Here is a 288,358-nt window from a genome sequence, read left to right as displayed (position 1 = left end):
AGAACAGACACTAGAAGTAAATAATAACTGCAGAATAAATACATTAGAAACAGTGAAAAGCAGTAAAATAATCCACAGCCACCCATATATAACAGGAGGCAGTGGCACTCTGACGTGTACTGGTGTGGAGCAGCAAAGAAAGAGGAAATAGTTGGTTGGGAGGAACCTGTTATGGATTCCTTACTTTTTTGTGATTGGTGTTTTTCTCTCTATGTTAATGTGCTGCTGTGAAGTTCTAGTAAAGAGAGACTTAAGCAAATATGAAGCCTCCTGTCATGTTATAAAATTGCTAAACCTGTCACTACCCTTATCAATGAATCCCTGGTTTCAGGATACATACCCAAACTTTGGAAGACTGCAAAAGTTGTACCTATTCATAAAAGTGGTGACAATACTTTGGTATCTAACTATCGCCCGATATCATTGCTCCCTCTATTGTCAAAAATCTTGGAAAAATTCATCCACACGCAACTATGTGAATATTATCAACGATCAAATTATCTGACCCGTGATCAATCAGGCTTTCGTCCAAATCACTCAACTTTGACTGCCCTCTTAAAGGTTTGCAATGACATCCAAATTGGCATGGAACAAGGAGACTTAACTGGAGTTATTTTCCCTGAGTTTGCCAAGGCCTTTGACACAGTAGACCATGGCATTCTTTTGCAAAAGCTTAAAGACTCAGGTGTTGGTGTTCGTCTGCTAACCTGGTTTCAATCATATGTTTCAGACCGATTGCAATATGTGGCCATTTCTGATAGCGCTTCCCTTCCTCTTCCAGTCACGTGTGGTGTTCCCCAAGGCTCCATACCCGGACCCCTGCTATTCACATTATTTATAAATGATCTGCCTAACGTCTGCAAATCCTCAACTGTACGCATGTATGCAGATGACACTGTCATCTACGCTAGTAAACCCAAGCTATCGCAGCTTTAGGCTGTGCTCCAAAACCAATTCACAGAGGTAGAAAAGTGGATAGCGGATAACAAACTCTTCCTAAATACGTACAAAACTTTTCCAATGATCTTTGGAACTGTACCTAAATTACGTAAACTGCAAAATCAACAATTCAAATAGCACACTGACAGCAGGCTGCTCTTTTAAAGATCTAGGTATGTTGCTAGATCCCAATCTATCCTTTGGCCTTCACATTGAAACAATCTCTTCAAAGCTTTACCCAAAACTAGGTGCCCAGTACAGTAACAAATCCTACCTAAGCCCTACAGTAAGAAACAGATAGTGCAACAAATGCTAATGCCAGTCATCGATTATAGGGATGTAGTGTATGCACCCGCACCGCAAACCCACCTTAATAAACGTAATACATTATATAATTCGCTCTGCTGCTTTGTACTACGAAGTAATTACTTTACCCACCACTATGGCATATTAAAAGAGCTAAACTGCCTGTCGCTAAACTGGAATCCCAACGCACTCTTCATCTTTCCAGTCTTGTGTTTAAGAGCATTTCTGGGAAGCTCCCACCTTGCCTGAGTAGAATGCTCTCCCCGGCAGTTCCCACCTCCTATAACCTCCGATCCAGTACTAGCACGATATTTAGCATACTGCAATACAAACTGGAATCCCAACGCACTCTTCATCTTTCCAGCCTTGTGTTTAAGAGCATTTCTGGGAAGCTCCCACCCTGCCTGAGTAGAATGCTCTCCCCGGCAGTTCCCACCTCCTAAAACCTCCGATCCAGTATTAGCACCATATTTAGCATACCGCAATACAAAAATAAAGTGGTTCGATCCTCCTTTTCCTACAGAGCACCGCAATTATGGAATAATCTCAGGGACACAGTCAAATCTTCATTCAATCTAAAATCTATGGCAATATACCTCAGCACAGAATGCACCTGTCATGGTTGAATATATGTATTACCTGCTATGTATTACATTTATATATGTGTGTGTATATATATATATATATAGTTTATATATTGCATTTTTGTACTATAGCATTCTATTGTAATAATGTAATGTTTTGTGAACCCAGAACATACTTGAAAACAAGAGAAATCTTAAAGGACCACTCTAGGCACCCAGACCACTTCAGCTTAATGAAGTGGTCTGGGTGCCAGGTCCAGCTAGGGTTAACCCATTTTTTTTATAAACATAGCAGTTTCAGAGAAACTGCTATGTTTATAAATGGGTTAATCCAGCCTCCAAATCCTCTAGTGGCTGTCTCACTGACAGCCGCTAGAGGCGCTTGTGGGATTCTCACTGTGAAAATCACAGTGAGAGCACGCAAGCGTCCATAGGAAAGCATTGTAAATGCTTTCCTATGCGACCGGCTGAATGCACGCGCAGCTCTTGCCGCAAGTGCGCATTCAGCCAAATGGGAGGAGAGGAGGAGGATCGGAGGAGGAGAGCTCCCCGCCCGGCGCCGGAATAAAGGTAAGTTTTAACCCTTTACTCTCCATCCAGCCCGGCTGGAGGGGGTCCCTGAGGGTGGGGGCACCCTCAGGGCACTATAGTGCCAGGAAAACAAGTATGTTTTCCTGGCACTATAGTGGTCCTTTAATGTATCAATCCTTGTAAAATATTTTATAAATCAGTAAATAAATGTAGTAGCTAAATCATGTAATTTCATTTATGTGTAGAGATCGCCATCTAGTGAGAAATCCAGAAACAGCCACTTATTAATTTAAAAATAGAAAAAAAGTAAACTTAGTCAATCAGGACTGTATAGTCTTACTTAATTATAATCTAAGATCATACTGAGTGGTGTAAGAATCAGAGATGTTACATTTTGGTTGTCTTTGTCTGTACCATCAGTTAATTAATGCATTAGCCTTTCACAGAACGCTAGTCGTGTCACACAGACGCTGGAACATTCCTCCTTGTGTGGCAATAGACGCCCTGTAGCAATAGCTCTGTTTAGTATTTGTCCAGATGCATTGAGATGCCTATCATATTTCTCTGTTACATTTTCAACATATATCATCTCCATAATCTAGTCTAGAAGGTGCCTGTCTGTTTGCCATCGCAAGCTGTATAGCATTTTAAATGATTTGTGATTACAGGGTGCCCTCTACTGGAATTAAGGGATCAATCACTTCTGGATTTAGTGTTAGGAAAACCTTAAAATCAATCACTCAAACCCATGTTGTGGTTGACCACTTTTTAGCCTCCATCTAACAAGCTAACAAGCTATTTTATACACTAATTAATGGATTCTTTTGCTTGCTTTGTGATTCCCCCCCCCCCCCCCCATAAATGTCTTGTTTAACCCCTTAAGGACTGAGCAATTTGTATAGGTTGTGATCAAAACAAAATGTAAACTAAATATGGACTTTGCACTACATGTCTGTTCAGCCACAATTCACCTCTTTCATATTAAGTTTATCTACACCTATTATATATCATTTTGTTCAGGAGAAACATGGCTTTCATTTCACATGAATTATTCATATATTAAACAATGTATTATGAATACGATCTAAAAAAGTTTGAGCACTTCCTTTCAGTACGGCTGGGTACAGGAAAGTGAATCTCCTGACTGCTTTGCGCACTGCTCCGCTCAGCCACGCTACAATAAAGGTAGGAGACCTACCGGGGACCAAGGGAGGGAGAGAGAGGGGCACCAAAGGACGGGTGGAGGGGTGGTAAGGAACACTATGGGACAGGGGGTGGGTGAAAGAACACTATGGAACAGGGGAGGGGGGGGGAGAACACTATGGGACAGGGGAGGGGGGGAAGAACACTATGGGACAGGGGAGGGGTGGGAGTGGGTAGTAAGAAACACTATGGGACAGGGGAAGGGGGGGGAAGAACACTACGAGACAGCGGAGGGGAGTGGGTAATAAGGAACACTATGGGACAGGGGAGGGGTGGGAGTGGGTAGTAAGAAACACTATGGGACAGGGGAAGGGGGGGAAGAACACTACGAGACAGCGGAGGGGAGTGGGTAATAAGGAACACTATGGGACAGGGATGGGGAGGGGAGTAGGTGATAAGGAACACTATGGGACAGGGGAGGGGAGTGGGTGATAAGGAACACTATGGGACAGGGGGATGAACACTATGGGACAATGGAGGGGAGTGGGTGGTAAGGATCACTATGGGACAGGGGAGGGGAGGGGAGTGGGTGATAAGGAACACTATGGGACAGGGAAGGGGGGAACACTATGGGACAGTGGGGGAGTGGGTGATAAGGAACACTATGGGACAGGGGAGGGGAGGGGAGTGGGTGATAAGGAACACTATGGAACAGGGAAGGGGGGAACACTATGGGACAGTGGGGGAGTGGGTGATAAGGAACACTATGGGACATCGGAAGGGGGGAACACTATGGGACAGTGGGGGAGTGGGTGATAAGGAACACTATGGGACATCGGAAGGGGGGAACACTATGGGACAGGGGGGGAGTGGGTGATAAGGAACACTATGGGACAGGGAAGGGGGGAACACTATGGGACAAGGGGGGAGTGGGTGATAAGGAACACTATGGGACAGGGAAGGGGGGAACACTATGGGACAAGGGGGGAGTGGGTGATAAGGAACACTATGGGACAGGGGAGGGGAGTGGGTGATAAGGAACACTATGGGACAGTGGAGGGGAGTGGGTGGTAAGGAACACTATGGGACAAGGGGGGGAGTGGGTGATAAGGAACACTATGGGACAGGGGAGGGGAGTGGGTGGTATGAAACACTTTTTTTTTCTTGTTTTCCTACTCTAAAAACTAGGTGCATCTTATGGTCAGGTGTGTCTTATAGAGTGAAAAAGTCTGTACATATTGAAAACATTGGGGGTTCACTCATCTCAACTTCAGACATAGTACCTGTGGCGCACTCGCCGCCTGTGCACCCTTTGGTAAACTGGGAAAGCATTGAAAGAATAACATTCTTGGCGATAAGTAAGGTAGTAGTGATCCACCTAGCTTATGGTGAGAAAGGAGAACTGTAGGGGTAAATAGAAACAACAAACGGTGCTCCTGTTTAGAGCATAATGAGGTGAAAAAGCAAGAGGAGAAAAATGTACACTAGTGAAAAAAAAAAACGTTGTTGCCAGATAATAGGCTAGGTACTCTTATTTAATACCACATGGGTTGAAGATCATGACTTCTCCCTGAAAGAGTGGTGCACTGAGTTTTCAGCCTTATATGTGTTGGTGACTGTTATTGGCTTGACTAGTAAGAATAGAGATAGTGTAGCAAAAGGAGCAATCCATAACTGTATATGACTTGCTTAGAGGTTGTAGAGATGTTAGTGGTCTACCAAAGTGTAAAGCCTTTAATATTTGAAGGTTTGGTGCAGTCAGTAATGATACCTGGTAGAAGCAAGGGCGTTTACAAGATAGAACCTTGGCCAAGAACCCTCTTTATGTTAGGTATATATACTGAAGAATTTTCTTTTTCTTTTTTTTATTATGTATATGTAAAAATAAGTAAATATAGTGTGTATAGCTGGTTGTACCACACAACTGAATGACAATGTGGTATGCCCAGCTATACACACAACATTTACTTATTTTTACTTATACATAATAAAAACTTAGTATATAACTGGAGAGGCAATATCTCTACGGAGTCATATCCCAAGCTAGTATCATGCCTTGTTCTCTCTTGTGAATTTAAGATTTGGGAATTTGTATTTGTTCAAATGGATTTTCAGAGGAAAATCTGCATTTTTGTCTTTTAGTTTGACTACAGAGCCGAATTAACAAACAAACAAATTGGTGCCGAACAAAATTCTTCCATGAACCATTCACGTTTTGTTCGTTCACAAGTAGAGTTTTTTTGTTCATTCACAATATCTGATAGGAGTGAGCAAAACTAACGAATGCACACTGAAAGAAGGAGCCATTTCTTTATTTCAGATAACTCGTTCGGCCTTTTGAATTACAGACAGACAGTGTACTGTCTGTTACTGTATGTGTTACAAACTGCCAAACAAGTAATTCAAATGCATTAATGACTCTAATGTTCAGTGCGCATTTGTAAGTTCTGCTCAGTATCATATATTTATTATTACAGGAATGATTGGAGTAAGCAAACTAACGTTCATGCACCAAACAAATGAGCCATTCATGCATTCGGATGAAGAGTTTGGCCTTTTGATTTACAGACAGTGTAATGTCTGAATTTTGGACAATGTTTTTTTAATAGACAAAATTCGGTTCTAATGAAACAAAAATGTTGGGGGCTGAATGCATTTGGGTGAAACAAACGTTTTTCCAGTACCCAAGTCTAGTGGATATAATTTCAGAATGAACAACTCTAGTAAGCATTATAACCGTACAGGGAGCTAGCATTGATGGGAAAGCAGTGTAGGACCTATGTAATAATACAAACCTCACTAATAACGAGAGATGTCATAATTTGCTACCCTACCAGCATATAAGCATAACGGATATGTATGTATGTATTTATGGTGTGTCTGCAGTAGGGGGAATTAAGATTCACAGGAGAACAGGAACATTGAAATGTTATATGTGAGCATATATATGTGTTTGATTTCATATGAGTCTAGTTGGGATACATGTTCCTCTACTCTGAATGTCAGATCGTAATGGGTGTTGGCAAATTCTTCCATTCTATCCTCCATTGTGGACATTCACGTGCCTAAGTCTTGCAAATCTTTGTGGAGATCTCTTATAACTGTTTGAAGGTTCGTCAGAAGCTTAGTGGACATCTCATCTAGCATGGATTGCATAACTCATTTGGTAAGCAATGGGTCTGGCTCAGGTGATCTTTGGGCCTGATCAAGGTCATTGTTGGTGCCATCTTGGATTGTGTCCGATGGCACAAGACTTTTTTTCATTGTGCACTTCTTGATGCAAAAATAAATAGATTTTTCCGTAAGGAGCAGTGAAATCCCATTTGAAAAATATATGAATATTTTTTTTATGTATTGATATTTTTACACAATACATTTTTTGATAGTTTAATATTTTGAAAATATAAGAATAAAAACTTATTTTTGAAAAATGTTAAATTATTTGAAATGCTAATCCACAGATATTAAATTGAGGCCTAAATCTGAAAAAAAATGATGGCTAAATAACCAAGCTGTATTAACCCCTTAAGGACTGAGCCAAATGTACACGTTGTGAACAAAACAAAACGTAAACAAAACCTGGAATTTGCGCTATATGTCTGTCCAACCGTAATTCACCTCCTTCATATTAAATGCACCCCCCCCTTATTATATATCATTTTATTCAGGGGAAACAGGGCTTTCATTTAATATCAAATATTTAGCTATGAAACATAATTTAATATGAAAAACATGGGAGAAAATAAGAAATGTTGTTATTTTTTTAGTTCTACATGATATTTTAACTGTCAATGTCATAATACTGTTTGCTTTTACTGCAATAAAATACACATATTTGTATTCAGCAAAGTCTCACGTGTAAAACAGTACCCCCTATGTACAGGTTTTATGGTGTTTTGGGAAGTTACAGGGTCAAATATAGATTGTTACATTTGAAATTGAAATTCGTCAGATTGGTTACGTTGCCTTTGAGACTGTATAGTAGCCCAGGAAATAAATTTACATCCATAATGGCATACCATTTGCAATAGAAGACGACCCAAGGTATTGCAAATGGGGTATGTCCAGTCTTGTTTAGTAGCCATTTGGTCACAAACACTGGCCAAAGATAGCGTTAGTATTTGTTTGTGTGTGACAAATGCAAAAACCGCCAATTTTGGCCAGTGTTTGCGACTAAGTGGCTACTAAAAAAGACTGGACATACCCCATTTGCAATACCTTGGGTTGTCTACTATTGCAAATGGTATGCCATCATAGGGGTAATTTTCATTATTGGGCTACCATAGGGACTCAAAGGCAACGTAACCAATCTGGCGAATTTTAATGTGAAAAAAAGGAAACACAAGCCTTATATTTGACACTGTAACTTTTGAAAACACTATAAAACCTGTACATGAGGGGTACTGTTGTACTCGGGAGACTTTGCTGAACACAAATATTTGTGTTTCAAAACAGTAAAAAGTATCACAGCAATAATATCGTCCGTGTAAGTGCTGTTTGTGCGTGAAAAATGCAAAAAACGTCACTTTTACTGGCGATATCATGGTTGTAATACATTTTACTGTTTTGAAAGACGAAAATTTGTGTTCAGCGAAGTCTCCCGAGTAAAACAGTGCTCCCCATGTACAGGTTTTATAGTGTTTTGGAAAGTTATAGGGTTAAATATAGTGCTAGCAAATTAAATTCCCTATACTTTCGGCATGGGTTGTCAGGCAGGTCCCGCTAATTGTAATTAATTACGATACCTAGTTATGTAAAAATATTACATAAATATATATGTAGAATTAATATATGTATATATATTCGTATGTGTATATATATGTTTATATATATATATATATATCATTTTTTTTACATTTTTATTTATATCACAATACAGTTAGAACGAAATAACACACATCTATATATTTTTTAATTATTTATTTGTAATTATTTTTTTAATTTAATTTTTTAACGTATTTTTTTTTTTTATATTATATATATTTAATCAGTATCAGTCTACGTGTAATTTGATAATTATATATAATTATATATATATATATATAAATAATAAAATACACCTAGACAGTGTATGTGTGTGTACGCATATGTGTATATATATACTTAGATCATATATATATATATATAATATATATATATGATCTAAGTATATATATATATATTTTTTTTTTACACTTATTTAACTTTTTTTTTAAATCTTTTATTTGATTTCCAGCCAGCAGGGGGACTACCTGTCATTACAGGCAGTCCCCCTGCTGGCAATGCAGCAGGCAGCTAACCCGGCCATGTGATTGTGAGGTGCTCGCAAGGACCTCACTCTCACATGGCCGGGAGGGCTGCAGGAGGACGGACGTGCCGCTGGGGGATCCCTGGGAGTCCCCCCAACCGCGATCTCCGGCGTGGGATCGCCGGCGACCGGGTAATTAAAAAAAAAACGGATGGCGTACTATCACACCCTGCGGCGTTTAGAGACGCTTAGAATAGGGCGTAATAGTACGCCCTCCGGTTTTCAGGGGTTAAGAGCTGAGCTGTATATATTTTTCCAGAGCAGTGCGGCCGGTCTATTTCCAATGTTTACTGTAGTTCAAAAAGACAAATGGCAACAGTTCATGCAAATGTCAATGTTAAAGTGCAGAACTGCTCCAATATAACTTAAAGGGGCAGACACAGTATTTTAAAATCCAATATGCCCAATTAAAGTTTTTAAAGGGCAATACATCCCAGGGGCCATAGTCACAGGGTAAGAGGCTGGCAAGCAGGCCTCTCCAAATCCCAGTGACGAAGGTGCTTTCATCACAAATGCTCATGGATTTTGATGGTGACTTAGTTAGAAAAAGTTTTTCTAACTAATTGTTATATGGAAAGTTTATTTAAAAATATTAAATTTAAGGGCCTTGTGTCTTATCGCACTTGAGGTGCTATCTGCATGTGCAGAGATATTTTTGTACTGTATCTAACTACATTTTTTTTACATTCTTTATTTTTGTTGTGCTTTGTAAGGTGCACAACCTTCAGCAAGACATGTCATCAACAGTGTTACAATGGTCAAAGCGTTGTAAACAGTACATATCAGCAATACAGCACATTTTATAAAATAAATTGTTCAACATATAAAGATCAGTCAGCCATTGTCTGCTTCTTTACAGTGGCGATTCACTGGATCCCAGTGTGGTTACTCTCGGAATGAACTGAGTTATATGGTCGACCGACCATAAAGGCTGTTGCAGTATGGTGAAGGGACCCTCAGGTAATCCCAACTCCTGTGGTAGGTGTTGCGCCACGAAGAAGTGAGTAAGTGAGTGGGTCTTGCCTCCCTTTTCAACAATAAGCCTGTGTATTGTGTATGCCCCATTTGTAATGCACATTGCTTTCCCGTAAGTGCTGGGTGAGTTACATCCCTGTAGAACGTCAGTTGGTGACCTTCAAATGCTGTGGTAGGGGAAACTCTGGTTGCTGCCAGAAGGGTACCTCTGTCATAGTCCCAAACAAATTTAACCAGAATGTCTCTGGATGTCTACTGTGGGATTTGTTGACCTGTTTTGGGGGCAGCAGTGTGGAGAGGAGTCGTTGAATAAAATGAGGCAGTTCTTCAGTGGTTATGGTTTCCGGGATCCCCTGATTCTCATATTTCTTACCTTAATCTTGTCTTCCATGTTAGCCATACAATTGAGCATGTCAGCGTTGCTCTTTTGTAGTGAGCTGAGGGCAGCATCTGTGGCTGTTTGTGCCACTTTCATCATGCCCATGTCATCCTCTATGATGACAAGCCTGCCAGTGAGTGTGGCCTCCTCCTCCCTCACACCTGCCACATCTGCTTGGAACATAGCCCATATTTCATAGAGTAGGGCCTTAATACCTGCCTTAGTCAAGGGGGCAGTGTCTCCCCCCACAGTGGGCTCCTGGGTGACAGCTGGTAACTTTTAGAGGCTGGATAGCTGTTCCAGTAGGCTTTCCTCATCTGATGAGGATGAGGTAGAGGCCGCCACCGCCACCATCTTGGTTGGTGCGGGCCTAGCAGGCTGGCGCAGGAATGTGCCAATATCCCGGGTTCCTAGGCTCTGATTGGCCCAATGTTTTTTGGAGCACGTTCCCATCGGCTGCAGAGCATGTAAGCCCTTAATCTGGGCACCAACTGCGGGTTTTTGAAGTCAGCTGAAGTCCCCCCAACGACCGCCATGATGGTGGGAAGCCGAAGGCTGCAGGGGAAAATGAGTATGAAAGGCCAGAACCAAACGGTGAGCGTTCAAATCAGAGGCGGATACCCAGGAACGCTCCTCCAGTCCGTAACCCTTCCAGTGAACCAGGTATTGCAAGGTTCCACGAGAAAAGTGTGAGTTGACAAGAGACTGCACCTCATATTCAGCACTGGAGATACTACAAACAGGACCAGGATGAATTATGGGCTTGGTGTACCTGTTGCATACCAATGGCTTCAAAAGGGATGTGTGGAAGGTGTTGGGAAAAGGCAAAGATGGAGGCAGAACCAGGGAGTATGTCATTGGATTGATCCTATGGAGGACTTTATATGGACCAATATATTTTGGAGCCAGTTTCATGGAAGGAACTCGTAGGGGCAAGTGTTTCGTTGAGAGACAAACCCTATCACACGGAACATAGCTAGTCGTTGAGCACTTATCAGCGATCAACGAACCTCTTTTGAGACACGGCTGCAAGGGACAGAGCAGAATGGACTCGATCCCACATTTCCCATAACGTGGCAAGGTGAGCATCGAAAGCAAGTATTCCCTTTTCAGAGAATACACCTGGAAGGACGCTGGTTTGAATACCATAAGCCACCTGGAGAGGACTTAAGCCAGTAGAGGCATGACAAACCGTATTTCTGGCAAATTCAGCCCACGGGAGAAGACCAGACCAAGTATTCTGATTCTCATTAGCAAAGCAGCGCAAGTATACTTCTAGAGACTGGTTCGCCCTTTCAGAAGCAATATTGGAGTGTGGGTGATAGGAAGACGAGAAAGAGAATGTTATGCCCATTACTTTACCAAAACCCCTCCAGAATCTGGAAATAAACTGAGACCCTATTTTAGAGACAACGTCAAGACTTCCTTGGCAAAGATATTAGCCAGTTGAGAAGCAGAGGGAAGTTTTTTCATTTTTGAAAACCTGTCCATCACCATAAAAATTACTGTAAGACCATCAGAGGGAGGAAGGTCCACTATGAAATCAATGGAAAGGTGTGTCCAAGGTGACTTGGGTATAGAGAGAGGCATAAGAAAGCCTGTAGGCTTTTGTGTAGAGGACTTTGACTTGGAACAAATCTCACAAGCTTGAACATAATCTTTAATCATATTCTTGGAAGAAGGCCACCAAAATAACCTTATAATGTTCTCACATGTCTTTTTTACACCTGTATGACTTGCCGTTTTAGAAGTGTGAAATAAAGACATTCTTTTTCCTGTCTTTCTCTTTTATGTATAATAAACTGTTGGGTGTTTCAGGGGGTGCTTGAGTCTGATATTGTTTGATCTGATCGAGTAGCAAGGAGGAAACCACCAGGCGAGTGGCAGCTCCAACATTAGCTAGAGGAACAATTGTTTCAGGAACAGTGGGAGTGGTGTCTAATGGTTCATGCTGTCTAGATATAGCGTCTAGAGTTTAGCAGACACCTGGATGTTCGGGTCCAGCGGGTTCGGACGAACTTTGAAAAAAAGTCTGGGTTCGGGCTCGAACTTGACCCCAAACTTGACCCCGAACCCCTATGAGTAAAGTAAATGGGGACACAAACTTTTGGGCACAAAAATGCCTCTAAAAAACTCCTGGAAAGGGCTAGAGAGCTGCAAAAGGAAGTAAAATTGGGGTGAGCGTAGGACAAGTGCCCTGCAAACAAATGTGAATAGGGAAATCACTTAAAAATAACATAAAATAAGCAGCCACTTAGTAGATAACTCCCTAATTCATACAGCATTAGGGAGCTATCTAACAAAAGGCTGAAAGACCTAAACTAGTCACCTAATTGGTCTTTCAGCAACATTTACTAATACTAAGTAAAGATTACTTAGTATTAGTAAATTCAGTCCCTACTCGCTACACCACGAGTAGGGGCGTGTCTAGTAAACAGTGAGCAGCCATTGGCCATTGGCTGCTCACTTTAAAAAACAAACAAAAAAAAACCTATTGCCCCCACCCCTGTGCGACGGGTGGGGGCCCCAAATAAGAATGTGGAGGGGAGGACCTACTGTCCTCCCCCATGGCCCCCACCCCTGAGCGGTGGGTGGGGGCCATAAATAAGAATTTGGGGGGACCTACTGTCCTCCCCCCTGGCCCCCATTCCTGTGCGGCAGGTGGGGGCCCTAAATAACAATAAAGGGGGACCTAATGTCCTCTCCCCTGGCCCCCACTGCTGCGCGGTGGGTGGGAGCCCTAAATAACAATACTGTCCTCCCCCCAGGCCCCCACCCCTGAGCGGTAGGTGGGGGCCTTAAATAAAAATTGGGTGGGGACCTAATGTCCTCCCCCCGGCCCCCACCCCTATGTGGCGGTTGGGGGCCCTAAATAACAATAATAGGGGGGACCTACAGTCCTCCCCTCCCCGGTCTCCACCCCTGAGCGGTGGGGGCCATAAATAAAAATTGGGGGGGACCTAATGTCCTCCCCCCATCACCACCCCTAAGTGGTGGGTGGGGGCCCTAAATAACAATAAGGGGGGGAACCTAATGTTCTCCCCCCCGGCCCCCACCCCTGCATGGCGGGTGGGGGCCCTAAATAACAATAAGAGGGGACCTACAATTTTTTTATTACAATGTTTAATATACATGCCCATACTAGCTGGGTCACATGCTGCACTGGCCAATCACAGCCATGCCATTAGTAGGCATGGCTGTGATGGCTTCTAAGGGCACACAAGTCAAACTCTTGTTGATTGGCTGCCCTGCGGCCTTTCAAAATGCGTCATTAAATCGACAAAACTCCGATCTCCAACCCGAACATACAGTGATGGGTCCGGGGTCCAAAAAAGGTAATGTTCGGTATGAACCCAAACTTTTCAGTTCAGGTTCGCTAAACTCTAAAAGCGTCAGCTTTAACGTTACGATACCCGGGTCTATATGTGATAGTATATTGAAAACGTGATAAAAATATGGACCACCTGGCCTGTCTGGAGGATAAACGTTTGGCATCAGCAATCTATGTAAGGTTTTTATGATCAAGGATTACCAAAATGGGATACTTAGCACCCTCTAATAGATATTGCCATTCTTTGAAAGCTAGTACAATAGCTAAGAGTTCCCTGCTCCCAATGTCATAATTATTTTCGGAATCAGATAGATTTTTGGAAAAGAAACAGCATGGGTGGAGGGATTTGTTAGGGGTTTTTCTCAGAGAGGACAGGTCACACTCCACACTCAGAGGCATCCATTTCAACAATAAATGGTAGTGATGGATCAGGATGATGCAGAACAGGAGCTGTTGTAAATGCTTACTTAAGCGTTTTGAAAGCCTTTAAGAGCCTCGGGACTCCAAACCCTGGGATTAGTACCCTTCTTGGTCATCTTGGTGATGGGGGCAATAATGGAGGAGAAGTTCTTAATGAACTTTCTATAGTAGTTCGCAAAGTCTACAAACCGTTGGATTGTTTTGAGTCCTTGTGGGAGCGGCCAGGAGTCGATAGCTTCTAATTTTATGGGGTCCATACTAAAACCCTTTTCTGAAATTATATACCCCAAGAACTGCACAGACGTCTGATCGAAGAAACAATTCTCCAATTTGCAATACATACCGTTCTCTGGTAGTTTCTCTAATACTATCCATGTTTGTGGTCTGAGGAATAAATGAGAATGTTGTGAGGAACACTACCTCACATACGTGCAGAAGATCCCGGAGGACATCGTTAATCAAGTCCTGAAAGACTGCAGGGACATTACAGAGCCCAAAAGACATTACCAGATACTCATAATGTCCACTGCGAGTGTTGAAAGTTGTTTACCACTCTTCGTTCTCTTTTATTCTCACTAGATTATAAACACACCTGAGATAGAGTTTTGTAAAGTATCTGGATTCTTTAACGCGGCCAAAGAGCTCAGTTATGAGAGGGATGGGGTAGGCATTTCTTATAGTATTTTCTATTAAGACCCCTTTAGTTAATACAAGGCCTCAAGTCTCCCTCTTTTTTTGTGACAAAAAAGAAGCCTGCCCCTGCAGGAGAGGAGGATTTTATTATTAAAGGGACATTCTAGTCACCTGAGCAACTTTAGCTTAATGAAATAGTTTTGGTGTATAGAACATGCCCTGCAGCCTCACTGCTCCATCCTCTGCCATTTAGGAGTTAAATCCCTTTGTTTATGAACCCTAGTCACACCTCCTTGCATGTGACTTGCACAGCCTTCCATAAACACTTCCTGTAAAGAGAGCCCTATTTAGGCTTTCTTTATTGCACGCATGGGCGTAGGAACCCCAAAAAATCTGGGGGGGTAGCATTTTTACTCGCCGGGTATATTCTTATTCCGTAAACTAGGAGTTGTTTATCCCATTGTACAGCGCTACGGAATTTGCAGTCGCTATATAAATGATTAAATAATAACATTATAGGGTCACTACAGGGAAGGGGTTTTACTTACCCGGATACAGTGCCGGGATCCTCCTGATTAGAACCACCCCTACCCTTCCCATGAATATTAGAACCACCCCTACCCCTTCCATGCACAAAAGAACCCCACCTACCCCTTCCAAGCATATTAACCCCCTACCCCTTCCAAGCATATTAGTACCCCCCTAGCCCCTTCCAAGCATATTAACCCCCTACCCCTTCCATGCATATTAGTACCCCCCTAACCCCTTCCATGCATATTAGTACCCCCTAACCCCTTCCAATAATTTTTCTACCTCCCCCCTCCTCCCATCCATATTAGTAGCCCCCCTAAACCCTTCCAATAATTTTTCTACCTACCCCTCTCCCCCTATCCTTATTAGTAGCCCCCCTAACCCTTTCCAATTATTTTTCTGCCATGTTAACTAACGCCAGTGCTGGAGTGCCGACGTGTTTAAATTAAAAGGTCTGCAGGGACAGGCTATAGACACCAGAACCACTACATTAAGCTGCAGTGGTTCTGGGGACTATAGTGTTTCTTTAATGTGAGGTAAATTACAGATTAGTGCCACGAATAATATGCTAGATTGCCTACTTACAACCAGATGAGGATGATGATGGGCTCTAGCTGCAGTCTGGCTCCACTGGTCTGATGTAGAACAAGCTTTCTGGAGGCTGTTTGTAACTGTGGTCACAAAAATCAATGTTCTGGGAGAACGGGAAGCAGCTCCATTTTTTGGGGGTCCTTTACACAGCTCATGGTCTGGGTCCCAGGGTCCACCTTCATGTTCCACCAATGAGTTTGTTCACAGGAGCTGGAGTAGGTGATGTCCTGATATGTGTGTAAGGAATGCATTGTGTGAATCTGTGTTTGTATGTGTAAGGGCTGCAAGGTGTGTTTCTGTGTAAGTACGGGATGCAGTGTGTGCGTTTGTAAGGGGTGCATTGAGTGTGTGTACAGGGTGCATTGAGTGTGTGTAAGGAATGCATTGTGTGTTTCTGTGTGTGTAAGGGTTGCATGATTGTGTGATTGTGTGTATGTGTGTGTGTGTGTGATGGATGTCAATCTCTTCCTTCCCATGTCACTCTCTTTCTCCCCCTACCTTCCTCCCTTGTCACTCTCTTTCTCCCCCTCCCTTCCTCCCTTGTCACTTTCTTTCTCCCCCTCCCTCCCTTGTCACTCTCTTTCTCCCCCTCCCTCCCTTGTCACTCTCTTTCTCCCCCTCCCTCCCTTGTCACTCTCTTTCTCCCCCTCCCTCCCTCCCTTGTCACTCTTTCTCCCCCTCCCTTGTCACTCTTTCTCCCCCTCCCTCCCTTGTCACTCTTTCTCCCCCTCCCTCCCTTGTCACTCTTTCTCCCCCTCCCTCCCTTGTCACTCTTTCTTCCCCTCCCTCCCTTGTCACTCTCTTTCTCCCTCCCTTGTCACTCTCTTTCTCCCTCCCTTGTCACTCTCTTTCTCCCCCTCCCTCCCTCCATCCCACCCTCCCCACTCTATTTCTCCCCCTCCCTCCCTCCCTCCCTCTCTCCCTTGTCACTTTCTTTCTCCCCCTCCCTCCCTTGTCACTTTCTTTCTCCCCCTCCCTCCCTTGTCACTTTCTTTCTCCCCCTCCCTCCCTCCCTTGTCACTTTCTTTCTCCCCCTCCCTCCCTCCCTCCCTTGTCACGTTCTTTCTCCCCCTCCGCCGCCCCCTTGTCACTCTCTTCCTCCCCCTCTCTCCCTTGTCACTTCCTTTCTCCCTCCCTTGTCACTCTCTTTCTCCCCCTTCCTCGTCACTCTCTTTCTCCCCCTCCCTCCCTCCCTCCCCACTCTATTTCTCCCCCTCCCTCCCTCCCTTGTCACTTTATTTCTCCCCCTCCCTCCCTCCCTTGTCACTTTCTTTCTCCCCCTCCCTCCCTCCTTCTCCCCCTCCCTTGTCACTCTTTCTCCCCCTCCCTTGTCACTCTCTTTTTTCTCCCCCTCCCTCCCTTGTCACTCTCTTTTTTTCTCCCCCCCCTCCCTCCCATGTCACTCTTTTTTCTCCCCCCCCTCCCTCCCTCCCTCCCTACTTGCTTCCTCCCCCCTCCCCTACCTCTGTTGTAGCGTGGCCGAGCCCTGTATGGTCCGCGGATACAGGGAGCTTTTGTTTCCTGTACCCGGCTGGACTAAAAGGAAGTGCACACTCAGTGTGCACTTCCTTTTAGTCTGGCCGAGTACAGGAGACAGATGCAACCCTGTACCCGCGGACCATACAGGGCTCGGCCACGCGACAGTGAGGGAGTGACGGGAGGGAGCGCTGAACACTGAGCGCTTACCTCCTGTCAGCCCCTCTCCTCATGCTGCGCCCGGGCGGTGCGCCCTCATGGACGCACCAGCCCGGGCAAAGCTGCAGCCGCCTGAGGCTCTCTACAGAGCGCTCGGGCGGCTGCAGCATCAGGGGGGCCAGCGGAGCTGGGTGGGATTTCCCCATAACCTGTCCCCCCCGCATGATTTGCTGGGGGGGATGCGTCCCCCCATCCCACCCAGTTCCTACGCCCATGATTGCACGTTCTGTTTAATTAAGATTTTCTTATCCCCTGCTATGTTAATAGCTTGCTAGACCCTCCAAGAGCCTCCTGTGATTAAAGTTAAATTTAGAGATTGAGATACAATTATTTAAGGTAAATTACATCTGTTTGAAAGTGAAGCCAGTTTTTTTTTTTCATGCAGGCTCTGTCAATCATAGCCAGGGGAGGTGTGGCTAGGGCTGCATAAACAGAAACAAAGTGATTTAACCTAAATGACAGTGAATTGAGCAGTGAAATTGCAGGGGAATGATCTATACACTAAAACTGCTTTATTTAGCTAAAGTCATTTAGGTGACTATAGTGTTCCTTTAAATAAACCTGGTCCAGTCTTTCTATTGATTTAATGGTAGAACTGTCTTCTTCCAGAGGTTACACTGTTATACTAATGGTTGTTGACAGATTTTCAGAAATGTCTAGTTTTCTATCATTGAACAAACTTCTCACATATCATGAATTAGCAAATATGTTGTCAAACAAGTATTTCATCTTCATGGTATTCCTGGCGACATTGTATCTGATAGGAGAACTCCGGTTATCTCCAGATTTTGCAGAGAGTTTTGTCCCAAACTTGGAATTCTACTTAATTTATCATCTTCCTAACATCCTCAAACTAACACAAAGGTCTAATAGAAAAGTATCTCAGACGGTTTATAACTAGCCATTAGGACAATTGGGGGTACCTACTCCCATTGATGAAATTAGAATACCAATCGAATGCAATCCCAATCATTTTATCTCCAAAATTATTTTTAAAAATGGAATTTAGAAAAAAAAAGTACAGTAGTTCTTATGTTTTACCTGTAGATGTCACTAAAATGCTTCCTTATTCTATTTCTTCAGGAAGTGTATTTGTTACAGTAAAATCTATCTTCATTTTTCAAAACGTCTTCAATTATCCATCCATCCAATCCCATCCCTTCTTTGCTCCATCCATTCATCCATCCATCCATCTATCCCACTGGCTATAACTCTCACTAATCTGGTGCAAACGGTGACCCAAAACACTAACATCCATAACTCATGGATAACAATCCAATAAAAAAAAAAACAAGTGGCTTAATCTCCTAATAAAACAAATGGTTACCACCACCAGATGTTAAACTCCCCCCAAAACAACAAATGTAGAGAGAGAGAGAGAGAGAGAGAGAGAGAGAGAGAGAGAGAGAGAGAGAGAGAGAGAGAGAGAGAGAGCACACATAGGTGAAAACCATTCAAATCAGGAAAATATGTGAGCATATTTAAAGTGAATATATAAATAATAACAAAGTTTTTAACCAGGAAATGTACATTCACATTGCCCTGGTTTTCAAGTACATCCTGGGATTTTACTTTTGCCCCACATCTAGGGCTTGATACTATTACCCAATTTAATGGTACTCATTTGATCTACCTTGGAGTTGACCCTGACAGGATGTGAACCTGCAATCAAGGGTTGATGCATTAGCCCACTGAGCTATCCCACCGGCCTATAATTAAACAAACAGTCTATGAAATACTGTCACCGCCTTGTAGATTAATAATTAAGACATATTCCAATAAGAACATGCCAAAAATGATTCAGCGGCACTTAATATTTATCAATGCTTTAATCACTTATAAAAGAACAAATTAAACTTATCATATTGCATTATGTACAGCCATAAAATAATAATCCGATTTAAGCACACTTACAAAATGTAAGGCACTAGTAATAAAACAGCACTAACCAAGTATGTTGGCCATTTGTGGCCCCTGAAAGAGTCCTCAACTCCTTCCGAATAAGTCATTCAATAAAACTGATCAGAGAAGGAGCATCCTGTCTTTTTTGGTGGCCATGGCCACTAGGGGCTGTAAGAAGGAGGAAGACAGTTCTTAGAGGGGAAGCCCTGGATCTTGACCACGGCTTACTGCTTGAGGACTTTTCCAGTTTCCTTCAGGGGCCTCTAAGGGTTAACATGCTTATTTAGCGCTGTATGACCACTAGTACTTTATATTTTGAAAGTTATTCCTTAAGACATTGTCTAGCTCAGGAATAGGGAGCCTTGGTGACTCGAGATATTGTAGACTCCATGTCCCCATCATTATGGCTGTTAGATCATTATGGGCGATGCAGTCCCCAACATCTAGAGTGTTGAAGGGTGCCTAGCCCTGCCTTAGTTCCATCACGAATCCTAACTCAATAGTCATGACTTTTAGCTTAAAAAATACATGATGTCAAAACATGTGTTAGAGATAAATGAGGTCTGGAGGTTTTCAGATGTGTTTGAGTGTGTTAATATTAACTGAAATCACAATATCAAATTGTAACAAATGCTGCCCGTTCGTTTGATTCCTCCCGAATTTCTAGGTATTCAGTGATTATAGCTTGCAGTTTGGGTGCTGATTCATACGTTCCCAAGAATAAAGTGCAGCATACAAGTAAATTCAGCGGTTCAGCAATCCCTTCCCCAAACATCAGTCGAGACTAGATGAAGGGTACAACTCTGACAATCCTTTATTGGTGCACACAGCTTTTATGCATAGCTCCATGCAAGGGGTCTTCATCCCAAAAAACAGGGGTCATATCCCAGAATCCTCCACAAAGAGGTCGCTGACCCTTTGTCTCTCAGGTATGGAAAACCCTCCCCCCAGGCAAGGGGTCTCCCACACAAAACAACATCCCAGGAGTCTCTGTGCCTTGGAGCCAAAGCGTGAAAACAGAAAAGCCCACAAAACTAGCCAGTGCCCCAAAAGTATCCCCACCAACCTCAGAAGCCCCACAGCGGCATGTTACACGACCAGTCTCCGTTCACAGGGTTGCTGTGCTAAAACCTGCAAGGGAAGCGTCTCCTTTCGGGGTTTGAATGCTCCCCCTGGTTGCCATTAGCCTATACGAAATGGTGGCCACCCAGCAGTTTCACACTTATGTTGCAAGTGCGAACGTTCTGATTAATTGGTGGGAACGTTCTAATGGGGCACCGGGGTGGTCCCCGTTCGGGATATGATTGAGTTCCATTCCAAACAGGAAAACGGGCATAAAAAGCTAGGGGAAAAGCTAGGGGAAACACTGTAATTCAAAAGCGGAACACACAAATGAACAGGGCTCTGCTACAGGCATCATGCAGTTTTGTCACATTGCTCCCCCCTTAGTCCAACTCTGTCTGGAGAGCCTATCGGCGTTGCCGTTATCCCTACCGGGCCTGTACTGCATGGTAAACTCGTAGGGCTGCAGAGCCTGGCTCCAGCACAGCAAATGGGGGTTATCCCCAGCAACATGATTCAGCCAGATGAATGGGTTGTGGTCGGTGATCAGGGTGAAGGGATGACCATAGAGATTGGGCTGTTGCTTCTTTAATGCCCAGACAAGAGCCAGGCATTCCTTCTCCCTCCCCCCCCCCCACCTGACTTAGCACTGCTCCCAGCCCAAACATGGAGGCGGCCAACACAGGGGCCTCACTCAGCATGGTTTTGAGTCTCTGGAGGCGATCTTGCACTCCAGGGACCACACTACTTGGCAAGGGAGCTATAGTCAGGGACAAATTTTCGGTAATAGCCCGCGTCCCCTAGGAAAGCTAATACCTGCGTCTTGGTACAGGGCTGGGCCAGTTTGTAATAGCCTCTACCTTGGCGGGTTTGGGTATCTGTTTGCCCGACCCTACCCTACCCTATTGCCGAGGTACTGCACGTTAGCCATACTGACATGGCACTTGTCCGGCTTCAAAGTGAGCCCGGCGGTCTGAATTCGCCTCAGCACCATAGATAAATGTCTCAGGTGGTCCTCTCATGTGGGGCTGTTGATAGCTGTAATCTAAATATGCACCTGTCTGCCATCTTCCAAAAGGTAGCCTAGGCATTCTTCATCCTAAAAGGCATAACCTTAAACTGGTATAGCCCAAAGGGGGTGATGAAGGCCAATTTAGGAATGGCCACCGGTTCCAGTAGGATTTGCCAATAGCCTTTACACAAATCTATGGTAGCCAGGTAATTCCCCCCAGCCATGCAATCAAGCAACTCGTCTATCCGGAGCATGGGGTAGGCATCAGTAACAGTCTGGTTGTTAATCTATACAGAAGCTTGTCATCCCATCTCTCTTGGGTACCAGCACTACCGGAGAAGCCCAGGGACTCTGGGATGGTTCTATGACCCCTAGCTCTAACATTTCCTGGATCTCTATCCGCATGTTGGCTCTGAGTGCTTCAGGGATATGGTAGGGTAGACCGCAGTGGAGGTGTACTCGGTTAACGAAGAGAGCATGTCCCCTGTAACAGAGCTTCCTGTTGGGTACCTCTGCCGACGGATGCTCCTAGTGCTTACCGAGGGCTCCAAGCACTTCTTCAGACACCACAAGTACTGCAGACCCCACGAACCGTCTCCTACATGTCATGTCATGGGTCCAGCATGGACCCATGACAAGGCTCCAGGTTCCAGTGGGTGAACCTCTCTTCCTCCAGAGAATGAAGCAGGAACAGCTCTTACAAGAGCTAGTGATTATTCTAGGGAGTATGAAGAGCACAGCATTCCCTTGTAGCAATTTCCCCCAATAAGAGACAAGACTCTAGATTGAGGGTAAATCAGGAACAGAAAGTTTTATGGCACACAGATCTTTTATACAAGTTTTACAGCAAAGGTGACGCCCAGGTGGACCCAGTTGGGCACCGAATACAAAACATACAAGCCAATAAAAACAGAGGTTTACATTCAGACACTCCCATACAGTGTCCACAATCCCTCCCCTGTGCCTGTGATACAATTAACGAAGACAATGGACTAACTCAATTAACTCTAAGCAGAAAACCATACATTGTTATAAAAGTCTGGAAAACACCCCAAAACACCACATGTCCCCACAAATCTTACATCCCCTGATAGCCCTGATTCGCGGTTTTAGCCAATGCGAACAACATGGCCACCACAATGTCGAATGGCGGCATCTTAGACTGTTCGGGAGTTCGAAGAACCAAATGTTTAAAGCCCCAATAGGCACAATTAGGGTCTCTCAACCAAAATAAAGTAAAGGGGCCATAGTCACAGGGCAAGAGGCTTGCAAATAGTCCTGTCCAAAAACCAGTGGCAAAGTGCTTCTGTCACATCCCCGTATCCCTGGAGCAGTTGGGATGCTTCAGCCTTTTCTACAGGGTTTTGTCTTTCCCCTAGATAGACTTGTCCCACCGTACCGGGAGACGGTGTGAGCAAATCAGGTAGGGAAAGGCCCTCACTATCGTCGGATTATGGGGCATATACTGCAGCCACGTCCTCAACCCTCTCAAAGTAGGGTTTGAGCATGTTCACATGGAAGGATCTCCGTATCCTTTCATCTGAACATTTCCCTACAATGTAGGTAGTATCGTTCATGCGATCCAACACCCGGAAACATCCCTGCCAGGTGGCCTAAAGCTTATTTTTCTTGGTAGGCTTCAGTGCCAGTACCTTCTGTCCTATTTCTAGAACCCTATCTCAGGCACCCTTATCGTACCATATTTTCTGGTGCCATTGGCCGCCCGCAGACTCTCCCTGATGGAGTCATTGAGAGCCTGCAAGTGGTCCCTACACTGCAGAATGTACGGCATGATAGGTATTCCTTCCTCTTCTGTGTTACCCTCCCAGTGCCCCCGTATAAGATCCAGGGGTCCCCGTACTTTCCTTCAGTTAAGTAGTCGTGGTAGGCAAATAGGAGGTGAGGAAGGAACCTTTTCCACTGGTGACAGGAGGCTGTGAATGCCTTAAGCATCTGCTTGAGCGTGCCATTAAAGCGCTTGCAGAGTCCGTTCATCTGTGGGTGGAAGGGAGAGCTAAACAGGGACTTCACACCCCAACACTGTCATAGCTGTTGGATAACCGCTGAGGTGAACTGGGTCCCCTGGTCAGATAATCTCTCCCTAGGGAAGCGTACCCTAGCAAATATTTTCACTAGGGCTTCCACCACATTTTCTGCCTCTATATTTGAAAGGGTTACAGCCTCAGGGTACTTAGTAGCATAATCTACTACCATGAGGATATAGCTCTTTCCCGTGGTGCTGGGCTTACAAAGGGGTCCTATCAGGTCCACCGCTACCTGGTGGAAGGGCTCCTCTATGATGTGTAAAGGGTGTAGTTATGCCTGTCTTTTGGCAAGTGCCACACGTCCTGCGGGACACTATCAACTGTCTTTTGGGTATCTGCGCAGCTCCACTGCCCGTTCATTCCCCGTGTCACCGGGTACAATAAACCCTTCTCCCACTAAAATGTTTCCTGGGCTATATCCCTTCGAGGGACCGCTGCCTCCCTCCTATACCCTTCTTTTCAAATAATTTTTTTATGGAATTTTTTTATATTTTATAACATTACATACAATACAACATCATTTTTACAGAAAATATCTACAAAAAACTAAACATATCAATTTACATACATAACATGTTCAAGAATATATACAGCATTAATAATATGATTGCAGCAATATAATATTACTTGTTAATATGTAATAATGAACGTTTTATGGGGGATAAAGAAAAATAATTGTATTAACATTAGTACAGGGGGAAAGAAGATTAGGGTAGGAGGGAGTAGGGGGAGTAACAGGGCATTTCTTACCCTTTTATGGTATACTAGTTTAATTTTTATTAAGTTGTGTTGATATTTCTATAATAAAATCATATGGTCTCACATAGGTAGGTTGGACATGTTGGTGATAGCTGTAAAGGGTTTATATAATGTAAACGTGATCAAACCAAATTATTTACAATAAAAAATTGATAAAGAAAAAGAAAATAATGTACCCACTAAAATAAGTTCTATGCATTCAACCGTTTTAAATGTTTAACCTGTTTTGCTTGCTGTGTGTTCCCAATTATCCCAACTAGTGATGTACCGAACTGTCCGCCGGTGAACAGTTCCCGGCGAACTTAGCGTGTTCGCGTTCGCCGCGGCGGGCGGACACATGCGCAGTTCCATCCGCCCCCTATTCGTCATCATTGGGCAAACTTTGACCCTGTGCCTCTCGGTCAGCAGACACATTCCAGCCAATCAGCAGCACTCCCTCCCTTCCACACCCTCCAACCTCCCTCCCAGCATCCATTTTCGATTCATTCGGAAGATGCATGCTTAGTGAGAGGAGGGAAAGTTTAGCTGCTGCTGATTAGATAGGGAAATTGATAGCTAGGCTAGGGTATTCAGTGTCCACTACAATCCTGAAGGACTCATCTGATCTCTGCTGTAAGGACAGCACCCCAAAAAGACCTTTTTAGGGCTATAACATCAGGCTGCTTTTTTTTTTTCCTGTGTAATGTAATTGCAGGTGCCTGCCTGCCAGCTTCTGTGTGAGGTTCACATTGGATACTGTGCCTACTTGCCCAGTGCCACCACTCATATCTGTTTTAACAATAGGTTAAGCTTTACATTTAAAATATTTTTTTTTTCACTGTAATAGAAGAGCAGTTGCCTGCCTGCCAGCTTCTGTGTGAGGTACACATTGGATACTGTGCCCACTTGCCCAGTGCCACCACTCATATCTGTTTTAACAATTGGTTAAGCTTTAGATTTAAAAGAAATAATTTGTTTTCACTGTAATAGAAGAGCAGTTGCCTGCCTGCCAGCTTCTGTGTCAGGTTGGATGCCTTGCCCATTTGCACAGTCTGTGCCACCACTCATATCTGTTTTAACAATAGCTTAAGCTTTAGATTTTAAAGAAATCATTTTTTTTCACTGTAATAGAAGATCAGTTAGTTGTCTGCAAGCGTCTGGGTGTCAGGCCTACTTCAGCGTGTGCTCTGCAGACCTGTGCCAGCGTGCTTTGACAGTTGCCAATCATATCTGGTGTCTCTTTAGCGTGCTTTTACAAAGAAAAAAGGTTTCCAGTGTAAGCTAATAGCAGACTGTCAGTGTCCTTCAAGCGGCTCTGTCAGGCCTACCTTCAGCGTGTGCCCTGCACAACCCTGCCAGCGTACTTTGACAGTTGCCACTCATATCTGGTGTCTCTATAGCGTGCTTTTACAACCAAAATTTTGTTTCCACTGTAATAGAAGAGCAGTTGCCTGCCTGCCAGCTTCTGTGTGAGGTTCACATTGGATACTGTGCCTACTTGCCCAGTGCCACCACTCATATCTGTTTTAACAATTGGTTAAGCTTTACATTTAAAATAAATATTTTTTTTCACTGTAATAGAAGAGCAGTTGCCTGCCTGCCAGCTTCTGTGTGAGGTTCACATTGGATACTGTGCCCACTTGCCCAGTGCCACCACTCATATCTGTTTTAACACTTGGTTAAGCTTTAGATTTAAAATAAATAATTAGTTTTCATTGTAATAGAAGAGCAGTTGCCTGCCTGCCAGCTTCTGTGTGAGGTTCACATTGGATACTGTGCCCACTTGCCCAGTGCCACCACTCATATCTGTTTTAACAATTGGTTAAGCTTTAGATTTAAAAGAAATAATTTGTTTTCACTGTAATAGAAGAGCAGTTGCCTGCCTGCCAGCTTCTGTGTCAGGTTGGATGCCTTGCCCATTTGCACAGTCTGTGCCACCACTCATATCTGTTTTAACAATAGCTTAAGCTTTAGATTTTAAAGAAATCATTTTTTTTCACTGTAATAGAAGATCAGTTAGTTGTCTGCAAGCGTCTGGGTGTCAGGCCTACTTCAGCGTGTGCTCTGCAGACCTGTGCCAGCGTGCTTTGACAGTTGCCAATCATATCTGGTGTCTCTTTAGCGTGCTTTTACAAAGAAAAAAGGTTTCCAGTGTAAGCTAATAGCAGACAGTCAGTGTCCTTCAAGCGGCTCTGTCAGGCCTACCTTCAGCGTGTGCCCTGCACAACCCTGCCAGTGTACTTTGACAGTTGCCACTCATATCTGGTGTCTCTATAGCGTGCTTTTACAACCAAAATTTTGTTTCCACTGTAATAGAAGAGCAGTTGCCTGCCTGCCAGCTTCTGTGTGAGGTTCACATTGGATACTGTGCCTACTTGCCCAGTGCCACCACTCATATCTGTTTTAACAATTGGTTAAGCTTTACATTTAAAATAAATATTTTTTTTCACTGTAATAGAAGAGCAGTTGCCTGCCTGCCAGCTTCTGTGTGAGGTTCACATTGGATACTGTGCCCACTTGCCCAGTGCCACCACTCATATCTGTTTTAACAATTGGTTAAGCTTTAGATTTAAAATAAATAATTAGTTTTCATTGTAATAGAAGAGCAGTTGCCTGCCTGCCAGCTTCTGTGTGAGGTTCACATTGGATACTGTGCCCACTTGCCCAGTGCCACCACTCATATCTGTTTTAACAATTGGTTAAGCTTTAGATTTAAAAGAAATAATTTGTTTTCACTGTAATAGAAGAGCAGTTGCCTGCCTGCCAGCTTCTGTGTCAGGTTGGATGCCTTGCCCATTTGCACAGTCAGTGCCACCACTCATATCTGTTTTAACAATAGCGTAAGCTTTAGATTTTAAAGAAATCATTTTTTTTCACTGTAATAGAAGATCAGTTAGTTGTCTGCAAGTGTCTGGGTGTCAGGCCTACTTCAGCGTGTGCTCTGTAGACCTGTTCCAGCGTGCTTTGACAGTTGCCAATCATATTTGGTGTCTCTATAGCGTGCTTTTAAAACCAAAATTTGTTTTTCACTGTTATAGATTGAATAGCAGTTACTTGTCTTCAAGCGGGTGTCTCAGGCCTACAGTGTGTGCTCTGCAGAACTGTTCCAGTGCACATTGCCAATCATATCTGGTGTCTCTATAGCGTGCTTTTAAAACCAAAATTTATTTTTCACTGTTATAGATTGAATAGCAGTTACTTGTCTTCAAGCGGGTGTCTCAGGCCTACAGTGTGTGATCTGCAGAACTGTTACAGTTCACATTGCCAATCATATCTGGTCTCACAGTAGCTTGCACGCATAGTACCACTAATCCCAAAAAAAATGACAGGCAGAGGCAGGCCACCCCGCAGGGGCCGTCGTGGTCGTGGTGCTGTGATTCCCTTTTGCCCTAGAATAATGCCCAGTTTTCAGAAGCCACGTACCCTGAACTTGAAAAGTTCTGAGGACATAGTTGACTGGCTAACACAGGACACCCAATCGTGTACAGCCTCCGCTCGGAACCTTGATGCACCATCCTCCTCCAGCTTAGCTTCAGGCACCTCTCAAGATAGCACTCACCCACCTGCCGCCACCACCAAAACTAGCACCACAGCCGCTTTACTTGGTATGTCAGAGGAGTTATTCACACACCCGTTTGAAGAAATGAGTGATGCGCAACCATTATTGCTAGAGGATGTAGATAACAGGGATATGTCTCAGGCAGGCAGCATTAAACACATGGAGGTACGGTGTGATGATGATGATGTTGTACCCGCTGCTGCTTCCTTTTCTGAGTTGTCAGATACAAGCGAAGCGGTTGATGATGACGATGCGTCCATGGATGTCACGTGGGTGCCCGCTCGGCAAGAAGAAGAACAGGGCGAAAGTTCAGATGGGGAGACAGAGAGGAGGAGGAGACGAGTTGGAAGCAGGGGGGGGTCGTCGCAAGGAGCTAGTGGCACAGTCAGACAGCATGCATCGGCACCCGGGGTCAGCCCGACAGCACGCCAATCAACGCATGCTGTGTCCACCACCAGAATGCCGTCATTGCAGAGCTCAGCAGTGTGGCATTTTTTTTGTGTGCCTGCCTCTGACAACAGCGATGCCATTTGCAACCTGTGCCAAAGGAAACTGAGTCGTGGGAGGTCCAACACCCACCTAGGTACAACTGCTTTGCGTAGGCACATGATCTCACATCACAAACGCCTATGGGATCAACACATGAGTACAAGCAGCACGCCTATTCTAAGCCGCCATCCTCCTCCTGGTCCAGCATCTTCAGCCACGTCAACCACTGCTGTCCTTCTTGCCCCCTCTCAACCATCCGCCACTCCGTCTGGCGTCTGAGTTCCCACTCATCTGCCCACAGTCATGTGTCTGTCAAGGACATGTTTGAGCGTAAGAAGCCAATGTCACCAAGTCACCCCCTTGCCCAGCGTCTGACAGCTGGCTTGTCCGAACTATTAGCCCGCCAGCTTTTACCATACAATCTGGTTGAGTCTGAGGCGTTCAAAAAATTTTTAGCTATTGGGACACCGCAGTGGAAGGTACCCGGCCGGAATTTCTTTTCACAAAAGGCAATCCCCAACTTGTACTCGATTGTGCAAAAGGAAGTCATGGCATGTCTGGCACACAGTGTTGGGGCAAGGGTCCATCTGACCACTGATACCTGGTCTGCAAAGCATGGTCAGGGCAGGTATATCACCTACACTGCGCATTGGGTAAACCTGCTGACAAGCAAGGAATGCGTGGCATTGCAGAGGAGTTGGTGACACCGCCACGAATTGCAGGCAGTCCTGCTGCCACCTCCTCTACTCCTCCTACTCCATCCTCTTCCATAACCTCCTCGGCTGAGTCCTCTTGTGCCGCTGCTTCTTGCTCCACATCAATGGCACCCCCCCAGCTCCCCAGGTACTATTCCACATCCCGGATACGGCAGTGTCACGCCGTCTTGGGTTTGACTTGCTTGAAAGCAGAGAGTCACACCGGACAAGCACTCCTGTCCGCCCTGAACGCACAGGTGGAAAAGTGGCTGACTCCGCAGCAACTGGATATCGGTAAAGTGGTGTGTGACAACGGAAAAAATTTGATAGCGGCATTGAAGTTGGGCAAGTTGACACATGTGCCGTGCATGGCACATGTGTGTAATCTGATCGTACAACGCTTTGTGCATAAGTACACAGGCTTACAGGACGTCCTGAAGCAGGCCAGGAAGGTGTGTGGCCATTTCAGGCGTTCCTACACGGCCATGGCTCACTTTGCCGATATCCAGCGGCGAAACAACATGCCAGTGAGGCGCTTGATTTGTGACAGCCCTACACGTTGGAATTCAACACTCCTAATGTTCGACCGCCTGCTCCAACAAGAAAAAGCTGTTAATGAATATTTGTATGACCGGGGTGCTAGGACAGCCTCTGGGGAGCTGGGAATTTTTTTGCCACGTTACTGGACGCTCATGCGCAATGCCTGTAGGCTCATGCGTCCTTTTGAGGAGGTGACAAACCTAGTCAGTCGCAACGAAGGCACCATCAGCGACATCATACCATTTGTTTTCTTCATGGAGCATGCCCTGCGAAGAGTGCTGGATCAGGCTGTAGATGAGCGTGAAGAGGAAGAGGAAGAGTTGTGGTCACCATCACCACCAGAAACAGCTTTATCAGCATCGCTTGCTGGACCTGCGGCAACGCTGGAAGATGATTGTGCGGAAGAGGAGTCAGAGGAGCAGGTAGCTTTGAGGAGGAGGAGGAGGAGCAAGACCAAACACAACAGGCATCCCAGGGTGCTCGTTGTCACCTATCTGGTACCCGTGGTGTTGTACGTGGCTGGGGGGAAGAACATACCTTCAATGACATCAGTGAGGAGGAGGAACGGGAAATGAGTAGCTCGGCATCCAACCTTGTGCAAATGGGGTCTTTCATGCTGTCCTGCCTGTTGAGGGACCCTCGTATAAAAAGGCTGAAGGAGAACGACCTGTACTGGGTGTCCACGCTACTAGACCCCCGGTATAAGCAGAAAGTGGCGGAAATGTTACCGAATTACAACAAGTCGGAAAGGATGCAGCATTTGCAAAATAAATTAAAAAGTATGCTTTACACAGCGTATAAGGGTGATGTCACAGCACAACGGGAATCTAACAGGGGGAGAGGTGGAAGTCATCCTCCTCCTCCTCCTCCCACGACCACGCCGGCAAGGACAGGACGCTTTTTAAGTCCTTTTTAAGTCCTATGCATCGCCACAGCCCTTCGGGATCCACCCTCAGAGAGCGACTCGACCGACAGGTAGCAGACTACCTCGCCTTAACTGCAGATATCGACACTCTGAGGAGCGATGAACCCCTTGACTACTGGGTGTGCAGGCTTGACCTGTGGCCTGAGCTATCCCAATTTGCGATAGAACTTCTGGCCTGCCCCGCTTCAAGTGTCCTGTCAGAAAGGACCTTCAGTGCAGCAGGAGTTATTGTCACTGAGAAGAGAAGTCGCCTAGGTCAAAAAAGTCTAGATTACCTCACCTTTATTAAGATGAATGAGGGATGGATCCCGAAGGGACTGACACTGGGCGATACATTCGCTTAAAAAAGGCCTGATGAGATGAGCTGCCTTGGGCTAAAAATGGTCCACACGCTGCTGTATTTTAGCTCTGAATGACGTTTGACTTGCGTGACTTATCCGCCACCAACTAGGGTTCAAGCCGCCATGTTTTAGGGCACTTTCTGCCTGTGAAACAAACATCAATTTTTCTGGCCGCTGCTACAGCAGCGGCTGCAACAATACCAAATTTTTCAGGCATGTATACATGCCTAATTTTTAGGCCCACTGGTGCAGCACTGTGGCTTCAAAAACCAAACCAAAAATTAAAATCCTCCAAGATGGCACCAATATACCAGTGGTCTAAGCATCTTCCCACCTTGGCCTAAAAAGGGGAGGTGATTCAACAATTAAAAATCTCTGCCATTTACACGTCCACTGATAGGAGACGCGGAAGGTATTAAACTGATATGAACAATACTCCACTCCTATCAGTAGGTCCGTCCCATTGTGATTTATGCCCCCCACCCACCGCGCAGGGATGGGGGCCGGGGGGGAGGAAAGTAGGCCCCCCCATTGTGATTTATGCCCCCCACCCACCGCGCAGGGGTGGGGGCCGAGGGGGGGAGGACAGTAGGTCACCCCATTGTGATTTATGGCCCCCACCCACCGCGCAGGGGTTGGGGAGTACAGTAGCTCCCCCCAGTGTGTATCAGGGGCTTTGAGGACAGGTGTCAATCCATACCTGCCAAGTGACCCTATGTAGGGGGAACAGTCTCTATTCTGCTCTGTGTCAGTGTGTATCATGGTCTCTGTGGACGGGGAACAGTCTCTATTCTGCTCTGTGTCAGTGTGTATCATGGTCTCTGTGGACAGGGAACAGTCCCTATTCTGCTCTGTGTCAGTGTGTATCATGGTCTCTGTGGACGGGGAACAGTCTCTATTCTGCTCTGTGTCAGTGTGTATCATGGACTCTGTGGACAGGTTACAGTCCCTATTCTGCTCTGTGTCAGTGTGTATCAGGGGTTTTGAGGACAGGTGTCAATCCATATCTGCCAAGTGACCCTATGTAGGGGTAACAGTCCCTATTCTGCTCTGTGTCAGTGTGTATCAGGGGTTTTGAGGACAGGTGTCAATCCATATCTGCCAAGTGACCCTATGTAGGGGGAACAGTCCCTATTCTGCTCTGTGTCAGTGTGTATCAGGGGTTTTGAGAACAGGTGTCAATCCATATCTGCCAAGTGACCCTATGTAGGGGTAACAGTCCCTATTCTGCTCTGTGTCAGTGTGTATCAGGGGTTTTGAGGACAGGTGTCAATCCATATCTGCCAAGTGACCCTATGTAGGGGGAACAGTCCCTATTCTGCTCTGTGTCAGTGTGTATCAGGGGTTTTGAGGACAGGTGTCAATCCATATCTGCCAAGTGACCCTATGTAGGGGGAACAGTCCCTATTCTGCTCTGTGTCAGTGTGTATCAGGGGTTTTGAGGACAGGTGTCAATCCATATCTGCCAAGTGACCCTATGTAGGGGTAACAGTCCCTATTCTGCTCTGTGTCAGTGTGTATCAGGGGTTTTGAGGACAGGTGTCAATCCATATCTGCCAAGTGACCCTATGTAAGGGTAACAGTCCCTATTCTGCTCTGTGTCAGTGTGTATCAGGGGTTTTGAGGACAGGTGTCAATCCATATCTGCCAAGTGACCCTATGTAGGGGGAACAGTCCCTATTCTGCTCTGTGTCAGTGTGTATCATGGTCTCTGTGGACGGTGAACAGTCTCTATTCTGCTCTGTGTCAGTGTGTATCATGGTCTCTGTGGACAGGGAACAGTCTCTATTCTGCTCTGTGTCAGTGTGTATCAGGGGTTTTGAGGACAGGTGTCAATCCATATCTGCCAAGTGACCCTATGTAGGGGGAACAGTCCCTATTCTGCTCTGTGTCAGTGTGTATCAGGGGTTTTGAGGACAGGTGTCAATCCATATCTGCCAAGTGACCCTATGTAGGGGTAACAGTCCCTATTCTGCTCTGTGTCAGTGTGTATCAGGGGTTTTGAGGACAGGTTTCAATCCATATCTGCCAAGTGACCCTATGTAGGGGGAACAGTCCCTATTCTGCTCTGTGTCAGTGTGTATCATGGTCTCTGTGGACGGTGAACAGTCTCTATTCTGCTCTGTGTCAGTGTGTATCATGGTCTCTGTGGACAGGGAACAGTCTCTATTCTGCTCTGTGTCAGTGTGTATCAGGGGTTTTGAGGACAGGTGTCAATCCATATCTGCCAAGTGACCCTATGTAGGGGGAACAGTCCCTATTCTGCTCTGTGTCAGTGTGTATCAGGGGTTTTGAGGACAGGTGTCAATCCATATCTGCCAAGTGGCCCTATGTAGGGGTAACAGTCCCTATTCTGCTCTGTGTCAGTGTGTATCAGGGGTTTTGAGGACAGGTGTCAATCCATATCTGCCAAGTGACCCTATGTAGGGGGAACAGTCCCTATTCTGCTCTGTGTCAGTGTGTATCATGGTCTCTGTGGACGGTGAACAGTCTCTATTCTGCTCTGTGTCAGTGTGTATCATGGTCTCTGTGGACAGGGAACAGTCTCTATTCTGCTCTGTGTCAGTGTGTATCAGGGGTTTTGAGGACAGGTGTCAATCCATATCTGCCAAGTGACCCTATGTAGGGGGAACAGTCCCTATTCTGCTCTGTGTCAGTGTGTATCAGGGGTTTTGAGGACAGGTGTCAATCCATATCTGCCAAGTGACCCTATGTAGGGGGAACAGTCTCTATTCTGCTCTGTGTCAGTGTGTATCAGGGCTGGGCTTTGAGTACAGGTGTCAATGTTAGGTGATTTCTGTACCTTTATGGATTAAAAGCAGACTCTGCATCAACTGTGCAATTTTCCATGGGAGTTTTGCCATGGATCCCCCTCTGGCATGCCACAGTCCAGGTGTTAGTCCCCTTGAAACAACTTTTCCATCACTATTGTGGCCAGAAAGAGTCCCTGCCCATTGAAGTCAATGGCGGTTCGCGCGGTTCGCCGGTTCGCGAACATTTGCGGAAGTTCGCGTTCGCCGTTCGCGAACCGAAAATTTTGGGTTCACGACAACACTAATCCCAACATGTACTCAATTTTGCATGTGAAAGAGAAGGTGGTCCTTTTGCAGGTTCATAACTCTTGTTTTCTCTAATAAATGCAGTCATTTCAGGTTTTGGTGGGATCTTTGAGGATTTCCACTATCTTGGCAGTAGTGTGGTGGCTGAGATTTGACTATGTGATATTACAAACTTTTCTGTTTTATTCAAAACATTTGGGAGGAGTTGAAATAATCAAATTTGTGTTGAGAGGATTTTGACAGTATAGGCAATAATTTGGATCAGGGTTAAAATAAAATCCCAAAAGGATTTGAGTTTGGTGCACTGCCACCAAATGTGGTGCATATCTGAAGGTCTGGAGAGTCTGAAGAGTCTGCGAACATATTTTTTTATTTTAGTATGTACCATATGCCAACGGTAAATAACCCTCAAGTGATTTTCAATATGGTTTGAGCATAAAGCCATTCCTTTTAACGCATCTTTAATTTTGTGCCAATCAGATAAATTGAGTTCTATTCCCATGTCTGTTTCCCATGCAACCATATATTGGATTTTTGTTGTTGTTAGGAAATGAAGACATGTAATAGTAGCAAGAGGAGATTGTGTGTTTCTGTTCTGGATTTTTTAGAAATAGAATTTCTAAATTGAAAGGTTGTAGAGTATCAATTGGTTGGTCTAAGGAAGAAATGTTGAAAGCTTCCTTTTGTTTAGTAATGATATGTTGGTGTTGTGTAGTCAACTTGTCATCAAGATTGTATTTATCTTTTAATTTGAGGAAGGTGAGTAGTGAGTTTCTTTCAAAAAAATTGTCAACGAACATTATGTTGTGTGACTTCCATTTGTGTATACCTATGATCATTTCTGGAAACATTAATGTCATTACATTGCTCTAGATAGTTTGTTGGCTAGTTGGTTGGACTGTTGAGAACAAGTCATCCCATGCTTTGAAGGTTACTTTTGTGGTGGGAAGTAGTATGTGGTTGATCTTGTTCCTTAATTTAGGTGCCCGTAACAGATCTATAAGAGAGTAGTTTTGTACAATTTCATCTTCTATCTAAAGCCATGTAGGTTTATTATTAGTTAAATTAAATGTTATTGCCATGGAGACATTGGTTGCAGTTTTTGAAATCTGGGACTCTTAAACCTCCAAATTTGTTATGTCTCTGTAGTGTTGGGAGATTAATTCTGCATTTTTTATTTTGCCAGATGTATTTAGTCATGTCTGAGTTGACTTTTTTTAAGAAGGAATTCGGGACATGAAGTGGTATAGTAAGTATCAAGTAAAGCATTTTAGGGAAAATGTTCATTTTAAAAGCAGCAACTCTACCTAGCCAGGACAATTAAAATTTTCCGCATATGTGCAGTTCCTCTCTAAGTTCTGGCCATTTTCCGTCAAAGTTTAGTGGTACTATACGATTCATGTTTTTGGCTAATTTTATACCTAGAAACAAAATAAATTGCTCTCTCCAGTCATAATCATATTTGTTTTTAAATTAGTTAGTGTTATAAGTGGGATTTTGATTGGTAGGGCTTTTGTTTTAATTGTATTCAGTTTGTAATATGACATAGCATTAAATTCAGTTAAAATGGATTTGAGGTGTTGCAATGAAGTGGTGGGTTCACTAAAAGTCAGAATGACATCATCGGCAAAGAGACCAATTTTATGGGTTTGGTTTCCCAGCTCAATACCTTTAATGTCTTTATTGGTTCTAATAGCAATAGCTAGGGGTTCCATTGCTAGGATGAATAGGATTGGTGATAGGGGGCATCCCTGTCTTGTACCATTTGTTAAGTTGATGCTATCTGAGGTGTATCCTGAGGCTGAAACCTTGGCCGATGGTTTATTATATAAAACAAAGATGGCATATATGAATTTAGCAGGGAATTCCATAGTCATCAAAACCTCTCTAAGATACCTCCAATGTATTCTATTGAATGCCTTCTCTGCATCCAACGAAAGGAGCAGAGAAGGCGTCCGTACACTGTTAATGTGATGTACGAGGTGAATAAAATGCCTCGTGCTATCAGAAGCCTGCCTGCAACAAACTCTACATGGTCTTCATTTATTAATTTGGGAGCTATGTTAATCAATCTATTGGCCAACACTTTTGCATACATTTTTGTATTATTTAATAATGATATAGGCCTAAAATTTTGGCATATATCTGGATCTTTACCTGGTTTTGGTATGGTTATTATTCTAGCCTGTGTGGCTTCTTGTGACATTATACTATTGTTTTTATAGAAATTAAAAAGTTTGGTTAGATGTGGAAGTAAAATGTTATTGAATTATCTTTGTAATAGAGCATAGTAAACTCATCTGGGCCTGGGGCTTTTCCTGTTGGGGACTCTTTAATAACTTTGGTAATTAAGTTGGTATTCACCAAATACTATAAGCCACTCTACAACTTAAAAAAACGATTCAAACACCCCACAACCATCCACTGTTAAAATAATTTGTTTTTTAGATAAACTTCCAATCCCAAAAATGTATTGAATTTTGAGTTGAAAGATTTGGGTATTATACATTTTTGGGATTGGAAGTTTATCTAAAAAATAATTATTTTAACAGTGGATGGTTGTGGAGTGTTTGAATTGTTTTTTTTTTAAGTTGTAGAGTGATTTGAATTATTTGGCGAATATGTTACTGATTTGTTTGAAATGCAATATTTTTTCTCCTTTTTTCTTTTTTATGTATTCTATCCTGTTTTGGTTGGTTAATTGTCTGACTTTAGAGGCACCATTAATGCTAATTGTCTGTCACCATTAATGCTAAGCTTTTAGATAGGCCAGATTTGTAGGCTTGTTGTAGGTTATTGTATTTCTTTTCTAGAGAGAGCAAATTTTTCTTTTTTTTAGGTATGATGCCCTTTTTAGGAAGTGGCCTCTCATGTTTTCCTTATGGGCGTACCATGTGGTTTCACATGTAGGTTCTGGAGTGGAGTTAGTTTGAAAATAGTTTGTTAGTGTGACTTGGTTACAAATTTGGTTGGCACGCAGAACATTTACATTTATCTCACTGGAATTTTATTGATCATTGTTTATCAGTGTTTTGTTTTGGAAAGGATAGGAATATATTAAGGGAAGAGGGGGGAAAAAATATAGCATGAAAAGAAAGAAAACATTTATTGTAACTGTCGTGATACAACTCTTTTTCAAAAGGAAGAAGGCCATGAGAGAGAGAGCAGGAAAAAATAGTCTCTCTCATCATATCCGCAGGTTTTCAGGTGTGGTGTTGTTGGTAGATGCTACTTACTTCCTAACCAAGCCATCTTGTAATAAAAGTAAATAAAAGAGATGTTCTATATGACAACATAGATAAATATTAAAACTCCTACATTATTAAACTTGTGTGAAGTGAACCTTTTTTTAATTTAAACGCAGATTAATGGGATGACCCATGTGACTGAGACTGAAGAGAATAAATAGATACATGTGATAAAACCAATCTTGTTCACAAATTGTTTTGTAAAACGTGCTGCGTGTGGACCAGCAGATCTGCGCAGAGACCCAACGTATCGAGACTCCGTGGAGATCGAACAGGTGGATTTGCAATATTGCTACAGGTCTAGTCACCTATTGTGTAAAACATGTGACATGAGTAGTGAGGAATTGGTGCAATGTTCCAACAAGTTGAAGCACCGCATCAATTATATAGAAAACAAAAATCAAGAAACAGCAATGTGAAAAGAATTTAAGAAAAATAGCAGCTAACATGCAATTCCAATAAAATGTGTATAGCATCTGTTTAGAAATGTAGGACTTCACAATGGGACCAAGATTACAGGAAAAAAAAGAAAGGATAAAAAAAACAAATCATCCTTAAAAACACAACTGTAAAGGGATTCATATATGTATGTTTGTCTGAAATGACCAACATGTAAATAATGTTTTATAGAAAATCACCCAGAATTCTTCAAAAAGATAAGTTCCATTCGACCTGTAATCCACATGAATTATGCCTTAAATATATCGATTCATATTCCGAATCAATCAAAGGAGCCCATATCTCGAATGAGTATGATCATGACAAAATAAAGTTTTCCAAAAAAGTGAATGGTATAAATATGCCATTAGGAGATGATGTGTATGAAACCGTTAAAGCACATACAGGGGTCTCAGGGGTCACAGCTGCGACGGACCCCTGCGACCCTGTACCAGCAGCCATGTTTTGCGGCCCTGGCACGTGAGGCAAACCGCCCGGGCTGCCGTTCAAGGGGTCCATCGGGTGGCTCATGCTGTTAGATTTGGAGGATGATTTATTCCTGCAGGAATGGGATGAGATTCTCTTGAATTGTTCTTTTCAATTAATCCAACTTATTATTAAACATTCCAGATAAACTCACAACAAGTTGGAAGCAGAGTTGAATGATTGAAATTAATCCCTCCATAGATCCTGATAGTAGGGAATTTAAAGAGAAGGAGGAGTCCTTACAAAGTTATATAAAAAAATGAGATGAAAAAAATTGCTGAAACAAAAAATAAGAAATATAGGAGGGATAAAGAGGACAAACCACTGAATACCTTCTCCAAGCGTAATAAATTACTTGAAGCAAATCACGCCCTTTTTCCTATAAAAGAACAACCCCTGGGACTTCTTTGAATAGAGACAGGAAAAATTCCTCATCTAGGGAAGCAAAGATTCTCACAATCCCCACTCATCCCATTATGGGAATTTTCAAGGGAGACTCAGAGGTCCCAAGGAGAAAACTATTACCAACTATTTCCGTCCCAGGATGGAGACTTGGGAATATCTCAATCGATTCTCTCTTTTAAACCAAGACTCCCCACAGAAGAGGGCGAGGATAGAGGATTGAATGAGATTTCACAGATACCATATCCCTTAAGGAAAAAAGAGATTGAGATCAACTTGGATGAAGATGTGATGAATACTGACACCTGAAAAGGTATTGCACCCGCACCAATGACATCAAGGATGGATGGAAACACCCACGGATCCACCAATGAACACAGTGATTAGCCCTATTTAAACGGTTTCTTAGGTGGGGGGGTTTAGGATATGTTTGTTATACAGGTTGTTACTGTTATAATTTTACTGTCATTTGGACCCTGAGGAAGTTCCAATCGGAACAAAACACGTAGGACATCTATTGTTCCTCTATTTTATACAAAGCTGATGGTGATTGTTCACCTTTTAAGCAAAATAAAGCTGCTGATTTTTTTTACCTACATCTACTGGAGTCCTGTGTCACATCTACTATCTTGGAGTGGAGAGTGGGATAAATAGCCCCCCAACAACATCGGGGGAGGTACCTTTGAGCGCTATATACATCTCCATTTTGTGAGCGCATTTATTTGTGACGCACAATTGATTGTAATCACTGTATTACTCTATATATTGTTTATGATCCTTTTTAGATTTATCCAGCTATATCCCATATTTTTCTTGGGTTTCTATATGTATGTGTCTTTGTTTGTGTGTGTGTGTGTGTGTGTTTGTCTGTGTGTATGTATGTGTGTCTATGTGTATGTGTGTGTGTGTTTGTGTGTCTTTTTCTGTATGTGTGTGTCTGTCTGTATGTGTGCCTCTCTGTTTGTATGTATGTATGTATGTGTCTTTGTATGTATGTGTGTCTTGTGTGTGTGTGTGTATCTGTGTCTGAATGTGTGTATGTGTGTATGTATGTATGTGTCTTTGTATGTGTGTGCATCTGTCTGTGTGTATGTATGTGTGTCTACGTGTATGTGTGTGTCTGTGTGTGTGTGTGTCTGTCTGTATTTGTCTGTGTGTGTCTGTATGTATGTATGTGTCTCTGTATGTATGTGTGTCTTGTGTGTATCTGTCTGTGTGTATGTATGTGAGTATGTGTCTCTAGGTATCTATGTGTGTGTGAAGTAATATCCAGTAAAAATCCATACGAATGAACATTTTTTGACGAAAAGCCTTGCATATGTTGGTGTTGTTCCTACTATTCCTAAGTTCCAGTCGAATTTGTTAAATCAAAAGAAATAGTCAAATTAAACCGTTGAGTGCTTTCTTATTCTGTTCGTATGGCACATTCTCGAAGGCACGCAAATGAACTATCCTCAAAGTTATGTTGTGTTTTCCAAAGAAAGATGTTCGGTAGTTTGGCAGCTATTGGCATTAATTATGCGAACACAGAGTTATACTATGTAGTCAGCCAAGTGTTATGGGCTTAAAGTGAAGATCGTGTGTGGTGGAAATTATGCGAACGTGGGAGTCGAAAGTGTGAACGGCACAACTGCGGTATGCATTTCATAGTAAGTTCAGCTTTAAAATAACGTTAGAGAAATAGATAAATATAAAGTGGAAGGTTACCTTCTCTATTAACTTGAAGACTTGTGTTGAGAAGTCTGCCAGTTCCAGAATTACCAGGGATTGAATAAAACAATCATCCTCTGGAAGCAGTTCACAGGATTGTTCAGGAGGTAATCATATGAAAGCCATTCTCATCTTTAATGAATTACTGGTGATAGTGAATGTTCAGTCAGGCAAAGGATCCATTTGGTAGAAAACCATTAAAATAGAGGGAACCATCTCATCTAACAAAATATTGGCTTTGAGAAACATTGAAACATCCATTGTATATCCACAAATCCCTTTTGTTTCTTGTGAGTTGTGTATGTAAAGAGGCTATTAGCTTGGTGAATAATGCAAAGCTTTTGGTTCGGTAAATGTTGCCTCGAGTTTTTTAATGAACATATGTTAGATCAGTTTGTGAGTGTTCGGACGAAAATGATTGATGAGCAGAAATTGCAGTCCTTCAGGATTCGAACAACAGATAGGAAATCTCAATGAATGGAATACACAGAGAATACACGTTTGGTGGTATGAAACGTACAAAATGGTTATTTCTGTAGATTTTGCCTCATGTCAATTTGAATCAAACATAGGTGAAAAATAAAATAAAATAAAGTTATAAGAAAATTACAGATATGGAGATTTTGACAGAAGTATCATCTTTTAGTGACACATCATATGGTTGTGTAGTTTGTAGGAGAGGATGCATCATGTCTTATCTTGCAGATTCTTGATTCAATAGAATCTGTAGGCGAACTTGAATTTTAACAACAAAAAACAAAAGAAAGGGTGCGCCTTTAATACAGAAGTTTATGTATAAATAATAAGCATAAAATAATGACAAATAATTTAAAATTACAGATCTTCGGGGGGCGGAGCCTGCGCCTGAACCGGAGCGGACGCAAGTCGCGGTAGCTCCGATACAAACGGGAAGAAAAATCCCCAAAACTACCCTTATATACCCGCACGACCAAGCGACTCACATCTCAGAAGCCCCAACTTTCCTTACGGCACTAGGTCTACTGCCTCACGTAGGGACCGACGACAGACGGGCGAACTCTCATACATGGAACCCCTCCCGAATAAACCCGTTCGTGCCTGACGCTGGCACGGCCACCCACTCAGGGACCTGAACTCTGGAAAGACTGTATACCTACCTGCAAAGTTGCGAAGTATAATGCCAAGTTGTTACAAGTTGTTCATAATTATGTTACCGCACCACACACATGAAGGACCCACCACCCCACGACTAATAGTACCTGGAAAAGGGGCACTACAGGACAGGTGCTCGGCTCCACACCGGCCAATTCTCCCCCCCCCCCCACCACCCCCTAGGTCAGGGGTGCCACCTAAGGCGGGCCAGTTTACCCACCCTCCACAACCACACAACACGCTATCATAGGATAGTTCTATACTGAACAGCCCAAACCGACACAACCCTAACACCGATCTAGATTAAATACCACGTGATCCCACACTACACGCTCGCAGCCACCTCTACAAGCCATCCTGGAAACACTACAACACACAAGTTCAAACAATATAAAAAACTGTGCAAGACAATTACTGTTATAACTGTTTTAACTTACTAATTGTCAGGGTACCTGAAGTCTCTACCTCCGAGAGAGGTAGAGACTTAGACGTTCATCCGTCCGGACGCCATGTTTCCTCTGTTCCTCGCGGTCGACCCGGTCACACAAACGCCGGCCGCGAGGGAGTCTCTTCCTTTTGTAGCATGGTGCCCGGAGGCCGACGTCATCACGCCAATCCGGAACGACCTGTCACTCAGTCCGAGACAGACTAATCAGGTTTCGTCGGAGGCGTGTCTATCCTCTCTAGCCAGGGTATTTAAACATACTTCGCCCTGTTGCTCATTGCCCTGTCGTGGTTCTAGCCTGTCTAGTCACACAGTGCTCTGGTGTTTCTCAGTTATCCTTTTGGTTTCGACCCGGCTTGTTTCCTTACTCTGTTTACCTCCGTTATCCTTGACCCGGCTTGTTCCTCGCTTACCTGTCTTCTCGTTCCCTCGACCTCGGCTTGTCTCTGACCATTCTCTATACTCTCTGTACGTTAGCCCGGCCATTCTAAGGACCGGTATACGTACCCTGTACCTGTTTGTACTTTGCGTGTTGGATCCCTGTCCCGATCCTGACACTAATACTATTTGTTGGTCAAACCCCGCTGCAGCGGTTGGGGCGCAGCGGTACAAAATGTTGATTGTTACCTATAACATGCACAACAAAAATAAAGAATTTAAAAAAAAAAAAATAATTACAAATAAAGTCCAGAATAATAGTCCACAGTAAGGAAAGTTCCTGTAGGACAACGGTGTTTCGTCTTAGATGTAGGTTGTATTTTTCAGTGCGCCATATGGAAAGAAGAACAAAAAGAAAGGAAATCCAATGGTACAGTACATAGATATAAATGGATGTATAAGAGTATGTAAGTTTTACTCACAATTTCCAGAGCTAAAATCCAGCTCTGGTATGAAATGCGTGAAGTGGAATGATCCCCACTAAAGGATATATGGAGTAACAACTTGAAGTTTCATTGGTCCAACGGTGGTTTCAGCCGAAAATAAAAAGATAAAATATATAGTGCTCTCTGCTTTCACTGGAGTATAAATTAAAAGAAGGTATAAAATGTACTCACAATATATTGAGCAGGCTTATACTGCTCGGTGTATAGCATTTGGGTGGTATAATCTCCACCTAAGGATTATTTTGGTGTGTTCTTAAGATGGTATAATCAAAGAAGTCAGGTTAAAAAAAATAAAATAATAGTAACTGAAAAAGGAAAGTGGCAACTAAAATATTTAGGGCCAAAATTCCTTTATTATAACAATAGTAAAATATATTTAAAACAATCTCTAGACGCGTTTCGCCAACAATAGGCTTCTTCAAGTAGAGTATAATAAAAAACATAAACCTGACTTACATTGCTTTATATAGGATGCCATAATTGTATTGAAATTTAAAATTTCCCGCCAAAATGACGTCATTCACCTTAGTTTTAAAATACATATCAAAATAGAACGGCATTAGTATAGATAATATATAAACATATACATAAGTTGAATATATATATAAATTTAAAAAACAAGGTGTTAATATGGTAGAAATCTATATTAGAAAAAGGTCACGTGACGCGCGGCTAAAATTGCTTCCGCATTGCGTGGTAAATGGAACGCATGCGTCACCATATTGGTGGAACGCACGCGAGGGAAGCCAGCCGGACAGGTCGCATCACTGAAGGGGAGGAGCCCTATCAGTGATCGCAGACAGCATGCTAACAGAGTGCAAGAATGGGCCACAGGTTCAGAGCCCGAAAGGGGAGGGGACACATTGGGCAATTAAATAAAGAGAAGCCCAATATGAAACACAATAAAAGCAACAGTACCAGACTCCATAAAAAGGGAGAACTGGGACTCATATTTAGTGGGACAGCCTAATATACATGTTAATACTTATAATGCAATGCATGAACTCTTTAAATACACCTCATAATGAGCACAAAGTAAAATAGAATCATATAACATAATGACTAAAAACAATATATAAAAAAAATTATAAAATAGAATATGGATTAAAAACAAATAAAAGAAAGATGTAAATATGTTGTGAATAAAAATAATGGAAACAAGCAGAAAAAGTCAGAGAGAGGGACTTATAAAAAATGTAAAAAATTATAAAAAAATATTATAAAAAGTTAATAAGGTCAAAGTCTATATTAAGACCCTGTGGGGCAAGAGTCTTTAAATTAAATGCCCATTCCATCTCTTTGCTGCCTACATTTTTTTAATATCACCACCTCTCCAAGGAATACTGCATAGTATAGTATAGTGTAGTATAGTGTCTATGCCTATACATTTGAGAAGTTTTTTTTTTTTCCATGTTTTAAAAAAATGCTTAGATACGGAGTGATTTTCATAACCTTTTAGGATATTCCTGCAGTGTTCTGCCAATCTGGTTTTTAGTTCCCTAGTGGTCATGCCCACATATTGAAGGCCGCATGGGCATTCTAATAAATAAATAACATTCTTTGTGCTGCAGTGAATACAATTTGTTATAGGATATGTTCTTTGGGTAATGGATGATTTAAAAGAAGTAGTTTTTGATTTAATAGTTTCATCCATACGTTTACAGACTATGCATTTATTGCATTTAAAAAACCTTTGGGTTTATTTAGAAAGGAGGGGGAACAAAAAGAAGAGGTAATGTGGCTATGTTTAGTGTAGTTTTTTGTAAGGATGGATTTGAAGCTGGGTGCTACTTTGAATATAACCTGCGGTTTGTCGGGATACCAGCTAATGTCTCATCCTGTTTTAATATATGCCAATGTTTATTAATAATCTTCTTCATAACATTATTTTTGTTATTGAAGTCGAAGATAATTGGCAATGTTGGGGCATTTTTTTTTCTCTCTATATGCCAAAAGATCTGATCTCTCTCTCTCCCTAACATTTTTTATAGTTTGATTTAAATTGTTAAGGAGATAATTTTTGAGGGGAGAATTTACTTAATAACATTTGGGATTGGGCCTCAAAATCTGAGGTTAAAGAACAGTTCCTTTGAAGACGAAGGAATTGGCTCTTGGGTATTCCATGGAGCGATGGTTTATAATGGCAGCTCGACATGTCAATTACATTATTTGTACATACTTTCTTAAAAAAAGTTTTCGTATTGATCTTATTATTTTGAATAAAAATCTCTAGATCTAAAAAGTGGATAAGAGATTGGCTATATTCATGGGTTAAAACTATACCATTATTGTTTTGATTCAGAAAAATTAAAAACTGGTTGAGGGAGTTTTCGGTACCATCCCAAATGAAAAATAAATCGTCAATATATCTAAAATATGTGACCAGGTTTGCCTGCCAGTCATGCTCTCCAAAAATGGCCATGGATTCCCACTCTGCCATGAAGAGGTTAGCATAACTGCGTGCAAACCTGGTCCCCATAGTAGTCCCTTGTAATTGAAGATAAAAAGAGTCTAAGAACCAGATATCATTATTTTTTTTAAATAATGTTAATACCTTGAATTATAAAATGTATCTGTTGATCTGAAATTTTATTTTCTTCCTTTAGGATTTTTTCGACTGCAGAGCAACCTTTGTCATGAGGAATGATTGTGTACAAAGATTGTACATCGCACGTGACTAAAACTTGAATTTTAAGCCGGTGGAAGGCGTAAACACCATTTTTCCAACATGGCCATACCTTCTGTCGGAGTACGGATCTCATGATTCAAGCCTTACCTGCTAACGAACAATTTCACAGGAAAACCCCATCTGTATGTCACTTTGTGTGCCTGCAATATTCTTGTAATAAGCCCTTCTTTTAGTTAATGTAGAGGATGAAATATCCTGGAAAAATTTAAGGTTTTTGTATTCCTCACGAACCACTGCTCCTTGGTGAACTGCAGACACAAAGAGTCCCTTAATATGTAAAAAAGTGTATTCGTAAGATTGTATTTTGTGGGACGTTCGGTGAAATTGAATTAGGTCGAGGAAGTCTGTGGCATCTATCCATGATCAGGTCTCCTTCAGTGGTATTCGGAAGTACTGATTTAATTATGGTTTGTACGAATGGAAGAAGATCAGTGGGTCCCACTGTTTCAGGAATACCTCTGATTTGCATGTTATTTCGCTAATTGCGATTTTCCAGGTAAATCAGCTTAGAGTTAAGCGAATCAATGGTCTTACTCATGCGTTCGACTTTTTCAATGAGTTCATTGTTGGCACATATGAGTTCTTCCTGGGCTCATTCAATTTTAACCGTACATTCGGTTAAATTCGTCAGTTCTTGTCGAAATCCCTTCAGTTGTTCTGCCATGTCACGCTTTAAATTCTCCCTCAGCATTTTAAAAGAGGATTTAAACATTTTCTCCAGCAATTGAGGAGTGATAAATAATTTAGTAGGCAGATCAGGTACCTCAGTTGACATATGTCAGGGTACCTGAAGTCTCTACCTCGGAGGAGGTTAGACTTTCAGACGGCCGTCCTCTCAGGGGGGCTGACTCACCCAATCCTCACAGCTCTCATAGCCGTTTACACGCCGGCCGCGATAGCCCCGCCTCCTTTTATGACGCGGCGCTCAGGAGCCGACGTCATGACGGCAATCACGTCCCGACCTGTCAATCTAGTTCTGAACAACGAATCAGGGCTCGGCAGGGGCGGAGTAATCAATTAAAGACCCAAGGTATAAAATAGGGATGTGTGTAATGGTTCATTGCCCTGTCGTGGTTCTAGCTTGTCTGGTCACTCAGTGCTCTTATTACTGTTTGTCTTTTTGGTTCTGACTCGGCTTGTATTTTCGTTCCTGCTTACCTCTCGTGTCCTTTGACCTCGGCTCGTCTCTCGCTTACCTGTTCTCTCGTTCCCTCGACCTCGGCTTGTCTCTGACCATTCTTTGCTTTCTCCTTGCGTTAGTCCGGCCATTCTAAGGTCCGGTATACGTACCTAGCTCCTGTTTGTATTCTGCGTGTTGGATCCCTGTCCCGATCCTGACAACATACTGGCGTGAGATCGAATAATTTCCAATTCATCCAGATCAGGGCCCTGAGGGGATGAGGCCTTCTCACTCCTTCCAGCCTTTTCAGAACCAAATTGCTGTTTGAGCTTGCAATTTGGTGGTCACCGGGTACGTTTCCTCTGGGCAGGTGTGGATGAGCTGGGAGGTCAGGAAGCCCAGGTCATTTCCCAGTAACACCTCGGCTGGTAGCTCCTTCATGATGCCCACCACCAGATGCTTGGCTCCTGAGCCCCAGTTGAGGTGCACTCCAGCAGTGGGGATCTTATTGATGGTTCCTCCCACCGTGTTGTTGGTGCGGGCTCAGGCACTTATCTTGTGTGGCTTTACTAGAGTGAGTGTGTCACCAGTGTCTCTCAGGCTCCTTGCCTCCTGGCCATTGATGGTGACTCACTGTCCACAGACGGGGACTGTTCCGTCCATGCGCATCAATCTGGAGCTGAACATAAGCTCCATAAAATTGTAAGTCCATTTCTGTTATCTATACTCCACCAAGATTTTTAATATACTACACTATATTAAGTTTCTTTGTTCATTCTATATATCACTGGATCTGAGAACAATTCTACAGGCGCTGTCTCCCTGCATCCCTTTCTGCAATCCTCCTGTGGATTTGATTGCTGCTCGGAACAACTTTTCCTGTCAGAACAGTAAATGTCATTAATTACATTTTTATATGCGGATGAATACGTGACAGATACATACGTTCCCAAGAATCAAAGTGCAGCATACAAGTAAATTCAGCAGTTCAGCAATCCCTTTCCCAAACATTAGTCGAGACTAGATGAAGGGTACTACTCTACAATCCTTTATTGGTGCACACAGCTTTTAGCATATCCCCATGCAAGGTATCTTCATCCCAAACAAACAGGAGTCATATCCCAGGATCCTCCCCATCCAGGAGCCAAAGGCAGGAAAAGAGATTGCTGTCCCTTTGTCTCCCAGGTATGGAAAGCCCTCCCCTCGGGCGAGGGATCTCCCACACAAAACGACAGGGGGGTCTTCATCCAAGGAGTCTCTGTGCCTGGGAGCCAAAGCGCGCCCAGGCACAGAGAAGCCTGACAAACTAGCTAGTGCATCAAAAGTGTCCACACCAACCTTAGAAGCCCCCACAGTGGCACGTTCCCAGACCAGTCTATGTTCATGAGGTTCCTGTGTAGAAACCTGCAAGGGAATGCTCCCCCTGGTTGGCGTTCGCCTATACAAAATAGCGACTACCCAGGGGAGCACTCATTAATTACTTTCCTTGTGGTTTCACACTTATGTTGCAAGTGCAAACATTCTGATTATTTGGTGGGAACGTTCTAATGGGGCACCGGGGTGGTGCCCGGTCGGGAGATGTTTGAGTTCAGTTCGCATGAGCGCTCCCGAACTGGAAAACAGGCATAACATACAAAAAGCTAGGGGAAACACAGTAATTCAAATGGGAAACACACAAATGAATGAGGCTCTGCTACATGTATGTACGTAGTGGGGAATCGCGATGCAGCCTAGAACAAAATCTACCCCATTAAACCCCCCAATAACGACAGACCACTTAGTATGGATGAAACAGGCCACAGCATTTATTATCACAACTAAATTACTGCATAACACATCCATAACTTTATTTATTAAATCTCTTCTTTTCTGTAACCAAAACATTAGACATAAATAAGCATAAATTAACATATATACATATATAACTCCACCCATAGTGTTATACAGTGACCCAACCGTCCTTGCCAATAAAAACATGGAGTGGTTCCTAATCACCACTCCCTCTCACCTCCCCCCTCGTCATAAAAATCCTTCCAATGCCTGCCATCAGCCGACCTTATCCACGCTCGATGGGCACGAGACCTCAGGCAACCTAAAGTTAAACCTTTAGAGCAGGGGAGGTTTGAGACCTTAAAAAACTTGTTCATCTCATTCCATCTACTTAAACGTAACCTCAAACTCAATTGGCAAGGACATACCCCCGCCACAACCCCGCTGTTTTACGCCTAAATCAGCGGGGGACCCCACCACAACCAGCCATGGCCTGTTCCACCACTTCACGCAGCGCTAGAGTAACAGAGGTCAAGTCCGACCTCCAGCAAGCGCACCCCTCCCTTCAAGATACCCAGGCCACCTGTGGCCAAACCCAAAAGGCGAACTGGAAGTGTTCATGTTTTAGTTATTCATTTTGTCCGTTATACGTTTAGTCATTTATGTTATGGCCATGACAAACCTAGAAACCCATCCATTCTGATGACCGACGGCAGCGCACCAGGGCACTCACATTGCGGAGTGCACTGCCAACAGGAAAGGGCGATAGGCCCAGCCTAGCCCCTGGGAACCTCAGGGAAGAAACAGAATGCGTAACATGTCCCGATCGAAGAGCACCCAAGTCCTAAACCACCACCGACCCACGTCATTCCACCCAGGGATGACAAAACCCATGGTACCCCATGAGGCGGGGCAGCTGACCCCGTATGAGGAGGAGCCCCACCCCCTTCACGTAGCCGGAGCCAGACCACCGAACCTCCGCCATTCGAGCCCTCTGAACCATCGGCGCAGGCACTCCCAGCCTGGCGGTGTCTGTAGCCGCCCCCAACCAAAATAAAAGCCCTTTAAATTCCCCACCATCCCTATCCAGGAAGTCGAGCCCTCAAGAGGAACACCCCAACTAGATGGACGCGGGGGTGAAAAAACCCATCTCCGAGAAACAAACCGGGGAGGAGGCCGAACAATCCCAGGGACGGAACAGTACTCCCAACGAAAACAGGCAAATGACGGAACCCTGCACCGCCCCCGATCGGAACGGTATAATACAGACCATCCTGGAAACCCATTACAGCTTGCCAGGACAAAATACAAACAGTATATCTACATATGATACCTCTAAATTAGTGACAATGGCATCTAGATATACCCACACTTATCTGGTGTAGTTACAACAGCCTCTCAAGGTCGTGGCCCAGTTCCTGACCTTTTACAACATATACATAGACACAGAGGGGAATGAGATACGGCTGTACATAATCTAAAACAGGAACAGAAAAAAAATAAATAAATAAATAAATAAATTACCTAGTGTAATACCGCAAAAGAAAAGATAATGCGCTGAAACAAGATTGCACTCACAATATCAAAGTGAATAAATCACCAGAACATGTGCCTGCCCGGATAAGCTTGGGCGGCTGGACGTCTCCACTCTCCACTGGAACTCCAAGCGGACCAAAAATGGAATGAGACTCCAATAGAGGTAGGTAGAGACTTCCACAGCTTGGTAGGAGCCCAACCATAACCCCGTGCATCCCACCTACTCCAGGAGGATGCAGAAAGTCAACCCTGCAACACCAAGAATTGCACAGATTCTATCGATGAAACAGCCAACCTCAACCAACTTACCCTTCCCAATGACAGCAGCCATCGAGCTGCGAAACCTGAAGGAAGTCCATTCCAACGCTTACTCAACGGAACCAAACATGTATATGAGCAGTCAAATCCCGGAACCCAAAAAGAAACGTACCCATCCGTCCCGAACCCTCCAACCTTACTGGAGCGGGCCCCACGCCGCCCCAGAGATTGCCTACAGACCAGCTTCAGCAGACCGCTGGACCAAGTGACCACACCTCCACTGCCATACAAATCGACCCCGTGACACCTCCACCCGAGTGCGCTCTATAAAGAACAAGACAGAGCATCGGCCATCATATCGGTAACCACCGGACAAACCCTGACCAGCCGCCCCTAGCCTCAATCAGCACCGAGCCAGAGTACCAGAGTACCTCCGGGGTATAGGGTACTGTAACATGTGAAAGACAGCCAGCATCACCCCACGATGGTCCCCAGGGAAAACCCACCCCCTTGTTCGTGAGCTGGGTACCACATGCCTACCATGCCACCAGAAAGGGGGACCTCCAAGAACACCAGCGTCCGCCAGAGCCAGCGTATTGGCAAGAGGCAGCACACCCCCGAGAGCCCAAATGGCCCAAAACCTGCTGCGGTGGCGAAACAGTTGGAAGCCAGCAGAAAAGGACACAGGGGGCCAGATTGCACAAGCCAGCATTAGAGGAGGCCCAGCAGGAACCCCATACAGTCCCAAGGGCAACCCCAACAGGCAAAGCCCAGCGTACCCCGGAGAGCCCACGGGTAGCGCAGCCGAAACCCACAACGCCCCTCCAAGCCCCCGACGCCTCCTGCCTGATGCCCAAACCGCAGCCAGGGGCACCGGCGTTTCCCTCACAGGAATTGATCCCACTATCCAGGAGACAAGAGCACACATCCCGACCCACGAATAAGGCCTTGGCCACGGAACTCAGAAACTCCAAAACACTATCCCAAGAAAACCACTGCAACAGCAGAGTGCGCACATGCGACACTGACGGCCCCACATAAGCGACATCGGGAGCAACTTACGTGGAGGCACATAGCCACCCAATTCTGACTATCAGAACACAGCCCAGAAACAACAACTCGACGGGCGTACCGGCAGCAGCCGGAAGACCAATTCCACCGCCGCCTTCGTCGGCAAGGCCCCAGGCCCCGCAGCCCCACCCACGCATACCGCTGCGCCGAGCCACCAACTCAAACCCAGCCCCCGGAAGGAAACGGGCACCTATAACGATTGGGAAGTAAGCTAATCGAGCGGTCTGGGAAACTGGACCCACACCACCCGAAGGAGCTCTCCCATGGACTGGGGGTCCAGCACCGAGAGCACCCACGTCCCCATCCCGACAGATCGCAGAGAGGACGAAAAACGCACCGTGCTGAGGCACCAGGTGAGACTTAAGCAAAACCAGAGGCCGGAGCCCATCCGGCCCCAGGCCAAGAAGGGTTGCACCGCCAACTAAAGTGCAAAACGTACCTCCACCCAGGGCCGCCATCAGGGGGTGACAACCATAACGGTTGTCACGGGCCCGGCGGCCCTGGGGGGCCCGGCCGCCCGGGCCCCACGTGTAGCGCATGCTGATGGGGCCCATCGGGTGGCCCACTCACTTAGGGCCACCCCATGGGCCCAGTATCTTCAGGGGCCCGGTCAGCGCTGCGGCCGTGCAATAGCGCGACCGGGCCCCTTTAAAAAAAATCCCAACCGCAAAGTACTGCTGGGAGGAAGTGACCGTCACTTCCTCCCAGCTCCCTCCCCTCCCCTCAGCACCGCGCGGGAGGCAAGAAAGACAGGCCGCAGTCCGCAGGAGCCACGCCGACTCCCATCAGCCACAGCCTTCCACCTGCAAAAAAAGGTAAGAAAAATTAGCTGTATTTGTGTATGTATGTCTGTGTGTATGTCAGAATGTCTGTATGTATGTCAGAATGTCTGTACGTATGTCAGTATGTCTGTGTGTATGTCAGAATGTCTGTGTGTATGTCAGAATGTCTGTGTGTATGTCAGAATGTCTGTGTGTATGTCAGAATGTCTGTGTGTATGTTAGAATGTCTGTGTGTATGTTAGAATGTCTGTATGTATGTTAGAATGTCTGTATGTATGTTAGAATGTCTGTGTGTATGTTAGAATGTCTGTGTGTATGTTAGAATGTCTGTATGTATGTTAGAATGTCTGTGTGTATGTTAGAATGTCTGTATGTATGTTAGAATGTCTGTGTGTATGTTAGAATGTCTGTGTGTATGTTAGAATGTCTGTATGTATGTTAGAATGTCTGTGTGTATGTTAGAATGTCTGTGTGTATGTTAGAATGTCTGTACGTATGTCAGTGTCTGTACGTATGTCAGTATGTATGTAAGCATGTCTGTATGTCAGTATGTCTGTACGTATGTCAGTATGTCTGTACGTATGTCAGTATGTATGTAAGAATGTCTGTATGTCAGTATGTCTGTACGTATGTCAGTATGTCTGTGTGTATGTCAGAATGTCTGTACGTATGTTAGTATGTCTGTGTGTATGTTAGTATGTCTGTATGTATGTCAGAATGTCTGTGTGTATGTCAGAATGTCTGTGACTGTCTGTGTGTGTATGTCAGTATGTCAGTATGTCTATATGTATGTATGCCAGTATGAATTAATGTATGTCTGTGTGTATGTATGTGATGTCGGTGTATGTGTGTGTAAGTCCTCATGCATGTGTGTCTGTATGTATGTATGTTAGTATGTGTCTATCTGTCACTATGTATGCCTGTGTGTCTGTATATGTGTGTATGTCTCAGTATGTGTGTGTCAGTACGTATGCCTATATGCGTGTATTTCTGTTTCAGTATGTGTGTCTGTTAGTATGAATTTTTGTGTGTGTGTGTGTCTGTGTCCTTTTGTATCAGTGTGTGTTTTTGTGTCTGTGTGTATTCCTGTGGGCGGGATTTGGAGGCGGACCCTGTGGGCGGGATTGGAGGCGGGCCCCAGGGGGCCCAGACCCTGAGCTGAGTTAGGGGCCCCAAAATTTCTGGTGGCGGCCCTGCCTCCACCAACCCAGCTCCTCCCACGGACGATACACGTCCGGAAAGTGTCCTGACCGCAGAACCACGCAGCGCATGCCCGGGGGGCCCTCTCCCCGACCATGCAAACCAGAACACAGGGTGCATTTGAACATGTGCCATGGGGTGTAACCGACCAGAGCATGCTCCCCACGACCCTCCTGGAGCCCCTAATGTCCCTCTTAGTCAAGGGACCCCCGTGGCAGGAGGGAACGTCCCTGCAATAAAAGCCCCTCCCCACCATCTGCTCCTTAGCATTGCGCGCAAGCCAAGCGGGCCATATAAGCCCAGCAACACCCAGAGTCACACGAACTCGGGACGCTGCAGGAAAGCGCACTGAAACATACGATGCATACTGAAATTCAAGGGGGAGGGGGAAGCGGCGGCCATGCACCTAAGTACTTGTATTCTATTTCAGTTGTTTACTTCCGTTTCGTTCTTTTGTTTTTGTTTTTTTTTATAATTGTTGTTTTGCTGTTCTTTTATATATGTTTTGTTTTTTATTACTTTTCAGTTTTCTCTCTCTTTTTTTTTTTTTTTTGTGAACGATCAATCTTCTTGTATAAGTCATAGCACTTTTGTCGTATGCACTTTACTTTTCTCTTTTTTTTTTTTTTTTTTTTTGTTGATAATTTATTCCAGTTGGCAATTTACAGTGCATTCATTTTTTATTTTTTTTGAGTGTGCAAGAGGACCAGACTGAATAAAGGAAGGAACAACGCATGCACGCGAAGCGCGAAAAGGAGGGGGGAAGCGTACTCACCGGTCGCAGCCTGGCGATCCAAGCCCGGCACTGCGCTCACAGAAGGCTGAGGCGAAGAAACAGCAGTCCCAGCATCCACAGAAGACCTCAGCTGTGATCCAGGCGCCATCTGCTGGACGGTCCATGAAGTGCAGCAGTATCCTGAGAAGAAGCAGCAGAGAAGATGAGAGCCCACGCCCCAGAGGAGATGGCCGAGGTAAGTGACCTACACAGGGTGGGGGGGGGGCAGGCTAGGAAGGGGGGGGGACAGAGGGGAGGCAGACAGGGAGAGACAGAGAAGGGGGGGGGGTTAAAGCAGAACAGGGGGGACAGGAGGGGGAATGAGAGCAGATGGGGGGGGGGAGGGGGCCACCGGGGGTAGAGAGGAGAGGAAACCAGGCAAGAGGAGGGGGGGGGGGCAAGCCAAGGGGCCCCCCAGCGGAACGGACAGCCCAACAGGGGAAAGGGGGGGGGGACCAGGCTAGATAGAGTGGGGGGACATAGAGGGGTAGACAGAAAGGGAATGGAGACCCAGGGGAGGGGGAAAGAAAACATAGAAGAGGGAAAAAGGAGGGGAGAGGACAGGCCCACTAGGGGAGAGGGGGGGAAGGAAGCAGAAAATGGTGACGAGGAGGGGGGACCAGGGGGCCCAAGACAGGGAAAGCTGGGTCCCCTGGGAGAAGAAGGGGAGACAGAGCCCTGGGAGCCTTCCTCATTGGCAGAGGAGGCTCCTGATAGGCAAAGAGACCCCCCCCTATCCCAAACGGCGGTACTAAGGTACCCCGCGCGGCCCTACTCACTGCCCCAACCCCCCGCCGGCCGCGGGGGGACCTGGACTGGTGCCGGGCGGCCGCCCGCCGCCCGGAGAGCTGAATCCGCCGCCCACCGCCCCCGGCCCGCAATCCAGCGCTGGCGGCCGGGGCGGATGGTGTGGTAGGGGGCCCATGTGTGTGCCGCGCGGCAGACGCCCCAGGTGGCCGCGCGGCATTAGCAGGCCGCATCCCCGGCCTTGCAGTGGGGGCCCGCGCGGCTGTGGACACAACAGGCCGCGCGGCGGTAGGAGGCCGCATCCCCGGCCTGGGAGTACCAGGCCGGGCGGCAATGGATGCGGCAGGCCGCGCGGCAGTGGCAGGCCTCGTGGCAGAAGGCCGTGCCACGCGCGCGGCCGCAGAAAGGCCGCAAATCCAGGCCCCAGTTGTCAGGCCGCGTGTCTGGGGGGTCCTGTTGATGCCTCGGGCCCGGGTTCCACCTCAGCAACCGGGCCCGAGGAGTGGGATCAGGGGACAGTGCTGTTGCGGCCCCCAGGGGCAGGGACCGCATGGGAGGCAGCAGGGGTTGCTCCAGGGGGAGGCAGGCCGCGGGGGGCCCCACACCGGTAGCCATACCTTTATTAATGCTTGCCAAATGTCCCCACAGGTGCCGGCCACCATCCATGCTGCAGCAGCCCTGAGGGAAGCCAGAAGCCTCAACCATCAGGCTGTGTAACCTGCAGGCCCAGGCAAACAGGAGCAGGAGGACAGGAATCTGTTTGCTGGCCCGAATCCCAAGTGGCACTGAGGTAAGACCTCCCCCACACTGTCTTACACAGAACATAATCACACCCACAGACTCTTCCCAACCAATCCCATGCATCTATCCCCACACTCCTACATGTGCCCTTGTCCGCTTATCTGCGCTATCTCCCCAGGGCCTGGTATCATGCAGTTTCGTCACATCTTCCTATTAGAGAAATCATTCTGAGCTCAGCGGCAGAGCTGTACGGCTGGGGATAAACGCTTGCATTGTGTGTTTGTACAACAGATTGTTTGTTTAATACAAAAACAATCTGATCTATGGGAATGCAAATCAGGAACTCAGATAACATGCTTTCTCGTGTATATATATGCACTTGGGAAACTATGAGCTAAAAATGGAAACTAATATGGTTACATAGCTTTCCGAAATAGTTAGAAATTGTTTTATTCTGATTGCTGCACAGTTTACCTGGAGCACATCTCACTTATACTCTGCAGCATATCTCACTACAATACATATCCTGCAGCACATCTCTCTACAATCAATACCCTGCAGCACATCTCTCTACAATCAATACCCTGCAGCAGAGGTGGCTCTAGACTTTATGAGGCTGTAGACGAAACTCAAACATGAGGCCTCACTAACAAAAAAGTAAAAAAAACTAGACTTGCAATACATGCACACTGCCACATACACACAATGATGCACAGTTTACCTGTGTATGTGCCTGAGAGTGTGTCTGACAGAGCGTATCCTTGTGTGTGAATGTATGTCTCTGTGAGCATGTTTATGTTTTTGTCTGGGGCCCTATGTGTATGGGGTAGCCGCTTGAAGGGTGTTGTGTGTATGGGAGGTCTGCCTGCAGCCTTTGTGCATTGTGTTTATGGCAAAGCAATGTTTCTTGACTGTGTGTGTATGATGAATGTCTTCAGCTGGTGACTGTGACAAGGTGAGTAAAGGGGTATCAGTGGCAGGGAGAGCGTGACAGGGCAAAGGAGGTAAACTGGAGGTAAACTGTCTAATTAGAGAGCCGCCTCTGCCCTGCAGCACATCTCACTATAATCAATACTCTGCAGCACATCTCTCTACAATCAATACCCTGCAACACTTTCCTCTATAATCATTACCCTGCAGCACATCTCTCTACAATCAATATCCTGCAGCACATCTCACTATAATCATTACCCTGCAGCACATCTCTCTACAATCAATATCCTGCAGCATATCGCTGTGCAATCCATACTCGATATAGGGCATTGCTAGGTATTAATCACTAATACAGCATCAATATATTACTTCACAATAGACATTATTTTGTCTCCATAAACCAGCATTTCTTCCTCCCACCTGCAGTGTTTTTCCTCTAAAAATAAAGCTGTTTGAAATGAATTAGTTCTTGAAATGTTATGTCCAGCTGTTGAAGAAAGCTAACAACCAGCTACAACACCAAGAAATCTAGAATAGGGAGAATTTCTATTCATGAAATCTGAATGAGCATAATTAGAATTGTAAACCAAAAAACGATCCCAAATCCTTCTCTGTATTTAAATAACTGGAGGTCTTCAGTATAAATCTAATGGCCACTCAACATAGAAAAATAGAATGTTACGGCAGATAATAACCATTCGGCCCAATTAAAGTGTAAGCTCACCTGCCAAGTCAAGGTAAAACCTCTTAGGTGGGTCCTACACTAACAATTCACCTCGCTTCCTTCAACTTAAAGGTACAATCTCTAATGAGACAGAGAGGGCTATTTTTTTTAACCCCTTCACACTTATTAACCCTTAATAAGGAGCACATGGGGAAATTGGGGAAATTATCAAGGGGAATTGTTAGTGTCGGACTCGCCTAAGAGGCTTGCCTTGATGGGGCAGGTGAGCTTACACTTTAATTCCCATTCGGGTAAAATTAAAGATTAAATGTGCAAGTATTGAGGATTGTATTGGGTCAGATGATGATTAGAATCATTGCTGCCGCCCAGGAGTAGTGGGAGTTTGAGAGCAGGGCTTTATCTTGTATGTTTATAATTAAAAACATAGCTTTCAAAGTGAAAGCAAAGTCACCACCAGTTGGGAAAATAAACACAAAAAAAACTTATTACAAAATTGCAAATGAGGAAAAGCATATTGAAAACAAATTGCAAACGTGTCTGTTTAGAGCTGTTGGTGCGCTATAACATGATACAAAACATGTATTTTTTTCTAAAGTAGTGAATCCGGTTGAATAAGCAGAAGTCGGTGTTCCTTAACTTGACTAGGATAGGCTAACAAGAAAGCATTGTTTGAACAGGTACAAGGAAGTAAACAGAGTTATTTGGTTTGTAGCAGAAACATGCCAAGCGTTCTGTCCTGTATGAGGATGTAAATCAGAGTTTTGCACTTACTGAAAAACCATTTCAATGTGTTTGGATAAATCATGGCATTCGTGAAAATGAACACAGATAAGCAGGTAAGCAATCCGTGATATTGTAGATGTAATAAAACAGCTTAAAGCATTTAACTGGTAAAACTGTTCAGTTTGCTACATTTCTCTATGAACCTCTCCTAACGTTTGTCCTTTGCTCTATAGCACTTCTTCATTTTGCAGTTACATTTAATTACAAAAAACAAGTCCTGTGCTCACTCCCATCACTCCTGGGCGGAAGCCACAACCACAGTACACATCAACCCCAATACATACAATAAAAAACAAAGAAAAAGTTACCTGCGCTCTCTCCTGAATCGCTATGTATATTTAAACTAAACAAATGTAGTTACTCCAAATGACCTCTGTGTGTTTAAAAATACATAGGGATTTAGGAGAGAGCACAGGTAACTTTTTCTTTAGTTACATTTACTTGCTCAGTTAATCGGCCTCTTTTTTCACATTTATGTTTTATTGTTTTTTCAAAAGAAACAGGGGGTGGATACCGAAATCAAAAGGGTGGGATTATGGGGGGGAAAGTTATTGTTGTCACATGGGAGCACACATCATATATGTCAGCAAATTTCTCTTTGAGAATATGTAAGTGACAGTTACACAATACGTTAATCTGCCTCTTAATGGTTTGTTTTGTCTGGATCTGGTGTTACTGACTTATCTGACAAAAATAATAAGAAGAAAAGAAACACATTCAGAGACATGTTTAACCCCTTAAGGGCAGAGCTTCAGAAGCTTGTCTTTCACTTAATGACACAAGCATTTTTTGCATTTTTTTGCTGTTTGCGTTCAACTGCAATTTGCATTTTACTAATTTATTGCACCGACGCATATTATATACCGTTTTTTAAAGGACAGAAAGGGCTTTAATTTGATGTAACATATATTTACATAAATGCTTATTTATTATTAAAAAATACAGAAAAATGCAAAAAAAAATGAAAAATCTTGATTTTTTTTAACAGTTTTTGCAATAATAATGTGTGCACAATTAGTGCAGGTTAAGGAAAGTAATTAAAAATAAATTAATTTAGTTGTTAAGAATTACAGAATATATAATGTGTCTGGGATTTTAAGTTTTTTTTGGTAGTTACAGGTCACAAAGCACAAGGAGTAAAATAAACTTTTAATGTGGAGCGATTTTAGAATTTGGTATGTTTGTCTTGTAAGCTTAATAGCCATAAAAGAAAACAAAATTGCCACACAAAAGTATATATTTATGGGGGGGCGGGGCCTGACCGCCGACGGGATCAGACATGTGTCTGAGCTCCCGCTCCAGGGCCCGACGGGCGGCGCAAATTGGAGGCCACCCGTGACAAACAACCCACACCGGGACCACACAGACCCCCAGCAACAGGGGTGAGCCGAAATACCGCCTGAACCTTGTCCGGCGCCGACAGTAACCCGCCCGGGGTCCGGAGCTGCATGGAGCTTGAGCCGGGATGAGACGGCCGCTCTCCCAGGTCTCCGGCCGGGGTCTCGCTCCCTCCCCCCCTCTGGAACGGGGGGGGGGGGTCATCCCGGTCTATAAGGGCATCAAGCAGAGTGTCGGCCTGGGCCTCAACACCGCCCTGGCAAGGAAGCTCCAGCGGGCGATAATCCACAAAATGGCTGCCGTGCGCCAGCCATGTGAGCGAACAGCCGGAATGAACGAGCTGACTGAAGGGGAAATCACCAAGCACCATCAGACCACCATGACAGCCTATCCCAGGCTTATACTGGCAGGCTATGATGGCAAGATCAAGGTACAGGCTGTGGGCAAACAATAAGGGGAAAAGAGGCATACACAAAACGGGACCCTACTGAACTGCCCTTATACAGCAGACCCTCAGGGGTCACCAGACCCTACAGCTGCCAATCCCGACAAAACATGCCAGAGCGACCGAACAACAAACCATCCACCCTGCATCCAGTTAGAAAGGGCCCACCCTACCAGACCGGACCTACAACACCATAACCACCGCCATACGCCAACGCACAGCGCAGGACAACTAAACTGCAGCCCCAGGGCACAAGCGGCACCTACCAAGTGATGGCACAGTGGCGAGAGCCGCAGGAGAGCTACCTGCTGACCAACCTTGGAGCCGACGCAGGCACAGTCGACCACACAAATCCTGCTCAATCTGGCGGACTCATGTAACTAAGCCGAAACCCAGAGACAATGATCTAAGATTGAGTTCTGTTCACTCGTGCACTGTACCTGTCATGTTAAACGTATATTAACAGAATATCAGAAACTCCTTGATAAGCGGCACTAATGTGTATAGATTATATATATGAGCATAGCTAATCTAGCACCGCAAAGCGATGGATATTTTACGTCATATGTTCATGTTTCTAGCATGTTACTACTAATGATACGCAATTACATTACTCGGATTGCTGATAGCATGGTTACAGCACCATTCTAACTTACTTATACTTACTTATATGTGTTTAAATCCAAATGTTTAAGCCTGATAACAAAAAAAAAAAAACAAGTGCCTGTCATTCATGTGCCCAGCATGTCTAGCGTGGGAAAAGCCAGAGGACTGCTTTTGGGGCACCTCTCGCCAGCCTGTACTATTTACATGCACAGCAAAAAATAAAGAATTAAAAAAAAAAAAAAAAAACGCCAACCTCTGCTAAATATTGGAGTAAAATTGTGTTTTTGGGGGGTTTTCGCACACAAACTTATAACAAAGAACTTCTCATGTGTATTTTGTAAAGTTGTTGTGTGCTATTCCTGTACAAAGTTTTATTATGTGTTCAGTTACTTCTGCTGAGTACAACGGTACCCCCATTGTATGTCGTTGGCACTATTTCGTGAAGTTACAGTGCCATATAGGAGACCTGTCCTTGTCAGTATTCACAGTAGAATTTTGAGAGACGGATTTAATGAGCCTATGCTTCCATTTGGGGTATTATAACAGTTTGACTGTTCAAAAAAAACCCACAAAGGCCTACCATTTGTAAAAGTAGACACCCCAGGGTATCTCATAAGGTGCATATTGTGCCTTAACATGCCCCCATTTTTTTACCATTACATGCCAAAGTATGTGGTAAAAAATAATTTTGTGCATTTTTTACATACTGATTGCATTTTTGCTGGGCATTTTGTATATTTCATATGTGCCACTAAGTTCAAACCCCCCAAATTATGCTCAGCTAAGTCTTCTGAGTAAAATGACACCCCCATTGTATGTCTTTGGCACTATTTCGTGAAGCTACAGTGCCATATAGGAGACCTGTCCTTGTCAGTATTCACAGTAGAATTTTGAGAGACGGATTTAATGAGCCTATGCTTCCATTTGGGGTATTATAACAGTTTGACTGTTCAAAAAAACCCCACAAAGGCCTACCATTTCTAAAAGTAGACACCCCAGGGTATCTCATAAGGTGCATATTGTGCCTTAACATGCCCCCATTTTTTTACCATTACATGCCAAAGTATGTGGTAAAAAATAATTTTGTGCATTTTTTACATACTGATTGCATTTTTGATGGGCATTTTGTATATTTCATATGTGCCACTAAGTTCAAACCCCCCAAATTATGCTCAGCTAAGTCTTCTGAGTAAAATGACACCCCCATTGTATGTCTTTGGCACTATTTCGTGAAGCTACAGTGCCATATAGGAGACCTGTCCTTGTCAGTATTCACAGTAGAATTTTGAGAGACGGATTTAATGAGCCTATGCTTCCATTTGGGGTATTATAACAGTTTGACTGTTCAAAAAAACCCCACAAAGGCCTACCATTTGTAAAAGTAGACACCCCAGGGTATCTCATAAGGTGCATATTGTGCCTTAACATGCCCCCATTTTTTTACCATTACATGCCAAAGTATGTGGTAAAAAATAATTTTGTGCATTTTTTACATACTGATTGCATTTTTGCTGGGCATTTTGTATATTTCATATGTGCCACTAAGTTCAAACCCCCCAAATTATGCTCAGCTAAGTCTTCTGAGTAAAATTACACCCCCATTGTATGTCTTTGGCACTATTTCGTGAAGCTACAGTGCCATATAGGAGACCTGTCCTTGTCAGTATTCACAGTAGAATTTTGAGAGACGGATTTAATGAGCCTATGCTTCCATTTGGGGTATTATAACAGTTTGACTGTTCAAAAAAACCCCACAAAGGCCTACCATTTGTAAAAGTAGACACCCCAGGGTATCTCATAAGGTGCATATTGTGCCTTAACATGCCCCCATTTTTTTACCATTACATGCCAAAGTATGTGGTAAAAAATAATTTTGTGCATTTTTTACATACTGATTGCATTTTTGCTGGGCATTTTGTATATTTCATATGTGCCACTAAGTTCAAACCCCCCAAATTATGCTCAGCTAAGTCTTCTGAGTAAAATGACACCCCCATTGTATGTCTTTGGCACTATTTCGTGAAGCTACAGTGCCATATAGGAGACCTATCCTTGTCAGTATTCACAGTAGAATTTTGAGAGACGGATTTAATGAGCCTATGCTTCCATTTGGGGTATTATAACAGTTTGACTGTTCAAAAAAACCCCACAAAGGCCTACCATTTGTAAAAGTAGACACCCCAGGGTATCTCATAAGGTGCATATTGTGCCTTAACATGCCCCCATTTTTTTACCATTACATGCCAAAGTATGTGGTAAAAAATAATTTTGTGCATTTTTTACATACTGATTGCATTTTTGCTGGGCATTTTGTATATTTCATATGTGCCACTAAGTTCAAACCCCCCAAATTATGCTCAGCTAAGTCTTCTGAGTAAAAGGACACCCCATTGTATGTCTATGGCACTATTTCGTGAAGCTACAGTGCCATACAGGAGACCTGTCCTTTTCAGTATTCACAGTAGAATTTTGAGAGACGGATTTAATGAGCCTATGCTTCCATTTGGGGTATTATAACAGTTTGACTGTTCAAAAAAAAAAAAACCACAAAGGCCTACCATTTGTAAAAGTAGACACTCCAGGGTATATCATAAGGTGCATATTGTGCCTTAGCATGCCCCCATTTTTTCACCAATATATGCCAAAGTATGTGGTAAATAATAATTTGGGGCATTTTTTTTACATACGGATTGCATTTTTGCTGGGCATTTTGTATATTTCATATGTGCCACTAAGTTCAAAACCTCCAAATTATGCTCAGCTAAGTCTTCTGAGTAAAAAGACATCCCCAATGAATGTCTTTGGCACTATTTTGTGAAGCTACAGTGCCATATTGGAGACCAAGCCATATCAGTTTTTACAGAACTTTGGATTTTGACGCTGGGCCTATGTGCAATTTCCAAGCATCTTCGCAGGTTTTAAATTCAAACTACCCCACAAAGGCCTACCATTTCTTAAAGTAGACACCCCAGGGTATTTCAAAAGGCATATTTTGAACCTTAGCGTGGGATAATTTTTCCGCTAGCTTGTACCAGGTGTAGTGGTAATAAGAGTTTTTTCTGCCTTTTTGACACACAAAGTGAGTTTGCACAGTATATTTTGCAAACCTTATGTCTGCTACGACTGTATAATACTTCATATGTTGCTCAGCTATGTCAGCTGAGTACAAAAATACCCCCGTATTTGTACCTTTGCCAGGTATATGTGGACATCAAAGGGGCACATTTGGGACATAGTCATTCCAGTTTTTTTCAAACTTTAAATTTTTACGCTGTGCCCATGTCCCATTTTAGAGTATTTTACCAGGCTATATAATTCAAACTACCCCACAAAGGCATACCATTTCTTAAAGAAGACATCCCAGGGTATTTCAAAAGGCATATTTTGAACCTTAGCGTGGGATAATTTTTCCGCTAGCTTGTACCAGGTGTAGTGGTAATACGCGTTTTTTCTGCCTTTTTGACACACAAAGTGAGTTTGCACAGTATATTTTGCAAACCTTATGTGTACTACCACTGTATAATACTTTATATGTTGCTCAGCTATGTCGGCTGAGTACAAAAATACCCCCGTATGTACCTTTGCCAGGTATATGTGGACATCGGAGGGGCACATTTGGGACACAGCCATTCCATTTTTTTTCAAACTTTACATTTTTACGCTGTGCCCATGTCCCATTTTAGAGTATTTTACCAGGCTATATAATCCAAATACCCCATAGAGCCATACCATTTCTTAAAGAAGACATCCCAGGGTATTTCAAAAGGCATATTTTGAACCTTAGCGTGGGATCATTTTTACGCTAGCTTATACCAGTTGTAGTGGTGATAAGCGTTTTTTCTGCCTTTTTGACACACAAAGTGAGTTTGCACAGTATATTTTGCAAACTGTATGTGTACCACCACTCTATAATACTTTATATGTTGCTCAGCTATGTCGGCTGAGTACAAAAATACCCCCGTATTTACCTTTGCCAGGTAAATGTGGACATAGGAGGGGCACATTTGGGACACAGCCATTCCATTTTTTTCAAACTTTACATTTTTACGCTGTGCCCATGTCCCATTTTAGAGTATTATACCAGGCTATATAATCCAAATACCCCATAAAGCCATACCATTTCTTAAAGAAGACATCCCAGGGTATTTCAAAAGGCATATTTTGAACCTTAGCGTGGGATCGTTTTTCCGCTAGCTTGTACCAGGTGTAGTGGTAATGAGCGTTATTAAATGTATTTTTTTAACTTTTTAAAACTTTTTTTACTTTTTAAAACTATTTTTGAAACTTTTGTTTAGCTTATTAATTTTTTTAAGTTTCTTAAACTTTTGTAAAACTTTTTTTTACAGATTTAACATTTTTCTAAGCTTTTTTTTTACCGTTAACCCCTAACTAGCTGTAAGCAGCACTAACAGTAAATTCCCCATTTTCCCATAACTCCCACCCATCCCAGCTAGCAAAATATTTAATTATACAATATTTAAATTAGTTAATTAAATAAATTTAACCCCTGAGGGTTAAAAAATAAATAAAAGTTAATCGTCAGGGGTTAAAAAAAATTAGATCACAGTATAATACTGTGATCTGTATTTTGATCACTGTAGGCAGTGATCGACTGGCAGGGAAGGGGTTAATTTTTATTTGGACTGGGTAAAGGGTTTATTTTTTTTTATTTTTTACTTAAACGTTATTAAAACTTTTTTTAACTTAATTTTTTAACTTTTTAAAGCTTATTTTAAAACTTTTTTTAACGTTAACCCCTAGTTAGCCTAACACTAAATCCCCCAATTCCCCACTAACTTCCACCCTCCCCAGCTAGCTACATTTATAATTTTAAAATATTTAAATTAATTAATAAAATAAATTTAACCCATGAGGGTTAAAAAAAAAAAGAATTAACCCTCAGGGGTTAAAAAAAAATCAGATCATATTAAAATGTAATCCCTGCCAATTGATCACTGTAGTCAGTGATCAAATGGCAGGGAAGGGGTTAATTTTTTATTAAAATGGGTAAAGGGGGGTGGGATTTTAAATTTACTTTTTTTTTTTTACACTAGGGGGCAGGATCAGCACTGATCCGTCTCCCTGCACTTCACAGTGAACCCGGAAGTGCAGGGAGGCGGAAGGTAAGTATACACAGCACATGTGCTCGCTCTGACATGCTGTCAGAGCGGGTACATGTGCTGGGGCAGCCCGATCCGGTGCTCCCGGTCTGCCTCTAATACAGAGGCAGACCGGGAGCACCATTAACCCCACGATCGCCGCGATTGCGGCGATCTGGGGTTAATTTTACCGCGTGACGGACAAGGTCCGTCACCCGTCGTTAAGGGTATTCCCTGGATGACGGACCTCGTCCGTCACCCGTCCTGAAGGGGTTAACTTATATATTTATGTTGGGATGGTTTCAAACTATATTTTAGCTAAACTTCATTCATTTTAACAGGTTCAAGTTACCTCCTCAGGTTAAACATTATTGTACAAAAAAAACATATTAAGTATCAACAAAATGTTTAAATAGAAAACTCTCTGCAAACTGGAAGATCATGGCGCAGGTAATGATGAGTATTTTACGAACACAGCAATGAATTCATTTTTAATAAGCTTACCATTAATCTAAGGTATTTCAATAAAGAACCATTAACATGAACATGTATTATGTTTATAGTATGAACATTAAGCACACTCTCACTTTTTGTGTATTGTAATTTGTGAGACATGTTAGACTTTATATCAATGTAAAATGTGAAAGGTATGTAAATACATTTATTGCACACACATCGCTTTATTTTGTTTACTCTAGTGATACAAATCTATGAGGCTTTAAACACTAAAGCGCTTTATACTAAAACTTGCTCCACTCCTACTAAGAGCGAAATATGATGCATACCAACACATTCTTATTGCTCTACAGATTGTTTCACAAAATATTTGCTAAAATTGATAATGAGGGTAACGAAAAAGGGAGTCTTGAAGTCTTGAAGCATCACTTCACTCTTTTGATTGTTTTAAAACTGATGGATCGTGGAACAAATAAACAAAAACACATGTCATCATAAACAGGACTGAAACGATCCTTTCCATCCATGTCACTTTAGGCTAGTTAGGAGCAGCCCCCCTGTTTTATAATATGGGCAAATATACACAACACCATGGCAACAGGGTATACACAGCACCCCTGTGACGGTAGTAGTTTGTATCACCTTCTAGTATTCATTTTCCCAGTAGCAGAGTATCGCCTAGAATCCACAGGAATAAATATCGCTGGTATCGCCAAATAATCCACACATGAGCCAAAGCTTAATGCTGGTACAAGACTGATTTACTGGGAGCAACAGGCATTCAATTTAAACAGTAACAGACTCCTCCTCTGGGCCAGGCTGGATAATTGAGTTTCAGCAACATACTAAACTCAATTATCTGCTGGCCAGCAACATTACAATTTTTAAAATTTTCAGAAAAGTACTTTCCATAACACATACAATTATAACATTTACATCCCTGGGTAGCTGAGGATACTGGGAGTCACATATCCAAATCTTACGAATTTCCATTTGGTAGTTTCCATGTCGCATCGTGTGGACGTTTGACCGGCTCGCCATGTGGTGGTATCCACTTTGCAGTTCCATGAAATCAGTAGCAAGAGCCGGTCTCCGTTCGCGCCTAATTACACGAAAACTACCATACGAACACTGCAGTTGGTTATATAGAAATGCTCCCCTTGTTCGGTAGATTCCACATCCCGAATGCCGGTTTGATTCGTGAAGTGGAAAGTAGTCAGGTGGGACTTCCATGATAAATGGGTGTTCGCGGAATTGCCATGCCGAAAACAGTTCCAGGCAATTCATGCTTAAGTCCCGCTGACCGCATTCGTGAGATTTAAGATGGCCGCCATCCTTTGTACGTGGTTCTAACCACGTGTTCGTATGCCGAATGGCGGCCACCTAGGAGCAATTAAGCTGCGGTTTTCTCAACGTTCTAAGTTCTGATTGCTACCCAGGGTGGTCTCTGTTCGGTAGACGAATACATTGCTCGACATACATAAAAGAAACAAACTTATTACACGAATTTACACTGCAGGGAGAAGGCATAACCGAAGGCACACAGGTAAATACATAAAAATCCTTTACAACCCCCAAAGCCAAATGTCAGCAGGTTCAGCTATCGATGCTTAGTGAACATCCCTACATACCTCAACTCAGGACAGTCTAACTAATTCCCCATATGCTGTTACTGTGGACGATGTTAGTGGTTACTTACTTGCATCTGGGGTATGGCATTAAATGAGAGAAAAAATGTCTGTGTGTGTCATCTGAGTACAAGTGAGTCTTAGTATGTCATTAAGAGTGCATCTGGGTATATGAATGTATCTGAGCGAGTGTCTGAAAAATGTTTGTCAGTTTGAGTGGCTGAGAGTGTATCTGTGAGAGTATTTGTATGAGTGGCTGAGACTGTCTGTGGGTTTGTCTGAGCGTCTCTGTGTTTCCGTTATACCAGCTGTAATAATGTTTCATTGTATCTGTGAGAATGTAACCGTCATGACTGGATAAATAAAAAAATAAAAAAAAACATTATTTTATACATTTCTCTTTTCTTATGAAACCTTAATTATAAATAATTAGGAAACGGTGGACACACATAGGGTGAATATTGGTTGGGTGGTGGTAGCTTTAAAAGGCCTCAGATATCTGGAATAAAACAAAAATAGGTCAAGTTAATGTTTACATATCTGGTGGTGGATTTTCCTTTTTCTTGTTTTGCAACATTTTTGCTTTTTGAAAACATTATATCAAGTTTCTTTTAAAGGAACATTGCACAGGTGGTTAACATAATTTCAGTGATCATTTAACAGTGAATATTATATTCTACCGGATTGTATGATGGAATCTCTTAGAGCAAGCTGGTAAGATGTATTTATCATGTTTTCCTAATAGGCTCAGGCACAGTCATACCTCCTAACAATTCAAATGGATAAAGAGGGACACTTTAATTCTAGGGGTGTGAGTGGGGGTGTGGCCAAGGGCGGGCTGCTGTGAAAAAATGAATAATTTAAAATACACAAAATCAGGGTATGCCAGTGGATGCATCAACAGATAAAATGAGTTAAGAAATATGTATGGAATAAATAAAAAATAAAAGTATAAAGTTCAATATTCATGGTCCAATGATCACAATCCCAGCTGCTTTTAAATTATTCATGGGAATCAGTTCTTGGTTAGGGAGCTTATCAACATATGTAAAAAGATACAAAATGAAAGATAATAGTGCAAACTGTTTAGGAAAGAAGATAAAACGCTCAATATTTATAATTGGAATTGCATTCACATTTCGTAGAGCCTAAACTAGCTCTAAGTAAAATTGCTTGCAGCGGTACAGTCCCAAATGATGGAAAACGTCCAAGTCAGTTATGCTTTTTCTAAAAACTGGAAAAGTTTAGTTTGGTCTAAAAAGGACTTGTTTAGTCACAAATTGTACATTTTAGTGAATAACTAGAACTAGGTTATCTCCTTTACAAATGGTATTTTTTTAATATGGAAATTCCCTGTGTGTTCCAAAAAGTTTGAGGAAGCAATTCAAACATAGCAAATTAAAAGGAATGAGTTCATCTTTAGCTTCAATTCAAAGTGTGCTTATTATCCTTCTAGATAATCATTATTGTTACCTCGCAAATATTAACAGTGAGACTGTGCTTGCACGATTTAACCCCTTAAGGACACATGACGTGTGTGACATGTCATGATTCCCTTTTATTCCAGAAGTTTGGTCCTAAAGTGGTTAAAGTTGGTCACTTCAAATCTTCAATTGGTACAGTAGTTTCTTATTATTGAATGCTGAATGTCCTTGCATGATGTTAAATTAGGACTGGGTCTGCATCGATATCCTGATCATTCTGTAAAGAAAATCTGCATCTTTCCCCACAGACACATATACTAAATTCTGAAAATTCATAGGAGTGCTATGTTAATGGAGAAGAGCCATAATTAGTCCTTACTTTAAAAACGAAGTGTCCCTGATAGTCCTAACTTCTTAAAGGACAATTGTCACCTCAAAATTATTTTAATATAATTATCCTTTTATTGAATTGTGAAATGAAATAGATTAAATTAAATATATGTAAAAATAAAAAAATAGAAAAACTCATCCCTACCTTTAGTCTCTGACAGAATCCTTCAGCCATATACATAGACCTTGGGTCAAACAGTTAGTCTCTATGGTATTCCAGGCTTCACTCCCAGCACAGAAACAGGGAAGACCATAGAGACTAACGGTAGTTTTTCTAACACTGTCTGACACAAGGTGCATGTATATGGCTGACGGATCCTGTCGTGTCATGTGTAAAGGTAGGGATGAGTTTTTTTGGTTTTTTTTACATGTGCTTTGTTTTAAATAAAAAATATTTCAAAACTTGCTAAAAGGATTATTGCAGTAAAAACGTGTTTCCATTTGATAGGTGTCCTTTAAGTTACCAAACCTGAAGAAAGTTTTACAATACAAGTATAGTGTGTAGACTAATTGTCTGTCACTGTCTGTCTCTAAATGGCTAAATGGGAACACACTCCATATTCTAATTCAACATTTCATTACTAAATTATATCTAGCTTTTTTAATAAATGTAACAATCTCTACAGAGCAGTTAGTATTAAAATAATAAGTATTTTTATGTAATTTTCATGATTTACTTAAAAAAAAAAACAGCTTCCTTATGGCACAATTAACCAAATTTCATGTTTTACATCATTTGTAAGGAAAACACTACACAAACCAAGATAGTTATTCCATTGCAAATTTCTTTAAGTGGGAACATAATGAATGACTCTTTTTGTCATTTGAGAAAGTTTGGGTGCTGTGTGTAGTTTTTGGTTTTTCTGTCCCTGCAATGTCACAGTCAAGTTTAGGAATTCAGTGAAGTGCTAAGACATTTTAAGCACCATCACAACTACAGCTAAATGTATTGTTATTGTCTTTGAATGCCTTTCTCCTTTTTTACCTTCAAACCATTTTTGGATTACTTTGAGAAAAATAGTTTTTCTCCTGGCACCCATAGGTAAGTCCCATTGCAAAAGCTAAAATATTGTGGAAGTATCACTTCCATATTATTTGTCTGAAGCAGTTCAGCCATGGATGACCAGCAAGTGAAGATTATGCTAGCTTTAGTGTACAAATAATCCTAATTTTAGTAATGACAGGATCCAAGCATTTTGTCATATTTATTTGTGCTGAACTCCATAGCAGCAAAGAAAAAGGATCCATGAACAGATCAGCCAATCAGAAAACAGCAAATATAAATATAAGGGGCAGTAACATGAACCCCCTCCTCTTTCGAGATGCGAACATCAAATTGCATACATAGAAAAGAACATAACAGGAATCAACAGCCATCGGAACAAGATATGACAAACTCAGAAGTGTGAACAGGTCCACTGAAATTGCAGAGCACACAGGAAATACTTCAATTTTACCACATGACAGGAGGCTTCATATTTTGTTTGATGCTTGAACAATCTAGAAAAAGATGTATGAACCAAGGGACAGAAATAAAAAGTCCAGAAGGTATCTTCCCAAGATTAATCAGCAGCATGGAAGATATCAGAAAGTGATGTACTCGAAGACAAAACACTCAATGCTACCGCACCCTGGACGGAATGGGCAATGAAGGCAAGAGCCACTGATCCACCGGGCCATGGTCATCACTGACTTAGTACAATGGAAAATCTAAAAAGTGACCCCTTCAAGGTATAATAAAAAAGCATCCACATAACAAGCCCGAATGTCCGAGGCCTGCTGAAATGAAACTAGGCATAAAAAGAATGCAAATTTAACCAATAACTGGTGAAGGGGAATCCCATCGTGAGAGACCAATCACATAAAAAAGTTAGGACCATGAACATGTCCCACATATGGGATAATGTTTAATGCTTTGCAACATTCATCAGGCATGAGGATCTTTACCAAAAGAACCCTTTGAATGGGAACATGTGAAACTGAAATGGCAGAACTCCGGCAACCATCCAGGTCTTTAGTTGCAACTTGCCATCAGAAACAAAGGATGAGGATTGCCCCGTGGGTCTGTAGAAGTATCAGGAAGATCAGTAGAAGAAGAGGATCCTTGTATGAGAGCTCTAGAATGTCTGGAAACCATGGTTGGCTCTGCAACAGAGGGGAGACCAGAATAACTATTTTGTCTTTGTGTTTGAAAATGATCAATCATATCATGAATCAAATAAAAAAATAAAAACTAAAAAATAAAATGATGAATCACACTGGCCAGCTTTGTGAATAGAAAAAAGGCATATGCCCCATGAGTTAGCCCCATGGTATTGCCCAATGCAATCTGTATTGGGGAGCTAGCTTAAATGCTGCTGCATCTGATGATAGTTGTGCAAAACAGCTCCAGGCAGAGTGAACCACGGAGGGATTCCAGGAGCTTGAAGACTCCCTTGTCCAGTCTCCAGTCACTGCTGTCCCTCCAATGTCTGGAGAACCAATTCACCATAAAATTGGGCTCTAACGGGAGATGGAACAGCAAAGAAAGAGGAATTACTTCATGTTACTACCCTTTATATTCATATGTGGTGTTTTCTGATGTGTTGTTCTGTTTATTGTTACTATTTCTTTGCTGCTATAGAGTTCAGTAAAGAAAGATATAGCAAAATATGAAGCCTCCTGTCATATGGCAAAGTTTTTAGTAGTTGAGGTTATATTGCTTAGAGTTTTAACTATACAATAGAAAAGTAGAGGCTGTGTGTATATTTAGCTATTAGGGTTATATAGTTACATAGTTAAATAGCTGAAAAGAGACATGCGTGCCTCAAGTTAAGCCTTCCTCACATCTGTTTTTGCTGTTGATCCCAAAGAAAAAACACACAGTGTGTAGTGCTTCCCATGTTGCAGCAAATTAGAAAAAAATCCTTCTTCACCCCAGAAATGCAGTCAGATAGCTCCTTGGATAAACATTATATCCCTGAGTGTTGTGTTTTTGTAAGTATTTTTACAATTGCTGTTTAAACATCTGAATAGACCTTGATAACACCATCTCTTCAGGCAGAAAAGTCTACATCCTTATTAATCTTATTGTAAAAAAGCTTTCCTTTGCCTAGGCTAAATCTCATTTCTTCCAGTTTAAACACATGACCTTGTGTCCTATGTTTAGTCCTCTTTATGAATAGATTTCCAGAGAATGGTTATATTGACCCCAGATATATTGCATAATGCTATTATCTTCCCTCTGAGGCACAGTTTTTCCAAACTAAAGAGGTTTAAATCTGTTAACCTTTCTCTAGACCAGGCTTCCCCAAACTCCGGCCCTCCAGATGTTGCTGAGCTACAACTCCCATGATTCTATGAATGAAATAGATAGGCTGAGAATCATGGGATTTGTAGTTCAGCAACATCTGGAGAACCGGAGTTTGGGGAAGCCTTCTCTAGACTGTAAGCTTGTTTCAACAGGGTCCTAAACTACCTATTGTTCCTGTTAGACTTTGTTATTGTCTCATTTAGTAAATTCCCCTTTTATTGTAACGCGCTGCGAAATAAGCTGGCGCTATATAAATACCAATAATAATAATAATAACTAAAATGCTCCATTCCTTTTATCAATTTTGTAGCTCGTCTCTGCACTTTTTCTAGTGCCATAATATCTTTCTTTAGAACAGATGCCCAAAATTGCACAGCATATTCAAGGTGTGGTCTTACCAGTGATTTATAAAGAGGCAAAATTATATTTTCATCTCGAGAATTTATTTACATGACAAAACCTTACTGGCCTTAGCAACTGCAGATTGACATTGCATATTGCTGCCTAATTTGTTGTCTATAACGATTCCCAAATCCTTGTCGTGTGTGGTTATCCCTAATTCACCACCATTTAGGGTGTAAGTTGCTTACGCATTCTTTTCCCTGAAGTGCATAACTTTGCATTGTTTTTCTAATAAATTGGTCTACTTAATAAATGAGTCTTTTATGTTTACCCTAAAGGGGTTTATTTACAGGTTTGAATTCACCAGAATCCATTGTTTAGTGAATACACCTCTTAATGTGAACATAAAACAATTGTTATTAAATATTTCATCTACGGCCTGGCCATGTGATAGTTTAATCTACTGTCATTATAATAATCGAGTAAATGTTGTTGACTGCCAACACTGAAAGAGGTTTATCTGGATTCCAGACTCTTTGTGTCATTGTTTGTAAAGTGGAATGGGTCAAGTTTCTCTAGAAAATAAAAGCTGTTATATAAGATGGAGGTTTCTTTGTGGCACTGTGTTAGAGGCTCTGTTTGCTGAGCTTGAAATGTTACATTCCTCACTAAACAACCTTCCGCTCAACTTCTAATTAACCATCGAGAGACAGAGATACTAAAAACATATAAACAGATCCTACAGCAGAATAAACTGCTTTGAACACCCCCTCTAAACATAGATACTCAATGTTCATCCATCCGTCCATCTGATCTATCTGACATCTGTTCGTCTGTGTCTATCTATCTATCTATCTATCCATCCATCCATCATCCATCCATCCATCATCCATCCATCCATCCATCCATCCATCCATCATCCATCCATCATCCATCCATCCATCATCCATCCATCCATCATCCATCCTTCCATCCCTCCATCATCCATCCATCATCCATCCATCATCCATCCATCATCCATCCCTCCATCCATCCATCCATCCATCCCTCCATCCATCCATCCATCCATCCATCCATCATCCATCCATCATCCATCCATCCATCCATCCATCCTTCCATCCCTCCATCCCTCCATCCCTCTGCCTGTCTATCCATCCATCCATCTTATCTATCTGCCTGTCTATCCATCCATCCATCCATCTTATCTATCTGTCTGCCTATCCATCCATCCATCCATCCATCTATCCATCCATCCATCCATCCATCCATTCATCTTATCTATCTGTCTGTCCATCCATCCATCCATCATCCATCCATCCTTCCATCCCTCCATCCCTCCATCCCTCTGCCTGTCTATCCATCCATCCATCCATCTTATCTATCTGCCTGTCTATCCATCCATCCATCCATCTTATCTATCTGCCTGTCTATCCATCCATCCATCCATCTTATCTATCTGCCTGTCTATCCATCCATCCATCCATCTTATCTATCTGTCTGCCTATCCATCCATCCATCCATCCATCCATCTATCCATCCATCCATTCATCTTATCTATCTGTCTGCCTATCCATCCATCCATCCATCCATCTATCCATCCATCCATCCATTCATCTTTTCTATCTGTCTGTCCATCCATCCATCATCCATCCATCCATCCTTCCATCCCTCCATCCCTCTGCCTGTCTATCCATCCATCCATCCATCCATCATCCATCCATCATCCATCCATAACTCCATCCATCCATCATCCATCCATCCATCATCCATCCATCCATCCATCCCTCCATCCCTCTGCCTGTCTATCCATCCATCCATCTTATCTATCTGTCTGTCTATCCATCCATCCATCCATCCTTCCATCCCTCCATCCCTCCATCCCTCTGCCTGTCTATCCATCCATCCATCCATCATCCATCCATCATCCATCCATCCCTCCATCCATCCATCCATCCATCCATCATCCATCCATCCATCATCCATCCATCCCTCCATCCCTCTGCCTGTCTATCCATCCATCCATCTTATCTATCTGTCTGTCTATCCATCCATCCATCCTTCCATCCCTCCATCCCTCCATCCCTCTGCCTGTCTATCCATCCATCCATCCATCATCCATCCATCATCCATCCATCCCTCCATCCATCCATCCATCCATCATCCATCCATCCATCCATCATCCATCCATCCCTCCATCCCTCTGCCTGTCTATCCATCCATCCATCTTATCTATCTGTCTGTCTATCCATCCATCCATCCATCCTTCCATCCCTCCATCCCTCCATCCCTCTGCCTGTCTATCCATCCATCCATCCATCCTTCCATCCAGATAAGAGGAGTTGGCAGAGATACTCAGTTAGAGTATAGGAGCTCTGTCATACCATCATTTATCTATTAATCTATCTTCGTTAAAACATCTTGATACAATGTGCAGTTCTCCTGCCTGCAGTCTTTCAAGGCTCCCCTCCTCCCCCTGCTTCCCCAGCCTAGACTTTCTGTAGCTGTCCAATGACGGAATTCACAATGCACAAGTGTTTACAAGACAGGTGCAATTACTAGCTCACTGAGCTAAACAACCAGGAAGTAACATAACTGGTTATCTGACTGACAGCCAAGAAGTGTAACAAGGTTCATTCATAAAAGTGCCAATCTCTATTGAAACCTGCACTTTGTGTAAAAAGGAAAAAAAAAGGACACACTCTACACACTTCAAATACCTAAGGAACTTTAGCTTACTGAGCTGCTTCATGTGTGAAGAGTGTGCCCTCGTTTTTCCTTTTTACACAAAGTGCAGGTTTCAATAGAGATTGGTACTTTTATGAATGAACCTTGTCACACCCCCTAACTTTCAATCACACATTTGTGGTGGACCAATACAACTTTGAAAGTAAATCCCCAACTTTGTATATTTGTGTTTTGAAAATGTGACTGTTTTGGCCTACATTGTACTTGTCATTGCTTCATAAATAGACCTACAGACTGCCAGTCCTTATTGTGTGTATTGAAACCGTGCATTCTCCTGTTTAATAATTCGTTCTCAATCTCTCAGAGTTTTCTCCATGGTTCTAGAATACCTTTCTTATTCTTAGAAAGATCAAAAGGCCCTTTTATATACTTTTATCCATTCATTTATTTATTTTGTGAAATAATGGCTTTGAGATGTAATCATCACCCATGAAGACTCAACAAAACGAAGTAACAATATTTATCAAAAAGATAAAATGCTTGAAATGGTTTATATTCTACAAGACATGTATTTCAATACACGTTGCTTAAACTGATAAGAGATTCCATTATGTTACCAGTTTACAGATATATCGAGGTAACCAACATTTTATTCTGTATATATTTGCTTTGAATGTCATGGATTTATTGATTTTATGTTACAATAGGGACAATCTCATTAAAAGATCCCTCAACTTCCATTGTAAAAAAAACGGAAAATATAATTTCCTTCATTTTTGTGTATTTTTTAATAATATCAGGAAAAAAAGTTTACGACACCAAGGAGATAAGCCAATTATGAAGCTTGTTATCATGAAAAGACAACTCTCAAAAGGGCATAGCTAGCAACAATAAACCGCTACTATGTTAGTGAGTTACAATTACAATAATCTTGAGAACAGTTATGTTGCAAGTCAAGGTATCTCTGGTGTGTAGAATTTAAAAAACACTTTCCATGTTGATTGTCCAGTTATCTTTGTTGTCTTTCTGTCTGTGGAGTGGGCCTCTCCGACGATGGCACAGCCAAAGGGTTATTCAGTAAAGTGCAAATTCAAGGTAAAGGTAAAAATATCTAAACTGGAATAATTCTCAAAGTCCGGTTGTGGAAGAATAGAATGAATGACTAATTCCTTCCATCAATAAATGTGAGATTGTAAGTTGCTGTAATCAATAGGGCCATCTGTCTGTCTCACTTTCCATCTCTCTGCCTTTATGTCTATCTGTCTGCCCCCCACATATTTGCCTGCCTACCCCTCTGTCCCACCAAATGACATTTAGTTTTGTATGGGATCTGTATGGGATCTGTGAAACACTTGCTGGAGCCAGAAACCAGCAATTTTATTTTTCTTGTACCAAATTTTAGAATCCCTGCTTACACAGGATTTATTTTTAATTATTATTATTACTATTATTATTATTATTATTATTATTATTATTATTATTATTATTATTATTATTATTATTATTATAATTGGTATTATTATTATTATTATTATTATTATTATTATTTTATTGATTTGCCCTGACTCTCATATCTTTTTTTTTTTCTTTTTTTCATGCGTACAATATTTTTTGTACCTTCTCTCACACAAATACACATAGCAACGACAACTTGCTTGTGTTATTGGCATCTCATACTTGGCTCGTGTGTAGAACGGATTTTTCTGCCAGTAGGAGTTTGTACATTGACAAGTCAGCACTCCATGAAAGTTCAATCCTTTACAGACTCCGATGTCTCAAAAGGTTTTTTAAGGTGAAATGAATTCCCAAGAGACTGATTCGAAACAATATAAAATACAGATTAGACAAACACTTATAACACAATGTCAGCAGTTTACCAGTCATAAAAATGGCATGTACCTTTTATATGAATGGGGAGCTACTGATTGGCTTAAAGCATCGGCTGACTACTGTAAGCCAATCAGTAGCTCTTTACCGGATGCTAACATAGGCTTCTGTTATGTAGAATTTGAGATAGGAAGGGGGCAGAGCGATCTGGCACTGGAACACTTGCTTTGCTGTTAAACCATTCAAAAACCGTTTAACCCCTAAAGGTCAGCCAGCGCCAGGGACCGCCTTGCACCATAACAACTTTTTGACGAATAAGTAAATGTTGCTAAAGTTGATCTTCCTAAACTGATCCTATGAGCAAAGATGACATCCAGGAGCTCCAGACACCATAACAACTTAATTGAGAAGTCCCAATTACTATGTGTTTCGGGTCAGATGCTGATATCATATGTTTCAGTCTCTGTTACTATATATAGACATCCTTTGCAAAATCCTGCTGTTAAATACCTCTCCATGGTGATTTAATCCAGCACACCTATGTTGTGTCACATCTGGCAGGAAGTGGCGTGTAATATGTGGACGCCCGGAGCATGGCGTTTTCAAAGTTGCGTCATTTTCTATGGGTCCAGAGTGGGATTATCATCCAGTGTGCACCTTTATTGTGGGCAAACAGAGCCTTCAATAATCTAAATATCTGTAGATCCTAATTATGGGCAAACAGCCTGAGGCTGTCTTAAATGTTCTTAATCACTGTATGTACAGAACAGATTTTATATTCTGCTACTCTGATTAATCTAAATCGAGAACATTAACTGTATGTTTAATCTAAGTCAAGAACATATACTGTATATTTAATCTAGGTCAAGAACATATACTGTATATTTAACCTCTTCCCGACCGCAGACGTATCAGGTACATCCGACAAAAAACATTCGTTAATGACCTTAGACGTACCTGATACGTCCATGGCAAAAACTGACCCATTTACTTACCTGGACTGCCGATCCACGGTGATCCAGGTCAGGGACAACTGATTCAGACCCCAGAAGTCCCCCTGCAGAACTGATCCAGCCCTCCAGGGCCATGTGATCACCATGATCACATGGGTGCAATAGATGTCTGTGGAGCTGCCAGCAGGGGGACTGTCTGAGCTGTTAGGCTCTCCCCCAGGCAGTTAAAAGAGTAATACATTTTATATATTTTTAAAATATATTATAAAATAATTAAAGCATTTGATAATATATTATACATATGTAATGCACATATATGATTTCATTATAAGTGTACTTTGAGATATATACACATATATCTCAAAATACACTTATAATGTAATCATATACATGCAAGATATATGTATAATATATTAGGAAATGCTTTAATTATTTTATAATATAGTATACATATGGGAAATAAAAGTGTGTGTGTGCAGTGGGGTATTTTGGATATGTGCTGCCCTAGGCATGACAGAACTTGGGCACCCTCTAATTTATATTGTCCCACCCCTTCCTGTCAATGACACACATCTTCCTGTTAAAGACTAACACATACTTTGACAGACACACATTCTCAGATACACTGACATACACACACACACACACACACACACACACACACACACTGATTTGACACAATCTGCCAGACACACACAATCACTGACACACACACACAGACACACACACACACTCACAGACACACACACACACACACACACACACACACACACACACTGAAAGGCATACACAATCACTCAGACACACACACACACACACATACATACACATTCACTGACAGACACACATTCACTCACAGACACACACTGACAAACACACACAATCACTCAGACACACTGGCTCCTTCACAGACACAAACTGACAGACATACATACAAACACACTTACAGACACACTCACAGACAGACACACACAATCACTCAGACACACAGGTACCCTCACATACACACACTGACAGACATACAAACACTCTCACTCACAGAAACAAACACTCACTCAATGACACACACTGACAGACATACACTCACTCACTCACAGACACACACTGACAGACATACACACATTCACTGACAGGCACACACTAACATACACTGACAGATATATACACACACACTGACAGCCAGACACACATACACACACACACACACACACACACTGAGCCCAAGACACACAAACACATTTGCCCCCAACACTCAGATTATTTTCAAATTTTAATTTAAATCCACCCAGCCTCCCTACCATTGGGAGAGCTGGGTGGATTTTTTACCTGGGGCTGCTGGTCGGGCTGTTTGGGAAGGGAGGGACACAGGCATGCAGGCAGAGGGTCAGCCAGTTGAGGTTCAGGCAGGCAGCAAGCGAGGGAGCACTGATTTGTGAGCTCTCCCTGCTCAGCTCCGTAGAGTGATGCCAGGAGCTGGAATATGACATAAGGGAGGGAGCTGAGCAGAGAGAGCTCACAAATCAGCGCTCCCTTGCTGCCCGCCTGGAGTTCAGCTAGCAGCCTGCCACCAGGCTTACAAGGAATTTGCCTGGGCATTTGGGGGCGGCAATCCTGGATTGAAGAACTTAGAACCTCCTTGGTAGAATGAAATTGAATGATCACCTAATTAGAAATATACCAGGAAAAGGGCAACCCAACTCCATAAAGGTAGACAAGCTTTTCATGGCCTTCAGAAGGGTATTAATTACTGCAGTTGAAACAACCCTTATATTAGGTGTGTTAAGTAGTACTATTCCTATCAGTTTAATCCCTGTTACTTCCCCTATCAGGGGACGTGTATATAAGGCATCGATTTTAGGAACCGGGAGATGGAAAAACATGCTTGGTCGGTCCTCCTACTTCAAATTTGGGGCACTGCGCGTGCAATCTAATGTGCCACCAGATAGGAGTGGTGTGTTAAGTAGTACTATTCCTATCAGTTTAATCCCTGTTATGTCCCCTATCAGGGGACGTGTATATAAGGCATCGATTTTAGGAAGCGGGAGATGGAAAAACATGCTTGGTCGGTCCTCCTACTTCAAATTTGGGGCACTGCGCGTGCAATCTAATGTGCCACCAGATAGGAGTGGTGTGTTAAGTAGTACTATTCCTATCAGTTTAATCCCTGTTATGTCCCCTATCAGGGGACGTGTATATAAGGCATCGATTTTAGGAAGCGGGAGATGGAAAAACATGCTTGGTCGGTCCTCCTACTTCAAATTTTGGGCACAGCGCGTGCAATCTAATGTGCCACCAGATAGGAGTGGTGTGTTAAGTAGTACTATTCCTATCAGTTTAATCCCTGTTACGTCCCCTATCAGGGGACGTGTATATAAGGCATCGATTTTAGGAAGCGGGAGATGGAAAAACATGCTTGGTCGGTCCTCCTACTTCAAATTTTGGGCACAGCGCGTGCAATATAATGTGCCACCAGATAGGAGTGGTGTGTTAAGTAGTACTATTCCTATCAGTTTAATCCCTGTTATGTCCCCTGTAGCGGAGAGCTGATTTCTCGCAGCTATTCTCCACTTTAGATCCAAGGAAGGCTCAGGAACAAGTCATTAGTAAATCCACAGCAGAGTTTCCAGCAGGTAAAAGGGTACAGAAATATCCCCACAGCACTCCCAATAACTGGACGACACACAGTTTCAGGAGTAGAACTGACAATCGTTTATTCCAAGGTTTCTTATAAAGCCTGCTCCCATGCAAGGGAGGGAACTACAGTAATTATGACAGTAACCAATGCAGTGCTTGTTACCTCCCACACATCTCCTCCCCTCAGAGAGCGTCATAATCCCCTTAACTTGTACAGTACTTTACCCCAAACTTAGATGTACCCCTAAACCATCACATATCTTTAATATTAGGGTACCGCTAGGTAGCCCTGATCTGGGTGAATATAATATCCAAAATTCACCCAGATCGGACCAGTGGTTCGGCAGTTACAGGAAGGTGAAGTTTGACCGACCGCACACGAGTTGGTATCCGAAAAGGGTTCCATGAGAATGGGCCCTGCGGTCGGTCTCCGTTCGGCAGTTAAAACAGACATTTATAACTGCCATCCATACTTTAATTCCCCTAGATAGTGATTCCCTCATTCGGTACTTTGTAACTACCGAATGGGGATTCGTTAACTCTCTCCGTTCGGCAGTTACGGAGCTCTGGAGGTCTCAGCGGTGTTTGGTTGTTTGAGTGTCCGATTTGAGTTCCAGACACTCGACGACAAAACACCGCTGAGATTTTCATGCGTAAGATGGCCGCCGCCACGTGTACGCATGCCGAATGGCGGCCACCCAGACACACTGTTAGTGAGCCTGTTAACTTGCGGTTTGGAGAGAATGTGAACCTTAATTGCTGGCACACTTCTCTCCGGGGTGGTCTCTCCGTTCGGTAGTTTCCAGAAGTATATAGTACGGATGGAAACTACCGAATAACATACAATTCACATATTACATAGGCGAATAGCAATTTCAACATAGGTAAAAATATAACAGTTACAGTCACACAGGCATTTTGCAGGACAGGCTTACTGCGTTCCGCTACACTGCTCCCCCTTGCCCACAAGCCGGCATACACAGTCTGATCCCACACGGATCGGCTTGGGGATGACCGGGGTGCTCACGGATTATTTCTCCAGATCAGTTTGTCGTGACAACCCGTCGGCGTTCCCATTTTGCTTACCCGGGCGGTATTGAATGTTAAAGTCAAAGGGCTGCAGCGCCAAACTCCAGCGCAGCAGCCTGGCATTGTCCCCAGCCACCCGGTTCAGCCAGACCAACGGGTTGTGATCCGTGAGCAAAGAAAAAGCCTGTCCATACAAATAGGGTTGTAATTTCTTCAAGGCCCACACCACAGCCAGGCATTCCTTCTCGATGGCGGCGTAGCTTACTTCCCGAGGTAAAAGTTTGCGACTGATGTAAGCCACGGGGTGTTCTCCGCCATCGGCCCCGACTTGGCTCAGTACTGCCCCCAATCCAAACATAGAAGCGTCTGTGTGAACAAGAAAACGTTTAGTTGGATTGGGAGCGGCCAAGACAGGGGCATTAACAAGTGCATCTTTCAAGTGTTGGAATGCCTGCTCACACTCCGGGGTCCAGGTTACTTGGCGGGGAAGTTTTTTACGGGTCAGGTCAGTGAGGGGTTTTGCCAGGGCACTATAATTGGGCACAAACTTCCGGTAATACCCTGCTGTCCCTAGGAAGGCTAATACCTGGGTTTTAGTTTTCGGGGTAGGCCACTGTGCTACTGCCTCTACTTTGGCTGGTTCCGGCTTTTGTTTACCACAGCCCACTCTGTGGCCCAGGTACTGTACCTCGGCCATCCCAATGCTACATTTCGCTGGTTTTAAGGTCAAGCCAGCCTCCCTGATCCTGTCTAGAACCGCTCCTATATGGGCCAAGTGTTCCTGCCAGGTATCGCTAAATATGGCAATATCATCGAGATACGCGCAGGTATAGTCTTGGAACCCATCTAGGAGGCGGTCCACCATCCGTTGGAAGGTAGCCGGCGCGTTTTTCATCCCAAACGGCATGACCTTAAATTGGTACAAGCCGAATGGGGTGACAAAGGCGGACTTAGGGATGGCGTCCGGGGCCAAGGGAATCTGCCAATACCCTTTACACAAATCAATAGTGGTAAGGTATTGACCCCTGGCCATCCGGTCCAGCAACTCATCTATCCTAGGCATCGGGTATGCGTCGGATACGGTTTTCTCATTCAATCTCCTGTAGTCCACGCAAAAGCGGGTCGTGCCGTCCCGCTTTGGTACGAGGACTACTGGAGAGGCCCAGGGGCTATCGGAGGGCTCAATGACTCCTAACTGAATCATCTCTTCAATTTCCTTGCGCATATTCTCCCGTACCGCTTCAGGGATGCGGTACGGAGTCTGGCGCATGGGAAGTTGGCCAGGGGTTTCTACTCGGTGGGTAGCCAGAGGGGTGTATCCAGGTACATTAGAAAAGGTCTCCTGCTTTTCTTGCAGTAGTTGTTGTACCTCGATACGCTCCTGTGGGCTTAACCGATCCCCCAGTACAACTGCTCCTAAATCCCCAGCCATCTGTCCGTCCTCTAACAGATCGGGGAGGGGTAGGCTGTCGCCTTCTTCAGAGGTGGGGGCGCAGATAGCTGTCACCTCCTCTGATCGCTCTTGGTAAGGCTTTAGCATGTTCACATGGATCATGCGTCGCCCCCCATTCCCTGCGCAGTGGCCAATTATATAAGTGGTGTCACACCGTTGCTCTACCACCTTATAAGGGCCTTGCCAGGCGGCCTGTAGCTTATCGTGTCGGACAGGTTTTAAAATTAAAACTTTCTGTCCGACCTGAAAGCTACGGTCCCTGGCGCCTCTATCGTACCAGGTGCGCTGACGCGTCTGAGCTGCCTGTAGGTTTTCCTTTACCGTCTTTGTGAGAGCTTCCAGGCGATCTCGGAGGGCCAACACATATGGTACAATAGGGGTGCCGTCAGCGCTACGGTCTCCCTCCCAGTGTTCTCTAATCAAGTCTAGGGGTCCCCTTACTCTCCTCCCGAATAGCAGTTCAAAGGGAGAAAATCCCGTAGATTCCTGCGGCACCTCCCTGTAAGCAAACAGTAAGTGCGGCAGGAATTTTTCCCAGTCTCGGTGGGTCTCTGCGAAGGTTCGGAGCATCTGTTTTAAGGTGCCATTGAACCGTTCGCAGAGCCCATTAGTCTGGGGGTGGTACGGGGCACTAATGATGGGCTTAATCTTACAGAACTTCCAGAGCTGTTGGGTGACCTCTGCCGTGAACTGAGTGCCCTGATCCGAGATGATCTCCCTGGGTAACCCCATCCGGGAGAAAATCTGCATCAGCGCCTCAGCCACCGTCTCTGCATGGATATTAGTTAAGGCTACCGCCTCGGGGTAGCGAGTGGCGTAGTCCACTACGGTCAAAATATACCGTTTGCCTGATGGGCTAGGCTTCCGGAAGGGGCCTACAATGTCTACTGCAACCCTATGAAAGGGTTCCTCAATTATGGGTAGGGGGTGCAGCTTTGCCTTACGCTTATCCCCCCTCTTTCCTACCCTCTGGCACGTATCGCAGGTGTTACAATACCTGCGCACCTCTTGGCTAATCCCTGGCCAGAAGAAACTTTGGGTCAGCCGATATCTGGTACGGCTGACCCCCAAATGTCCGGATAGCGGAATATCGTGCGCTATCCGGAGTAATTCGGTTCGGTACCTCTGCGGTACCACGAGCTGTCTTGCGGTTATGGGTTCTGACCCAGCTACCTCTTTACTTGTTTCCCGATATAATAACTGCCTGTCCCATACAAATCTTTCCCCCTCCGCCCCAGGTTGGATAGAGGTGACCTTGTCTCGATATACTTGTAAGGTAGGGTCAGTGATCACCTCGGCTACAAACTCGTCAGGAGGGGCCCACGGCATACAGTCTAGGGAAGGGGAGGAATCTCTTACCTGGACCTCCGGCAGTGCGTTGTTGTTGTGCTGGGTGCGGGCCTGTTGCCTGGTGACTACTGGGTGTGCTTCCTCAGTAGTTTGTGGTTCAAAGGCGGAGGTGAGTTTGCCCAGATCATTCCCTAGAACCACCTCAGCAGGTAATTGCGGCATTAGTCCCACTTCTACATTCCCAAACCCCGCACCCCAATGCAAGTGTACCCGGGCTGTGTCTAGCCGATACACGGCTCCCCCTGCAACCCTGACAGCCACAGTCTTATTCAGTTTGGCTTTGTCCGAAACCAAATGACTTTGCACCAGGGTGATGGTGGCTCCCGAGTCTCTGAGCCCCTGCATAGGCTTCCCTTCGAGATATACGGTCTGCCTATGGTGCTGTCGATTATCCGCCTGTGCTTGTAAGGGATTGGCCTCATGCAGCACTTCCCACTGTTCCACAGTCGTGACTGGAACGGCAGAGCTGTAGGTAAGTGGTATCTCATCTTGGTAGTGATGTGCGGCTGCTCTCGGTGGTGGTGGTGGAGGCCCTGGTCGGATCCAGGTGTTGCGGTCTCTAGACTGTGGACACTCTCGTTGAAAATGTCCCCACTTCTGGCATCGGTGGCATTGCACAGAAGCAGGTGTGCGGTATCTCTGCTGTGCTGCTGCTGGTGCTGGTGGAGGGAGTTGTCTTGGTGGGGGTTGAGGGTTAGGAGAGAAGGAATTCACCCCTGGTGGCCGCATGGCAGGTTTGGTACTCACTGCCTTGGTTTGTCTGCGAGCGTCCATAAAATCATCTGCCTTTTTGGCAGCCTCGGTGAGGGTGATGGGGTTACGATCCCTCACCCATTCCTGTAGTTCTGAGGATATCCCCTCATAAAACTGCTCCAACAGCAGCATTTGTAACAAGTCCTCCATGGACCGTGCTTTACTGGACTGCATCCACCCAAGAGCTGCCCTTTCTAGTCGGCAAGCCCACTCTGCGTGCGAATCTTTGTCCGCCTTTTTCAATTCCCTGAAGCGCCTCCGGTATGCCTCTGCTGTTATTGCATACCGGGCCAGGATAATTTCTTTTACCCGATTATAGTTCCTAATTTCAATATCAGGCACAGTGCGGTAAGCTTCAGCTGCCCTTCCTGACAGCCGTCCGGCTAATATGGGTACCCACTCTTCCCTTGGTATGTTATGCAGCGTACACAGTCTCTCAAAGTCTTGGAGGAAGGCATCTATATCCTCCTCTGCTTCCACATACGTTTTAAAAGCTTGATAGGGAATTTTGGGCTTACCCTCTTGTGCCACAGCTCCTGCTGCACTTCTTTCTGGTGTTTGTGGTCTCCTGTTTCTCATCACAAACTCCTGTACCTCTGTCATCGTTTTAGAGATGATCTCTGTTGGTGGGTTTTCTCCATAAAAGGCCAGTCTGAATTGTAAGTGCCTTTGGAACTCCTCCTGTTCTGTTTCAGGTCTTTGTTCCGTGGCCTGGACCTCTTCTGCTCTGTACTCTGCCATTACTTCGGTGATAAGCGTTGCTTTGGATTTGCTGCTGGCAGAACCACCTTTCGCTTCCAGAAGGTCTTTCAATGTGGTTCTCTTTAGCGTAGAAAGGTCAATCTCCATTAATCCTTGTTCCTCTGTGAGTCTGGATCCCAGCGCTGCCAACCAATGTAGCGGAGAGCTGATTTCTCGCAGCTATTCTCCACTTTAGATCCAAGGAAGGCTCAGGAACAAGTCATTAGTAAATCCACAGCAGAGTTTCCAGCAGGTAAAAGGGTACAGAAATATCCCCACAGCACTCCCAATAACTGGACGACACACAGTTTCAGGAGTAGAACTGACAATCGTTTATTCCAAGGTTTCTTATAAAGCCTGCTCCCATGCAAGGGAGGGAACTACAGTAATTATGACAGTAACCAATGCAGTGCTTGTTACCTCCCACACATCTCCTCCCCTCAGAGAGCGTCATAATCCCCTTAACTTGTACAGTACTTTACCCCAAACTTAGATGTACCCCTAAACCATCACATATCTTTAATATTAGGGTACCGCTAGGTAGCCCTGATCTGGGTGAATATAATATCCAAAATTCACCCAGATCGGACCAGTGGTTCGGCAGTTACAGGAAGGTGAAGTTTGACCGACCGCACACGAGTTGGTATCCGAAAAGGGTTCCATGAGAATGGGCCCTGCGGTCGGTCTCCGTTCGGCAGTTAAAACAGACATTTATAACTGCCATCCATACTTTAATTCCCCTAGATAGTGATTCCCTCATTCGGTACTTTGTAACTACCGAATGGGGATTCGTTAACTCTCTCCGTTCGGCAGTTACGGAGCTCTGGAGGTCTCAGCGGTGTTTGGTTGTTTGAGTGTCCGATTTAAGTTCCAGACACTCGACGACAAAACACCGCTGAGATTTTCATGCGTAAGATGGCCGCCGCCACGTGTACGCATGCCGAATGGCGGCCACCCAGACACACTGTTAATGAGCCTGTTAACTTGCGGTTTGGAGAGAATGTGAACCTTAATTGCTGGCACACTTCTCTCCGGGGTGGTCTCTCCGTTCGGTAGTTTCCAGAAGTATATAGTACGGATGGAAACTACCGAATAACATACAATTCACATATTACATAGGCGAATAGCAATTTCAACATAGGTAAAAATATAACAGTTACAGTCACACAGGCATTTTGCAGGACAGGCTTACTGCGTTCCGCTACATCCCCTATCAGGGGACGTGTATATAAGGCATCGATTTTAGGAAGCGGGAGATGGAAAAACATGCTTGGTTGGTCCTCCTACTTAAAATTTTGGGCACTGCGCGTGCAATCTAATGTGCCACCAGATAGGAGTGGTGTGTTAAGTAGTACTATTCTTATCAGTTTAATCCCTGTTACGTCCCCTATCAGGGGACGTGTATATAAGGCATCGATTTTAGGAAGCGAGAGATGGAAAAAGATGCTTGGTCGGTCCTCCTACTTCAAATTTGGGTCACTGCGCATGCAATCTAATGTGCCACTAGATAGGAGTGGTGTGTTAAGTAGTACTATTCTTATCAGTTTAATCCCTGTTATGTCCCCTATCAGGGGACGTGTATATAAAGCATCGATTTTAGGAAGCGGGAGATGGAAAAACATGCTTGGTCGGTCCTCCTACTTCAAATTTGGGGCACTGCGCGTGCAATCTAATGTGCCACAAGATAGGAGTGGTGTGTTAAGTAGTTCTATTCTTATCAGTTTAATCCCTGTTACGTCCCCTATCAGGGGACGTGTATATAAGGCATCGATTTTAGGAAGCGGGAGATGGAAAAACATGCTTGGTCGGTCCTCCTACTTCAAATTTGGGGCACTGCGCGTGCAATCTAATTTGCCACCAGATAGGAGTGGTGTGTTAAGTTGTACTATTCTTATCAGTTTAATCCCTGTTATGTCCCCTATCAGGGGACGTGTATATAAGGCATCTATTTTAGGAAGCGGGAGATGGAAAAACATGCTTGGTTGGTCCTCCTACTTCAAATTTTGGGCACTGCGCGTGCAATCTAATGTGCCACCAGATAGGAGTGGTGTGTTAAGTAGTACTATTCTTATCAGTTTAATCCCTGTTACGTCCCCTATCAGGGGACGTGTATATAAGGCATCAATTTTAGGAAGCGAGAGATGGAAAAAGATGCTTGGTCGGTCCTCCTACTTCAAATTTGGGTCACTGCGCGTGCAATCTAATGTGCCACTAGATAGGAGTGGTGTGTTAAGTAGTACTATTCTTATCAGTTTAATCCCTGTTACGTCCCCTATCAGGGGACGTGTATATAAGGCATCGATTTTAGGAAGCGGGAGATGGAAAAAGATGCTTGGTCGGTCCTCCTACTTCAAATTTGGGGCACTGCGCGTGCAATCTAATGTGCCACCAGATAGGAGTGGTGTGTTAAGTAGTCCCCCTCATCAGGCCTTTTTTAGTCGAATGTATCGCCCACTGTCAGTCCCTTTGGGATCCATCCCTCATTCATCTTAATAAAGGTGAGGTAATCTAGACTTTTTTGACCTAGGCGACTTCTCTTCTCAGTGACAATACCTCCTGCTGCACTGAAGGTCCTTTCTGACAGGACACTTGAAGTGGGGCAGGCCAGAAGTTCTATCGCAAAGTGGGATAGCTTAGGCCACAAGTCAAGCCTGCTCACCCAGTAGTCAAGGGGTTCATCGGTCCTCAGAGTGTCGATACCTGCAGTTAAGGCAAGGTAGTCTGCTACCTGTCGGTCGAGTCATTCTCTGAGGGTGGACCCTGAAGGGCTGTGGCGATGCGTAGGACTTAAAAAGCTCCGCATGTCCTCCATCAACAACACGTCTGTAAAGCGTCCTGTCCTTGCCGGCGTGGTCGTGGGAGGAGGAGGATTACTTTCACCTCTTCCCCAGTTAGATTCCCGTTGTGCTGTGACATCACCCTTATACGCTGTGTAAAGCATACTTTTTATTTCATTTTGGAACTGCTGCATCCTTTCCGACTTGCCGTAATTCGGTAACATTTCAGGCACTTTCTGCTTATACCGGGGGTCTAGTAGCGTGGACACCCAGTACAGGTCGTTCTCCTTCAGCCTTTTTATACAAGGATCCCTCAAAAGGCACGACAGCATGAAAGACCCCATTTGCACAAGGTTGGATGCCGAGCTACTTATGTCCTGTTCCTCGTCCTCAGTTATCTCTCTGAAGGTATGTTCTCCCCCCCAGCCACGTACAACACCACGGGTACCAGATAGTTGACAACGAGCACCCTGGGATGCCTGTTGTGGTTGGTCTTCCTCCTCCTCCTTAAAGCCACATTCCTCCTCTGACTCCTCTTCCTCACAATCCTCTTCCAGCGTTGCCGCAGGTCCAGCAAGCGATGCTGATAACGCTGTTTCTGGTGGTGATGGTGACCACAACTCTTCCTCTTCACGCTCATCTACAGCCTGATCCAGCACTCTTCGCAGGGCACGCTCCAGGAAGAAAACAAATGGTATGATGTCGCTGATGGTGCCTTCGGTGCGACTGACTAGGTTTGTCACCTCCTCAAAAGGACGCATGAGCCTACAGGCGCATGAGCGTCCAGTAACATGGCAAAAAAAATCCCAGCTCTGCAGAGGCTGTCCTAGCACCCCGGTCATACAAATACTCGTTAACGGCTTTTTCTTGTTGGAGCAGGCAGTCGAACATTAGGAGTGTTGAATTACAACGTGTCGGGCTGTCGCAAATCAAGCACCTCACTGGCATGTTGTTTCGCCGCTGGATATCGGAAAAGTGCGCCATGGCCGTGTAGGAACACCTGAAATGGCCACACACCTTCCTGGCCTGCTTAAGGACATTCTGTAAGCCTGGATACATATGCACAAAGCATTGTACGATCAGATTACACACATGTGCCATGCACGGCACATGTGTCAACTTGCCCAAATGCAATGCCGCCAACAAATTTCTTCCGTTGTCACAAACCACTTTGCCGATCTCCAGTTGGTGCGGAGTCAGCCACTGATCCACCTGTGCATTCAGGGCGGACAGGAGTGCTGGTCCGGTGTGACTCTCTGCTTTCAGGCAAGTCAAACCCAAGACGGCGTGACACTGCCGTACCTGGGATGTGGAATAGTACCTGGGGAGCTGGGGGGGTGCCGTTGATGTGGAGCAAGACGCAGCAGCAGAAGAGGACTCAGCCGAGGATGTTATTGAAGAGGATGGAGTAGGAGGAGTAGAGGAGGTGGCAGCAGGCCTGCCTGCAAGTCGTGGCGGTGTCATAAACTCCTCTGCAGAACCACGCATTCCATGCTTGGCAGCCGTCAGCAGGTTTAGCCAATGTGCAGTGTAGGTGATATACCTACCCTGACCATGCTTTGCAGACCAGGTATCAGTGGTCAGATGGACCCTTGCCCCAACACTGTGTGCCAGACATGCCATTACTTCCTTTTGCACAATCGAGTACAGGTTGGGGATTGCCTTTTGTGCAAAGAAATTTTGGCCGGGTACCTTCCACTGTGGTGTCCCAATAGCTGCCTGCAAGTTGTGGCGGTGTCATCAACTCCTCTGCAGAACCACGCATTCCATGCTTGGCAGCCGTCAGCAGGTTTAGCCAATGCGCAGTGTAGGTGATATACCTGCCCTGACCATGCTTTGCAGACCAGGTATCAGTGGTCAGATGGACCCTTGCCCCAACACTGTGTGCCAGACATGCCATTACTTCCTTTTGCACAATCGAGTACAGGTTGGGGATTGCCTTTTGTGCAAAGAAATTTTGTCCGGGTACCTTCCACTGCGGTGTCCCAATAGCTACAAATTTTTTGAACGCCTCAGACTCCACCAGCTTGTATGGTAAAAGCTGGTGGGCTAAGAGTTCAGTCAAGCCAGCTGTCAAACGCCGGGCAAGGGGGTGACTTTGTGACATTGGCTTTTTACGCTCAAACATGTCCTTGACAGACACCTGACTATGGGCAGATGAGCAGGAACTGCTCAAGGCGAGAGACGGAGGGGCGGATGGTTGAGAGGGGGCAAGTAGGACAGCAGTGGTTAATGTGGCTGAAGATGCTGGACCAGGAGGAGGATGGCGGCTTTGAGTTTGTGTGCTGCTTGTACTCTTGTGTTGATCCCATAGGCGTTTGTGATGTGCGATCATGTGCCTTCGCAAAGCAGTTGTACCTAGGTGGGTGTTGGACTTCCCACGACGTTTCTTTTGGCACAGGTTGCAAATGGCATCGCTGTTGTCAGAGGCAGACACACAAAAAAAATGCCACACTGCTGAGCTCTGCAATTACGGCATTCTGGTGGTGGCAACAGCATGCGTTGATTGGCGTGCTGTCTGGCTGACCCTGGGTGCCGATGCATGCTGTCTGACTGTGCCACTAGCTCCTTGCGACGACCTCCCCCTGCTTTCAACTCGTCTCCTCCTCCTCCTCTCTGTCTCCCAATCTGAACTTTCCCCCTGTTCTTCTTCTCTTCTAGCGGGCACCCACATTACATCATCAACCGCTTCATTTGTATCTGACAACTCAGAAAAGGAAGCAGCAGTGGGTACAACATCATCATCATCACACCGTACGTGTGTAATGCTGCCTGACTGAGACATATCCCTGTTATCTACATCCTCTGGCAATAATGGTTGTGCATCACTCATTTCTTCCAACTGATGTTTAAATAACTCCTCTGACATACCAAGTGAAGAGGCTGTGGTGCTAGTGTTGGTGGTGGCGGCAGGCGGGCGAGTGGTAACTTGAGAGGTGCCCGAAGCTAAGCTGGAGGAGGATGGTGCGTCGAGGTTCCGAGCGGAAGCTGTAGAAGATTGGGTGTCCTGTGTTAGCCAGTCAACTATGTCCTCATAACTTTTCAAGTTCAGGGTATGTGGCCTCTGAACACTGGGCATTATTCATCTAGGGCCAAAGGGAATCACAGAACCACGACCACGACAGCCCCTGCGGGGTGGCCTGCCTCTGCCTGTCATTTTTTTTTCGATTAGTGGTACTATGCGTGCAAGCTACTGTGACAACAGATATGAGTGGCACTGGTGTGACACTGTGCCCTGGCAGACCCTGAAACGCACACTCGTGAAGGAAACTGACTGCTATTATATTACAGTCCAAAAAGTTTATTTTTTATTAAATGCAAGCTATCGGGACACCAGATATCAGTGAGAGGTGGCACTGGGCAGGTCCTGAAACTCACACTAGTGAAGGAAACTGACTGCTATTATATTACAGTCAAAAAAGTTTTTGTTTTTTTTAAATGCCAGCTATTGGGACACCAGATATGAGTGAGTGGTGGATCTGGGCAGGCCCTGAAATGCACACTCGTGAAGGAAACTGACTGATATTATATTACAGTCCAAAAAGTCTTTTTTTTGTTAAATGCAAGCTATTTTGACACCAGTGAGTGAGTGGTGGCACTGGGCAAGTGGGCACAGTATACGCTGTGAGCCTGACACACACGCTGGCAGACAACTAACTGCTATTCAATCTATTACAGTCAACATTTTTTTTTTTAAATGTACACTACTGTTACACCAGATATGAGTTGCACTGGTGTGACACTGTGACTTGGCAGGCCCTGAAACGCACACTCGTGAAGGAAACTGACTGCTATTATATTACAGTCCAAAAAGTTTTTTTTTGTTTTAAATGCAAGCTATTGTGACACCAGTGAGTGAGTGGTGGCACTGGGCAGGCCCTGAAATGCACACTCATGAAGGAAACTGACTGCTATTATATTACAGTCCAAAAAGTTTCGGTTTTTCTTAATGCAAGCTATTGGGACACCAGTGAGTGAGTGGTGGCACTGGGCAGGCCCTGAAACGCACACTAGTGAAGGAAACTGACTGCTATTATATTACAGTCATAAAAGTTTAGTTTTTTTTTAAATGCAAGCTATTGGGACACCAGATATGAGTGAGTGGTGGCACTGGGCAGGCCCTGAAATGCACACTAGTGATGGAAACTGACTGCTATTATATTACAGTAAAAAAGTTTAGTTTTTTTTAAATGCAAGCTATTGGGACACCAGTGAGTGAGTGGTGGCACTGGGCAAGTGTTCACAGTATACGCTGTGAGCCTGACACACACACTGGCAGACAACTAACTGCTATTCAATCTATTACAGTCAAAATTGTATTTTTTTTTTTTTTTTAAATGTACACTACTGTTACACCAGATATGAGTTGCACTGGTGTGACACTGTGCCCTGGCAGGCCCTGAAACGCACACTCGTGAAGGAAACTTACTGCTATTATATTACAGTCCAAAAAGTTTAGTTTTTTTTTTTAAATGCAAGCTATTGGGACACCAGATATGAGTGAGTGGTGGCACTGGGCAGGCCCTGAAACGCACACTCGTGAAGGAAACTGACTGCTATTATATTACAGTCCAAAAAGGTTTTTTTTGTTAAATGCAAGCTATTGTGACACCAGTGAGTGAGTGGTGGCACTGGGCAAGTGGGCACAGTATACGCTGTGAGCCTGACACACACGCTGGCAGACAACCAACTGCTATTCAATCTATTACAGTCAAAATTCTATTTTTTTTTATTTTTTTTAAATGTACACTACTGTTACACCAGATATGAGTTGCACTGGCGTGACACTGTGCCCTGGCAGGCCCTGAAACGCACACTCGTGAAGGAAACTGACTGCTATTATATTACAGTCCAAACAGTTTTTTGTTTTTTTTAAATGCAAGCTACTGTGATGCCAGTGAGTGAGTGGTGGCACTCGGCAGGCCCTGAAATGCACACTAGTGAAGGAAACCGACTGCTATTATACTACATTTAAAAAAGTTTTTTTTGTTTAAATGCAAGCTATTGTGACACCAGTGAGTGAGTGGTGGCACTGGGCAAGTGGGCACAGTATATGCTGTGAGCCTGACACACGGGCTGGCTGGCAAGCAGGCAACTGCATTTACATTGCACAGAAAAAAAAAAAAAAAGCAGACTGATGTTCTAGTTTTGGGGTGCTGTCCTTACAGCAGAGATCAGATGAGTCCTTCAGGACTGTAGTGGACACTAAATACACTAGCCTAGATTTCAATTTCCCTATCAAATCAGCAGCAGCTACACTGTCCCTAGTCTCACTAAGAATGCAGCTTCACAATGAATGTAAAATGGATGCTGTCCAGGAGGTGGGAGGGTCTGGGAGGGAGGGTCTGCTGCTGAATGGCTGGAATGTGCCTGCTGACCGTGAGGTACAGGCCAGGGTCAAAGTTTACTCAATGATGACAAATAGGGAGCGGACCGAACAGCGCATGTGTTCGCCGTCCATGGCGAACGCGAACAAGTGATATTCGCCAGGAACTATTCGCCAGCGAACAGTTTGGGACATCACTAAATATTTGGCCAGTGTTTGTGACTAAGTGGCTACTAAAAAAGACTGGACATACCCCATATTGAATACCCTGGGTTGTCTACTTTAAAAAAATGTGTGGTGTGATTCAGAGATTTATGACAGATAACAGTGTCGCTATTGATACATTTAAAAAATATATATTTTGAAACATAGAAACATAGAAACAGAAACATAGAAAGTGACGGATAAGAACCATTCGGCCCATCAAGTCTGCCCATCTTTCTAAATATTTTTTATTAGTCCCTGGCCTTATCTTATAGTTAGGATAGTGTCATGCCTATCCCACACATGCTTAAACTCCTTTACTGTGTTAACCTCTACCACTTCAGCTGGAAGGTTATTCCATGCATCCACTACCCTCTCAGTAAAGTAATACTTCCTGATATTATTTTTAAACCTCTAATTTAAGACTATGTCCTCTTGTTGTGGTAGTTTTCTTCTTTTAAATATAGCCTCTTCCTTTACTGTGTTGATTCCCTTAATGTATTTAAATGTTTCTATCATATTGCCCCGTCTCATCTGTCCTCCAAGCTATACATGTTAAGATCCTTTAACCTTTCCTTGTAAGTTTTATCCTGCAATCCATGAACCAGTTTATTAGCCCTTCTCTGAACTCTAAGGTATCAATATCCTTCTGGAGATACGGTCTCCAGTACTGCGTACAATACTCCAAGTGAGGTCTCATCAGTGTTCTGTACAATGGCATGAGCACTTCCCTCTTTCTGCTGTTAATACCTCTCCCTAAACAACCAAGCATTCTGCTAGCATTTCCTGCTGCTCTATTACATTGTTTGCCTACCTTTAAATGTCAGTTGCCACAACTCTGACCATTTTTCTAGTTTACTTAAATCATTTGCCATTTGGCTTATCCCTCCTGGAACATCAACCCTGTTACATATCTTAGTATAATCAGCAAAAAGACATACCTTACCATCAAGACCTTCTGCAATATCACTAATACAAATATTAAAGAGAATGGGTCCAAGTACAGATTCCTGAGGTACCCAACTGGTGACAAGCCCAAGCTTCGAATATACTCCATTGACTATAACCCTCTGTTGCCTTTCACTCAGCCACTGCCTTACCCATTCAACAATATTGGAATCCAAACTTAAAGATTGCAGTTTATTGATAAGCCTTCTATGTGCAACAGTGTCAAATGCCTTACTGAAATCTAGGTAAGCAATGTCTACTGCACCACCCTGATCTATAATTTTAGTTACCCAATCAAAAAAAATCAATAAGATTAGTTTGGCATGATCTCCCTGAAGTAAACCCATGTTGTCTCTGATCTTGAAATCCATGTGTTTTTAGATGTTCAACAACCCTATCCTTTAACATGTTTTCATTACTTTCCCCACTACTGAAGTAAGGCTTACTGACTTATAGTTGCCTGACTCCTCCCTACTACCTTTCTTGTGAATGGGCACAACAATTACTAACTTCCAATCTTCTGGGACTACTCCTGTTAACAATAATTGGTTAAATGAATCTGTTAATAGTTTTGCTAGTACACCACTAAGCTCTTTTAATAACTTTGGGTGTATTCCATAAGGTCCCATTGACTTGTACTTATAGCCATATAACTTGCAAAAAAAAAGCTGAGAACATGTTAACATTGGGTAATTCTAAACTCAGGACAAAATTTAGAAACTATTTAGCGCTGGTGTTATTTGACGGTTGTAGATGCGTAACAGACTTTGGGGGTCAAATTTAGAAAAAGGTTGTTGTTGTTTTTTTCATCATATTTTATAAAAAAAAATTATAGTAAATTATATGATATAGTGAATATAATGGTGTCTTTAGAAAGACCATTTAATGACAAGAAAAACGGTATATAATAATATGTGTGGGTACAGTAATTGAGTAAGGGGAAAATTACAGTTAAACACAAACACCGCAGAAATGTAAAAACAGCCCTGGTCCCAAATGGTAATAAAATTGAAAAACGGTCTGGTACCTAGGGGGTTATCGAGAAGATTTACTGTATGTTTAATCTAAATCGAGAACATTTACTGTATATTTAAATTAAGTCGAGAACATTTACTGTATATTTAAATTAAGTCGAGAACATTTACTGTATATTTAATGTAGGTCAAAAACCGTTTATTATATGTTTAGTCTAAGCCAGGAACTCATCACCGTATGTTTAAAAACAATAAGACTGCTCCCCGTGGGAGGGTTCCAGGCACTCCTATCACCATATTCACTACAGCTGGCTGTAGATATCGTGCTGTAAGTGGTCCTTTAAAACAAGTCAAGATTCTATCACTGTATGTTTGAGCTAAGCCAAGCCTTTGTTACTGTGTAAATAAATGATGTGTTGGTCCTAATACATTGGTGAAGGCGTCTATTACGGTTAACTAAGTTACACCTTTGTTGCTGTATGTTTTAGCTAAGCCAAGCCTTTGTTACTGTGTTGGTCCTAATACTAAGTTACACCTTTGTTGCTGTATGTTTTAGCTAAGCCAGGAAGAGATTTTGGACATACTAAACAAGGTGAAAATAAAGCAGATAACCATTGATGATGCATTAGCGTTATGGAACCAAGAAAAAAAGTCTGATGAAGAGCAAATGAAGCCTGAAAACGTGGTATGTTCTTTATTACATAATACTGAATTTATTATCGCACATTATCTGATCACTATGGCTTTTATGGTTCACTTGTTTACCCACTATTAGTGTATTATAAATCAATATATATGCTGTAACCATTTCCACAAGCCATCGCAGATTTTGGATAATACGTATCCTGTTGTTTTTCCTGGTGAATGTGTAATAACCATCACTCAGTTTTGTTGCATAAAAGAAGCTGGAGAAGAACCTTATCAAAGTGAGAGTTTGTGTACAGATTTAAAAGGCAATTCTCCTGCCCAAATACAAAATAAGTAAAACTCACTGTTTATTAAATATGCCCCAAATGAAAATTTGCCCAGACTTTCTTTTTCTGTCCAATCATTAAATTCCCAATGCAGCTGATCAGCAGCTCGACTAAACTATCAGGATGTAACAGGATGAGTTGTCTGGTCAGCCATGGGGGTGTAACCATACCATTTTTTTTAAAAAATTGTCAATTTCTATTGAAATGTACACTTTTTGCAAAATGAAATAAAGTAGACACACTCTTTACACACAAAGCTTTTCAGCAAGATAATGTGTTATATGGATCTGGTGTGTTCCTTCAAGTGGCCAGAATGAGTCAAAGTGGGGCAAACAAGTTGGTAAATATTTCCCATCAAGATTTGGATAAAATGGTAAAAGGGAAATGAAACAAATGCTGGTATTCCATTCCCAGTTTGTTTGGTTCAGCCTGAACTGCTAGGTATTTAGTGATTATAGCTCGCAGTTCGGGTGCTGATTCCTACGTTCCCAGGAATCAAAGTGCAGCATACAAGTAACTTCAGCAGTTCAGCAATCCCTTCCCAAAACATCAGTCGAGACTAGATGAAGGGTACAACTCTGACAATCTTTATTGGTGCACACAGCTTTTATGCACAGACCCCCGCAGGAGGTCTCCACTCTTTCAATACACTTTCCTTTGTCCCAGGCAGGAAGGCAGTTGGGATACAGATAACCATCTCCCGCTCTGGGAGATACCAACAGGACAACAGAATCATACAGTAAAACATATTACATACAGAGGGGCAAACGCCAAAGGAAGGGAAGGGGTCACATGTGTAAAACATATAACACTGGATAGCCCCGGGTCCCAACTAGGAACCCTGCAAATAGCGAGGCCATTGGATGTACAGAGCCTGAGAAACCATCATATAAAGTCTGCGGCTCAAGGCTCTGTACATCCCCAAAATCAGTTCCACAGTGTTGATTGGTTTAGTCCGGTGAATTCAAACTTTGCACCCCAACCAAGCATCACCAATCAGGTGAAAGGCGCAAAACCAATTCACGCCAATCAGCGATCAGGGAGGAGAGGGGCTTCACCACTCAATCAGGTGAAAGTGTGCAAATCCTCGTTTGAATGGGCGCTCCTTCTCTGATTCGTCACCTGTGCCCCCGCAATGACCAAACAGCGCTCACTTGTACTGACCCATCAGGAGAATGGCGCAAACCCAGTTTGAATGGTAGCTCCCTCTCCTGACTGGTCTGCACGGAGGTTCAGGCGGCCAGCGGGGCTCTGCGGCTGTGAAGCCGACTCACAGCCCCAGGATCACAACTGGGACTCGTGCCTCTCTCTGGTGCATCCGCTAAGGCAGCCCCGGGGAGACCACTTATTGGGCAGCTACTAGACTTGCATCGCAACTCTCAGGAGGGAAAAGCAGTGATTATGGATCCTTTGGGAGCAGTACAACGGATAAAATATAACACACTTGCTCCTCAGTGGGTAAAACTATATAAAATAAAATGACCCTTTCTATGAATGTAATAGATTGTAAGAAGATCCCTCAAGTCTTCTTAATAAAATACAAGCAATACAATCTAGAAATATAAGAACACACAGAAACCAATAATGGTGTGGTATATTTAAGCACCATAAAATGCGCTTGTGGCAAATTACACTCACAAGATAGTAAGTAAGTGGTAGGCATGTAAGAATCTGTAAAATTTGGAGGAGCTCAAAGGGAGTGTTATCTTGTATCCAGTTCGGGAGTTTGGTGTTCTGCAGTAGCTGTGCCTGTCTCTCAAAAAGGGAATTATCGCCTAAACGGATTTTATTCCCTTTTATGCTGAAACGGTCCGTTACAGAGACTTAGTCATTTTCTCGGTGCAAAATAGACCGACCGCACAGCCCAAATCCATGGAACTGTTTTGGGCATTAAAATGTGCTTGCGGTCGGTCATAAAGGACTTATACCTATCTCCCGAACGGCTGAACGGATTCGAATGATTTTTGGGTATGTTTGTATTTGGAATGTGCTGATTAATAATTTGTAACTGTTGTTAATATTGGATGTATGGTTTTAGAGTTATGGAAGTTGGATAAAAGTATGTTTTAAACTGTACGTATAATTGGGTTACCTCTCAGGCTAAGGGGAGGGAATCTGTGGGATGTAACCATTGTGTGATTGGGTAATGTATAATTGTCTGTGGGTGTCTCCCTTGCAGGGGAGAATTGCATAAAAGCTGAGTGTGTGCCATTAAACCAGAGTTCTTCTTGACCCTCAACAAGTAGTCTTGTCTCGTGATTGGAGGGTACAGCTATATTCACACTGGGGACTGCTATGCGCTGCATATTTCCTTGAGCTTTAATCACTTAGCTCTTTTGAGAGCTTGATCCTGCTATGCTCTCCTTGGAGGAGAGGTCTTTCTCACACGGTCCTGAATGCTGGAGGTTCATACAGGGTGGAAGAAAGACGGCGAGACTCCAGTTAAGCTACGGCGGTTGTGGAGTCTGCGGTGATTGTGGTGTCGTCTGCAGTGCTTGGAGTCCTCAGGAAGCGCTAGGAGCATCCATCAATGGAAGGTGTCCGTTACAAACTGAGCTCCTCCAAATTCTACAGATTCTTATACGCCTACCACTTACTATTATCTTGTGAGTGTAACAAGCGCATTTTATGGTGATTCAATATAACACACCATTATTGGTTTCTGTGTGTTCTTATATTTCTAGATTGTATTGCTTGTCCTTTGGGAGCAGGTAGGGCGATCTAAACCACCAGTACCCCAACAGTGTCCCCACCAACCTCACCTGGTTCATGGAGTCCTGGTGTGAAGGTAGGGTAGTGTATCCTTTTGCAGGGTAGTGTATCCTTTTGGGATACTAATGCTTTCCTTGGGTGGCGTTCGCCTATACAAAATGGCGGCTACCCAGAGGAGCACTCATTAATTACTTCCCTTGCAGTTTCACGCTGATTGGGTGGTGTGAACATTCTAATTGGGTACCGGGGTGGTCCGTGTTCAGGAGGCGAACAGATTCCATTTGCATGACCGCTCCCGAACGTTCAACAGGGCATTTTTCACGAAATACATAGAAATACATGGGGGAAATGTACAATACACAGGGGAAAACACACGAATCAAGTCTTTTCAGATTCTTTTTACCGGGCCCATATGTAGGCATGGCACTCAGTGACGGTGTTTCGTCACAGAAAACAATGCCTACATTTAATGATAACATAAAAAATGACTAAACTCAATGTTATTTTTTGACACAGTTGTATAATATCTGCAAAAGAGCTACAGTAAAAATGAAGGATTTGTTTGTGCTAAAAAAAAATATCTACAGCTCCCTGGTAGATTCAGAAATAATGAAATCTGTGTTCAATGTTCATGGAGTGTATGCAGACTACATATGTATATGTCTCCTAATGTATGTATGTATCTATCTATCTATCTATCTATCATCTATCTCCATATGTATGTAACTCCATGTGTAGGTATGTATCTCCTAATAGAAGACCAAACCAAATAGTGTTAAAATGCACACAATGATTAAAATGTTTTACCTTTTTAAAAACAATGAAGAGGGTCTTGTAACATACATTCAGATAAAAGGACCCTAAATAATGTAAATATAAAACAGAAAAAAAACATCTGTATATATAAAAATAATAGGAAAGGTACATTCAGATTACTCTGGTTTCCAAGTACATCCTGGGGATGATACGTTTGTCCAACATCCAGGGCTTGTTACTATTACCCAATTTAATGGTACTCATTTCATCTACCATGGAAGGATGAAGGGCTCAGTCAACCCTGCTGGGATTTAACCTGTGACCTTTAAGGGCTGGGCAGATTCTACTGATGATGCATTAGCCCACTGAGCTACCTCACCGGCTAACCAGAAGATGGTTAAAAATAGCACACTCTTAAAGAATGTCTCTGAGCTGTATAGGTACTTCATCCACCATTGGGATTGTAGTGAGATTTTTTTTCTGGAACAAGGAGATATCCAGAAGAGACAGGAATCAGATGATCAATGTTAAAATCACTTTATTCCATGTACAGAAAAAAGTAAGCTGAAACAGCAGCACAGCATGTTTCAACCTATGTACAGGTCTTCCTCAGGTGAATTCCACACGCTGCTTTTTATGCACACCCCATGGTATGGGGTGTCCAGGTCAAGTTTACAGGGAATGTTCACAAAAGGCTCTAGGTCTGAGAAATAATTGAGATGGGAATTTAGATAACTTAATTATCTCCCAAAAACATAATAAAACATTACAGCTACCTCACAATTCTTATATCCCCGAATAGCCTGAATCTGAGCGCATCACATACCAGAAAAGTGCTGAGATTGGTTTGGTGGAACGAGATCGCTATTTGGGAGAAGATGTCACCAGCTGGCCATGGGGTGATGCCCAAAAAGAGTTCCAGATAATCCAGGGCAGTGGCTGGTCTTGGTTCGGGCGTTCCTGCACGAACACCTACAAATGTTCCGCCAGGCTCTTAGGCAGCAAATATGTCCCCCAGTCGGTAGATCATATCTCCTGAACGTGGTTTGTGCAGATGGTCAGGAAAGTATACAAGCAGCAGTACCATATTGACCGGGGTTCTCGAGAATGTGTAACCAAAATTAGTTCCATGCACTCGATGACCAAGTACCGCTACCTGTGTTCGGGAGACAAAATGGCACTCAAGTGCTCCTTAATTGCAATTAACAGCCAGGGGTGGTTGGAGTTCTAAGTCAATAACAGAGGGAGGACCACACAAGTTCTGTTCGGTTCCCTAACAGGAGGGTACGGATCTGTTCGCAAGAACTCAATAGGAGTTTGGGCAACTCCAGGGACTGATGCCAGGTCTGCTACATATGTATGTATCTTCAGATAGACTGGAAGCTCGTCTGAGCAGGGCCCTCTTCAACCTATTGTTCCTGTAAGTTTTTTTAATGGTCTCATTTATTGTTAAATCTCCCCCTTTGATACTATTGTAAAGCGCTATGGAATATGCTGGCTATATAAATACCAGTAATAATAATATGCATGTATCTATGTATGTATGTATGTTGTGACAAACACTCCTTACCACGGTACTTAGTCGCTACCACTATGGAACTAATTTCGGCATGAGGAATTCGTGGGTTCCTGGTCACCCCAGCGGGACTTAGTCTCGGATGTTATGCAACTGTTTTCAGCATGAGGTGAAAGTTGTACGGTTCCCGGACAACTTGGTCCAGGGTTTTGAAATCCGCCAGGAGTGCACTTTTTGGAGGGAAGATCCTTGAGAATAAATGCTATCTATGAGCCAGACGGAGCACCCCATATTGTGGCCGCAGGAGCTCTCAAAAGTTGACTGGCCAAAGCACCAAATGCCCTGGAACTGTTTTGGTCATAGGACCACATGTGCGGCTGGTCAGAACTTTAACTGTGGCGCCACTGTGAACTGGAGAAGCCTGGTTGCTAGCCTCCTGCCCTGCGACTATGGCCCCTGGACATATTGTACTATAAAAACTATATTTGGGCATGTAATAATCTATATTACTGCTACTGGGCCTTTACGGGCCATCCGTGGACCTATTGGGACTTTTGGGATACTGTACCTTTAAGACTGTGGAGCGTAGTACAGTAATCCTGCCTTTAATCCTTTAATGTCATGTATGTATTTATGTGTGCAGTTAACCTGGGTTATATATATGCAGCATTCATCTGATTGTTCGGTAGAATCACTCCATTCATTGTATTGAGGAAACTACCGAACAACCAGACCACCCAGGACTAAGTGTGCCTCCAATTACCGTTTGCAACAATGTTGCAAATGGGTAATTGGCAATCAGTGCAGTGTGGTCTTTGTCCTCTGGGTGGCCGCCATTCAGGAAACTAACACGTGGCAGCGGCCATCTTTAACTACCGAACAGCGGTGTTTTGCCGTCGAGCGTCTGGAACTAAAATCGGACACTCGACTAGGCAAACACCGCTGAGACCTCCAGACTTCCAGGATTTCGTGGGGAAACTACCGAACGGCCCGCCGTTCGGTAGAAAGAAACTCACGAACTAGAGGATTCATGCGAATCCCCCTTAGTCTCTATAACACCAGTAATTCGTCTGTTTCATTCACTTGTTTGTGACCGACCGCAGGGCCAAAATGCATGGTGTGGCGAAACCAACTTCGCCACTGTGGGCTGGAGAAGCCTGGCTGCTAGCCTCCTGCCCGCTGACTATGGCCCCTGGACATATTGCACTTTAAAGACTATATTTGGGCATGTACTAATTTAGATTGCTGCTACTGGCCCTTTAAAATCAGCGATGGACATTTTGGGACTACTGTCCCTTTAAGACTGTGAAGCATATCCTATTGTACTGCCTGTATATTGTATATGTATTTATGTATGCAGTTAACCTGGGTTATATATATATGCAGCCTTCATCTGATTGTTCGGTAGAATCCCTCCATTCCTTGTATTGAGGAAACTACCGAACAACCAGACCACCCAGGACTAAGTGTGCCTCCAATTACCGTTTGCAACAATGTTGCAAACGGGTAATTGGCAATCAGTGCAGTGTGGTCTTTGTCCTCTGGGTGGCCGCCATTCAGGAAACCAACACGTGGCGGCGGCCATCTTTAACTACCGAACAGCGGTGTTTTGCCGTCGAGTGTCTGGAACTGAAATCGGACACTCGACTAGGCAAACACCGCTGAGACCTCCAGACTTCCAGGATTTCGTGGGGAAACTACCGAACGGCCCGCCGTTCGGTAGAAAGAAACGTACGAACTAGGGGATTCATACGAACTCCCCTTAGTCTCTATAACACCAGTAATTCGTATGTTTCATTCACCTGTTTGTGACCGACCGCAGGGCCAAAATGCATGGAACTGTTTTCGGATACTTTACCCATGCGGTCGGTCAATACTTTAAAGTCCCATAACTCCTGAACCATTTATCCGAATGGGCTGATTCTTGCATATGTTGTCCCCCTGAATAAGGGCTATCAGGGGATACCTGTTTTGGAGGTGTAGCAGATGTATTTGGGGTACATCCAGGAATTGGGGAAAAAGGTGTACAGTATAATTGTGTTAAGTGTTAATCTAAGGGGAGGAAATGTGTGGGAGGTACATCCATGTGATTGGTTAATTTCATCCTCCCCCTGGGAGTGTCCTGTATGTACTTGTTGGTAATAAAAGCCAGACTGGGTGTCCCAGTCTTGAGTTCCTGTTTAACCCTCAAAATGAAGTGTCGTCTCGTTCTTGGGGGGAATTGGATTGTAAGCTGACTGCCAGGAGTGTAAGCGGATTGTATGCTTTTCTTGTTCAGCTGTTCCAGTTCGGAGTGTTATCTTGTATCCAGTTCGGGAGTTTGGTGTTCTGCAGTAGCTGTGCCTGTCTCTCAAAAAAGGGGATTATCGCCTAAACGGATTTTTCCCCTTTTATGCTGAAACGGTCCGTTACACATGGAACTGTTTTCGGATACTTTACCCATGCGGTCGGTCAATAATTTATAGTCCCATAACTCCCGAACCGTTTATCCGAATGGGCTGATTTTAACGTATGTTGTTCCCCCAGACTAGGGCTATCTGGAGATATTGGATTTGTGGATGTACCTCAAGTATTTAGGGTACATCCAAAACTTGGGTAAAACTATGTCCCTGTTAATTGTGTTAACAGATATGTTGGAGGGAGGAGATGTGTGGGCTGTACCTTAAACTGGATTGGTGTACTGTAAACCCCTCCCTTGCATGGGAGAATCTCATATAAGCCTGTGTGTAAATAAATCAGTGTTGTTGCTGTTTAACCCTGAAGCTGGAGTGTGTCTCTTTCTTGGGGGAAAGGGGACTGTATGCCGACTGCCAGGAGTGTAAGCTGTTTGTATTGCTTTTCCTGTTCGGCTGCTTCCAGGGTTCGTGTGTCTGCTGTTCGAGAGTTGGTGAATCCGTGCAGTTTGGGAGTTCGGGAACTTGGTGCTTATAGTAGCTGCTGGTCTATCTAAAGGGGATTATCGCCTAAACAGATTTTTTCCCCTTTTATGCTGAAACAGTCCGTTACATTAACACGGTGGCATTTCCCATACACCGCATGGATCTGAGTGCTATTTGAAGAACGTGGGCGCTCAGATAAGGGTTATGTGGGGATGTATTATTTGTGGGGTTATTGTAAGTTTTTATGATGTTTTGGGGTATTTTATGTTTTATGTTTTTGTGTTTGCTTCTGTGCTCCTGGGAGATAATTAACTTACTGGTCTTTAACGCAAATATCTCCCAGGCCCAGAGATTCCTGAGAGGGGCTTGTGCTGAATACAATGGAGACCCCCTGCTGGGGTCTATGCATAAAAGGTCAAGTTTGACTCATTAAAATGAGCTGTCCTCCCAGAACTATGTGTCATCTAGTTACTGGGAGAGTAAGGGCTATTCACTAGACAACACCTTGTTCCAGTTTGTGGAGGATTCAGCGGGGAAAGTCTTTGTAAGGACTAGAGCTCCCAGGACTGTGTGTCGTCCAGTCCATGAGAGGTAATAGAGGTAGTCCCCTATCCTGTTCCAGGACAGAGAGGCTCCAGAAGAACCCCAGTCAACGCACGGCAACTCAGACAGAAGTGCTGAGGTTTTTCCCCAGTTCCAGCTAGAAAGCAATCCCAGCCGGGATACAGGGAGCTCCACTAAATATGTATCTCCTAATGTATGTATGTATCTATCATGTGTCTCCATATGTATGTATGTATGTATCTCCATATGTATGTGTGTATGTGTGTATCTCCATATGTATGTGTCACATATTCAATCTCACCTTATGACATTTGCAGTGGAAATTGCCTTCCTGGCAATAATGGAGGTGCCGCTCAGCAGCAGATCCATGCCATATTGTAGCCCCACGTCCGCCCACGGTAATGACGGCGTTGACATCACGCAAAAGACGTGCATGCACATTTTGGGGTCGAAGGACGGTTATGGCCATTCAGATCTGCAGGAGGGTTATTTAAACAATTTTTTCCTTTTACTCATTGCCCTGTCATGGTTTCCCTTAGAGGTAGTCCGAGAGTGTGTTCCTGAGCATATTATTCGGTTTTTTCACTTTGGCTTCGTTTTGACTTCCCTGTATTCTGGCATCCTTGACTTTTGGCTTTCCCTCATCGTTGTGACTCCTTCACTGGGCAGACTAGATAGGCCGAATGGTTCTTATCTGCCATCACATTCTCTGTTTCTATGTTCTGTATCCCTGACCTTGGCAAGTATACTGACTATTCTTGGGTACGTTAAGTCCGGCCATTCTAAGGTCCGGTTAAACGTTATCTATCTATGTACGTATGTGTGTATCTCCATATGTACGTATGTGTGTATCTCCATATGTATATATGTGTGTATCTCCATATGTAAGTATGTATGTATCTATCTCCATATGTATGTATGTGTGTATCTCCATATGTATGTATGTGTGTATCTCCATATGTATGTATGCATGCATGTATCTATCTATCTCCATATGTATGTATGTATGTATCTCTATATGTATGTATGTGTGTTTCTCCATCTGAAGGTATGTATGTATCTATCATCTATCTATCTATCTATCTATCTATCTCCATATGTATGTATGTGTGTATCTCCATTTGTACGTATGCATGTATCTATCTCCATATGTATGTATGTATGTACCTATCTATCTCCATATGTATGTATGTATGTATGTATCTATGTGTGTGCATATCCATATGTATGTATGTATCTATCTATTTCTATGTGTATGTATGTGTGTATATCCATATCTTTGTATGTGTATGTATACCCATATGTCCACACAATTGGTGTGATTCCTCCTAATTGTTTACGGTTTGAGTTTCTTTAATTTGAAATTAAAAGCCTGCAGACAAACCGTGTAAATATTCTCAGCCATGCGGACCTAGGTGAGCCTCCACATTGCACTCAGTCCAACAAGCTCATTTACTTCTCTGCTTTGCTGCAAACAAAATATTAAGAGACACACAGAGACATAAATCACATAGGACACATGGCCTCTTATAGGTCAAAGCTAAACCCAATATCTTTAGAATTACTTTAGTAAAATCAATCTTGCTCCCTCATAAGTCTGCAGTGTGATTTCATTTCATTATCTACAACAAGACAATGCCATTGTTTCTATAGGCTACTTTATGAAAGGTCATCTATAGAATTTCATCCCACCAAGTTTATTTTAAAACTCTCCTGTTTTTGTTACATTTCGATGTTATAGTTTCTGTGTGTTTTCCATTTTTGAAACATATTTACTGTTTCAGCTTCTTTAGTAACATGACATTAAGTGAAAGGAGTTGGACTATATAGATGGTACAGGGCGATGTGTATTGAGTATTTATGTTCTGACAGTGAAGTAATTACCTTGGAAACCAATAGAACAATTTGCAGATTTCTAATATTTAGCTGGAACTACAGTCTCAAATTGCCATCTGTCTCCGTGCCACATATTGTTTCAATGGAGAAGTTAAATTAAATGTATAACACTGGCACATTGATATCATAATGTTTTCTAGACAATGACTTACAAATACTGAACCAAAAACATAGTTCCTCATAATCGTGTTCACCTGTTTATAAACCTTCTATTGTCAAGGAAATGGAGAAGTTCTTATGACTCAATGACTATTAGTGATTGGAATCACTTACCTCTGAGTGCCTGGTATTTGGCTTCACAATATTTCTCTTATCATTGTTATGATCCCTCAACTGGTAGACAATATGTTAAGTACTCTTCGATAATAAATTCACAGTTAGTAGCTCTTTACTAACCTTGTATATCTGGGATATAGCTATTTACTAACCCTGTATATCTGGGATATAGCTCTTTACTAACCCTGTATATCTGGGATATAGCTATTTACTAACCCTGTATCTCTGGGATATAGCTATTTACTAACCCTGTATATCTGGGATATAGCTCTTTACTAACCCTGTATATCTGGGATATAGCTCTTTACTAACCCAGTATATCTGGGATATAGCCATTTAATAACCCTGTATATCTGGGATATTTACTAACCCTATATATCTGGGATATAGCTATTTACTAACCCTGTATATCTGGGATATAGCTATTTACTAACCCTGTATATCTGGGATATAGCTCTTTACTAACCCTGTATATCTGAGATATAGCTATTTACTAACCCTGTATCTCTGGGATATAGCTATTTACTAACCCTGTATATCTGGGATATAGCTCTTTACTAACCCTGTATATCTGGGATATAGCTCTTTACTAACCCTGTATATCTGGGATATAGCTCTTTACTAACCCAGTATAACTGGGATATAGCTATTTAATAACCCTGTATATCTGGGATATGGCTATTTACTAACCCTATATATCTGGGACATAGCTCTTTACTAGCCCTGTATATCTGGGATATAGCTATTTACTAACCCTATATATCTGGGATATAGCTCTTTACTAACCCTGTATATCTGGGATATAGCTATTTAATAACCCTGTATATCTGGGATATAGCTATTTACTAACCCTATATATCTGGGATATAGCTCTTTACTAACCCTGTATATCTGGGATATAGCTATTTACTAACCCTGTATATCTGGGATATAGCTCTTTACTAACCCTGTATATCTGGGATACAGCTCTTTACTAACCCTATATATCTGGGATATAGCTCTTTACTAACCCTGTATATCTGGGATATAGCTCTTTACTAACCTTGTATATCTGGGATATAGCTATTTACTAACCCTGTATATCTGGGATATAGCTCTTTACTAACCCTGTATCTCTGGGATATAGCTATTTACTAACCCTGTATATCTGGGATATAGCTCTTTACTAACCCTGTATATCTGGGATATAGCTCTTTACTAACCCAGTATATCTGGGATATAGCTATTTAATAACCCTGTATATCTGGGATATGGCTATTTACTAACCCTATATATCTCGGATATAGCTATTTACTAACCCTGTATATCTGGGATATAGCTATTTACTAACCCTGTATATCTGGGATATAGCTCTTTACTAACCCTGTATATCTGGGATATAGCTATTTACTAACCCTGTATCTCTGGGATATAGCTATTTACTAACCCTGTATATCTGGGATATAGCTCTTTACTAACCCTGTATATCTGGGATATAGCTCTTTACTAACCCAGTATATCTGGGATATAGCTATTTAATAACCCTGTATATCTGGGATATGGCTATTAACTAACCCTATATATCTGGGATATAGCTCTTTACTAGCCCTGTATATCTGGGATATAGCTATTTACTAACCTTATATATCTGGGATATAGCTCTTTACTAACCCTGTATATCTGGGATATAGCTATTTAATAACCCTGTATATCTGGGATATAGCTATTTACTAACCCTATATATCTGGGATATAGCTCTTTACTAACCCTGTATATCTGGGATATAGCTATTTACTAACCCTGTATATCTGGGATATAGCTCTTTACTAACCCTGTATATCTGGGATACAGCTCTTTACTAACCCTATATATCTGGGATATAGCTATTTACTAACCCTGTATTTTGGTACATAGCTATTTACTAATCCTGTATATCTGGGATATAGCTATTTACTAACCCTGTATATCTGGGATATAGCTATTTACTAACCCTATATATCTGGGATACAGCTATTTACTAACCCTGTATTTTGGGATATAGCTATTTACTAACCCTGTATAACTGGGATACAGCTATTTACTAACTCTGTATATCTGAGATACAGCTATTTACTAACCCTGTATATCTGGTATACAGCTATTTACTAACCCTGTATTTTGGGATATAGCTATTTACTAACTCTGTATATCTGAGATACAGCTATTTACTAACCCTGTATATCTGGTATACAGCTATTTACTAACCCTGTATTTTGGGATACAGCTATTTACTAACTCTGTATATCTGAGATACAGCTATTTACTAACCCTGTATATCTGGGATATAGCTCAGCTATTTACTAACCCTGTATATCTGGGATATAGCTATATACTAACCCTGTATATCTGGGATACAGCTATTTACTAACCCTGTATATCTGGGATACAGCTAGTTACTAACCCTGTATATCTGGGAAATAGCTCTTTACTAACCCTGTATATCTGGGATAAAGCTATTTACTAACCCTGTATATCTGAGATACAGCTATTTACTAACCCTGTATATCTGGGATACAGCTATTTACTAACCCTGTATATCAGGGATATAGCTATTTACTAACCCTGTACATCTGGGATACAGCTATTTACTAACCCTGTATATCTGGGATACAGCTATTTACTAACCCTGTATATCTGGGATACAGCTATTTACTAACCCTATATATCTGGGATATAGCTATTTACTAACCCTGTATATCTGGGATATAGCTATTTACTAACCCTGTATATCTGGGATATGGCTATTTACTAACCATGTATATCTGGGATATAGCTATTTACTAACCCTGTATATCTGGGATATAGCTATTTACTAACCCTGTATATCTGAGATATAGCTATTTACTAACCCTGTACATCTGGGATATAGCTATTTACTAACCCTGTATATCTGGGATATAGCTATTTACTAACCCTGTATATCTGAGATATAGCTATTTACTAACCCTGTATTTTGGGATATAGCTATTTACTAACTCTGTATATCTGGGATATAGCTATTTACTAACCCTGTATATCTGGGATATAGCTATTTACTAACCCTGTATTTTGGGATATAGCTATTTACTAACCCTGTATATCTGGGATATAGCTTTTTACTAACCCTGTATATCTGGGATACAGCTATTTACTAACCCTATATATCTGTTTAGTGTATTAGCATGTTATATATTTACAAATGGCTCTCAGACATTGTAGTAAAACAGAACTTCTCTTTACTTCAGTACACACACATAATGACATAACACCAAAGAGACTAAACACAACAGAACAAGTGCATAACTTCACTATGCTGCCATCTACTGGAAGGTGGACTGCATAAACCTCAATACATAACACTCCTCCCCCCTAGACCTCAAAGTCTTTGAGATAACTGGGAGGTTTAATATTTCGTCTTGGGCGCCCCAAAACCGTGTTTGGAACTGCTTCACCTGGACCTTCAGTTGTGCCCATCCCTTCTTCCTGTGCTCTGTCAGATGGACCACACAGAACTGGTTCTTCAATAACAACTCCTGGAGAACTGAGACCTGTATCATCCAGTGGTTCCACATCATTTGGTATCACAGAAAACCCAGTATGACTGGGACCGGCAGCAGGCACAATCTCATCACTCTGTTCCCGAATCTGATCGACATGCCTTCGTAATATTCTACCATCAGGAATTCGTACTTTGTATGACAAAGGTCCTGTGGCCATAAGTACTTTTGCAGGTATCCATTTAGGTCCAGAAACATAGTTCCTGACATAGACATCACTGTCAGGTGCAAATACTCTGACAGTAGAAGCATTATAGTTCTTATTGAATTGCAATTCTTGCTTCTCTTGTAACTCAGTTGTCAAATCAGGATGTAAACGATCCAAACAAGTTTTAAGACGCCGGTTCATAAGGAGCTCTGCTGGACTACTACCGGTGCTTGAGCAAGGTGTCACATGTTGTTGCAGAAGGAAATTTGCAAGTCTACGATTCCAATCTCCTTCAATAATTCTCTTTAATGAGTCTTTGGTAGTCTGAACCATACGCTCAGCTTGACCATTTAATGATGGGTGAAATGGTGCAATAGTAACATGTCGAATAAGATTACTTGCCATGAACATTTTGAATTCTGATGAGGTAAATTGTGTTCTATTATCAGACACAATTGTATCTGGCAACCCATGTGCAGCAAACAACCTCCTTAGAATCTTTATGACTGTGACTGAGGTAGCAGATGTAACTGGAACAACTTCTAACCATTTTGAAAAGGAGTCAACAACTAAAAAAAACATCTGTCCGTGAAAAGGGCCAGCAAAATCTATATGTAAACGGGACCAAGGTGACCTAGTCACTTCCCAAGGATGTACTGAGGCTTTAGGTGGAGCATGACGAGTAGATTGGCATGGTACACAGTTCTTCACCCACTTTTCAATAACTTCATCCATTTTAGGCCACCAAACATAACTTCTGGCTAAAGCTTTCATGCGAACTATTCCAGGATGTCCTTCATGAAGAGCATGCAATACTCGAGCTTGTCCTGCATTTGGAATTACCACTCTGTTTCCCCTTTATAGGCAGATAGTTCATGTTGGCGCACTACAAATGGTTTGAACTTGTCTTCCACTTTTGATTTTGGCCACCCCCTCCAAACCCAGTTGAGCACACGGGACAGCAAAGGATCCTTGGCAGACATACAAGCAATGTCACTTGCATGTAACAGAGGGTTTGGAATGGATTCCAACATGAGGACCTCAGACATAGGAGGAACAAGGAAGTCAGGAGAAGGCAAAGGTAATCGGCTTAATCCATCAGCATGTGTGATATCCTTGCCAGGACGATACTTGAACTCACAATCATAGGCATTCAGCAGAAGGGACCACCTGAGCATGCGTGGTGAAATTATTTGAGGAGTGGGAGCATTGCTGGTGAACAGACCCAGTAAAGGTTTATGATCTGTTATAATAGTAAACCTCCGCCCATACAAATAGTCATGAAACTTTTTTACACTGGACACAATAGCTAAAGCCTCCTTGTCAATTTGGGCGTAATTCCTCTCTGTAGTAGATAAAGTCCGTGAATAAAATGCAATAGGAGCCTCAACCCCATTTCTCAAAGTGTGGCTTAATACAGCCCCTATGCCATACGGAGAAGCATCGCAGGTGAGGTTGAGCGGTTTCTCCAAATCATAGTGTACAAGCAAACTGTCAGAAGACAACAGTTTTTTAGCAGCGCTGAAAGCAGTAGTATGAACGTCAGTCCACTTCCATGGAGCATCTTTATCTAGTAGACGATGCAGAGGTTCAGCAACAGTGGCTTTATCAGGCAGAAAAGAATGGTAAAAATTAAGCAACCCTAGGAAAGCTTGCAGTTCTTGTTTGTTTGTTGGAACCGGAGCTCTATGGATAGCTTCAACCTTAGAATCAGTTGGATGAATGCCCTGTGCGTCAACTCGGTAACCAAGGAAATCTACGCTGCTTACACCAAAAACACACTTTTCTTTTTTAAGTTTTAGACCAGCATCAAGAAAACGTTGTAAAACAAGTTGCAGCTGTGCAGCCAATGACTGTATAGAATCTGCTCCAATAAGAACGTCATCAAAATAAGGCACTACACCTGGAAGTCCAGATAAGAGGTCCTCCATTAAATTCTGGAATATGCCAGGAGCAATGGAAACTCCAAACTGCAAACGTCTTGCTCGGAAAGCTCCTTTGTGTGTTATTATCGTTTGTGCATCAGCAGCCTCATCATCCACAGGTAACTGCTGGTAGGCTTGAGCCATATCCAACTTGGCAAATACTTTTCCTTTTGCCAAAGTAGTAAGAATTTGATTAACAGCTGGAATTTGATAGGGATGCTCTTGCAACGCTTTATTTATTGTACATTTGTAGTCAGCACAGATTCTGACATCCCCATTTGGTTTCATGACCGGAACTATGGGTGTACACCACTTTGGGTGTGTTATGGGTTCAAGTATGCCTTGTTCCACAAGACGTGTAATCTCAGCATCTATTTTTGGTCTGAGAGCTAATGCAATTTTGCGAGGCTTCATACGAATTGGGGGTACTTTTGAATGTAATACAAAATAAACAGGAGGGCCTTTAAACATGCCAAGACCTTCTTCAAAAACTGCACTAAATTTATCAATCACATTCTGTAGAATATCTGTGGATACATTATTAACTCCAGTTAATGAAATTCCTAAGGGTTCAAACCACTCTCTACCTAGCAAACTTGCTCTTTGTCCCTTAGTAATTATTAAACGTAAATGTCCTCTGAATTTACCATATTTTACTGGTATAAAACAAGCCCCTTTAACATCCACAGCCTGTTTGTTGTAGTCCACGAGATGAATATCACAAGGTACTATTGAAGGAGAATTATGAGGCCATAACAATGTAAATGTCTCTTCTGAAATCAAAGAATATGCGCACCCAGAATCTACTTCCATTTTGCACGGAACATCTTGAAGCACAATTTCAGTGTAAACCTTCAGTCCTGATGGTGAATTTTCCACTTTATTCACATAGTCATTTGAGTAAACACCTGTAGTCATTTCACTATCTGAAACGGTTTGTGGAGTATTAAAAGAGTGCGCTGTGGTTTGTATTTTATTCACATTCTTATATTTGGTCTGAATTCCACTGGCTTGACTTTGGCAAACTGTCTGTATGTGACCTGTACGTTTACATGTGTGGCAAACTGCATTTCGAAAACGACATGTATTACGCCTGTGTTTTCCACCGCAACTATAACAAGTTCCTTTAAATGGAGCTGTGACATCAGTGTGTGGTGACCAGTGTATTGATTTAACATCAGTCTTCTTCACTAGATTTACTTCAGGTGAGTTATCTTTGCTGGAGGATTGTATCTCTTTTGAATGGACATATGCAGCCTCATTTGCGAGCGCTTCCTCTTGTGCAATAATAAAAGTTAAATTCTGTCTTGCAAGCAGTCTCCTCTGCAGTGCTTCATCTTGCACCCCACACACAAGCCTGTCCCTTAACAAGGATTCTAAGCTGGTACCAAAATTGCAATTTTCAGACACCTGGTTTCTGATTTCGTCTATTGAAATGGAAACGCCTCACTGTTTCAGATGGGGTGGGTGCTAAATGATGTTTTAACAGTGACAGTATTTCTTCAAATGAGTAGTCTTGTGGTTTAGCAGGAGATATCAGTGAGCGGACAATATCAAATGTTTTGGATCCAATAACACTCAGTAACACAGCTCTCTTCTGAATAGCATCCACCACCTTATTAGCTTCCAGGAAAAACACTAACCTGTCAGCATATGAGTCCCATGAGGCTGGATTAGCCAGATCAAATTCCTCCATGTGTCCCAGAGAAGCCATGCTGGAAATATTTGTAGAATAAAGTATTAAAAAAAAAGTTTTACTTCCTCACTCAGGCTGATTTCATTTCCTTTATATATATTCTGCAGTGTCCATTTATTGGAATCCCATCCTCGTCGCCAGTTTAGTGTATTAGCATGTTATATATTTACAAATGGCTCTCAGACATTGTAGTAAAACAGAACTTCTCTTTACTTCAGTACACACACATAATGACATAACACCAAAGAGACTAAACACAACAGAACAAGTGCATAACTTCACTATGCTGCCATCTACTGGAAGGTGGACTGTAAAAACCTCAATACATAACACTCTGGGATATAGCTATTTACTAACCCTGTATATCTGAGATATAGCTATTTACTAACCCTGTATATCTGGGATATAGCTCTTTACTAACCCTGTATATCTGGGATATAGCTATTTACTAACCCTGTATATCTGGGATATAGCTATTTACTAACCCTGTATATCTGGGATATAGCTATTTACTAACCCTATATATCTGGGATACAGCTATTTACTAACCCTGTATATCTGGGATATAGCTATTTACTAACCCTGTATATCTGGGATGCAGCTCTTTACTAACCCTGTATATCTGGGATATAGCTATTTACTAACCCTGTATATCTGGGATACAGCTATTTACTAACCCTGTATATCTGGGATACAGCTATTTACTAACCCTGTATTTCGGATATAGTTTGGATATATATAATTTTACCTTGCACATTGCTCACTTGCTGCAGCTTCTTCAAATATCGTTGCCTGAGCAATTGACGTCAACTGTAACTAAACCCACGAGATAGAGTGCACTCCCTTCGTTTTAATTGATAGCTTATAAAAACTACAAGACATATGTATCAATGTCCCCATCCAGAAAAAAGGGTCCCAGGTGGGACATATTCAGATGTATTTAGGATATAGCTATAATTAGACCTGCTCAATCATCATAAACAAAATCTGTTGGCAAAGTCCGTTCAATAATTATTGTACAATCTGGGTTCCTTCATTAAACTCCAAAAAGCTGATTAAGAGGAATTCTGCAGCTCTGTTACTGTTGTATTTCAGTTAGCTACAGTTTGGTGAACAATCCCCAGTTTCAGTTTGGAATTAAATTGGCTTTCGTTAACGAATGAGCCAAGATCCAGAAATCAGGGGATTCTCGAAAAACAAAAACAATGCAAAACAAAATAACAAAACAACAGCCAGCAATATTTTAAAATTCAACACTCAGGAAACGAAATCTTTTTCTTGGCCCGAATATATCCATATATCAACCGCCTGGCATGTTTTTCTGTCTCAGTGTACTCAACAGAATGGGTAAGAGTATTTAGGAATGAGAAACGCTAGTCGATGTTTTCATTCATAAACAATTCATCAGATCTGACAAGGGTTTGCAGGAACAGCAGGTGTACGTTTGGCATACTTTCTAATGATGTCTTACAGGGCTCCAAGGATCCACCCACTACGCAGCAATACAACTTCACTGTCTACAAGCAGAGATACAGAAGAAAAAAGCGGATATTACAGGTAACTTATCAACTCTCCCAGCTTTATATATGAAATGTGATCATGTAGTACTTTATTGAGTTCTCTGTACGCTCCCAGCTGCCTTAGGATTAAATATTGAAGCTTTATAAATAATACAAAGCCCCTGGCCTTTCTCAGCGATGGCAAGTCAAAGTGCCGGTTAGAATTTTTTTTCTTCTTCACTTTTCTAACACAATCATTGGCAGTAAGCCAGCTAACAAGCTAAATATTCTCTGCACTTAATGCATTGGATACCGCAAAGCACGTCCTGGCTGATGAAAATGAAAGGTGATCTGGAAGAAGATTTCGATGCACATCCTAGAGGTCCATGAGTTTATACTTTGGAAGCTTAAGGGTGATGTGTTACCTTAGAGTGTGATAGTTTGTTGGATTCTACGTCTTGGTAGGTTTATGGATATAGATTTTTATCTATGAAAATAGATTTTTCTACATTTTCTAAAGGCAATCCAAGAAATCAAACATTTATAAATCAGATATAAAAAGTTATACAGAATAAAACAAATAGACAACTTAAGTATTGTTTACCTTAAAAACAATGTTATAATAAATTCTGTTAGAAATCCGTGGACCTTGGGGAGTTCCCTTTTTTGAGGGGAATGAAAACATATTAGAAAATAATGTGTTTTAATACAAATTGCTTAATTGGCCCATTTTATATTACTCTTGTTTGAGGCGATATGACAGTTGTTTTTTTTATAAACAGATTGTAATTTTTCCATTTAGAGAGATTTTTGCTATTTTTGACTAGATTCCTATTTTTGAGAAAAAAATCATGCAGAGCTTTATGGTGTGATCTGCCTCATTGACTGATTTATGTATTGGTTTTATTGCAAAAAATAGTAATACAAAAATATTTACAGAAATTAAAGTTTTCATTAGAAAAGAGTTCATATTTAACACTTCTGGGCAAAAACATTTAATGAAAAGTACAGGCACAAAAAATTCTGACAATCATTTTTTAACAGTTCTTTTACCCACTCCATATATGGATACAGTAGCACAATCATATAATTTGTATAACTGTTTACTTTTTCGAATGTCCCAATTTATAACATATAAGGACAATATGTGATAGCAGAGTACGCTATTATTTGAATTCTTAGAATTGAATTTGAATTTAAGAATAGCAAAATGTCCATCTCTAGTCCCTCTCTAAAAGATTATCATTCTTACTGGTACTTGTCAAAAAAATCGAAAAATATTTGCAAAAAACTTTTCATTTAAACTTTCTACAATTTTTTTTAGGCTGAATGTTAATACTTTGCAGTGATATGTGCTTGTTGTGTCAGCCTTCTATCTATATAAACTATGCTACGTAAAGCTTATTATGGAATTTTGTTTTTTACAAAAATAAGGCATCAAACTTCAAAACAAATAAAGATGTGAGCTATCGCCCAACCTTAGTCATTGCAGTAAGAACAATTCTGATTCCATAACATATATTATTGTCTTGCTATTTTTTTTTAGATTGATTTAATCTCACAGATGATTTTTAATATTGAGAAGGGGAATCTGAAGAATCAGTTTCCGTTTACCCAAATCAAGTCCTGTTTCAATGGTGATGGCCTGAAATTAGTCATTTCTTTTTATGGACACCATGATTACGAGATTGAAGCTTCTTCCCTTGAAGATAAGGAAAATGTAAGTACAATGAAAGATAATGATATGTACCTGGTGTTAGAATGCTAGGTAAATGGTAGAGATGTCGCGAACATCAAATTTTCCGTTCGCGAACGGCGAACGCGAATTTCCGCAAATGTTCACAAACGGGCGAACCGCCATAGACTTCAATAGGCAGGCGAATTTTAAAACCCACAGGGACTCTTTCTGGCCACAATAGTGATGGAAACGTTGTTTCAAGGGGACTAACACCTGGACTGTGGCATGCCGGAGGGGGATCCATGGCAAAACTCCCATGGAAAATTACATAGTTGATGCAGAGTCTTGTTTTAATCCAGAAAGGGCATAAATCACCTAACATTGCAAAATTGTTTGGAATAACGTGCTTTAAAACATCAGCGTTTAATGCACCGCAAACAACCGCAAACAGTCCATTTGCACAACCGCAAACTCCCCATTTGCACAAGGTTGGATACCAAGCTAGCCATGTCCCGTTCCTTGTCCTCACTGATGTCATTGAAGGTCTTTTCCTCCACCCAGCCACGTACAACACCAAGGGTCCCCGAAAGGTGACAACAAGCCCCCTGGGACGCCTGCTGTGTTTGTTCTTCCACCTCCTCAAAGCCACCTTCCTCCTCTGACTCCTCTTCTTCAGACTCCTCTCTCTATGTTGCCTCTCTCTGCGTTATTATCTGCACGTGCAATCTAATGTGCCACCAGATAGTAGTGGTGTGTTAAGTAGTACTATTCTTATCAGTTTAATCCCTGTTACGTCCCCTATCAGGGGAAGTGTATATGGCATCGATTTTAGGAACCGGGAGATGGAAAAAGATGCTTGGTTGGTCCTCCTACTTCAAATTTGGGGCACTGCGCATGTAATCTAATGTGCCACCAGATAGGAGTGGTGTGTTAAGTAGTATTATTCTTATCAGTTTAATTCCTGTTACATCCCCTATCAGGGGACGTGTATATGGCATCGATTTTAGGAACCGGGAGATGGAAAAAGATGCATGGTCGGTCCTCCTACTTCAAATTTGGGGCACTGCGCGTGCAATCTAATGTGCCACCAGATAGGAGTGGTGTGTTCAGTGGTACTATTCTTATCAGTTTAATCCCTGTTACGCCCCCCTCATCAGGCCTTTTTTAGTTGAATGTATCGCCCACTGTCAGTCCCTTCAGGATCCATCCCTCATTCATCTTAATAAAGGTGAGGTAATCTAGACTTTTTTGACCAAGCGACTTCTCTTCTCAGTGACAATACCTCCTGCTGCACTGAAGGTCCTTTCTGACAGGACACTTGAAGCGGGGCAGGCCAGAAATTATATCGCAAATTGGGATAGCTCAGGCCACAGGTCAAGTCTGCACACCCAGTAGTCAAGGGGTTCATCGCTCCTCAGAGTGTCGATATCTGCAGTTAAGGCGAGGTAGTCTGCTGCCTGTCGGTCGAGTCGTTCTCTGAGGGTGGACCCCGAAGGGCTGTGGTGATGCGTAGGACTTAAAAAGCTCCGCATGTCCTCCATCAACAACACGTCTGTAAAGCATCCTGTCCTTGCCGGTGTGGTCATGGGAGGAGGAGGATTACTTTCACCTCTTCCCCTGTTAGATTCTCGTTGTGCTGTGACATCACCCTTATACGCTGTGTAAAGCATACTTTTTAATTAATTTTGGAACTGCTGCATCCTTTCTGACTTGCGGTAATTCGGTAACATTTCAGGCACTTTCTGATTATACCGGGGGTCTAGTAGCGTGGACACCCAGTACAGGTCGTTCTCCTTCAGCCTTTTTAAACGAGGGTCCCTCAACAGGCATGACAGCATGAAAGACCCCATTTGCACAAGGTTGGATGCTGAGCTACTCATATCCCGTTCCTCATCCTCAGTGATCTCTCTGAAGGTATGTTCTCCCCCCCAGCCACGTACAACACCACAGGTACCAGATAGGTGACAACGAGCACCCTGGGATGCCTGTTGTGGTTGGTCTTCCTCCTCCTCCTCAAAGCCACATTCCTCCTCTGTCTCCTCTTCCTCACAATCCTCTTCCAGCGTTGCCGCAGGTCAAGCAGGCGATTCTGATAAGGCTGTTTCTGGTGGTGATGGTGACCAGAACTCTTCCTCTTCCTCTTCACGCTCATCTACGGCCTGATTCAGCACTCATCGCAGAACACACTCTAGGAAGAAAACAAATGGTATGATGTCGCTGATGGTGCCTTCGGTGCGACTGACTAGGTTTGTCACCGCCTCAAAAGGACCCATGAGCCTACAGGCATTGCGCATGAGCGTACAGTAACATGGCAAACAACTTCCCAGCTCAGCAGAGGCTGTCCTAGAGCCCTGGTCATACAAGTAGTCGTTAACAGCTTTTTCTTGTTGGAGCAGGCAGTAGAACATTAGGAGTGTTGAATTCCAATGTGGACAGCAGTGGTTGACGTGGCTGAAGATGTTGGACCAGGAGGAGGATGGCCGCTTTGAGTTTGTGTGCTGCTTGTACTCACGTGTTGATCCCATAGGCGTTTGTGATGTGCGATCATGTGCCTTCGCAAAGCAGTTGTACCTAGGTGGGTGTTGGACTTCCCACGACTCAGTTTCTTTTGGCACAGGTTGCAAATGGCATCGCTGTTGTCAGAAGCAGACACACAAAAAAAATGCCACACTGCTGAGCTCTGCAATGATGGCATTCTGGTGGTGGACACAGCATGCGTTGATTGGCGTGCTGTCTGGCTGACCCCGGGTGCCGATGCATGCTGTCTGACTGTGCCACTAGCTCCTTGCAACGACCTCCCCCTGCTTCCAACTCGTCTCCTCCTCCTCTCTGTCTCCCCATATGAACTTTCCCCCTGTTCTTCTTCTCTTCTAGCGGGCACCCACATGACATCCACGGACGCATCGTCATCATCAACCGCTTCACTTGTATCTGACAACTCAGCAAAGGAAGCAGCAGCGGGTACAACATCATCATCACACCGTACGTCCATGTGTGTAATGCTGCCTGACTGAGACATACATCCTCTGGCAATAATGCTTGCGCATCACTCATTTCTTACAACTGATGTGTAAATAACTCCTCTGACAGATCAAGTGAAGCGGCTGTGGTGCTAGTGTTGGTGGTGGCGGCATGCGGCGAGTGGTAACTTGAGAGGTGCCCGAAGCTAAGCTGGAGGAGGATGGTGCATCAAGGTTCTGAGCGGAAGCTGTGGAAGATTGGGTGTCCTGTGTTAGCCAGTCAACTATGTCCTCAGAACTTTTTGAGTTCAGGGTACGTGGCCTCTGAACACTGGGCATTATTTTGGGGCCAAAGGGAATCACAGCCCCACGACCATGACGGCCCCTGCGGGGTGGCCTGCCTCTGCCTGTCATTTTTTTCGATTAGTGTTACTATGCGTGCAAGCTACTGTGACAACAGATATGAGTGGCACTGTGCAATGGCAGAAGTTGGCAGAGTAGACGCTGTAGGCCTGACACACATTCTTGCAGACAACTAACTGCTATTCAATCTATTACAGTCAAATTTTTTATTTTTTTTTGTAAATGTACACTACTGTTACACCAGATATGAGTTGCACTGGTGTGACACTGTGCCCTGGCAGGCCCTGAAACACACACGTGTGAAGGAAACTGACTGCTATTATTTCACAGTCAAATTTCTATTTTTTTTTTTTTTTTTATGTACACTACTGTTACACCAGATATGAGTTGCACGGGTGTGACACTGTGCCCTGGCAGGCCTTGAAACGCACACTTGTGAAGGAAACTGACTGTTATTATATTACAGTCAAAAAGTTTTTTTTTTTTAAAATGCAAGCTATTGTGACACCAGATATGAGTGGTGGCACTGGGAAAGTGGGCACAGTATACGCTGTGAGCCTGACACACACGCTGGCAGACAGGCAATTGAAATTAGATTTCACAGGAAAAAAAAAAAGCAGACTGATGTTCTAGCCCTAAAAAGGGCTTTTTGGGGTGCTGTCCTTACAGCAGAGATCAGATGAGTCCTTCAGGACTGTAGTGGATACTGAATACACTAGCCTAGCTATCGATTTCCCTATTAAATCAGCAGCAGCTACACTGTCCCTCCTCTCACTAAGATTGCAGCTTCCGAATGAATCTAAAATGGATGCTGTCCAGGAGGTGGGAGGGTCTGGGAGGGAGGGTCTGCTGCTGATTGGCTGGAATGTGTCTGCTGACTGTGAGGTACAGGGTCAAAGTTTACTCAATGATGACGAATAGGGGGCAGACCGAACATTGCATATGTCGCCCGCCGTGGCGAATGCGAACAAGCTATGTTCGCCAGGAACTATTCGCCAGCAAAATATTCGGGACATCTCTAGTAAATGGTCTACTGTAAGTTCTTAAACTTAATTTAATTATTGATGACATATATGTCAACCAGTGACTCCCAAATCATCTTCATCATCTTCCTGTATGATATTCCTATTATTATTATTATTGCCATTATGGCACAGACTTGTTGTATCTGAGATGTCAAGATCTGCAACATTAGATAATTATGTGAGTGTGTAATCTGGAGCTCTGCATTGATAATATGCACAGCAATGTGTGGTGTGTACGAGTGTATAACAGAGCTCCACAGCAATACAATTCATAGTAATATGTAGCGTGACACAGAGCTTCACATGAATAAAACTTAAATAATATGAGTGTGTCACAGAGCCTCACAGAAATAAACTTCACAGTAATGTGCAGTGTGTATGAGTTTGGCACAGAGCTCCATAGGAATAAAACTCACAGTAAAATATAGTGTGTCCGGGTGTGCCACTGTTGTATGATGTATGACCAAACACACAGAATTAAGTAAAAACCCAATCAAGTTATTACTGGGCCTTAAAATGGCCGGTTTTAACGTACAAGAGAATAGTCAGGAACAAGCTGAGTTCCGGTACGGAGAAAGAGACAATAACGAGGATACAAGCCAAAAATATCAAAGATACCAGAAATACAGAGCAGTCCAAAAACAAGCCAAAGTCAAAATACCAGTAGGGAAAAAAAGATGAATATGCTCTGATAACCACAAGTGGAATCTCCAACAGGGCACTGAAAGACTGGTAATACAAGTTTAAACACCTTACTGTAGGCTGTGATGGGCAGGTTCAGGTCACCTGACATCGAAACATGCATGACATAAACGTAAGGATGCACACACCTCCGCGCTATTTTTTATTGTAGGAACTACTGTCGCTTTAAATACTTTACGTATGCAGCATCATAAGTCATACTGGCCGCGAGTGCCTCCTGCACTATGGACCACCATGCGCGTTTGCGCTGAAGGTTAGCACAATCCGCGGTAGGCATTACAGCCACAGAGCTCCACAGGTATCAAACACAATAATATGTACTATGTACGGGTGTGCAACAGATGTTGATAGCAATACAATTCACAGTAATATGTAGTGTGTACCAGTCTATCACAGAGCTCCATAGTGATGTGTGGTGCGTATGAGTCTATCACAGAGCTCCGTAATGATGTGAGGTGTGTACCAGTCTATCACAGAGCTCCATAATGATGTGTGGTGTGTACCAGTCTATCAAAGAGCTCCGTGTGTGCCAGTCTATTACAGAGCACTGTAGTGATGTGCGATGTGTACGAGTCTATCACAGAGCTCCGTATTGATGTGCGATGTGTACGAGTCTATCACAGAGCTCCGTAGTGATGTGTGGCGTGTATGAGTCTATCACAGAGCTCTGTAGTGATGTGCGATGTGTACGAGTCTATCACAGAGCTCCGTATTGATGTGCGATGTGTACGAGTCTATCACAGAGCTCCTAGTGATGTGTGGTGTGTATGAGTTTATCACAGAGCTCCTTAGTGATGTGCGGTGTGTACGAGTCTATCAAAGAGCTCCTAGTGATGTGTATGAGTTTATCACAGAGCTTCGTAGTGATGTGCGGTGTGTACGAGTCTATCACAGAGCTCCTAGTGATGTGTATGAGTTTATCACAGAGCTCCGTAGTGATGTGCGGTGTGTACGAGTCTATCACAGAGCTCCTAGTGATGTGTATGAGTTTATCACAGAGCTCCATAGTGATGTGTGGTGTGTACGAGTCTAACACAAAGCTCCATAGTGATGTGTGGTGTGTACCAGTCTATCACAGAGCTCCATAGTGATGTGCGGTGTGTACGAGTCTATCACAGAGCTCCGTAGTGATGTGAGGTGTGTACGAGTCTATCACAGAGCTCCGTTGTGATGTGCGGTGTGTGCAAGTCTATCACAGAGCTCTGTAGTGATGTGTGGTGTGTATGAGTCTATCACAGAGCTCCGTAGTGATGTGCGGTGTGTACCAGTCTATCACAGAGCTCCGTAGTGATGTGCGGTATGAACGAATCTATCACAGAGCTCCGTAGTGGTGTGCGTTGTGTACCAGTCTATCACAGAGCTCCGTAGTGATGTGTGGTGTGTACGAGTCTATCACAGAGCTCCGTAGTGATGTGCGGTGTGTATGAGTCTATCACAGAGCTCTGTAGGGATGTGTGGTGTGTACCAGTCTATCACAGAGCTCCGTAGTGATGTGCGGTGTGTACGAGTCTATCACAGAGCTCCGTAGTGTTGTACGGTGAGTACAAGTCTATCACAGAGCTCCTAGTGATGTGAGGTGTGAACGAGTCTATCACAGAGCTCTGTAGTGATGTGTGGTGTGTATGAGTCTATCACAGAGCTCCGTAGTGATGTGCAGTGTGTACGAGTCTATCACAGAGCTCCGTAGCGATGTGCGGTGAGTACGAGTCTATCACAGAGCCCCTAGTAATGTGCGGTGTGTACCAGTCTATCACAGAGCTCCATAGTGATGTGAGGTGTGTACGAGTCTATCACAGAGCTCATTAGTGATGTGCGGTGTGTACGAGTCTGTCACAAAGCTCCTAGTGATGTGTGGTGTGTACGAGTCTATCACAGAGCTCCGTAATGATGTGAGGTGTGTACCAGTCTATCACAGAGCTCCATAATGATGTGTGGTGTGTACCAGTCTATCAAAGAGCTCCGTGTGTGCCAGTCTATTACAGAGCACTGTAGTGATGTGCGATGTGTACGAGTCTATCACAGAGCTCCGTATTGATGTGCGATGTGTACGAGTCTATCACAGAGCTCCGTAGTGATGTGTGGCGTGTATGAGTCTATCACAGAGCTCTGTAGTGATGTGCGATGTGTACGAGTCTATCACAGAGCTCCGTATTGATGTGCGATGTGTACGAGTCTGTCACAGAGCTCCTAGTGATGTGTGGTGTGTATGAGTTTATCACAGAGCTCCTTAGTGATGTGCGGTGTGTACGAGTCTATCAAAGAGCTCCTAGTGATGTGTATGAGTTTATCACAGAGCTTCGTAGTGATGTGCGGTGTGTACGAGTCTATCACAGAGCTCCTAGTGATGTGTATGAGTTTATCACAGAGCTCCGTAGTGATGTGCGGTGTGTACGAGTCTATCACAGAGCTCCTAGTGATGTGTAGGGGTTTATCACAGAGCTTCATAGTGATGTGCGGTGTGTACGAGTCTATCACAGAGCTCCTAGTGATGTGTATGAGTTTATCACAGAGCTCCATAGTGATGTGTGGTGTGTACGAGTCTAACACAAAGCTCCATAGTGATGTGTGGTGTGTACCAGTCTATCACAGAGCTCCATAGTGATGTGCGGTGTATACGAGTCTATCACAGAGCTCCGTAGTGATGTGCAGTGTGTACGAGTCTATCACAGAGCTCCGTTGTGATGTGCGGTGTGTGCAAGTCTATCACAGAGCTCTGTAGTGATGTGTGGTGTGTATGAGTCTATCACAGAGCTCCGTAGTGATGTGCGGTGTGTACCAGTCTATCACAGAGCTCCGTAGTGATGTGCGGTATGTACGAATCTATCACAGAGCTCCGTAGTGGTGTGCGTTGTGTACCAGTCTATCACAGAGCTCCGTAGTGATGTGTGGTGTGTACGAGTCTATCACAGAGCTCCGTAGTGATGTGCGGTGTGTATGAGTCTATCACAGAGCTCTGTAGGGATGTGTGGTGTGTACCAGTCTATCACAGAGCTCCGTAGTGATGTGCGGTGTGTACGAGTCTATCACAGAGCTCCGTAGTGTTGTACGGTGAGTACAAGTCTATCACAGAGCTCCTAGTGATGTGAGGTGTGAACGAGTCTATCACAGAGCTCTGTAGTGATGTGTGGTGTGTATGAGTCTATCACAGAGCTCCGTAGCGATGTGCGGTGAGTACGAGTCTATCACAGAGCCCCTAGTAATGTGCGGTGTGTACCAGTCTATCACAGAGCTCCATAGTGATGTGAGGTGAGTACGAGTCTATCACAGAGCTCATTAGTGATGTGTGGTGTGTACGAGTCTATCACAGAGCTCCGTAGTGATGTGCGGTGTGTGCGAGTCTGTCACAAAGCTCCTAGTGATGTGTGGTGTGTACGAGTCTATCACAGAGCTCCGTAGTGATGTGTTGTGCGTATGAGTTTATTACAGAGCTCCGTAGTGTTGTGCGGTGTGTAGGAATCTATCACAGAGCTCCGTAATAATGTGCGGTGTGTACGAGTCTATCACAGTGCTCTGTAGTGATGTGTGGTGTGTATGAGTCTATCACAGAGCTCCGTAGTGATGTGTGGTGTGTACGAGTCTATCACAGAGCTCCGTAGTGATGTGTGTTGTGTATGAGTTTATCACAGAGCTCTGTAGGTATGTGTGGTGTGTATGAGTTGATCACAGAGCTCCGTAGTGATGTGTGGTGTGTATAAGTCTATCACAGAGCTCTGTAGTGATGTGCGGTGTGTACGAGTCTATCACAGAGCTCCGTAGTGATCTGAGGTGTGTACGAGTCTATCACAGAGTTCCGTAGTGATGTGCGGTGTGTATGAGTCTATCACAGAGCTCCGTAGTGATGTGTGGTATGTATGAGTTTATCACAGAGCTCCGTATTGATGTGCGGTGTGTACGAGTCTATCACAGAGCTCCGTATTGATCTGAGGTGTGTACGAGTCTATCACAGAGCTCCGTAGTGATGTGTTTTGTGTATGAGTTTATCACAGAGCTCCGTAGGTATGTGTGGTGTGTATGAGTTGATCACATAGCTCCGTAGTGATGTGTGGTGTGTATAAGTCTATCACAGAGCTCTGTAGTGATGTGCGGTGTGTACGAGTCTACCACAGATCTCCGTAGTGATGTGCGGTGTGTACGAGTCTAACACAGAGCTCTGAAGTGATGTGTGGTATGTATGAGTTTATCACAGAGCTCCGTAGTGATGTGTGATGTGTACGAGTCTATCACAGAGCTTTGTAGTGATGTGCGGTGTGTACGAGTCTATCACAGAGCTCCGGAGGGATGCCTGGTGTGTACGAGTCTATCACAGAGCTCCGTAGTGATATTTATGAGTTTATCACAGAGCTCCGTAGTGATGTGTATGAGTTTATCACAGAGCTCTGTAGTGATGTGTATGAGTTTGTCACAGAGCTCCGTAGTGATGTGTATGGGTTTATCACAGAGCTCCGTAGTGATATGTATGAGTTTATCACAGAGCTCCGTAGTGATGTGTACGAGTCTATCACAGAGCTCCGGAGTGATGCCTGGTGTGTATGAGTCTATCACAGAGCTCCGTAGTGATATGTATGAGTTTATCACAGAGCTCCGTAGTGATGTGTATGAGTTTATCACAGAGCTCCGTAGTGATGTGTATGAGTTTATCACAGAGCTCCGTAGTGATGTGTATGAGTTTATCACAGAGCTCTGTTGTGATGTGTATGAGTTTGTCACAGAGCTCCGTAGTGATGTGTATGAGTTTATCACAGAGCTCCGTAGTGATGTGTATGAGTTTATCACAGAGCTCCGTAGTGATGTGTATGAGTTTATCACAGAGCTCCGTAGTGATATGTATGAGTTTATCACAGAGCTCCGTAGTGATATGTATGAGTTTATCACAGAGCTCCGTAGTGATGTGTATGAGTTTATCACAGAGCTCCGTAGTGATGTGTATGAGTTTATCACAGAGCTCAGTAGTGATGTGTATGAGTTTATCACAGAGCTCCGTAGTGATATGTATGAGTTTATCACAGAGCTCCGTAGTGATGTGTATGAGTTTATCACAGAGCTCCGTAGTGATGTGTATGAGTTTATCACAGAGCTCTGTAGTGATGTGCTGTGTGTACGAGTCTATCACAGAGCTCCGGAGTGATGCCTGGTATGTATGAGTCTATCACAGAGCTCCGTAGTGATATGTATGAGTTTATCACAGAGCTCCGTAGTGATGTGTATGAGTTTATCACAGAGCTCCGTAGTGATATGTATGAGTTTATCACAGAGCTCCGTAGTGATGTGTATGAGTTTATCACAGAGCTCCGTAGTGATATGTATGAGTTTATCACAGAGCTCCATAGTGATATGTATGAGTTTATCACAGAGCTCTGTAGTGATATGTATGAGTTTATCACAGAGCTCAGTAGTGATGTGTATGAGTTTATCACAGAGCTCCGTAGTGATGTGTATGAGTTTATCACAGAGCTCCGTAGTGATGTGTATGAGTTTATCACAGAGCTCAGTAGTGATGTGTATGAGTTTATCACAGAGCTCCGTAGTGATGTGTATGAGTTTATCACAGAGCTCTGTAGTGATGTGCTGTGTGTACGAGTCTATCACAGAGCTCCGGAGTGATGCCTGGTATGTATGAGTCTATCACAGAGCTCCATAGTGATATGTATGAGTTTATCACAGAGCTCCGTAGTGATGTGTATGAGTTTATCACAGAGCTCCGTAGTGATATGTATGAGTTTATCACAGAGCTCCATAGTGATATGTATGAGTTTATCACAGAGCTCTGTAGTGATGTGTATGAGTTTATCACAGAGCTCCGTAGTGATATGTATGAGTTTATCACAGAGCTCCGTAGTGATGTGTATGAGTTTATCACAGAGCTCCGTAGTGATGTGTATGAGTTTATCACAGAGCTCCGTAGTGATATTTATGAGTTTATCACAGAGCTCCATAGTGATATGTATGAGTTTATCACAGAGCTCCATAGTGATATGTATGAGTTTATCACAGAGCTCCGTAGTGATATGTATGAGTTTATCACAGAGCTCCGTAGTGATATGTATGAGTTTATCACAGAGCTCTGTAGTGATATGTATGAGTTTATCACAGAGCTCTGTAGTGATATGTATGAGTTTATCACAGAGCTCTGTAGTGATATGTATGAGTTTATCACAGAGCTCCGTAGTGATATATATAAGTTTATCACAGAGCTCTGTAGTGATATGTATGAGTTTATCACAGAGCTCTGTAGTGATGTGTATGAGTTTATCACAGAGCTCCGTAGTGATATGTATGAGTTTATCACAGAGCTCTGTAGTGATATGTATGAGTTTATCACAGAGCTCTGTAGTGATATGTATGAGTTTATCACAGAGCTCTGTAGTGATGTGTATGGGTTTCTCACAGAGCTCTGTAGTGATGTACATGAGTTTATTATAACAAGTAGTAGACTGGAAGTGCAGAAAGGTATCCAAGCCGACTCTAAATATCCCTTTTCCTTTCTATTCTTCCCAATTGCCATAATTGTTGTCATCTTCTGAACAATGCACTCGGTAACAGAACTAGCTATTAGTAGGTAATGGAAGCATGTCTCAGTAAGATCTCACTGTGGTTGTGCCCTCTAAGAAAAACAAGAACCTGCTTGACCATTTTAAGTTGAACATATAAAAACATGCAAATTAGTAATGTGTTTTACATATTATAGAATGTAAGCTCATTGAGCTGTTCCTGTACGTCCAATTGTCTGGTTAAAATTACATGTCTGTTAGTCCATCCATTGTACAGCGCTACGGAATGTGATGGCGCTATATAAATAGTCAAATAATAATAACAATAATCTTATGTGTCATAATTAGCTTTATTAATTCATCATATGAAGCTATGCAACTATGTTTCTGTAAAAATATTTACATATCGTTCTGTTTCTTGTTGACATGTTCATGTGTTTTGTCATGTCGTGTGTTTATTGTCCTCATTCAGCTAGTGAAGATTATGAATGACATCATACAAGATAACGGTCAGCTATCAACCGTTAAGTCTTTTGCTAAAAGAAATGCCTACTGTGATGTAATTCTTGATGGCCTATTGGAACGACAAGAGCAGAGACCTGGTGGAGAAACATGGAATATGTAAGACAATTTTGCTTAATTTCATAATAGAATTTGGGACTTGGAACACATTGGAATTATTTCTTGTAAAATGTCTTAAATTTTTCATCAACATTGGAATGGTAGAAATATAGTTAAAGTGGCTTGCACTTTGCAGGATTTATTTTTAAATGAATCCTTTTTCCCCGTTTTTCCTTGTTTTTTTTTTGTTTTTGTTTTACATTCCTTTTTTAGTTGATTATAAGAAAAAGTAAATTTTTTCTTAAGAGGAGCATGATTTGTTTGGCAAATTTAAGCAATAGACAGAGCACAGTTTGGCTAGGAGAGGACTTGACTTTCAAACATCTACGTGTCATTGATGAGTATCTGTTTTAAACATATCCCTATCAGTTTTGTAACTCCACCTTTAACCCCTTAAGGACCAAACTTCTGGAATAAAAGGGAATCATGACATGTCACACATGTCATGTGTCCTTAAGGGGTTAAATAAATGATAGTCGTTAGTAAACTTTGGCCCATGTAAGGACTGACTATTAATATGTAATGTGAGTCATTAACATATTTTGACTCAAGAAGAAACTTTTCCACAACATATTTTATATACTTTGTTCATACAGCTCTGCTTTAGAAGGGTTAAATCTAAAATGACATCACTCGTTTTGCTACGTGTCTGCTCTAGACTTTTTTTCTACAATACTTTGATAAAAGGAGGAAGAGACACTTACTGGGTCACCCTATGTTTCTAAGCATCACAATCACAGCAGCTCATTGTTCTAGATACGATCCACAGATTCTTTGGTCATTGCCTCCAAGTTTATAACTGCATAGACAAAGCAATGCAACCTCTAGATCATGAGCGTCCATGGTCCTCCTCTCAACGTGAAATTAGGAAAACGACTGGAACCCCTGATAACAAAAAACATTTGTGGGGTCAAGCGGACCACACACGTCTGTTGTTAAAAAAACAGCAACACAAAAACCTAAATATAAATTAGCAAAAATAAATGAATGTGTATTTTCATTATTCATGAATTCATGAATGTTCATGTACAACACAAAAACAATACTCTATTACATGTATACAACATATTTTAGAAAATGCTTTGAATGAATGCTTCATCTTTCAGTTTCCACAGCCCTTACAAAGTCCGCTTCACTTAAACATCTGTGGAGATTAACGGCTCCTAATTACAACAGAGAATACAATATTTTAACATGTCCTGATTTTAATTGCGCAAGGCAAATACGAGATTAAAATATTAATAAGCTTTCGTTTCTCTGGGCTTGGAGGTCCCTGAATTAATGAGGTTAAAAAAATGAGAGAGAAACTCAAAACAGTTTTCAATTTCCAAACTTAAAATAAAGGATGAAGTGGTCTGGGTGCCTGGTCCAGCTAGGGTTAACCCTTTTTTCAGAGAAACTGCTATGTTTATATTAGGGTTAATCGGGCCTCTAGTGGCTGTCTCATTGACAGCCGCTAGAGGCGCTTGCGTGCTTCTCACTGTGAAAATCACAGTGAGAAGACGCCAGCGTCCATAGGAAAGCATTGTAAATGCTTTCCTATGAGACTGGCTGAATGTGCGCGCGGCTCTTGCCATGCATGCCCATTCAGCCAAAGAGGACGAGAGGAGGCGGAGAGATGGAGGAGAGCTCCCCACCTGGTGCTGGAGAAAGACGTAAGTTTAACCCCTTCCTCTCCATCCAGCCCGGCGGGAGGGGGACCCTGAGGGTGGGGGCACTATAGTGGCAGGAAAACGAGTATGTTTTCCTGGCAATATAGTGGTCCTTTAATATTCAGCTAGCCTCTCCCTGCATCCTTCACGGCATTACCCAATTACACATAATCCACAATTCCGCCCAGGCATGGACCGCTCAAGATTCAACACCTTACATAACACCAAATACCTTACCATTGAGAAGGTACTAGACAAACAAAACATCAAACCAATTGGGGAGATCCTGACCTCTGCTACTTCCTTCTGCTACTCCCAGCTCCAAACATTTTTACAAACAAACACACGGCTGCCACAGGGGATCAGGGATCACACCATTTTTTAAACAATGTGCTACAGACACACCTCCACTAGTCTCTAAATTCTACCAGATCATTTTCAAAGACACTACCCCGACACACCCTCGCTACATAGACCAATGGACAGAGGACCTCAATATCACATTCACAGAGGCAGACAACAAGCAGATTTTCGACAACATATTCCACACTTACAAAAGCAACATGATCCACTAAAAAAACTCCAACCAGATTACACAAATTCTTCCCACACACACAGGTCACCTGCTGGAGATGCAACCACCCAGACGGAAACACTGGCCACATATGGTGGTTATGCACAAAGATAAACTCCTACTGGAACAACTTATTCACTTAATCTCGGGAACACAACTCCCTTTATCCCCCAAAGTTGCCCTTTTTTTCCTCCCACCCTCCATACCACGCATACTATGCAGATTACTATGCCACCTGCTCACCACAGCGAATGCACTAATCCCCATAAACTGGAGACACCACATTCCCCTGACAATCAGAGAATGGATAGCTAAAACGGAGGCCTTCAGAATCATGGAAGAAATACACTCAACTCGCACGCATTCATACCCAGCCTACATTCGCAGCTGGAAACCTTGGCTTGACTTTACGGCCAAATCACCCTGACATACTACAACCGAACACAATTTGTATCCAAACAATTTGCCCAAGTCACACTCAATATATGTTAACATTAATCTACTTCACTGTGATACTTGGCTCTTGAGCTCATTATGATTATGTACCTAAACTTGTCATGCTTCTATGTACCATGTTGCTATACCTAAATAATAATGTTCTATGTACCATATCTTTATTCTTGCAATTGGACATGGTGTGCGCACCATGCCTTTATATGCTAAACTTGTATTGCCTTTTATTACACAATAAAATCTATAAAAATATATATATATATTCAGCTAATGCGACATTATAGACTAATTAGATATGCAATGCCAGGATTTGACCTTCACATTCATGTTATGAGATTCTATATGAGACTATATATGAGATTATGTATATATAAAGAAAATGTATTCCTACTTACGGTAATTTTCTTTTCCTGGTCGTAGGCCATGGCAACACAACAGTGGGTATTTCCTGCCTATCCCTAATTAGACATAAACCTAATTAATGACAAATGTATAAGTACCCCCTCCTACCCCTCCCACCCTCAGTCTTGTTTCCAGCAATATCCCAGGGCGAGATCTTTGAACTACCATGTCCTATGACCATTGTTTTAAAATAGCATGGATAGATATTAAGTGAGAAACAATTGGAAGTGAGAATATGAAGTGAGAAACAAACCCCACGGCAATAATTTCATCTTTAATAGGTAGAGACAGTGGCGTACCTACCACGGTCGTGGGCCGCCTAGATGCCGCCCCCACTATGTTCCCCCTGTCATAGGGGGGCCCAAGAGGTGGCCTATAGGCCACCTTATAGACCCCCCCGGTGGACAGCAGGGTTCCTGTCAGGTGCGTCAAGGGAGCTGTGTTCTCTCTGCTCTGTTCCCTCGCACACTGTTTGCTGATGCCGGGAGCAGGAATAGATATCTGTAGACAGACCATGAGGGAGCAGAGCAGAGAGAACACAGCTCCCTCGCCGCGTCTGACCGGAACTCTGCCGTCCGCCGCACTGCAGCCCCACTGGACCCCAGGGACAGATCCACGCCAGCTCTCCAGGTACACAGAGAGGAAAGATGCCCCTAACCAAGGGGGCTGCGGAGGGAGAGGGGGGAATTAGATTAGTAGCGTACCAATGCGTTCCCTTGACTGGGGCATCTAAAGTGATGACTAAGGTGTGTGGGCAGGACCATTATATTCACTGATTTTAAGTAGCCAGTAAAGGTTGATGGATCCATTATTAGATTCGAACTTTATTTCTCAGAATGTTAATTTTTACATCATTGTATATTTCAATTAAACCAGTTAGTAAAGCCCCTCAATTCGTTTTCATGCACTCATTAGATCCCACCTTACCGACTGCAAATCAGTCTTCCGCAGCCTCTCTTATACCAACAATGTAGCTTATTGTCCTGAATTTTGGCCATACATTTTTACCATGGCCAAGTTGATAAAATGAATATTTTGTGTAATTTGTGTTTTTATGGGAAGTGTATCAACAAGTTCTGTCTACCCCTGGACTAGATCATTAACTTAGTTTAGAGCCACCTGCTGGCATAAAATGTAATACAATATTTAGTAAATAATAAACATATTGCTAGTATTAGCAGCATAAACCCACATGAAAATATTCAGGGAAACATTAACAATAAGATTGTTTACAGCGAGAAGGGACATAGCGTATATTTCAAGGACATTATCCAATGAACACTGAATTCGTCCTTGGATTTAAACACTAGGTGATATTTGTCTTTTTCAATGCTCCCTACTTGAACCAAGAACCCAAAATATCTCTGTCAGCTTCTAAACCTCATTGTCCTCCTAGACCTTTGGGAAAATGAGTTTCAGGTCTGTAGAAAACATAACCCAGGAAAATCAATGTAGCTGACACGCAATACAAGACTTGTTTGAAAGTCATTGTTCTGAAAAGATTGAAGATGTTTCTGAAACGGCTTTGATTAGCAACAGTCTCTGCAAATATTAATATTCATTATAAAGACATGACAACAAACGCTATATAGAATTTGATAGTAAAGAATATAATGCGGCAAGCCAGTTTACAATTATTATATACACTGAAAAGAAAGCTTATTGTTTCTTTATTTTACTTTTTTTCCCTAAGATTTTTCTGTTCTTAAACATCAAGGCTAACATTTTTACAAACAGTAAGAATAATTAAGGGATTTATTCGCTAAGCGGTACTTTATGCTGAAGTGATATCCAACTTGCAAATTGTGGGAAACCAGAGTCACATTAGACAATTATCTTCAATTTAAAAAAATAAATGTTATTTTGACCTGAATTCTAAGTAGCAATTGGTACAGACTGGCACTCATACGGTTATATTCACCCTTCAAGCACCATAACAACATACATTTCTCTAATGGATTACAGCGCCTGGATGTCCCCTGTCATAATCGTTGTGCACTAACTGAAGGCCATTTACTAAACTGTAAAATGTTGGGAATTACTATATTAAAAGTTAATTCCAAATCTTAATGAAAAAAACGCCAATTCCAATGTTTGGTCAACTTGGCAATTTTGAAATGCCGTTTTTACCTTATCACAAATCACACTATTGTGAATAAACCATAAGTTTTTGCATATTACCAATTAATTTTAATATTGTCTTCTCCGTTCAGTGGAATCTTTCCTTTGCATATAAAACCCAGTAAAATGAGTATTGACCTTTTATTAACTTTTTGAGCATCGATGCCTTGAAGACATCAGTAAGGACAACATTGCAAAATGTCTATAATTACAAAACCAAACTTTGTATACGGTATATTTTTAAGGTCACACTTTGGTCATGAACCAGCCTAGGTGACGGTTATCTGAGAACATTAGAGTCTACTTGGATTCAAAAAAGACAAAAAAGTCCTCTAGATTTAATAACCCAACCAGATTTTAATCTCTCTTAAATTTTGAAGCAGACATTTTTTTTTATGTCAAAATCCACCTCTACAAAGTCCAAACCTTTCTACAAGCACAGTTTATGTAGAATGTGCAGAGTTGCTTTTATAATAATATTAACAGCCAGAGGGCAACAAATCCAACCGCAATATCCGTTTTCTCTAGAAGGAGAATTAGCCAACCTTTTGATGTCAAAACTCCTACATTTTCTATACTTACACATACATGGAACATCACATTTGAGACGTTGGAATCTCAGAAGGGACACAATGTCATTTTTCTTATCAAACTCTATTATTACATTTCTCCTGTATTTCGAGATAGTGTGGGAACACTGGTAAACAAAACGTTTTATACTGGGCGGTTGGCCTATTTCTTGGCAAAAACATAGAGAAAACTAATCAAGAGACACTGAGGTTATTATCTACATAACTCGTTAAACACCAATGTCATTTTTTGACAACGTAATTTATCCCCTAAACATTTTTTATTAGCATAGTATGTTTTATTTATATTGCATTAGCCACTCTGTGCAGGACTGCTGTCATCAACAAAGCTTGCGGTATTGCTTTATGGGTTAAAGGAAATTCCCCTTTATTCCTTTTTATAAAAGTGCAGCAATTTTATAGAGGGCATTAGTAACACTCTCTCAGCTGATGGTTACACACCTGGGATGGTTATTCTGCCTCACTCGGTTTAAATGATCATTGAAGCTACTTCTTGTAGAACGGTATTAGTTCCAAAGCTTCTCTACGAGAGGCACCCCATTGGCTGAGTATTTTGATTGTTGTGCATGTGCCGTACGTCCTCAATGCTTCTCTATAAGATGGTGCTGTAGAAGGTTCTGCATTGATCCTGATCATGCTGAACTATTTTTTTTTTTTTTTTTTTAAAAAGGCAATCAAAATCTTCACTTTTTTTAAAATGTATTTATTAGTTTTTTTTTATGAGGTTGGACTGGATGATTTTTTTAGGCAGTTATCATTTTTGGTATAACTAAACTAAAAATCATTGGTAAAAACCAAACAATGGTTGATACACAACGTAAAACATCAGGGCTATTGTCCTATTTCAGTTTTGCCATACTGCAGGGGTAGGCAACCTTTGGAACTGCGCATGTTGTGGACTATATCTGCACTCATACTTTACCAGTATTATGGCTATAAAAGTATTATGGGAGATGTAGTCCTCAGCATCTGGAGTGCCGAAGGTTGCCTACCCCTGTCATAGTGTTTTATAGAGGGCCACAGTGCATGTGTATTATTTGAGGACCCAGGATCCCTAATTATAAAAAGTCACAACTCAATAGAGCAAAATAAACAGTAGAGGTTGGTATAACCTCCCATTGTGTAGAAACATTTGTTACAGATGGTTGCATTTCAAGGAACATGAATATGTCTCGCTTGATTTTCCAGGTGCCTGGTGAAGCTTAAAAGACAGGAACTTGTCTATTACTGTGCTCAGGAGAAGTTACAGCCAGTGGAAAACATCATTAACCTGTCGGAGTGCTATGTGTATTCTAGCGGAAATAGTGATTCGCCCTCGTTTACTATACACACCAAAGGAGGTAGTTTAGTGTAAGTTCCTTGAGCAGAAAAGAAAAAAATGTAGAAGAATGTTTATGGTTTAAATGTTTTTGTTTTATCATCAAAGGTTTATGGTTGTGTCCTTTTCCTCAATATTAAATGGACGCCAAGCACCATAATCACTACAGTCTCCTATAGAGCCTTGAGTTCCATGGGGCTGTCCATAGTAAGTATTACATTTTAGCATGATTTAACAACTAACCTAGGTCTGTTCTAGGTACCCCCTGCTGCCGCCTCTGTTAGCTTTACACAGCTAAGTAGGGCTATACAAGACTGAGCTCATTGGCTCATTGAGAGAATGGTTCTGCATTGGTCACTCTCTCTTCCATAAAGACATCTAACATCTACTAAATGAGAAGGGTGGGCACCTATGTGCAGTGGTGTATTTTGGATTTGTGCTGCCCTAGGCACAACTAAATTTGGGCACCCCCAAAATTTAAATTTGCCCCCCCAATTTGTGTCAAGGCCACTTTTTTGACTGAGAGACACATGACAGATACATGCACTGATATACACTCACTGACAGATACACAGACATTGGCACACACATACAGTCATTGGCACACACTGTTTAACACACACACACTTTCACTGACAGACACACACTGACACACACACTCACTGACAGGCACACACTCTCAGATACACATAAAATGACAGACACACTGACACACACTCACAGGCACACCCATTCTCACTGAAAGACACGCACACTTTCACTCACTCACAGACACACACTGACAGCTACACTCACTCACTCACTCACAATAAGGTGGACAGTCCCAGAACACGAGGCAAACAAGGCATTTGTCTGGGAGCTTGGTGTGGCATTTTTTTGGTGCCCCCCTGAAAGTGCCGCCCTAGGCAAATGCCTTGTTTACCTTGTGGTAAATACATCCCTGCCTGTGTGACCCTGGTAAGCTGAAACCCATAATAAAGCAGTTTAAATACTTAATGTACAATGGCACAACGGCACTCCTGGCACCATAACCACTAAAGGGGCTTTTGTACTTATGGTGCCTGGAGTGTTTGGATCCATGCTACATGTGATTGTTCAATTAACACAACCTGTATTATTGTAGCCTTAATATTTGTAAAGGAAATCATATTATCTTGGCTCTCAAAAGGCAATGTTCTCCCGTTATTAGTGTCAGTGAATGCAGAGTCCCTAGTGGCTGGGTGGTCAGTCCACTCATTTAGAAAAAAATATACTGTGTGTGACAGGAGGAGTCTATTGATGTTTCCGATATGCAAACATGCAAACAAACAAATACATCCACAAAATGCTGAGCTCCTGACCAGCTGGACGGCACGTTTTGTGACTTGTTGTGATTCCATACACTTTATGTACCATAACACCGTTGGTAGTTCAGTTAACACATTCACTCCCAAATAGCTAGACAGGAAGGGCACAGTCAATGTAATCTGTGTACTTGGAACATGAGATGGCAGATAAGAAAATAATAGTCATTTGGAATAGAATAGATTTCTATTCCGAGGCAATAAATATAATGAAACCTCTACATATAAATATATTTGTTTTATTTACGAATTGTAGAAATATAGGCTTATAGAGATAGTAGTGATTTCGAATATAGCAATAATGCTACAATAACGACATAGAAAACGTGGCACAGGGAAAGCTCTTCTCATAGGGATGTGGAAGGATTCTGCAGCTATGTTTGGGATGTAGATTCCAGACGTGCCAGCACTGTGTTCGCGTTTATTCTGACATATAAAAGACTAAAACTTTCATTCTTTTCCTCTGCAATGCAATTCCATCCATTCTGGATGCTGTTGCAAAATAGTAAACAGGCGTTCACACAATTCTCCTGGATGAACATTATTCTAGACTAGAGCTGTGATGTAATTCCAGTAAAATACAAGTTTAGCAGGCTAAGATTGCCACAAGGCATATGTATGTATATGTGTTTGTAGTATCAGTTAGTTAATTACACGTAGCTAAGATACTGTTATCACTGTACTGACCAGGTGCAGGAATGTAAGAACTGGAATTACGCGTCCCTCTCCTTTGTATCAGATGAGCCACGTGGTTAGACCGGATGGATGAGTTTAGACTCTATTTATTAAATAGGTTAAGGGTATGTGTGGGTGTAGTTAATTGTGGGAGGAGCTACAGTGCTATATAAGGAATGTACTCTATGTATTCAGTACTCAGACTTTGCTGTATTTTGGTGACGCTAGTCCCTCTGAGTCCCGATCGGTGATCCAATAAAGAATCTCTTCCTTCCTGAAGAAACCTGTGTCCATCTCTCTGTGCTTGGCTTCCGTCAGTTTCTCCGGTATCATTTGGTGCATTGGCCGGGAAGCTCATCGTTCAACGGTAGCTGAGAGGCAGAGGCGTGAGACGGTCTATCTTTGCCCACGTTCTCTACGGCTGCACCCCTGAACTTCTGCGTGGACCTCCCTTCGTCTCGGCGCCACTGGTCTGTTGTCCAGGAGATCATCGGCCTCTACGTGAGAAGTGCTGGGGTGTCCCCGTCGATGAGTGTGAACTCAGGTTCAGGAACGAGGAGGTAAGACAACTGCTGTTTTAGACGGCAGGACCCACTAGGGGTATACCGATTGTGCGGTAGGCCCAAAGGGGTTTTGAATCTGTGTATCTGCCCCCTCTGTCGGAGGGAAGGAGCGAAGGCGCACCGCTCGATCGAACGCTCTTTAGTCAGACCGTTTGATTTGGTTAGTCAGGCGGGGTCCTGGTGTAAATAGCCCTAGCCGGACACCGGTGTCTTGTCTAGACTAGCGTTCTAGGGTGTATATTACGTTCGCTAGGTCGGAGGGACCGGGAGACTAAGCGGCGCCTGTGTAAATTCGGTTCGCTAGTTCTCATCCTATCTGGGCTAAGTGGGAAGGCGTGTAAATTTGGAACCCACTAGACTTTTGATAGTGCGACTAAGAGGCGCCTGTGTAAATTCGGTTCTCTAGCTCGCTATATATGTGGTGATTGGGCAGTGTGGCTAACCAAAACGGGTGTATATAGTTTTAGGTAGTCCATTCAAGGTACTGGCCAATAGTTTAGTTGGGAATTGTAAATGTGTTAACGATTGTTTTAGTAAAGTGTATATCTTGTTAGATAGCGCGAGCTCAGCCGTCTAGCGAGAGTGTTAATAGTGTGTTGCTGTATTATAGTGCACGGTACCATAACCCTGTATATTTACTGACATTATATAATAAGTACTAATCATTGTCGTCCATTGCATGTTTAACACCATAACCACTAATAATTGTATTGTGACCTTAACTTGTGCTTTGACCTATGCTAACCGTACTGTAACCGCTATTTGTAAAAGACGATGTTACTGGGGTGTGTTATAGACGGGTAATTCGTATATAGAGAATTATAGCGTGGGTGACTGTATAGTTACGCCAAAGGGCATAATATTGATTATATAGTGACTGGTGTAACAGCTGTGTGTGTACGGGAATTCCCTGAGTGTTTATTGTTATTGTGTACGTTTCACTTGGTAACCGTACCACGTGGTGCTGTTGCCAGAGGAAACGGGTGTGACTGTTGAATAGTACGCGTGTATAGTATTCGTTGTCGACGACGTTCCATTGTTAAGTATGGGTGCGTCGCAGTCAACGATTCCGGATCCCTTAGGATGTATGGTTAAGAATTTTAAAAAGGGATTCAAAGTTTGTGATTTTGGGGTAAAGATGTCTCCTGTACGTTTGGTCACTTTGTGTACTAGGGAGTGGCCTACTTTGGTTGCGGCATGGCCGCCACGTGGCAGTTTGGATCCAACTCTGGTACAGCGCTTACACGTGGCTGTATCGGGTAGGCCTGAACTTTACGGCCAGTTTCCTTATATTGACTGTTGGAGACAGGCCGTAAATGACTCGCCAAAATGGCTCCAGACATGCCACGAGGAGCAGTGTCGCCTCATGGTAGCTAGGACTTGCTCGTCCACTAGGACTGGTGTTAGGCCCATTTTGGACACGCCCCCTGAGTCCGAGATCCCTTTGCCGCCCCCTTACTTTCCGTTAAGAAGAAGTGACGCAAACGCAGGAAGTCCTGCACCCCTCCCCTCATTACCCTCATCCACTTCCGCTTCCTCCTCCAGTACAGGATCCACCCCCCCTCGTACTAAATCTCCCCTTCCGGAACCAGAATCCACCCCCATTAGAAACGAATATCCTGATTTGGCGCCACTTCAGACTTCCGGTCAAGCTTCATCTAGCTCGGCTCGAAGTGTTTTATTTACGACCTTTTCCCAAAACCGACCTCCCACATCCCCATACCCTATCTCTCCCCGACCGGAACCCATGACTGACGCCTCTCTACGTAGCCCCATCCAAACCCGACAGTTGACTGGTGCCCAACAATTAAAGCACTATCAGATGCCTCTTCGTCTGAATCCCGGGTCAGCTTATATCGATCCCGCAGGTCAAATGGCACACGCTGACCCAGTCTTCGTATATGTCCCATTTACCACAACCGATCTTTTAAACTGGAAGACCCATAATTCCTCGTATACTGAGAAACCACAAGCTATGACTGATCTGTTCACCTCAATAGTACAGACGCATAATCCGACATGGGCTGATTGCCAGCAGTTACTAATGACTTTATTTAACAATGAGGAAAGGACAAGAATAAATCAAGCAGCCATTAAAGCATTAGAGGATAGAGCCCGTGCTTTGAACCAAGCCAATCCAGCAGCATGGGCCGCGACACACTATCCCAACACCGATCCCGATTGGAACGTAAATGGTGCTGATATGGTTCAACTCAGAGCCTATAGAGACGCTATAATTGCTGGCATGAAAGCCGGAGGAAAGAAAGCCATTAACATGTCGAAGACAGTTGAGGTGATCCAGAAAAGCGATGAAGCGCCCAGTGTCTTTTATGACCGATTATTGGAGGCATACCGCTTGTATACCCCCTTTAATCCGGAAGACGCAGACAATTCCCGAATGGTTAACTCCGCCTTTGTCAGCCAAGCATACGGAGATATTAAGCGCAAGCTACAAAAGTTAGAAGGGTTTGCAGGTATGTCCATCACCCAACTAATGGAGGTAGCAAATAAGGTCTATATGAACAGGGATACAGAAAGTAAGAAAGAGGAAGAGCGCAAGATGCGTAAAAAGGCTGATATGCTAGCGGTAGCGATCGCAGGCGTAGATAAACGGGGCCCAGATAGAGGCAATAATAGATGGAGTAGGGAGCCTTTGAGTAGGGATCAATGCGCGTATTGCAAGGAAGAAGGGCATTGGAGGAACGAATGTCCGCAAAGAGAGCAGTACGAGAGAGACCAACCCAGGGCAGGCTACGGAAACTTTAGAGGTAGAGCGAGAGGTAGAGGAGGCCCCGGAGGGAGTAATGGTTATAGAGGGAGTAATGGGAACAGAGGAAGTGTTAGGGAAGACAGGTATATTCCAGCAGCGCAAAGGTCCCGCGATAGAGAAGGTAGGGACTTTGTAGGATTGGCTGACACTGTCATGGAGGACTATTGATACCGACCGGGCTCCATCCCCCTTGGTCGAGCGGAGCCTATGGTCGATGTATCAATAGGGGGGAAAAGGAGTGCGTTCATGATCGACACTGGTGCTGAACATTCAGTGGTGACTAATCTAGTTGCTCCTCCATCTGGAAGGACTATTACTGTGATAGGAGCAACTGGAAGAAGTGCTGAAAAACCGGTTCTTAAAAGTCGACTCTGTACATTGGGAGGCCACGTAGTAAAACACCAATTCCTTTATATGCCTGAATGTCCAGTCCAATTGCTGGGACGTGATATGCTATCAAAATTACAAGCGCAGATTACGTTCCTACCAAATGGAACAACATCCTTAAAGTTTAATGGACCTTCAGGTATTATGACTTTATCCGTACCAAAGGAAGAAGAGTGGCGACTTTATACAGTGTTGACTAGCCAAAACCCTAGGAGTGATGAGACATTGTTTAACATACCAGGAGTTTGGGCAGAGAACAACCCACCAGGACTGGCCCGCAATATTCCACCAATAAAAATTGAACTGAAACATGGGGTTTATCCAGTGAGCCTAAGACAATATCACATTCCGCAGAAGGCTAAGAAGAACATCCAATCCTATCTGGATAAGTTCATACGGTATGGTATCCTAAAATTCTGTACTTCCCCCTGGAACACCCCATTGCTGCCTGTTCAAAAGCCCGGTACAGATGAGTATCGACCTGTACAGGACTTAAGAGCAGTCAATGATGCGGTTGTTAGCATACATCCAGTTGTACCCAATCCATATAACCTGCTTGCTTTAATTCCGGGCGGGGCTACTTACTTCACAGTCTTAGATCTCAAAGATGCCTTCTTTTGCCTCCGAATTGCCGCAGAAAGCCAATGTATTTTCGCTTTCCAATGGGAGAACGCTGTAACGGGCTCAAAACGCCAAAGGACTTGGACAAGACTGCCCCAAGGGTTTAAAAATTCACCTACCCTATTTGGTTCAGCTCTAAGTCAAGATCTACTGGATTTCGAGTCTATCCCAGGAGAATGTGTATTGTTACAATATGTAGATGACTTGTTGATAGCAGCAGTTACAAAAGAAAAATGTCAGCAAGCAACGCACGATCTACTACATATTCTCTGGAAGGCAGGATACAAGGTGTCCAGGAAGAAGGCTCAGTTGTGTTTGCCAACTGTCAAGTATCTGGGATTCCATATCTCTGAAGGTCAAAGGATTATGGGGCCAGAGAGAAAAGAAGCTGTCTGCCAAATACCAATACCCAAGAATAGAAGACAAGTGCGAGAATTCTTGGGGGCAGCAGGTTGTAGAGTTGGGTAAGACTATGGAGGAGGTACAGAAATGGGTACAAGATAGATTACCTGTGAATATTTATCCCCCTGTTCATAGTTATCATCCAGGAGACCAAGTGTGGATTAAAGAGTGGAATAATGTACCGTTAGGGCCCAAGTGGAGAGGTCCTTATGTTGTTCTTTTGTCTACCCCTACAGCGATAAAAGTAGCCGAAGTAACTCCGTGGATACATCACTGCAGGGTTAAACCAGCAGCAGTCGATTCTTGGCAAATTACAGCAGATCCAGAGAATCCCTGCAAGATCCGGTTGAAACGCACTACTCAGTCGGAGTAACGAGGAATTATTGTGGATTACAAATTTTATTGTTACAGGTGTGAGTGAGAAGGCCATAATAAAGCCTGTCCGCTTACCAACACATAGTGTATAAGCCAGGAAAGTCTCGAAGGGACACCTGTGAAGACGAGCAGAACTCCATTCCCTGCAGCCCTCACATCCTGGAAGCTGAGGTTCCATCGCACGGACGAAGACTGAGGATGACGGCGAAAGATGTGCTTTTGATTGTGTTTATTTATATGTGTTTTTATATTCAGGAAGGTAGAGGTACCGACACTCCTAGCTGTGAGGTATGCATTAAGACTACGAGAACAGGTAACCATATTTCCCAAACCCTAATTTGGCATTCACAATACGAATGTAAAGGAGAGGTATCAAGATGTAGATACCTAAATATAGACTATAGTGTGTGCCATTTAGGAGTAGGAGAACCTAAGTGCTTCAGTCCAGAGTATCAACCTCGTACAATTTGGTTGACTCTCAGGAATGGAGATCCTCAGGGGACCCTAATTAATAAGACGGTGTTAGAATCCGTACATTCTTCGGGTGTTCTGCTATTTGATGCATGTAAGGCGATATCAAGTGGTAGAAAACCGTGGAATGTATGTGGGGATCTTAGATGGGAGAGGACGTATGGGTCTAATGATAAATATATTTGTCCCAGTAGTAAAAATAAATATGTGAGTCCTAGATGCCCAAATAAAGACTATAACTTTTGTCCATATTGGTCTTGTGTGGGGTGGGCGACTTGGGGACAGACAGTAGATAAAGACATGATAGTGACTAAGTTGCCGACTAGCCCTTATTGTAAGTCTATGGAATGCAACCCAGTCCATATACTTATTAATAACCCCGACAAGTTCCTAGATAAGTATGGAAATTTATTTGGGTTTCAGATATACGGGACGGGTTTAGATCCTGGGACATTATTGTTTATAGGAATAGAGACTGATACGGTATCCTCCCAGACTCATCAAGTATACCATTCCTTTTATGAAGAGATGAGTATAGATAATAAGATCCCCCATAACGCTAAAAACCTGTTCATTGACCTAGCTGAAAGTATTGCCGGTAGTCTTAATGTTACCAACTGCTATGTGTGTGGAGGTACTAACATGGGAGACCAATGGCCTTGGGAAGCAAAGGAGGTAATGTCCGGTTCTGAGGCAGTTGACCAACTAATATCTACACAAGCCGATTATCATTTGAGTGTTAGAGGTAAATCTGAGTGGAGATTAAAGACCTCCATCATAGGTTATGTTTGCATAGCAAGGAAAGGAATAATGTATAATACTTCTGTAGGAGAATTAACTTGTCTAGGGCAAAAAGCTTATGATGATGATACTAAAAATACAACTTGGTGGTCGGCTTCAAATGTCTCAGAACCATCTAACCCGTTTGCTAGATATGCCAGTTTAAAGGATGTGTGGTTTGATTTATCCATCACATCTACCTGGAGAGCCCCAGCAAATTTGTACTGGATCTGTGGTAAGAAAGCCTATTCGGAGTTGTCACAGGACTGGGAAGGGGCATGTGTGTTGGGTATGCTCAAACCATCCTTCTTCTTGTTACCGATTGAAACAGGTGAGACTTTAGGTGTTAAAGTGTATGATGTGAATCATAGGAAGAAAAGGGGACCCTTAGAGATAGGCACCTGGGAAGATAATGAATGGCCTCCCCAGCGTATCATAGATTATTATGGGCCAGCCACGTGGGCAGAAGATGGTACCTTTGGTTATAGAACCCCAATTTATATGCTCAACCGTATTATAAGATTACAGGCGGTGGTTGAGATTATTACTAATGAGACCTCACAAGCACTCAATCTTCTAGCGAAGCATAATACCAGGATGAGGACAGCAGTGTACCAAAATAGATTAGCCTTGGATTACCTTTTGGCAGTAGAGGGAGGTGTATGTGGGAAGTTTAACCTGAGCAATTGCTGTCTTCAAATAGATGACGAAGGGCAAGCAATAGCTGAGCTTACTAGCCATATGGTTAAACTAGTGCATGTGCCTACTCAGGTATGGAAAGGGTACAATCCAAGTAGTTGGTTTGGTAGCTGGTATGAGTGGTTTGGAGGGCTTAAGGCAGTGGTAGGTGGAGTCCTACTGATTTTACTGTTGTGTCTACTCCTACCGTGTCTTATACCCTTAGTAGTTAGGTCTGTGCAAAGCCTGATAGGAAGTATAGCAGAGAGGAAGGCTGCTGCACAGATAATGGCGATATATAAGTATAAGGCTCTAGATCAAGGAGAACCAATGCAGGAAGATGAGTGTTAAAAGATTCACATCATAAGATAAGTCTGGTCTGGTTCATGGTAACCTGAGGTATATGCAAACCAAGGTTAAGTGATGCCTCAAGTAATTGTGAAATATCAGAGGCATCAAAGGGGGGAATGTGATGTAATTCCAGTAAAATACAAGTTTAGCAGGCTAAGATTGCCACAAGGCATATGTATGTATATGTGTTTGTAGTATCAGTTAGTTAATTACACGTAGCTAAGATACTGTTATCACTGTACTGACCAGGTGCAGGAATGTAAGAACTGGAATTACGCGTCCCTCTCCTTTGTATCAGATGAGCCACGTGGTTAGACCGGATGGATGAGTTTAGACTCTATTTATTAAATAGGTTAAGGGTATGTGTGGGTGTAGTTAATTGTGGGAGGAGCTACAGTGCTATATAAGGAATGTACTCTATGTATTCAGTACTCAGACTTTGCTGTATTTTGGTGACGCTAGTCCCTCTGAGTCCCGATCGGTGATCCAATAAAGAATCTCTTCCTTCCTGAAGAAACCTGTGTCCATCTCTCTGTGCTTGGCTTCCGTCAGTTTCTCCGGTATCAGAGCGAGACAGTCAGTGAGACCGGTTACAGCTTTAAAGGAAACTCACTTGAAAACCAAAAATGTGTTCTATATTCCAACAGTATCCAATCCAATATAAACCTGGGCTGCTAGAGAAAGGGTTAACTAATAACAGTTTGTTTTGTAATACAGGCTCCTTAAGGATCGTGTTATAAAAAAATGATTTGTTTAGCACTAAAACGGCATTTGTGATTTCCAGAAATAACAGGCCATTCCGGGTATATCAGGCTTACCTGCAAAGTGTGCTATCCCCTCAGGTCCAGTAATTAGAGAACGAGATTGCAAGTAAACACCAAAGGCCCGAGGGACCAAGCTGGCAATGTGTTTATCATGAATGAAATAACTTAACATTTTTAGATTGTTTCAGTAATTACACTTTACTCATTTAGAATACTTAAACTGGATTTGGTTCAAGTTTTGCCTGTAGATAGAGTACACATGTTAGCGTATTATCAGGGTGTTTGCATAGTGTATGCCAATCAACCTTTATTCCATTTCAGCCAAATATCTCTTTAAAATTCAATTTTGGCAATTTTGACTAGACTAAGGAAAATATACAAAAATATGCGCAAGCTCAGTAAAGTAAAAAAAACTCCCACAAATTATGCTTTTCTTAGATTTAAAGCAGTGGTTCTCAAACCAGTCCTCAAGACCCACCAACAGTCCAGGTTTTGTTAGTATCTCCATTGGAATAAAACAGGGAAATACATAAATCCTGGACTGTTGGTGGGCCATGCGGACTGGTTAGAGAACTACTGATTTAAAGGGACACTTTATTGCCAAATAAAGAAAACAAATCCCTATTTAGTAAATATACACATAATGGACACTTGCATGCATTTAACCCCTTAAACAAAACCTGGAATTCGCGCTATATGTCTGTTCAACCGTGATTTGCCTCTTTCTTATTAAGTGCACCCCCCCTTATTATATATCATTTTATTCAGGGTAAACCGGGCTTTAATTTCTCATGAAATATTTATATATTAAACATAATTTAATATGAATAAAACCTAAAAATATTCTGCATGGCATTTTAACTGTGAACGTCATAATACTGTTAGATTTTACTGAAATAAATTACACATATTTGCATTCAGCGATGTCTGATGAGTACCCCCCATGTACAGGTTTTAAAGGACTTTAGAAAGTTACAGAGTAAAATATAAGGCTTGCCTATTTTAGTTTTCACACATTTACCATATTTACCATATTTGTTTTCTGGGCCTATGTTGCCTTTGAGACCGTATGTAGGTCCAGAAATGAAAAGTATACAACACATGGTATTCAAAAATGTGTTATGACCAGTCTTTTTTAGCAGTCACTTGGTTACAAACCCTCGTCAAAGTTAGTGTTCATAATTTCTTTTTGCGCAAAAAAACTGTAATTTGACTGATGATATCATTGTCATGATACGTTGCACTGTTTTAAAACACTCATGCTTGTATTCAGTGAAATCTCCCTAGTACGACAGTGCCCCCATGTACAAGCTTCAAGGTGTTTTGTAAAGTTACAGGGTAAAATATAGAGTTTGTAACTTAAATTAACTTTTTATTATATATAATTAAAATTATTACCCCCTCTTAACCCCTCCTAACCCTCCCACCCTCAGTCTGGTTTCCAGCAATATCCCAGGACGGGATCTTTGTGCTGCCATGACCTATGACCAGAAAAAGAAAATCACGGTAAGAAGAAATAAATGTTCCTTTTTACTGACCATATTCATGGCAACTCAACAATGGGTAATACCCAAGCAATAACCAAGGGAGAAAAAGATATACACAAAACTTCAAAATTATCAGTGCAAAGTGACGACACACACACATCCAAGAATATCGTAAGTGAATACTGAAAGCCCACTCTTGTCAATTTATCCTGCCCTAACGTCCCCATGAAAATGCCTGATAAAATAATTGGCTGTTTTACATATAAGTTCAAGGGTGAGAAGACCCTCACATACTGTAACCCCAGAGTTTTAGAAGCCTGAATTAGCCAAGACTATACATCTGCTGATAACTTTTATAGAGGCTTGGTAGACCTGATCATAGATCCTAAAACATTTAACTAGAAAAAGACGAGAAGTTTAATGTCTGAGTCTTCATTCTCATCAATGGGCTTAAGAGCTTGAATAATAATTTCCTAATTAATATGAATAGAAGAAGTCACTTTATGACTGTATTCAGGAACAACTCTGAGGAATATTCTATATTGTGAAAGACAGTAAAGTGCTTGAAGATCTGATACTCTTCTATGCTAATTCCACCAGTAGAGCTAACTTAATATTAAGCAACTGTGGTGAAATAGTCATATGGTCAAAAGAGTGAAGGTTTCAGATCCCTTAAAACCAATGAAGTATCCATGGGGAGCAATGGTTTAACTGTAGGCTTCATACTAATACAACCTTCAGATATCTACATACTTCCATATAAAAAAACATTTATGATTAGTGGGATCAGAAAGTGCTGTGTCATGTACCTCTAATTTGATATAGCTCAGCCTTTGACAAAGTCTAGTTTGAACAATCTCTAGAACCTCCTTGTTAGAGGGATTTTGAGTGTTCACCTATTTAGAAGTTCACCTATTTAGAAGTAGACCTTCTGAATATACGGTCTCCGGTACTGCGTACAATACTCCAAGTGAAGTCTCACCAGTGTTCTGTACAATGGCATGAGCACTTCCTTCTTTCTACTGCTAATACCTCTCCCTATACAACCAAGCATTCTGCTAGCATTTCCTGCTGCTCTATTACATTGTTTGCCTACCTTTAAGTCATCAGAAATAATCACCCCTAAATCCCTTTCCTCAGATGTTGAGGTTAGGACTCTATCAAATATTCTGTACTCCGCCCTTGGGTTTTTACGTCCAAGATGCATTATCTTGCACTTATCCACATAAAATGTCAGTTGCCACAACTCTGACCATTTTTCTAGTTTACCTAAATCATTAGCCATTTGGCTTATCCCTCCTGGAACATCAACCCTGTTACATATCTTAGTATCATCAGCAAAAAGACATACCTTACAATCAAGACCTTCTGCAATATCACTAATAAAAATATTAAAGAGAATGGGTCCAAGTACAGATCCCTGAGGTACCCCACTGGTGACAAGCCCAAGCTTCGAATATACTCCATTGACTACAACCCTCTGTTGCCTGTCACTCAGCCACTGCCTTACCCATTCAACAATATTGGAATCCAAACTTAAAGATTGCAGTTTATTGATAAGCCTTCTATGTCCAACAGTGTCAAAAGCCTTACTGAAATTGAGGTAAGCAATGTCTACTGCACCACCCTGATCTATAATTTTAGTTACCCAATCAAAAAAATCAATAAGATTAGTTTGGCATGATCTCCCTGAAGTAAACCCATGTTGTCTCTGATCTTGAAATCCATGTGTTTTTAGATGTTCAACAATCCTATCCTTTAACATGGTTTCCATCACTTTCCCCACTACTGAAGTAAGGCTTACTGGCCTATAGTTGGCCAACTCCTCCCTATTACCTTTCTTGTGAATGGGCACAACATTCGCCAACTTCCAATCTTCTGCGACTACTCCTGTTAACAATGATTGGTTAAATAAATCTGTTAATGGTTTTGATAGTACACCACTAAGCTCTTTTAATAGCTTTGGGTGTATTCCATCAGGTCCCATTGACTTATTTGTCTTTACTTTTGACAGTTGAAATAGAACCTCTTCCTCTGTAAACTCACGTGTAATAAAGGACTCATTTATCCTTAATTTTCATCTGTAAATACCGAACAAAAATATTCATTGAGGCAGTCAGCTAGACCTTTATCCTCTTCTACATACCTTCCTTCTTTTGTTTTTAATCTAACTAATCCTTGTTTTACTTTTCTTTTCTCATTTATGTATGTAAAAAAGTTGTGTCCCCCTTTTTTACTGACTGTGCTATTTTCTCTTCTGTGTGTTATTATGGGAGCTCTTATAACTTGCTTAGCCTCTTTCTGCCTAATCTTATAGGTCATTCTGTCTTCCTCACTCTGGTTTTTTTTATAATTACTAATTGCTAACTTTTAGTTTTTTTACTATTTTGGCCACATCTGCGTAGTTCCACAGTGGTTTCTTGAATGTTTTGCTTTTACTGACAAGCCTAATGCAATTTTCTGTTGCCTTCAGCAGTGCAACTTTTAAATAATCCCATTTCTCTTGGACGCCATTTAAATTGCTCCAGTCTGATAATGACTCCTTTACACATATTCTAATTTTAGAAAGGTCTGTTTTTCTAAAGTCTAAAACTTTTTTTTGTGTGGTGTGACTCAGTCACTGTTCTTATATTAAACCACACTGATTGATGATCACTGGATCCTAAACTTTCACCTACAATAATATCGGATACCAAATCTCTATTTGTTAACACTAAATCTAGTATGGCCTCTTTACGAGTTGGCTCCTCAACGACTTGTTTTAGAGACAATCCCAGTAGGGAGTTTAGAATATGTGTGCTCCTGGCACAAGCAGCTATTTTTGTTTTCCAATTCACATCAGGAAGATTAAAGTCACCCATGATGATAACTTCCCCATTCATTGTCATTTTAGCTATTTCCTCAACTAGTAGATTATCTAACTCTTCAATTTGTCATGGGAGCCTATAAATCACACCTACACAAGTTACTGTGTGATTACCAAATTCTAACGTAACCCAAACGAACTCTATGTTCACCTCACTAACTTTTATTAGGCTAGATTTTATGCTATCCTTCACATACAGGACCACCCCTCCCCCTTTCCGGCCTTCCCTGTCTTTTCTATATAAAGAGTACCCTGGTATTGCTATGTCCCAGTCATTTTTCTCATTATACCATGTCTCAGTAACAGCGACTAAATCTACACTATCAGTTGACATTAGTGCCACAAGTTCATGGATCTTATTCCCTAAACTGCGAGCATTTGAAGACATGACTCTAATATTACCATTTTTTAACACACTTGCTACAGGCACCTTCTGTCCTTGTTTTTGAGGGACAATTGGATTGATGTTTTGTCACCCTTTTGCCCCCCCTCCTAGTTTAAATACATCCTAGCAAAACCTCTGAACTGCTCACTGAGAACATTTGTTCCCTTTTGAGAAAGATGTAAACCATCTTTTTTGTACAGTTTATTTCCATTCCAAACAGAGCTACCATGAGAATTAAAGCCAAATCCTTGCTAAGCAACCTGCCGTATATCATTGGCAAAAACACTAAACACTTCCTTAACCTCTGAAACCTCATTGCAAGCCAAGTAATTTGTCCCTAGATAGACAAGTACATCCAATTCCCCTTCCTGCTTTGCTCGCTTAACAATATAACAAATGTGTCTCCTGTCTCTGAGCAGTAACTCCGGGAAGACATCTCCCAACAACAACTGCTTTCTATTAGGCCTCAACCATAGTCTCCAAGCCTCTCTCCACAACGCCACTAGCCTCAGTGCCTCTCTCCACAACACTCTAGCCTCAGTGCCTCTCTCCACAACACCACTAGCCTCAGTTCCTCTCTCCACAACACCACTAGCCTCAGTTCCTCTCTCCACAACACCACTAGCCTCAGTGCCTCTCTCCACAACACCACTAGCCTCAGTGCCTCTCTGCACAACACCACTAGCCTCAGTGCCTCTCTCCACAACACCACTAGCCTCAGTGCCTCTCTCCACAACACCACTACCCTCAGTGCCTCTCTCCACAACACCATTACACTCTGAAAGTGCAGAAAATGAATTATGTAGAGCAACAGACTGTGCAATATGCCTTTTATCCACAACTCTAAGTCTACCAGATCCTACAGTAATCCATCTGCCATTCATAGTATGTCTCTGTGGCAGTGGCTTTGCAGCAGTTCCAGCCTGAGTTTGTTTACCAGATAATTTACAAATCTCAGACTTCAAAAATACAATCTCCTGCCGCAAGATAGAGAACTGTCTACAGATTAGACAACAACCAAACCTCCAAAAAGTGGAACGTGAAACAAATGCATAGCAACTATTACACTGAACTAAGTCTGCCATTCCAATGAGGTGAATTAATTTAAATCAAATGAATTTTAACTATTTATTTATCCTCCTGAATAATTCAGATTACCTCCAGTTTATCTCCAACCACACACACTTAGAAGCAACACTTAGATGAAGCAACCAAGCTATATTAGCCAAGCTAATGACAACAACCCTTATATACTCCTAAAATCACCACCCACTATGAATGTTTAACACCTGGTTAGGCCTCTCTTTATTTGCAAACAATAGCTAATTTAAACAGCAATCAATGGCAAGTGGCTAACTAATCAAATCAAATGCCTTGTAATTACCAACAGGAAATCAAACCTTGTGCAATCAGTAACCTTTTCCGACAGATGAATCTTACCTGTAACAGTAGAAAAGAAAACTCTTAGCACAAATCTTAGACAGTTGAAGCTTCTGTAAAACTCTCCAGAATATCTCCAACCACACACACTTAGAAGCAACACTTAGATGAAGCAACCATTGCTCAGAGGAATTGCAAAAGAAAAGAGTTTGATCTCAGATTCTACAAGCCTCAGTTAGAATGTTAATGTTAAAGTTCATGACAATACAATTAGAAAAAGACTAAGCAAGTATGGTTTGTTTGCCAGGAGAAAGCCTCTTCTCTCTAATAAGAACATGGCAGCACAGCTTAGGTTTGCTAGTTGCATTTGAAGAATCAACAAGACCTCTGGAACAATGTCCTTTGGGCAGATGAGACCAAAGTAGAGATGTTTGACCATAATGCACAGTGCCAAAAACCAAACAAAGGAGGAGGTGGGTATTTGGAATTGTTTTGCGTGAGTGGGGGCTAGATTAGAGAACACATGGGGGGGAGGCTAGGGGAGAGAGACACATGGAGGTGATGGGGGTTTGGTGAGATAGACACATGGAGGGTCTGAGGGGGCTAGGATAGAGAGACACATGGGGTCTAGGGAATAAGACACATGGAGGGGTGGGGGTAGGAAATGAGACACACAGCGGGGCTGGAAAGAGGGAATGAGACACACGAAGGGGCTGAGGAGGGAATGAGACACATTGAGGGGTTGCGAAGAGAATGAAATACATGGGGGCACAAGGACAATTTTAGCACCAAGATTCAGTGGTTTATAGTTATGCCACTGGCTGTGTATAAACAAATGCCAGCAAACCTCACTGAACTGAAGCAACATTGTAAAGAAGAGTGGGTCAAAATTCCTCCACAACGATGTGAGAGACTGATAAAGTCATACAGAAAACAATTACTTCAAGTTATTGCTGTTAAAGGTGATTCTACAAGGTATTGAATCCTACGGTGTAATTAGTATTTCACACTTGGCTTCTCCAGTTAGGCATTATTTGTGTTAAATAAACCCTGTGTAATATGTCATGTGTTGTCTATTTGAGGTTGTATTGACCTAATTTTAAGATCTGCTAAGGACAAGATGATTGATATTTTGTCCTGATATGTAAAACCATAGAATTATTTTCCCATGACTGTAAGTGGATTGATTTCCAGAATTCTATTGTGTCCATTACACCACTGCTCTTTGATAAACATTGTGTGTTTATCGAGTTGTCCCTTAAAGGGACATTTATTTTCTTTGCAAATACACACGTTTATAATTTTACATGTAAAGTGAAAAGATGTTTGTATAATGCATTTATATTTCCCATTTATAGCTCACGTTTTTGAGAAAGTCATTTTAAAACATAGTTTACTGAGTGTCATTATTTCATTATACCTGGCATTTACTGGCCTGAATTAAATGTAATTCTGGGTCTGGCTGTGAAGTAGTTTGTTCGCGAATGAAATCTTAAAAGTACATTTTTTAAATCTTGCTCCGTTATGCAAGTTACACATTTCCAGCATGGAAAATTGTCTAGCGATAAACAACAATGTGCAATATTGCAAATGAAACACTTTGTAACAGATCAAACACGGATGTAACAATGCCAGGTACTTTAAATTCACATTCTCAGTAATTAGCCTTCCTTCTGAACTTTGAAAAACTTGAAAATACTGTTTTATTTCTCTAGAAGGGTGTAATTTAGAACCTTGGCTAAAATTCACATACCCCCCCAAACCATGAACTTGAGACTTCTGGTTCAAAAGCTGGTGAAAGATAATAATTTATCTTTAAAGTATATATGATGTATTTTAAATAATAAACTTCCATCACTATGAAGTTGTTCTGGCTTAAATAAATACCGTAATACCTTATTTATTTGAGTCACTGAATAAATTATCAGCACATATAGAGTTAATCCTAGTATCACAATCACTACAACCCGTAAAGGGGCAATCCATTTAGCAATAGTCCCAGCTGGGCTCCGATTCCACCTGGTTGCCCGGCGACGTGCTTCCAGCTTCTGATGTTCTGCAGCCATAACCACTCTGATCACTCTCAGCCAACGACTAACATTCTCAGGCTGACGGGAATTGAAATTACAATTCTGAATGCAGAGGGGTAAAACTCTATATGTTGCACTTACAGACTCATGGTGTAACCCTTTAATATTGGTGCCACAATTCTGTACATACACTGAACAAAATTATAAATGCAACATTTTTGGTTTTGCCCCTATTTTTTATGAGCTGAACTCAAAGATACCTTTTTTTTGTACACAAAATGCCTATTTCTCTCAAATTCCCCACTGGCCATTTTTAGGTCTTAAACTAAAGCATTAGTAAAAGTTCTGAACTGTTTTGCCCTTCCTCAATTCTTTATTCTAATTTCTAAACTTTAGAGACCAAAATGGCTTGATAGGCATATTTAATACAAAAAACCATGACCTTTCGTCTGTGTGGGTCCAAATAAAGTTGCCCAGCTCTTCCAGGAGGCAGATTTTCTTATCCCTTTTCTATATCTACACAAAAGGTAAACATATTGCTGAGTCAAATCATGGCAAGTATTCAGCTTCTCGCTGGAATTGTGCGAGCAATTAGCGCAGTCTGCAAAGGTCAGATTCAGCAGAGTGCCTCCCTCTCGAGAAGCATAACCATCTGATATGTTTCGTTGTCTCAGTTTAATGAGATATATTTGTAGCTCCAGCAGTTAAAATGTATTTTAGAACATTCCGAAGCCCAATTCATATTTTCTCGTAAACTACGTCAAGTAACAATACAGCCTGGCAAATGCTATTAAGTTAACCATCAATATTCATATAGAAAATATTATATTTTCAACACTTGTTGGGAGGTAAATGGGGCAGAAAGAAAACTCTTTAAAAATAACTTATAGCGAGTTAAGGACAGGGAGGTTGCAGTCACGGATGCATGAGATAATTTATTAGGATGCTAATTAAACCTAATGAAACCAAGGGACGAGCACAGTCCATGCATTGATAAAGTCTTAAAGGAGTAAAATAACAGAATATTACAAAGATTTGTAAGATTGACTCAAACATCTAAGGCTGGATGTGAGGTATGGTGGGGGTAATGATACACATGTAAGGCTGGAGGGAGTGAAATGAGACACACGGAGGGGCAGAGGAGTAAAAAGACATGGAGGGGTCTGGGGAGAAAGAGACAGAGGGGCTGGGAAAGGGGAACATGAGACACACAGAGGGGCTGGGGAAGAGGAGAATTAGACACACAGAGGAGCTGTGGGGAAAGAGACACACAGAAGTGCTGGGGTCAGGGAAAGAGACTAACAGAAGGGCTGGGAAAGGGGAGAAAGAGACAAAGGGGCTGGGGCTAAGAGACACATGAAAGGGGCTTGGGGGAGAAACACACAAACAAAATGCATCTTCACTGGTGTTTCCTGCTCTCCCTGTAATTTAGAGTCGACCATTGAGAGAAAGACTTCGTATTAAAGGGACAATATAGTCACCAGAACTTCTACAGTTTAATGTTGTGGTCCTGTTGTCTATAGCCTGTCCCTGTATGCTGAGCACTTTAAATGCTACCTTTTAAGAGAAAAGGCAGTGTTTACATCGCTGCCTAGCAACATCTCTAGTGGCAGTCACTCAGACGGCCACTAGAGCTGCTTCCTAGTCCAGTGCTGCACAGTGTGCAGCACCTATGTTGAGCATCTCCGCACTCTGCATGGATGTGCGGAACGCTCCCCATAGAGATTCATTAATGCATTGCATCTTTATGAGCAATAGCCTCCCAATGCTTTCCTGTCGGAATTAAGATCATCCAGTTGTAAGCCAAAGTGAAGAACACACTCATTACTTCAGAATGAGCAAGATAACGTCATTCTTTTTACTGCTGTGCAATAACATACATTCACAATGTCAGTCCAATTACGAAACTTTCCTTAATACGTCATACTCAATACTGAAACATTGATTATATGCCAATGCACGTCTGCTTACAACAAATCCGTTCTTTTCTTTATTTTGAAGTCCTATGAGTGCTTTCTTTCATGTTTGCCTGATAGTTTTCAGTTTTTTTCCCCCACTTCCATATCTGCACACTATGCTGGCGCGGTGCATTATGGGGCTGGAATAGAATTTTTTTCCAGGGCGGCTTTTCATTCCCAGTCTGTCCCTGCCTATAACTGGACCTGTTAGTGACTGGCTTTATAGCAGTGCCTGCTGGTAACTCAGTGTCTCTAGTTGTAAATTTGGCAGCAATTAAACAGCAAACAAATTAGCGTCAGGTATTTTAGGAAGTAGCGGCACTGTGCCAGCCTGGGTCAGGTGTAGGATTTGTGGCAGACGTAATTCTAATAAATTGATGGGTATGCATTTAAAATCTGTGGGGCGAGGCTTGACGGCCATGCTGAGAGGATGCAGCAGGCTTGAGCTCCTGATTAATCTTGCTATTTAATAGCTTTAAGGGATAGTAACATTCTGCCAACCGACAACCTGCAATTACCACAAGTGTTTGCTACATCTTGGGCGTTGGTGGTGCAGACTCTAAATCTGAATCTTCATGTTGTGGTGAAGCTGTATCCCTCGACTGGTTGAGGCCTGGTGCATTTACTCGATGGGAGAAGTGGCCAATCTCCCTGACTGGGACTTCATGGGCACTCCTGTCATCACCTGAGCCCCAAATTCTCCCCCCCCCCACCTCCGGGCCAGTGGGGGTTATCCCGGCCCCCACCAAGCAAATCAGACTCAACTTTTCCTGTTCCTGGGTGGCTCCAGTGCTGGCGGTCTCCACGCAGCATGTTTAAAATGGGCGATGGCGGCGATGCCACAAAGTATGTTCCATAGGTTTTGGTACGAAGCTGGGAAGAGGGCTTTCATAGAGTATTTGACGGCATATGTCAACGCTTCTGGTGGAACCTGAAGAGGCAGAGGAAGCAACCCCACTGAAGCAGCCTGCTTGCAGAGTTTTGAATCGGAGACTCCACTTCAGATTCCAGGAACGGGCCATGCGGGGTCCATGTATCAGAGTTAAGCTCTCCAGTCTTCCCTTGTAACAGATCACCTGGCACCCCGACTGGCTACCTCAGATTCCCCCCAATAACAGACAGGACTCTTGATTGAGGGTGAAGTAGAACAGAAGGTTTAATGGTACATTGGTTACTTGTATACAGTATTTTTCCACACGGTTACAGAGGTTTACATTAGAACACTCCCAGTTACTGTACACAAACTCTCCCCTCTGCCTGTAATACAATTAACAAACACAATGGGCTAACTTAATTACTCACAGGCAGAAAACACACATTTTTCCCAAAACACAGAAAACACCCCAAAACACCACATATCCCCACAAATTATACATCCCTGGATAGCCCTGATCTGGGTGAAAAGCATATCCCAAATTCACCCAGATCAGAGCAGGGTTTCAGGGAATTCCTGGAAGTCATTAATGACCGACCGCAAGCATGGCTTTCATGCCCAAAATAGTTCCACAGATTTAGGCTGTGCGGTCGGTCTATTTCTAGTGCTAAGTTCCGTTCGAATGCACGGACTGGGGCTGTTCGTGGAAATAGCCAATGGTGGTGGTCGAAGTGTCGAACACTGTTCGACTCCAGTCAAAGCGTTGAAGTTCTGGAGAAGGTAAAAGTTCAGCGGTGTTCGTGCCGGCGCATGTACGATTTGAGTTCCATGAACTCGATGACCAAACACCGCTTAACACCGGTTAACCACAGCTTCTGGGGGTAAATAGGCTGCACGCTGCACTTGCGGGTGGTCCGGCTGTTCAACAGTTTGTTTTGTTAACCCCATTTACCAAACCACATAGGAAAAAGACATGAACAAGCTTGTCTATGGCCCTGGAGCACAGTTTAACACAGGGGCCATAGTCCTAGGGCAAGAGGCCCCTCCAAAAACCAGTGGCGAGGTTAATTTCACCACATCCCTGAACATAGCCTGGTTACTTAAAGAGGAGCGTGTGGATATTGTGACGAAGTGCCCTTCGCCACTTGGTCCTGGAGAGGCCTTGCCAGCCTCCTCCCCTGTGACTATGACTCTTTGATGTACTTGGCTTTAAAGCCCCTATTCTACCTTCAGACAGACTATTTATGTAGGTTGCTTTATTTCTCTTATGTTTTAGTCACTCTGTACCCATTATAGGTGCAGTGCTTGGAAGCGTCCATCAATGGAGGGTACTCGGTCGGAGTACGGGGAGCTCCGTGGTGCAGTGGTGGCAGTGGCTCCGTGGTTACAGTGGTGGCAGCGATGGGATGGCTTTCCAGCATGAGGAGCAGCATCCTGGAGACACCGGAATTATTACGGAGCGATATGGAGCCAGCAAGTCCCTGGACAGCGCTCGAAGTGGAGGATAAGTTCGACTGTAGGTTACAGAGCCTCTTGGCCCCATTGGGTGAGCCAGTATCAGAGGCAACCAGGTTGGACTGCAGAGAAGGCGCCAGGAAAGAGATGTGGGATGAAGCCCTGGAGGGTGTCCAGCGTTGGCCAGGTGAGCGTCTCCCCAGCGAGGAGCAGCGACTACAGGCCCGAGTGGTCCTATGGATGCCTATGATGGGAGAACAGCCCAGGTGGGAGTTGGTAATGCAGCTTAATTCTCTGGCACTGAGGGAACTGGGGCTCGATGATGCATACCAGGCGCTACATTGGTATGCAGTTCAGCGTGTTCCCGGGATGGCTAAGTGCGACAGACCAGAGGGTGAGGATTACAATGGCCCATGTCTGTTATGGGACGCCTTTGCTGGACCAAGGTTTGGGGACGCTGCAGAGTCACAGCTATGGGACATATATGAATCCAGAGCAACCATACTAGATCTCCCTATGGATGAAGACCTAGAGCCAGACCTGTTTGAATTGGCCATCCAGGAATGGGAACTGGAGCAGGATTACCAGTACCTACTCAGCTCCAGTCAGTCCCAGTATACCTTGGAGCTACCGCCAGGGCAGTGGGAGTCCGAGGGAGCCGAAGGTCTTGTCCTTCCTCCCCAATGGCAGTGCGAGTTACAGGGAGCCGAAGGTGTCGTCCTTCCTCCCCAGCGGCAATGTGGGTCCCAGGGAGCCAAAGGTGTCGTCCTTCCTCCCCAGTGGCAGAGCGAGTTCCAGGGAGCCGAAGGTGTCGTCCTTCTTCCCCAGCGGCAGTGCGAGTTACAGGGAGCCGAAGGTGTCGTCCTTCCTCCCCAGCGGCAGTGTGAGTTACAGGGGGCCGAAGGTGTCGACCTCCCCCCCCCCCAGCAGCAGTGTGTCCTACAGGGAGCAGAGAAAGTTGGTCTCTCTCCCCAGCAGCAGGACAATGTTAAGGGAGTGGAGACAGTCGGTCTCCCTCTCCAGCGGCAGCATGTGTTTCAGGGAGAGGAGCACAGCCCCCTCTCTTCCCAGCAGCAGCTTACCACCAATTTGCCAGACGGCGCAGATGGGACCGTGTTCTCTGTGCTTGACCCACAGGGATGCTGGGCAGCCTGTCCAGATCCCCAGCTACCATCGCAGGAGTATCAGGAGGAGGAGGTAAGCCAATTCTCCTCTCCCCAGCTAACTCCTAACTTGGACCCAGGGTTAACAGAGGAGATGTTAACCCCCACTGACCCCCATGTTCCCCTGGCTACTGAGCCGGACCATGTCCCAAGCACCCCAGCAGAAGAGCTGGCAGCTGAGCAGAGCGCCGCTGGCCTCTGCCCTGCCGACCCACTTGTTACAGGACTGGCCTGCACCCCCCTCATCCCAGCAGAAGCACTGGCATCAGGGCATAGCGCCGCTGGCCTCTGCCCCTCAAGTCCCCACAGCGTGTTGCCCCATCATCCCAGAGGAATACCCAGGTGCAGTCACTGTTTGCTGTGGGTGGGCTGCTCTAATAACTGTTTGTTGTGGGTGGGCTACTCTGGCACTTGCTTATTGTCGGTGGGTGAATCGACTAACTTAGGCACTCAGGTGCCTGGTTAGTCTTCTCCCTGAAGGGGAGATATGTGACGAAGTGCCCTTTGCCACTTGGTCCTGGAGAGACCTTGCCAGCCTACTCCCCTGTGACTATGACTCTTTGATGTATTTGGCTTTAAAGTCCCTATTCTACCTTCAGACAGACTATTTATGTAGGTTGCTTTATTTCTCTTATGTTTTAGTCACCCTGTACCCATTATAGGTGCAGGGTGTGTGTAATGTAAGTGTTTATAGTGTGTGTGTGTGTACTGTGAAATGTATTGCCTGCTCTCCTGTACTTCTGAGGTTTGCTACCAACTAGGTGGATTTGGCTATGGAGCTTGTCTAGTGCCCTCTGTTGGTAGCAACAGCAATACGCACTACCTGAATAGCATGACTGGTGCATATGCATATTCGGGTAGATTTGCATATTGCTAATTCTGCAGGCACGTGAGATATTTTCTGTTAATTATTGTCTCCCCCACCCCTTTAAAAATATGCCATGGTGTTAGAATAAGTCACTGTATGTTGCCTGCTATGATTTGACTGGTTGTAATTTTATTGAGTTTTCACAGCAATGTTAATGTAATAACCATATGGGCTAGTCCCAAGTTAAATAAAGTTTTAGACAGTTCTTCTTGATTCCTCAAAATGTAGCCTTGTCTCATTATTGGAGGGAGATGTTATAATCACACTGGGGATTGCTATGCTCTGCATACTCCCCTGAGCTTGAATCACTTAGCTCTTTTAAGAGCTTGTTCCTGATACGCTCTCCTTGGAGGAGAGTTCTTCCCCACACAGTCCTGGATGCTGGAGGTTCATACAGGGTGGAAGGAAGAGGTCTTTCCCACACGGTCCTGGAGGACAGAAGCTGATCCAGGGTGGAAGGAAGACGGCGAGACTCCAGTCAAGCTACGGCGGTTGCGGAGTCTGCATCCATTAACGGAAGGTTCCATTACAGATATAGAAACAGGAGAGCGGCAGCGAGACATGGCATTCAGGAAGACTTCTACCCCTCCACACACTTGCATGGACTCTGCCTCTATCCTCAGGGCAACGGATAAAAGGGCTGCACATGAGAGGATACCTGTTACAGCTGTGACTTTACCCCACTGCCTAAGTGTGTAATGCTCTTACTCTCCAGCTGTTTCTCATGTCCCCCTCCTTCTGCTGCATTGGGCTTCTCTGCATATCCCAACAGCCTAGTCCTATGTCCTGAACCCAGTTATACAGCTCTTGGTGGTTTTACTCTCATATATACACATATATATTATTTTTCTTTTAAATATAGTCTCCTCATTTACTGTGTTGATTCCCTGTGTATTTAAATGTTTCTATCATATTGCTCCATCTCGTCTTTCCTAGACTCAAGCACCATATTATTACTGTTGATACATAAACGTTTTGCATATCCTTGAAAAAAATCATATCTCTTGTTTTAGTGAAACGTACAAAAGTAGCAATAAACATTAGATTAGCCTTGTTTTGTCCCTCGTGTTCTGATTAAATAGTATCTTAGTACTGTCTTTCCTCTTTCTAGGTTTCGTATTCCATTGAATGAGCAGACCAGGAATCGTGATAAAAGCCTGGGTATGAGAGATGACTGGGTGTCCCTGCTGCAGGAATATAGCTCTCACAACCCTCCAAGCTCTCTTAACAAATGTAACAGCAATTCCAGTGAAGTCATATTGGATATCAAAAGCAACCAGACAACTCCAGAACCTCTTCCACCAGACTTGCTTGCTGACAACAAGATACAAAACAATTTAAAAACTAGTAATGTATCTGATACTGTTTACTCCAGTATTCTTTCTGATAAGATCATTCACCAGGAAGATACCTCAAAACCAGAAATAAGCATTACTCAAAGTCTACCACAATGCAGGATCTCTCCTATTCTTTTGCCACCTCCGTTACCGGAACAACTACATAAACTGAATAATTCACGGAATATACAGAAACGGACAAAAGCTTTCCACTGGGACATCGTATTGCAGGAAAGGGTAAGAACCAACACAGTGATGTCATAGAAACCAATATCTATAGAAATGTGCCTTGTTCAAACCCATAAGAGAGAACTAGTTAATCTAGTATGCCAATTTGGAATTCAAAAAGTCATACAGATGTAATTTTTAATTCTTTACTATACACTGAAGCATTCTTCAATTCATTTACTGCATTAGCCTTGTACACATCCTGAGCATTCTACAATTTGTTTACTGAGTTAGCCCTATACACATCCTGAGCATTTTTAAATTACTTTACTGTGTTAGTCTTATACACATCCCAAGCATTTTCCAATTCCTTTACTTCAGTAGCCTTATACATATCCCGAGCATTCTTCAATTCCTTTACCGTGTTAACCCTATACACATCCTGAGCATTCTTCAATTCCTTTACTGTGTTATCCTTATACACATTCCGAGCATTTTCCAATTCCTTTACTGCAGTAGCCTTATACACATCCCGAGCTTTCTTCAATTCCTTTACTGTGTTAGCCTTATACACATCCTCAGCATTCTTCAATTCCTTTACTGCGTTTGCCTTTTACACATCCTGAGCATTCCTCAATTCCTTTACTGTGTTAGCCTTATACACATCCTGAGCATTCTTCAATTCCTTTACTGTGTTAGCCTTATACGCATCCCAAGCATTCTTCAATTCCTTTACTGTGTTAGCCTTATACACATCCTGAGCATTTTTTACTTCCTTTACGGTGTTAGCCTTATACACATCCCAAGCATTGTTCAATTCCTTTACTGTGTTAACCTTATACGCATCCCTAGCATTCTTCAATTCCTTTACTGTGTTAGCATTATACACATCCTGAGCATTTTTCAATTCCATTACTGTGTTAGCCCTATACACATTCTGAGCATTCTTCAATTCCATTATTTTGTTATTCTTGTACAAATATAGTTCCTCTACAAAAAAAATAAAAAAAAACATTAATTAAGACATCCTGGATATAGAGCACAAAGACTCATTACACCATAACTACTACAATGAACAACAGCGGTTATCGTGCTAAAAGTGCCATTTTAAAGGATGCATCTCTGAGGTAAATGTCCAAATAAAGAATAGGACCCCAAGCTAGTGCCATCTACATAATTTAAATCACTGACACAAAATGCTGAAAAGCTCTAGTATAGCCAGTACACTAAGATAGCGCTAAAGAGGATTTAAAAAAAAATACTTAATAGTTGTGTTTGCAGAAAAGAAAGTTCTATTAGAACATTGCAGTACCGATGAAAGAGGAAATTGTATCATTCACCCCTCTGTCTCTAGGGTAAAACTATAACCTGAACCATCCCAACTATCATAACGTCTTTAATTACAAAAAAATATATTACAAGCTTGTTCAGAAATATATATCAATATATTTGATATATATAAGCTTTCCAGAGATAAATGGTATGCATGATTTACGTAGAGACAGCATTGCATTATTCATTTTTATTTTCATTTATTCTGTTCTAAAATACTGTCAATGTGCAAGAAATATTATTTCTCATGAGTTATGGTATTTTATCTTTTAATTGCAGGTTAATAAGTCCATGTGGGCTTTACAGAACGCAGATCCAAAGAAAATTGATACACAAAGAATTATGAATTTGTTCCAATGTCACGAATTTACAGTTTCTGCCGATAATTCATCAGATTTGTCAAAAAATCTAAATATCCTTTTAAACAGTAAAATTGCACACAATTTCAGTAAGTATTTAAGTAGCCATGTTCTCTTCTAATTCCTTTTAGCATTCACTGGATATAGTTTGTCAATTGTTTTAGGATCGCTCTTGTGTTCTAATCAATAAATATTTTCATTCAGATATTGTTCTCAAAAGTTTCCACATGGCGCCTGTGCAGCTTAAAGACAAGTTATTCATCATAAATGAAAGTGACGGAGGGTTATCTGATGAGCATCTAACAAATCTAAGAAGGTGATTTTTTTATATTTAATGACTCAAAGGTTACTTCAAATATGTACTAATCCTAGACTTTGTGTACACATGTGTAATTCTAAAATTGTAACTTATTGTTCTTAAAAGGATTTTTAAAATGCTTTAGATTATTAAATTACTAAAGTGTAAATAACCGCAAATTGTAAGTGAATTTAAAATGAATATCATGTTTTAATAAACTTTTAGGCCAAGTGTCCATATTGGAAAAAGGAGTGTAGTAAGGGTACCACCTCTAAATTGTGCATAAGCCATAAATGTAAACCAAAAGAACACAGCCTAACTCCAGAACACAGTCAGAAGAAAACAAGGGGCCTATATCACTATTAAAATTAGACCAACCAGAAAAATTATAATACATAAAAAAGTGGGACAAATACCTGGTAATGTCTCCTTTGTTAATCTACCTTGTGCCAACACTAGAAATCCCACCAATCTTATACCCATCCCATGTCACCTTCCCTCTAAGTCCCCTTTTCACACTGCCCTGGGGAATGCATTCTCAGTGTAACATCAGTAAATCATCTGCTGTCCATAACTTATTCATCTCATGTTCCCTAAACTTTCTAGCATTAAGAGAAACATGGCTCTTTCCCTCTGGCACTTCTACCTGTGCCTCTTTATCCTTTGAAGATCTTCATTTAACTCCCACTCGAAGAGAATGTGACAGTAAGATTTTGGCTTTCACCCCACTGCTGCTTCAAACCTTTGCATCCCCTTCCCTCTCTTTCTCCTCATTTGAAGTTCACTCAATGTGCCTGTTCAAACCCATCTCTGCAAACATTGTAGTCATTTACCACCACCCAGGTTCCCCACTTCTTGTCAGGCTTACCTTGCTGGGAGTCCAACATGCAGAGATAAATGCTCACCCTTGCAATTAGACACAGGCCGAGGTGGTCAAGGTAGAACTCACCTGGCCTGTGAATCTGTGCACGGGGGCTGTGCAGGTAAATGCTTGAAGTCGCAGTACAGAAAAAGGAAATCCAGGAGAATAGTCGTAGGTAAGCCAATGGTCAGAGGGTGCCAGAAATCAGGAGATACGAGTAACAAGCCGAGGTCAAGGGATGCCAGAGGTCAGGGTACAAAACGAGTAGCAATCCAAGGTCAGGACAATACTGGAACGTGGAATAGCAATTCTCTAACCAGAGTCATTGAACTGACACTGCCCTTAGGGAGGGGCAGTGTCTTATACCTTGTTGATTAGGAAACAGATTCAGCTGGAGAGTAACTGACAGGTCTGAGCCAGGTGAAGTCCAGCCCCCTAGTGCTGCAGGCAATTCAAGATTAGACGGGAGTTATCCAAAGTCCTGAAACGGCTCAGAGGTAACAGAGCAGGTTCAGAACTGCCAAGTACACAGGTTCAAATCCCTCTTCGGGCAATAAAGGGGCGACCCCGTCTGGCAGTCTGGAGGTCACGGTGTGAATCCTGACACTTCTATTCCTTAACTATTTTGCTGTCTGGCTTCCCTACTTCCGTTTAAATAATATTCCATCTCTAATTCTTAGAAACTTTAATAATCCAATGAACCCACCCTTGACCTCTGTAGTAATGACTTCCTCCCTCAGCCTCTCAGAGTCTCAGAGTTAGGTAATTCTCCCACTCATGTAGCTCACAAAACCCTCTATCTTAATTTTTCAGATGCAGGCACAGTCTCTAATCTCTTTAACACTGAATTTCCACTCTCAGATCACCACCTTTTATCTATAGTTCTTGAAAGCCCCCTCTCTCCAATATCCTAACTCTAACCCCCTCGACTCAGGAAGAACTTGAATTCTATTGACCTTCAGCAACTATCAGATGTTATCCATTTTCAACTCTCATCTATCCTTACCTTCTCCCGTATCTCTCTGGTTATCTCCTCATATAATGCTACCCTCACCTTTGCCCTGCATACCCTTTGAAACATACACTTCAAGGAGGACGTGCCACATTACCTGCAGAGATGGACCCATTCAGCTGTACACTGCTGGAGGAAGTCTTGTACCTTGTTAGACTTTCGTCATTATAAAGTAAACTTGTACTCGTTCAGTGTAACTATCACCATTACTAAACAATCATACTTTTCCGTTATCATTACTTCATTCTCCCACAAGCCAAGGGGTTTCTTTGATACCCTTAACTTGCTTGGTTGTCCTGCTGTAGCCACACCTCAAATTAACCTTTCCGTTTATAGCGTTGCATGTTTTTTTATTGACAAGTTTAACAACTTAAGGAAAAATTCCCTCCCGCCTCTCTCTCTCAACCACACTTTGACATATTGTCTTCTGCCTTCTTTACTGAGACATTGTCCCTGCTCCCCATCAACATGCTACTGTCATAACTGTTTTTTAAAAGCCATCTCTTGACCCATTCTGTGTTGCCAATGTCAGAAAATCTCTGGCTGTGAACCAAAGTGGTCGTGGTGGTAGGGTTAACTCTTTAATGTTGAAAGACCCTGGAGGCATGTTGCTATGCTCACAGTTATTAGAACACTTAGAGTGTATATGTTATCAAACTAAAGAAATAGATCATCACAAAGTTACTCCACTTATTGTTCTTGTTCTCTATTTTGAAGATATGTTCCAACGAAGAAAGATGTGATTATGTACCAAAATTTTAAAGGATCCCCCCATTATTATTATTATTATTATTGCCATTTATATAGCGCCAACAGATTCCGTAGCGCTTTACAATATTATGAGAGGGGGATTTAAATATAAATAGGACAATTACAAATAAACTTACAGGAACAATAGGTTGAAGAGGACCCTGCTCAAACGAGCTTACATTCTATAGGAGGTGGGGTGTAAAACACATTAGGACAGGAATTTACAATCAAATAAGGTGGGCTGCCCTTTAGGAGAGGGCAAGAGACAGGTATGTGAGGTAAGGGTTAGTCTTGGAGGCCATAAGCTTTCCTAAAGAGATGGGTTTTAAGGCACTTCTTAAAAGATGCAAGACTAGGGGAGAGTCTGATGGCGGTAGGCAGGCTATTCCATAGGAAGGGAGCCGCCCGCGAGAAGTCCTGCAAGCGCGAGTTGGCCGTACGAGTGCGGACAACGGACAGGAGGTGGTCACGGGCAGAACGGAGAGACCGAGAAGGGACATACCTATGGATCTGTGAGGAGATATAAGAGGGGCTAGAGTTGTTCAGTGCTTTATAGGTGTGAGTTAGTACCTTGAATTGACTCCTATAGCATACAGGAAGCCAATGTAAGGACTGGCAGAGGGGTGAGGTGTGAGAGAAACGACTAGAGAGGAAAATCAATCTAGCAGCAGCATTCATTACGGACTGTAAGGGTGCAGTACGGCTATTGGGGAGACCAATCAGGAGAGGGTTACAATAATCCATGCGGGAAATTACTAGAGCATGGACAAGCTCCTTGGTAGTATCTGGTGCAAGAAAGGGGCGGATGCGGGCTATGTTTTTAAGATGGAATCTACAGGATTTGGCAACATGCTGGATGTGAGGCTCAAAGGTGAGACCAGAGTCAAGTATGACACCAAGACAGCGCGCTTGCAAGGATGGACTGATGTTGGTACCACAAACTTGGATGAATTACACATTGTGGATCAGTTCATGCTAGAGGTAAAAAGTACGATTAAAATGTTATATACACATATTATATGGTGTGCATAGGTAGAGGGTAAATGTGTATGGGCATAGCTTAACCCACTAATAACACCCCAACCACATATTTCCAGAAATAACAACCACAGACTTATGTTTGGAGAAAGTAGGTCACAGCTTTATTAATATATACATATTTAAACTTCAACTTTATAACATAAAACACTATATACATAATTAGTCAGCAAATAAATCTTCGTCGCTGAGTACCACCTTGCCAACTAAAAACATAACTTAAGGCAGCTGCCCTCCCCCCTCATTCCAACCAGCACAAGGTCTTTTTCTGGGCCTTCCATCCAGGTAATGTTAACCACCAGCTGATAATTGGCTTAGTGGGCACGTCTGTTATCCATAACTGTACCTGAGGTTAGGGGAGGGACAGCCCTACCCATCCACTTTCCATGGACAGCTGGTCCAACCCACGGTTGACAGGGCCATATACCACCACAAGACCCGCTGGTTTACCCCCTAAATCAGCCCAACACCAAAAGCCATGGCCTTCTCCAATGCATCCTGCAATGCCTAATTAAATAAAACCAGTCCTACCTCCATAAGGTGGACCCCATCACCCGTAATATATATTGCTGTGTTTTGCTCAAAGATGTGGTGATGCACCTTAAGCCCCATTCCCTTCACAAACGTAGACACTTGTTTTATTATAACTTGATCTTGCTCCATTCAAGAACCCTGGGGTCCCTAGCCCCTTCCAACAATTCTGGGATAACACCTCGGACCAAATAATACACAGCCTCGGGAACTTAAGCCATAACTTGGCTACATCCTTCTAGATCTTTTCAGCCAGATCTCACACTGGAATAGTGCCAAAATTGTTTCCCCTAAAATAAATCAAGAGCACATCAGGAGCAACATGTAGGCGAGTCAACCGGACTATTTCAGGCAACAGGTGCTCCCACCGCATTCCCTGGGAACCGAACCAACGGACCTCTGCAACCGCTGGTGACAGACTAAGTTGTAGTCCCCTGGGATGAACTTCAGCCCTCTGTTGAGCCCAATAAGTGTAGGAATGGCCGATGACCCACATTCTATAGGGGGCATAGTGTGTATAGGGGATGTAGCGAGTGTATGCATATGGGCTTTAGTGTGTGTTTGTATAGTTAATGTAGTGTGTGTAGGGGTTGTAGAGAGTGTGTGTGAAGGGGTTTTAGAGAGTGTGTGTTTAGGGAATGTAGTATGTGTTTGCTTACCAGGAATGTAGTGTGTATAGGGGATCCTGAATGTGTATGTCAGAAATGTAGTGCATGTGTAGGTGGTGCAGGGTGTGTGTTTAGGGGATCTAGTGTGTGTTTGAAGGACCCAGAGTGTGTATAGGAGATCTAGTATGTGTATATGTGTAGATGATCCATAGTTAGCTCAGGGATCTAGTGTGTGTCTGGAATACAATGTGTTTAGGGGTGCAGTACGCGTGTGAGGGGTTCTGCTGTATATATATACATATATGTTTGGAAGTATTGTGTGTGTGTGTGGGGGGTGCAGTGTGTTTGGGGGCTCCTGTGTGTATGAGTGAGGTATGCAGTGTGTGTGTGTGAAGGGTGTAGTGCAGGGGTAGGCAACCTACGGCACTAGTGCCATGCACGGCACTCGAGGTGCCTTTGCACGGCACTCAAGGCTACAAGAGCCAAACAGGCTCTGGCTTGTCAGGAGTCCCAATGAAACTTCAGATATCTATAATACGAAAAGGTGGTGATGGACAATCCTCAATTTATGCATTGGAGCACATAGAGGAAGTGATCTCAGATCACTTCCTCCCAGCACTTATGAATGGGAATCCACACTGCAGTAAAGCAGCCCACAGCTTCCTGTTGCAGCTTCTGTCCTTGAGCTGTACCTGGCCAGCCTGGTCCTCACTGGAACCCAGGGAAGCGTCAGAGCTGCAGAATAACCCTCCCCTCATACAAATAATACAAACACACACACAGTCCGCACAAACACAACACCACCAACAATCCACATACATGCACACAACCCCCCATGCAGCCTCTCACATGCAATACCCCAAACAGCCCCACACATACAAACACTACCAAATACACAATGTGACATATCCATCCACACACAATTCCACAAGCAGCCCCCATACACAGCTCAAATTCATAGGTATTATACATGATACCAAAAACTATTAATGAACATATACAATATAATAGCTCATATACTCACAAATACAATGATACAAAGCAACTGCAGTATAAATAACACAAGCAGTATATGGCAACATGCACACCTCAATTTAAAGAAATAGGACCGACACGCTATGGGACATCACAATCATATTTCGGCACAGTGCTGCTAAAAGGTTGCCTACCCCTGGTGTAGTGTGTATGTGTGAGGGGTGTAGTGTGTATTTGTGAGGAGTATAGTGTGTGTGTGCGTGTGTGTGTGTGTGTGAGGGGTGCAGTGTGTGTGAGGATGTTGTGTGTGTGTGTGCAGTGTGTGCAGTGTGTGTGTGTGAGGATGTTGTGTGTGCTTTGTGTGGGGGCAGTATGTGTGTGTGAGGTGTGTATTGTGTGTGTGATGGTGCCTTGTGTGAGTTGTTCAGTGTGTGTGAGGGTGCTGTGGTTGTTAGTGTGATGTGTAGGTATGTGGATAGGTGCAGTATGTGTGTGAGGATGCTGTGTGTGAGGTGTGCAGTGTGTTTGTGTGAGGGTGATGGGTGTGAGTGAGGGACCTGTGCGTGTGTGGGTGCTGTGCGTGTGTGGGTGTGAGGGTGCTGTGGGTATCAGGGTGCTATGTGAGGGGGATATGTTTGAGGGTGTGTGTGTGAGTGAGGCTGCTGTGTGTGCATGTGTGTGTTTGTGTGTGTGTGAGTGAGAGTGCTGTGTGTGTGAGGGTGATGTGTGTTAGGGTGCTGTGTATGTTGATGAGGGTGCTGTGTGTGTTTGGAGCAATTTAAATGGAGTCAAAAAGAAATAGGATTATTTAAAAGTTGCACTACTGAAGGCAACAGAAAATTGCATTAGGCTTGTCAGTAAAAGCAAAACATTCAAGAAACCACTGTGGTACAGATGTGGCCAAAATAGTAAAAAACTAAAAGTTAGTATTTAGTAATTATAAAAAAAAAACAGAGTGAGGAAGACAGAATGACCTATAAGATTAGGCAGAAAGAGGCTAAGCAAGTTATAAGAGCTTCCAAATCACACACGGAAGAGAAAATAGCACAGTCAGTAAAAAAGGGGGACAAAACTTTTTTTAGATACATAAATGAGAAAAGAAAAGTAAAGCAAGGATTAGTTAGATTAAAAACAAAAGAAGGAACGTATGTAGATGAGGATAAAGGTCTAGCTGACTGCCTCAATGAATATTTTTGTTCGGTATTTACAGATGAAAATGAAGGAAAGGGACCTCAGTTAAGAAAAAGGATAAATGAGTAATTTATTACACGTGAGTTTACAGAAGAAGAGGTTCTATTTCAACTGTCAAAAGTAAAGACAAATAAGTCAATGGGACCTGATGGAATGCACCCAAAGCTATTAAAAGAGCTTAGTGGTGTACTAGCAAAACCATTAACAGATTTATTTTAACCAATCATTGTTAACAGGAGTAGTCCCAGAAGATTGGAAGTTAGCGAATCTTGTGCCCATTCACAAGAAAGGTGATAGGAAGGAGTCGGGCAACTATAGGCCAGTAAGCCTTACTTCAGTAGTGGGGAAAGTGATGGAAACCATGTTAAAGGGTAGGATTGTTGAACATCTAAAAACACATGGATTTCAAGATCAGAGACAACATGGGTTTACTTCAGGGAGATCATGCCAAACTAATCTTATTGATTTTTTTGATTGGGTAACTAAAATTATAGATCAGGGTGGTGCAGTAGACATTGCTTACCTAGATTTCAGTAAGGCTTTTGACACTGTTGCACATAGAAGGCTTATCAATAAACTACAATCTTTGAGTTTGGATTCCAATATTGTTGAATGGGTAAGGCAGTGGCTGAGTGACAGGCAACAGAGGGTTGAAGTCAATGGAGTATATTCGAAGCTTGGGCTTGTCACCAGTGGGGTACCTCAGGGATTTGTACTTGGACCCATTCTCTTTAATATTTTTATTAGTGATATTGCAGAAGGTCTTGATGGTAAGGTGTGTCTTTTTGCGGATGATACTAAGATATGTAACAGGGTTGATGTTCCAGGAGGGATAAGCCAAATGGCTAATGATTTAGGTAAACTAGAAAAATGGTCAGAGTTGTGGCAACTGACATTTAATGTGGATAAGTGCAAGATAATGCATCTTGGACGTAAAAACCCAACGGCAGAGTACAGAATATTTGATAGACTCCTAACCTCAACATCTTAGGAAAGGGATTTAGGGGTGATTATTTCTGATGACTTTAGGGTAGGCAGACAATGTAATAGAGCAGCAGGAAATGCTAGCATAATGCTTGGTTGTATAGGGAGAGGTATTAGCAGTAGAAAGAGTGAAGTGCTCATGCCATTGTACAGAACACTGGTGAGACCTCACTTGGAGTACTGTACACAGTAATGGCGACCATATCTTCAGAAGGATATTGATACCTTAGAGAGAGTTCAAAGAAGGGTTACTAAACTGGTTCATGGATTGCAGGATAAAACTTACCAGGAAAGGTTAAAGGATCTCAACATGTATAGCTTGGAGGAAAGACGAGACAGGGGGGATATAATAGGAACATTTAAATACATAAAGGGAATCAACACAGTAAAGAAGGAGACTATATTTAAAAGAATAAAAACTACCACAACAAGAGGACATAGTCTTAAATTAGAGAGGCAAAGGTTTAAAAATAATACCAGGAAGTATTACTTTACTGAGAGGGTAGTGGATGCACGGAATAGCCTTTCATCTGAAGTGGTAGAGGTTAACACAGTAAAGGAGTTTAAGCATTCCTGGGATAGGCATAAGGCTATCCTAACTATAAGATAAGGCCAGGGACTAATTTAGAAAACTGGGCAGACTAGATGGGCCGAATGGTTCTTATCTGCCGTCACATTCTATGTTTCTATGTTTCTATGTTTCTACTGTATGTGGGCCGGTAAGGGATCTTTGATCTCACCACTACCCGTCATGGAACACAGTGGGGCCGGCGCTCGGTTAGTGTTGGCCCTGCATGGACCGGCCGGGGAGATCCTGTGATCTCCCCTGCCGGGCTCGTCCCATGGCCATCGTGGCCCACCAGGCATTTGCCCTGTGTGCCCGATGGCCAGCCTGGGCCTGTGTCTAGACCTCAGGGTCTAAACCTGTGCTCAGCATATATAATTTGCTTTGGCTGAGACAGTTTGTTCTGGTGGACTGAAATTTGTCATTGAGGTGTTTTGGCTCAAACTCATTTTGTCCATGCAATCCTTTCAGCAAAACTGATTCAGATGAACCAAAATAGCCCAAAAATGAGGGAAACCAGTGTACACTTATGAGAGAGGGGAAGAAATAGATGGAAAAATATAGTGAGCTGTAAAAAAATAAATCTATATTTATATATTATGTTTATTAAATATATAAAATGTCGTTTTTACTGCTCCTCCCTTTTCCCTCCATTGCCCACTGCTCACGTGATCTATTAATAAAATCAACTTTAAATGTCTATCCCCTATCCATCAATATATCTATTTATATATTTTCCCATCAATCATTTCTCTTTTTTTGCATCAAAGATCATAAATCAAAAAGTTTCACCCCTTGTTAGTGCTTCGTGATATGTCCAGATGGTGCTTTGGAGTTACAGAATTCAGACCAAAAGCCAGTCACCCAAAATTCAGATTAATTAAATCCAAAATGGAATGCACAAGTCCAGTATACCTAGTCCAGAGTTCTGTATACTATCAGCATTAATCACAACACATAGAATATGAAATCCAAATTGCAAATTTTAGCCTAAAATAACATTTTCCAAATCAGCTAGCATCACAGCTCTACTATTTTTGCCTAAATTAAGTCTTTAATTCATCACAATTCAGAGTTTAATGAGTTGCCCTGTACAAATTTTGGAAATAGCATTCCCTTGGTAGTGTTTGGTAAAATATATGGTATAAATAATATTTAGTGACATTAAATGTTTTTGTTTATATTTCTTTATTTACTAATACTTATATATATACATATATTTTTTTTAAAGATGTGCAAAATTCCGGACCTGTGTAAAAGATTGGATACCTTACTTGCAATACGTGAGCTGTCCTCATACATGCAAGATTTAAATAGGGTGAGATGAACATTTTGATATGGTACATCTGACAATGTAAGATATTGCAAAAATAAATGCTTTCCAAAATAGTGTTTTAAGTAAATCTACAGACGTTTGGTCAATAAACCAAAGGGAACTTTGCACATAAATACTCAACCACACTCCTACTATTCAAACAGAGATAGGGACACGCACGTTGCAGTACACACACATTTTAATAGAACCGAGTCACAGGACACAGTTTTGACTCTTTTCCAAGAAAACGTTGTCCTGTAACTCGTTCCACTTAAAAGCTGTTCATACTATGACTTGTGTGCCTTGATCTCTTTTTGAGAATTAAGACTTTTCGTGTCCACCTACTTTAAAGAGTGCTTTGTTTGCACTTTCCGTGTGGTGTGCTACAGATTCACCTTATTATATGCACGTTGTGTCATGTAGGAACATGACAGGATTCAATATTTGTCTGGAAATGTTTTATCTGCATAAACATTAGTATTATTATTATCGCCATTTATATAGCGCCAACAGATTCCGTAGCGCTTTACAATATTATGAGAGGGGGGATTTAACTATAAATAGGACAATTACAAGAAAACTTACAGGAACGATAGGTTGAAGAGGACCCTGCTCAAACGAGCTTACAGTCTATAGGAGGTGGGGGTGTAAAACACATTAGGACAGGAAATATCAATCAAATAAGGTGGGAGTGAAACAGAGCTGGAGGAAAGAGTAGAGTGCAGCCCTTTAGGAGAGAGCAAGAGACAGGTTTGTCAGGTAGATGTTACTCTGGGAGGCCATAAGCTTTCCTAAAGAGATAGGTTTTAAGGCACTTCTTAAACAACTGAAGACTAGGGGAGAGTCTGATGGTGATAGGCAGGCTAGCAGAGACTGGGCCCCTTAAAACAGCATTAACACCCAGCACTCCCAAGCAACCAAGTCCTGCTGAATCTTCAGAGCAGAGGTATCATCTCTGGAAGATCTACTCAAGAATACTTGTATTACTGTTTCCTTTAAACTCTTATTTTAAAATTGTGTTCTATTCCATCTCCCTCCCTATACTATCACTACTTAATTGATACCTATATCTCCCATCCTGATCTTCTGTTTTTGTTTTGCTTAAAGCTGGTGTGATCATGTCATTTTATGTTCATTCTTTAGGACTTTTTGTTAATTGTTTGTTTACCTAGTGTTAATACTCACTGATAATCTAGTAAATTTATGTTCATGGTTTATGACTTTCACCTATCTGATCCTTCCTATCTTTTTATCCCAAATGTTATCTCCTTTTAGTTTTTCATCTCTAATTAATTACCTCAATAGCCCCATGTCTCCCCACCCATAATAGTGTGTTTTATTTCTTTTTTTTTTCTAACCTCAGACCTTATATTTCAGACTGGGCCCCTTAAAATAGCATTAACACCCAGCACTCCCAAGCAACCAAGTCCTGCTGAATCTTCAGAGCAGAGGTATCATCTCTGGAAGATTGCCCACCCACCCCATGGTCGACAACTTACTTATAGATAGTGCACATCAGCTGGTTTCCTTAACACACCAATCAAATCACTAAACCTCTCCTCACCTGAATTTATTTAACACACTGCATCCTTACATTGGTTTAATCACTCATTGATATTTGTGTGTTTGTATATATGATCTACATATCTATATAATACACATTTTTTTCTAATGTTCTCCCTTCTATTTTTCACTTTAACACTAACTTCTCTCATCACTAAAATATCCCTATCCTTTCACTCACCTGTGCCTAGCAACACCATAATTATTACTTCCACCTTACTCCCCTCCCCTCTCTATTCATCCCATGCACTCTACACATACCTTCCGAGCCTATCTCCACCAACTCCTCCCAAATCCTCTACATACATACCCTCCTACAAAACTTTCAAATCCTACTCCCACCTTCACTTCCTTTCTATCCTTCTGCTCCTAGCTGCTGGTGATGTCTCTCCTAACCCCGGCCCCCTCGCAACAAACCCAGCACATACTAACCCAAGGATCCACACTAATCTCATACCCATCTCATGTTCCTCTAAATCCTCCTTCAATACTGCCCTCTGGAACGCACGCTCTGTTTGCAATATAACTAAATCCACTGCTGTCCATGACTTCTTCATCTCTCGTTCTATAGATTTACTAGCCATAACAGAAACCTGGCTCTCCCCCTCTGACACTGCCACCCCTGCATCTTTGTCCTTCGGTGGTCTCCAACTTACCCACAACCCAAGAAACTCTGAATGTAAAGGTGGTGGTGTTGGGTTTCTCCTCTCCCCTCACTGCTCTTTTAAACCTCTACCCACCCCCCTTCTCTCTCTTTCCCATCATTTGAAATACACTCAATTCGCCTTTTCAAACCCTTCTCTGCTAACATTGCTGTTATTTACCGTCCCCCTGGTTCCCCTCTTCTCTTCCTTGACCACTTTGCTGCCTGGCTACCCTATTTCCTCTCTTCTAACATTCCATCCCTAATTCTCGGGGACTTCAATATTCCTACAAACCCACCTTTGACCTCTGCAGCCACTAAACTACTTTCAATTACTTCCTCCCTCGGGCTATCGCAGTGGGCAAATTCTCCCACCCATGTAGCTGGCAATACCCTTGACCTAATCTTCACTTATGCATGTACAGTATCTAATATCTGCAACACTCCATATCCACTCTCTGATCACCACCTCTTATCATTTGCTCTCACATACCCCCTCACCCAAAAACCTCAGCCTAACCCCCCTCAACTCAGGAGGGACCTTAATTCTCTTGATCTCCAACAGTTGTCAGCTGACATTGATTCACAACTGCTGTCCATCCCTTCCCTCTCCTGTCCTTCACAGGCCATCTCCATATATAACTCTACTCTTACATCTGCCTTGAACACTGCAGCGCCACTCCAAACAAGCACCTCGAGGAGGACCCGCCCCCAACCATGGCATACTAAATCAACGCGCTACCTGCAAAGATGCTTCCGTTGTGCTGAACGCTCCTGGAGGAAGTCTCGTACACAATCAGACTTTCTCCATTATAGATTCATATTGTGTTCATACAGTGCAGCCCTTGCCCTTGCCAAACAGTCCTATTTTTCCACTCTCATTAGTTCATGTTCCCGCAACCCCAGGCGTCTCTTTCACACCTTTAATTCTCTTCTTCGCCCTGCTGTGGCCACCCACAAAACTAACCTTACTGCTGATAACTTTGCATGTTACTTCACTGACAAGATTGAACAGCTAAGGAAAGAATTCTCCCCTCCTTGCCTTTCTGTTTCTCAATCACACATAGATCATGCCTTTCCTACCCTTCAGACATTCTCCCCAGCTACTGACCAAGAGGTGGCTGCTCTTCTTTGCTCCTCTCGCCCCACCACTTGCCCGCTCGATCCTGTCCCATCTCACCATATTAGATCTCTCTCCACTTGTCTTGTGCCTTCTCTAACACACATCTTCAACTGCTCGCTCTCTTCTGGCATCGTCCCTGCTGACCTTAAACATGCCACTGTAGTACCTATACTAAAAAAACCATCCCTCGACCCATCCACCCCCTCTAACTACCGTCCCATATCCCTGCTCCCTTTTTCCTCAAAGCTTCTGGAAAGACTTGTCTTTACCCGTGTGTCTCATTTCCTCAATTCCAACTCTCTCCTTGACCCCCTTCAATCTGGCTTCCGCCCTCTCCACTCTACAGAGACTGCCCTTACCAAAGTTACTAACGACCTAATCGCAGCTAAATCCAAAGGCCACTACTCCATACTAATTCTTCTTGACCTCTCAGCGGCCTTTGACACCGTTGATCATGCTCTCCTTCTTCAAACTCTTCAATCACTTGGTCTCTGTGACTCTGTCCTCTCGTGGTTTTCCTCTTATCTCTCCCAACGCTCATTCAGTGTCTCCTTTTCTAATGATACCTCCTCCCCTTGCCCTGTCTCAGTTGGCGTTCCCCAAGGCTCCGTCCTTGATCCCCTTCTATTTTCTCTTTATACTGCCTCTCTTGGCAAACTTATTACCTCTTTTGGATTTCACTACCACCTGTACGCTGATGACACCCAGCTATATCTCTCCTCCCCGGACCTCTCCCCTGCCGTCCTGCAACGTGTCACTGCTTGCCTTTCTTCCATCTCTGACTGGATGTCCTCCCGCTTTCTGAAACTCAATCTCTCAAAAACTGAGCTCCTTGTCTTTCCTCCTCCTAATACTGATCCTCATCTTTCGCTCTCCCTCCAAGTTTGAGGTACCAACATTAGTCCATCTTTGCAAGCGCGCTGTCTTGGCATCATACTTGACTCTGGTCTCACCTTTGAGCCTCACATCCAGCATGTTGCCAAATCCTGTAGATTCCATCTTAAAAACATAGCCCGCATCCGCCCCTTTCTTGCACCAGATACTACCAAGGAGCTTGTCCATGCTCTAGTAATTTCCCGCATGGATTATTGTAACCCTCTCCTGATTGGTCTTCCCAATAGCCGTACTGCACCCTTACAGTCCGTAATGAATGCTGCTGCTAGATTGATTTTCCTCTCTAGTCGTTTCTCTCACACCTCACCCCTCTGCCAGTCCTTACATTGGCTTCCTGTATGCTATAGGAGTCAATTCAAGGTACTAACTCACACCTATAAAGCACTGAACAACTCTAGCCCCTCTTATATCTCCTCACAGATCCATAGGTATGTCCCTTCTCGGTCTCTCCGTTCTGCCCGTGACCACCTCCTGTCCATTGTCCGCACTCGTACAGCCAACTCGCACTTGCAGGACTTCTCACGGGCGGCTCCCTTCCTATGGAATAGCCTGCCTACCGCCATCAGACTCTCCCCTAGTCTTGCATCTTTTAAGAAGTGCCTTAAAACCCATCTCTTTAGGAAAGCTTATGGCCTCCAAGACTAACCCTTACCTCACATACCTGTCTCTTGCCCTCTCCTAAAGGGCAGCCCACCTTATTTGATTGTAAATTCCTGTCCTAATGTGTTTTACACCCCACCTCCTATAGAATGTAAGCTCGTTTGAGCAGGGTCCTCTTCAACCTATTGTTCCTGTAAGTTTATTTGTAATTGTCCTATTTATAGTTAAATCCCCCTCTCATAATATTGTAAAGCGCTACGGAATCTGTTGGCGCTATATAAATGGCAATAATAAATAAATAAAGGGAGCCGCCTGTGAGAAGTTCTGCAAACATGAGTTGGCCGTACGGGTGCAAGCAGCGGACAGGAGAAGGTCACAGGCAGAGCAAAATGGATCTGTGAAGAGATATAAGAGGGGCTAGAATTGTTCAGTACTTTATAGATATGGATTAGCACTTTAAATTGACTCCTATATAATACAGGAAGTCAATGTAAGGACTGACTGAGAGAGGGGTGAGGTGTGAGAGGACCGACTAGAGAGGAAAATCAGTCTGGTGGCAGCATTCATTACAGACTGTAGCTGGACAATACGGCTTTAAGGCGGACCAATTAGGAAAGGGTTTCAATAATCCATGCATGAAATTACTAGAGCAGGGACAAGGTCCTTGGTAGCATCTTATGTAAGAAAGGGGCAGATGGAATGGATGGAATCTACAGGATTTGGCAACATACTGGATGTGAGGCTCAAAGGTGAGGCCAGAATCAAGTAAGATGCCAGCACGCTTGCAAGGTTGGACTTATTTGGATACCACTAACTTGAAGGGACAGCGAAAAAGGGTGATCAGCATTAGGAGGAGGAAAGACAAGGAGCTCAGTTTTAGAGAAATCCAGTCAGAGATGGAAGAAAGGCAAGCAGTGAAAAGTTGCAGGACAGCAGGGGAGAGGTCTGGGGAGGAGATATATATCTCAGTGTCATCAACGTACAGGTGGTAGTGGAAACCAAATAAGGTAATGAGTTTGCCAAGAGAAAATAGAAGGGGACCAAGGACAGAGCCTTGGGGGACTCCAACCGAGACAGGACGAGGGGAGGAGGTATCATTAGAAAAGGAGACACTTTATGAGCATTGGGAGAGATAAAAGGAAAACCACAAGAGGATGGAGTCACAGAGACTGAGTGATTGAAGAGTTTGAAGAAGGAGAGCATGATAAATGGTGTCAAAGTCAGCAGAAAGGTCAAGAAGAATTAGTATGTAGTGGTGGCCTTTGGGTTTAGCTGCGATATTGTCGTTAGTAACCACCTCTTGTTCAGTAGCTATAGAGAAAGTTTGATGGGTAGAAAATGCATGATCTACGTGTGGTTGAGAAAGAGAACGGCAAGGTGGGGAGAATTCTTTCCTTAGCTGCTCAATCTTGTCAGTAAAGTAGCATGCAAAACTATCGGCTATAAAGTTAGTTTGGGGGGTGGTAACAGCAGGGCGAAGAAGAGAGTTAAAGGTGTCAAAGAGATGCCTGGGATTTCGGGAGCATGAACTAATGAGAGAGGAAAAGCATGATTGTTTGGCGAGGGCAAGGACTGCGTAGGCAATAGGCATTTATAATGGAGATAGTCTGCCTGGGTACGAGACTTCCTCCAGGAGCGTTCAGCACAACTGGAGCTTCTTTGCAGGTAGTTTGTTGATTTAGTATGCCACAGTTGGGGGCGTGTCTTCCTCGAGGTGCATTTTTGGAGTGGGGCTGCAGCATTCAAGGCAGAGGTAAGGGTAGTGTTATATGTGGAGGTGGCCAGTGAGGGACAGGAGAGGGAAGGGATGGATAGCAATTGTGAATCAATATCAGCTGACAGCAGCTGGAGGTCAATAGAATTACGGTTCCTCCTGAGTTGATGGGGGTTAGGCTGAGGTTGTTGGATGATGGGGTGAACATTATATTAATATAAGATATACAAATAACCTAAATATCAAAACCACAGGGGAGATTTTTCAAGATAAAGGCAGGTGCAATTCTTGGGCAAAGTGCTAAGTAAGGAACAATGACCATGGAAACCATCGTGCCAATCTGCAATTTTCTGTATTTGGGCCAATTGGAGGACCGGTCCTGTAACGAATCTTCTGATCTTTGACTGAGCACCTCCACCAGGTCAGCTTTCTCTCTGCTACCAGGGCCTCTAGTGCGCTTTAAAATCTATCGCCAATGCTTAACTGGGGTTTCTGAGGACCACTTTGACTGGAGTAAGTGCAGTGGTTATAGCTCTGGAGACCTTCTGTCCTGTAAAACAGTGATTATAGCTTTTCCCCACACATTAGTTGAGACTGTATATAGGTGGTACAATGCTCTTTAACTGCACACAACACAGCTATTTATACAGACAAGTGTTTATTCTCCATACAATACTATGCCTAGTATAATAGTGTGTGCAGGAGGCTGAGCTCCAATTCTCTGCAAGAGTCAGTGGCATGGAGCTTCTATCACAGGTTAAATTTCCAAACTTTAAGCTAAGATGTAGCTGAATCACAAACAAAACTTTCAATGACCTAACATGTTCAGTTTGATTTGTGATTCTAAATTAGCTCCTTGGTGCCAAAAAAAAGATGAGTGATGTAAAGAAATGGTTCATGGGAGGCGGGGCCTGACTGCCGACTGAGTCAGTCGCATGGAGCTCTTCAGAGGAAACCTATTCTTGTGCCTAAAATTGGACTTTGTTGCTCATTTTTTTGGCCACCTCTTGTCTCTACCCTGGTGCACACTCTGCTGACTATTTGGCTTAATCCTGCTTGCAACCGGCAGACACAGCTGGTACAGACCTACCTGTGGCCTATAGCTACACTTGAGCTACAGTTGGGAAGGCTTGCACAAACCCTCTGGGGGCCTGGGCTCCATGGTGGAACCTTGTGGAGATGACGGGTGGTGTGGGAGACTGTCCGTCCTTAGGCACAGGCTAGAGGGCCTGTAGGCTTCACTTGTAGCATGGATGATTTTGGGTGTTGTTACCACAATGCTTGCCATGATTATGTTTTTTCCTGCAATATCTTACTCAACTTAACTAGTGGTACTTACCTAGTGCAGTCCTTCACAGCATTATAGTTTATTTAGCCTTTCTCAATGTCTCACAGTCCACATTGCTAACGCTGTAGTTCTGTTCTCTCATGTGGTTTTCCTTTATTTTATTATAAAAAGTGCTGTACAATTAACATTTCTGCCTAACTGACTACTTTACGAGATGTGATTACTCCAGTGAAATGTTAATCTATACAGTACAAAAAATAAAGAATGTAAAAAAATTGATTGATAACAATACATGTTAATTTTATTTACAGATCAATTGAGAAGTTATCAATAGACTTGAACAATAGGGGGGGGGGGGGAGTAAACAATCTTCTTGAGTAGTCCCAGAAGATTGAAAGTTAGCAAATGTTGTGCCCATTCACAAGAAAGGTAATAGGGAGGAGTCGGGCAACTATAGGCCAGTAAGCCTAACTTCAGTATTGGGGAAAGTGATGGAAACCATGTTAAAGGATAGGATTGTTGAACATCTAAAAACACATGGATTTCAAGATCAGAGACAACATGGGTTTACTTCAGGGAGATCATGCCAAACTAATCTTATTGATTATTTGATTGGGTAACTAAAATTATAGATCAGGGTGGTGCAGTAGACATTGCTTACCTAGATTTCAGTAAGGCTTTTGACACTGTTGCACATAGAAGGCTTATCAACAAACTACAATCTTTGAGTTTGGATTCCAATATTGTTGAATGGGTAAGGCAGTGGCTGAGTGACAGGCAACAGAGGGTTGTAGTCAATGGAGTATATTCGAAGCTTGGGCTTGTCACCAGTGGGGTACCTCAGGGATCTGTACTTGGACCCATTCTCTTTAATATTTTTATTAGTGATATTGCAGAAGGTCTTGATGGTAAGGTGTGTCTTTTTGCGGATGATACTAAGATATGTAACAGGGTTGATGTTCCAGGAGGGATAAGCCAAATGGAAAATGATTTAGGTAAACTAGAAAAATGGTCAGAGTTGTGGCAACTGACATTTAATGTGGATAAGTGCAAGATAATGCATCTTGGACGTAAAAACCCAAGGGCAGAGTACAGAATATTTGATAGAGTCCTAACCTCAACATCTGAGGAAAGGGATTTAGGGGTGATTTTTTCTGATGACTTAAAGGTAGGCAGACAATGTAATAGAGCAGCAGGAAATGCTAGCAGAATGCTTGGTTGTATAGGGAGAGGTATTAGCAGTAGAAAGAGGGAAGTGCTCATGCCATTGTACAGAACACTGGTGAGACCTCACTTGGAGTACTGTACACAGTACTGGAGACCCTATCTTCAGAAGGATATTGATACCTTAGAGAGAGTTCAAAGAAGGGCTACTAAACTGGTTCATGGATTGCAGGATAAAACTTACCAGGAAAGGTTAAAGGATCTTAACATGTATAGCATGGAGGAAAGACGAGACAGGGGGGATATGATAGAAACATTTAAATACATAAAGGGAATCAACACAGTAAAGGAGGAGACTATATTTAAAAGAAGAAAAACTACCACAACAAGAGGACATAGTCTTAAATTAGAGGGACAAAGGTTTAAAAATAATATCAGGAAGTATTACTTTACTGAGAGGGTAGTGGATGCATGGAATAGCCTTCCAGCTGAAGTGGTAGAGGTTAACACAGTAAAGGAGTTTAAGCATGCGTGGGATAGGCATAAGGCTATCCTAACTATAAGATAAGGCCAGGGACTAATGAAAGTATTTAGAAAACTGGGCAGACTAGATGGGCCGAATGGTTCTTATCTGCCGTCACATTCTATGTTTCTATGTTTCTATATTTTAAATTATATTTTTGATAAATAGATTAAATATAAACATAGATTTGTTTGTACAGCTGCTCCTTTTTTCCCCCTATTGTTAAGTCTTCTCACTTGATCTGTGAACCATATGGTGTGAAAATGCTCCTATCAGTCAGTATACTCCATTATTTTATATACATATGTTGCAGTACACTGACTGGCCTGTTTTTGTGCCCGTTTGGTCTGTCAGATTTATTTCCATAATCATTTTTTTTACTAAAATTCTGTGGACTGAACCAAATTATGACTGAAATTCATCCTGAAAATATCTGACTGAACCAAAATGTTCTCTTATGCTCAAGTGTAGACATTGATGGGATGTCTCATTTCTATGTAAATATGCATTAATATATATATATATGTATGTCTATTAGTGATGTCCCGAACGGTTCGCTGGTGAATAGTTCCTGGCGAACATCGCGTGTTCGTGTTCGCCACGGACGGCGAACATATGCGATGTTCGGTCGGCCCCCTATTCGTCATCATTGAGTAAATTTTGACCCTGTACCTCACAGTAACCTGTGTTTATTATACATTACCCCCCCATAGCCAGTAACCTGTGTTTATTATACATTATCCCTGATAGCCAGTAACCTGTGTTTATTATACATTATCCCACCATAGCCAGTAATCTGTGTTTATTATACATTATCCTCCCCATAGCCAGTAACATGTGTTTATTATACATTATCCCTCCATAGCCAGTAACCTGTGTTTATTATGCATTATCCCCCATAGTCAGTAACCTATGTTTATTATACATTATCCCACCATAGCCAGTAACCTGTGTTTATTATACATTATCCCACCCATAGCCAGTAACCTGTGTTTATTATACATTATCCCCCCATAGCCAGTAACCTGTGTTTATTATACATTATCCCCCCATAGCCAGTAACCTGTGTTTATTATACATTATCCCTCCCATAGCCAGTAACCTGTGTTTATTATACATTATCCTCCCATAGCCAGTAACCTGTGTTTATTATACATTATCCTCCCATAGCCAGTAACCTGTGTTTATTATACATTATCCTCCCATAGCCAGTAACCTGTGTTTACTATACATTATCCCCCCATAGCCAGTAACCTGTGTTTCTTATACATTATCCTCCCATAGCCAGTAACCTGAGCGTAATATAGAGATATGTGTGTAATACAGAGATACTGAGTGAAATACAGGGATACTGTGTGTAATATAGAGATACTGTGTGTAATACAGAGATACTGAGTGTAATATAGGGATATAGTGTGTAATACAGGGATACAGTGTGTAATACAGAGATACTGAGTGTAATACAGGGATACAGTGTGTAATACAGGGATACAGTGTGTAATACAGAGATACTGAGTGCAATACAGGGATACAGTGTGTAATACAGGGATAATATAGAGATACTGAGTGTCATACAGGGATACTCTGTGTAATACAAGGATACTGTGTGTAATTTAGAGATACTGTGTGTAATACAGAGATACTGAGTGTAATACAGGGATACTGTGTGTAATATAGAGATACTGAGTGTAATACAGGGATACTGCGTGTAATACAGGGATACTGAGTGTAATATAGATATAATGTGTGTAATACAGAGATACTGAGTGTAATACAGGGATACTGTGTGTAATTTAGAGATACTGAGTGTAATACAGGGATACAGTGTGTAATACAGGGATACAGTGTGCAATACAGAGATACTGAGTGTAATACAGGGATACTGTGTGTAATATAGAGATACTGAGTGTAATACAGGGATACTCTGTGTAATACAGGGACACTGTGTGTAATTTAGAGATGCTGTGTTTAATACAGAGATACTGAGTGTAATACAGGGATACAGTGTGTAATACAGGGATACAGTGTGTAATATAGAGATACTGTATGTAATACAGAGATACTGTGTGTAATACAGAGATACCAGAGATACTGAGTGTAATACAGGGATGCAGTGTGTAATACAGGGATACAGGGTGTAATACAGAGATACTGAGTGTAATACAAGGATACTGTGTGTAATACAGGGGTATTGTGCATAATATAGAGATACTGAGTGTAATACATGGATACAGTGTGTATTATATAGATATTGTGTGCAATACAGAGATACTGAGTGTAATACAAGGATACAGTGTCTAATACAGGGATACAGTGTGTAATACAGAGATACTGAGTGTAATACAGGGATACTGTGTGTAATATAGAGATACTGTGTGTAATACAGATATACTGAGTGTAATACAAGGATACTGTGTGTAATATAGAGATACTGAGTGTAATACAGAGACACAGTGTGTAATACAGAGATACAGTGTGTAATACAAGGACTATTGGAGAGGGGCAGTCAATGTAATATAATAGAACTAGAAAAGCTACAATTTCTGGGGAAATTGTGTGTGAAGTGTTCTTGCCTCCACCAGTAGTCTACAACTGGAGTGGGCAGAGTAACTGTTATTATTTATTTATATAGCACATTTAATTGCAACGTTGTTGCCCAAAGTGCTTCACAGTTACATTAAAACATACAGTTATAGAAACATTAGCAGGTGCAAAAGGCCCTGTCTATGACATCACTTGCTGCTGCAGCCTTGCACCGGTCAGAGTATTTTGGCAGTTGACATCTTCAAACGGTCGTATTTTAAAAACTATAAATCCTACAGCGTGGACAGCGTGAGTTGCAAACAAATGGTCATATTGTGAAAACTATCAGGATTATGGCAGCATTTTTAGTGGCAGCAGGGATAGCTGAACGTTTTGATATAAGATTTGTGTAGGTGGGCCTGAAAATGAGGGAGTGGTGGCAGTTTAGAAATCATGTCCTGATTTTTCAGCTTTTGCCTGCTCCCACTCTAGCTTTGCCATTCATTCCTATGGGACAAAATTCGCCACAAGAACGACGATATTCCGTGAATCATTCGGTGAAACGTTCCACAAAGTAATAGCAATCCGATCGGGAACAATCTGCACGTTTTGGTAAATTTTTGTCTATGTAGTGTAAAAACTGTGGGAGGAGTTAGGGTGGCAAATTTGGCTATAATAAGAATAATAAGAACTAGAAAAGCTACAATTTCTGGGGAAATTGTGAAGTGTTCTTGCCTCCACCAGTAGTCTACAACTGGAGTGGGCAGAGTAACTGTTATTATTTATTTATATAGCACATTTAATTGCAACGTTGTTGCCCAAAGTGCTTCACAGTTACATTAAAACATACAGTTATAAAAACATTAGCAGGTGCAAAAGGCCCTGTCTATGACATCACTTGCTGCTGCAGCCTGGCACAGGTCAGAGTATTTCGGGAACAATCTGCACGTTTTGGTAAATTTTTGTCTATGTAGTGTAAAAACTGTGGTAGGAGTTAGGGTGGCAAATTTGGCTATAATAATAATAATAATAATATATATGTGAGATAACATTAAGTGGTCTTGCTATGCAAGAACACTTAATAATAATAATATATGTGAGATAACATTAAGTGGTCTTGCTATGCAAGAACACTTAATTAAGGGAGGAAGACATGGAGAGGGGCGCAGTAAATGTAATATAATAGTATTAATGGAGGAAGACATGGAGAGGGACATAGCACTAAAAGACTGTGTCCACTCCGGGCAGCAGCCAGCTGACCCGTGTGAGTCAGGCTGGGGCTGCCGAGAGTGGACAAGGGGGAGATATGTGGCAGGACATCGCCACTAAGTGCCATGTCCCCTAAGTATTCAGAGGTTTGGTTTTATATTTTGTGTCTCCAATATGTACTGTGATGGTTTTCCCTTGTGTATGTCTTGCTATTACTGCATTGCAGAACATTTAAAAGTTGACAGTTGACAGTTAACTCCTGGAGCCGTGAATAAAAAATAGTCAGTTGACTCCCAGGCTATGTGTCGTGTGGTCCTTGGGAATGGGAATTATGCTGTGTGTCCTGAGTACCAGCGGAGAGCCCTTGGATTAACTCCTGCCGCTCTGCTACAAGGCTCCCATTGGCCCACATCATTCCAGCACCCCCACACACAAACGTTTTGGGGGCGTAGGCATGACGTGGGCCAATCACTGGTGTAACAGTAGTGTACATTAAAAAAATAAATATAAATTTGACTTTGAAATAATAGCAGTCAGTTTGAAATAATAGCAGTCAGTTTCCTTCACACGTGTGCATTTCAGGGCCTGCCAGGGCACAGTGTCACACCAGTGCAACTCATTTCTGATGTAACAGTATTGTACATTAAAAAAAAAATTCAGGGGGCTTGTTGTCACCTTTCGGGGACCCTTGGTGTTGTACGTGGCTGGGTGGAGGAAGAGACCTTCAATGACATCAGTGAGGACAAGGAACGGGACATGGCTAGCTTGGTATCCAACCTTGTGCAAATGGGGAGTTTGCGGTTGTGCAAATGGACTGTTTGCGGTTGTTTGCGGTGCGTTTAACGGGGAGTTTAGTCTGTCACTGTGAAGCGGGCTTAACCCTTACACTACCTGATCGATACAACATCATACCTGATGTTTTAAAGCACGTTATTCCAAACAATGTAGGAATGTTAGGTGATTTGTGCACTTTATGGATTAAAACCAGACTCTGCATCAACTATGTAATTTTCCATGGGAGTTTTGCCATGGATCCCCCTCCGGCATGCCACAGTCCAGGTGTTAGTCCCCTTGAAACAACTTTCCCATCACTATTGTGGCCAGAAAGAGTCCCTGTGGGTTTTAAAATTCGCCTGCCTATTGAAGTCTATGGCGGTTCGCCCGGTTCGCCCTTTCGCGAACATTTGCGGAAATTCGCGTTCGCCGTTCGCGAAACGAAGATTTTATGTTCGCGACATCACTAATGTCTATAGATTTTATTCGCTAGGCCATATTTGTAATTTGACAAATATCCTCTAATTAGCTATTTATTTTACAAATCCCACAGTCTATCAAATATGACGAGAATAGCTTGGCATGTTCTACACATGAATAACGCATCCTTGACATTTTAGCAGCAGTACGAGTCTGCGAGGAAATTCGATTCTTTTGTTCTGGATTGTTCTGTGAAGGACACTGTGGGATAACAACTATGAATTGAATATTGAATGGTTGGACTGTAGCTTTTCACCTTTGAATTCCAATTGTGACATAGAATGAGCATTCACTGAAAATCGAATAATCATGTTTTACAAATAAAACGTTCTGTAAAAGTCCTGTTCAGAGAGGACTTGCTTACATTTGAGTTGTATTTATAACTAGGAAGCAATTAGTTGGTTATTTTTGACATAGAAATTTGTTACAGAGAGGTTTATTACAATTCCAGATTTTCTTAGTCTTGACGTCAGAAAATATAGATTTTATTAAAGACAGGAGGCGAGTATTATGCATTAACTTTCTTTACTTAAATCCGGCAGCAAATATATATTTTCAATTTTCTATATAATATAAAATTTGATATTTCAATATTAAAGTTAAATGAATAAAAGGCAAAAAACAGAGAAACTGAAACGAAACACTTGGTAGCCAATCAGCATCCGGCATAGTCTATATACTGAATGATCCCCAATCTCCTTCCTCTTTCGAGCTGCGATTCTAGAAGTATTCAGTTGAGTAAACTCCAAGGGTAAGAACAACAAAACTCCAAACAGGATTAATTTGAAACATAAAGATAAGGGTGGGTTAATGAGTTGGATAATGCATGCCTCCTGTCTTTAATAAAGTATATATTCACTGACGTCAAGACTAGGAAAATCTTGAATTTTATAGCAAGACAGGAGGCTCGTATTATGCATGTTAAAAGCTGAATAATCATAGAAAATGTATATCAAATACATAGTAAAAGATATTACAAAGTTATTTTTGAAACATGCATGCTAGGTCAAGATGCATTGCTCCTGATTTACTGCTTCTGGATCTGGGCCCCAACTGAATTTTTTTTTTAATTGGCATTTGAGTCGAGATGCAAATAGGTCATATTGAAACAGACCCCACAGGGAAAAAATATGGGATCCAACATCCAATCGCTGTAATCCACAAGGAAACAGGAATTCCAATCTGCTACTGTATTGGAAAGGCTGAGGAGATATTCTCCACGTAAAACTATATTTTGATTGAAGCAAAAGGGCCACAAATCTTTGGCAATGTCTGTCAGTTGCTTTGATTTTGTACCTCCTAAGTGATTTACATATTGGACTGCTGAAATGTTGTCCATCTTGAGAAGAACACAACATTAAACATTAAACAATAAATTGCTTATGAAACCTTAACTGTTCATGGGCACCTGAATGATGACATTTTTTTTATATAAATTTAATATTTCTTGATGAACCAGAGCTTTTTCTTGGATCGAAAATGTCATGGGGAAAGGTAACTTTTTTAGAACGGGATTTAATATAAAATCTATTTTGTATCCTAGAACAGTGTTGACGCCCAGGTGGACCTTGTTGGGCACAGGACACAAAACATGCAAGCCAATAAAAACAATAATGTATGAACGACCCTCCCACATACATTACACAATCCCTCCCCTCTGCCTGTGATACAATAAAAGTAGATAATACAATAACCCAATTATCCACAGGCAGAAAAACACACAATTTCCATAAGTACAGAAAACACCCTAAAACATAACATATCCCCATAAATATATGACATCCCCTGATAGCCCTGATCTGGGTGAACAACATATCCAAAAATCACCCAGATCAGAGCATGGGTTCAGGAAATTCCTGGAAGTCTCTTTTGACCGACCGCACGCATGATTTCATGCCTAATACAGTTCTAGAGAATCAGGGCTTGCGGCCGGTCTAGTTCGGTAGTTTGGAAATGAACAAGCAAATAAACAAACTACCAAACTGAGTCAATAGTCTTACCCTGGAGCTTGTTCCCTTCATCCAGACGAATGATTTCACCGAACAGTGCCCTTCTAAGCTGAATAGAAACAAACGCAGGCAATGATGGAAGTTCAGCGGTGTTCGGGAGTTTCTGTATCCGATTTCAGTTCCATGAGATTCATGCCCAAACACCGCTGCCTGCATTCATGTGAACAAGATGGCTGCCACCTCATGGTTGTTCATGGGAATCGCTGCCACCAAGACGAACAATTAGAACAATGCGGTGAGAAACGTTCCAAGTTGTTAATAGGTGTTAACAAGCTCCAGGGTGGTCTCTGTTCTTGTGGTTGTTAATTAAATGATCCATATAGTCCCAATTGCACAAACAGAGTCTGTTTGAGGTGTATAAGCCAGTTCCATTGCAGGGACCATAGTCACAGGATAAAAGGCTGGCAAGTAGTCCCCTCCAAGAACTGATGGCAAACTCACTTGAAAATGGGATTTTGTCACAGTCCTTACCCATCTTATGTGATTTAGAACAGCTAGGGGACTCTGTAGGACCGCCAAATCAGTGTTTGCGTTTCTGGGTGACCTTCCCAGACCTCCTGAATCCCTGAGCTAAATTCCTTTCTGACTCCACAGATGACGAGAATTGGTCTGAAGGGGTATTAATTAAATGAGTCTCATCACTAGATTTTGAATTGAATATGCCGGAGCCACAGACCTTCCAATTGCTTTCTGCATGGAAGACATTGCATTATAAGTTGCAGATGAAACTGATTTATCAATAGAAAAATGTCTATGATATTTTATAAAGAATTCTCAGTGAGGATTTCACAATCATCAGTAGCACCAAAAAAAATGGAATATAGAATTACTATAGTTAAATAGTAAAATAATGTTGCAAGTGAGTGGGCAAAAACCCTGACAGGAAAGTTTAAAAGTTATAATAATTACCAACAAAGTTGTGGAGAAAACACTGTGCTGAGGTTAAGTGGGAGGGAAAGTTAGCTGACAGCCAACTAACTGGAATTCCTGCCCAAAACAACGTCATCAATCTATGAGGGACTAACTGAAATTGTGCATGCAGCAATTTGCATGAACACAGCCAAATTAACCTGAGCGAATGCAATTAGAAAATAACCGAATGGTCGCGATTCGCAAGAAAAATCTACCAAACGCGGGTCATTAGAAATAACTGAATTGTTGCGATTTGGAAGAAAACCAACGAACGCAAACAAATTGCAAATGCAATTCGGTTTGAAAAGCATGAATGCCAGCACAAATAGAACAATTGGGAGAAGTCAGACCACTTACATGTATAAGAGCCTTAATCAATTGGCTCAATAAACAGCATATATGTGCTTTTAAGGTAGCATCTTCAAGTCTAGTTGGATACTCTTGGTAAAAAGAAGCAGAAAACGGAAACCAATGTGTAGTATTTTGAAAACACTTTTCTATTTAAAATCAGGAAGGTATTTTCTTCACGTTGTACAGAGCCTTAATGTCCTGGCTCTGAGGGTAGTAGGCATTGTGCCAATATAAATGGGATGGCACTTCCTCAAATGAAGACTCCTGGAACTTCAGTGGACTTTATAAAAGTGTTTCTTCACAATTTAGTTGGTGAAAATAAAATTTAAATACATTAAAAGCTAAAATACATATTGTAACGGATCTCTGTGTACTCCGACCGAGTACCCTCCGTTGATGGATGCTCCTAGCGCTTCCAGAGGACTCCAACACTCCACCAGACACCATAAGCACCGCAAGCTGCAGCTATCTACCTTCAGAACGAAGCAGGAACAAGCTCTTACAAGAGCTCAGTGATTATAGCAAGGGAATATGCCTAGCATAGCAATCCCTTGTAGCAGATTCCCCCAATAAGAGACAGGACTCAAGTTGAGGGTAAAAATAGAACTCCCTGGCTGCTAGCTTGCAGCCTTTTTTATTAGGTGCTCCCATGAAGGGGAGGGACACACACAGTAATGTACATTAACCAATCACACAATAGTTACATCCCACACATAGCCCTCCCCTCTACCTGTAAACTAATTATCTGTACACACAGCCAAATACAATTATCATAGGTAGGGAAAATACAGTTTTTACACAACATTCATAACTCCCAAAATATACATCACATTTGCATAAAAATACATATTCACAATCAATCCATTCAGGGGAATAACATATAAAAAAATGGCATGGATCAGACCAGGGGTTCAAAAGTTAGTAAAAGTATATTTTGTTCCCCCTGGCTCAAACAGTAAAAGTAAAACATCCCCACAATGCATCCTGGCTTCCTCCCTTCTGCCCTGGAGATAATTGGAGAAGGAATCTAATTATCTCCAAAGACAGAGCCAAACTCCATTACCCACATGGCAGACAAAAAGACAGTAAAAGACATAAAATTACATACTGATACATTTAGTACATAAAACACACATTTCTACATATCCCCAGATAGCTTTGATCTGACTGCACATTATTAGATGAATGGCACTCAGATCACACGAATAAGCCTTTCTGCAGGGAAAATAAACGGTTTAACCTGCAGGGCCATAGTCCAAAGGCAAGAGGCGGGCAAGCAGCCCCCTCCAAGGACACGTGGCGAGGTCGGTTTCGCCACACATATGACTAGATAATACACTCGTCTGTAACAAGTCCTCAATTGGCCAAAACGCATTTCACTCCTCCTTGAACTTCCTCAGTCAGCTGTAGTTTAGTGTATATATAACTACCATTGCACTATATTTTGTTCTGTTTCTATGTTTTGGGTGTGAACTACACATCAAGCTATACGTAAGGGATAACGACTCTAATCCTTTCAGCGCTTCGCTATAGGTTTTTGGGTTTCACTGATCATGTTCTGTTTAGGTATTTAGTGTGCGGGAGGTAGGGTGTTTTCCCAAACAAGTGTTTTCGAGCTGCTGTAAAGTTATTTGTATTTTAAGCGCTTTTGATTTCTGCACACTCCCTGCTTTGGAGTTTTTTCTGTTTGGAATTAAAAATAAAACAATTATATGCAATGAAACAATAATAATAATAAAAAAATATATTAAATTACTTTAACCCCTTAACACCGCAGCCAAATACAAGTTGTGAACGAAACAAAATGTAAACAAAACCTGGCATTTGCGCTATATGTCTGTCCAACCGTAATTCACCTCTTTCATATTAAATGCACCCACACTTATTATATATCATTTTATTCAGAGGAAACAGGGCTTTCATTTAACATCAAATATTTAGCTATGAAACATAATTTAATATGAAAAAAATGGGAGAAAATAAGATTTTCTTTTATTTATTTAGTTCTACATGACATTTTAACTGTCAATGTCATAATACTGTCTGCTTTAACTGCAATAAAATACACATATTTGTGTTCAGCGAAGTCTCCCGAGTAAAACAGTACCCCCCATGTACAGGTTTTATGGTGTCTTGGAAAGTTATAGGGTTAAATATAGTGCTAGCCAATTAAATTCCCTATACTTTCGGCATGGGTTGTCAGGCAGGTCCCGCTAATTGTAATTAATTAGGATACCTAATTATGTAAAATTATTACATAAATATATGTGTAGAATTAATATATGTATATATATACATATGTGTATATATACGTATATATATATATATATATATATATATATATAATTTTTTTAAATATTTTTATTTATATATAGGTATATATATATAGTGATATATACGTATATATTTATGTATATACATATATATATATATATATATATTATTTCGTTCTACGTGTATTTTGATATATATATATATTAATATCACAATACAGTTAGAACGAAATAAAACACATCTATATATTTTTTAATATGTTATTTTTAATTATTTTTTTTATTTTATTTTTTTACGTATTTACATATTTTTTATATTATATATAAATATATATATAACAATAATTATATATATATTTAATCAGTATCAGTCTACGTGTAATTTGATATTAATATATATATATGTATATTTATATATATATATAATTATATATATATATATATATATATATATATATTAATATTAAAATACACCTAGACGGTGTATGTGTGTGTGTATATATGTGTATATATATATGATCTAAGTATATATTTTTTTTTTTTTACACTTAATTTAATTAATTTGAATTTGATTTCCAGCCAGCAGGGGGACTAACTGTCATTACAGTTAGTCCCCCTGCTGGCATTGCTGCAGCCAGCTATACCGGCCATGTGATTGTGAGGTCCTCCCAAGGACCTCACTCTCACATGGCCCGGGGGGGCTGAAGAGAGCAGACGTGCCGCGGGGGGCTCCCTGGGAGTCCCCCCAACCGCGATCGACCAGGTAAGTTACCAAAAAACGGAGGGCGTACTATTACGTCCTGCGGCGTTTAGAGCCACTTTTAAAAGGACGTAATAGTATGCCCTCCGGTCTTAAGGGGTTAAAAAAAAAGCATACCAAAATATGAAGGAATAAATATATATATATATATATATATATATATATATATATATATATATATAAATATATTTAACCAAACCAGAAGATACTCATTATAGAAAACAGTAGCATATGCGAATATATATGATACTTATCTCTACTGGAGCAGCAAAGAAAGAGGAAGGACATTGGGGATCATTCACCAAATAGAATATATATAGATGCTGATTTGCTCCTGAGTGTTATATTTTCAATTACTCTGTCTTTTTATTTTATTTACTAAACTTTATTGAAAACATATATTAGCTGCTGGAGTTAACGTAAAGAAAGTTAATGCATAATACGTGCCTCCTGTCTTGTTATAAAATTGGATAATTGATTCTGAATCCAAGCCATGATGCTTAGTTAAAAGGTTTGGGATCTCTAATTACTTTTCATCTCGTAATACAAATGACCTTTCAATTGGTTTCTAATTTAAATAAAATTCCAAAGTGCATTCCTTCAAACGTTTTTCAGAATTTTGGGCAATCAGTTGTTTGTTCAAATTCCATGATTTTGAAGAACAATAAGGGCTTATCATGAACAAACCAGGCAACGAGGAGCATGTTCATTTGTTTTGCATTTGGTATTACAAAAAGAAACATGATTGATGGTTAGGAGACAGCCACTAAAAGTTCATTTTATTCAAAAATCAAGTGAAAAGTAGCCAATAGGGGAAACCCATTACATTAATATTTTGTAGTACACGGATTGGCCCATTTTTGCACCATTTTGGTTGGTTCATCTGATTTTGTTTCCTGAATATTTTGCATGGGCAATATTCGGATGAGCCAGAACACATGGATGGCTATCAAACTACCGACATGGTTTTTTTTTTTTACTAATAATTTTGCAGATAAAGCGATTAAGCCCCCCCAAAATTCTAGTTTTTATAAGTTCCACATAAAGATTCTATTTTAATGAAAATCTTTAAAATGGCAGTGTCTCCACCCCCGGGGAATTAGGTGATGCTCATGTCCTGACTGAGAAACCAATAAAAAGCCTGTTGGTACTTTTCAACTGCCACAGGTCAAAATGGTAACATACAATTTTCATCCACAGAAAAAGACTTCAAATAGCGACGTAGGTAGGCAATATATTTTATATTTTAATTTTTAAAGTAAAACTGCTTTTTAAAACAGTTACACTCCTTGTACTTCCAACTGTTTTGCACCTGGTGCATGTTTTAGTCCTTTGGTTAATAAAAGCAGAAACACTTCCAACATCAGTGAAAATGTAAGTAAATCCCTCGAGCATTGCACCCAGCCCACACAGAGCTGTTATCTGTGATTAATGTGCTTGTTTTCCAGCTTCTCTCCCTGCAAGTGAAAGCATGTGAGCAGCTGCTGAAAAGCCAGACTTTTCCAGCCGTACTCCATTACATATTGGCCATTGGGAACTGTCTGAATGAAAATGCTGGCAAGGAAAAAGTGAAGGGGTTTCGTTTATCTTCCCTGACAAAAGTAAGTATTGCACTTATTAATAGAGAATTTATCACTAGAATTTAATAGTATTGTGTCTACATTGAAGACAGCCTGCTGTTGGTCACACTACCATACAGGTGCCATTCGCATGATATGATATGCCTGAAACTGTTGTATTCCGGTGTTGTAATGTTATATCACCTCCCTGCCACTAGATGGCATCTTCATCTTCAAAGCACTACATAAGAATACCCCTTTCTATCTCATTAGAGATTTTGTCTTTCAGCTGAATATAGCAAGTAGAACTGTTATTCTTGATACTCCTGCTATTTAAATGTGCATAGGGATGTGGGATAGCGTGTTGGTAACTTTTTTGCTTTTGTAAAATGGGAAGAGGATTAACAAATAGATAACTGAGCAGGGTTAAATCAACACTCCTGGCACCAATACAACTTTAAATTGCACCTCCTACAGACTGTAAGCTCATCCTATAGACTGTGAGCTCGTCCTATAGACTGTGAGCACACCCTATAGACTGTGAGCTCGTCCTATAGACTGTGAGCTCATCCTATAGACTGTAAGCTCCTCCTATAGACTGTGAGCTTGTCCTATAGACTGTGATCTCGTCCGCCAGACTGTGAGCTTGCCCTATAGACTGTGAGCTTGTCCTACAGACTGTGTGCTCATCCTTTAGACTGTGAGCTTGTCCTATAGACTGTGAGCACATCCTATAGACTGTGAGCTTGTCCTATAGACTGTGAGCTCATCCTATAGACTGTAAGCTCCTCCTATAGACTGTAAGCTTGTCCTATACACTGTGAGCTCGTCCTACAGACTGTGAGCTCGTCCTATAGACTGTGAGCTTGTCCTACAGACTGTGTGCTCATCCTATAGACTGTGAGCTTGTCCTACAGACTGTGAGCATGTCCTATAGACTGTAATCTCATCCTATAGACTGTAAGCTCATCCTATAGACTGTGAGCTCCTCCTATAGACTGTGAGCACGTCCTATAGACTGTAAGCTCGTCCTATAGACTGTGAGCTCATCCTATAGACTGTAAGCTCGTCCTACAGACTGTAAGCTCATCCTATAGACTGTGAGCTCCTCCTATAGACTGTAAGCTCGTCCTATAGACTGTGAGCTTGTCCTATAGACGGTAAGCTCCTCCTATAGACTGTGAGCTCGTCCTATAGACTGTAAGCTCGTCCTACAGACTGTGAACTTGTCCTATAGACTGTGAGCTCCTCCTATAGACTCTAAGTTCGTCCGATAGACTGTGAGCTCGTCCTATAGACTTTAAGCTCCTCCTATAGACTGTAAGCTCGTCCTATAGACTGTAAGCTCCTCCTATAGACTGTGTGCTCGTCCTATAGACTGTAAGCTCCTCCTATAGACTGTAAGCTCGTCCTATAGACTGTAAGCTCCTCCTATAGACTGTGAGCTCATCCTATAGACTGTGAGCTCATCCTGTAGACTGTAAGCTCGTCCTATAGACTGTGAGCTCGTCCTATAGACTGTAAGCTCCTCCTATAGACTGTAAACTCATCCTATAGACTGTGAGCTCGTCCTACAGACTATGAGCTCGTCCTACAGACTATGAGCTCATCCTATAGACTGTGAGCTCATCCTATAGACTGTAAGCTCCTCCTATAGACTGTGAGCTTGTCCTATAGACTGTGAGCTCATCCTGTAGACTGTAAGCTTGTCCTATAGACTGTGAGCTCATCCTATAGACTGTGAGCTTGTCCTATAGACGGTAAGCTCCTCCTATAGACTGTGAGCTCGTCCTATAGACTGTAAGCTCGTCCTACAGACTGTGAGCTTGTCCTATAGACTGTGAGCTCCTCCTATAGACTCTAAGTTCGTCCGATAGACTGTGAGCTCGTCCTATAGACTTTAAGCTCCTCCTATAGACTGTAAGCTCGTCCTGTAGACTGTAAGCTCCTCCTATAGACTGTGTGCTCGTCCTATAGACTGTAAGCTCCTCCTATAGACTGTAAGCTCGTCCTATAGACTGTAAGCTCCTCCTATAGATTGTGAGCTCATCCTATAGACTGTGAGCTCATCCTGTAGACTGTAAGCTCGTCCTATAGACTGTGAGCTCGTCCTATAGACTGTAAGCTCCTCCTATAGACTGTGAGCTCATCCTATAGACTGTGAGCTCATCCTGTAGACTGTAAGCTCGTCCTATAGACTGTGAGCTCGTCCTATAGACTGTAAGCTCCTCCTATAGACTGTAAACTCATCCTATAGACTGTGAGCTCGTCCTACAGACTATGAGCTCGTCCTACAGACTATGAGCTCCTCCTATAGACTGTGAGCTTGTCCTATAGACTGTAAGCTCATCCTATAAACTGTAAACCATAGACTGTGAGCTCGTCCTACAGACTGTGAGCTCGTCCTACAGACTATGAGCTCATCCTATAGACTGTAAGCTCGTTTGAGCAGGGTCCTCTTCAACCTATTGTTCCTGTAAGTTTTCTTGTAATTGTCCTATTTATAGTTAGATCCCCCTCTCATAATATTGTATAGCGCTACGGAATCTGTTGACGCTATATAAATGGCAATAATAATAATAATATTAATGCATTTGATAGATTGTAGCATCATTAATATGCTTTATTATTTTGCATGTTTAAATCTTTATCATTTTTGCAAAAAATAAATACGTTTTCTAGAATGCTGCACTATAAACCCGTCTCCTCAGCCACGCCACCATGCCAGATAAACTTCCTTATCAGAGGTATGTACACAGTCTCAGCCTCAACAACTCTGAGTGAACGACTTTTAATTGACAACCTGGCTGCAGACAGTCAAATAAATGGCAAAATAATACTTATATCCTTATTATATGTCTCCCTAGGAGCCCTCTCCTTCTAATGCAGGTTGTTTTGTAGTTTATATGATTTAGTACTGTCAACGGCTGAGCTGTGTACATACCTTTCTAATAAGGAAGTCTGTATCTGGAGTGAGGGGGTGTGGCTAAAGAGGCAGGTTTACTGTGCAGTATTCTGCAAAACATTTATTTATTTTATGCAAATACTATAAAGATTTGAGCATGCACAAAAATGCAGCATATTACTAAGGCCAAAATCAATGAAAAATCGAAATCAAATGCATTAAAGTTGAATTTGTGCCTGGGGTGTCCCTTTAACATTAATTAACTGACGTCACCCCTACTTACAAATCTCTGTCCGTGTAGGTATCTGGTGCATCCTATGGAAAACCTGATTCTGACGATGCTTTGATCATTTAATTTGGGCTGATCGGGTGTTTGGCCAAATTCACAAACTGTATCCAGGTCAACGACCAGCCATAACGCTCAATGACGGAAATGCTAGTTTTTCTGTAATTCAACCCAGGAAAAGTCACTAAATGTTTATTTTATTCACAGATCACGTAAGAAGTTAGCAATAGAGGGGAACGAGAAAGAGCAGTAAAATAAATCTATATTTATATATTATTGTTTATCCTCTTTTTCTGTCTATTGGCTACTCTTTCTCCCTTGTTCTATGAACGAAATTGCGGCAATATTCTCCGCTCAGTACTGCAGAATAGATACATAATATTATATCCCTTTATATTTTGCAGCATACTGATTGGGCGATTGTTGCACCTGTTTTGTTCTTTTGATTTGGTTTCTGAATTAAAATCTTGGTTCCAAAATTCCACTGACCCTAACTAACATCCAGCAGAATTTCATGTGTCCCGTAAAAGTCCCCCTTTTGGCCAACCGAGTCTCCTTGCTGTACAGAAGTCTGCTTATTGTGTGCCTTCAATAGGAAGAGAAGACCAGGAAGTCATTCACACTTTCCATGGAGGTCTAATGAGGTTTATGAGGTTTGCAGTCCCAACAACACACAACTGTTTCTTGTATCATCTATCACAACCTCTTATTTTATCTGCTTTCAGAGCCAGATTACAGAATTGTTTCCAACTTATTCGGGCTGTAATAAAGTTTGCTGGATATGGAGCAGGGAATAGACATATGTAGCAGGTTTAGACATGTTCTATTGTCTCCTTCTTGGGAATGTAGGTTGATAAGATGTACAGTTTCAGAGCTTATGAGAAACATCATCTTTCTGGCTCATTTAAGGATAAACTAACTGTGTTTGCAGATGGTGTCTACAGGATACTTCCCCAGATTTATTGTTTAAGTAGATTCTATAAATTTGGACCACCTCGAGTTTTTACTGAGCCACGAACATACATACAACTTTGTGCTTTTACAAAAAAAGTAACTTTATTACAAAATATGAAATAAATGTATGCACAGCAAAGTAGAAACAAATCTCTTTCACACGACTCACACTAAAAAAGAGGAAAGATAAAATAAATTAAACAATATTTAAATTATATAAAGCATATATTATATAAAGATTTAATGATGTTTGAAATTTATTTTTGTTTATTTTTGTTTCTTAAAAAAAAAATTAAACATCATTTGTTATATAAACTTACTATTCTGCAAAGCATTTATGATCAAACTTCTGAATTAAATACTTTATTATGGTTTTAGATTGGAATACTATAGATACCAGCTCATCCACTGAGCCTTTAAATCCCAAGAATTACTCTGTATTAGGGTTGCAGAACATCCCATTGTCTTTGTTTTAAAGAACCTAATATTTATGAGTCTATGAGTGATTTATTGCCTCTGCAATGATAGTAGAACACAGCTAGAATCTACGTTATATCAGCTCAAATGCCTCATTCATCACTAAGAGAAATGCCTACCAAATCAGTTTTTGTCACAACATATCCCTAAGGTCCACAAAGCTTCACAGGAATGAGAGAAATAGTTAAATAACATGAAATGAAAAATATTTTTCCAATAACGCAAGAGAAGAACCAATCTAATTAAATCATGCTATAAGTGCCTTGAATAATATATTGTGGTTATGGATTAAAAGACATTAATATATTGTACAGAAGGAAATAAAATAAATTATAAATAACTATGTGTATAGAATAACCAAAGAATGCTCTTAGTGATTTTGGGGTGAGTATCAGAGTGTGTTGCCTATAATTTCACTTTTTACAGTTAAAGGTCTGCATTTTCTTCAAAGCGAATGAAAGATATGTTTGTGTTTGATCCAGGTACTAGAAGTTCACAGGCATTAATTGTATTTTTCTCTTTAGTTGTAAACCAGTTATTATTCTTCATATGTTATTATCTGAATTACTGAAATTAGAAGTGGAACCGAGGTCTGTACTCAAAGCCATGGGTTGGCCAGAGTTTGTTCCCATTGAGTTAATGGCTAGGTTATAGAAAATGCTTATTGCTACTGCTATTTGCTAGGAATGGGTAAAACACACAGCAAGCTCATACTAAATGCCGTTATCGGTGAAATCTCCACACGTAAATACATTCTGCAAAATCACATTAAAACAAGCAGGAAGGATTGCTGATGATACACGCCTTACTGAGCTCATGTATCCCTAGGCAAAAAAATGAAATAATACTTTTTTTTGCATTTACAAACAACAGTTGTGATGAAAGCAGCTTACAAAAGCAATCTAAGCACCATAACCACTACAGTCCATTGTAGAAGTTATGGTGCCAGAAGTCCACTGATCCCATGGTTAAGAGGCTTGTGATGAGCTGAACCTCGTCACGGGTGCTTGGAGGGGAATGCTGGCCAGCCTCTTGCCAAAAGACTATGGGCCAAGTCAACAACTGTAAAGATCCTGGTCTTGGGTCCAGGGTGGGTGGAGGAAGGCGAGACCCCAACCAAGCTGCGGCAGTTCATGGGGTTTACGGTGGTTATGGTGTTCCAGTACAGTGCTTATGGAGCTCGCAAGTACTAGGAAGCAGTGATTGACGGAGATACCCGGTCGGGTGCCAGGTGGTCTGTCACAAGGCTAACTCTCTGAAAGGTTTGACATTTACCTGGGTCCACCAGGGTTCCTGTAGTCTGGCTCTTCTTCATAGATATTGATGAAGGAGAATTCCACTTCTACATTATATATATATATATATATATATATTTAGTCCCTATCAGGTCTTTGTTCGTGGACTGATGGCATCAGCGAATATTGTCTGTCATTTAATTCCATCCAAAGACTGAAGCAGCTGATCATAGTCTTTACTAGAGAGACATTGGGGCTGAAGTCACAGATGTCGGCTCTTTTTGACACTGTTGCACATAGAAGGCTTATCAACAAACTACAATCTTTGAGTTTGGATTCCAATATTGTTGAATGGGTAAGGCAGTGGCTGAGTGACAGGCAACAGAGGGTTGTAGTCAATGGAGTATATTCGAAGCTTGGACTTGTCACCAGTGGGGTACCTCAGGAATCTGTACTTGGACCCATTCTCTTTAATATTTTTATTAGTGATATTGCAGAAGGTCTTGATGGTAAGGTGTGTCTTTTTGCGGATGATACTAAGATATGTAACAGGGTTGATGTTCCAGGAGGGGTAAGCCAAATGGAAAATGATTTAGGTAAACTAGAAAAATGGTCAGAGTTGTGGCAACTGACATTTAATGTGGATAAGTGCAAGATAATGCATCTTGGACGTAAAAACCCAAGGGCAGAGTACAGAATATTTGATAGACTCCTAACCTCAACATCTGAGGAAAGGGATTTAGGGGTGATTATTTCTGATGACTTAAGGGTAGGCAGACAATGTAATAGAGCAGCAGGAAATGCTAGCAGAATGCTTGGTTGTATAGGGAGAGGTATTAGCAGTAGAAAGAGGGAAGTGCTCATGCCATTGTACAGAACACTGGTGAGACCTCCCTTGGAGTATTGTACGCAGTACTGGAGACCCTATCTTCAGAAGGATATTGATACCTTAGAGAGAGTTCAAAGAAGGGGTACTAAACTGGTTCATGGATTGCAGGATAAAACTTACCAGGAAAGGTTAAAGGATCTTAACATGTATAGCATGGAGGAAAGACGAGACAGGGGGGATATGATAGAAACATTTAAATACATAAAGGAATCAACACAGTAAAGGAGGAGACCATATTTAAAAGAAGAAAAACTACCACAACAAGAGGACATAGTCTTAAATTAGAGGGACAAAGGTTTAAAAATAATATCAGGAAGTATTACTTTACTGAGAGGGTAGTGGATGCATGGAATAGCCTTCCAGCTGAAGTGGTAGAGGTTAACACAGTAAAGGAGTTTAAGCATGCATGGGATAGGCATAAGGCTATCCTAACTATAAGATAAGGCCAGGGACTAATGAAAGTATTTAGAAAACTGAGCAGACTAGATGGGCCGAATGGTTTTTATCTGCCATCACATTCTATGTTTCTATGTTTACCCTGTGTGTCTACAGATGGTGGAGTATTAGTGGAGTATTAGTGTTTGCTTTTCTTTTTAATTTTTCTCAAAGCAGCCGCTTATAAGAAGAAGAAAGATCAGTAGTGTAATGCTCAGCCAGGCTATATAGGCATCCCCATGTGATTGATGGGAGGGGTTCTATGGAACAGAACGTTTCTGGACACCCCTTTATTAGTTAGGTAGTGTGGTGGGATTGCATTGAATACCTGGCTGTACTGTTCCCAGACATTATAATCAGCACACTGTTCAATGGAAGAAAGGAGAGTACATGCAGGGGGAAGCCAAGCGAGGGTGGCATAATGGGGTACGATAGTGCTAGGAATAAAACTTTGTATTCATAGCCTATAAGTTATTTTTAAGCAATCAGAGGCCATAACAGGTACATAGAAAAATACTGCAGAGTAAACACATGATGTCAGCAACTAACTGCAACTGCAAATTATCTTGATTGAGCAAAATATGATCAACTCCAAGAGTTTTATGGAGCATGGAAAAAGAAATTTGAAGTTCGAAGAGCTTGATGAATCAAAATGCCCAGTAGGCTAACAAGAAGTCAACGTTATTTCATAACGTGCATAAAGAAATGTAAAAATGATCAGGACAAGATTCGAGAAGTACTGGACAATAAATACTCTGTAGCAATGACAATTATTATTAACTACAGGCAATCTGATCATAATTATGCGCTTGTTATCATGAATCCCGTGTTGCCTGGTTACTCACACTATTTTTAACTCATGGAAGAGCTAAAATGGGAATTTAACCTCTTGTAAAAAATGTGAATTGACTGTGATGGGGCAGCTCGGAGATAGTATATATATCTGTCATACTAAACAGCTTAAATCTGTCATATTCAGGTGTAAGTGATGAACACAATCATCTTTAATATTTGTATTTCTTTGGATTGATTGCCTGATCTGTCAATTACAAACCAATTCTTCTTGTAGATGTCCCAGCTTGTCAGCAAAGAAAAAAAATTCACCTTGCTTCACGGGCTTGTGGAACAGATCTTGTTATACGAGCCTGATTTGGTTAAATTTCCTCAGGAGTTTAACGAATTTGAATCTGTTCCTGGTGGTAAGTGGACAAAAAACAATGTTCTATCACATTCATAAGTACAAGGAACACTGGTTAAAACCTGTTTCTGTATTCATTTCTATTGCAGCTTCCGTCAAAGGTCTGATTGCAGAAGTAGAAGGTATGTAAAGATGGGCTGCTCGTGAATCATTTGGTCAATTCTCCAGACTCATTCTGCTTATAGAATGTCCAATCGAGACCTTTAATGGGAAGTAATATCCTGTGGTTACTGTAACAGTAAGGTTAAGAATCATTCTGTTTGTAATGGTTTTCTGTGTTGCGGCTTGGTTAATTTGTGAGAAAACACACACTAGTAATGGTGGCTGGGATACAAAGTTTTGATGATCTCTAGACAAAAAACAAAACAAAATGACCATCTTCTCGTCTGTCTCATTTCATTGTTTCACTCTTTCGCCACAATCACCTCTCTAGATTCTCTCTCTGACAGTCTCCTTTGTTGTCTGTGTTTCTCCTCTATAGCAGCTTTATAACACGTGCAGCTCCTCAGTCACTTTTAGTGTAATCTTTAACTGCATTAACTGATAAAAATAGCTAATTGTTTAATCAGGGAGGGCATACAATATTAGTCTGTCCATTAATCTGTCTGTCCTTCCAACAGTCTGTTTGTCCATTCGTCCATCTATCCTATGAATAAATAAAGAAACGCATACTGTAAAGTATACAGCATATTTATTCAATTTACATACATGCTAATTGTGTCATATAAACATTGTCATTAAATGTCTTTGTGCAAGCATGGATTAGAAAGATGTTCCAATCTAGGATTGCTGTAATACCCATTTAGTAACTCCCCACCCCCTCCTGCAGCACCTTCAGGTTTTGTACTAAGTTTAATCCTGTGCAAATCCAGAGAGACAGGGCAGAAGGAACAGATCATGTCGCACGTTTAGACTAAAACGCCATTATTTATCCATGAGATTCAGATGACCTGATTACCTAAAGGGTATTTTTAGTTCTGTCTTACAACATCAATTTTGCATTATAGAGTTTCCTGTAGTCACATCCTGCCTAGAAGCATTTACTAGACAGCACTAAAAACACAGGGGGATGAAGGAGCACAGGATGTCAGAAGATTCAGTCTTGGGATACCCTTAACTCTTTGAAAATCAGAAGCTGGTATTAAATCTATGCTGAATATAAAATAATTGTTAAAAGAGACCAATTCGGTTTAAGCGCTTTTCACTAACCGAGTACTAAGAAGCAGAACTTCTTTTGTTGTAAAAATAACAGAATATAACGATGCCAAGTCTGAGTACACTAGAATTTTAGGCAACTAGTGTTTAAGAACATCTGTGATATAGTTTGTATTTTGAACAATGTTAAATATATATAAAAACAGAAACACACAAAACAAAAATATGTTTCCAATACTGTGGTTACAAAAGGATTTAAATTACTGCATTTCAAACCTTGGGTCACATAAGGTATCACAATGGGGCAGACTAAGAAGAAAAATGTAATGTTTGTTTAAAAAGAATCGATTAAGAAAATAAACTTTTGTGACTAATGTAACCTAACCTACACAGTGTACCTAACGTGTGTGGGAGCCTGGAGTGTCCCTTTAATAATATAAACACACCCAGTATAACTAACTGTAACCTAACCTACACAGTGCACCTAACATGTGTGGGAGCCTGGAGTGTCCCTTTAATAATATAAACCCACCCAGTATAACTAACTGTAACCTAACCTACACAGTGCATCTAACGTGTGTGGGAGCCTGGAGTGTCCCTTTAATAATATAAACCCACCCAGTATAACTTACTGTAACCTAACCTACACAGTGCATCTAACGTGTGTGGGAGCCTGGAGTGTCCCTTTAATAATATAAACCCACCCAGTATAACTAACTGTAACCTAACCTACACAGTGCACCTAACGTGTGTGGGAGCCTGGAGTGTCCCTTTAATAATATAAACTCACCCAGTATAACTAACTGTAACCTAACCTACACAGTGCATCTAACGTGTGTGGGAGCCTGGAGTGTCCCTTTAATAATATAAACCCACCCAGTATAACTAACTGTAACCTAACCTACACAGTGCATCTAAGGTGTGCGGGAGCCTGGAGTGTCCCTTTAATAATATAAACCCACCCAGTATAACTAACTGTAACATAACCTACACAGTGCATCTAACGTGTGTGGGAGCCTGGAGTGTCCCTTTAATAATATACACCCACCCAGTATAACTAACTGTAACCTAACCTACACAGTGCATCTAACGTGTGTGGGAGCCTGGAGTGTCCCTTTAATAATATAAACCCACCCAGTATAACTAACTGTAACCTAACCTACACAGTGCATCTAACGTGTGTGGGAGCCTGGAGTGTCCCTTTAATAATATACACCCACCCAGTATAACTAACTGTAACCTAACCTACACAGTGTATCTAACATGTGTGGGAGCCTGGAGTGTCCCTTTAATAATATAAACCCACCCAGTATAACTAACTGTAACCTAACCTACACAGTGCACCTAACGTGTGTGGGAGCCTGGAGTTTCCCTTTAGTAATATAAACCCACCCAGTATAACTAACTGTAACCTAACCTACACAGTGCATCTAACATGTGTGGGAACCTGGAGTGTCCCTTTAATGATATAAACCCACCCAGTATAACTAACTGTAACATAACCTACACAATGCATCTAACATGTGTGGGAGCCTGGAGTGTCCCTTTAATAATATAAACCCACCCAGTATAACTAACTGTAACCTAACCTACACAGTGCATCTAACGTGTGCGGGAGCCTGGAGTGTCCCTTTAATAATATAAACCCACCCAGTATAACTAACTGTAACCTAACCTACACAGTGCACCTAACGTGTGTGGGAACCTGGAGTGTCCCTTTAATAATATAAACCCACCCGGTATAACTAACTGTAACCTAACCTACACAGTGCATCTAACGTGTGTGGGAGCCTGGAGTGTCCATTTAATAATATAAACCCACCCGTTATAACTAACTGTAACCTAACCTACACAGTGCACCTAACGTGTGTGGGATCCTGGAGTGTCCCTTTAATATTATAAACCCACCCAGTATAACTAACTGTAACCTAACCTACACAGTGCATCTAACGTGTGCGGTAGCCTGGAGTGTCCCTTTAATAATATAAACTCACCCAGTATAACTAACTGTAACCTAACCTACACAGTGCACCTAACGTGTGTGTGATCCTGGAGTGTCCCTTTAATATTATAAACCCACCCAGTATAACTAACTGTAACCTAACCTACACAGTGCATCTAACGTGTGCGGGAGCCTGGAGTGTCCCTTTAATAATATAAACCCACCCAGTATAACTAACTGTAACATAACCTACACAGTGCATCTAACATGTGTGGGAGCCTGGAGTGTCCCTTTAATAATATAAACCCACCCAGTATAACTAACTGTAACCTAACCTACACAGTGCATCTAACGTGTGCGGGAGCCTAGAGTGTCCCTTTAATAATATAAACCCACCCAGTATAACTAACTGTAACCGAGCCTACACAGTGCACCTAACGTGTGTGGAAGCTTGGAGTGTCCCTTTAATAATATAAACCCACCCAGTATAACTAACTGTAACCTAACCTACACAGTGCACCTAACGTGTGTGGGAGCCTGGAGTGTCCCTTTAATAATATAAACCCACCCAGTATAACGAACTGTAACCTAACCTACACAGTGCACCTAACGTGTGTGGGAGCCTGGAGTGCCCCTTTAATAAAATAAACCCACCCAGTATAACTAACTGTAACCTAACCTACACAGTGCATCTAACGTGTGCGGGAGCCTGGAGTGTCCCTTTAATAATATAAACCCACCCAGTATAACTAACTGTAACCTAACCTACACAGTGCACCTAACGTGTGTGGGAGCCTGGAGTGTCCCTTTAATAATATAAACCCACCCAGTATAACTAACTGTAACCTAACCTACACAGTGCACCTAACGTGTGTGGGATCCTGGAGTGTCCCTTTAATATTATAAACCCACCCAGTATAACTAACTGTAACCTAACCTACACAGTGCATCTAACGTGTGCGGGAGCCTGGAGTGTCCCTTTAATAATATAAACCCACCCAGTATAACTAACTGTAACATAACCTACACAGTGCATCTAACATGTGTGGGAGCCTGGAGTGTCCCTTTAATAATATAAACCCACCCAGTATAACTAACTGTAACCTAACCTACACAGTGCATCTAACGTGTGCGGGAGCCTAGAGTGTCCCTTTAATAATATAAACCCACCCAGTATAACTAACTGTAACCGAGCCTACACAGTGCACCTAACGTGTGTGGAAGCCTGGAGTGTCCCTTTAATAATATAAACCCACCCAGTATAACTAACTGTAACCTAACCTACACAGTGCACCTAACGTGTGTGGGAGCCTGGAGTGTCCCTTTAATAATATAAACCCACCCAGTATAACTAACTGTAACCTAACCTACACAGTGCACCTAACGTGTGTGGGAGCCTGGAGTGCCCCTTTAATAAAATAAACCCACCCAGTATAACTAACTGTAACCTAACCTACACAGTGCATCTAACGTGTGCGGGAGCCTGGAGTGTCCCTTTAATAATATAAACCCACCCAGTATAACTAACTGTAACCTAACCTACACAGTGCACCTAACGTGTGTGGGAGCCTGGAGTGTCCCTTTAATAATATAAACCCACCCAGTATAACTAACTGTAACCTAACCTACACAGTGCACCTAACGTGTGTGGGATCCTGGAGTGTCCCTTTAATAATATAAACCCACCCGGTATAACTAACTGTAACCTAACCTGCACAGTGCACCTAACGTGTGTGTGATCCTGGAGTGTCCCTTTAATATTATAAACCCACCCAGTATAACTAACTGTAACCTAACCTACACAGTGCATCTAACGTGTGCGGGAGCCTGGAGTGTCCCTTTAATAATATAAACCCACCCAGTATAACTAACTGTAACATAACCTACACAGTGCATCTAACATGTGTGGGAGCCTGGAGTGTCCCTTTAATAATATAAACCCACCCAGTATAACTAACTGTAACCTAACCTACACAGTGCATCTAACGTGTGCGGGAGCCTAGAGTGTCCCTTTAATAATATAAACCCACCCAGTATAACTAACTGTAACCGAGCCTACACAGTGCACCTAACGTGTGTGGAAGCCTGGAGTGTCCCTTTAATAATATAAACCCACCCAGTATAACTAACTGTAACCTAACCTACACAGTGCACCTAACGTGTGTGGGAGCCTGGAGTGTCCCTTTAATAATATAAACCCACCCAGTATAACTAACTGTAACCTAACCTACACAGTGCACCTAACGTGTGTGGGAGCCTGGAGTGCCCCTTTAATAAAATAAACCCACCCAGTATAACTAACTGTAACCTAACCTACACAGTGCATCTAACGTGTGCGGGAGCCTGGAGTGTCCCTTTAATAATATAAACCCACCCAGTATAACTAACTGTAACCTAACCTACACAGTGCATCTAACGTGTGCGGGAGCCTGGAGTGTCCCTTTAATAATATAAACCCACCCAGTATAACTAACTGTAACCTAACCTACACAGTGCACCTAACGTGTGTGGGATCCTGGAGTGTCCCTTTAATAATATAAACCCACCCGGTATAACTAACTGTAACCTAACCTACACAGTGCACCTAACGTGTGTGTGATCCTGGAGTGTCCCTTTAATATTATAAACCCACCCAGTATAACTAACTGTAACCTAACCTACACAGTGCATCTAACGTGTGCGGGAGCCTGGAGTGTCCCTTTAATAATATAAACCCACCCAGTATAACTAACTCTTACATAACCTACACAGTGCATCTAACATGTGTGGGAGCCTGGAGTGTCCCTTTAATAATATAAACCCACCCAGTATAACTAACTGTAACCTAACCTACACAGTGCATCTAACGTGTGCGGGAGCCTAGAGTGTCCCTTTAATAATATAAACCCACCCAGTATAACTAACTGTAACCGAGCCTACACAGTGCACCTAACGTGTGTGGAAGCCTGGAGTGTGCCTTTAATAATATAAACCCACCCAGTATAACTAACTGTAACCTAACCTACACAGTGCACCTAACGTGTGTGGGAGCCTGGAGTGTCCCTTTAATAATATAAACCCACCCAGTATAACTAACTGTAACCTAACCTACACAGTGCACCTAACGTGTGTGGGAGCCTGGAGTGCCCCTTTAATAAAATAAACCCACCCAGTATAACTAACTGTAACCTAACCTACACAGTGCATCTAACGTGTGTGGAAGCCTGGAGTGTCCCTTTAATAATATAAACCCACCCAGTATAACTAACTGTAACCTAACCTACACAGTGCACCTAACGTGTGTGGGAGCCTGGAGTGTCCCTTTAATAATATAAACCCACCCAGTATAACTAACTGTAACCTAACCTACACAGTGCATCTAACGTGTGCGGGAGCCTAGAGTGTCCCTTTAATAATATAAACCCACCCAGTATAACTAACTGTAACCTAACCTTGACAGTGCACCTAACTTGTGTGGGATCCTGGAGTGTCCCTTTAATAATATAAACCCACCCGGTATAACTAACTGTAACCTAACCTACACAGTGCATCTAACGTGTGTGGGAGCCTGGAGTGTCCCTTTAATAATATAAACCCACCCAGTATAACTAACTGTAACCTAACCTACACAGTGCATCTAACATGTGTGGGAGCCTGGAGTGTCCCTTTAATAATATAAACCCACCCAGTATAACTAACTGTAACCTAACCGACACAGTGCACCTAACGTGTGTGGGTGCCTGGAGTGTCCCTTTAATAATATAAACCCACCCAGTATACCAACCTCACCTACACAGAGAACCTAATGTCTTGATGCCTAACCTAATAGAGTGGAGAGGACACCTGGATGTTCGGGTGCGGCGGGTTTGGCCAAACTTTGATAAAAAGTCCAGGTTCGTGTTCAAACTTGACCCGAACTTGACCCTGAACCCGAACCCGATTGAAGTCAATGTGGACCCGAACTTTTGTCCACAAAAATGCCTCTAAAAAACTCCTGGAAAGGGCTGGAGGGCTGCAAAAGGAAGTAAAATGGGGGGTAAGAGTAGAACAAGTGCCCTGCAAACAAATGTGGATAGGGAGATCACTTAAAAATTACATAAAATAAGCAGCCGCTTAGTAGATAACTCCCTAATTCACACGGTATTAGGGAGCTATCTACCAAAAGGCTTGAAGACCTAAATTGGTCACCTAAATTGGTCTTTCAGACACATTTACTAATACTAAGTAAAAATTACTTAGTATTAGTAAATTCACCCCTACTCACTATTCCGCGAGTGGGGGTGTGTCTAGTAAACAGTGAGCAGCCAGTGGCTGCTCACTGTAAAAAAAAAAACAAAAAAACTATTGCCCCCACCCCTGCGCAGTGGGTGGGGGCCCTAAATAACAATAAGGGGGGGACCTAATGTCCTCCCCCCAGACCCCCACCCCTGAGCGGTGGGTGGGGGCCATAAATAAAAATCCCACCCCCAGGTTACTAGGATGAGGGGGGGTAGATAGGGGTTAGTTTTTTTTTTTTGGAGGGTGGTGGGAAAATTCCAAAGAACTTTCCCACGCTGTGTAAAATGACACAGAGCACTCTGATTGGTTAGCTTGAAATCCAGCCAATCAGAGTGCTCTGTGTCATTTTACAACTTTTCAGTATGGGTTCGCTCAACTCTATAACCTAACCTACACAGTGCATCTAATGTGTGTGGGAGCCTGGAGTGTCCCTTTAATAATATAAACCCACCCAATATAACTAACTGTAACCTAACCTACACAGTGCATCTAACATGTGTGGGAGCCTGGAGTGTCCATTTAATTATATAAACCCACCCGGTATACCAACCTAACCTACACAGAGTACCTAATGTCTCGATGCCTGGAGTTTTGGTTCAAAGTCCGTTCTGTGTACTAGAAATTCAATCTGATCGGCTGGGGCTAGTGGGAGCCAGGGCAGGCATTTCAAAACAACAAAACAAGCTGAAGTCAAGAGAGGCAGATGTGGTTCCATAAGAAGGAATCTAGCTAATGGATGGATTATGTGAGTTTATTTTATATATACAAAAATGCAGCAGTTCTGTTTTCTTTTACTTTAATTCAGCAGATTAGGTAGGAGATGGGTAACAGTTGAGAGAAAATGTTTAAGTATTTAACATACTTGTAGGTACGTTTAAATGGACACTATACCATTAGGAATAAAAATCTATATTTCTAACACTATAGTCTTCATGACCCTAGCAAGCTTTATCCCAGCCATAGTGTGCATTGTAAAAAAAAGTATTTAGCTCACCTTTGTTCCAGCACCGAGTCTCCCTGCGGCTCCAGCGCCGAGTCTCCCTGCGGCTCCAGCGCCGAGTTTCCCTACGGCTTAAGTGATGTAATCGTAGAAGCGTTCCTCCAGGATGGCAGTTCAATCCAATGCTCCTCGCAGAGGGACCATAATCACGTCATCACATGTGCGGGTCTCGCCACAATTATTATTATTATTATTGCCATTTATATAGCGCCAACAGATTCCGTAGTGCTTTACAATATTATGAGAGGGGGGATTTAACTATAAATAGGACAATTACAAGAAAACTTACAGGAACGATAGGTTGAAGAGGACCCTGCTCAAAAGAGCTTACATTCTATAGGAGGTGGGGTGTAAAACACATTAGGACAGGAAATAGCAATCAAATAAGGTGGGAGTGAAGCAGAGCTGGAGGAGAGAGTAGAGAAAGGGATGTGAGGTAGAGGTTAGTCCTAAAGAAATGGGTTTTAAGGCACTATCCTTTAATGAATCTTTATGACAAGCTGAAAGTGGCTCAGTAGCATGAGGTCAAGCAAAACACTCCGTAAATGAGCATGATTACCAAGTCCATTCAGATGTTCCCTAATAGACTCAAACATGAGTTATCTTAAGAGAGTGACTGGAAAAACAAAAAGAGCTTCAACTGAGTGGGCAATGCCCAAACATACAGCGGTATCTGAGTTCAAAGAAGAAAAATAATGGTTTGCAACAGTCCTTCAGGGTTTCCTGCTAATAGATAGAACACAAAGGCTCATTATATCTAATTATATTGTAATTTGTATAGTCATTAATCAGTACAACAGTTAATTACTGCCAGAAACACGTATTGAAGAACGCAAGCTGATGTGACATTCAAAGTAGGTTTCAGCAAGTCATTGTAACTGAACACTAAATACAAAAGCGGATAGACAATCTATCTATGCAATCTAGCCACGTGTAGAATACGGAGATATCTGCCTGAGGTTGTTCTTTCTTATCCTTTGGCATATATCTTTGCTGATTACCAGGTTAGAAAAAAAAAAATAGGATGCTGACTTCAGGCATAAAAAATGCCTTTATCGATTTCTTAGTGTTTAGCTTTGAATCAATAAAAGAACAAAACTCATCTCTGCCAGGGGAGTATCATGGTAAGGTTACACTTATCAGCAAACACGTGGTTTATTTATCTTTTGGATCATTTTGGATGATGCTTCATTTAAAGGGACCTGATATTTTAAGTCTTGGATGGATAAATAGCTGTAATTAAAAGGGACACACCATACTCCTAAAACAATTTAGCTTGCTGAAAAGTTTTATGTGTGAAGAGTGTGTACTCTTTTTTTTTATTTTACAAAAAGTACAAATATCAATAGAAATTGGCAATTTTATAAATAAACCATGTTACACCCCCCATGCCTGTCAATCAGACACCAGTCCTGTTACTTCCTGTTATTTTTAGCTCAGTGGAGACAAACTCCAGATGCAGCAATTGCCCAGAGCACCTGCCTTGCAAATACTTCTCATTGAGCTGCATTGGGAAGTTTGTGATTGGACAGACACAGAAAGTCTAGGCGGGGTTAGAAGGGGAGGGTGTTCAAAGGCATATTTATAATAGATCGACAGCTTTTGCAGGTTGGTAATAGATATAACCCCAAAGAAAAAATGAAAAAATGAAATGCAAGCATGTTTTAAATCGAGGCATATGTATGTATGTACAGGGAGTGCAGAATTATTAGGCAAGTTGTATTTTTGAGGATTAATTTTATTATTGAACAACAACCATGTTCTCAATGAACCCAAAAAACTCATTAATATCAAAGCTGAATATTTTTGGAAGTAGTTTTTAGTTTGTTTTTAGTTTTAGCTATTTTAGGGGGATATCTGTGTGTGCAGGTGACTATTACTGTGCATAATTATTAGGCAACTTAACAAAAACCAAATATATACCCATTTCCAATTATATACCCATTATAACCAATTATTTATTTTTACCAGTGAAACCAATATAACATCTCAACATTCACAAATATACATTTCTGACATTCAAAAACAAAACAAAAACAAATCAGTGACCAATATAGCCACATTTCTTTGCTAGGACACTCAAAAACTTGCCATCCATGGATTCTGTCAGTGTTTTGATCTGTTCACCATCAACATTGCGTGCAGAAGCAACCACAGCCTCCCAGACACTGTTCAGAGAGGTGTACTGTTTTCCCTCCTTATAAATCTCACATTTGATGATGGACCACAGGTTCTCAATGGGGTTCAGATCAGGTGAACAAGGAGGCCATGTCATTAGATTTTCTTCTTTTATACCCTTTCTTGCCAGCCACGCTGTGGAGTACTTGGACGCGTGTGATGGAGCATTGTCCTGCATGAAAATCATGTTTTTTCTTGAAGGATGCAGACTTCTTCCTGTACCACTGCTTGAAGAAGGCGTCTTCCAGAAACTGTCAGTAGGACTGGGAGTTGAGCTTGACTCCATCCTCAACCCGAAAAGGCCCCACAAGCTCATCTTTGATGATACCAGCCCAAACCAGTACTCCACCTCCACCTTGCTGGCGTCTGAGTCGGACTGGAGCTCTCTGCCCTTTACCAATCCAGCCACGGGCCCATCCATCTGGCCCATCAAGACTCACTCTCATTTCATCAGTCCATAAAACCTTAGAAAAATCAGTCTTGAGATATTTCTTGGCCCAGTCTTGACGTTTCAGCTTGTGTGTCTTGTTCAGTGGTGGTCGTCTTTCAGCCTTTCTTACCTTGGCCATGTCTCTGAGTATTGCACACCTTGTGCTTTTGGGCACTCCAGTGATGTTGCAGCTCTGAAATATGGCCAAACTGGTGGCAAGTGGCATCTTGGCAGCTGCACGCTTGACTTTTCTCAGTTCATGGGCAGTTATTTTGCGCCTTGGTTTTTCCACACGCTTCTTGCGACCCTGTTGACTATTTTGAATGAAACGCTTGATTGTTTGATGATCACGCTTCAGAAGCTTTGCAATTTTAAGAGTGCTTCATCCCTCTGCAAGATATCTCACTATTTTTGACTTTTCTGAGCCTGTCAAGTCCTTCTTTTGACCCATTTTGCCAAAGGAAAGGAAGTTGCCTAATAATTATGCACACCTGATATAGGGTGTTGATGTCATTAGACCACACCCCTTCTCATTACAGAGATGCACATCACCTAATATGCTTAATTGGTAGTAGGCTTTCGAGCCTATACAGCTTGGAGTAAGAAAACATGCATAAAGAGGATGATGTGGTCAAAATACTAATTTGCCTAATAATTCTGCACTCCCTGTATGTATTGGTTTTGTTTTTTAGTTGGACTGTGCAGTGTCCCTTTAATAAACACTATCTGGGCAATTGTGGAACAGAAACAAATATGATCTTTGAATAACATTTCACAAAATATACCTTTGTACACAATTGTGACAAAAGTTTGCATTTGCTTATTTTGAATATGCTACTGTATATCTTGAATGCTTTCCATGTGTATTTTTCTAATGACAGATCTCCTTCTGGTTTCTTAACCACATAACATCAGCTAAATTCATCATATGAGTTCTAAACATATTTTGAGTTAGATGAAGTTTATAAATCTGACCGTAGTGAAATGTAAACAAAGTTAAGAAGTTTGGGTTAAAATGGGCAAGCATAAATACAGACAACCAAAAAAAAAAATTGAGGTCATCAAATCCTTCCTCTGTAAGTTTTTTTTTTAATATGACAGCACATGACTTCTGGGGCAATAAATAAATGTATATACCAATATGGAACAGCATATATAAACATAGAAAATACATGTACTGCACACTGCATTATATACCAGATATATTGTTAGCGTATATAACAGAGCCCTCACATGTTCTAGACATTTGTCCCAGGCTCTAGGTTTTCAGACAGTTTGTCCAAATCAAATTAATTTTAATTCACACCACAACAAATCAATCTATATAAGATTTAACTGGGAGTCTTATTTATAGAATTAGACTGCACAGGTAAATCCCTATTGATTGATTAATCTTCTTGTAGATTAAAAGCAATTTAATTTAGACCATTTATCCAAAACAAACCTTTGAACAAGTCTACTTGGTAAGATGACTCTGACGAATAAACATGGGTGACACTCTTCACTTTTTCTATGCATTCAGACAAAATCTGTCACACAGGTTTATAGCAAAAGAAACTGTTTATACATAAAAAACCCAACAAACAAAATTTAATAACGTAAAAAAAAAAATTAAAACCGTGGAAAAGTCTATCTTGTTGGTAGTATTTCATACCTAGAAAACCAGTCCATGTACCTGGGATTTTTATTAAGCTTTATTTATTTATTTAATTTTAATATAGCAATAAACTCACTATAATTAATTAAAACTAAACAAATAAAAAAATATTATGCATGCAAGGCCCTTACGATCTGCTGAAGACTTACGTTTATCTTCTGTCCTTACTCCCACCTCTGAGGCTCGCCTTCAAGATTTCTCAAGGGCTGCACCGTTCCTGTGGAACTCGCTTCCCTCCTCCGTTAGATGCTCACCCAGTCTCCACTCCTTCAAAAAATCATTAAAAACCCACTTCTTCAATTAAAATGTCTGATTCCTCTTTTGCAACTGTCACTAGTCTAATACTATCCTTACCTTTTTGTGTCATTTTACCCCACCCCCTCTAGCATGTAAGCTCATTGGGCAGGGCCATCAACCCCTCTGTTCCTGTGTGTCCAACTTGTCTGGTTACAATTACATGTTTGTTCGTCCACCCATTGTAAAGCACTGCGGAATTTGATGGTGCTGTATAAATATCATAATAATAATAATAATAATAATATCAATAAAATGGAATAAATCTTACGGGTATCCTTAAACATGTGTCCAGATGTAAAATTATGTAAACATAAACCTCTATGTTTAAAAATGTTTACAGGGTTTGATGTGTTTGTTTTTCTGACAGTTTTATCCAAAGAACTGGAAAAGATTGATGAGTATCGGAAAACATTCAAGAGTAAATTCAGTAAAGGATCAAGTAGTGAAACAAAGTTTCTGAAAGATCTGAAGGTATGTGCTCTTACTGCGCAGATAGGCACACATGTGACATTTCTGCATTTATACAATTTCTAGGCAAATGTTATCACATTAAATAAAGTCATAGATGAGCAATATGTTTGTAACAAATAACAACACATAACAGTAAACACTGATTTTAACAAAAACATTTAAAAAAAATAGATTTTAACACTTAGAGGGATTTTATAATCTGAAATTCAAGATATGCCTAGGGAACGCAATATATATAATACTTCTATAAAAGAAGTGCATTATTGTGCAGCTTATTTGTATCAAATTTGTTGGAATAGGTTATTAATACAGCCTTAGATATTAAAGACTGAGTATCACCATCAGTAGGTTAGGTTAATCAGTAGGATGGACCCATGCCTCCACCTTGCAGTAACTCCTTGTGGGAGGAGTTATATTTCACGGAATATGTATGTGTATCGATAGGTTGCTCTCACACTGAGTAAGAAGAATGAGAAAACAATGTTTGTTTACCACCGATATATAGTTCATAAACCCTGGATTAGCAAATCTATTACTATGCCTTCAAACTCTGAACATTGAACATTGAATGATTGCCTTTACTTTGGTAAAACAACCTATTTCAACAAGAAGCATAACTCTGTGTCATTGTAACTAAGCAGGAAGTATAACTCTGTGTCATTGTAATTAAGCAGGAAGTATAACTCTGTGTCATTTTAACTAAGCAGGAAGTATAACTCTGTGTCATTTTAACTAAGTAGGAAATATAACTCTGTGTCATTTTAACTAAGTAGGAAATATAACTCTGTGTCATTGTAACTTAGTAGGAAGTATAACTCTGTGTCATTGTAACTAAGCAGGAAGTATAACTCTGTGTCATTGTAACTAAGCAGGAAGTATAACTCTGTGTCATTGTAACTAAGCAGGAAGTATAACTCTGTGTCATTGTAACTAAGCAGGAAGTATAACTCTGTGTCATTGTAACTAAGCAGGAAGTATAACTCTGTGTCATTTTAACTAAGCAGGAAGTATAAATCTGTGTCATTGTAACTAAGCAGGAAGTATAACTCTGTGTCATTGTAACTAAGCAGGAAGTATAACTCTGTGTCATTGTAACTAAGCAGGAAGTATAAATCTGTGTCATTGTAACTAAGTAGGAAATATAACTCTGTGTCATTGTAACTAAGCAGGAAGTATAACTCTGTGTCATTGTAACTTAGTAGGAAGTATAATTCTGTGTCATTTTAACTAAGTAGGAAATATAACTCTGTGTCATTGTAACTAAGCAGGAAGTATAACTCTGTGTCATTGTAACTTAGGAGGAAGTATAACTCTGTGTCATTTTAACTAAGTAGGAAATATAACTCTGTGTCATTGTAACTAAGCAGGAAGTATAACTCTGTGTCATTTTAACTAAGCAGGAAGTATAACTCTGTGTCATTTTAACTAAGTAGGAAATATAACTCTGTGTCATTGTAACTAAGCAGGAAGTATAACTCTGTGTCATTGTAACTTAGTAGGAAGTATAATTCTGTGTCATTTTAACTAAGTAGGAAATATAACTCTGTGTCATTGTAATTAAGCAGGAAGTATAACTCTGTGCCATTGTAACTTAGTAGGAAGTATAATTCTGTGTCATTTTAACTAAGTAGGAAATATAACTCTGTGTCATTGTAACTAAGCAGGAAGTATAACTCCGTGTCATTTTAACTAAGCAGGAAGTATAACTCTGTGCCATTTTAACTAAGCAGGAAATATAAATTTGTGTCATTTTAACGAAGTAGGAAGCATAACTCTGTGTCATTATAACTAAGTTTACAAGTATAACTCTGTGTCATTTAAATTAAGCAGGAAGCATAACTCTGTGTCATTTTAACTAAGCAGGAAGTATAACTCTGTGTCATTTTAACTAAGCAGGAAGCATAACTCTGTGTCATTGTAACTAAGCAGGAAGCATACCTATGTGTCATTTTAACTAAGCAGGAAGTATAAATCTGTGTCATTTTAACTAAGTAGGAAGTATAACTCTGTGTCATTTTAACTAAGCAGGAAGTATAAATCTGTGTCATTTTAACTAAGTAGGAACTATAACTCTGTGTCATTTAAACTAAGCAGGAAGCATAGCGTTGTGTCATTGTAACTAAGCAGGAAGCATAACTGTGTCATTTTAGCTAAGCAGGAAGTTTAACTCTGTGTCATTGTAACTAAGAAGGAAGTATAAATCTGTGTCATTTTCACTAATCAGGAAGTATAAAGCTGTGTCATTTTAACTAAGTAGGAAGTATAAATCTGTGTCATTTTCACTAAGCAGGAAGTATAAAGCTGTGTCATTTTAACTAAGCAGGAAGTATAAATCTGTGTTATTTTAACTAAGTAGGAAGTATAACTCTGTGTAATTTTTAACTAAGCAGGAAGTATAACTCTGTGTCATTGTAACTAAGCAGGAAGTATAACTCTGTGTCATTTTAACTAAGCAGGAAGTATAAATCTGTGTCATTTTAACTAAGTAGGAACTATAACTCTGTGTCATTTAAACTAAGCAGGAAGCATAACGTTGTGTCATTGTAACTAAGCAGGAAGCATAACTCTGTGTCATTTTAACTAAGCAGGAAGTATAAATCTGTGTCATTTTCACTAAGCAGGAAGTATAAAGCTGTGTCATTTTAACTAAGCAGGAAGTATAAATCTGTGTTATTTTAACTAAGTAGGAAGTATAACTCTGTGTAATTTTTAACTAAGCAGGAAGTATAAATCTGTGTTATTTTAACTAAGTAGGAAGTATAACTCTGTGTAATTTTTAACTAAGCAGGAAGTATAACTCTGTGTCATTGTAACTAAGCAGGAAGTATAACTCTGTGTCATTTTAACTAAGCAGGAAGTATAAATCTGTGTCATTTTAACTAAGTAGGAACTATAACTCTGTGTCATTTAAACTAAGCAGGAAGCATAACGTTGTGTCATTGTAACTAAGCAGGAAGCATAACTCTGTGTCATTTTAACTAAGCAGGAAGTATAAATCTGTGTCATTTTAAGTAAGCAGGAAGCATAACTATGTGTCATTGTAACTAAGCAGGAAGCATAACTCTGTGTCATTTTAGCTAAGCAGGAAGTTTAACTCTGTGTCATTGTAACTAAGAAGGAAGTATAAATCTGTGTCATTTTCACTAAGCAGGAAGTATAAAGCTGTGTCATTTTAACTAAGCAGGAAGTATAAAGCTGTGTAATTTTAACTAAGTAGGAAGTATAACTCTGTGTAATTTTTAACTAAGCAGGAAGTATAACTCTGTGTCATTGTAACTAAGAAGGAAGTATAAATCTGTGTCATTTTCACTAAGCAGGAAGTATAAAGCTGTGTCATTTTAACTAAGTAGGAAGTATAACTCTGTGTCATTTTTAACTAAGCAGGAAGTATAACTCTGTGTCATTTTTAACTAAGCAGGAAGTATAACTCTGTGTCATTTTTAACTAAGCAGGAAGTATAACTCTGTGTCATTTTTAACTAAGCAGGAAGCATACCTATGTGTCATTTTAACTAAGTAGGAAGTATAACTCTGTGTCATTTTAACTAAGCAGGAAGTATAACTCTGTGTCATTGTAACTAAGAAGGAAGTATAAATCTGTGTCATTTTCACTAAGCAGGAAGTATAAAGCTGTGTCATTTTAACTAAGCAGGAAGTATAACTCTGTGTCATTTTAACTAAGCAGGAAGTATAACTCTGTGTCAGTGTAACTAAGAAGGAAGTATAAATCTGTGTCATTTTAACTAAGCAGGAAGTATAACTCTGTGTCATTTTAACTAAACAGGAAGTAAAACTCAGTGTCATTAATGACTATACGCAGCTATATTCCTCCAGAATTTTTATGTTTTTTTATATAGAATCGTATCATATAACATTGTAATCTACTTTGTTCCCTTTCCAGATAATTGTTGAAACCTATGGAACAGAATATGCTAAAATTGCTAAAAGATCCAGTGAAATGAAAAAGATCTACTCTGACATACTGGTAAATACAACCTAAATATTCATTGTAATAATTGCATTTTCATACCCAGCTTAATCAACAAAGATCTTGTTATGAAGAATAATTTGTGGGTTTGGGATACTGTACTCTCATTCATCAATTGAACACAACCACCGGTAGACTTTTAGTTTTCACGTAGTATCCAATTTACGTAGATTACAACCTTGGGTTTACAGCCGACATTGTGTCTGTGGTGTAAGGACAGGGATATCAGGAATATCCTGTGATGCTGAAGAAATGAAGAAATAGAGTCATATTAAAGTCAGACGAAGACGCTCTGTTTCATGGTGGGAATAATTGCTCTAGAATACAAAGGTTCTATCAATTATAGAGAGCAGGTGCTGTCGCAATACATTAAACCACAGATACAAGAAAAATCTTACTGTCATTTTAAACTCAAAAATGATCTTCACCTCTTTAATGTACAACTGGAAATCAAATCTAAAAAACAAAACAAAAAAAACTCACTTATCGTACCATTACATTGGGAATAAAAGCCTGAATTAAAAAAAAAGTACATTAGGGTTTAGCATATTGTAAATGTTTGTTTTTGTTTGACGTTAATACAGCTCAAAAAGTTGGTCTAAGATTTGATTTTGAATGCAGGGTTATTCCAAGTGTTTTTAAAGAAATGGAGCACGTATTTGCTTTCTTTTGGGTCAATGGCCGGTTAGAGTGTGTATAAAAAGATAAATTCTACTTTCTTAACCTGGTTTAATGTTTGTTTGGTTTTTTACATTCTTCTACTTCATCAAGTTCATCAAAAACTCATAAGCATTACATTGACTTTCTGCGTTCTGGCTCAGATGGTTAGTGGTTTGTCTATAGATTTTTCTTGTAGTGTTGAGTACCTTTAAATAAATATCTCTCTGCCGAGATCCAGCTTGAGAACACGTATTATTCCACATTCCTGGAAAATAATTGTTCAGACACTTTGCAGGATTTTGTGCAATTATTTGGGCGATATTGGTGTACAGATAACTCATTACTTATATTTTCTTGGCAGAATTGTATTCCTATATTAAATACACCGTTATTATAGTATTCGTATGTACTGTAACAAGGAGTGTACTAAAACAGCAATAAAAACAGATCATTTTACTGTCATATCATTCGTTATACTGAGAAAGTCTATCTCAAAACGCTATTTTCGTTTTTTTTTAATTCGAGAGAAAGGGATGAATGGTGGAAGCAATAGGAGACATTTAAACAAACGCAACTTTTTGTGCTGAATTAAAAGAACGGGACAGCTAATAAAAGTCTTAACAACAGGGAACGTGTTTGGTCTTCCTAATTTATTTAATTTGAATTCGATTTGAATTTTGTTCTTTTGATTAGGTTTGAAAAATGAAGATCAAATTAAATATTACTGGGCAAGCCTCCAAATGAAGGATAAAATGTGCCTATGGGTGTCTATTAACAAAAAATAACTCTCAAACTGTGAATTAATCATTTAAAGTTAGTATTAACGAAATGGTCCAGCTATCACGCTATTCCGTTTATTGAGATCGGATACATTTCGGCTTGGAATTTGGAAGGGAAACAAATCACCCGAAATACAGATGCATTTCGAATTCCGACCAAACTGAATCTCCAAGTCTAGTTAATAATAATTATAATGATTTTTGCTTTCAAGCATTAGTCACCTACAAGCAAAGTATTTGCATGAGGTATGTAGACAAACATAAATACTGAACTAATAGATGAAAATCTAGCAGGCTGTTCTAATCTAACACGCAATCTAACAAGTAACAGTGGTTGAAATCTGTCACGAATGAAACTACCCAACTAATTAAATAATAATTAAATCATTAAATTATTTTGAAGAAAAGTAAAGGGATTGAAAACGTAGTCAGGAAGAGACAAGGAATCTGAGTTAGTCATCAGATATGATAATGTTAATGTTGATCACTAGTAGATGATAATTCAATCAATCAATGCTAAATATGCTTTGTTGCAGGTTAATAACTTAATGAGGATTGGTTTTCCATTTGACAGAGAAGACAAATGCCAGTCAGATAATAATTTGATTATAGTTTGGGAGTAAAATGGTTAGAACTAAGTAGGAGGGGGCTGGTGAGAATTAGAGGGGGGTGGGTGGATATGTTTTCACATGGTAGGTAGAATGAACTGAATTTACAGAAGGGGGATATTTGTTTAGTGATTAAACGGGGGGAATACAAATAAATTAAATTAATATTCTAACCAAGTTTCCATGCTACTTGGCTTTTATATGGAAATCAGAGTTTTCTTTCTATTTAAATACTTCCATTCAGCTCTAACAGTAAGACATGGGGAAATGTCCTCTTCGTGCAAAGTGCTGCTTAATGGTTCATAATGATATGAGTGTTTACTTTATATTGTAGTACAAGTCATTCACTAAGCCACTTTAATATAAAGCCAGAGCTTATCACGCATCTCAACTGTATATTTAATGACTAGATATCCCATTCGGCAGGATGTATAGGAAGCAAAATGCAATATGTGTTTGCCAGAAGCATTGCTGTAAAATGGAGTTAAATCTACTTGTTATAAACACGAGATAAGTCAACTGTGATTTAATGTATCCAAACTCCAAGATTTCCAATCTGAATGTGTAACAGGAAACATATCGAATTAAACATTGCATACAATCAACAGAAAAACATATCAACAAAAAATATATTGTATACAATTATCTACAAGTTGTTACTTACGTTTATTTGTATTTACATCTTGGAGGAGATGGAGGAGATAAGAGAAAGAAAAGGGATAAATAGGAAAGGCATTAATTAAAAATGAAGACTAAAAAATAGTGTCTGAGTATGCGACTACAGAGCTTAATTAGAGTGCAAGTAATGTAAGGTAGGTGTCTCACAAGAGTAGGACAGGTGATACTCGAAAAATTAGAATAGCGGCTTACAGCTCATGAAAACCCCAAATCAACAATCTCAGTAAATTAGAATATTACATGCAATCAATAAAACAAGGATTGTACATAGAACAATATCGGACCTCTGAAAAGTCTAAGCATGCATATGGACTCAGTACTTGGTTTGGGCCCCTTTTGGAGCAATTACAGCCTCAATGCGGCGTGGCATGGAAGCTATCAGCCTGTGGCACTGCTGAGGTGTTATGGAAGACCAGTATGCTTCGATAGCGGCCTTCAGCTCTTCTGCATTGTTCGGTCTCATGTCTCTCATCTTTCTCTTGGCAATGACCCATAGATTCTCTATGGGGATCAGGTCAGGCGGGTTTGCTGGCCAATCAAGCACAGTAATCCCACGGTCATTGAACCAGGCTTTGGTGCTTTTGGCAGGTGCCAAATCCTGCTGGAAAATTAAGTCAGCCTTCCCATAAAGCTTGTCTGTGGAAGGAAGCGTGAAGTGCTCCAAAATCTCCTGGTAGACGGCTGCGTTGACCCTGGGCTTAATGAAGCACAGTGGACCAACACCAGCAGATGACATGGCTCCCCAAATCAACACAGACTGTGGAAACTCCACACTGGACTTCAAGCATCTTGCAGTGTGTGCCTCTCTATTCTTCCTCCAGACTCTGGGTCCTTGGTTTCCAAATGAGATGCAAAAGTTGCTCTCATCAGAAAAGAGGACTTTGGACCACTGAGCATCAGACCAGGTCTGTTTTTCTTTAGCCCAGGTTAGATGCTTCTGATGTTGTGTGTTGTTCAGGAGCGGCTTGACAAGAGGAATACGACATCTGAAGCCCATGTCCAGGATCTGTATGTGTGTGGTGGCTCTTGATGCACTGACTCCAGCCTCAGTCCACTCCTTGTGAAAGTCCCCAACACATTTGAATGGCCTTTTCCTGACAATCGTCTCCAGGCTGCGGTCATGCCTGCTGCTTGTGCACCTTTTTCTTCCACACTTTTCCCTTCCACATAACTTTCTATTAATGTGCTTTGATACAGCACTTTAGGAACATCCAACTTCCTTCGCAATTACCTTTTGAGGCTTTCCCTCCTTATGGAGGGTGTCAATGCTGGTTTTCTGCTCAACTGTCAGGTCAGCAGTCTTCCCCATGATTGTGATTCCTACGGAACCAGACTGAGAAACCATTTAAAGGCTCAGAAACCCTTTGCAGGTGTTATGGCTTACTTAGCTGATTAGAGTGGGACACTGTGAGCCTAGAATATTGCACCTTTTCACAATATCCTAATTTACTGAGATTGTGGATTTGGGGTTTTCATGAGCTGTAAGAAGCCACAATCATCGCACTTATGACAAATCACGGCTTGAACTATCTTGCTTTACATGTAATGCGTCTATCTCATATATTAGTTTCCCCCTTTACGTTGCATTACTGAAATAAATGAACTTTTGCACGATATTCTAATTTGTCAAATATAGTATAAAAGTATAGTGGAAATAGAAGAGTAACACAGTGAAGGGATTGAATAATGCTCAGGATGTGTATAAGACTAACACAGTAAAGGAATTGAAGAATGCTCGGGATGTGTATAAAGCTAACACAGTAAAGGAATTGAAGAATGCTCAGGATGTGTATAAGGCTAACACAGTAAAGGAATTGAAGAATGCTCAGGATGTGTATAAGGCTAACACAGTAAAGGAATTGAAGAATGCTCAGGATGTGTATAAGGCTAACACAGTAAAGGAATTGAAGAATGCTCAGGATGTGTATAAGGCTAACACAGTAAAGGAATTGAAGAATGCTTGGGATGTGTATAAGGCTAACACAGTAAAGGAATTGAAGAATGCTTGGGATGTGTATAAGGCTAACACAGTAAAGGGATTGAAGAATGCTCAGGATGTGTATAAGGCTAACACAGTAAAGGAATTGAAGAATGTTCAGGATGTGTATAGGGCTAACACAGTAAAGGAATTGAAGAATGCTCGGGATGTGTATAAAGCTAACACAGTAAAGGAATTGAAGAATGCTCAGGATGTGTATAAGGATAACACAGTAAAGGAATTGAAGAATGCTCGGGATGTGTATAAAGCTAACACAGTAAAGGGATTGAAGAATGCTCAGGATGTGTATAAGGCTAACACAGTAAAGGAATTGAAGAATGTTCAGGATGTGTATAAGGATAACACAGTAAGGGAATTGAAGAATGCTCGGGATGTGTATAAAGCTAACACAGTAAAGGAATTGAAGAATGCTCAGGATGTGTATAAGGCTAACACAGTAAAGGAATTGAAGAATGCTTGGGATGTGTATAAGGCTAACACAGTAAAGGGATTGAAGAATGCTCAGGATGTGTATAAGGCTAACACAGTAAAGGAATTGAAGAATGCTTGGGATGTGTATAAGGCTAACACAGTAAAGGAATTGAAGAATGCTCAGGATGTGTAAAAGGCTAACACAGTAAAGGAATTGAAGAATGCTCAGGATGTGTATAAGACTAACACAGTAAAGGAATTGAAGAATGCTTGGGATGTGTATAAGGCTAACACAGTAAAGGAATTGAAGAATGCTCGGGATGTGTATAAGGATAACACAGTAAAGGAATTGAAGAATGCTCAGGATGTGTATAAGGCTAACACAGTAAAGGAATTGACGAATGCTCAGGATATATATAAGGTAACACAGTAAAGGAATTGAAGAATGCTCAGGATGTGTATAAGGCTAACACAGTAATGGAATTGAAAAATGCTCAGGATGTGTATAATGCTAACACAGTAAAGGAATTGAAGAATGCTAGGGATGCGTATAAGGTTAACACAGTAAAGGAATTGAACAATGCTTGGGATGTGTATAAGGCTAACACAGTAAAGGAATTGAAGAATGCTCGGGATGTGTATAAGGCTAGCGCAGTAAAGGAATTGAAGAATGCTCAGGATGTGTATAAGGCTAACAAAGTAAAGGAATTGAAGAATGCTCAGGATGTGTATAAGGCTAACACAGTAAGGGAATTGAAGAATGCTTGGGATGTGTATAAGGCTAACACAGTAAAGGAATTGAAGAATGCTCAGGATGTGTATAAGGCTAACACAGTAAAGGAATTTAAGAATGTTTGGGATGTGTATAAGGCTAACACAGTAAAGGAATTGAAGAATGCTCAGGATGTGTATAAGGCTAACACAGTAAAGGAATTGAAGAATGCTCAGGATGTGTATAAGGCTAGCACAGTAAAGGAATTGAAGAATGCTCAGGATGTGTATAAGGCTAGCACAGTAAAGGAATTGAAGAATGCTCAGGATGTGTATAAGGCTAACACAGTAAAGGAATTGAAGAATGCTCAGGATGTGTATAAGGCTAACACAGTAAAGGAATTGAAGAATGCTCAGGATGTGTATAAGGCTAACACAGTAAAGGAATTGAAGAATGCTTGGGATGTGTATAAGGCTAACACAGTAAAGGAATTGAAGAATGCTCAGGATGTGTATAAGGCTAACACAGTAAAGGAATTGAAGAATGCTTGGGATGTGTATAAGGCTAACACAGTAAGGGAATTGAAGAATGCTCGGGATGTGTATAAAGCTAACACAGTAAAGGAATTGAAGAATGCTCAGGATGTGTATAAGGCTAACACAGTAAAGGAATTGAAGAATGCTTGGGATGTGTATAAGGCTAACACAGTAAAGGGATTGAAGAATGCTCAGGATGTGTATAAGGCTAACACAGTAAAGGAATTGAAGAATGCTTGGGATGTGTATAAGGCTAACACAGTAAAGGAATTGAAGAATGCTCAGGATGTGTAAAAGGCTAACACAGTAAAGGAATTGAAGAATGCTCAGGATGTGTATAAGACTAACACAGTAAAGGAATTGAAGAATGCTTGGGATGTGTATAAGGCTAACACAGTAAAGGAATTGAAGAATGCTCGGGATGTGTATAAGGATAACACAGTAAAGGAATTGAAGAATGCTCAGGATGTGTATAAGGCTAACACAGTAAAGGAATTGACGAATGCTCAGGATATATATAAGGTAACACAGTAAAGGAATTGAAGAATGCTCAGGATGTGTATAAGGCTAACACAGTAATGGAATTGAAAAATGCTCAGGATGTGTATAATGCTAACACAGTAAAGGAATTGAAGAATGCTAGGGATGCGTATAAGGTTAACACAGTAAAGGAATTGAACAATGCTTGGGATGTGTATAAGGCTAACACAGTAAAGGAATTGAAGAATGCTCGGGATGTGTATAAGGCTAGCGCAGTAAAGGAATTGAAGAATGCTCAGGATGTGTATAAGGCTAACAAAGTAAAGGAATTGAAGAATGCTCAGGATGTGTATAAGGCTAACACAGTAAGGGAATTGAAGAATGCTTGGGATGTGTATAAGGCTAACACAGTAAAGGAATTGAAGAATGCTCAGGATGTGTATAAGGCTAACACAGTAAAGGAATTTAAGAATGTTTGGGATGTGTATAAGGCTAACACAGTAAAGGAATTGAAGAATGCTCAGGATGTGTATAAGGCTAACACAGTAAAGGAATTGAAGAATGCTCAGGATGTGTATAAGGCTAGCACAGTAAAGGAATTGAAGAATGCTCAGGATGTGTATAAGGCTAGCACAGTAAAGGAATTGAAGAATGCTCAGGATGTGTATAAGGCTAACACAGTAAAGGAATTGAAGAATGCTCAGGATGTGTATAAGGCTAACACAGTAAAGGAATTAAAGAATGCTCAGGATGTGTATACGGCTAACACAGTAAAGGGATTGAAGAATGTTCAGGATGTGTATAAGGCACACGCAGTAAAGGAATTGAAGAATGCTCAGGATGTGTATAAGGCTAACACAGTAAAGGAATTGAAGAATGTTCAGGATGTGTATAAGGCACACGCAGTAAAGGAATTGAAGAATGCTCAGGATGTGTATACGGCTAACACAGTAAAGGGATTGAAGAATGTTCAGGATGTGTATAAGGCACACGCAGTAAAGGAATTGAAGAATGCTCAGGATGTGTATAAGGCTAACACAGTAAAGGGATTGAAGAATGCTCAGGATGTGTATAAGGCTAACACAGTAAAGGAATTGAAGAATGCTCAGGATGTGTATAAGGTAACACAGTAAAGGAATTGATGAATGCTCAGGATGTGTATAAGGTTAGTGCAGACAAAAAGACTACCCTAGCCTTTACTGCGAACCGAGTTATGGACTTAATGCTTAAAAGGTGAATAAGTCCATGAAAAAGAAGAATAATGTTAATAAAGTATAGATATTAATGATACTAATACAACTGAGAAGTGGAGCATTATCCTGACTTTAACCCCTTAAGGACCAAACTTCTGGAATAAAAGGGAATCATGACATGTCACACATGTCATGTGTCCTTAAGGGGGTTAAATTGGAGCGCTGCATACTGACAGAACCTTATATATTAGAATGCTAAATAAAATGCCGTCATGGCTGTAGGGATTATTATTAAGAATTACTTATCTCATCCCAATGTCACTAAGTGCAATCATTCTGTCCATGTTTTTTATTGTGAAGAAATCTGTTTTTTACATTGGGACACAGAAGGTCTTATCATAACGTGCCAATCAATCATAAAAGGCAGACAGTGCAAGAAGTATCGCATGGATATACAGAATTCATTTGTATTTTCAGTCTAAATTAATCCATATTACAAGAGATACAGAGATGGGTAGATTGTCCTCTCTCTTTTCTCCTCTCTGCCCCTCTCTTGTAATATGGACTAATTTATACTTTGTCGTATCGCTTGAATTCTGTCTATAAATCCGATACTTCTTGCACTGTCTGCCTGTGTCTTTCAGGCACACGTTAATGTGAAAAGACAATTGTAATGTTGCTGTGAGCTTGTTTAAGAAAAAGAATTCTAGAAAGAAACTTTATTCCAGACAAGGACACCCTGGGAATTGCTTAATACTGTATTTTAGAAAAGTGCCTGTAAAGGCATAACTATCAATCAGGCTATCAAGTGTCTTCCAACAGATAGCAAATGGAGGGGGAGGTTGGGAACCGCGCTGGGCTGGATGAGAAATAAAGAAATGTGATGGGCAAACAGAATCTGAAAGAGTTGATGCAACATAGCCCTGTTACACAGAATCAGGTCCACTTGCACTATTCTCTTAAAGGGGCAGTCATTTATTAATTACTTGAAAGAATACATGGATTTTTTCAATGTTCTCGCCACATTAACACCTACAGTTTTTTTCTGATTGCCTATCATGTCTATCATTTAGCTAAAATGGCAAGATTGCAATGTGTTGCAATGCATAGGGGCTGTAGTGAGGGGCCTCTAGTGGGGGATAAGGGGGCTGCAGTGAGGGGGTTGTAATGGGGGGGAGAAGGGACTAGAGCAGCAGGATTGTGGCTATAGAGGGGGGATAGGGGCTGCAGTGAAGGGGCTGAAGTGAGGGATATGGGGGGACTGGAGTGAGGGGGCTGTAGTGGGGGACAGGGGGCTGTAGTGAGGGGGCTGTAGTGGGGAGATAGGGGCTGCTGTGAGGGGGCTGACGTGGGGGGAAAGGAGCCTGCAGTGGGGGGGCTGTAGTGGGGGGGGGAGGGAATATAGCAGCAGGATTATGGCTGTAGTGGGGGGGATAGTGTGATTGCATTGAGGAGGCTGTAGTGGAGGGATAGGGAGCTGCAGTGAGGGGGATAAAGGCTGCATTGGAGGAAGAGGGTCTGTAGTATGGGGGCTTTAGTGGGGGATATGGCTGTAGTGGGGGGACAGGGGCTGTAGTGGAGGGATAGGAGAAAGTAGAAAGTAGAAAGTAGAAAAAAAACTTTTAAGAAAGAAAAAAGCTAAACTAAACTTTAGACGAATGGGTAAGTTGATGTAGGGGGTGGTAGGGGCTGTAGTGGGGATAGAGGCTGTAGTGGGGGATTGGAGGCTGTAGTGGGAAGGTAGAGGCTGTAGTGGGGGATATAACGTATATATCTGTAGTTAACTTATAATAATTAAAATCAATTCCATTATTAATATTGAATCTTTGGCTATAATCCCTATTAGAGTATTAATTAATGAAACTTACTTATTTCACATGCATTATATCCAAAAACATTAAATAAAATTATAGTTGACCCATAATATGATTTTTTTATATTCCACCATTTCTAATGGTGTTTTATCCTTCCCCTTCCAATGTATATATACATTGTTTAATTGTTATATACCGTACATTTATTATACATGAAATAAAATGTAAATGATATATACATATGTTTCTCTTTCTCCTGAAATGTTACAATATGATGTCTCAGCAAAAATAACATTATTTCAACCTCTGCATTAAGTCCACGGTGTTCTAGGGTCCCTAGTCTTTGGATCCAATAGAGCCCTTACTTGTACTTGTCCTTTATTATAGTCAAAACACAGGTCCGAACGTTCCTCTTCCATAACTATCAGTTTGCAGCATTAATAACAATGAAATAGCTAGAGATGATTTTCTTTAAGCCTGTTGAATAAACATGACACATTTTCATCTATTTTGTTGTGTGTTGAATAATGTTTTCAGAAAAAGTCACTCCTAGTTTGTTTTTTGCGTCGGCGAACATATGCCTTGTTGGTGGTCGAAATAGATCATGGAGTTACAACAATAGGACACATTAAAAAACAAAAACTAGTTAAAAGTATATAAGAAAAAAGTCAAATACATGTTTTTGCTGAACTGCTGATGAGAGTCTTAGTGAATTTTGGAAAAGTATGCTTTGGTAAATCTAGGCTACTGTTATCAAATCTTAATGTATCCCTTAATAAAAACATTTTATTTATATTCCACAGCAAAAATTTGCAGAAGCAGAAGATCAAGATTCACAGGAGATGTTTGGATGGATTTCAACTTTCATAAAAGAATTTCAAAACGTGGTCTCTCAGATCCGGGATCTGCAGAACTGATAGCGCACAATGTTTGTTGGTTTGTTTAATTAATGCACAATGTGTTACCATTGCCGTAACTGACACAAAACACGTTATTGAGTCTGATATTGTTTCTTATTGCATGGTGTTAGTCAGGAACAGCAATGCCTTCAGGATTGAGATGCAGGAACTATATTGTTTTGCAATTAACCTGCTGCTCCACACATTTGCACTTTTCTATTGTCTTTTCAATAATTAGATGTAGCAGGTGCTTATTGTATATGTTTCCTGTACAGTTCCATTTAATGAGTCTGGAATAGTTTGCGTGTTTCTATGATATGGTTAGGTTTTAAAGAAACCTAACCTAACCTAAAGTTTTTATCCCATGTAAGCCAGCACTACGAGTTTTTTCACTATTAATAATATTCTCTCGTATATGTGCATTTATTCAAGGGAGTCGGTCTTTAAATAATACTAAAGTTGGCTATAGCTTAACCCATAGCTGGATTACAATAAGAAGAGCCTCGGAGAGCCCTGGGTTTAGACAAGCATCATGAAGGTACTTGACCAAGCTTGGTCTCTTGCTGTGGGGAAGTGCATTAGGGAAATGTTAAAATATGTTTCAGACACACATGAGAAGATATGAACAGTAATTTACTAAAGTGGAAATTAAGATTAGAGTAGCTGGCATAAAAGCATAGCTGACTTAGCAAACATTTCCAGTTTGGCAATCTTTATCTTAAAGGGAAAGTTAACTGCACAAATAAAAAATATCACATTTAGGCGATACACCCCTAATGAAAATATGCATACATTTAATTGTATATTTTTTTTTAAAGGGGTTATATCTAAAAACCGCTTGTAAATACTACAGATCTCTTACCTGCAGTCTTTGCAAGCCCTCCCCTTCTAACTCCGCCCAGACTTTCTGTGGCTGTCCAATCACAGACTCCCCAATGCAGCTCAAATATAAGTCTATGCAAGGCAGGTACTCTGGGTAATTGCTGCCTCTTGATTTTATCTCCACTGAACTAAACAAATCAGGAAATAACAGGACCGGGTGACTGATTGACAGTCAGGGGGTGTAACAAAGTTCATTTATAAAAGTGCTATTTCTTTTTTTTTTTTTCAATTTGACAATTTTTATTTTGTCGTGATTCTCAACAAGGGATACAGAAGAGAAAAAAGGAGGGGGAAAGGATGAACATTTTACACATGTCTGGCATACGTTGGTAATTGACATAGTTCACATGGTATAACATCACAACATCACAATATGTGCAATATGGTCGTTCTATGTAGACAGATTTGTTCGACACTGAGAGTCAGCTCGACACTTTATGTGTTTTGGAGAATTTCCTTGGGTATCATACAGATTATCATATAGATTACAACAGACATATAAGTACATAGGTCATTTTATACCTATTTAGAGTCATCTATCGACTTGTCTTGGAACCTTTGCTGATTGACTAGTCAACCTAGTAACTAACTGTAATGTGGTACAATTATGCCTTGTGTTTACTGAGTGTTAGCAGCTACTAGAGCGTGCTGAGGTGATTGCACCAATTGCTGCGGGTATTCTCGTTCGTTTGTTAGTGAACATATCTGATGCTTGTAGTTCCGGGATGGGGGTATGGGGTATATTAACAAGGGGGTATAGGCGGGGTGGAAGACAGAGGGGGGTAGGGGGGATGGGGAGTTCCTAGAGCCCTTCTTCGGATTTACGAAGCTTCCGGCTATCTTGCCGTGTTTGTTGTTCTTTGCGATAGTTAGGCCTGGTTCCCCTCAACTATGTACAGTGTGGGTTCTATTTCTTCAATGCTTTGGGTCAGGTGTAGTAGTGGGTGCGTTCCGTAAACCTCTATCTTACTTATCCGGAATCATCACTCCTCGCCTCCCTCCAGTTCCTACGATTACCCGTTACTGTTAAAGATTTTCCTCTTTGTTTTTTTTTTGTTTTTTTCCCCTTTTATTTTTCCTCTAACTTTATCTTTTTTTTTTTTTCACGGCTCCAGCTCGTCCACTGGTCCTAGCTTCTCCACAAAGACCTCCCAATCTTGTCTAGCTTGCATGATGTGTTTTGCTATTTGGGATTGCTGGTTGGTCCCTATTTCATAAGTCAAGTTAAGTGATACTTGTTGTATCAGGTCATTCCATTTGGGTGTTTGTGTTTGTTTCCATCTCCTTGCTATTAGGAGGGTGGCTGCTATTACTATGTGGAACAATAGGCTGGCTTGCGTTTTTGTGTAGGTTTCTAATGTCATGAGTAGTAAGGCACATTCCGGTCTTAGCTCGAATTCGATTTGTAGTGCACCTTGTATCGTCTCTTCTACTCTCCTCCAGTATTCCCTAATGGCCGGGCAGGTCCACCAGGTGTGGAGCATGGTGCCCTCTCCTGTTAAGCATCTCCAGCATGTTTTGGGGGAGCCCGGGTATTTGTGCGCCAATCTGGTTGGCACGAGATACCATCTGTACTGTAGTTTGCGCATAAGTTCTAGATGGGATGAGCAGCGAGACCTGCCTTTGTGAGCCGTAAAGGCTCTGGACCATTGGTCGTCTGAGAATTCCCTGCCTATGTCTTTGTGCCATGCTACCCTAAAGGTGTCACCCTGTTTTTGTTGGCTCGGGTCATTTAGTATTGCATAAATGAGTGAAAGTGTTTTTTTGGGCAAAGTCATTGATATGCATGTGTGCTCTATTCTTCTCACAGTTATTGGGGTGGTCGGGTTGGTGTTGTTTGCCAATATTCCTTTCAATTGTAAATAAGAGAATATCGTGTTTAGTGGTAGGTTATATTCTACTTGTAGTTCTGGGAATTGTTTCATGTGTCCCTTGCTATATAGGTGATTGACTAGTGTACATCCTCTTTCTATCCATTTGCGGTGGTCGAAGGTGGGGTACGCAATATGAATGCTGAATATGGGGGTAGCCAGTGACCAAGCTTTTGTGTAACCTAGTTGCGATTTAGCCTTGTCCCAGATTCTGAGTAGGGTGTCTGTGGTGGTGGGCATGTGTGGGAGCGGTGGTCGTCGGTTGTGCGGCACCCATAAGAGGTATTTAAGGCCTTTGGGGTTTGTCCAGGCCGATTCCATTTTTACCCACTGTGGTGGGTTTTCGGCTGTGTGAGCTTGCAGGGCCGTGGAAATTATTGCCGCTCTATAGTACGTCCTCATGTCCGGTAACCCCAGCCCTCCCTGGTCCACAGTCTTGGTTAGAATCGATGTTGCTACTCTTATTTTTTTGTGTGCCCATATAAAACTTGTGATGGCATTTTGCATCCGTTTTATGTATGTAATGGGGAGGGGGATCTGTAGTGTCCTAAGTAAGTATTGGTACTTAGGCAATAACATCATCTTAACCGCCGCTAATCTCCCCACCCATGTCATATATGTGTTTTCCCATTTTTTCAGTGTGTCACTGTATTCTCTGTATAATCTCCCGTAATTGAGTTCCAGGAGGCCTTGCGGGTCTCTCGGGATTCTCAAACCTAGGAATGTGAGGTGGTCGTCTCTCCAGTCCAGTGGGAATGAGAGCTTGAGGTGTTCTATAGAGCTGTGCGGTAGTCCTATCCCCATCGCTTGGGTTTTTGTGACATTTAGTTTATAGTACGATTGTTCCCCGTAGTTCTTGATTTCCTGCAGTAGGTTTGGTAGTGATATGTGTGGCTGTGTAAGAGTAAGCAATATGTCATCTGCGAACAGGTTGGAAATAGCACTACAAAACTACAAAATAAAAGTGCTATTTCTTTTTAACAATCTGCATATTTTGTAAAATGAAAAAAAGATGACAGACTGTTCACTCATAAAACATTTCAGCAAGAGAGTACTTTGGGTTTCTGGAGTTTATCTTTAAAGGGACACAGTAGACACTATAACCATTTTAGCTAATTGAATTAGTTATAGTAACTTGGAGTCCCCTGGCACTGTCCCCCTATTTAATGTTAAAACATTTTCAAGCAGTTTAACAGTAAATAAAGGTCTCTGGTCACCCACAGTCTGGCTACTACTGGACATGTGGTTAAGGAGATTTCACATTTCTAGCCATACCAATTCATACCAGCAATTACATGATTAAGGCCACATGACTGAAGTGTTGTATCTCTGTTTATTCTTTGATTCCACAATAAACCTATCTGTATATTCACCCGGTGCTGTGCAACATGCGTCTCTTCACCTTTACATCCAATCCGCTCTATCTCTCCAGTTAATGACAGAACACATGCAGGGAGTGATCCCAGTCTGATTTTCTTCCAATTAAACCTACATAAAACCATGTTGATTCATTTGTTGTTATTGTAGGGACAATGTATAAATGCATGGATAATCTCCACAGCTTCACATATTTGATGTATTCCCTGCTACAAGTGCTTAGCCATACGTTTTATATTCTAACATCAAAGTGTTCTAAAAATGGCTTTTTAATTTCTGTTTGCAATCTGTTCGTATGTATTAAATTGTTCTAAGAGGGTCTATGAAGAAGCAGCCTTTCTCTACATAAATTTCACCATTTTTTAGAAAAACAAAATCCATTTAGAAAGGACGACAATAATTAGAGTGGTAGAGGAAAAAGAAGTAAATTAGAACACTTTATTGAGAGAAAAAAATCCTGGAAAAATTGCCAAATCTGTCACGTCACTAAAAACTGGTGAACATTCAAAAATGACTGGACATAATACCTAATGAGTTCCTTCTTTATAATCACGCATCGTCTGATGCACCCGTACAAAGTTATGGCAAGAAATAGCCAAGTGACACAGAGTTACAAAATACCCGGCCAGCTTGATTTCCTGTTACAAATTTCTCATAATTCTGATGTGAAACTGCTTATTTAACTGTTCGTAACCCTCCACTATTTACAGAACAAATAAAACGTTTCCAATCTGGTAAACTGATAAAGCTTCAGTGGAATCAAAGCATTGCTAGTTCTTTATCCTCAAACGCAAGGTGGGATTTATCAAGAAAAACAGGTGCTATTCTGAGTCAAAGATAAATCACCATGGAAACCAATGGAATGTATCTCAACATTGCGCATGTTGTACTCATAGTGTGTTTAAGACAACTCAGAATCTCTCTTTTTAGTGTAAACAAATACAAGTGGATATATAATGGCGCTAATTGTTAATATATGTAAGAAAATGAATTAACAATCAACAGCTGTGGCACTCTGTGGGAACTCCCAAAAATATCCCACCTACAAAAATCAAAAAACAAATACCACAATGCTACCAAATGATGGACCACCACCACCACAAAAATCATCAAAGTGCAAGTGCAGCGCTTCAAATATCTCATTCACACTTACCCCTCTTTGGATATGGGGTAATTAGTTGTCATTGACATGAAAGAGAATCAAAAACAATAAAACACATAGTGCAACAAAGTTTATAAAACTGCATGAAAGTAAGCTGGGGGTGTATATATGCTCTCAGTGTTTTGAGCCTTCTTGACGATATGGCTTTGAACGTACTCGTATTAGTGCCCTTCTGGGAGCAACTGTACCTCTTCTGATAATCAGGATCTTCCAGTTAAGTATATAAATGAAGTAAAACACAAAGGAACCATATAAAAGGGGAAAATACCTTCAAAGTTATGATAAATGAGAGTATAGGTAAATAAGTCTTGCTCACCTTTACCTGGAGCCCACAGAATACTGGCTCCAAGTTTTTGCACACATTGCCAAATAAGGAGTGGCAATTGCCCCTTTGTTCCAACCCAAGGAAAATAGGATATAAGGCCAGGAGTGAAGTGATTTAAAATAATGAATCACTTTAGTTTAACAAAAAAAAAATAATAATAATAATTCATATAAAAAATGAAAATATTTGAAATCAAACTAATAACTCGGGATTTAGCTCAATATTATGACCTTAACTCACCTGGACAACTAGAAAGCACTCTGCATAAGTTGAGAATGAATGTGACTTTTTGTGTTCCAAAAAATTATGCAGTGAAAACAACTGTTTCTGCAACACATACTTTAACCCAATTGAAACGTTATAATAAGATCCAGAAGGAGTAGGTATTATACAACTTGTCGTTTTATCCCATTAACCCATCAGACCTCAATACCATTCAACCAATTATGCAATATGTATATCTATCAATATGAACACATTTTTATGTTTTAATTAATTAAACTAAAGTGTTTAAAAGTTATTTTTAAACAATGTGCCGAAAAAAGGAGATAATTTATTGCAAAGTCTGTCAAAGAGTGAAATGGATAACATATGTGTGAAATCCGGTATGTCTGCAACTTTAGCTATTTATTTATAATAGACTATTCTTTGAGGTTTGTTTTAATAATAATTACTTGATATCTGTTGTAAACCTTTCCATTTACTACCATCCGCAAACTATGCCACATTAGATAAATATCATATCTTATATATATTTATTACTTGCACCTATTTTATTTGTTTATTTTCCAATTTATTTGAAATTTATATCCAAAATAAAAAGATGTGAAATATATAACTTGCAAGAACACTTTAAACAATACTATTCTAAAACTCAGAACCTCAGCATTTTTCCTTTTTTTAAAAGTAATTGTTGGACGCAAGGCAGGTTCAACTCAATTACTGCAGAGAGAGAGAATTTGCTCTTTATCTCATTGTCAGGGGAAAAAGAATTTTCGCAGTTTCATTTTTTCCCTTTCTTTTTATAAACCCTTAGAAAAATCAGATGGCTATAATGATCATTTGATCTGTTACTCACCGCTGCATTATCTCTTTTTAATATACTCGAATCAGTAGCTGGAGTTACGGAGGTTGCGTCATGTGGTGATGCTTGTTGGTTTGGGTCCGGCATCATCTCGATCTTGTAGATGCTGTATATCTCAGATTAAAGTTCAAAAGGGCTACCTTCCCAGGAGAGAATAAACTACCATAGAGACAAACAATGTTTGATAAATTCTCTTTGCTTCTTGATCTATCAGAATTTACTACTGCTTTCATGCCAGTGCATTGCTGCAATCCAACTCAACCAACCACCACGATTTAGACTTGTAAGATCTTTAACTAAATGAGATTAAAATTGACTCAATAAACAAAGAGCACACAGAGACAGCATCGATACATTGTTCCACTGTTTACTCATTTGCGTCCCACATTTCTGGTTATAAACTATGACTTTAGGTAAACTATTATTTCTTAAAATAGCTCATATTTAACATGAATGATGGATTTAATACAACATGAACTGAGGAACACATGACCTTTTTCTATTTTTAATACAGTTTAGGTATTTGACATAAGTCCCTGGTACACGTTTATATCACTCTTTTATCTTTGGATTTAGGTGCTTGAATAAATGGGAAGTATAATAAGTTACTTATAAAAGTTGAATGTAGTGTTTTATTGTGCCCTCTTTATATCCAATGTATAACATGTTTTTAGGAATTGTCTGTTGGTGATAATAGGCATGTGAGATGGTTGACATCTCGAAAGTAAAGTCAGATTAACCAATCAGAATTAATTTAAATAATGTGTTGAAGATAATTTGATTTAGGACCCACTCATGTGGCAACTGGTGGCATTCATGTCCCGTAGCCAGGATTTCAAGGTTATTTCACCATTTGGAAGCTCATCAATATCTTTGAACTGTCTTTTGTCTGTACTCTTTCAGCCACACATCTATGTAAAAAAAAAGAAACTAAAAAAACTGGAAACAGTTTAAGATTCAGAGTGTATAATGACATTGGGATATAAAGGATTACCAGATCCCGTCACACTTGGGATTTGAAAATAACGGAATTTGAATGCACGAAGATAACACAAGCAGACATACAGTTGGGGAGACATGAATGCACATTAGAGCCTCAATGTAATAAGCTTTCCAAATGACTGAATAATGTTAGAAAAAAAAATCACATAGACTTTATTGGTGACTTCTAAAGATAAATCCTTTGGAAAGTTGTTTTCTGATAGCAGTGAATGATTTGGAAATTGTATTAATTTGATAAAGAATATACAAAAAAAGAAAACAAATGCCACTCTACCTGTGTATGATTTGCTGAGAAGATTATAGGCTTAAAAAGTAACTTTTAATAAATAAATCTAGAATAAAAATATAGAAAAGAAAAATAATATAAACAACAGGAGTGAGTGGAGACTATACAGCGAGTAAAACTCTGTGACTACTTATACAAGCTGTAAAAGTGTAAACATAATAACACTAATGCTGAAGCAATACTGTTTTGCTATAATCAGGGTATTCAGGGTATTCCCAAGTAATAGAAGTGATACTATATTATATATCACTAATAGCTGTAACAAGAGGGGGGAGATAAGACGACTGCTAAACCAGTGCTGTCAATAGCTAAACGATTTATGGATAAGTAAATCCCTACATGATAGTATTAATGATAGTATTAATTTGAGACCTATTTATAACATAGACAGCATTGGATTGGGATCATCAAGCTTGGTCACCTCAGCCAAGGAGACAGGGCCAGCCATGGAAAGAGCTGTGCAGAGTGGGCGAAAAGGTAAGTAAACATATTGTTTAATCCTCACAGAGGAAGGCAGTCACTTAAACAGTAACTAGGGGACTCTAGAGCTCCTTTAATTTCATGCCAACTAACAAATAGCAATACACAGATCAGTGATGTAGGCCATCTATGGCGAGCTTGTTCTGCCATTGCCGAGGTAACTGTTTACTAGATGTGGCGATACAGACACACTCTTACTTTCTTTCACATTATAATGATTCTGGTTACTCTCTATAGAGCAGACACAGATTATGTAGATTTGTTTGGCCTTTTTAGTCCTCTGGACACATTTGAAACAGTCTGGATAATCCATTTAGTTACAGCTGGACAACATATAGGGAGATTGGGTTGCATATTTTAAAAAATAAATGATACAAGCTATGTTTTAGGCACACCTGTATGGTTGTTACATATTACATACCATTAGTCTCCCTTTCAAAAAGTAACCATTCACCTGAACCCTTCACTTGGCCAATCCTGTTACCTGTTTTATCTTTAAATCTACTGTTATCCATATTCCCTTTAACCCCTTAAGGACACATGACATGTCTGACACGTCATAATTCCATTTTATTCCAGAAGTTTGGTCCTTAAGGGGTTAATAGAAGTTAAATAAGTTAAATCTAATAGTATCGACTAAACGTACTTAGCTGTTGTCCAACATTTTGTATCTTCCAAGACTGGGGTATAGATCTCTCAGTCTAAATTATATTCTAAGAGACTTTGATATTTAATGAGTCTTCTTTTTTTTTCAACTTCATAGCCAACAATATATGTATAACAAAGTTCCCCTGGCTGCTGGTAGAGTCTCTAACCCACAGTGTAGTAAGGCCATTTTTGACTGAGGATTAATTTCCTCATTTTTCAGACTTGAGATTCTCCCCAAAATTTCCTCCCAGATTTTCTGAATATGTTTACACACCCACCATATATGTAAACTACTCCATGCATCTCTAGCACACATTAAGGGTCGATGGGTCATACTTATTAAAAGTTTGAGGGACAATAAGCCATCTGAGCATAATCTTGAAATGGAGTTCCTGTATATTAATATAATGTGTGGATCTTTTAGTGAAACTCCAATTGCTAGACCACAATTTCCAATCCCGTCCTATCCCCACCTCCAATGACCATCTGGTCCATGCTCTGGGAAACCTCACAGGAACCAAGCTCTCAACTATTTGATACCATCTATTAAGTAGTCCCAGTTGAAAGTCATTACTTAATCATTTCTCAATTTGCAGAATAAATTCCTCATTACCATTTTTTATTTCATTTTTTTGCTACAGAACATTGAATTCTAAAAACATTTAGGTATTGGTTTATTGGAATATTAAATTCTTGATTAAGTTGATCAATATTTTTAAATGTATTCCTCCGGAATAAATCTCTAACCTTAATATTATTTTTATTTGGCAAAGATGATGATTAAGCCAGGTCCTTAATCAGATCCTCAAGTATATAGATAGGGACCGCTTTAATTATATCAATTTTTATCTCTTTTCTTTTTTTTGAGTGTGAGACAACATTTAAATAACTTCCCAGGTATACTGTTCATTAAGGTTTTAATATGCTGATTTACTTGCTCATGATCCATCCACAGTAGACTCTCCATACTTCTTACTACTCAGAGCTCTTGTTCTATCCCGTACCAGCCTTCCAATTTGGAAGAAGGACAATGGAACTTATATACATGGGCGAGCATACTAGCCTGGGCGTACCCGGCCATGCGGGGTAGACTTACACCCCCGCTGTCCTTATTTCTGTATAAAGCCTCTACCTTTATTCTAGGCTTTTTATTGATCCAAATAAATTTACTTACTATTCTTTGGAACTGTTTACATCAGATTTCAGGTATCGATATAGGTATCATTCCAAGACGGTGTAACCATCTTTGGAGTATATAGGCTTTTATAAGATTTATTCTGCTCAATATAGATGGCCTAAAAAAGCCTTTCATTCACCCAATTGCCTTTGCATCTCATCAAACAAGGGAAAATAATTTAGGTTTAGTATCCGCCCCATATTCTTGGGGTTAAGTATGCCAAGATATTTCAAATGGGCTTCTGTCTTGAAAAAGGATATTTGTCAGTCAACCTAGCAAGCGTCTCGGGATCTACTACTATTGGCATAGCCTGTGTCTTCTCAATATTCATTTCATTGTTTGATAGCTCCCCAAATTTATCCACCTCTGCCATAACCATCTCTAATGATATTTCAAGGTCAGTCAGAGTCAACAGGACGTCGTCCGCAAATAGATTTAACTTGCATATTCGTTTACTTGTCTTGATACCTCAAATTTTCCTGTATCCTAATTCTAGATGCCAAAGGTTCCAACGATAGGATATATAACATAGGTGCCAATGGGCACCCCTGATGAGTTCCATTACAGACCAGGAATTGACTCCCTATCCTTTGATTTTTGCAACTGATGCTTTATATAAGGCCATGACCGAGCCAATTAGCTCCTCCCCAAAGTTAAGGGCTTTAAGGGCCTTTCGAGGAAGTGCCAGTTGACCCAGTCAAAGGCCTTTTCGGCATCTAGGGCCAAAAGATTGATGGAGTATTATGAGTTGTTACATAGTGGATTAAATCTATAACTGTACAAGTATTTCAACACTTGCTTGCCTACCTTTAATAAACCCTGACTGATCCTGGTGTATAATATGGGAGATATAATATTTCATTATTTCAGTGATTACAGAGGAACAGAGGAATACATTTTGGTTATTATGTTTATTAACAAAATCGGCCGATAGTTTGAAATCCTAGTCCTATCTTTATCTTGCTTGGGGATGGGAATTATTGCTGCCTTCAGCATCTCTGTCGGGAAAGTTCTATTTACCTTAATTAGGTTAAAGATATTTGTTAAGTGAGGCGTGATCAGAAATGTAAATTTCCTATAAACGAGATTTAAGTACCCGTCTGGTCCCGAGGCCTTCTTGGGATATAACCTGTCGATTGATTTGCTGATCTCTTCTTCCTTCATAGGGGAATCTAACCATTTGTTATGCTCCCTTGAAATCTGCGTTAAGTTAGATTAAATTAGATACCTTTTTATATCTAAGATATCTGCACTCCTATACAGGTTGTATAGAGCTGAATAAAACCTCTTAAAAGCATTCGCAATAGTGTTAGGGCTTTGGCAAATTCCTGTTTCATCAATAATCTCAAAAATTCTAGATTTTAAGTTAGTTTGATAAAATCTTATTGGCTCTATTACCGAGGTAATACCACCTTTGTCTTGATTTTACCATGATTTTATTTGCTCTAATATTCAACTGGTCACATATAGCCTTCCTAATTTGGCTAATTTATTTTATTATTTTTTTTTCTTCATTGGTCTCTGACTTATTTAGCATAGTCAAATCAGCCAATTTAACATACAAAGAAGCTAACTACTCGTGCTTCTTTTTGCCATTCTGAGCCTCTAGTTTAATTAAATGACCCCTTATTACGCCTTTGAAAGTGCACCACCGTAATCGGGAGACTTACATATCCTGTTAAATTCTTATTAAAAAAATGTTCTCCTGTTTTTAACTAACTATCTCAATTTTCTTTGTTTAATAACAAAGAATCATTTAGTTTCCAGGTTTGTGGGTTTTTCTTAAAACCATGTTGAATATTCAGGATGACCGATTCATGGTCTGACCATGACACTGGAACTATTTGGATATATTTACACTGCAGTGTAGAATGCTGGTCCTCCGTGATCATGTCTATTTTAGAGTGGCCATTTATTGTGGCCAGCCTAAGGAACACCTGTGCAATAATCATGCTGTCTAATCAGCATCTTGATATGCCACACCTGTGCAATAATCATGCTGTCTAATCAGCATCTTGATATGCCCCACCTGTGAGGTGGATGGATTATCTCGGCATATAACATAAATTCTTAGAGGGAACCCCCAGTTATATCTGATCTGTTTTCCGCTCAAAACCTCAGTAAAAAAACTAAGTGAACTTTTTATTTTCTTCTCTTATTTCTTGTTATAGTCAAGAGATCCTGAAAAAACTTTAATTCTCGGAACCTATCCTAACTTCTACAAAGCCTTTCAATTTTTAGTTTTACATAATATGACGAGAACCTAACGATGATATCTCGGGTGAGATCCTTATCTATGTTACTCTGTTTGAAAGTTCTGTTTGCCCACTCGATTGTTGCCTCTTCTTGGGCTTCCTGGATTCCCATAGCTTCAAACAGACAAGGAGAAATCTTCTCAACTTTGTTTGTGAGATCTTTTCAGAGAATTCTCTTACACGGATATTCTTCCTGCATGACCAATATTCCGTGTCTGTAATGTTTTACTCTAATGCATCCACCTTCCCCCTCAAGTTCTGTAGCTGCTTATTGGAGGTTTTTAATTCAAACTCTAAATAATCTGTTTTCTCCTCAATTGCCTTTACTCTTACCCCCATAGATAGGATATTTTCTTTAATTTCCTCTTTAATGATGATCGTGTATTTTTTTTTTAAGTGATTTAACTGAGTCTCCAAGCATTGCTTTAGGTATTGCTGAGTTAAATATGGACCACTCCTGGTCACACTCTCCATCTGCATTGAAGTGGAATTATTAGTCTGAGTTTCATTTTTTGAGAACTTGAGGAGAAAAAATTAAAACTATTATTTTGTATTTTTCCTTAGTATGATCAGAGTCTCTTTTTTATCCTTTTTGGGTGTGGCCTGAGTTGCTGTTACTCCGTGGAGCATTTACCACTGTATTGATTCTGCAATTTAACCCTGTCAGCTTTAGGGCCCCTCAGCTATTGTCCTGGATACCAGAAACCATAAGACCTAAGGTGCGCAACTGAAGCTTCACTCCCTGATTAGTAAGCACATAGAGACACGGATAACTAATGGCCAGGGAAATACACCATAAAACCTTATCCTTTGGTTTTAGTTTTATGTTTAGGACCAAACCCCATAATTATGTCCGGGCTCCCACATCTTAATCACACCATGGCCAATAGTGAAGACTCCTAAATTCAATATTTTCTGGCGTGGGTACTGGGTGCTACTCCATTGAGCTGAATCCGCTGGGTGCTACTCCATTGAGCTGAAGCCAAGACATTGCTTCCGAGTCACACTACACCCGAGTTTCTTCGGCGCTCTGCCCACTCAGCGTCTCACGTCATCATGCTTCTTTCTGATTATAATGCATCTTATTTTTACGCTATTGTCATAGAATTGTGACCCCAGGGCTATTTGTAGCCCAGTAAGGCTAATATTTCCCTTTTCCTACAAATTCATTTCTTTATTATTGTATTAACGTTTGGTGAAATGAAGCAAATGTTTTCTCTGTCTCTTTAGGTTTTTGGTCATTTCTCCAGAGCAATCACCCCCCCCCCCCCCCCCCACCATGTTGCCGAACTACAACTCCCATGACTTTCTGTTATAGAGGAAGTTTGTGTATATTGTTCTTTACGCTGTGTTCATTTTACGATGAACTAAATTATTCATTTACTTATCTATTGATGATTTTGGAACTTGTTGGACTATTTTTTAATTTTTTATGTAGTGAATGACCTCTAAATATTGAAAGCATTAAGATACGATATTTTTATTGAATGCAGTTACCTTGCTATCTTATTTTCAGCTGACCCCAATGCACTGTTCAGTAGAGAAATTCCCATCTGTTTTTATTTGTCAAACAGCAGTGATTTTTCCAAAGAGTGAAAGGAACTGGGTCGTATTTGGAGGTAGAATATAGGATACAATATCAGGATTATTCATTAGTTTGGGAATTGAAAATTCCAGATAAAAAAGGCAGAAATGCAAAACTTCAGTGATATTTCCAGATCAGGTACTTTGATCCGAAATGTGCAGCTCCTGGTGGATTCCTAAAAATAACCAGTTTCATGAAATAGCCTTCCCATCAGCCATAATACATCCAAGTAAAACACACACATAAAGCTCTTTAAGAATGTCTGGATAACAAATCATTCCATCTGACAGAACTGCAAAGCATTGCACATGATGGAACACTGGAGATGCAATGACCGCAGTTCCTAAAACCTCCACTAGGTAGCGCTAGGGTCTAAAAGGAGGAGACATTAATCTTCATAGATAGTTTGTCAATAGTGTTTCAGGGAGAGGACTGATAATTGTTTTAAATTTCATCAGTCTTCACTGGGTCATTTCAGATTTCATTAAGATAATCAGTCTTAATGACTTAGCAGAAATTCTATCTCAATTTCCCTCAACAATGTATCTTTTATGGACGCTGACATAAATCCATAATTATACACAAAAAATATAAATTGTACTATATAAAGGTAAAATTCCAGTTTATGTGCCATACAGTTAGTCTGTCTGTCTGTCTCTGTATCAGTCTATCAGTCTGTCTATCAGTCACTCTGTCTATCAGTCTGTCTGTCTCTGTATCAGTCTGTCAGTCTATCAGTCTCTCTGACTATCAGTCTGTCTGTCTGTCTCTGTATCAGTCTATCAGTCTGTCTGTCTGTCTATCAGTCTGTCTGTCTCTGTATCAGTCTATCAGTCTGTCTGTCTATCAGTCTATCAGTCTGTCTGTCTGTCTCTGTATCAGTCTATCAGTCTGTCTATCAGTCTAACAGTCTGTCTGTCTGTCTCTGTATCGGTCTATCAGTCTCTCTGACTATCAGTCTGTCTGTCTATCAGTCTATCAGTCTGTCTGTCTGTCTCTGTATCAGTCTATCAGACTGTCTGTCTGTCTGTCTATCAGTCTGTCTGTCTCTGTATCAGTCTATCAGTCTGTCTGTCTATCAGTCTGTCTGTCTGTCTATCAGTCTGTCTGTCTCTGTATCAGTCTATCAGTCTGTCTATCAGTCTAACAGTCTGTCTGTCTGTCTCTGTATCGGTCTATCAGTCTCTCTGACTATCAGTCTGTCTGTCTATCAGTCTATCGGTTTGTCTGTCTGTCTCTGTATCAGTCTATCAGTCTGTCTGTCTGTCTATCAGTCTGTCTGTCTCTGTATCAGTCTATCAGTCTGTCTGTCTATCAGTCTGTCTGTCTACCAGTCTGTCTGTCTGGCCACACACTGTTGAATTTGTAGTATCCCCTGAAAAGTAGCAGAATTGTGATAGAAGTAGAGACACCACCTGGTTTCTAAGGCTGCATCTCTCTTGAATTGCTAAGTGGCACGTTGTCTGTGTTGCCCCCACCCCCAGCTGATCACTATATAGTTTGGGGTAGTTCATCTGGCTGAGGGCTGCACTGCTGCTCTCTTATCTCAGAACGCTTTGTGGAATGGCAGCAAGCAGCCTCTCTGGCAATGAAGTCAGACACAGGATGCCTGCTTCTGGCAGCAGTGAGGATCTACCTCTGTAATCAATCCAGCACTGCATCCAGACAGCAGCAGAGAGAGCGGATCATGGCAACATCCAAAGCTCACTTTCTTTCTGGGCTCCCTCATCAATAATTCACTTTAGGACTCCTGGATGCTGAGTGGGGGGTAACAAGAGAGGATAAGTGAGAGCAGAATATTATTTTGTTTTTTTGGAAGTGGACAGGACAAAAAGTAAAAGGATATTTTTTTCATTTTTGGAGAGAAGGGGGGCAATTGGGGGACTGTGAGTCTGTGCATTTTTTAAAGTGTGCATCTGCAAGCTGGGCTTAGAGAGAGGAACACCACAGAATCATGGTCCTCCTGGAAAGCATGGGGTCCTGCAGGGAGCTGTCCAGGGTGCTGATACTGACTGTTGCCATAGCAGTGCATGCTTTACCTGTCTCAGCTCAGAATGACACTGAACCCATTGTCCTGGAAGGCAAATGTCTTGTAGTTTGTGATTCCAATCCTGCCACTGACTCCAAATCTTCCTCCTCTTCACCTCTTGGGATCTCAGTGAGGGCAGCTAACTCCAAGGTGGCATTTTCTGCCGTGAGAAGCACCAACCATGAACCCTCAGAAATGAGCAACAAAACTAGGATAATCTACTTTGACCAGGTAAGAATGTATCTGGGTTCCTTGCATTCTCTTACTGCTCTCTGAATATCTGAGAGATTTATGAAATATCACTGTACTGAGAAGCCACAGGTGTGACTCTAACCACTTGGGAAGAGGTTAGGACAGTTTATGTGATTTTTAACCCCTTAAATCTCAGGGGTTCAGGGAAACCATTCCTATCCTGACATGAATAGTAGCCTGGTCATTAGGAGGTTAATAAAACTGGAACTTTGCAAATTATTAGGGATTAGTTAGAGCATTATAGGTGTCCTTTAACCCATTAAGGGCCAGGTTAGGTAAAATCATTGCTACCAGGGCTCTGTTGAAAGATTACAGAGTTAACTATATTGGAAATCTTAAAGCAATATAGGTGCTCTTTAACCCCTTAAGTGCTAGCGGTTTAGCAAATATTATTCTATTATGAGACACCAGGCATGCCATTGGTGTTTAAGGGGTTAATATGTTACAGTAATTATAGGAGCTTGTCAAAGACTAAGTCCACTATGCCCCCTTTGAGAACCTCTGAGACCCCCAGTAACACCTAAACTCTATTTTATCATTTTTAAACCTATCTGCTGGGATTAATTGTGCGCAGTGAGGTCATATAATAATTAATGGTTGTGTGTTTTGTTTTTGTTTGTTTGTTTATTTCATTACAAATTTATTGATGTCAAATATTCTTAATTCCTGGATATAGGTCTTCAAAACAAATATTTAAAGTTATGTATTGATGTCGATTCCAGTTTGGGTTAAACAGACCATTGAAAGAGTCAGGAGCTCATGTAATTGAGGTGTGAAATGTAATATTGTCATATTAAAATATGTACCCCTTTAAAGGGACAGAATACTACAGCAGAGGTACAGCACAGTGTTCTTCACTGGAACTGGAGATGGGGGAATTAAGTCAACTGATTCACAATATCTATTGCAGGTATTTAAGCACATTTAATCAAATCAAACTGGAAGATACACACACACAATCACACACACAGACACACAAACACACACACAGACACACAGAGACACACACAGACACACACAGACACACGCTCATATCTATTCCATTATTTTAATCACAAGGTTTATTCACTGAACTGTCAATTACTGTGACCTTGAAAACTAAATTTCAAATTGTTAGCCTTAATAGCTGCATTATAAAAATAATCCCTAACAGTCACGACTTGGGCTATTTTAACTTTCATTTTGCAATTTGCTTTTCAGTTTACCACAATTCACGGTTTAGTGAATACAATCTACGTAGCGAGAATGTGCGTTGTTCGGTGTATGAAAAGAGCAAAATCTCTGAAAATGACTAAACACTGAGCAATTAATGAATTCCCCACTGATAGCATTAGATCATTTCCTGAAAGGTGCAACAAGAGCTGGATTCAGTTATAAGACTGGGCTCAGCATGCTGCCTGCCTTGTGGAGATCACCCAACACTAAGCAGATGCACGCTGTGCTGGCGCGATTTCCAATGAAAGATGCAAACATGTTTATTCACATAGTCAGCATATTGGAGAACTTGCTTTGCATGGTACCAGCTCTGGGTTTACAAGCAAATTAAATGTCTGTCTTTGTAATCTAATTAATCTAACTACAGCCAAGAACAATTAATTTGCACTCCATTATCTTCATAATGCGTGGATTTTATAGCTGATCCTTAGGTATAACGACGTTAACAGCGCTGGCTATAGAGTTAGGAAAAATATCAAATCATTATTTTAGTTACACTTTAAGTACCAAGAGGAAGGATGATTTTTTTCATCATTGTAAAAAAAACCAACACTTATTTTTATGTAACATTCAGATTAATTGTGTCATTATTTCAGTCCATACAAAGCAGTTTCGCAATAAATATACTTTTTATTTTTGGTAAGAAAATAGATTTTGATGTATATTATATCTCACAATTATACGGATTTCTCCTCGCTCATTTTAAACTTTAGGTAACATTAGCATCGTTCTGTGTATTACTCACTAAACAGTAACTTGTAAAGTTAATGCCAAAATTGATCAAATTCACAAACTCAGGTCTACTACCAATTCTAAATGTGGCATGGTCTCAAATTATCTACACATTAGCAATTAGGTAATACAATCCCTGCAGTTATTGCTATTACAATAATACGTGGTCAATGGACTGCATCAAAATTGTAATCAAATATTTTAAAAGATTGTTTATGAAACTGATGGCAATTTGGGAGATTCTTTATTGTTTAGACCATGCCAAGGCAATCCCACAAATAAAATAAATAAATAAAGTTTTTGTGGACAGCTAACGTGATAAAATGGAAATGTTTTCTATGAATTATGATTATTTGCTTGTGATAAACCTCCGTAAAACAAAATGATGCACAATCTGTTGCAAAGTATTTTGGACCTTTCTCGTAATAATAAACTATATAATAATAACTGTTGTGATGTAGTAAGGAGATAAATTGAAGAAAAAAATCTTAACTTTTGTAGTTATTTTATCCAGTGCTTTATTAATATGTCTGTGTCACTTGTGGCATATTGATTCAAAATATAAGGATTGAGGTTTCTTTAAAAAAACATACAAGTGACCGACATTATCACACTTTAGTGTACAGTACCCCAAAAGTCAATCAAACATATTTTGCAGTTTAAAACCGTTTGTTTCTTTTTCTTCCAGATCTTAGTAAATGTTGGCAATTTTTTCACCCTGGAATCTGTGTTTGTAGCACCTCGAAAAGGGATTTACAGTTTCAATTTTCACGTTATAAAGGTTTACCAGAGCCAAACGATACAGGTACGTAGCAGCAAACTGTGTCAATTTATTGTTGTAATTTTAAAGGTGCTGTTCCCGTATACAAATTATCGACCTCACTTCTAGCTTGTTAAGCAAAGAAAATGAAATGCATTACCCTCGTACTACAGGTGCATAAATTAATCTGAAACACCAAGACAGTTACCTGGGTTTAGGGCAAATCTCCCTTGCTTTGTAACTCCACCCCCTTGTCTCTCCCTTGAAAGGGGAAGTTGTGAGATGTACAGCAGGAGTTGTATGCTGTATGCCTCCAATAAACCATGCACAATGTCATAATATATTCATAATATATTGGCTCACGGTTTCTTATTAATTAAAATAAATAAATAAAAGCAAATCATTCACTCAAGTGGATGGAAGTCAACATCAGCTCGCATTTATTTGCATGAGATTTTTAAAATTTATTTTTAAGTAGAGTAAAAGCCAGAACTTCCATTGTGCTCTATGGACTAGAATAATAAATTACTAAACGCGTTTGTGTGTGACATCATTTAAATGGGTTTGCTCAATAATACTTCCGTGGAAAGCTACTGGAAGACAAGGAGTTGCTGAGAGTCCATGTCCAATTTCTAGACTATGTTATGGAATCAGACGGAGGGTGAGAGATCTGTGATTTCTTACAGAACCTCAATATTTTTATGTATAGTTTATAGAAGATCCTGGCTGTTTAATTTACTCTCTAGCATGTGTAGAAATATAGCTGACAAAAATTTTTTTATTTAAAAAAAAAAAAAATCTTTAAAAACAAATAAATAAATAAACTTTATCTACATCCATAAAAGAAAATTACTCACAACAAGCCAGCACCATTGGTTTAGATCACAGGATTATAGATTAGTATTAAATTGGCTCAAGTCAAAACTACCCAGAGCTAATATTTACATAACCATGAAATTATTGATGGGACGTACATTGTATTTTGTAATATATTAAATTATGAAATACATTATATTTTGTGAATTAAATGATATGTTCAGCAAATTAGGACGAATTGCACCTGGAGTCCTTCATATACACTATGACATTGAAATACTTAGCTATAGTGCTTCCTGAAGTGCAAAAGACAGCAACAGATCTGAATTTCAAGAATGATTGTATACTTCTACCTAAATACTGCTTTCTGTTAGACCAATGTGTTGCTTTTAGAAACTGATTAAGTGATTTCAATATTCGATCATGAAACATCTGCAAAATGAGCCGCCCATGAATCACATTCCAATGCACGGAATTCAGTTTAATTAATGTTTAACATTCATCAGAGTTCTAAACCATGTTTAGTTTAAAGACTAGAATATATGTATGACAGTAATAGACTCATGAAAACATTATTATATTTGTCATTTTCCTCATTTTAAAAGATTAAAATACAAGATTCTGAATTGTAAATAAACCCAACTCAAAAAAATGGAATGGATGCGAACATATCTGTATTTGCCTAATTTAGAACAAAATATAAATATATATAAAAGTGAAATGTACAGTTAAGGTTAAGAGGAAATTGTGGGCAAATTTAGGAAATTGAATAAATAATAACTTTCTATTGGTTTCCATGAATTTGGCTCTGCCTTTAGAACTTTGCCGGCACAATTACTAGACTTGTTTTACCATGAATTTTGAAAGCTGAGGGATGGGGAACATGATATTCACATATATTCCTTTTTATATTGCTGACATAAATGTTCTTTAGTGCACCAATTATGTGTTTTCTTTCATTCAGAACCCACACAGATTCATTATTAAATAGCCTTGGAATTGGACAATGAATTGCACTGCTCATTTTTCTTCTGATAATACCGTGTGCTAGTTTAGAGATGTATTTCGCAGGTAGCTAATTAGTTAATCAAAAGATCTTTATTAAAGTGTTCAGAAAGATAGACGATGGACTGAGAGACCTATGGATAGTCAAAGAGACAGACACAGATAAACAGTATTGTTAGACAGACAAACAGACATAGAGAAAGATAGACAGACAGACAGACAGATAGTTAGATAGATAGATAGATAGATAGATAGATCGATATATAGACAGATAGTTAGATAGATAGATAGATAGATAGAAAGATTCAGTTTGATAATATAACAACGCCAAGAACATACCTTACAACTGACAAAAGATGACTATAGACTCCTTGGTTACCTAGATACGTGTTGTTGTTGTTTCTTCTTCTACCGCTTATAATCATGCCCATCATCATAATCGTCATCGCCTTATAATTTCCCCAAGGCTGTCAGCAATATCTCAGTACAGTCCCAGATTGTGTCTGTCTGATCAGTTTCTGTATCTGTACGTCAGAGCATTTATGAAGTCAGCCAATCAGACTAAGCCAGGAAGTAACCTTTGTCATGGTTCCATTCCTGAACCTACCTTGTTGTCCCCAGATAGAACCTTAGGCAAGAAATAAATCACTACACATTTACCGGGGTGTATGCATTCACTCTTTATTTACAAAGTATCAGACTTAGTTTCACAAAGTACACTAATACATCATATGAGACAAGCTAAAGCCCACGTCACCGACACCCAGCTTAGATTATTTATTATCGAGTGGCTTATCATTTTACTAAGATTTATTAAAGTATTTTTTATTTCAAGGGATGCTGCTAAATACTCTGTTTTTCCTCAGTCAGAGAAAAGAGAGGATTTGATTGGTGCAGCTCGACAATTTGCTGCGCATGTGCACTAGCCGTCCAATGTTTCCCTATGACGAAGCACTAGAATTAGTGAGATCATTAATCTTAGTCATCTCAATCTAGGAGAGGGATGTCAGGAAGGAGACCGGCGTGGGTGCAGGGAGGCAGTAATCTATAGGTTGTAGGATACTATAGAATGAGGATCAAATGTTTGTATTCCTGACACTATAATGTTCCTTTAATGGATAATATGTGTAATGTGTTGTGCAGAACTGAGCTACCCACTTCCCTGTCAAATTGCTCACTCTATAATACCATACACTAACAGGAAGGAATATCAGTTAAAGGAACATTCTAGGCCTCATGGACGTGGTCCTTGTCTTCAAACATTGCATTTATAGAGAAGCTGCTATGTTTACATTGCAGTGCAACGTGCCTCTAGTGGCTATATACCAGACATTCATTTGATGGCACTTCCTGCAGTTTCACAGTTTGACTCCGCGAAATGAGGAGGACATGCAAAACCCTATAGGAAAGCTTTAACTCAATGCTTCCTTATTAGGAAGTCCTAAAGTGTGCATGGTGCTTGCCACGCATGCGCAATAGGTTTCCCTCATCGGTTGAAGAAGAGCGCAATCTAACACTGAGTGACCTCAGCACTAGAACCAGGGAAGTAAAAAGATTGTTAACCATTTATTTTGCCAGGGGGTGTCAGTGAATGAGGGGGGGGGGGGGGGGTGCTAAAGCATCCTATAGTGTTAGGAAGACAGTTTTGTGTTCTTTTAACATTTCATTAAATTATCATCGAGTTACAGAATAAAAGGAGGCGACTGATTGATTTTTAGACTGCATACCAAGCTGATTATTTCTCCAGCTGTGTAAAAACACGTTTCCCTTATCAGAGGTCACTCATTTCTACTTCCTCTACATTAATTGTTTACATTTTAAATTTTTTTTCGAAAGACAAAACAAAGATTTCCTTTGTGAACAAACATTTCAGTATCTGTAATCAATTTAAAAATGTTTACTGAAAATACGGCAAAGCTTGCCTCTTTGTTATATTAATTAGAATAATTAATTGTAATAAAATGTATTAAGAATACATTACTACTAATTCCACTGTTCCACTAATCACATAGACTGAAATTCAGTTTTGTAGCTTATTATTGATCTCTAGTGATCAATGTTTTTCATATTTAGAGGGAATTAAAAGGTGAGCAGCTCTTTCCGATTTCTCTTTTGATTTGGGAATCAATATATTCCTGAAATGGTTATATTGTGTATGGTTCTATAAGAGCAGAGATTAGCATTAGTATGTGGAATGTTTGAATAGATTATTTTTTTGTGCTGAATGATGTCACTACAATAGTTCTCAGTTCTACCTTGCAAAGGCAGTCAATAAACCCTTTCTGAATCCATATCTATACTCTCACCAGCAATAGTAAGTTTGTTATGACATATTACATATGACATATTTATTAAAGATTTACTATATAAATATAGATTGTTTTACTGATCCTCCTTTTTCCCGTTATTGCTAATTTCTTACTTAATCTGTGAATTTAGAATCACAAATCAAATCAAACATGCTCAGTGATTAGGCGATTGGTTTGGTTCATGAGTCGGCTGCATTTCGACTTGGAGTTAGGAAATATGTACGATGACACGACTGATCAAAATTGTCAGAATTGCAGTTTACAATGAAACAAAACTCCAAGTCTAGTGTTCATAATTCTGCAGATTGGACATACGTCAAGAGAAAAGACTGGCTTTTTAATTAATTACCAAATCAACTCCAAGGGGAAACTGCAAAAGATTCACTCAGTATGGGTGAACTTCACTAGTAATCATCTAAGTAAATTGTCATTAGTGAGAGTAAAAATAACGGGTGCAAGGGAGTACTAAGAGCGGACAGCAGCTCAAATAACTTGCCCTTCGGTGGGTCCCCGCTCAGTTCTAAACCAGAGAGTTTAAACAAAGAGAACCTAGGGTATTTGCATATCAGATTGATCCTACCCAAAAAGGCAGTCCATAAGAGATACAGCAAACCAAGAAGATCCTTTCGGCCTTGTAAGGCCTCATCAGTGAGCTAACTGCCATTGGTATTTCTATAATCAGTGAGCTAACTGCCATTCGTATTTCCATAATCAGTGAGCTAATTGCCATTAGTATTTCCATAATCAGTGAGCTAATTTCCATTAGTATTTCCATAATCAGTGAGCTAATTGCCATTAGTATTTCCATAATCAGTGAGCTAACTTCAATTAGTATTTCCATAATCAATGAGCTAATTGCCATTAGTATTTCAATAATCAGTGAGCTAACTGCCATTCGTATTTCCATAATCAGTGACCTAATTACCATTAGTATTTCTATAATCAGTAAGCTAACTGCCATTAGTATTTCCATAATCAGTGAGCTAACTGCCATTAGTATTTCCATAATCAGTGACCTAATTACTATTAGTATTTCTATAATCAGTGAGCTAACTGCTATTTGTATTTCCATAATCAGTGACCTAATTACCATTAGTATTTCTATAATCAGTGAGCTAACTGCCATTCGTATTTCCATAATCAGTGAGCTAACTGCATTCATATTTCTATAATCAGTGAGCTAACTGCCATTAGCATTTCTATAATCAATGAGCTAACTTCAATTAGTATTTCTATAATCAATGAGCTAATTGCCATTAGTATTTCAATAATCAGTGAGCTAACTGCCATTCGTATTTCCTTAATCAGTGACCTAATTACCATTAGTATTTCTATAATCAGTGAGCTAACTGCCATTAGTATTTCTATAATCAGTGAGCTAACTGCCATTAGTATTTCTATAATCAGTGAGCTAACTGCCATTCATATTTCCATAATCAGTGACCTGATTACCATTAGTATTTCTATAATCAGTGAGCTAAGTGCCATTCGTATTTCCATAATCAGTGACCTAATTGCCATTAGTATTTCTATAATCAGTGAGCTAACTGCCATTCGTATTTTCATAATCAGTGAGCTAACTGCCATTCGTATTTCTATAATCAGTGAGCTAACTGCCATTCGTATTTCTATAATCAATGAGCTAACTTCAATTCGTATTTCTATAATCAATGAGCTAATTGCCATTAGTATTTCTATAATCAGTGAGCTACCTTCAATTAGTATTTCCATAATCAATGAACTAATTGCCATTAGTATTTCTATAACAGTGAGCTAACTGCCATTAGTATTTCCATACAGTTTACTTGTTAATTTAATAGATCTTTATTAATAATTACATACACCGTGCTTGCAGACAGGCTTCTGTGCTTAAAAGTACATAGGTATAATTTAAATTTATTGATGTATGATGTCTTGAAAGTATGCATTTGTTAACTTGTTTTTCTATGTTTACACCTACTTGGGGCATGTAGAATGTTTAGGTACCAGCCACAGATGGTACATTTTATCACCTAGCATAAAAATTGGCTATATAAAAAAATCATATTACCTAGCATTGGAATGACGGCTGATATCTGGAGAAAGAATTATATAAAATAGCGTAATATTGTTGAACCATATAAATAAATGATTATTTAAAGGCACTCACACTCTGGGGGTGTAATGAAACGTTCAAGGTGCCTTACTTAGCATTTAGTGTTTTCTAGTAATCTCTATGGGAGACTTTAAGGTTTTGGCTTCGACAACTACTTGTTGTTAAACGCCACGTTTTGCAGAATGAAAACATTTGGTAATTGCTAACGATAGCAACTGCCAATTTAGCAATTACAGGCTTGACATTAAATAAGGGAAACAAGCATGAAAACAAGCCCTTAGTTTGTTCGTTTTATAATAACAGTTGTAACAATGAATGGATAATTAATTTTATTAAACTTTGTCCCTTTTTTTAGCACTTTGACTGGGTTTGTTCTAAAAATTCAAATTTAAATATTATAAATATATAAAATTAGAAAGACAGTTTCCTTCAACAAGAAATTTAAAGGACACTTTAGGTACCAGAACTACTACAACTTAATGTAGAGGCTCTAGGGCATAGAACCTTTACCTGCAGTGCAGACTGAGAAGTGTGAAGTCTGCCTTTTCTGAGAAACAGTGTTTGCACTGCTGCTGGTTTCAGTTCTGCTGAATATTCCCCATGGAAAGGCATTGAGGAGATACTGATTGGCACAGTGCGTCGATTTGCAGCATATGCACGCTAGCTTTGTAATGCTTCAGCTGGGGTGGTGGGGTAACCACACAGAGACTGAAACGCCAGAGGAAAAAACCTGAAATACATTTTGCATTTTACCGTAAAAGTCATTTGAAAAATGAGGTCTTCATTCTTAAACCTTATAGTTATTAATTAAAAAAACAGTAGGAAGTTACTGATGAGATGATACAATTTAAAAAAAGAATGCATTCATCTCTAACTAGCACTCAAATGCCAGATTTATCCTACTTTCTGAGAATGCTTTCTCGGGTCCTAAAATGTACAGTTTATATATAAATCTGCATGTGATACAAGTCACAGAGATTTCCTCTCAATGTTTCATATACTGCAAATGGAATATTAATATATTTGAGCAGGAGACATGGATGTTTATAATACAGTTTTTGTTATTTATATTAATAACACAAACAAATCCAGATCTATAGAACACATCTTGTTTTATTTCTAGCTTGTTTCAATCATTCTCCAATCTCCGCAACAGAGCATTTTTAAAATCAATATACCTACAATCTACAAAAATGCCGGAAACGTCTTTCTTTTCCAGAAATCATTTCAAAAATATGCTGTTTGCTGAAAGCCCCCCAATGGCAAAATCCAATAAAATGTAAAATATTTTATTTCATAGACATGCTCTATTTTAGAGAACAACATTTGTAAAAGACAGGTAGCTAGAACTTTAAAAGTCCTTGAAAGAGTATACTGACGGCAAGGTCTGGACTGGGACAAAAAACTTAGACTGGGCATTTAAAGGCAAAGCAGCCCAATATGGGGGAGGGAGGGAGAGAGGGTTGTGTTGTGTCATCAGTAATGGCATGCACACATATAATGGTCATGTCAGGGTGATGCTCCCTCAACACAGCTCATGTGCAGAGCCCTGTTTGCTTGTGACATTTCTCTGGTGTCTCAATGAGTAGAATATTAGAGGACAATGAATTTGTATGCGTTTGGAGGCTCTGAATTTGTATGCGTTTGGAGGCTCTGAATTTGTATCCGTTTGGAGGCTTGTTGGGAGATTGCATGTTTGGGGGGAAGGCTGCTTGAGGTATTGTGTGTGGTAGACTAGCTGTGGCGCTGTGTATGCCTGTATCTGGGAAGGCTGTTGTGAGATTTTGTATGTGGAGATTCTGCTTGTGGAATTGAATGTCTCAGTTTGTATGTGTGGGGAGGCTGCTTGAGGAGTTGCATGTCTGTTAAATGGGCTATTTTCAGTGTAGTGTGTGTGGAGAGGGTGGTAAGTGGTGTACTGTACGTGGAGTGGGACTGCAGTGGGTATTTCTGTGAGTGTTAGGAGCTGTATTTTATGTGAGGGAAATTTTGGCTGTAGTGTATGGGTAACTTTGGATACTGCTCTTTGGACCCGCACTTCTCAAGCGCCAGCCCAGTAGGGGCCGGCCAGGTGGATCCCTTGATCTCCTCTGATGGCCTCGGCAAATGGCCATCTCTGCCCACTGGACATTTCTTGATGGCCTGCAGGGCCTGCTGAAGGCCATCTTAAATTTACTTTAGGTGACATTTTGTAGTTTATTTTCTAAGCGAAGAATTGTAGAGAATTAACAAGGGAATTAAAAAATGTAGGTCAACCTGGAAAAATATCTTATCATCGAAATGTTTCCATTTTGATTTGGCAACTTAGAAAATGCAATTACCTTGTCAAACATCCCAAATTCCAGACGTTGTCCTTGGCCTTTGTTAATATTTTCTGCATATTCTTTACCCTATATTACAGTGTATGACCCATTTTCTAGTTAAGTGAAAATATTTTTATTTGAAAATTCTCTATAGGTTTCTTGACTGTCAGTCTGTTGTATTATACAGTTTTCTCTAGGGGATAAATTCATTTTTAAAATTTGCTATACAAGTCTTAGGCTTGACAACTATATGTTCCATCTTTAATCACATGGTAGACAGTGAGATATAGTATCATGATAGACAATGTTAAAATATGGAATCCTTGCTAACATGGTGATACTTTGGTTTAACTGTGCATACTGCTTAACAAATATTAATCATGGGTCAATTTAAAGGAAAAAAATGAACATGAGTGATTTTTCCTCTGTAGGTAAATTTGATGCTTAATGGAAGACCAGTCATTTCAGCCTTTGCTGGGGATAAAGACGTAACCCGTGAAGCAGCTACCAATGGTGTTTTGCTCCATCTAGAAAAAGAGGACAAGGTCTACTTAAAACTGGAGAAAGGTAACCTGGTTGGAGGTTGGCAGTACTCCACTTTTTCTGGTTTTCTGGTATTCCCTCTGTGAATTCTGTGACAATCATCCTTGGCGTGGACAATAGACAGCCTTCCACCTTCTTTTATCTGAAGATCATTTTTGTTTCTGTCATCGATGGATTAATGTCTTTTGGCTTCTCATGGTTGAATATGGATTATTCTAAAAAAGTTTGTGGTCTTCTCACTGAACTATGATGAGATTTCTAAGAAAATATTTTGTGTGTTTAAGTATATTTGGATTAAATAAGACAATAAATATATAAATCTAATGTTACCCAATTAAAGCTGCCTGCAAGATTTATTCATAATTCAATTATGGGAAATGTTTTGGCTACAAGGCAATCATGGATTTAAATATTTTGAAAAGGACGTCTATTTAGCACATTGATATGCAGACTTCATTCAACAGCTAGATGCTCGTTGCTAAATAGCTGTAATTGAAATTCTGGGTTGATTAAACACAATCTGATAAATCAGAATTACTATTCAATGGAGATTCTAAACAGAATGACTTCAAGTCTTGGTATTAGTTGGCTGGATTTGTTTTGTGTAATTCAAGAGTAAAAATGTTCTTTATCCCACCTCAATACATTTTGTGGGAGTATTTGAAAAGTCCTTTGCAAATTGTGCTTTAACAGCATGTTCCAACAGTAAAAAACAATAGATCTTCCCCGTCAAAAAAATAAAATAAAAAAATGCTTACAATATTTTAAAAGAGCTATCTTGCAGAGCTCGGCAAAATAGCTTAGCCCTGCAGAAAGGCTCAATCTTATTTCTTATCTTTAATTAGCATGACTGATACAAAGCACTTTATTAGAAACCTAGAGATGGTTTCCTGAGACCTAGTTTTTTTTATTAGCTTAAGATGAGCATTCTTTATTTATAATTTATCTGTTGCACATAAGCTATCAGTTGATGCCTTAAAAATTCTAAGTTCTAAGTTATTTGTTAAAATATTTTCAGCCAATAACTGTTGTTTGAACTTGGTGAGTATATTTCTAGAATAGAGAATCATGCATTTATTATTTTTTTCTCTGTGCCACTGTAAGATATTAAAGATTGATATGTGATTGTTGTTTTGACCTCTGATGATATATAGACGATATACTATTTTGCGTTATTTGAAATATTTGTGGTTTACAAAACCTAAGAACATGGGTCTTGCAAAAGTCCTCTTACAAAAGGTAACATGGGAATGACACTTGTAATCCGTTAAATGCCAAAGCTCCGGAGGCATTGAAAATAAATAAATAAAAGAATATGAAATAAAGTAGAAATTTGTACAGAGTTATGAAAATAAATTCCACGCTGGAGCTACAATTTGTAAAAGATAAAGTTGTTCAGGATGTACCCGTGCATTAAGGTACTCATGTAAAGAAATGTATTACAAATGGAAAAATCAGCAGGAATAGAGGGGTTAGTCCAGTTCCATGACTGACAATGTGCCCTTTGCCTTTTGTAAGTTTAAATGTTTGTGTTAAATGAACCAGCATTAAAGATTTCATAAAAAAACAAACACAAACATTTCATCTGAATTATGTGTACTTGTCACAGCGGAATTCACACATTCATATCAAGCTTTTGCCTGATTAATATCAATAGGTCAAACATGTCACAGAGTCTTAGCAAATCCAACAATATGATTAGGTGCCATGTAACCTAGTTTGTGCCAATGGTAAGGCTTTTGCTGTCGCCGGCTGAACTGAATATGTATTGATGGTACTATAGAAACTTTTGTGGTGTGACAATAGAAAAATAAATAATTGAATGATTGTTTTTGGCTATTTGCGTGTGCACAGCTGGAATAAATAATGTGCTTTTCATTTGGGCTAATCAGCTGTTTCATGTCACCTTAACAGCACATGTACAACTATATGACACATCTCCTACAAGAGGTCACACCCGAGCACCCTGCGCTGGCCAAAATGCCCAGTCTTGGTAAATATTCATTAGTCCAAAGACATAATGGAAGACATCACTTAATTATTGTCAGCATACAGATCTTCACAACAACCTCCTTATTCCAGTGTTTTTTTTTTATTACCATAATATTTAGTTTAAAAATATTACAAATATAGGGTAAACCAGTATTTTCGGGTATATAGAGTAAAGAATAAGGAATCCTAAAAATGAAATTATGTAATTTACTCAAATGTAAATATACGCATTCACATGTTTATCATTTTAGTTTCTATATTCCTTGCTCTTTGCAGACATCATAGATGGTAAAATGTTTACAGTCTACATATATATCCCTTGTCTTTCAACATTCCAAGATGTTGGTATAGAAGAACTGGTTTTGTCCCTTACAGGACGAGGGTTATTTACTAAACTTTCCAGTCTGGATTATCAAAAATAATCCGGTACCCTCCAGGGGCATTCAAAATACAAAAACAACCTTATTCTTAAAAATGATCAATGTTGGATTTTGCAATACTGCCTCGGAATTAGAATGAACATACAGGGAGTGCAGAATTATTAGGCAAGTTGTATTTTTGAGGATTAATTTTATTATTGAACAACAACCATGTTCTCAATGAACCCAAAAAAATCATTAATATCAAAGCTGAATATTTTTGGAAGTAGTTTTTAGTTTGTTTTTAGTTATAGCTATTTAGGGGGATATCTGTGTGTGCAGGTGACTATTACTGTGCATAATTATTAGGCAACTTAACAAAAAACAAATATATACCCATTTCAATTATTTATTTTTACCAGTGAAACCAATATAACATCTCAACATTCACAAATATACATTTCTGACATTCAAAAACAAAACAAAAACAAATCAGTGACCAATATAGCCACCTTTCTTTGCAAGGACACTCAAAAGCCTGCCATCCATGGATTCTGTCAGTGTTTTGATCTGTTCACCATCAACATTGCGTGCAGCAGCACCCACAGCCTCCCAGACACTGTTCAGAGAGGTGTACTGTTTTCCCTCCTTGTAAATCTCACATTTGATGATGGACCACAGGTTCTCAATGGGGTTCAGATCAGGTGAACAAGGAGGCCATGTCATTAGATTTTCTTCTTTTATATCCTTTCTTGCCAGCCACGCTGTGGAGTACTTGGACGCGTGTGATGGAGCATTGTCCTGCATGAAAATCATGTTTTTTCTTGAAGGATGCAGACTTCTTCCTGTACCACTGCTTGAAGAAGGTGTCTTCCAGAAACTGGCAGTAGGACTGAGAGTTGAGCTTGACTCAACATCTTTGATGATACCAGCCCAAACCAGTACTCCACCTCCACCTTGCTGGCGTCTGAGTCGGACTGGAGCTCTCTGCCCTTTACCAATCCATCCATCTGGCCCATCAAGACTCACTCTAATTTCATCAGTCCATAAAACCTTAGAAAAATCAGTCTTGAGATATTTCTTGGCCCAGTCTTGATGTTTCAGCTTGTGTGTCTTGTTCAGTGGTGGTCGTCTTTCAGCCTTTCTTACCTTGGCCATGTCTCTGAGTATTGCACACCTTGTGCTTTTGGGCACTCCAGTGATGTTGCAGCTCTGAAATATGGCCAAACTGGTGGCAAGTGGCATCTTGGCAGCTGCACGCTTGACTTTTCTCAGTTCATGGGCAGTTATTTTGCGCCTTGGTTTCTCCACACGCTTCTTGCGACCCTGTTGACTATTTTGAATGAAACGCTTGATTGTTCGATGATCACGCTTCAGAAGCTTTGCAATTTTAAGAGTGCTGCATCCCTCTGCAAGATATCTCACTATTTTTGACTTTTCTGAGCCTGTCAAGTCCTTCTTTTGACCCATTTTGCCAAAGGAAAGGAAGTTGCCTAATAATTATGCACACCTGATATAGGGTGTTGATGTCATTAGACCACACCCCTTCTCATTACAGAGATGCACATCACCTAATATGCTTAATTGGTAGTAGGCTTTCGAGCCTATACAGCTTGGAGTAAGACAACATGCATAAAGAGGATGATGTGGTCAAAATACTCATTTGCCTAATAATTCTGCACTCCCTGTAGATTGGGATTTAACCTCTCCGGATGCAACCCAACTACCGAAATTCAAATTGTGTGTGTATTTGTGTTCAGTGTTGCTCTGTGTCAGTGTAAGGATTATATCATGACACCAACTGAGTCTGAATGTGTGTGTGTATTTGTGTTCAGTGTTGCTCTGTGTCAGTGTAAGGATTATATCATGACACCAACTGAGTCTGAATGTGTGTGTGTATTTGTGTTCAGTGTTGCTCTGTGTCAGTGTAAGGATTATATCATGGCACCAACTAAGTCTGAATGTGTGTGTGTATTTGTGTTCAGTGTTGCTCTGTGTCAGTGTAAGGATTATATCATGACACCAACTGAGCCTGAATGTGTGTGTATTTGTGTTTAGTGTTGCTCTGTGTCAGTGTAAGGATTATATCATGGCACCAACTGAGTCTGAATGTGTGTGTATTTGTGTTTAGTGTTGCTCTGTGTCAGTGTAAGGATTATATCATGACACCAACTGAGTCTGAATGTGTGTGTATTTGTGTTTAGTGTTGCTCTGTGTCAGTGTAAGGATTATATCATGGCACCAACTGAGTCTGAATGTGTGTGTATTTGTGTTTAGTGTTGCTCTGTGTCAGTGTAAGGATTATATCATGACACCAACTGAGTCTGAATGTGTGTGTATTTGTGTTTAGTGTTGCTCTGTGTCAGTGTAAGGATTATATCATGGCACCAACTGAGTCTGAATGTGTGTGTATTTGTGTTTAGTGTTGCTCTGTGTCAGTGTAAGGATTATATCATGACACCAACTGAGTCTGAATGTGTGTGTATTTGTGTTCAGTGTTGCTCTGTGTCAGTGTAAGGATTATATCATGGCACCAACTGAGTCTGAATGTGTGTGTATTTGTGTTTAGTGTTGCTCTGTGTCAGTGTAAGGATTATATCATGACACCAACTGAGTCTGAATGTGTGTGTATTTGTGTTTAGTGTTGCTCTGTGTCAGTGTAAGGATATATTTAGGGGATTGCAAGCGTGTGAAAACAAAGCGCTATCTGTGTGTAATTTATGTGTGAATGCAGGTATTTATTTTCCCCCGGTTTTGTATACATAGCTGTTTTTTTCAATGTGGCGTCTAATGTTTACTGATAAAATGTTAAAAATGTACATTTATTTTTCAGATTTTCTTTGTTCTTGCAGAAAATTAAATGATTTGTGAATTTTAGATGTACTTTTGGGAACTCTGGTGATTGGTAGAAAAGTACCAGATTTCAAGTTCTTACACCTTTTGTTGGGACTACATACTTATCAACTTCCCAGGGTTAACCAAATGATATAAAAATCTGGCTGTAAAAATAGTCCAGCTTCCTCTTTTGACACTTTGTGAATAGGAAAAAAGTAACCAATTTAAAACCAGGAAAAGGGCATAGCTTGAGTTGCATTGCTGAGAATGTGGTCTGAGAGTGGGTAAAAGGTAATACGCTCTTCATTAGAGGCTGGTGCTCCTTTTTTCTACCTCGGCATGCCACTGGCATTTCATCATAATTGTACCTAACTTTTATTGTTCACAAGTACATTAATAAACTGGAGTCCTTTACACATAAAGGCTTCAATCAATATTTTGGATAAACATTTCCTTTGATTTAATAATTTTTAATATTTTTTTTTTCATTTTTTTGCTTCAAAATATTAACAAAAATCTAAAAGATATCATATACAAAAATATATCAACATTTAAAAAAAAATATTAAAACATTTTTCAAAATATTAACTAATTTGAAAATGTTATCCTAAATTATTAACCCCTTAAGGACCAAACTTCTGGAATAAAAGGGAATCATGACGTGTCAGACATGCCATGTGTCCTTAAGGGGTTAAATCATTTGAAAGCTTTTCCAAAAATGTTAAATCAAGGCCAAAATGTGGTCATTTAGGTTGGCTACTTGTATATTTACTATTTGTTTTTCATCAGAAAGAGAACTGAGGGCTATTTATTGTCCTCTACAAGTGCTGGTTTTCTACTGTAGTATTTTAATTTAAATTAATTTCTTTAAATTAATAACTTATCAATTCATGGTGTAATTTAGATAAAGTCAGTTATCACAGTACTCGATATTTAATGCATTTTGTTTCCTGGTTAATTTTACATTAATCTTCTTGAACTTGCAACACAGCAAATGTCAAACTTGAAAATGTAAAATGATTTGTTTTCTATTAAGAAACTGTTATGGAAATTGACTTTGCATGTTTCAAATACTGGAATTTCGCCTTTTTGCCTATTTAGGTATTAAGTGCCAACATGTTTATTCAGCTTTATGCACTTGACATCATAATAACCGTATATTATTGGTATAATAATGCTATAACACTGTAATAATACAGTTGCTATAAAGATTCATAATCCAACAATTAGAGAGGAAATATTTAGCTAATTTAGATGGAGGTGAATTGAGATATTTGTCACTGTGGAACATACGCATGTAATTCAACACATTTTGATTAGTGTTCCACAGTTCTTTTATTTGTGAGTTTTGTACATTCTTTATTTAGAATATTTTAACAAAAAAGCAAAAACAACAGAAAGAAAAATAACTGAAGACTGGGTGGCTCGTGGGAAGGAAGGTATAGAAGAAACATTAATAACTATATATGGAGAGGGATTCATTGAATCGATAGTATGATATTAGCAGAGCTTCGTGTTGCGATATCAAACTGTATGACGGATTTAATCATCGTCATTCCCCCTCGCCCCACCATTTTTTTTGTTTTAATTCTATTCTCTTTGGATCCATTTGTGATTTGCAGATATGAATTCAGTTAATGTCTATAGATTCCCTTCCTAGAGCTTCAATGAGCTATATCTTTTTATTGTTAAATAAAATAAGCAGTAATAGAGGGTCTGTGTATTAGTTTGCAAAGTAAACCTATAAGTAAATGCCTGATTTAATGCATTTCCTGGCTATTCTTGCTTCAAGGAGGCAGCCACGTTTAGGCCTTTTCTGATCAAAAGTCTCCCTTATGTGACTGAAGACCATTAAAGTGAATAGCTGAAACTGGCATTACATGATGCCAGGATTTGTGTGGATTTGTGAATGCCACTAGCTCATATGGCTGTCCGTATGCACTAAGGCAGAAAAAAAAGATTTTCATTCCTATGTACATTTTAACACATAATACACACAGCGACATCCGCTATCTTACATGTATTCTTTCATGTTTGTGAAAAATGACCATTTTCCTTTAAATGGTCTGTGGCTAATCGTAAACTCATTAATTGAATGATACAACATGTTTCAGAGTACCATCCGATTTGGTCTCTTATAAGATATTAAAGTGGGTAATGCAGTCTTTATTTATCCATACCTATTTAAAGGAACACTACAGGCACCATACTCACTGTAACGCACTATATTGATTATGATGTTAGTACCCTGGTAGCCCCACACCCCATTGTAAGTAGTCAAACTGATTTAGAATGGTTTGACTTATTACTTCGGTCCTCCAGGTGCCGATCCTCACCACACTACTAACGATAGAGAGATCCTAAATATGAGCCTCCGTTAGCTTCCTATCTGAGCAAAGCCAAGTACTGCAGGGCTAACTCAACTGGCTGAGAGCATCAGCTGATCGTGCTCAGCCAATGAGTTAAGTCATGCACTGCTGGGCCTAGCTCAAATAGAGAGCCTCCTGATCTCTGTCTGAAGTAGTGGAGGCAGGGAGCATTGACCGGAAGACCCCAGGTAATATTTCATAATTTATTTATTTATTACTGGTATTTATAAAGCACCGACAGATACCGCAGCGCTGTACAATTAGTGGAGGACATACAATATACACAGACAAATACAAAAGGTAGAGAGAGCCCTGCCCGTAAGCTGATATCTAGCCATTGCAGCTCTTTTATACAAAGGAGCAATGTGTTGGAAAGTTTAGCAACCAAATTCTCTCAACCAAAATATTAATAACTGTGTACATGAAATATTGGTCAGAAACATTAAATGGCCATAATAACTGCATGCACAGAAACTTACAGAGGCAAACTACAGGTATAAATGGTAACAATTCTATAGTAACCGATCATAATATGGCAGCAATAGAAGAATAAATGAGGTGAAGTATCTTCCAAGCTTCAGTCAGTACCTTGGCGTTGTGGGAGTTACTGCAGGATGTTAAATGCCGAGCATCACAATCGCTGTTCCTATGAGTGAGTATGAGTGTGAGTATGAGTGTGAGATGAGACCTTGGCGTTGTGGGAGTTACTGCAGGATGTTAATGCCGAGCATCACAATCGCTGTTCCTATGAGTGAGTATGAGTGTGAGTATGAGTGTGAGTATGAGTGTGAGATGAGACCTTGGCGTTGTGGGAGTTACTGCAGGATGTTAATGCCGAGCATCACAATCGCTGTTCCTATGAGTGAGTATGAGTGTGAGTATGAGTGTGAGTATGAGTGTGAGATGAGACCTTGGCGTTGTGGGAGTTACTGCAGGATGTTAATGCAGAGCATCACAATCGCTGTTCCTATGAGTGAGTATGAGTGTGAGTATGAGTGTGAGTATGAGTGTGAGATGAGACATTGGCGTTGTGGGAGTTACTGCAGGATGTTAAATGCCGAGCATCACAATCGCTGTTCCTATGAGTGAGTATGAGTGTGAGTATGAGTGTGAGATGAGACCTTGGCGTTGTGGGAGTTACTGCAGGATGTTAATGCCGAGCATCACAATCGCTGTTCCTATGAGTGAGTATGAGTGTGAGTATGAGTGTGAGATGAGACCTTGGCGTTGTGGGAGTTACTGCAGGATGTTAATGCCGAGCATCACAATCGCTGTTCCTATGAGTGAGTATGAGTGTGAGTATGAGTGTGAGTATGAGTGTGAGATGAGACCTTGGCGTTGTGGGAGTTACTGCAGGATGTTAATGCAGAGCATCACAATCGCTGTTCCTATGAGTGAGTATGAGTGTGAGCATGAGTGTGAGTATGAGTGTGAGATGAGGCCTTGGCGTTGTGGGAGTTACTGCAGGATGTTAATGCAGAGCATCACAATCGCTGTTCCTATGAGTGAGTATGAGTGTGAGTATGAGTGTGAGTATGAGTGTGAGATGAGACCTTGGCGTTGTGGGAGTTACTGCAGGATGTTAATGCAGAGCATCACAATCACTGTTCCTATGAGTGAGTATGAGTGTGAGTATGAGTGTGAGTATGAGTGTGAGATGAGACCTTGGCGTTGTGGGAGTTACTGCAGGATGTTGAATGCCGAGCATCACAATCGCTGTTCCTATGAGTGAGTATGAGTGTGAGTATGAGTGTGAGTATGAGTGTGAGATGAGACCTTGGCGTTGTGGGAGTTACTGCAGGATGTTAATGCCGAGCATCACAATCGCTGTTCCTATGAGTGAGTATGAGTGTGAGTATGAGTGTGAGTATGAGTGTGAGATGAGACCTTGGCGTTGTGGGAGTTACTGCAGGATGTTAATGCCGAGCATCACAATCGCTGTTCCTATGAGTGAGTAAGAGTGTGAGGTGAGGCCTTGGCGTTGTGGGAGTTACTGCAGGATGTTAATGCAGAGCATCACAATCGCTGTTCCTATGAGTGAGTATGAGTGTGAGTATGAGTGTGAAGTGAGGCCTTGTCGTTGTGGGAGTTACTGCAGGATGTTGAATGCCGAGCATCACAATCGCTGTTCCTATGAGTGAGTATGAGTGTGAGTATGAGTGTGAGTATGAGTGTGAGATGAGACCTTGGCGTTGTGGGAGTTACTGCAGGATGTTTATGCAGAGCATCACAATCGTTGTTCCTATGAGTGAGTATGAGTGTGAGTATGAGTGTGAGTATGAGTGTGAGATGAGACCTTGGCGTTGTGGGAGTTACTGCAGGATGTTAATGCTGAGCATCACAATCGCTGTTCCTATGAGTGAGTATGAGTGTGAGTATGAGTGTGAAGTGAGGCCTTGGCGTTGTGGGAGTTACTGCAGGATGTTAATGCCGAGCATCACAATCGCTGTTCCTATGAGTGAGTATGAGTGTGAGATGAGGCCTTGGCGTTGTGGGAGTTACTGCAGGATTTTAATGCAGAGCATCACAATCGCTGTTCCTATGAGTGAGTATGAGTGTGAGTATGAGTGTGAAGTGAGGCCTTGGCGTTGTGGGAGTTACTGCAGGATGTTAATGCCGAGCATCACAATCGCTGTTCCTATGAGTGAGTATGAGTGTGAGCATGAGTGTGAGTATGAGTGTGAGATGAGGCCTTGGTGTTGTGGGAGTTACTGCAGGATGTTAATGCAGAGCATCACAATCGCTGTTCCTATGAGTGAGTATGAGTGTGAGTATGAGTGTGAGGTGAGGCCTTGGCATTGTGGGAGTTACTGCAGGATGTTAAATGCAGAGCATCACAATCGCTGTTCCTATGAGTGAGTATGAGTGTGAGTATGAGTGTGAGATGAGGCCTTGGCGTTGTGGGAGTTACTGCAGGATGTTAATGCCGAGCATCACAATCGCTGTTCCTATGAGTGAGTATGAGTGTGAGTATGAGTGTGAGTATGAGTGTGAGATGAGACCTTGGTGTTGTGGGAGTTACTGCAGGATGTTAATGCAGAGCATCACAATCGTTGTTCCTATGAGTGAGTATGAGTGTGAGTATGAGTGTGAGATGAGGCCTTGGCGTTGTGGGAGTTACTGCAGGATGTTAATGCAGAGCATCACAATCGCTGTTCCTGTGAGTGAGTATGAGTGTGAGTATGAGTGTGGGCATGAGTGTGAAATGAGTTCTAAAACTGTTGGATTACTTACTATGGGGGAGACCAGGAACTCCAGGCACCATAACCATTACAATGTCGGTAGATTAGAGTGTTCCTTGAATTGTTTTTTTTCACCACATTAGTAGATCAACCCAAATTTGTAAACTAGTGCAATCATACTTGAATATCTGTTCAGTTCGTACAGATTTAACAATAAACAATTGACAGTTTTAATACAATATTAGAAAAGCCTTTTTATGAGATTATATTTTTACTAACTCACTAGGTGAACATAACCTTAATAATCTTATTATCGTTTGAAGGAACAATTTTAAATGAAGGCATGCAGGCACCAAACGGCAGAGACCATCTGTGGTCAGTAACCTGGAGATTTGCCACCTTCTCTACTTCTAATGCAGGGAGGGTACAACTCAGGGAAATGGGTATAGGCAGAGGTCTGGCTAGAAAGAGGTCAAGGAGACATGGAAACACTTCCAGAGATTTATTAGTTAGAGCCAGATTGATCGAAGGTGGAGGTAAACACAAATCGGAGGTCCAGCAATGAGCTGAAATATTAAAAGCCTCCATAGAAGATCAGGAGTATCTTCATGAGTGGTAGTCAGCTACCATATTGTTTTCTCACTTTTGTTTTTTGCTGTTGATCCAAAAGAAGGCAAAAAAAAAAAATTGCAACAAACTAGGAAATAAATTCCTTCTTGACCCCAGAATGGCAGTCAGATTAAGCCTTGGATCAAGAAGCTATTACTCCACAGCTGAAAAATTATATCATTAAATATTCTGTTCTTGCAAGTTTTCAAAGCAGAGTAAAATTTAAGTGGAGTCATTTATACTGAGAGTGTATATTTAATTACCTGGATATATTTGCTATTTCCTAGTAACAGAGATGTTAATGCAATGTTCTTTTTCTATACATTGCAACAGTTGGCTTTCTTCCTTACTTGAATATTGTTTCTATGTGGGCGAGTAAGAATTATTCTGCTCTCTTGCAGATTATGTACAAAAACATCTGAGCTCAAATGCAGCAGAATACTCTCAATCAATAACTGCCCTTAAATATGTGAATCCCCATGTATCCGGGGGGATTGGCCGGGGTATCAGAGGCATTTTGCAGAATCAAAATAATTCTGTGAGTGGTGTCATTCGGTAGGCACAATAGCCATGAATGTTACAGAGAAACGTACTCAAGAGGTAGAACAGGTGAAATCCTGCTAATTAACTCAAATTAGGGAGCTTCTCTAACAGAACACAGAGTACAGGCATCATAACCAGTCACAAAGCACAAACGATTTAAAGTGAGTTGGGTCAGTAGCAGCACATTCTCTGGAGAGGTCTCACTGGTAGGTCAGGGTGGGTTTCGGTCCTGGTCACTGATTAGCCAGACTGAGGTCTTGTGGACACATTAATGCCAAGGTTAGTTTTAGTGCACTGAAAGCCTTGGATATTAGTGATCATTGGCATTTGTAATGAAGCTCTCTCATTGTGTTGTCGCTGTGGATTACATATGAATCTGTTAATAATTATACAACAATTAGGCAATAAGTTCCCCCATTAATATTTTTGATAGTTCGTGATATTGTGGTTAAATATATGGATAGAAAATACATGAAACATTGTAATATTAAATGCAAATTTACTGCAATAATCATAGCAAGTAACAGGCTATAACAAATGATAGCAGTAACAATTAATTATAGTACAGTACAATACAGAACATGAACACAACACAACATTTAACTTACAAATGGCCCCCTCGGCTGGGGCTGAGGAGAAAGAGAGCTGATGGTCTACATCAGGGCTGTCCAACCTGTGGCCCCCTAGATGTTGCTGAACTACAACTCCCATGATTCTCTGGCTATCTGTTTCATTGAAAGAATCATGGGAGTTGTAGTACAGCAACATCTGGGGGGGGGGGGGGGGGGCTCAGGTTGGACAGGCCTGGTCTACATCCTGGGTAAGGGAAAGAGACAAGGCCGGATATCTGTTAACTATCTATTGTCTATTATACTGGTATTGACCTTGGCTTTGTGTTTATCTTCACCCCTGCCTGTATTGTTTGCCTGTTTGACTGATTCCCGTGTAGCTAACTCTGGCTAGTTCTCATTTTCGCTGTCTGCCCGTTACCTTGTCTTTGGCTTGTATTTTGACCACGCTTTATTCTATGTCTGCTGTTAAGTCCAACCATTCTAAGGCACAGTAATACATGCATTTCTTTTGTCTATCCCTTGCTATCCTAAATTCTGTGTGTTGGGGATTTACCTGGTGACACTTACATGATAGACTCATTTTGAGGGTATTTGAAGAAGAGCCACTGTTGCCCTTGTTCTGAATTGAGTTTTAAAGTTTTTAGATGCCTTGACATTTATCTTATTAAACTGCATTGGACAGGAGGAGATACTATACAAGTATTAGCCAGGAAGCAAACAGAATGGACCTAAAGACTACATAGTTTGGTTCCATTTGGACTGAACACTAATCTAGACATTTTAGCGTTTATAGAGCAATATTTAATTTGAATTTTAAATCTAATTTTATTTATAAATTATTTTCAAGAAAGTCACATACGTGTGGTACTTAATATCCTTTTATAACTGACTACTATTTATAGTTGTTTTATGTTAATTATGTGCACAAAGAATTTCTATTCTTTTAAATGATGGATTTTGTTAGTTTTCTCTCATTTAGTTTTTGAAAGTGTTTCGGAAAATATATTATTTTTTATGCTTTTTATTTTTTCATGAATTATAATGTATAATAGGTACATTATGATATTGATATTTATAATCCACAATAATCCCTCTGAATATGTATATGATTTATTTATTTATGTTATAATTCATTATTCTTTATCTAAAAAGCAGAATATGAAGGCCTCAATCTGTATTGTATCCACTCTGTATTGTGTTTGTAACTGTATGGGCATGAGCGCACATACGCCCAGGCTCAGAGCTTTACTCAGACAATTTCAGATAGTCACACACCTAGAGACCGGGTTGTTATTTGGAACATTCTGTGTCCATGTTAATAAAGTTGTTCTGCACAGCCCCGTGGGAAGCACATGCACGAATGGTACATCTGCTGTGATGACATATAACATTGTTATGTGGATGGGCTGTAGCGCACATGCACACCACTGTTTGGGCACGCCTTTTGAAGATAGAAGAAGAAAGGAAAGATTTAATCTCCTGAGGAACTCCTATTTCACCATTGGGATGAAATGCATTGAGTGGATTACACTCTCAGATCCTTTGACCATCAAAGTCCTCCTGGTAATTCTACTAACGTTTAGAAAGGTGTCCTTCAGATCTTGAGAAGTTACACACCTCTGACAGAAATTGGATTGACTTTTGGACAGTTCAGGTGGACCACAAGACGGCATCCGAAGTGATTTGTGGCTATAAAAGCTCTTTTGCAAATATACCTATTTATGTGCATTGTTGTTTGGGAGTGTATTTTCTCTTTTATTATTTCATTTATTTCATGTAATAAAATTATTTTGCCATGATATTTCTGTATTCTCTTCCCATTTATATATGAATACTCATCACTACTATATGTTTATGTATTGACCTGAACTGGTGTTTTGCGCCCTCACTTTCATTGTACGTATGCCATACCAGAGACTCAACAGCATTAATTTCCACTGTCACCATTTGGATTCAGAGATGCTTTATCCTGGTCAGGGATCTTTCATTTCAGGTGCCTCAACTCATTCAGCAAAGCTAAATGTTGGTCTGATGAAACATTTTGTTGTCACCCTTTTGTTTATGTGGCCTTTGAGCACATCTGTACATGGTCCAGTTTCTGTTAGTTTGCACATAAGCTCACTAGTGAATGTTTTTATTTTCAATTTAATATCAGTGCGGAACCCAGGTAATACGTCAATCCATTCTTTACTTACAATGGAACATAACTTTACTGTAACATTTTGATGTGGACCTCAGGGCTGCTGTTGAGCTTTGGGTTGAGGTCTGGGCAGGAAGTTAGTGGTGCCATCCAAGTTGACTTCCTTTACCATGTGGTCATTAAAGTGCAATAATTTGCAACTTGTGAGGGCCCTACAAGTTTGATTGAGTGGGCTTTGGACATTCTTGTTTTTCAGTAGTATCAGTTGGTGAGTAGAGTTTTTCAGCAGTATCAGTTGGTCAAATAGTTTGGAGCAAACCTGAAACATTGATGCCATTAGAGCTCACAGGAACTCACTGGCTGTGCCCACACAAATACTGTATACATTTTTAAGTGATTTTGGTTTGTGTTAAACAAATATCAACCATTTCTCTAATTATGTGTCTTCAGAATGGATAAAAGACAAGTACCATTGACATGGATCACTTATGACTGCACTTTCCATGGTATTGTAATATAATTTGTATCTGGTTTTACAGCAGAGTAAGCTACTCACAGTAATTGTGATGGAGAGAAGCATGCGGGTGTATAAAGGATGCTGAGTTCCATTAGAGAGTATCGTTTTGTTAAATGTATCTCTCTAGAGATGGGAGGGATCCCCATTTCTCATATGATTGTAATTTTATTCTATCTTTGTTTTTACAATATTAGCAGTAAGTATGCAAGATGATAATTTTCAACACTAGAATTTACTATTAATTTTGGAAACCCCGACGGGAGAAAAAAGTAATAAATAAATAAAACCAGGCAAATTCTATGGATCTTTTATGTCAATTTTCCCTTTTCCCTTTTGGGTGAAAGACTTTGCTCCTGCTTACTGCTATCCTTAACAGATAATAGATTTATTGACTGAAGTGCCAATAGGTACTTGCTAAAAAAAAGTACAGTTTGATTTTTTTACCAAATGGACAATTATGGTAAGTTGATGACCAATGTGAAAAGTGCAGACTGAAAATAAAATTGATTATTTTTCTACATGGCTGTTTTGACTAAAGATTTGCAAGTTGGTTCTCAAGGATTTTCTATAATCTTGTTGTCTATAGACAAGAGTTAAATAATGAAATCCAATAATATATTTAGGTTATAAAACACATAACGCACATTTCAGTGAACATTTGTGTTATAAGACTTCTAGAATATGCACTCCTGATTATCTCTCAAATGTGTATAATTAAGATAAAAATAAGATTATAGGCTGTGAATGATAACTACTACAGTTTGTGATGAATTGGCAAATTGTTAACAAAAGTGAAATAATCCCTCAAGACCCAGCAACAGCACATCTGTAAGAGTCGCCCCCCTGGGTACCTCCTTCAGACCCAACTCTTTTCCTCAGGGGATGACAGCATACCTGAGGCCAAACCGGGAGCTAGGCCTCTTTTCAATGAAGACCCAGTAAACAGCCCTTCCAGAAGGTGACTACCTGGGTGTGCCTCTACTATGTATTCCACCATGTCTGGGGTTTTAAAAACATCCCCCACTGGTGAGGAAGAAGGGCATATGGGGTACAGATGGAAGACTATAGTTTAAACAGTTTAGGCTGGCTGGAACACAGGTTTGCAGCTGTCCATCTGTCTCTATGGCTGTTTAATATGTTTTCCCTTCTCAGGTAAGTGCATTAGTAATTTAGATTAAAGACCAGACCAGTATAGACACCTGGGTTTCTGTTCTTTCAGCCCCTTCCAGTTGCTTACATTAGGCTTCCTTCTAACAAATAGGTCACACTTAGGATATTTGCGTGGTGAGCAATTAGGTAAGTTTACACATGCAATGAAGCATTTTTTACAAAAGAGTGCTGATAATGCAATGATGCAACCTGCTCAGTGACAGGCATTGTGGGGGTACCTCAACAACCCCAGTATAAAATATGGAAAATACCATTTGCAACATTTAAGACCTTCTGGGAAGCAGAAGATGAAATCGATGGGTACCAAGCGGATTTTGACATTTTGACAGATAGTGTACCCTACACCAGGTAGGTGCCCATCCTGGCTGGCAAGCTGACTGGGAAGGTTGTGGAGGCTGTCCCAGATGAGCTGAGCTGCATAGCTATGATCGCGTGAAGGAAACTCTGCGAGCCTGGTATGCAGTGACCACCAAAGCCTACTGTCAGAGATTCAGAGGGCTTCGAAAGACAGAAAAATACCTATTCGCACAGTAGTCCTGCAGGCTACTCTAAGTTGTTGATGCCAGGTGACCCTTATAGAGGATTTCATGCAACTCATGCTGCTTGAGCAATTCTATGCAAGAGTCCCACTGGAGCTGCAAGAGGTGATCTGGGATCATCGCCTGGGCAACCTGGCTTGTGAACGAAAATGTGGATGCACAAAAACTGGATTGCCACCAACATCGGGCAACTCAGAGGATGGAAACCCTGCTGGCCACCTAGGCACCACTACTCCGAGTAGCACACTGCCTAGACTCAAATTCTCTGAGGACGTTCGAAGGAGAAGATCTGGGGGATCCATTATGAGGCTGACACCGACCAAGCAGCAACAGCAGAAAACTACCAGCACCACCACCAGTTGGTGCTGATGAACAACTGGACTGCAAGAGGACTTCTGGACACTGGTGCTACCCTTACTCTCATGCAGTGACATCTGAGAGACTGGGGAAGTCTATAGCAGTATGGGCAGTTAGGGGAGTGATATACTGGTTACCCACCGCCAGAATACACTTGGATTGGGGAGCCGGATTAATCACAGTGAATGTTGTCATCATTAAAGACTTGCCAGCCAAGGTTCTCCTAGGAAGCAACCTGACTTCAGTTTTTTCACCCAAGAACCCACGAAGGCCTATGACCCGACTCCAAGCCAGAGCAGCAGACGCAAGAACACATACATAGGCACCTCAGGTAGGACCATCTAACCCTCTCCTGACCATAAGGACAGCCCCCTAGCTTGGGATACCCCAGAGGAGTTTGGTAGGAAGGTGGAGTGAGACCAAATCCTTAAGAAATACTGATCCAGAGCTAACACTGATCAAGTGGATTGGAGGGTGTGCAGTTTGTGTTGAAACAAAGGCGACTGTATAGGATGACCCGGACTAGTAGGACAGCCGCAACACAGAAGTGCCAGCTGCTAGTTCCCCCTGGGAATTGAGTGACCAGACCTTCTTTTGGCATGGGGTCTCCTGAGATATCCGACAGTACTCTCAGGTGTGTAATATCTGTCAGAGAGCTGATAAGAATGGGGACTATCCCAAATCTAAGTTGCAATCGATTCCCATAGTGGAAAAATTGCTTAGCAGTGGATATCGTAGGTTTCCTGGCCAAGCCTAGTCCTTCTGGAAAGAGGTATATCCTCCCCATTGTGGACTATGCCACGTGGTACCCAGAGATGGTTGTGCAGACCAATATCCAGGCAGAAACCGTCTCAGTTGGCCTAATGTAAGTATTTTCCCATGTGGGATTTCCACAGGAGATCCTGTCAGATCAGGATACCCAATTAACTGCAGGGGTTAAATCCCTTATCATCCCCAGACTAACAGTCGCTGTGATGCTTCGGATGTTCACCACCGCATGCAGAGACTGGGACAGAGTTCTACACCACCTACTGTTTGCATATAGAGAGGTGCCGCAGAAATCTACATGGTTCTTCCCATTGATGCTACTGTATGGGAAGAGGGTGTGATGCCTCCTTGATCTTACACAGGAAAATTGGGAGGTATAGGAGGACATGAAAATGACCCCAGTTGTGCCCTACTCGTGGGACTGCATGGAGCAACTCACTCGGACAGTCTGGGACAGTGCATGTGGTACAATCGAGGCACCAGGAACTGTAGGCTGCGAGTCAGACAGAAGGTTTTGGTTCTAAAACCAGTCCAGTATGACAAGTTACAGGCTGCCTCGCAAGGGCCCTACAAGGTGGTGGAGCAGCTAGTCCATACTACCTATGTAGTTGCTAGCTGTGCAGATGACCGGGAAATAGATGAAGAGGTGGCAGCTGTGTGTGCCCCTGCTTCACATGATTTAGAGAACTTTCCCTTGCCTTCCCTCCACTCTTAGGAGTAGAGATGGGGGCAGGGTTTCTATATGAAGTGCAGCTAGGGTTAAGCACTAGAAAGAGAGAACAGGCAAGACTGCACTTAGTGTCAAAACAAGTGACCTTGTCCCAAGCACCAGAGTAAACCCAGCTAGTAGTCCACTGATTAGAGAACCCTGGGAAAGTTCTGCTATGACAGTCCCCCTATCACATCCCCGAGTTGGTCCGGGAAGGGATGCACAAAGAGATTCAAGACATGATCTGCTTGGGAGTAACCGAACACTTAGGTGGTGATATAGATCCAAATAATGATCTTTGTTATATTCAGAGGAAGTCCAAATTGTTATTACAAGTGCACTTGGAGAAGCGAGAATTAGACACCAGACACCTGTTGGTATTCAAAATAAGCCTGTGCCGCTTTATTTGTCAGCTGGGTTTTATACATTAAAAAGTAAGTGCTTACGTGCAAATACTCATCGGACAGTCTATAGTGAAAACTGGGAAGAACACCTGAAGCATATCGAGTCAATCCTAGATAACATCAGAGACACTGGCTTAACCTTTAAGCCAAATAAGTGTGAAGTGTAAAGTGTGCGAAGCAGCAGCCATTGCCAGCTAAGATGGAGGCAATTGCTAACTGGCCCACTTCCCATATCAAGACACAGATTATGGCTTATTTGGGGACAAAAATACAATGTGTGTGTACACAAACCACAGTGCAATAAGTGCTCAATAGGATATAAGCAGAAAAGAACCTCCCTGGACAGGGTAGAACTTCCCCGAAGACTTCCTCCTGTCTTCAATAAAATATGTACAAAAAATAGGGGATGATCTGCTAAATTAATGATGAAAAAAGAACATAGCGTATAACTGTGTATATGAATGAACCATAGGTGTAAAATTCACAAGTGGCCACTCACACTTTCACTGAAGTTAAAAAGCCTTTAACATAGGTTTCTTTTTTTCAGCATAGATGCCTTTTCCAAATCAATTCTTCCTTCTATATTCAATGTCTCATAGACCAGATGGGATGTATGTGCTCAGGAAAAAAAATGCAATAAAATTGTAGTGCACATTTAAAAGTATAATAAAAATAAATTTAATAACATACATCACAGTATAAAACAAAAGGTGTAATCTCTCTGTCACCACCAGGGGTCCTACGCGTTTCGTCCGTGTATAGGACTTCCTCAGGGACTTCAGTAGCATATAATGACAGGATACAAGTGAACAGTAAAAAACCCCTCCCTCCTCCACCCTTTATACCTCCCCCAATGTCCACATAACCCATTATTCAAAGCAGGTGTTTCATTTTGCGGTCCGGTTCCTATGACGTCATCCTATGCGCCATTCAGTTCCTCATGTGTTCCAGCATGCGTTCCATTGCCGAAACCCGGAAGTGTCTTCATAATCGATCGTTTTTTCTTTTTCTCAGTATCAAACCGCATATATACGGACAAAGGGCAAAGAAGAGGGGGGGGGGATGTTAGAAATTTTAAATGGCACTACTAGGTTTAAATATGCTCAATGCACATACTATATTAAATGAATTTATAGAAGCTTTTTACAGCATGCTTCTATGTTAAAAATATACCAAACAGAAAAAATATGAATGAATGAATATATTATCACATTATATATAAAAAATAAGTACAGAAAACTTTATTTTTCCTTCTATAGAGCACACACACTTTTAGGTGAACACGATTGTGAAATCCCAATCTATGTTGCATTTTATCAATTTTTCCATAAATTGTGGAATATCTATAATAACTATAATAACTCTCAGGGAATTGTCTTCTCCCACAATTGGGGGTTGAAGAGAAAAAATAAATAATAAAATAAATAATGATAATCAAAAAATATATATAAAAAATATATGAAAAAACTGATAAAGAAAAAAAATATATAAAATAATGAAGAAATATATAAATCAATCAAATAAAATAAAATAAAATAAAAATAAAAATGACAAATAAATAAATAAATGACTAAATAAAAAATAATTAATTATAATTTGAACTCAATTGAAGTTGAGTGGTTTAATTATTATATAATTCGATTTATTTAGAATTAATACAATTAGAATATTAGATAGAATTCTATTTAATTTAAAATTAATATGATTATAATTCAATTAGAGTTAAATAATTTGATTAAACTTGAATTTAAATTCAAACAAGGGATAATTCGATAATATGAATTTCCCCCTTTAGATATAGTGATATAAATCACCTAAATACAGATATAAGGTGTATACTTCAAATACTACAATAGGAATGTGGATGAAATGCAACATTTACATTGAAAGTGCAAAGGAAGAAAGCATTCAATCATCACAAAAACTCCATAGATCTATATCTAGATTTAATCCATGTGGTTGTAACGTCTTTAGTTTATTTATCCAGAAAGTCTCTCTCTGTGAGAGTTTCTTCATTAGGTTTCCCCCTCTCCAATAGGGGTCAACATGCTCGATACCCATAAAGAAAAAGTTTTTCCAACTGAATTCCCTACAGTTGGTGTAATGAATTGGCACTATATGTTTTGTTGAATTTGTTCTAATATTATTTTGATGTTCCAATATTCTTTCTTTTAATTTTCTGCCAGTTCTTCCCACGTACTGTTTCCCACATGGGCATTGTAGCATGTAGACCACACATTTGGAGTTACAATTTATATTAGATTTAACCTTACATTTTTCTTTAATAGCTGTGCTTATAAATTATTTTCTTTGTATATATCTCAGATTTTTACAGGCCTTGCATGAATTACAAGGATTGAAACCTTTGTTGAAATTGTGCCTTTTTGTGGAATTTTTAAGGCATAACTTGGAGCTAGTATGTTTTTTAGGTTTTTTGTTTTTTTGAAAATGATTGGTGTTTTTTAGGGAGTACTTTACCTAATACGGGATCTTTGCATAAGATGTCCCAATGCCTATTTAGAATCCTTTTAATTTCCCAGTGTTGTGTGTTATATTGTGTAATGAATGAAAATTGATAATCTTTTTTTATTGTTGTCTTTTTTGGATTAAATACCATAAGATCCTTCCTATCTTTCTTTTCAATTTCTTTAATTTCTTTTTCTAATAATGCTGATTTATATTTCTTTGTTAAAAACTTATTTTTCAAGTGTTTGGCCTGTTCTTGAAAATCTACATCTCTTGAGCAATTTCGTCAAATTCTTGTTAGTTGACTTTTTGGAATAGTTTCCAACCATTTCTCGTGGTGGCAACTCTTCCTATGTATGTAGCTATTACCTTCAGTTTATTTGAAATGACATTTTGATTGTATAGTTTGATTTTCAACAAAAATAACTTAATAAAAAAAAAAAATTAATTGTTATGGGGTCTATCTCATAGGTGAATTTTATTCCATAATCATTGTTTCCAATATAATCCAGAAAGAACTGTAATTCTTTACGTGATCCTTCCCAGATCATTATAACATCGTCTATAAAACGCTTCCAAAGGACCAGGTTCGCTACCCAGCCATGCCCCCTCCATATGTGGTTGGACTTCCAATCCCGCATATATATGTTGGCATAGCTGTGGGCGAACCTGGTCCCCATTGTTGTATCAGTGATTTGGAGATAGAACGAGTCATCAAAGAAAAAATAATTATGTTTCAAAATATAATGAATACTTTTTTTTTTTTTTTTATCTTTTTTTTTTAATTCTTTATTTTCTGTTGTGCAAGGTATAACAATAGGCTTACTCAGCCACGATAGCAGTCGTAAGCGGTAACAGACAATAATTATAACATGGCATATGAATAAACGGCACAATTTTTAGGTTTTGTTGAGAGAAAACGTAGACAGTAGATTGACATTTCAATTAACATGTGAGTTTTCCTGTCTGACTTGCACAATTTTAAGGAGTTAAGTTAGAGAGACAAATAGTACGTTTACTGAATAGGTAGACTTAGTGAGTTGTCTTTAAAGCTTGGAGCGTAAACATGCAAAAAAAAATAAAATAAAAATGAATTATGTTAGTTAATGCAAAGGCGAGGTTTACACAATGTAGCTTAAGTTTAACAGCTTGTTATATACTATAAAGCTTGTACTATATATGCAGTGTGATTAGTTATGCTATCTTGCTTAGTAAAAATGCAGGTTTAACAGAGCACATTATGCCTTATAGTGCTACAGCAGCAGGTGGGAGTCTAGAGAGCTAGACAGAAGGAGAGCAATATGCTGACATGCTAAAGTCTAACCCCCATTTAAGTTTTCCAAGGGGTTCAATATGGGTAAGAAATCAGCTTAGCAATTGCATCCTTTATGGCAAGAGAGTGGGTCAGAGATGCTAAACTATTAAGCTAAGGATTGTTGCTTGCGTTTTGCGGGAATACCGAGCTGGTACCAGGGGCTGTCTGATTATATCACATTTAAACAAATTAAATTAAACAAATTAACATCACGTTTGCTCTATGCTAGCTAAGACATAACTAAGTTACATATCATGCTAATTTGCATTTAGTAGGCTGCAAGCATTTAGTTAGGAAATAACATCTAAAATATAGTTCTGGCAGGCTGGAACAATGGGAGAAGCAGGCTAATTTAGAACTAGTTGAGCAGAAAATGAGCATTACACGTTATATATTATAGGATGCTGGGCAAAGTCACGTTAAAGATGAGTATCAGGCATCTGTATAAGAAAGTCCCAGCAGGCGAGTGTGTGGGGTCTATATGCCGATCTTCCGACTTGCCTGTCGCTCGCTGTGTGGGTCTGGAGCCTCAATGATGTGGTTGTTTCAGCCGATGCCCCGCTTGATCAGGGGTGTTGTAGCTTGAGAGGGTGACTGACTGGGAGTCGCTTTGATCGCCGTCGTGTGAGGCAGGTCAGTCTCTCGGGTAGGAGGTCTCAGGGGTGTTGGGAGGCTGAGTTCTTCCCCTGCGGGGGCACTGCCGTGGATCCCGGTGGTAATTGCCGCCAGCGGCCTCGGATATTCGGCGTGTACGGCCAGTGCTCCGGGATTCTTTCCACGGTGGCCTTCAGCCCAGGGGGGGCCGTTGCATGTGGTAGTTTCATCTGAAGTGCGCCCTGGGGGGGACCCGCTCTTTCCCGCTCCCCCTCCACACCTCCTTATCCTCATTGCAGGCTTGAAGTGAGCATAAGGCTTGTCGCGGGGGCTGCTGCAGGACTCCGCCGTGAGGTAAAGTCCAAACTCGCTGGTGCGATGCTTGGTGTCGGCAGAGTTTCCCGCTCAGAAAAGGTGGCTGTCGGCCATCTTGGAGTACACCGCTCCATCCTCTGTGTCCAGCAGGACCTGGGTGGAGGCTCTGTGGCATGGTGTGGTGACCGCCTGTGGGGACCGGGATGACCCCCCCGGTCCAGAGGGGGGGGGGTGGCAGAGCGCCGGTCGGAGAACCGGGTGAGCGGCCGTCTCACCCAGGCTCAAGCTCGTAGGCCTCAGGCCCTGTTCGGGTTACTTTGGTGCCGGTGTGGGTCTTATTAGGTGTCCCCTGGATCGCTGTCGCCTGAGTAACGCTGTGGTCACAATTCCAGGTCAGTTTCAGCATTTGGTCCGCAGTTAGCTCCGTTTTCCAAGCTCAGAAGCAGGAGCTCAGACAAAACATGTCTGATCCGACCGGCGGTCAGGCCCCGCCCCCATAATGAATACTTTTAAGTACAAAATTTCGAAAATCTGGTGGAATACTTTCATCTCTCTCCATGACTCGTTCTACTGCAATTAAACCTTTGTTATGCTTAATAACTGTATAGATGCCACATCTATAGTTACCCAAATAAAGTCATCTTTTCAATTGATATTTTCAACTATTCTCAAAATATGCGTGGTATCTTTCAAATAGGAATGTGCCTCTTGGGCATATTTTTGAAGGTTATGATCCACAAATTCAGATAGATGAGCAGAAACTGAATCAATGCCACTGATGATTGGCCTTCCCGGTGGTGTTATTGGGTTTTTGTGTAGCTTGGGCAAAAAATAGAATATGGGAATTATTGGAAAATTGTGCCTCTACTATGTATTCCACCATGTCTGGGGTTTTAAAAACATCCCCCACTGGTGAGGAAGAAGGGCATATGGGGTACAGATGGAAGACTATAGTTTAAACAGTTTAGGCTGGCTGGAACACAGGTTTGCAGCTGTCCATCTGTCTCTATGGCTGTTTAATATGTTTTCCCTTCTCAGGTAAGTGCATTAGTAATTTAGATTAAAGACCAGACCAGTATAGACACCTGGGTTTCTGTTCTTTCAGCCCCTTCCAGTTGCTTACATTAGGCTTCCTTCTAACAAATAGGTCACACTTAGGATATTTGCGTGGTGAGCAATTAGGTAAGTTTACACATGCAATGAAGCATTTTTTACAAAAGAGTGCTGATAATGCAATGATGCAACCTGCTCAGTGACAGGCATTGTGGGGGTACCTCAACAACCCCAGTATAAAATATGGAAAATACCATTTGCAACATTTAAGACCTTCTGGGAAGCAGAAGATGAAATCGATGGGTACCAAGCGGATTTTGACATTTTGACAGATAGTGTACCCTACACCAGGTAGGTGCCCATCCTGGCTGGCAAGCTGACTGGGAAGGTTGTGGAGGCTGTCCCAGATGAGCTGAGCTGCATAGCTATGATCGCGTGAAGGAAACTCTGCGAGCCTGGTATGCAGTGACCCCCAAAGCCTACTGTCAGAGATTCAGAGGGCTTCGAAAGACAGAAAAATACCTATTCGCACAGTAGTCCTGCAGGCTACTCTAAGTTGTTGATGCCAGGTGACCCTTATAGAGGATTTCATGCAACTCATGCTGCTTGAGCAATTCTATGCAAGAGTCCCACTGGAGCTGCAAGAGGTGATCTGGGATCATCGCCTGGGCAACCTGGCTTGTGAACGAAAATGTGGATGCACAAAAACTGGATTGCCACCAACATCGGGCAACTCAGAGGATGGAAACCCTGCTGGCCACCTAGGCACCACTACTCCGAGTAGCACACTGCCTAGACTCAAATTCTCTGAGGACGTTCGAAGGAGAAGATCTGGGGGATCCATTATGAGGCTGACACCGACCAAGCAGCAACAGCAGAAAACTACCAGCACCACCACCAGTTGGTGCTGATGAACAACTGGACTGCAAGAGGACTTCTG

General features: G+C 41.2%; 2 protein-coding genes across 3 annotated transcripts; both read left to right on the top strand.

Annotated features, from left to right (window-relative positions):
* The first annotated feature begins 57,468 nt into the window (after positions 1 to 57,468).
* On the top strand, positions 57,469 to 235,510 carry LOC134565981 (formin-I-like). Of its 2 annotated transcripts, none has more exons than XM_063425689.1 (18): positions 57,469 to 57,599; positions 96,777 to 96,905; positions 116,590 to 116,673; positions 118,162 to 118,335; positions 130,304 to 130,452; positions 137,433 to 137,594; positions 163,320 to 163,782; positions 165,325 to 165,493; positions 165,609 to 165,720; positions 168,294 to 168,351; positions 169,275 to 169,307; positions 175,450 to 175,536; positions 197,785 to 197,937; positions 206,146 to 206,275; positions 206,364 to 206,396; positions 219,558 to 219,661; positions 223,562 to 223,645; positions 234,322 to 235,510. In XM_063425689.1, exons 1-18 carry the CDS (start codon positions 57,567 to 57,569, stop codon positions 234,433 to 234,435), a joined length of 2,271 nt encoding a protein of 756 aa, XP_063281759.1. In that variant the 5' UTR covers positions 57,469 to 57,566; the 3' UTR covers positions 234,436 to 235,510. The 2 variants fall into 2 exon arrangements, with proteins under 2 accessions (XP_063281759.1, XP_063281760.1); XM_063425690.1 differs by lacking the exon at positions 57,469 to 57,599 and adding an exon at positions 76,086 to 76,160.
* A 14,578-nt stretch (positions 235,511 to 250,088) lies between these two features.
* CBLN4 (cerebellin 4 precursor) lies at positions 250,089 to 264,150 on the top strand. The gene is made up of 3 exons (XM_063425688.1): positions 250,089 to 250,811; positions 253,468 to 253,584; positions 262,499 to 264,150. The coding sequence occupies exons 1-3, from the start codon at positions 250,506 to 250,508 to the stop codon at positions 262,694 to 262,696; spliced, it is 621 nt and encodes a 206-aa protein (XP_063281758.1). The 5' UTR covers positions 250,089 to 250,505; the 3' UTR covers positions 262,697 to 264,150.
* The last annotated feature ends 24,208 nt before the right edge of the window (positions 264,151 to 288,358 follow it).

Source organism: Pelobates fuscus, chromosome 6 (assembly GCF_036172605.1).
Source record: "Pelobates fuscus isolate aPelFus1 chromosome 6, aPelFus1.pri, whole genome shotgun sequence".
Classification (NCBI taxonomy): Eukaryota; Metazoa; Chordata; class Amphibia; order Anura; family Pelobatidae; genus Pelobates; species Pelobates fuscus.
Note: the sequence above shows the minus strand (reverse complement) of the source record. Positions and strands in the feature narration are given on the sequence as shown.

Bases quoted from the DNA above. Each gene is read 5' to 3' on its own strand.
- LOC134565981 (XM_063425689.1), top strand. From the start codon at position 57,567: ATGGCATTCGTGAAAATGAACACAGATAAGCAG. The intron at 168,352-169,274 runs TATTATTATTAT...ACAAACTTGGAT, and splicing joins ATTTTAAAGGATCCCCCCAT to GAATTACACATTGTGGATCA. The intron at 175,537-197,784 runs GTGAGATGAACA...CTTGTTTTCCAG, and splicing joins ACATGCAAGATTTAAATAGG to CTTCTCTCCCTGCAAGTGAA.
- CBLN4 (XM_063425688.1), top strand. From the start codon at position 250,506: ATGGTCCTCCTGGAAAGCATGGGGTCCTGCAGGGAGCTGTCCAGGGTG. The intron at 250,812-253,467 runs GTAAGAATGTAT...TTTTTCTTCCAG, and splicing joins GGATAATCTACTTTGACCAG to ATCTTAGTAAATGTTGGCAA. The intron at 253,585-262,498 runs GTACGTAGCAGC...TTTCCTCTGTAG, and splicing joins ACCAGAGCCAAACGATACAG to GTAAATTTGATGCTTAATGG.